Source organism: Macrotis lagotis, chromosome 1, assembly GCF_037893015.1.
Source record: "Macrotis lagotis isolate mMagLag1 chromosome 1, bilby.v1.9.chrom.fasta, whole genome shotgun sequence".
NCBI lineage: Eukaryota > Metazoa > Chordata > Mammalia > Peramelemorphia > Peramelidae > Macrotis > Macrotis lagotis.
In genome coordinates, this window is record NC_133658.1 from 485,889,344 (window position 1) to 486,177,701 (window position 288,358).

General features: G+C 35.4%; 1 protein-coding gene and 2 pseudogenes across 4 annotated transcripts; all 3 read left to right on the forward strand.

Moving 5' to 3' along the window:
* Nucleotides 1-1,848: 1,848 nt before the first annotated feature.
* On the forward strand, nt 1,849-238,326 carry TMEM131 (transmembrane protein 131). 4 transcript variants are annotated; one of them, XM_074213733.1, is made up of 41 exons: nt 1,849-2,059; nt 95,979-96,040; nt 119,763-119,803; nt 140,499-140,567; nt 155,080-155,203; nt 157,356-157,472; nt 170,280-170,402; nt 179,516-179,596; nt 180,774-180,924; nt 181,009-181,065; nt 181,849-181,910; nt 189,492-189,600; nt 195,194-195,302; nt 196,191-196,344; nt 196,515-196,685; nt 199,303-199,413; nt 199,499-199,633; nt 200,765-200,869; nt 201,848-201,934; nt 203,453-203,605; nt 203,730-203,805; nt 203,969-204,086; nt 206,085-206,223; nt 206,338-206,447; nt 207,072-207,138; nt 209,374-209,525; nt 210,449-210,591; nt 211,042-211,228; nt 213,710-213,895; nt 214,546-214,704; nt 215,470-216,035; nt 225,134-225,309; nt 226,545-226,678; nt 228,903-229,030; nt 229,230-229,382; nt 232,184-232,349; nt 233,408-233,529; nt 234,058-234,154; nt 235,708-235,805; nt 236,848-237,011; nt 237,990-238,326. In XM_074213733.1, the coding sequence occupies exons 1-41, from the start codon at nt 1,864-1,866 to the stop codon at nt 238,275-238,277; spliced, it is 5,646 nt and encodes a 1,881-aa protein (XP_074069834.1). In that variant the 5' UTR covers nt 1,849-1,863; the 3' UTR covers nt 238,278-238,326. The 4 variants fall into 4 exon arrangements, with proteins under 4 accessions (XP_074069834.1, XP_074069835.1, XP_074069836.1 ...); XM_074213734.1 differs by having other exon boundaries at nt 232,229-232,349; XM_074213736.1 differs by lacking the exon at nt 1,849-2,059 and adding an exon at nt 70,051-77,551.
* A 5,264-nt stretch (nt 238,327-243,590) lies between these two features.
* Nucleotides 243,591-244,564, forward strand: LOC141506724 (small ribosomal subunit protein uS2 pseudogene; annotated as a pseudogene).
* Nucleotides 244,565-269,456: 24,892 nt separating this feature from the next.
* Nucleotides 269,457-270,986, forward strand: LOC141504815 (NEDD4-binding protein 2-like 2 pseudogene; annotated as a pseudogene).
* The last annotated feature ends 17,372 nt before the right edge of the window (nt 270,987-288,358 follow it).

The following is a 288,358-nucleotide window of genomic DNA, read 5'->3' on the forward strand; positions in this document are numbered from 1 at the left end:
TCAGACACTTAATAATTACCTAGCTGTGTGGTCTTCGGCAAGCCACTTAACCCCATTTGCCTTGCAAAAAATCTAAAAAAAAAAAAATTCTTATGTAGCTAGTCTGAAATGAGCCCAGAACATTGGACTTACAATGTGACTTTTTTTAAATTTTGGGTTTTTTTTTTAAATGCCCATGATTCTATGAACTAGATATTAGGTTCAAATGAATACATATAAGTCCATTTTTATGAGCAAAATTATCATTATTATTATAATCAGAGTATTATTAAATACCCTCATTTTCATACCTGATTTACACATACAAGCTATAGAAACAAATCCTACCCATTTTGAGTTAAATTTCTAAAAAAGTAAGGAAACATATAATAAAAAACTAAAATTGATTTCTGAATGTTGAAGGGGTCTATCAATAAACAAATTACTTTGTAATGTGACTTAAAAATAAATATGTGAAGGTTTTGTTATGTCCTCATGTATATTTATAGGAGTGTAGAAATGAAGGGAAAATAAGGGACAAAGGAATAAGTTGCTACTTTCAAAAGAAGATCCTATGAAATGAGAAGTGGAGTGATTAGAAAGGTGAGAAGCAAAATGCATATATATGGATGTCACGATGGCTTTTGCTGGTCATCTTCCAAATAACCGCCCTGGCCGGGTTCAAATACAGTGCTTGAGAAGCAGAGGCTACTGAGGCTTTGTTCACATTTCATTGCACGCAGCGTTAAACTTAATTACTCCATTTTAAAATCAATCTTGAGATTAATTTTTCAAAACGTTGACCTTTAGATGCATTACTAGCAAAGGAATGTTTTATAGTGGTTCGCGGGCTTTAGGGACGTCCTGCCCCGACCTCCTCCTCCTCCTCCTCCTCCTCCGGCAGATGAAGGAGGTTGATAGCCGCCTTCGGGATTAGAACCCGGGTTGCCGACTCCAAATTCGGCTTGTTGACAAGTTGGCAGAATTTCTTCCCGGGCGTTCTCCTTTGTGCGCCTGGTTTGGGGGGCGGGTGGTGGGTTCCAGTGTGCCACCATGGGTTCGCCCGGGGAGTGGGCACGCCAGTTTCCAGGGGAAGGGGAGGCCCCCCCTCCGCGCTGCCAAGGCGCCACTGCGAGGCCGGCAGACTCCATCCCCTCGGCTCCTCCGCCTCTCCTCTGCCGCGGGCCGGCCCTGCCGCGCAGCGGGGCGACGCCCGCAGCCCGGCGTCGCCCGGGTCCGGGCGGGCGGCGGCGGCCCCTCCCCGCGGCTCGCTGCCGGCTCCGCCCGCGGCGCCCCGGCCCGGCCTCTGCGGCCACCGAGGCGGCGGGCCAGAGCGGCGCGAGCAGGCCGCGCCTCCACGTGACCGGCGCCGCCGCCGCCGCCGCCGCCCGAAGCTCGGGCGGCCATCACCGTCCCGGGCCGGCTCGTGCGCCCGGCCCTCGGCCCCCGCCTCCCCTCGCTCCTCCGAGGCGGCCGCGGCCCGGGCCGGGCAGCCGGGCCGCCCTCTGGGCTCGGGGCCGGGGGGCGGGGCGGCCGCCGCCCCCGCCTCGCCGCCCCCGCCCTCCCCTGCCCGTTTCCAGTATGGCGGCTCGACGTGCGTGACCCGGCGCCTGTGCCGCCTCCAGTACTTGTGGGCGATGCCGCGTCCGTGAGTGACACACAGCTCGCTCGCACACGGACGCCCGCACGCCGGAGCCCGAGCCGAGCCGGAGCCGCTGGAAGCCGCCTCGCCGTCCTCTCCCGGCCCCTGCCAGCGCCGGAGCCACGGCGCCACCTCCTCCTCCTCCTCCTCCCGCCTGCGCCCGCGCCTCGCGTCCGAGACGCGCCCGGCGCTAAGCGAGGCTGCCCGGAGCCCGCGGCGGCGGCGGCCCCCGGCCCGGGAGGATGGGGAACCGCGAGGGAGGAGGAGCGGGCGCCGCCGCCGCCGCCGCCGCCGAGCCCTGCCCGCCGGCTTCTGAGCGGGCGCCCCGGGAGTCCGCGGCCCCGAGCGGGCGCCCTCCGAGCCCGGCCGCCTGCCTCCTGGGAGCGCTGCACCTGGTGATGAGCCTCATCGTGGCGGCGGCGCGGGCCGAGAAGGAAGGTGGGTGACAGCGGCGCCGCCCCGCGCCCCCCGCCGCCTCCCCCGGGCCCTGCGGGGGCCCCGGGCGGAGGAAGCTCGGCGGCTGCGCTCCCGGGGCTGTCACTCGCTCGGCGCCCCGCGTGCCCGGCCCGGCCCGGCCCGGCCCGGGGCTGCGCCTCCGCGTGTGCCCGGCCCGGCCCGGCCCGGGGCCTGGGGGCGGCGCTGCCCGGCCCTGGCGCTGCCGGCTCCAAACTTCCTGAGTCCCGGCGCGGGGGCCGAGCCGCGCGCGGAGCCTCGGAGCCGGCTCGCTGCCGGGCGGGGGGCGGACCTTGCTCCCCCCGCAAGGGGAGGTGGGCGCCGGGCTCCAGCTTCTAAAGCTTTTGGCCGCTTCTGTTGAAAACTCGGCCTCGATTCGGATCGCCCGTCTGGGTGACCCCCCCCCCCCCCATTTAAAGCGCCGCGGAAAGCTGACTTAGAAGTGGGCCGAGGCCCCCGCCGGCCCCGGAGGGCTCCACAGTTCGCATCGCCCCCTCGTATTGCCCTGCTCTTGATTCACTTTTTAAAAAAAACCTGCGCCTACGTATAGCAAGTTTCTAATTTATCAGCCTCTGTTTATAGAATTTACAGTCAGTCGAATACTTGTTTCTGAAAGCTTTTTGTTGTTCATTTTTTTGGATGGAGGAATGCACAGGAAGAATTGAATTATTTTTTAATGTTTTAAACTATATCATAAGTCTGTACATTGTAGCCAAAGAGGTGTAGTTTTTGCGGATGCGGCAGGGTTTTGGACTCCGGGACTTGGAGCTGGAAGGGCTTAGGATTGTTTGCTCGAGCTCCCTACGTGGTACTCTGAATTTAGTTTCAAACCTTGGTTCCACCACTTCCTGTGTGACCTTGGAGCAGTTACTTAACTTGGCTTAACTTGGCTTGGTGAGTGGAGGGTCTCCTGGATGGCCCTTGAGGTCCCTTCTGTCTCTAAAATATGAAACAATGAATCTTTTTTTGTAAATGAGAAGCAGGGCCTAGAGAGGGAGACTTTTGACTGATTTGCTCAGTCATAGCCGAAGTCAAATCTAGGTTCTTTAACACAGACCACATGGATGTTTGGGTCCATTGAAACTTTTTTTGTTCACTTAATGGCTTGACGAGAAAGGGGAGCTAAAAGTAAAAGATCACTTTAAAAGAAGTTAATGCTGCCTTCCCTTTTTTATACTAATAATACAGAGAACTTTTTTTGTGTAACTAGTGCATAATTAAATCTTTGATTCAACTTGCTTTTTTATTGCTGAAATCACAAATGTAGTACAAACCAAGTTAGAGTGAAGTGTAAAAGAAGGTACTTTAATTTTACTTTTTCTGTCTACTTTTCATGTTGGAATTTTGCAGTCAGGTTAATTTGGCAACAGGATTATTTGCTTTCTAAAATGCATCTTATACTAGGATTAATTGGTATTAATAATGTCAAGTGTATCTGGGGTGCTAATCTTTGTTTTAATTGTGTTAGTGAAACTTCAACTTTAATGGTTGCTTTTTCTGGATTGTAAAGCTTTCAGGAGGCTTTATGGCACCTAGCACACACTAATAAACTCGTAGTGGACCCTCGATGCTTCTTTATAAAGTATCAGAGATCTAAAACAGTTAGGGACTGCAGAGACTGCATAGCACAACACCCTCATTTTGCACCTAAGAAAACTGAAGCCTAGGGCTTCACTTGCCCCAGTTCCCACAGGTAGTAAGGTAGAATTTGAACCCAGGTCCTCCATAGATGTAAATGAAGTATATGCCTGATACTGTTTGCTGATACACTGTTCCCATTGCTTTTTGTTTCTTTAACATCATTTAATGCACTATATCTCTAAATGGGGGACAGTTAAATAAGTGAGACACTTGGTAAAAGAAGTACCCATATAATTACAACCTATTTGCTAATGATATCTATTACATTGTGAGATTTATTTTGTGCTTGAATCAGTAGCTCTTAATATATCTTGTGGCCATTGTATTGTCAACAAGCATTTATGAAGAGATTACTTGTCTGTGCTAGGCACTGTAGGGATTTTAAATTGTGGAGATACAAAGAAAGGCAAAACACTGTCTCTTCCTCAAGAGAGCTCATATTCTGATGAGGGAGACAGCAGGCAAACAGCTAAAATTGAATCTGGGTACTAATGGACAGTGGGAAAGACCTTTCTGCAAAAAAAGTAGAATTTGATTTCAATTGTGGAGAAAACTAGAGAACCTAGCTGGTGGAAGTGAAGAGGATCTTGGTTAAATCCACTAGCTAAATTTTCCAACAAGTCATCTCCAGAAGTTAGTGGCTTAACTATTTTTTCACTTTGGTTCTTATTTTGAGTAAAAGAAATTGATTTTTTCTCACCTGAAAAGACCAATGAACAAGAATAATGGGTCTGAGTAGTTGCATCTCTGAACTCTCTCAATAAGTTCATATAAATAGGGTACCCAAGTACTACAAGATTTTTGTCATATTCATTTCAAAAGTAGCCAGATATTTTAAACTTTCTCTTAAAAAGGTAAAGTTTACATGTATTTTCAAGTTCTAGGTTTACAATGTATTCTGTGTTATTGGAATTTTCCCTCCCAATTAAAAAAGCAGAACTGTTTTTTTAAAGATCAAAAATTTCTCTTGTCAAGGAGACTTTAGAGCAAGGCTTGTCAATAATTGATTGTTAATATTTCATAGAAATATGTTTTAATAATTTAAAAGCTCACTGTGACATCTGCTCACAAGAATATTTGTTACTTGATATAGTTTGCTTATTTCTTGCTTGTACTAGACTGTCCTAATCTACTTGGTTCACTATCAGGTCATACATCTTTTACTGGTTGCTCCCTATCTGATCATTGGAGTAGAGAGGCAGGTACCTCATTAATTTTCAAGAACAGAACTTTGAAGATGTTTTGACTTGCTGAGCTTACCAGAGCTAGAGAGGGAGACTTTTAACTGATTTGCTCAGTCATAGCTGGAGTCAAATCTAGGTTCTTTAACACAGACCACATGGATGTTTAGGCCCATTGAAACTTTTTTGTTCACTTAATGACTTGATGAGAAAGGGGAGCTAAAAGTAAAAGATCACTTTAAAAGAAGTTAATGCTACCTTCCCTTTTTTATACTAATAATGCAGAGAATTTTCTTGTGTAACTCATTATCTGTGCTTGTGCAGTTACACTCTCATTTTGCACTTTAAGGAATTTTAATTCCAGAAGTGAAGATACTTTATATGTTTCTTAAAATGATGCTTTGAATTGATACTCCAAATAATTTCTAACAACAAATACATGATATTACCCTCTTAATAGGACTTGTAAAAATCATATTTTTCTTCTAAAAATGAATTCCAAGAAATCTTTGCCATCTTATTTAAACTCTAAAGCATATAGTTTATATAATTATAATGAACTGATGATACATAGAAATTGGGAATTTAGGGGTACAAGGTTTTTAGGAATATGATATACCTTTTTCCTTTTTATTTTTTTTCTTTTGGTTACTGTGATTTCTTCAGCATGGGAAACTCTGGGTACCTTCCTCTAATGCAAGTTCTCAAAAATAAGTCCTAGAACCTTGATTGCATGCCAAGAGGTTAAGTTAAACACAAGCTGAGGGTTATCAACCTAATGTGTGTCAATATTAAGGCATAGACTCAGGTCTTCCTGATTCCATCTATACACTGTGCCAGGCTAGCTCTCTATTAGATATACTATGATGTCTTTATAGAATCCATTTAGTCTTAGGGCTGAGATCATTTAGTTAAACCTTTTTATTTTACGAATATGGAAAATAAGACTTAGAGGTTTTTTGTATTTTGCTCAAGATCACACGTGATGAGATTCATACTGAAGTCCCTAACTCTAAATTTGGGACTCCTTGCATTATGCCACTGGCCTTTCAGATTTTACAAGCAATTTTGACATTAATTGGCATTTGATGTCAGTTTAACATTAAGAGCATGGTCTTTATTAGACCAATTTCATTGTTTACCAGGGTTTTGTTTGGCTTGTTTTTCCAAGTGTGAATTAGATTCTAATGTTACTTGTCTTTGTAGCAACTTCCTAAGAAATTGGGTAGAGACTGCATCAAGGAATTGTTTTGAGCAATGAATGAGATTTTAAATATCTATAATCTATCCATACATGTGTATCCATGTATATATGTGTATACCTACATATGAATATATATCTCCATATATGCACATACACACATATGCTTAAGCATTTTGTAAGTGCTATTATTTATCTTTAGGGGCTTAAGTGCACATCCTGATGAATAAATCCTTTTTAGCTGGCTACTTAAGTGTGACTCCAGGGTTTTGCCTGTCTAAAATAAATTTTCTGGAATATTTTGACAGTTAAATATACCTTTATCACTGGAAAGTGCATTTTTTTTCCTGCTTCAGAATTGATGGAATTATATGTTTTTGAAAAAATACCACATTCTTTCTAGTTCACAGTTGTTATATAAATGGATTGCAAATGTCAGGAAAAATAGAATCCATAAACCTTCCAAATGAAATGAGCATGTAGGTAACTTTACTGTAATTTTTCAATTAGAATCACAGTGAATTGCTGTAGAAATTTATTCTTTGCAAAGGATTTGATAGTATGGAAATTAGTACCCCCACTTATTTTTTGTCTTCAACTGTGTGACATAGTTCATGTTTTTAGATTGGTTTTGTCAAGTTCAATGACCCCTTTTAACTGGACCTCACTTAGAAATGAAATTGTTGAAACATATATCAATTTTTAAAAACTTGGCTTCTATGATTGTATTTCTCTGCTTATAACTTACGTTGCTTGTTCTTCCCAACCTTCTTCAGAATATCTCTTGGTATTATTTTCCCTTGATGAGAAGTCCTGTCTTCTAATTTCAATTATTGACTTCTCTTCGAAATTTTATTTTGGTCCTATCTTTTCATGGCATTAGATGTTCAATTGCCTGCAGGACATTTCCACTTTGCATCCTGTGCTATCAATTCAAACTTAATATTACTTCTAAGCAAAGAAATTAAGTCTTTTTTTAGCAAGGACTATTTTTAAATTTACTCTTTTATATTGTTGTTTAGACTTTTTCAGTCCTGTCCCATTCTTCCCACATGACCTCATGTGGGATTTTCTGTCAAGATTACTGGAGTGGTTTGGCCTTTCCTTTTTTCACCTCATTTTACAGATGAGGAAATTGAGACCAAAAGGTTTAAGTGATTTGCTCAGGGTCTACCTGGATGTTTCTCTTTCCTCTCTTTTTTATATTTTTTCCCCCTATTTCATCTATTCTTTTAAAATGCTTATTGTAGCCAGTCTTTATGTGCATTTAATTTTCTTATTGCTTTTTTTTCCCCACTCCATCTACCTGATGTTCCATTGCTAGAATGATCTTGAAACATTTAATATCCCTCATGTCACTACTAACAACCTCCTTTGACTTACCATTGCCTGAAGGTCTAAATTGCCCAATCTGACTTTATAGGTTTTCCATGATCAAGTCCTAACCTACTAACCCAACTTCATCTCTTATTATTCACCATTGTATATTCTTTTGACAGTTAAATTTCCTCACCTCTTGAACATGCCAAGTTCATTTTAAATTCCACACCTTTATTCCATGTTTTCCAATGTGACATATTCGTTTCTTTCCCTTCCACTTTTGTAAATGCTAACTATTCTACAGCCTCAATATCTGTTACCATCATTTTCAGCTACATCAGCCCAGAGTATTCTCCTTCTCTGAACTCCTGAAACACTTATTCAATTTATTTAGCACTGAATTTCTAAACCATTTATATTTACTTTCATGTTCCTTAACTAGATCACAAACTCTTCTCAAATTTGTAATATAAAGTGTCTTATATACACTACATCCCCTAATATATTGTTGTCTACTTGTCAAAATTCAGTACATACTTGAGAAAGTATGATTTGTTTCAAAAAAATAATTGTTTTAAAGTTATCTTCCTCTTTGTCTTTTCTTTCACTTAATGATATTGGTAAAGGGAATAAACTCTTCATACTGTTCAGTTTTAGTGAAAGATCAGAGAGAAAATGGTACCAAGACTGCCTAAGTCTAGTCTCGATTTTCAAAGAAGGGAAAAAAATAGAGCCTATAATGTTTAAGCCTGATTTTTATTTCTGGAAAAAATCTAGAGTATATAATTGAAGTGGAGTTTAGTGACCATCTCGAAAATGAAACTGATCATAAAGAACTAACATGATTTCCTTGAGATCTGGTCATTACTTTGATAGAACATTAGATTGATGAGGGTAATGCAGTATGTGTATAAGGGAGGAAAAGGGGGGGAGGGAAGAAGAGAGAAAGGGAGAGAGAGACAGACAGACAGACTGAACAAGCAGAGAAAGAATGTTGTGTTTTTATGTATATTTTTAGAAAAGTCATTTGACAAGGTTTCATGTTGTGTGAGTGTATGGGATTGACTAAATGAGGCATAATTAGGATTCAGTACTGGTGGTAGCAGAATCCAAAGAGTAGTCTTTAATCAGCTTGGAAGGAGCTTTCTAGTAAAGTGCCTAGGCATCTGTCCTTGTTCTTTATTGTAGGTGATACAAATCAAAAGGATAACTAACATGTTGGTTGACAAGATACAAAAAGTTCTCACTAATGTAATAATGCTGTAATATGATACAAAATATATGCAAATCAACTTTATGAGTTTTAATGGGGCAGCATAACTTGATAGCAGTTGTCAAAATGAAAAACTCTGAAGCCTTTAGCTTAGTATAAGTCAACAGTGGTATGTTGTTAACTTAAAAAGCTTAGAAAAGGCATGGAGTCTAGGATTGTACCAGAGAGAATTAATTGAAGGAAGTGTGAAATGTTTAGCCAGGGAAAGAGAAGACTAGTGGTGGATATGATAGCAGCTTTCAAGTGTTTACGGGAATCATGTGGAGGATGAATTAAAACTCTTCTGTTGATTTCAGAGAATAGAACTGTGATCAGTACAGATGGAAATTGCAGGGGCAAATGTAGATTTGATGTGGAAAGACATCTTAATAGTTAATAGAGTTTTCAAAAGTTGAATGATTTGCCTTAGAAGATATTGGGGTCCCTTGCAAAAAGGATTGAAGAACTTTACCTCAGATTTGCAAGACTAAAGATCATGATTCAGATCAGCTTGCAACCTTAATTTGGTATGAATCTGATGGAAAAACACCCAAGGAAAACGTGGGGAGAAATACATTTGCTTTCCATTTGAAATGATAGTCATCACTTCTTATTACAATTCCCTTGGATTTTAAGGTTCTTAGTCCAAGTGCAAAAATAATTTTTACATGTTATAGCTGCCATATAACTTTCTATTAGAGACTGATTAAAGCATGGTTAGTTTTTTTTTTACTCATCGACATTTTAGGAGGAAAAATGACATCCTCTTTTTTTGGATTGTTTGAAAAACTGGTTTAATGTGAAGGTTATTATTTTAAGTAAAATATTCTCTTCCAAAAACCTTTTCCTCACTTTATATCGTTTGATAGACATTAAATTGGTTTAGAATTGGCAAATAGTCCATTACTAGATCGTGTTCACTAATTAAAAGAGGCAGGAGAAATCCTAGTTGATAAATAATCTTAATTATACTTGATGACAAAATACATGTTTTTCTTAAAATTTTCCAACCTAAGCAATGTTAAAGTAGTTTGTGTCGAAAAGAAGTGTATGTTTTATGAATTCTGGGGGGGGGTGTTAATTGCATGATAGAATTCTTTTTATGGTTAATGGGAACAATATTTTGATGTCTTTTTTTTCCTGCCCTTTTCCTTCCTCTTTTCTCCCCCCATTTATAGAAATGTATGGAAACACACACACACACACACACACACACACACACACACGGCAATCGATAATCTGGAGGCTTTTTCAATGAGTGATTTGGAGATTGTAGGGTAATTGAGTGAGTTCTCTTCAGAGCATCTATTTGGAAGAATCTCACAGAGGTCCAAAGGAAAGATATTTTCTTGGGCAAAAGAAGACCCATTCTTCATTTTAGAGTAGGAACTGTACATCAGAGCATAAATGATGATTTGACCTGAACTGGGAGAATTTTAGCTAGGATGGATCATAAACTTTGAACTGAAAGATCTTGTTTAACCCATATGAAATGCATCTAGCTAGAACTGGGCAGAATTCTTTTAGATATACTCTTCCTAACCTGCAATCCTATATTTTTCTATTTCTGCTATATGTATGTGACTATGTGTGTATGTGTGTTCTTTAACATACATATGCATGTATACAGACATATATGCATATTTTTTATGCCCCTAAAATGCATTCTTGTGACCTGTGTTATGTAGTGTCAGGGAAATAAAGTGGTGACTTAACTTAAAGGGAAAGAGAATATAGGTGCTATGCCAGGGCACCCTGGGACAAAGGCAATGGCAGAAGTAGGAAAAGGTCATCAGAAACTGGGTGTGGTAGCTCTCTCAGGAAGCTAGCCACTGGGCCAGTTGAGTGAACAAGATCAGAGATTCAATAGTTCCAACCAGGGTTAGAGATTGGTGGCATTTAGAATATAGTAAGAAGGAAGCCCTGGGCCTAGAAGGAAATAGTTTCTCTAGATAGGTTTACAGGAAGAGATTATTCCTCTCAGGAAAATGATGAAATCTGCAAAATCCAGGACCTAGGTTTCTTAAGACTCCTACTTTGTACAGAGTGGAAAAGAAAACTGAATTTCAGAGTTGATGGAGCAAGATCAAATCCTGTTTTTTGACACCTGATTGTGTGACTGACCTTGGTTAAAAGTCACTTAGTCTCTTTCCTTTAACCTTTTTCTTTTTCTTTTTTGGTTTTTGAAAGGCAGTGGGGTTAAGTGACTTGTCCAAGGTCACCCAGCTAGGTAATTATTAAATGTCTGAGGCTAGAATTTGAACTCAGGTCCTCCTGACTCCAGGGCTGGTGCTCTATACACTGTGCCACCAAACTGCCCCCTTTTTAAATTTTTTTCAACTAATAAAGAGGGAATTGGTCTACGTGATCTTTTTTCTTTTTTTTTTAGGTTTTTTTTTTTTTGGCAAGGCAAATGGGGTTAAGTGATACCCAAGGCCACACAGCTAGGTAATTATTAAGTGTCTGAGGCCAGATTTGAACTCAGGTACTCCTGACTCCAGGTCCAGTGCTCTATCTACTGCACCACCTAGCCTCCCCTTTAAGGTATCTTCTAACAGGATAGTGAGAGGAGCAAAATTTTAAATCTGAAATGAGTAAATTGCCCACTAGAGATTAGAAATATGCTACAGATAGATGATCAAATCGATTATATAGTTGTATCCTCTACTGACAATAGGAAAAGTTTTTACCTTTTCTTGGGTTACATCTTTTAGATATTTGAGAGTTCTAGAAATTCTTATTGCTTATTTTATTCTTGTTTATTTTTCTTCATGGAGGTCTCGGTAAAATAGATTTGCTCTATTTATGTCTTTATTATTTGGTCTTTTAAGCTTTATTTAATACATTAAAGCTATGTATAGATCTGAAAGAAAACAGTTATAATTGCTCTTCATTAATTTTACTGAATTTTGCTTTTAATGCATCATCCTTTAAAAAAAATTTTTATTGTTTTTTTTGAATTTTACAATTCCCCCCCATCTTGCTTCCTTCCCCCAGCCCCCACAGAAGGTGATCTGATAGTCTTTACATTGTTTCCATGCTATAAATTGATCAAAATTGAATATGTTGAGAGAGAAATCATATCCTTAAGGAAAAAATAAAATATAAGAGATAGCAAAATTACATAACGATACCTTTTTTAAAAAAAAATTAAAGGTAATATTCTTTGCTCTTTATTCAAACTCCACAATTCTTTCTTTGGATACAGTTGGTATTCTCCATTGCAGATACTTCAAAATTGTCCCTGATTGTTGCACTGATGGAATGAGGGAGTCCATCCAGATTAATCATCACTCCCACGTTGCTGTTAGGGTGAACTTTCTTCTGGTTCTGCTCATCTCCCTCAGCTTCAGTTCATGCATATCCTTCCAGGCTTCTCTGAATTCTCATCCCTCCTGGGTTCTAACAGAACAGTAGTGTTCCATTACATACATATACCACAGTTTGCTAAGCCATTCCCCAGTTGAAGAACATTATTTAATTTCGGATTCTTTGGCACTACAAACAGGACTGCTATGAATATTTTTGTACAAGCAATGTTTTTACCCTTTTTCATAATCTCTTCAGGTTTAGACCCAGTAGTGCTATTGCTGGATCAAAGGTATGCACATTTTTATTGCCCTTTGGGCATAATTCCAAAATTGCTCTCCAGAAAGATTAGATGAGTTCACAGCTCCACCAACAATGCATTAGTGTCCCAGATTTCCCACATCCCTTCCAACATTGATCATTGTCCTTTCAGTGGTCATATTGGCCAGTCTGAAAAGTGTGAGGTGGTAATGATTTAGAGTAATTTTTCATATGACTATGAATTGCTTTGATTTCCTCCCCGTAAATTGCCTCTGCATATCCTTTGACATTTGTCAATTGGAAAATGGCTTTTTTTTATAAATTTAACTCAGTTCTCTATATATTTTAGAAATTAGTCCTTTGTCAGAAATGCTAGTTGAAAAATTGTTTCCCAATTTACTACATTTCTTTTGATCTTGGCCTACAGTGTTTTTGACTGTGCAAAAGCTTTTTAATTTAATGTAATCAAAATTATTTAGTTTGTTTTTAATGATGTTCTCCATCTCTTCCTCAGTCATAAACTTTCCCTTTCAGATAGGTAAACTATTCCTTGATCTCCTAGTTTACTTATAATATTGTCTTTTATGCCTAAATCCTGCACCCATTTTGATCTTATCTTGGAATAGGGTGTGAGATGTTGGTCTAATCCAAGTTTCTGCCATACTAACTTCCAATTTTCCCAATTTTCTCTTTTTTTATGGAAGAGAGAGTTTTTATCCCAGGAATTGTACTCTTTGAGTTTATCAAATAGCAGATTACTATAATCATTTCCTGCTATCTCTTTTGCACTTAGTCTATTCCACTGATCCACTATTCTATTTCTTAGCCAATACCAGACAGTTTTGATGCTTATAATACAATTTTAAATCTTGTAGGGCTAAGCCACTTACTTTTGCACTTTTTTCATTAAATCCCTGGAAATTCTTGATTTTTTTATTTCTCCATATGAATTTACTTACAATTTTTTTCTAACTCATTAAAGTAATTTTTTGGAATTTTGATTGGTAGGGCACTAAATAAGTAGTTTAATTTAGGTAGAATTGTCATTTTAATTATATTAGCTCAGCCTATCCATGAGTAGCTGATATTTGCTCAGTGCTTTAAATCTGATTTTATTTGTGAGAGAAGTGTTTTGTAGTTGTCTTCATAGTTTCTGAGTCTGCCTTAGCAGGGAGACTCCCAAGTATTTTATATTGTATGAAGTTACTTTGAATGGGATTTCTCTTTTTAGCTCTTGCTGCTGCTGTGTCTTTCTTGTAATATATAGAAATGCTGAGGATTTATAAGGATTTATTTTATATCCTGTGACTTTGCTAAAGTTGCTAATTGTTTCTAGTTTCTAGTAGTTTTTTGCTTTTTTAACTTTTATTTATGTATTCGTTCATTCATTCATTCATTCATTTATTTAGAACTTTACAATTTTTCCTGTAATCTTGCTTCTCTCCCCCCACCCTCCACAGAAGTCAGTCTGTTAGTCTTTACATTGTTTGCGTGGTATACATTGATCTAAGTTGAATGTGATGAGAGAGAAATTATATCCTTAAGGAAGAAAAATAAAGTATAAGAGAAAGCAAAATTACATAAGATAACTTTTTTCAATTAATTAAATTTAATTAATTAAAGGTAAAAGTCTTCGGTCTTTGCTTAAATTCCACAATTCTTTCTCTGGATACAGATGGTATTTTCCATCACACAGATAGCCCCAAATTATGCCTGATTGTTGCACTGATGGAATGAGCAAGTGCATTAAGATTGATCATCATCCCCATGTTGCTGTTAGGGTGTACATTGTTCTTCTGGTTCTGCTCATCTCACTCAGCATCAGTTCATGCAAATCCTTCTGGCTTTTGAATTCCCATCCTTCCTGGTCTCTAATAGAACAGTAGTGTTCCATGACATACATATACCACAGTTTATTAAGCCATTTCCTAATTGATGGACATTCACTCAGTTTTCAATTCTTTGCCACCACCAACAGGGTTGCCATGAATATTTTTGTACAAGTGATATTTTTACCCTTTTTTCATGATCTCTTCAGAGTATAGACCCAGTAGTGATATTGCTGGATCAAAGGGCATGCACATTTTTGTTGCCCTTTGGGCATAATTCCAAATTGCTCTCAAGAAAGGTTGGATAAGTTCACAGCTCCACCAACAATGCATTAGTATCCCAGGATTTTCCACATCCTTCTAACATTGATCATTGTCCTTTCTGGTCATATTGGCCAGTTTGAGAGGTGTGAAGTGGTGTCTCAGAGACAAAGCTAATATTTCTAACACAATATTGAATAGTAGTGGTGATAATGGGAATCCTTGTTTCACTCCTGATATTATTGGGAATGCTCCTAGCTTATCCCCATTGCATATAGTGCTTGTTGATGTTTTCAGCTAGATGCTGCTTATCATTCTAAGGAACAATCCATTTATTCCTACACTGTCTAGTGTTTTTGGTAGGAATGGGTGCTCTATTTTGTGAAAGGCTTTTTCAGCATCTGTTAATATAATCATGATTTCTGATAGGTTTGTTATTGATATAGTTAATTATACTAACTGTTTTCCTAATATTGAACCAATCCTGCATTCCTGGAATAAATTATGATTGGTTATAGTGTATTATCCTATTGATAACTTGCAGTAATCACTTTGCTAAGATTTTGTTTAAGCATTTTGCATCTATATTCATTAGGGAGATAGGTCTATAATTTTCTTTCTGTTTTGACTTTTCCTGGTTTAGGTATCAGCACCATATTAGTGTCATAGAAAGAGTTAGGCAGTCGTCTTCAACTATTTTGCCAAAGAGTTTATAGAGAATTGGAACCAATTGTTCCTTAAATGTTTGATAGAATTCATTTGTGGATCCATCTGGCCTTTGAGATTTTTTTCTTAGGGAGTTCAATAATGGCTTGTTTCTTTTTCTGAGATAGGGTTATTTAGGTATTTAATTTTCTCTTCATTTAACGTGGGCAGCTTATGTTTTTATAAATATTCATCCATTTCACTCAGGTTATCAAATTTATTGACATACATTTGGGCAAAATAATTCCAAAGTGTTACTTTAATTTCTTCCTCATTGATTGTGAGTTCACCTTTTTTCATTTATGATACTGGCAATTTGCTTTTCTACTTTCTTTTTTAATTAAATTAACCAGAAGTTTATCAATTTTATTGGGTTTTTTCATAAAAATCACCTCTTGGTTCTATTTATTAATTCTTGCTTTCAATTTTATTAATTTCTCCTTTAATTTTTAGAATTTCTAATTTGGTATTTAATTGAGGGTTTTAATGTGTTCTTTCTCTAATTTTTTTAGTTGCATGTTTCATTCATAGATTTCCTCTTTCTCTGTATTATTCATATATGCATTTAAAGATATAATATATCCCCTAATGACTGCCTTGGCTGTATCTCATAACTTTTGCTATGTTGTCTTGTTATTGTCATTGTCTAGGATGAAATCATTAATTCTATCTATAATTTCTTGTTTGATCTACTCATTCTTTAAAATGAGCTTATTTAGTTTCCAGTTAGTTTTAGATCTATCTCTCCCTGGCCCATTGTTGCATGTGATGTTTTTTTATTGCATTATGATATGAGAAGGATGCATTCCCTATTTCTGCTTTTTTTTTACATTTGATTATAAGGTTTTTATGTCCTAGTACATGGTCAATTTTTGTGTAAGTGCCATGTACTGCAGAAAAAAGTATATTCTTTTCTGTCCCCATTCAGTTTCCACCAAAGGTCTATCGTGTCTAGGTTTTCTAACATTCTATTTACCTCCTTAACTTCCTTCTTGTTTATTTTATGGTTAGATTTATCTAATTCTGAGGGAGGGTTGTTGAGGTTTCCCACCAGTAGAGTTTTGCTGTCTATGTCTTCCTATAATTCATTCAAACTCTCCTCTAAGAATTTGGATGTTATTCCACTTGCTGCATACATATTTATTATTGAAATTGCTTCATTGTCTATGGTACCTTTTAGGGGGTGCCTTTTAGTTTCCTTCTTTATCTCTTTTAATGCTTTTTTTTTTTTTGCAAGGCAAATGGGGTTAAGTGGCTTGCCCACGGCCACACAGCTAGGTAATTATTAAATGTCTGAAACCAGATTTGAACCTCATACTCCTGACTCCAGGGCTGGTGCTTTATCCACTGCGCCACCTAGCGGCCCCCAATGCTATCTATTTTTGCATCTGCTCTGGCTGAGATAAGGATTGCTACCCCTGCTTGTTTCATTTCAGCTGAAGCAAAATATATTTTGCTCCAACCTTTTTCCTTTTCTCTGTAATGTATCTCTGTGCTTCAAATGAGTTTCTTGTAAGCAGCATATTGTAGGATTGTGGTTTTTAATCTAGTCTGCTATTCACTTATGTTTTATGGGAGAGTTCATCCCATTCACATTCAAAGTTATAATTAGTAACTCTTCATTAGTAACTCACCGTGTTATCTTCCCTCTGTTGTATTTCCCCCTTTTTTCATTTTATCTATATTCCCCAGTATTTTGTTTCTGAATACCACCACCTTTAGCATATTTTGCCCTCTTGTATCCAACCTCTCTCCCCTTTTCCTTTGCCCCTTTTTCTTTCTTAGTTCCTCTTTTCCACCCCCCCTCCCCTTTCCCCTTTTAATACTTGGAAAGGTAAGATAAGTTTAAGTCAGTGTGTGTGTTGTTGACTTCGATATTCTCTTCCCTCCCTTCCTTTCCTCCCCTTTCATTGAGAAAGCAAGCAGTTTAATATAGGTTATACATAGTCAGTACTACAAAACATTTTTATTATCAATCAGTGTTGTGAAAGAAAACACAGACCCCCAAAAACCTCAAATCTAAGAAAACCAAAGAAAGTAAAAAAGTATGCTTTGATCTGTATTCAGACTCCATCATTTCTTTCTCTGGAGGTGGCTCTTTGGAAGTCCTTTGGAATTGTCCTGGATCATTGTATTGCTGAGAATACTAAATTCATTTATATTTGATCATTGTATAATATTGCTATTACTGTGTATGATATTTTCCTGGTTCTGCTCACTTGGTTTTATATCAGTACATATAGATCTTTACAATTTTTTTCTTATTTATTTACATACTACTAAATAGTCTTGTTCTAAAAGTAAACCTAATCCCCCCCCAAAAAAAACAAAAAACCTCACAAGAAATAAAGTGAAAGAATGAGAAAAAAACATGTTTCATTCTTTCACTCATTCCCTCTTCAAAAGTGTGCTATGGGACAGCCCAGTGGCACAGTGGACAGAGCCAAGTGGAACCAAGAGACCCCAATCCTACATTCCCGCCTTCCCAAGAGACCCAGCAGCCACCCAGACCCATGGTCCGGGACAGGTCATCCAATCCCATTTCCTTGCAAAAAGTAAAAAAGAAAATGTATTCTATCTGATGAGCCTCTCCCATAATCTGCCCTCTCTTCTACCCCCTACATTCCCCCCACTTCCCTCGTCCCCTTTCTCCCATCCCCTTTCTCTCCTTTTTCTTCTAGATTTCTATGCCCTATTAAGTATATGTATATTGTTTCCTAATGCTTCCTCAATCCCCTCACCTTCCTCCCTTCCTTACCATTGCCAAAGCTATGTCTTGATTCTTTTAAACGAAATATCTTAGTCTATTCTACTTCTCCTTTCCTTTCTCCCAGTATATTTCCTTTTCACCCATTGACTTCATTTTAAAAGCATATACCTTCATACTCAGCTCTCTCCTGTGCCTTGTCTATATATGCTCCTTCTAATTGCTCTAATAAATGAGAAGGTTCATGTGAGTATTATCAGTATCACCTTTCCCATGCAGAAATACTTGCAGTTCATCATCATTAAATCTCTCATAATTTACCCTTCTCATCTAACCTCTCTATGCTTCACCTGAGTTTTGTAGTTGAAGATCAAACTTTCTGTTCAGCTTTGGCCATTTCAACAGGAACATTTGAAATTCATCTCTTTCATTGAAAGTTCATCTTTTCCCCCTGGAAGAAGATGTTCAGTTTTGCTGTGTAGTTGATTCTCAGTTGCATTCCAAGCTCTTTTTCCTTCCAGAATTTTATATTCTAAGCCCTATGAGCCCTTAATGTGGATGCTGCTAAGTCCTTTGTAATCATGACTGAAGCTCCATGATATTTGAATTGTGTCCTTCTGGCTGCTTGTAATATTTTCTCTTTGACTTGGGAGTTCTGGAACTTGGCTATAATATTCCTGGGGGTTCCTTCCTTCTTTCTTTCTTTTTTTTTTTGGATCTCTTTTAGTAGGAGATCAGTGGATTCTCTCAATTTCTATTTTACCCTCTGCTTCTAGGATACCAGGGCAATTTTCCTGAAGAAATTCTTTAAAAATGAAGTCAAGGTTCTTTTCCTGATCGTAACTTTTGAGGTAACCCAGTAATTTTTAAATTGTCTCTCCTGGTTCATTTTTTTCCAGATCTGTTGTTTTTTCAGTGAGATATTTCATGTTTTCATTCTTATTGGTGTTGAATTATTGTGTCTTGATTTCTCACAAAGTCATCAGCTTCCTTTAACTCCAGTCTACATTTGAAAGATTTATTTTCTTCAGAGCGCTTTCTTATCTCCTTTTCCATCTGGCCATTTCTTCTATTTAAGGTATTTTTCTCCTCATTAACTTTCTGCACTGTTTTTTCCATTTAACCTAAATTAGTTTTCAGTATGTTATTTTCTTCATCAGTTTTTTTTTGGATTTCCTTGACTAAGCTGCTGACTTGGTTTTCATGTTTTTCCTGCATCTTTCTCATTTTCTTTTCCCAATTTTTCTTCTACCTCCCTTACATGCTTTTCAAAATCTTTTTTGGAGCTCTGAAATAGCCTGAGACCAATTTCTATATTTCTTTTTTTTTTTTTTTAAGGCAAACGGGGTTAAGTGGCTTGCCCAAGGCTAGGTATTTATTAAGTGTCTGAGACCAGATTTGAACCCAGGTACTCCTGACTCCAGGGCTGGTGCTTTATCCACTACGCCACCTAGCCGCCCCAATTTCTATATTTCTTAAGAGGATTTAGATGCAGAAGTTGGAACTTTCCCATCTTCTGAGTATGTATATTGATGCTCCATTGCACCAAAGTAATTGTCTATGGTCAGGTTCCTTTTTTTCCCCTATTTCCTCATTTCCTCAGCCTGTGCCCTGGTTTTGGGGTGCTTCTTGAGCTTTTGAGTATTATTGGGACACCCCTGCAAAGGACCTCAGTTCCTTCAAGGTCTTATGAGAGGCTCTGACTACTCTCCTGGTCTGTGCTTTGGTCTGTGGATGACTGTAAGTGTACCCTTCTGCCCTGGAGCTATGAGGAGGGTCCCTGCTCTGTGGCAATGGGTGGTCCCTGCTCTATAGCAATGGGTGGTCCCAGATTGTGACCAGGGTCTGAATATGGACAAAGCCCCAGAGTCCTGTTCCAGAGCCAGAGGAGAGACCTCGATAGTCTTCCCCTACTCCTTTACCTTCCTTGGCCGGAGTGTTCTGGAAGCAGCTGCTGGGTGGCTCCCTAATGGGTGGCTCTGTGGGCCTGCTTCTGCTTCCTGGGATCTGTGCTTTGCTGATGGCCATGGCCACACTGGGAGGGGGGGGGGGGAGGCACTGGCTTGGGCTTCTTGCTCACTCTGGCAGATGTTTCCCCACTGATCTTCCAAGTTGTGTTTGGTGTCCCCTGGGTTGCCAGGTCAGGAAACTGCTTCTACTGCTGGGAGTCGTTACTCCCCAGGACCCAGGTACCCAGCGGACTGTTCCCAGAGCTATATGTGGGCTGTTCCGCAGCCCTCACCAGCCCCTTGGAACAGAGCTTTCCCAAGATCTTATAGGTTACCTTGGGCTGGAGGATTGCCTCACCAGATCTTTCTGTGTGTTTTGTCTCTCGAAAATGTAGTTAGTGCCATAATTTTCAGGTTTTTGGAATATTTCAGAGAGAGAGCTTCTAAGAAAGGCTGTTCTCATGCTGCCGTCTTGGCTCCACCCTCTTTACAGATTTTTCAGAAATCATCTTGCTCATCATTTATTGTAGCACTATAGTATTCCATCATAACCATATGCCCTAATTTCTTGAGTTATTATTCCCCATTTCCTGGGCTTACCCTCAATTTCCAATCTAATTCTTTGCTAGCACAAAAAAGAGCCACTATAATTATTTTTGTACAAGTTGATCTTTTCCTTTTTAAAAAATTTCTTTTGGGATTTAGACCTTCTAGTTGTAATACTGGGTCAAAGGGAATGCATGGTTTTTGTAGTCAAATTATTATCCAGAATAGTTGGATCATTTCACATTTTCACCAGCAGTGCTTTATTGATCCAATTTTCCCACTTATTCTCAAAGAGTTATTTTCCCTTTTCTATCATATTAGCCAAACTGATAGGTGTGAATTCGTCCTGCAGATTTGTTTTAATTTGCATTTTTTCTAAAAAAATAGGAATTCAGAACATTTTTTTCGTGATTGCAGATTAGCTTTTATTTTTTGAAACCTGACCATTTATCATTTGGGAATGATTTGTGATCTTGTAAATTTGATCCATTTCTCTATATTTAAAGACAGGAAACTTTATGTCGTAAAATTTTTTTCACAGTTTTGATTCCTAACTGTATTTCCCTCCATCCTATTTATCCTTCTCCCTTGTTTTACTTTTGGCCACCACCTCCCACAATCTGCCTTCCCTTCTATTATCAACCCTTCTTTTCTTACTCCCTTCCCTTCCTACTTCTCTATTCTTTATATGTGCCAATACAATGAAAGTAATGTTCAGACCTTTTCTTCTCCACTACCTCCTTTATATGATGATTTACCCCATTATATTCTTCCTTCCCCTTTCTCCCAGTGTATCCCTCTTTTTCTTCTCTTAATTTTAATTTTTTAGATATCCCATCACAATCATTCCTTTCTCACCCTTTAATTTTTTTTATATTCTCCCACCTTAGTCAAGTCACACCTGTGTCCTCTTGTTCTTCATATATACCCCCTTCTAACTTCTTTAGCAATGATACAAATATCTTTACAACTATCACCTTCCCATGTAGAAATGTAAATTGTTTAACCTTTTTTGATTTCGTTATGATTTCTTTTTTCATGTTTACCTTTTTATGCTTCTTGAATCTTAAATTTAAGAGTCAGATTTTCTATTCAGTTCTGGTCTTTCATCAGGAATGTTGGGGCAACTCATCTCTTTCATTAAATGTCCATTTTTCTCCCTAAAGGGAAAAAGCACTTAGTGTGTTAGTGTTTCTCCTTGTCCTGGGACCATAGTCTGGAACCTTATATGGGCAATGTGTAACAGAGTTCACACCCAGTTTAGGCACAGGGTCCCCTGTAATCTTCTGACCAATTGTTTGGTTTGTGTATGGACAGAGAACTCCAGAAGTAGCTGCTTCAGTGAACCCCAAGACTTGCTGCTGATCTATCCTAGACTGTACTCCACTCTCACCCTAATGAAACAAACCTTTCTTGCCAACTCTTAAGTTGTCTTGGGCTAATAAATTATTTTATCTTGTCTTTTTGAAGGTATAGTCACTCCAGAATTCTTTTTGAAGTATTATTTTAAAGTCATTTAGAGTGTAATTTGTGAGATCTCAGGTGAATCCCTGCCTTTATTCTACCATTTTGGCTTTGCTGCTATCATCCTTTTTTTTTTATTCTTCTTCTAAATTGTTCTATGGGACTCAGGCATTTTTAAAACAAATATCATTTTAAGCTGTCTTGATGGCATGTCTAATACTGGTAAATGTAAATATAAGTATTCATAAAATTCAGAAATATAAGTATTCATATTCATGTAAATATAAATATAAACATAAATAATATCTTATTTTGGAATGAAAATTGCTTTGAATGCAAACTCCATTCTTTTAAAATTGTACCTATAGTTTAATTGGTGTGCAGGAACATCCCATGAAGAAACTTCCTTTACCTTTGCTGATATATATATATCTTCTTTATAACTTATAGTTTTAAAGAGTTCCTTTGGACCCAGTTAGATAGCTTGCCCAGAAACCACAAAGAGAATTTGAATCATGTCTTCCTTAACTCCCCAAACTATCAAGCACCCTATCTACTCTCTCATGCTGCTTATTATCTAGCATGCCTAATACCTAGTATGTAGGAGGGCTGAAGACTGGGAGAATTTATAGATCATTCACAGTGATTTGTTCGTTCTTAATACATTTGTAGATTCAGGGACATGTTAGATTTCAAAAAAACGAAACCTGTTAAAATGTTCTAGGAATAAAGTTTCAAAAGTTAGCTAAAATATGGATAAGATTAAAATCATCACAAAAGATATGTAAATACAAATTATTTAGTATTTTGTATGGAAATTTATTGGTGTTTCCTTCTAGGGCTTTGTTTTTATTTACCTTAGGTATTAGGAGATTTAGATTTTTCTAGAGAAGTGTCATTTTTGCAGGTTCTTTCTAAATAGAATCCCCTCTGGAAGTCTTCAAAAAGAGTCTGAAGAAGCACTTGTTGGGAATTCTTTTTGTATATGGTTTAACTAAATGGACTTTGAGGTCCATTCCAACTTGATTTTGAGAAGTTTGTGACCTAATTATAAAATTATATAAATTGTGTAAAGAAAGGATACTAAAATAGAAATCTTTCAAATAAAGCTTAAGATGTAGACTGCTTCTCCTCCCTTCGCCCCCCCCTTAAAGTCTAAAGTTATTGTACTATAATATAACTGGGTCTAAAATATTGTTTCCTGATAGCAATTAATTGAAAAAACAATGGTGGTCATTACCAGAAAGTATCACTTTTTTTTCCCCATAGTGTTGCATTGTGGGGTTTTTTTTTTTTTAAGTATTAGAATAAATACTTGACTGGAAAGCAGTTGGTTGGACTCTTGGTTTTGTAGTTTCTAACAACAGAGATACAACAGATGTTTAAGAATTTACTATTTGCAAAACACTGCTGGGTTTGGGGCAAGACTCAGATCTTTAATAAGAATTAGTATCAGCTCTTAGAACTTATACTGTGGTAATTGAAGCAAATAATCCTAGAATATTTTGTGAAAAGTACATTAAGTTTCAAAAACACTTTGTATTTAACCTCGGGCAAATCACTCTGTGTTTTGGAATCATCTTTATCAGTGGATTTGGCTTGGTAATTAATCATTTATTAAGTGTCTCTCACCATTTTAAGTGTTTAATGATGAATATTGACTGACACTGCTCAAGTAAGTAGCTTACATTCTGGGGGAGGAGATAACTGGTACATAATTATTTATAATTTAAATATATGGTAGTTTTTGGGAAAAGACACTAATGATAGATGGGGGCTTCAGGAAAAGCTTGTTATATAGAAGGTGTTACAATGAATTGATTTTTGAAAGAAACTGGAAGGTTTCTGAGAGGCGGAAATGAGGTGGAAATGCAAGGTAATGTAGTTAAGTCTATAGAGTGCATTGAAAGGAGTAATATATAATGATAGAAAGAGAAATTGATTTTAAGGGTTCCAAATACCCAGAGGAGCTTTATATTTTATCCTAGACGGTTTAAGCAGGGGAGTGACATTGACTGTCACAATAGCATTAGGAAAATCACTTGGGTATCTATGTAGAGGATAAATTATACAGGGGAGAGACTTGAGACAGGGAGACTAATTCAAGGTTATTCAGTTAGTCCTGGAAAAAAGTGAAATTAAGATGATTGCTTTGTGAGTAAAGAGAAGATATGAGAAATGATATGGAAATGAAATTATCAAAAGTTGGCAATTATTTCTAAGGTTCATCTTAGAGTTATATTTTAGTCAAAGGAGTTAAAAAATGTAGTAAAGTGGCAATTGAGTTTTGACATCCTTTGGTAGATATGTTATCATTTGACTGGAGAATATGTTGCTTTGTTTCATTATATATTATCAGTTATAAACAAGCTGGAGAATGGGCAATGATTTTTTTTTAAAGTGACAAAATCTTCAGCTTTTACCATTTGCTGCTGGATTCTCTTATCTGAAATCTTGAATATGAATTCAGTCCCTTTGCAACTCAGCCCTTCAAATCCTTGAAGATAATATGTTCTACCTTAGTTTTATTTTCTCCTGGTTTTCAATATCCTTGTTTTCTTTTTTCAGTCCTTATCTGGGGATTACAGACAGAAATTGTATTAGAGAATTTCAGAGGTCATTTTGAGTTTTTGAATTACTCTCTATGAAACTCTAGAATGTGATCATTTTTACTATTGAATTGATACACATCATTGCTTTACTCCCATGTTTATTGGAAAAGGTACTAGTGCAGCCTCATTGCATATATGATGCATGCCTTTTAAAGATGCTTTTACACGTGTGTGTGTGTCTATATGCATGTATATGAATATATAAACATGCCTATATTTTGTAGGATTTTTAGCATAAAGGAGCATTGTACTTGTTCAGAGCCTTTTTCTCAATAAATTTTTTTTTTAGGTTTTTGCAAGGCAAATTAGGGTTAAGTGATTTGCCCAAGGCCATACAGCTAGGTCTGTGAGCGTCTGAGGGCCAATTTGAACTCAGGTACTGTGGACTTAAAGGCTGGTGCTCTATCCACTGCACCACCTAGCTGCCCCTCCATAACTTTATACTGGAGGGTAAAAAGTATGTATGGATTTTGTCCATAAACTCTGTAACCCTTGCTTTAACCTGAGTACTATTTTCTTTAAGAAAGGAGTAAAAATTGAAGACTTCCAGTCAAGATGGTGGAGAGAAGAAAGGTACAGTTCTAAAGTCTCCTGATCTCTTCCCCATCTATCACATGAAACAAACCTCTTAAAAGAGATCCGACCCACAAAACCCAGAAAGAAAAGCCAGGAGAAAGAACATGTACCTCAGGATTTGTCTCCCGTAGCAGCTTTGGCCGAATTTGGGTGGGTGAGTCTGGGCTCATAGGGAGGATCAGCCCCAGACCAGCCAGATGAACAGCTGAATTGGAACCGGGAGTCTGAGGACCGGAGAGCCTGACCTGCTGGATCAGCGGCGGGGGATGGACGAAAGGGGCTTGGGTCCACGAGGAAGCAGAGGCGCTGGTGTTGGTGCTGTCCCCCTGGAGCTTGGGGACCAGGCTGGGGTGAGAGTTCTGGTGCAGGAGAGCTGCGGACATCATCCCTAGGCTCCTCGGGTCTGAGAAACTCTGAGTCCACCCCTCCATTGCACAGAGGCCTCTTCCCAAACAAACAAATGCAAACTACTTCTGCCTCAAGCCCAGGTGTGTGAGCAGAAGAACCAGCCCAGCTGAGGAATGACCTCAGGCCAGGGTAAAGCCCACCATTGATTGAAGGCAAAAGAATTCAATGCCTCCAACTCCTCCCTTCAGGCAAAGGGAGAAGGCCTCTCAACCAAGGTCACAGACACTCAAGAGAGGGCAACCAGCACCTCCTACTGGCCAGCCAGAGAAACTGCACTCAGTAAAGCCTTTAGTGATCCCAAGGCCAGGTGAACCAGTGCCCCCCCCAACTCAAGGTCTTAGCATAATGATGAAGGGTCAGCGGAAAGGTGGATCCATAGAAAAAATCCTGGAAGGGAAAGACCCCAATTCAGAGAGACCTGGAACCTCTGAGGAGAATATAATCTGGTCTCCAGCACAGAAAGAATTTGGGAGAGACAATTAATACCTGCAACAAGAAAACAAAACCTTAGAAAGTACAATTGGACAAACACAAAAGGAGAATAAATCTCTCAGATCATCAATTGGACAATTACAAAATAAGAATAATTCTCTCAGATCCTCAAATGAGCAAATGCAAAAAGAAATTAATTCTCTCAAAATCTCCATTGGTCAAATGGAAAGCTCTTTCAAAAGTGGAATTGACCAATTGGAAAAGGAGTTGCAAAAGGTTAATGAAGAAAACTCCTCCCCCCCCAAAAAAATAATGGAGTCTACAGAAACTGATTCCATGAGACAGCAAGAGTCAGTTAAACAAAATAAAAAAATAGAAAAAATAGAAACAAATGTAAACTACCTCATCAACAAAACCACTGACCTTGAGAATAGATTGAGGAGGGACAACCTGAAAATTATAGGACTTCCTGAACACATTGAAGAGGGGGAAAAAACCTGGACTTAATATTACAGGATCTAGTGATGGAAAACTGCCCTGAAATCATGGAATCGGAGGGCAAAGTAGTTATTGAAAGAGTACATCGATCCCCACCAGAAAAAGATCCTAAAATGAAAACACCAAGGAATGTTGTGGCCAAACTCCAGAACTATCAGATAAAAGAGAAAATCCTGCAAGCAGCCAGAAAGAAACAATTTAAATATCAAGGAGCCACAGTAAGGATCACGCAGGACCTGGCTGCATCAACTTTAAGGGATCGAAGGGCCTGGAACAAGATATTTCAAAGAGCACAGGAGCTTGGAATGCAGCCAAGAGTCTACTTTCCTGCAAAGCTGAGTCTTCTCCTCCAGGGAAAAAGATGGACATTTAACGAAATGAAAAAATTCCAAAAATTTCTGATGAAAAGACCAGAGCTAAACAGAAAATTTGGACATCAAACAGGAGGTTCAAGAGACACATGAAAAGGTAAAAAAGGGGGGAGGGGGTAAAAGGAAAAAAAATGCAATCCAGTAAGTTGAAACTGGCTATATCCCAGCATGGGGGTAAAAAAAAAAAAGATTCTCATAAACCTTGAGAAATGTAACTCTAACAGAGAGAATACACCTAGCCAGAAATGGTGGACATTCATGACCTTATCCATGAGACTACTATCTAATGGGATGTAACTGGCTTTAACCCCACTTGGGAGAAAGACTCTAATAACTCTCAGGAATTTTGACTCTATTCGATAGAATATACAGAACTAAAAGGGACAGACACTCAGAATTTTCTATGACTTAGATCGAATGATCTAAATAAAAAAACACTACCTCCCTAAAAAGGGGGACAGGAAAAAGACAGGAGGAGGGAGGGGGATTGAATAGGGTAAATCTCATTACACTAAGTGGTACAAAAAACCTATGGTAATAGTGGGGAAGAAGGGAGCAGAGGAGAAACACCTGAATCTTCTTCTCATCAGACTTGGCTTAAAGTCAACCTACACATACTCAGTTAACTTATAAAACATCTAACCTTTCAAGTATTAAAAGGGGGAAAGGGGAGGGGGGGACAGAGAAAGGGAAGGGGAGTGGGGGAAATAAGGGGAAATAACAAAAGGAAGGGAAGGGAAAAAGGGAAAGGGGAAAGAAAGGGGAGGGTGTGATATAGGAGGGCAAACACACTGAAGGGGGTGGTTTTGAGAAAGAAAAGACTGGGGAATATGGATAAAAGGGGGAGAAAGGGGGAAAAATACAGAGGGAAGATAGCACAGAGGGCAATAAAGAATTAGTAATCATAACCTTGAATGTGAATGGGATGAACTCTTCCCTTAAAACATAAGCTTGTGAATTAAAAACCATAATCCTACAACATGCTGCTTACAAGAAAGTCATTTGAAGCAGAAAGATACATATAGAGTAAAGGTAAAAGGTTGGAGCAAAATATATTTTGCTTCAGCTGAAGTAAAAAAAGCAGGGGTAGCAATCCTTATCTCAGACAAAGCAGCTGCAAAAATAGATAGCATTAAAAGAGATAAGGAAGGAAAATTTATCCTCCTAAAAGGTACCATAGACAATAAAGTCATTTCAATATTGAATATATATGCACCCAGTGGGATAGCACCCAAATTCTTAGAGGAGAAGCTGAAAGAATTACAGGAAGACATAGACAGCAAAACTCTACTAGTGGGAGACCTCAACCTCCCGCTCTCAGATCTAGATAAATCGAATCATAAAACAAACAAGAAAGAAATTAGGGAGGTAAATAGATTGTTAGAAAAATTAGATATGGTAGACTTATGGAAGAAACTGAATGGGGATAGAAAGGAATATACCTTTTTCTCTGCAGTACATGGAACTTATACAAAAATTGACCAGGTACTAGGATATAAAAACCTAATGATCAACTGCAGAAAGGCAGAAATAGTGAATACATCTTTCTCAGATCACAATGCAATAAAAGTCATATGCAATACTGGGCCAAAGAGATATAGACCCAGAACAAACTGGAAACTGAATAACCTCATTTTAAAAAATGAGTGGACCAAAAAACAAATTATAGAAAGAATTAACCATTTTATCCTAGATAATGATAATAATGAAACAACATACTAAAACCTATGGTATTCATTCAAAGCAACTCTCAGGGGATATATTATAGCTCTAAATGCTTATATGAATAAATTGGAGAAAGAGGAAATCAATGAACTAAACATGCAACTAAAAATATTAGAGAAAGATCAAATAAAAAATCCCCAATTAAATACCAAATTAGAAATCCTAAAAATTAAAGGAAAAATTAATAAAATTGAAAGCAAAAAAACTATTGAATTAATAAATAAAACCTATGAAAAAACCAATAAAATTGATAAACCTCTGGTCAATTTGATTAAAAAAAAGAAAGAAATAAAAAGAGGTGAACTCCACCAATGAGGAGGAAATTAAAGTAATAATTCGAAATTATTTTGCCCAACTCTATGCCAATAAATTTCATAATCTAAGTGAAATGGATGAATATTTACAAAAATATAAGTTGCCCAGGTTAAATGAAGAAGAGATTAAATACCTAAACAACCCTATCTCAGAAAAAGAACTTCAACAAGCCATTACTGATCTCCCTAAAAAATTCTCCAGCGCCTGATGGATTCACAAGTGAATTCTACCAAACATTGAAGGAACAATTGGTTCCAATCCTATATAAACTCTTTGGAAAAATAGGGAAAGATGGAACTCTGCCTAACTCTTTCTATGAAACCAATATGGTACTGTTACCTAAACCAGGAAGAGTTAAAACAGAGAAAGAAAATTATAGACCTATTTCCCTGATGAATATAGATGCAAAAATCCTAAATAAAATCTTAGCAAAACGATTTATCACTAGGATAATAAATTATGATCAAGTAGGATTTATTCCAGGAATGCAGGGTTAGTTCAATATTAGGAAAATTGTTGGTATCCTCAACTATATCAACAACAAACCTATCAGAAATCATATGATCATATCAATATATGCTGAAAAAGCTTTTGACAAAATACAGCATCCATTCCTATTAAAAACACTAGAGAGTGTAGGAATAAATGGACTGTTCCTTAAAATAATTAGCAGTATCTATCTGAAACCATCAACAAGCATTATATTCAATGGGGAGAGGCTAGAGGCATTCCCAATAAGATCAGTGGTGAAACAAGGGTGCCCATTATCACCACTACTATTCAGTATTGTATTAGAAACGTTAGCATCAGCAATTAGAGAAGAAAAAGAAATTAAAGGAATTAGAATTGGGAAGGAAGAGACAAAACTCTCACTCTTTGCAGATGACATGATGGTCTACTTAGAGAATCCCAAGAAATCATCTAAAAAAACTACTGGAAACAATTAGCAATTTTAGCAAAGTTGCAAGTTATAAAATAAACCCTCATAAATCCTCAACTTTTCTATATATGTCTAGCAAGAAACACCAGGAAGAGCTAGAAAGAGAAATCCCATTCAGAGTAATCTCAGACAATATAAAATATTTGGGAGTCTATTTGCCAAGACAGACTCAGAATCTTTTTGAAAACAATTATAAAACACTTCTCATACAAGTTAAATTAGATTTAAATAACTGGGCAAATATCAACTGCTCATGGATAGGTAGAGCTAATATAAAAATGACAATTCTACCAAAACTAAACTATCAGTTTAGTGCCCTACCAATCAAAATTCCAAAAAATTACTTTAATGAGTTAGAAAAAATTATAAGTAAATTCATATGGAGAAATAAAAAGTCAAGAATTGCCAGGAGCTTAATGAAAAAAGTGTAAAAGAAGGTAGCTTAGCCCTATCTGACCTAAAATTATATTATAAAGCATCAGTCATCAAAACTGTTTGGTATTGGCTAAGAAATAGAGTGGTGGACCAGTGGAATAGATTAGGTGTAAAAGCAGGAGATGATTATAGTAATCTGCTGTTTCATAAATCCAAAGAGTTCTGCCATTGGGATAAAAACTCCCTCTTTGATAAAAATTGCTGGGATAATTGGAAGTTAGTATGGAAGAAACTTAGATTAGACCAACACCTCACACCCTTTACCAAGATAAGATCCAAATGGTTATAGGACATAGACATAAAAAACAATACTATAAGCAAATTAGAAGATCAAGGACTAGTCTACCTGTCAGATCTATGGAAAGGGGAACATTTTATGACTAAGGAAGAGTTGAACATCACCAAAAACCAATTAGATGATTTCAATTACATTAAATCAAAAAGGTTTTGCACAGGTAAAACCAATGTAACCAAGATCAAAAGAAATGTAGTAAATTGGGAAACAATCTTTACAACTAATGATTCTGACAGAGGATTCATTTCTAAAATATACAGAGAACTGAGTCATATTTTTAAAACAAAAAGCCATTCCCCAATTGACAAATGGTCAAAGGATATGCAAAGGCAGTTTACAGATGAGGAGATCAAAGTAATCCACAGCCATATGAAAAAATGCTCTAAATCATTAATTATTAGAGAAATGCATATTAAAGCTTCTCTGAGGTACCACCTCACACCTCTCAGATTGGCCAGTATGACCAGGAAGGATAATGATCATTGTTGGAAGGGATGTGGGAAATCTGGGACACTATTACACTGTTGGTGGAGCTGTGAACTCATCCAACCCTTCTGGAGAGCTATTTGGAACTATGCCCAAAGGGCAACAAAAATGTGCATACCCTTTGACCCAGCAATACCACTACTGGTTCTGTACCCTGAAGAGATGAGGGAAAAGGGTAAAAACATTACTTGTACAAAAATATTTATAGCAGCCCTGTTTGTGGTGGCAAAAAATTGGAAATCCAGTAAATGTCCTTCAGTTGGGGAATGGCTTAGCAAACTGGTATATGTATGTCATGGGATAGTATTGTTCTTTTAGAAACCAGGAGGGATGGGATTTCAGGGAAACTTGGAGGGATTTGCATGAACTGATGCTGAGTGAGATGAGCAGAACCAGAAAAACACTGTACACCCTAACAGCAACATGGGAGTGATGTTCAACCTTGAAGGACTTGCTCATTCCATCAGCGCAACAATTGGGAACAATTTTTGGCTGTATGCAAAGGAGAGTGCCATCTGTATCCAGATAAGGAACTGTGGAGTTTGAACAAAGTGCAAGGACTATTCCTTTAAATTAGAAAAAAAAAAACATATCTTATTGTCTGATCTTGTTACCTCTTAGACTTCTCTTTAAGGATGTGATTTCTCATCACACACAATTTGGATCAAGGTACAACAGGGAAACAAAGTAAAGACTGACCGAGTGCTTTTTGTGGGGAAGGGGGATGGGAAGCAAGATTGGGGGGAAATTGTAAAACTCAAATAATATCTTTAATAAAAATAAATTTAAAAAAAGAAAGGAGTAAAAATTATGGTTTCAAGATACATTTTTGATTTGTTAGAATTGATTAAAATCCATATTTAAGAATTCTTGGCCTTTCCAATCAAGTAGACTATTGATGATGAGGAACTTGAGAAAAGGATAGTATCAGGTGATTTGGGTTAGTAATAAGTTACTGAGATGAGATTTAGTCATATTTATATTTATGGGGACTTAAATATTTTTTTTTAAACCTGCTTCAATTAAAAATAAACTGTTCCCTGGCAAGTCAGTGCCAGGCATGTATAACTCTGTTCAGCTGCAACAGCAGCATAGGTGATAAGCCGGAGCACATGCCTCAAATTTGAGCAGGTGCTCTTCCTGGAGAAGAGTGGGGGTGGTGTAGAATACTATGTGTGGGAGTCTAGGGAGTGATAGAAGTAACAGATCATTTTTAGCCCTTAGCCAGTTCCTTTGCTGAGACATAGATGAAGTTCTTTGTTATCTTCTTAGGTGCACCTTAAAACAGTATATTTTAAAATATACTTTCTTTCAACCTTATAAATTCTCAGCTCTTGATACTTTAGACATAACTGTCCCCATCTGACTCTTGACCCTCCACCCCTTTGAACTTTTCTGCAATAAACTCTTCCTTAAAAAGACCGTTTAAGAATAATCACTTTGACCTGAACAGCAGTATTGTAATGAAAATCAACTGTGAAAGATCTAGCTACTCTGGTCAATCGTTTTTTATTTTTCTTGCCCCCCCACCACAAGTGAGGCTGATGAGGAAATGTTTTGCAGTTCATGATGGTTATCTTTTCTTGCCTTCTCAGTGGATGTGTAAGGGGGAGGGAGGGAGGGAGAGGATTTGGAACTGAAAAAAAGGGAAAGAAATATCAAAATAGATAAACAAAGGAACATTATGACTTTGCTTAACAGAAGTTCACAGTTTCTTTTACAGTCCCTTTATATACTGAATTATTTATATTTTGAAATATCCATTTTTGTTGAAGTTCGCAAGAGGAATAATGGGCTATGATTTCATGGCATAGGGAAGTTCTTGATAAGGATTCTCCCTCTAGTCATCTCTGCATTTTATAGTTTTAGTTGTCTAGAATAAAGGTGTCAAAACACCACATTCTCAACCACAACTAAATTAAAATAAAACTGGGAAATATTTAATAAAAATAATTGAAAATATAGAACATATATAATGTAAATAAATGGTTTTTTAAAGTTAGTATGCAGCCTGCAGGGATCCTCAAACTCTATTTGAGTTTGATACTATGGATCCAGAATACTGAGAGAATGACTTATCTAAGATGACACCGCCAAATTCATATTAAAGAGAGATAGGAAAGCCAAGACCAAAACAAAGTATTAGTATAAAAATATAACTATACACATTGTAATATATACACATTATAATTTGTTGAAATTCAGCAAAGGAATAGGAATAAAAAACGGGCAGGGAGAGAAATGTTTCAACTGACAATTCCATGGATTGGAAATTTGTTCTGCTTTACCTCCTGTTTTCTTCTCTTCCCCACCCGCACATACTTCTCTCTCTCTCTCTCTCTCTCTCTCTCTCTCTCTCTCTCTCTCTCTCTCTCATATTTTGTCATTTTCCTCTTAGATATTTAATAATAGACAGCTTGGGGTAGTAAAGACAGCTTCCCTTGGAGTCAGGAAGATCTGGTTTTCACACAATACTAATTGCGTGAACCAACTCATTTTTACTTCAGTGCCCCAGGCACTGTCTGAGTTGCAGTTCTGCATTAATAAGGGGTGTTTCCAGTTAGGTCTCTTGCTGTTGCCTAATGCTGCCCCCTTCTCCCCCCCCCCATTTCCTAGGTGTTTAATAAATGCTTTTATCATCATTAAGTGGTGACAGTATTGTCAAAGTAAAATAGAACTAGGGGCAACCATTTAGATAAAGTATTACTATTATATATCACTACCTAAAACCATAAGCAAATTTTGGGGTTTTTTATTCGTTTGTTTTGGGGAGGGGACAATGGGGTTACACAGCTAGTAAGTATCAAGTGTCTAAAGTCAAATTTGAATCCACCATATCACCTAGCTGCCCCTGCAGACATTTTTTTATAATGGGGATGAGCTAGGAGCCTTACCTATTGGATTAGGAGTGAAACTAAGTTGCCCTTTATCATCAATATTTTTAAATATTGTATTAGAAAATCTAGCAATAAAAAGAAAAAGAAGGAATAAGAATGAACAACTGTGGTAATTATCTTTTTTTTTTTTACTGATGATATCTTTGGGAAATCCTAGAAATTTAACTAAAAAGTTAGTTGAAAAAACATTAATAACTTTAGCAAAGTAGCAGGATAAAAAATGAGCCCAATCATCACCCTTTCTATATTGTACTAACAAAATCTTGCAAGAAGAGATAATAAGTTATATATCTCATTTAAAATAGCATTACATGGTATAAAATATCTGGGAGCATATACCTACCAAGGCAAATTAAAACATTATTATTAAACACTCTATACAAATTAAGTCATAGTTAAATAGTTGCCCATTATGACCAATATTATTTAGTATTGTATTAGAAATTTGGACTTTTCATGGCAAAAATACTGAAGTGGTTTGCTATTTCCTTTGATCTCTTTTACAGTGTGTTATCCACTGTCACATCTAACTACCCCAACTTTCTGTTAGACTTATACAAAGCTGAGGAAAGGATATTTAAGTTTCTTGTCATTATTATGTTATTCTCTGTGTCTTCTCTTAGCTCAGATTTTTCCTTTATGGATTTGGATGCTACAGCATTTGGAACATATAAGATTATTACTAATATTGTTTGTCTATGATTTCTTTGAGCATAATACTTTATTTATCTTGTTATTTTTTGAATGTTAATTTTTGTTTTGTCAAAGAGCATGATTGCAACTCCTGCTTTTTTGGATTCCCTTGATGTATAGCAAGTTGGGGGTTTTTCATCTCCTCAGTTTTATTTAATGTATTGTTTTGGCATTGTTTTTTTATTTCTTGTAAATGACAATATAGGGTTTGGATTTTTTTTTAATATAATCTGTTACTTTTTGTTTTATTGGTTCATTTGACCTACTCATACTTAAAATTGTGAGTTAATGGGGCACCTAGGTAGTGGAGTGAATAGAGTACCAGCCCTGGAGTCAGAAGTACCTGGGTTCAAATCGACCTCAGACACTTAATAATTATCTAGCTGTGTGGCCTTGGGCAAGCCACTTAACCTCATTTGCCTTGCAAAAAAAAAATTGTGAGTTAAGCTTTTATTTTCCACCATTTATAATATTGAATTGTTTCAAGTTACAATTTTTCCCCCTCTTTTGCTATGTTTCTTCAATTACTTTCCCTTAATTTTTTCTTTAATATTTATTCTCATTTTGTACAAATGTTTTTTACATTAATAAAATATTCTTGTTTAAGAGTAAATGAAATGCCCCTCCCCCATAAATATAGACTTGCTTGAGTGATAAAGTAAAGGGGAGAGAAAAAAATTAAAATATAAAAAAAAATAGTAATAATTGTAGGTATGGCCAGGTGGCGCAATGGACAGAGCACCAGCCCTGGAGCCAAGAGCACCCAAGCCCACATCCGGCCCTGTACACCCAACAATCACCCAGCCGTGTGACATGCAAGCCACCCAAACCCCACTGCCCTGCAAAAAAATGAAAAAGAAAAAAATAAGACCCAAAATAAAATAAAATAGTAATAATAGTAGGGGTGGCTTAAGTTCTTTCACTCTGGTGGGCTGCCCCTCCAACCCCGGGGAGCAGAGCCTTTCTGCTCTTTTCCAGGTTACCTTGAGTAGGAGAGCTGCCTCCCTGGGTCCTGCTGTGGGTTCTGTCTCTCAAAAATTTAGTTAGAGCCCTTAGCTTATGAGTCTCATATGAGAGAGCGCCTAAGACATGATCCGTTCTTGTCGCCATCTTGGCTCCGCACCCCTATCTTTTTGTTCCTTAATTTTTTTTAAGGTGGCTTTGTTTCCACTGACTTTTTTTCCCCCTCACTTCTGTTTCTTTTCTGGGTCCATATTCTCCCATTTACTCAGGTGCCAGTTGTCCATAGGAGGTCCCTTATCTGAGATGTAGACTTTTTCCAGCACCTGATCCCCCAGGCTATACCTAAGTCCTCATCTCTCTTCACTGACCATGTCTTTTCATCTATAGGAATGTTTTTACCAAGGGAACCCCCTAACATCAAAACAAGACCTTTCTTTATTCCCTTTTTTCATTCTTCCCCATCCTCATTCCACTTTACACTCTTCTCTTTTTCTCTTTACACTCTTACTTCCCTTCATTGCTAGCCTTTGATATGACCCCACCCCTAGCACTTCATGTATTTTTTATTCTTTTTCCCTCCCACCTTTCATTTGTACCCTTCCATGTTATAATACACAAATACATTGATTCATATAGGTAAGGTGTTGCTGGGTTCTGTCAATAATACCACCTGGTGAGCTCTTCACTGTCACTCAACTTATGCCTTCACCCTTTCACTTTGCATACATTTATTGATTGATTGATTGATTGCTTTATCCATTTATTTATTTTTCATGTTTTTCAAGGCAATAGGATTAACTGGCTTGCCCAAGGCCACACAGCTAGGTAATTATTAAGTGTCTGAGGCCAGATTTGAACTCAGGTACTCCTTACTCCAAGGCCAGTGCTCTATCCACTGTGCCACCTAGCTGCTCCTTTGTATACATTTAGAAAGAAATTTCTTACTGATATGTCTGCTATTACCATCTTTGGTTGTTGCCTTTTTCTTTTCTCTTGCATCTCTGGAGTGTTAAGAGAAACAATCTCTTTATTTCTGGTTTTCTTTCTAAAAATGTTTAAAACATTTATTGTTAAAATTTATTATTGAATATCTTTTTTTAATGATTAAGCTCAGATTTGCAGAATAGGTTATTCTGAGCTTTATCCCAAGCTTCATTTTGTTTCAGAACAACACATTCTTCCATTTCCTCCTTAGTTTTCTAGTGGGTACAGAATAATCTTGTTTTATTAGAATTTCTTTTTCTTTATATTTGAAGGTCTTTCTCCTGATCTGCAATCTATTTCTGAATTGAAATGTTAGAGTTAAGGTTTTATTCTGAAAATGATCTGTGAATTCATGCAGTTGGTATTTAATTTTCTTTGTTCAGAAGTTCAGTTCAGTTGTCTTTTATTTTTTACTTTATGATATTAGTAGGTTTTTTTTTTTTATCCTGTTGTGTTCTTTTGGTAGACTCATGATCATTAGGTTGTCTCTATCCTGTTTTCGTGATCAGTATGTTTGCTTGCATAGTGAGCATATTTTCTTTTAATGTTGTAGGTTTTTGCTTCTCTTCTAAAAATTTTTCTAGATTTTCCTTAACTTATGTACATTTTCATTCTTATTCTATTCTCTGTTTTTGTTTCTTTGGTGAGACATACCATTATAAATTTAAGTTTTTCTATTCTGTCATTATTTTTGCTGTGCAGGCTATAAATTCGGCTCTCATTATTACCTCTTTTTGAACCACTCAACAGCATGTTGTGGTTCCATGTTCTCCTCATTCCACAAGAATCTTCTATTTTATCAAGCATTGGATCACTTTCCTTTGTTTTGCAATATTTATATATTGGAATATCTGAACTGATTTACCAACTCTAATGCCACATTTCTTTTAATGTTTTTCCTTTTGATTTGTCTACTTATGTTCATAAACATCAAGAATAAACTTCAAATTTTCTTGATGTTTTTGGTTCTTGTTCTTTCCCTCTCTCTTCTCCCTTTCTTTCTCCACCCCCCCCCCCCATTACCTGCTTACCCCTTCTCTTCCCCTTCCTGTCTCTCCTAAGCTTTTCCTCCATTCACTTTCTGATTCTGTACTCCTCTTGTATAGACTTTTTTAAGGGCTAGATTTCAGAGCATCTCCGACTTCCACCCATTCTGAGCAACTCATGGTTCCTAGGCAACTGACTATTAAAGCTTGTGCAAACCCTCTGGAACCAGGGTTTCCAAGGTACTAGAAGGAGAGAGAGGGAACAAAGTTGTGGAGATGGGTTTTGTTGTAAGCTTTTGTTGGGTTTTGGGATCTACTGTTGCAATCTTAATGCTAGGAGATGGGGAGAGTATGCTGAAGGAGCTTAGAGTCAGTGAATATCAATATGGTTTTTGTTTGTTTTAATCTTTTTAGAATCTGGTTTCTTAGACCAAGTAGATAGTTAAAGTTACTGCATAATTTCTTTTTTGGACAGGTTGTGAGGATCAGAGAAAATGTTTAGTCCTTTATCTTATTGCTCCCATGATCCAAAAGTCCATGACTTTGATTTCACTGGGTCATGGGAAATTCCTGGTATAGGAAACTGGTATTACTGCATATTGACAACTTTTGTAATCTAATATGTACACCCCTACCTTCAATAGTTGTAGGTGGTTACTATGATTAAGTGACTTGGCCATGGTACGATGGAGCTAATATGTATGAGAAGCTGGACCTGAACAAGTCTTAACTGATTCCAGGGTAGGTTCTTTTTCAACAAATCAAGTTGAGTTTGTGTGCCTTGTACATAATAAGGAATTAATAAATGCTATTGAATGCTTAAGTGCTTTTTGAAGTGTTCCAAGGTTTGAAATCAGCACTCTATAATCCAAAAAAAAAAAGAAATACCAGAAAAGAGCTGATCATCTCTAGACTACCTCTTTTATTTGAATTCTGCACTTAGTGACAGTGACTAACATGATCTCCTTCTATCTTATGTTTTGTTCAGTATAAATAATCAAAGGATGTTCATTAAAAGTATTGCTTTTGAGTCAAAGATTATTTATTAACTCTTTTGTGTGTTGTAGATCTCTTTGGCAGTCTGGAGAAGTCTATGGACTCAGTTTTTAAATGCGTAAAATAAAATCCATGGGTTATAAAGACAAATAATTATATTAATAAAATTATCAGATGTAGTTAAGAACAACCAAGTTTATGCATCCTGAGTTAAGAACTTGAGTTTTAAGGCATTCAGTTGCTTTTCCAAATAAATTTTTTTTAAAAACTCAGAAACAAAAAAGTGAGAAATTTTAGTCTTTATTCCTTGAGTGACTTTAATGACTTTTTACAATATCATGTAAAATTTCATTTGTAATGTCTGTCAATTAATCCTTATATTTTTATCAGTGATGCTCCTCACATAGCTGTTGGTGGTTCTCACAAAGACTCTAAAGGGAAGAAAGCATGCATTGGTTCAATAGTTACTGATACCCTCCTGATTGCTTTTTGTTTTCTTTTTGGGCTGCAATAATACTTGTGATTTATTTTGGTAACTTGTCATTTGGTATCTTCCCTCTTTTTGTTATTTTAAGATGATTTTTATTGTGGCCTCAAAACTTTTCATTTCCAGTTCAAATCTTCAGCTTCTCTTCTCATCTTTGCTTTCCTTAGTGTGTTTTTGTGTGTGTGTGTGTGTGTGTGTGTGTGTGTAGTCTCATGCAAAACATTGGAATATTATATTGTTAATGCTTACATATAGATCATGACCTTACTGTAATTGATAGAATTGCTTATAGACTAGAATGTTGCATTTAAATATTAGCTTAAAGCACAATTTTTTATCACTAACAATCAAACTTAGCAGCATAATTCTGGTGGTTTTAACCTATCTAATTTGAAAATTAGATAAACTCAGCTTGTTGTTCTAACCCTCAGGAGTGGTGGTAAAAATCGACCATTTAAAAGTAATTGTTTTGGGGGTAGCTAGGTGGAAAAGTGGATAGAGTACTGGCCCGGGAGTCAGGAGGATCTGAGTTCAAATGCGGCCTCAGACACTTAATAATTGGCTAGCTGGGGCAGCTAGGTGGTGCAGTGGATAAATCACCGGCCCTGGAGTCAGGAGTACCTGGGCTCAAATCCGGGCTCAGACACTTAACCTTGCAAAATCCTAAAAAAAAAAAAAAAGGCTAGCGGTGTGACCTTTGGCAAGTCACTTAACCCCATTGCCTTGCAAAAACTAAAAAAAAAAAATTGTTTTAAAAGCCTTGTTTTTCTACGTGTGTGTGTGTGTTGCACATATTTCACTTGACATGAAAACTGAAATGTAGTTATATTGGATATAATTATATATAATGTAACTTATTTAAACATCAACAATTTCATTTAAATTTTCATATATATTTTTATGTTGTGGATATGATTTTTTTTTAAAGCAGGTTTAGTGTTAGAGGTTTGATGGTTCAAGTTTAAGGTTTAAACTAAAATGAGACAATTCTAGATCATCATTTGCAGTTAACAGAAAGAATTCTATTTAGTTGTAATATGGAAAAACCAACCCAGCTTTTATGAGAATGGACCTTTAAGGGAAAATTTGCTAAGAGACCCTGTTTATTGCTCTTATCACACCCAACCCTTTAATGACAAGGGATTAAAGATCTTCTAGAAATTTTTTTACCACTTGAATGGCCTTACTACTTACTGTTAGGTGATAACCCTGACTTTGGCATACATGAAGTAATGTGTACAGTGTATTGGATTAGGAAAAGAAAACTAAAATGGAAGGGGGGGTGGATAACAAACAATGTTAAGATTCCCTCTGAAGGCATGAATGTTGAAGAGGAACAAAGTCTAGAATCTCAAGCTTCCCCTTGCTCCATAGAAGATAGACATCCAAATTAATCATCTGGACCTTGAGGTAGGTAATACCAAATCTTTGCAGATCACAGTGATCTTCAGGATACATTACTGATGCTGAATAGGAGCAATGTCAGAACATTAGAATCACATTACACATAACATTGCTGAACAAATGCCTATTCTTATCATGGGTCAGGGTCATCTGTAATAAAGTAGCTGAGAGGCTACTACTCTACCATACACACACACACACACACACACACACACAGAGAGAGAGAGAGAGAGAGAGAGAGCGCTTCTTCTGGTGTTGGGTTGATATAAATAATTGCTCTGTATTATGACCTACTCTTTATACTCTGACATATGTATCAAGCTCTCCCTGGCAGTTCTCATGGTAGAGAGAGAGAGGAGGAGGGAAATACCAAATCTTTATCCTTGTGCATCCTGCTGGCTTACTTTTCTCCTTTCTTCCAAGGGGGCTAAGTAGGCAATATCACCTTCTTCCTGTTGCCAGAAAATAAGGAACTTTTCAGGGTATACTTTCCACCCCCTTTAGTCTTCCAAGCCCTTCTTTAAAAGGAGATTCCATTGACCACTGAGGATTTTTCTATAAGCAATGTAGAAAGCCTTCATCAAATCTAGATTACAGCAAGCCAAAGGCTATAATGAGCTTGCCTGAGCTCCTGTCCATTTTGTTGTGTACCTAACTCCTTCAATCTGGTGGTTCAGAGTAGGAATTGGAAGAAATGAGACACTCATAGTCTGTTTTATATTTAACCAAAGGAAGTTTACTTCATTATAGAATGGGAAGGCAATCCAGCAAGCATACAGTATGGAATCAATTGGGCCCAGCTTTCTTGTCTCTGCATTTGCTGTAGTATCAAGCCTGAGGAAGGAGCTCCTGCTTTGCATTTTATACTTTAGGTATTAGGAAGTTATAGTTCAAACCTTAGCCCTGATTGAATTAACTGTAACCAATTTATTTTGGGTAGGGCCTTTGGAAAATCTGACCTGACCTATGTGACAATGATCCTAACACAACTGTCAGTGCTTTTCCTTCTTCCAAGGTACAATGTAAATCTAAGCTGTACAAAGTGTTTATTTTTCTTATTTATTCTTATTTTTTTATTTATTTAAAGCAATGGAGTTATGTGACTTTAACAAGGTCACAATCCAGGTAATTATTAAGTGTCTTGAGATCAGATTTGAACTTAGGTCCAATGTGCCGCCTGCTGCCCCTTATTTATTATTGACACATTCTTATGAGACTATGAGTCAGCATGTGAGGTTGATAATTTTATGTTAGTATATGTATAAAGCATTCCATTTAGTTACACTCTCAATTTAATTTTTCTGATGAAAATATTCTACCTTAAGTATTGGTAGCAGCATGATCTATATATATATTTTAAAACTCATCCAACTTCTTAATAGCTTAAGAAATGAATGCTGTGATATTTTAAGGTATGTGATAGAAACCTGGTTCATTGCTACAAATTGAAATCAAATAATAGACATTTCAACTTGTTTCACAATTGCATAATATTTTTCTTCCCATATTCATTATTAACCTTGTGTCCTCTAATCCTTCTTTTTTTTAACTTTTATCACTTAGGACAGTTGTTTACCCCCTTTTGTCATGCTTTCATCTCATCAACTCTTTTATCAGTATTACTCAATAGGATGTCAACAGTACTTGATGTTCTACTACAGGGGCCAGTCATGTAGATCTAGAATTTCTTCCTGGCCAAAGATGAGTAAAGTGCAGTGGAAAAATGCTCAATTTTTACTAGAATATTTGGACTTAAATTTTTCCTACTTGCTGTTTGAGTTTATCAGACCATTTCACTTCTCTGCCTCAGTTTCTTGAGCTCATCCTTTAAGTTTTTTTCCTAGCTTTAAATCTGATCCTATGATCCTTTCTATCTTTAAAAATTTACAAAAATATATATTTACTGTAAATTTTTAGTGTCTTAATTTATTACCATTTTAACCTTAAGCAGCAGCATCGAATAGTACAGACAGGACTCTATCATTTGCAATAACTCTGGGACTTTTGAGTAAATCACAGATTTTGAATTCCAGTTTCTTCCTTTGTAAAATGACACAGTATCTACTCTGCCTATCTCTATACATTATTGTGAAGTTTAATTAGATAGTAAAAGCAATTTCTATTTAAAGGACAAATTTTCAAGTTCGGCTCTGGTCTTTCCCTCAGGAAAATTTAGAAGTCATCTATTTCATTGAATGTCTATCTTTTCCCTTGAAAAAGTCTTAAGTATAAAATAGAAGATGGTATTATTATTTATTACTGCCATTTTCTACATCCTGTGGTAAGGTAGCATATTATAACTATCTCACAAAACATAAATTTTATAAAAAACAGTTTTGAGAGTGCTAATATTAAAAAAAAGCATTGATATTCTGTTAGATCATACTTTACATGAGAAAGGCACAAGAATTTTAGTGGACCACATTATGAATTAAAACTGACTTGGTACTCCTCTAATAAGCTGAGGTGATCCTTTGCTTCATTAATTCCCCATAAGATGAGAGGTTCTTGGACTTGAAGCCCATCCTATCATTATGAGTGGGAAGAGGTTAGTCTTATATGAACCTGTGCCTTCCCTTCATTCTAAGTGCTTACTAATCATTTCTGAATTTCATGTTATCATTTTGTTTTCATTTTTATGTTATTTTACTTTTTTTAGGTTTTTTGCAAGGCAGTGGGGTTAAGTGGCTTGCCCAAGGCCACACAGCTAGGTAATTATTAAGTGTTCTGAGGCCGACTTTGAACTCAGGTACTCCTGATTCCGGGGCTCGGTGCTCTATCCACTGTGCCACCTAGGCCCCCCCCCATTTTTATGTATTTTAACTAACAGTTCATCTAGTCATAGTTATAGTGTTTGAACATTCTACTTTCTCTTTAAAAAACTGGCTATCTGTTTTATGTCATCCATCGTACTGTTCTCCCTAATTTCTCAGAAATAAGCCGGTAGTAATTCAGAAATCATATCTGCACATTTTTTCAGTTATTTGAAATGTAGTTTGTTTTATCCAGATAGCTTAATATCTCTTTTCACATCTCTTCACTTATCTTTATATTCCATCTTTTTTTCTATCCTTCCCAGATGCCTTGATGGGGAAAATAGGAGCAAGATAAGAGTGAAATACTTTAGCCTTTTCTTTATCTTTCATTCTTCAATATACTTCATGTAGGAATCCTAGACTTGACTATTTATTTGGTTTCCAGCAGAAATTCTTGAGTGTTTATCACAAACTCAGCAAAGGAATTTACTCTTTCTTCTATTCTTATGTGATTCTGCCTCCCTTGAGTTTGAATTTCCAGACCTTAATTCTATTTTTGGTGAGAAGGTCTCCTCTTAGCCAAAGCTGATCACAACCTATTTGGGCAACAGAGAACTGGTGGAACAAGTAAGAAGGCAGGTGAGTTTTGACCACTTGTCACCAAGGAGTCACTTAAGCACCTTGCTTTAAACTAAACTTGTTCACATTTTCATCTTTCAAAACAATGGTAGAAGCAACTGAGGAATACTGTTACTTTCAAACTGATTCATGCCAGTACAAAATGTGGATAATGTGGAAAAGAACTTTGGTAGTAATGACCATTCCATCAAAGAACTCATGATAATTAAGGTGAGATTAAATGATTTGCTCGAGACAAAAATCTTCTAATTTCCTGATTTAGTCATAATCTTTTCCATAATACTTTACTGTCTCTTCTTATGGGCTAAGCCAAGATAATAAAAAAAGTTTTGGGAAGGATTAAGTTCCTAGAAACATTTACTTTTATAAACTTTGTTATGGTGAGGATTTGAAGTTTTTGGTTATCTTCTTCCTATCTGTGTTAAATGTTGAATTCCTATTTGGTATTCTTTTACTTTGAATGTTTTAAGATTTTCTTTCTCCTGTTTTTGGTATGCCTTTACCCAGGGGAAACATTTGACTTACTTCTTTTCTCTAAAGAAAGTCATATATTCCAAAGTTAAAATGACTTGGGGGGGGGGGGTATGTATTGTTTGGGGTTTTAGCATGAATATGAATGACTGATCTAATAAATTGCTTAGAGGATGAAGTTAGTGAGACCACAACTTTGTGTGTGTGTGTGTGTGTGTTTACAATATTTATCTAATTTATAAGCATAGGTTAGTTGGCATGATATTCTAAATTAGACTTGAATATTATGTAGAAATTTTAGAGTAAAACTAAAGCTAAGACATCATTGGAATAGTCATCAAGGAACCTGAATTCTAAATCTGAATCTGTCATTAATTATCAATGAAAGATACAAGCCACTTAGCCTTTCAAGGGCTTCACTTTACTTGTTCATAAAAATAAGGGTCTGTTCTAAAATTGATCTATTATTGATCTGTTCTAAAATTATGACAAGGTCAAGATTCTATCCATAGTCAAAAATTTAAAAATTTAGGAATGAGTGCTAGTACGTGATTTGAAGTGAGTTACCCTGGATTCCTCCAAATTGCATTAACTCATTCTTTTTCCAGCAATAAAGATTGTATAAGATTTACCATCCCATTAGTTTTTTCCTAAATCATATTCAGAACATAATTTTGAAAAAAAAATTTCACATTCTGTTAACTCCATTGCTAGCCAAACAGTCTAAGGCAGTTGAATGTTATTACCTATCCCTTATCAGGAAATCACTTCTTTAGATTGGAAATCTACAACAATAAGTAAAGTCAATGATAGGAAGATAGCTGATGCCCTGTAATAGCCCCTTACATCGTATCACCAAATGCAGGCCAATTAGGAAACTGAAGACAGAGGTTAAGTAATTTTCCCAAGGTCACAGAATTAGTAAATGTCTGAAGCAAGTTTTGAACTCAGATTTTCTGACTCCAAGTTGAGGGCTCTGTACCTTATGTCATTTAGATATAAGTTTTGATCTTACTCATCAAAACTTGCCCTGACCCTGAGTCCTTCAGGAGTCCCTGGATCACACTTTGAGGATCACCAATTTAGGTTTTTCCTAAGGAGTTTGAAATTAGCCTAAATCACTAAATAATATACCAGTTACTGCCTTCCCCAACCCCTTTTCATTCCAGTGCCTTCACTTTCTTAATTATTTCCTATTTAACATGTATATAACTTTGTATATATTTGCTTGCATGTTTCCCTCACTAGCTTGTTAGAGGGCAGGGACTATCTTTTGCCTCTTTGTATCCCCATGACTTAGCACAGTGCTTGAAACATAATAGGTATTTAATAAATATTTATTGAGTGAATGAATGAAATCCAATGATAAATAAATTTTTAAGAAAAACTCACTGTTTCCTTAGTGTAAGTAGCTTTAGCTCTATTTCTTCTGGGAAGTTACCTTATTTTCGTCAAAGATTTTGGCAGGCTATTTCCCTTCTTTGGTACTCAGTTTTCTTGTCCATTAAATGAGTTGGCTCAAATTTTGAAAGTTACTTTCTTACTTAAAAATTCTGTCAGAGGGGTGGCTAGGTGGCGCAGTGCATAGAGCACTGGCCCTGGAGTCAGGAGTACCTGAGTTCAAATCCAGCCTCAGACACTTAATAATTACCTAGCTGTGTGGCCTTGGGCAAGCCACTTTAACCCCATTGCCTAGCAAAAACCTAAAAAAAAAAATTCTGTCAGGCATCATGAGATTTTTGGAAAGAACATGTATAATTTATAGCAGGGAGTGAGGGAATTTTTAAAAAACGAATATTAAAATTGTTTTGCATGTAATTTAAAAAATTCAAAAAATTTTCACATTAAAAACCCTCTGTATATACAAAACCTCAAATGATAATAATAAATGTGAAATGGCAGTGTCCCTTTATTTATATATACCTCTACAGTTTACATGGGTCTGTTCTCAGATCATTTATCAGATTCAGTGAAACTTCTTCATTGAGAAGAAATTACTTTCTCCAGATATTTTTCATAACCAGATCCTGTTCCATCACTCATCCTTATCCTCTTATACCCTTATACTTCCTTTCTAGTGGCTCCTTTCCCTCTACCTATAAAAATACACAGATCCTTCCTAAGGGAAACATGAAAAAAAGGCATACTGTCCCCCATGATAGTTTCATATAGATTTTTAGTAATGTTTCAAATTGATCTTTCTTCTCTAGTTCAATTGAAATTTGTCTTTCTAACCTTTTCTTCCATTATTTCTGTATATAAATTTTTACTGCAGCTTAACCAAGCCATTCTATTTCCCAAGTACTTCTGTTTATTCCTGTCTTTATCTTTTTTATATGCCATATTCCTCTTAGAATCTCTTCACTTTGCCCCTTCCATTTAAAACCTATTCATCTTTTAAGAATATGTTTCAAAAGTTGCCTCCTTCATAAAGCTGTTTTTCCCCCCTAACAATAATCCCAATTATCTCCTATCTTCTAAAGTATTTTTTGGCATTTTGTTTATACTACTCTTATGATACCTTATTAGCATTGTTTGATCTTTTAAAAGACAGAATGTGCTTCTTTAGAGCTTAAAGTGTCTCTTAAATAGCTTTGTATTCTTCACACTTCATACAGCATCTTATACACAGTAGACACTCAAAAAATTACTATATAAATGAATTATTCTAATGAAACTGAGATGTTGAATGTGAAGAGTTCTGTAATTGAACTTCTGCTATAGGAGATTCCATTTGCTTTCATGATGAATAAATAACAAAGGAGATAGTTTATGTCACTTGGCACATGGATAAGTCATTTCTCTCTCAATTTCCTCATCTGTAAAATAAGATAATAATACAACCTACCTCACAAAGTTGTTGAATATCAAATAAGATAATATGCACAGTGCTTTGCAAACCTTAAGGGTTAATATTAAATAAAAGCTAACTGCTATTATTATTATCATCATCTACAAATTTTCTAAGTTTTCCTCCTGATTTGCTCCTCACTAAAACTATGCAGGCAATTTATAAACATTTTTAAAAACACATTTTGAAAATAATAAATATGCAAGATGGCAGCATTTCCCACAGACTCCTTCCCCCCAAAACTCCAGAAGGCCAACAAATTATGACTAGCTAAAATTTAGAGGGGCAGAACCCAAAGAAAGGCTGAGTGATATATCTTCCCAGTCCAAGATAACTTAGAAGTTCCACAGGAAAGATGTGTTTCATCAAGACGGGGGGGGGGGGGGTTGAAAAAAGCCACGGCTGCTCAGCCCAGCCCAGTCCAGCCCAGGGATCACTGGCAACAGCTTGAAGTGAAGGGGCCATGAGAGAACTCTGGTACACCAGAATGAGTGTGGAGTAAGGAGCACCAGCCTCAGAAGCTGCAGCAAGAATTGGGGGAAACCAGCCTACACCTCCAGAGCACAGCCCACAGATGGTAAGGGGGTCAGGGGAAGACTGCAGAAAGCTTGCTGCTCTCCCTGGGGCAGGACTCTGCTGTTTGCCCACACTTAGATCCTGGTTGCAGTTTGGCCTTCCATACTGAGATAGCAGGGCCCCTCCACACAGCTCCAGGGCAGAGGAAAGTGCCTATGGTCATCTACAAAAGGTCCCAGTGGGGTGTACCAAAAAACCCCCAAAGTAGGTATCCCAATAATACTCAGCTCAGGAAGCACCCCAAAACCAGGCACAGGCTGGAGAAATGAGTAAACAGAAAAAAGAACACCATTGAGAAATACATTGTCTATGATCCCAAGAAGGATCAAAACAGTCTGAAGATAAGGAAGTACAAGCTCCTGCATCTAAAGACTCCAATAAAAACAGAAGTTGGGAGAGCTCAAAAAAGATTTTCAAAATCAAGTAAGGGAGTTAGAAGAAAAATTGGGAAAAGAAATGAAAGAGATACAGGAAAAACATGAAAAAGAAGTCAGCAGCTTATTCAAGGAGATCCAAAAAAATGCTGAAGAAAATAACATGTTAAAAACCAGCATGGAGTGGGGTGTAGCCAAGATGGTGGCATGAAGGCAGCATTTCCTGGTAATTCCTCCCCCCCCCCCAACTCCAAAAGCCAACAAATTATGACTCTAGTCAAAATTTAGCAGGGCAAAATACACAGAAAGACTGAGTGATACATTTTCCCAGTCCAAGGTAACTTAGAAGTTCCATGGGAAAGGTGTGTTTCACCAGGACCTGGGGTTGGGGAAAAAAGCCACTGCTAGCGCAGCCCAGCCCAACCCAGAGATCACCTGCAACAGCTTGAAGGGGCGGTGAGAGACTTCTGCTGTACCAGAATGAGTGGGGAGTGAGGAGCACTGGCAGCAGAATCTAGAGAAATCATCCTGCACCTCCAGAGAGGTAAGGGAAGTCTGTAGAGATTTCTCTGCTGTCCCTCAGGGTAGGACTCTGCTGCTAGCCTACACTCAGATCCAGGTTGCAGTTTGGGCTTCCATACTAAGTTAGCCAAGCTGGCTCCCTCCTCATAGCTCCAGGGCAGAGGGAAGTATGGGGGCCATCTATATATCAAAGCACAGGCAAGAGAGCATAAGACCTTGGAGGAATAAAGGTTCCAGTGGGGTGCCCCCCCCAAAAAAAAAACCCAAAGCCTTGGAAGTGCTGTCTTAGGCTGAGGAAATGAGTAAACAACAGAAAAAAGAAGAATCTGACCATAGTGAATTACTTTAGTCCCATGGAAGATCAAAACACATACTCAGATGATGACAAAATCGAAGCTTCCATATCCAAACCTTCCAAGAGAAATAGAAAATGGGCTCAGACTATGGATGAGCTCAAAAAAAGACTTTGAAAGTCAATTCAGGGAGATGGAGGAAAAATTGTGAGGAGAAATGAGAGCGATGCAGAAAAATCCTGAAAACCAAATAAACAGCTTGGTGAAAGATTTACAAAAAAATTCTGAAGAAAATAATATGTTAAAACCAGTTTAGGCCTAATAGAAAAAGTAAAAAGTCAAATGAGAAGAAGAATGCCTTAAAAATCAGAATTGACCAGCTGGAAAAGGAGATAAAAAAAGCTCTCTGAAGAAAATAACTCCTTCAAATGCAGAATGAAACTGAAGAAAGCTGATGACTTTATGAGAAGTCAAGACATAATGCTTCAACACCAAAAGAATGAAAAATTAGAAGAAAATGTGAAACAACTCATTGAAAAAAAACTGATCTGGCAAACAGAATTAGGAAAGATAATTTAAAAATTATTGAGATACCTGAAAGTCATGATCAGGAAAAGTTCCTTGACCTCATTTTTAAAGAAATCCTACAGGAAAATTTCCCTGATATCCTAGAAGTAAAGGACAAAAATAGAAATTGAGAGAATCCACTGATCTCCTTGGAAAGAGATTCCAAAAAAACCAACCCCCCCAGGAATATTATAGCCAAGTTCCAGAACTCCCAAGTGAAAGAGAAAATACTACAAGCTGCCAGAAGGATACAATTCAGATATCATGGAGCTGCAGTCAGGATCACACAAGACTTAGCAGCAACTACATTAAGAGCTCATAGGGCTTGGAATATAATATTCTGGAAGGCAAAGGAGCTTTAAATGCAATCAAGAATCAACTACAAAGCAAAACTGAAAATCCTCTTCCAGGGGAAAAGATGGACTTTCAGTGAACCAGGGGAGTTTCAGTTGTTCCTGTTGAAACGACCAGAGCTGAACAGAAAGTTTGACCTTCAAATATAGGACTCAGGTGAAGTATATAGAGTAGAGGAGGAGGGTAAAATATGAGGGGCTTAATGATGATGAACTACATGTATTCTTGCATAGAAAAATGACACTGAAAATACTCATATGAAACTTCTCATTCAATAGAGCAGGTAGAAAAGGAGCTTTTATAGATGCAGCACAGGAGAGAGCTGAATCCAAAGATGTAATATATTGTAAAAATGGAGTTAATGGCTAAAAGGGAAATGCACTGGGAGTAAGAGAAAGGAGAAGTGAAATAGACTAAGATATTTCATATAAAAGATAATTTTTGAAATTTAAAAAAAAATTTATTTTGCTTTTACAATGAGCTTTTGCAATGATATGGGAGGGGAAAGGTGAAGGGGAATGAGGGAACCTTCATTCCTGTCAGAAATGGCTGAGAAGAAACATCATACACACTCAATAGGGTATAGACATCTAGTATAAAAAGGAGAGGAGGAAGGGGGGGGATGTGGATGATAGAGAAGAGGGTAGATCATAGGAGAGAACAGTCTGATATAACACATTTTCTTTTGTTACTCCTTGCAAGGGGCTGGGATTAGGTGGCCTGTTTGGTACCAAGGGGCCTGGTGATTGCTGGGTCTCCTGTGGTATGTGGGCTTGGGGCCTCTTGGCCCCAGGGCCAGTGATCAGTTCACTGCACTACTCAGCCACCCTACAGCATGTTTTAGAAGAGGCACAGAATGAAAGGAGAGAAAAAATATAATATATAGTAGTAGGGAGGAATGGATGAAGTTACAATCAGCAATAGCAACAGTGCAGAAATATGGAAGTAACTTTTATGATGGACTTATCATAAAGAATGTGATCCACCCAAGACAGAGCTGATAGTATCAGAACAGAGACTGAAACATTTTTTCCCTTTACTTTATTTCTCATGAGGGTCTATATTTTTTTGGGGGGGGAGGATGTGTTATGTTTACTCTTAAACAAGAATATTTTAGTAATGTATATAAAAAATCACTTGTACAAAAATATTCGTGGTGGCAAAGAATTGGAAATTAATGTAAATGTCCTTCTACTGGAGAATGGCTTAACAAAATATGGTATATGTATGGGATGGAACACTGTTGTTCAGTTGGAGACCAGGAGGAATGGGTATTCAGGGAAGCCCAGTGAGATTAGCATGGATTGATGCTGAGCGAGATGAGCAGAACCAGAGGAACATTGTGCACCCTGGCAGTGGCATGGGGGTGATGACCAACCTTGATGGATTTGGCTATTCCATTAGTGCAGCAATCAGGCACAATACTTTGTTTTTCTTCCTTAGGGATATAATCTCAATCAATCTCTCTCTCTCTCATCACATTCAATTTAGATCAGTGTATACCATGGAAACGACTGCCTTCTGTGGGGGGTGGGGTGAGGGAAGTAAGAATAGGGGAAAATTGTAAAAAATTTCAAGATAAAAAAACAAAAGAAAACAGTAAATATCTTTGGAATAAAAGCCTTTGCAATTTTTCTAATGTCCATGATTCAACTTTAAATTTACAGTGGAAACTGATGTGCCCTACGATTATATCATAAAGTAAAAGTTTGTCCCTACCTGGTTGTGGAGTTGGAGGTAAACTGGCACCTTCTTTTTATAGACAGTTTTCAGTGCCAAAAATTGTATAAATAGAATTCCTAATGCAAGTCAGGACAGTAAGGACTAAGAGTATGGCCAGCTACTATAAAAAAAAATATTATAGAAGAGTATTTTTTGAATTAATCAAAGAGAAAAGAAATCATGAGGGCAAAAGATTATTTACTTTTAAAATAAAAATTAAATTTGAGTGTAGAAATGCTGAAATAGTATTAGGCTGAAGCAAATTATTTACTTGGTGACCTAAATTTTTTTTCTCTAGGTATGTTAAGCTTATCCTATGTTAATTTTTGTTATGACCTAAAGATATTTCCATTATTAAACTTCATTGAATTGTCAAATAGTGGCATACTATCACCAAAAAGGAATATTTTGGAAACCTTTTTTAAATAGTTAAAAGAACAGTGATTTTGATGAAATCTAGCTTTCCTGGTTTTTCTCTTTGTAGAATGACTTAATATTTTTTCACTTATTTAGTGAAATATTTAGGAAGACCTCTGGGTATTTCTCTTTAGACCAAATTAGATTCTTGTGTACAAAAGTACAATTCGGTGTCCTGGGGCTTTAAGCTTTCATTTATTCATTCATTCATTCATTTATTCATTCATATGCTTATTTATTTATTTACTTTGGTTTTTGCAAGGCAGATGGAGTTAAGTGGCTTGCCCAAGGTCATGTAGCTAGGTAATTATTAAGTGAGGAGGCCAGATTTGAACTCAGGTACTCCTGACTCCAGGGTGGTGCTCTATCCACTGCGCCACCTAGCTGCCCCAGTGAGGCTTTTAGTCTTAAAAATAATTTGAGAGAAGAGTTAATGCAGAACAAAACTAGGTGCTAGTAAGAAAATTTATCTATGGAAAAGTTATTTTTATATCTGAACTAAAAACAAATTATAATTCATTTAGACTATTGTAGTAAATAGATCATTGTCATGATAAATTTTATCAGGGTCTTTATTGTGAACCTTTATTACTGACTCATTGAGGGTTTTTTTTTTAATTACACTGTTAGAGTATTGCAGTTGTCCTTTAAAATTTTTCAGAATGACTTCTACTGGGGAAAAGTTTCATCCAGACCTTCAGTATTATTATTATTATTTTTTAGGTGTTTTTTTTTTTTGCAAGGCAGTGGGGTTAAGTGGCTTGCCCAAGGCCACACAGCTAGGTAATTATTAAGTGTCTGAGACCGGATTTGAACCCAGGTACTGACTCCAGGGCCGGTGCTTTATCCACTACTCCACCTAGCTGCCCAGTATTATTATTTTTAAAAAAATTATTCTTAAGTTTTTTTCCACCAACCTCATGCAAAAGCACATTTCAACATTTACCAAAAGCTTGTATTCCTAATTCTCTCCCTTCCTCTCACCCCCCCCATTGAGAAAGTAAGTTACTTGGTATGTTAAAAATACATAACCATGAAAAACATTACTACAATAGTCATGCTGTAAAAGTAAACATAACCCCCCTTCACAAAGAAAGAGAACCTCAAGAAAAATAAAGTGAGAAAAAAGTTTCAGTCTATATTCAGAGATACCATCTGCTTTGTCCCTGGGATGGATAGCATTCTTTAATCATAAGTCTATCAGCAAAATTGAGTCAACATTTTTTTCCTCCACAGTTGCTATTTCTAGTTGTAGTTCTCTCCATCCTATTGCCCCCCACCCCCTTTTATTCTATTCTCTCTTTCACCCTACCCTTTCTCAGAAGTGTGTTGTACCTTGACTACCCTCTCCTTCAATCTTTCCTCTCTTTTATCACCTCTCTTTCCCTCCCCCCCCCCCCCCGTTCCCTTTCTCCCATCCCTTTCTTCCTATTCTCTCCTATTTTTCTTTAGGATTTAATAGATTTCTATATACAATGGAGTATGTGTTTTTATTCCCTCTCTGAGCCACTTCCAGTGAGACTAAGGCTCACTCACTTTCCCTTACCTCTCCTTGCTTCTACTCCTCTGCAAAGTTTTTTCTTGCCTCTTTGTGAAATAACTTAGCCCATTCTAACTTCTCCTTTCCCTTTCTCCTAGTACATTCCTTTCTCCCCCATTAACTCCATCTTTTTAAATATCTTATTTCTTCAAATTCAAATTCAGGTTCTCTCCTGTGCCTAGTTTTTATATGCTCCTTTTAACTGCCCTAAAAAATGAGGTTCATATCAGTTATCAGTATCATCTTCCCATGCAGGAATACAAGTAATTCAACATTATTAAATCCCCCATGATTTGCCCTTCTCATCCTCTGTTCTTCCCCTGATTCCTATCAGACTTTTGGTTCAGCTTCGGTCATTTCATCAGGAAAGTTTGAAAGTTTCTTATTTATTTGAATGACCATCTATTCCCTGTTTTGCTGGGTAGTTGATTTCTCAGTTGTAATTGCCTTCCAAAATATCAGATTCCACAACCATCAAGCCCATAATGGAGAAGCTGTTAAATTTTGTGTTTCCTGACTGTAGCTTCATGATATTTGAATTGTTTCTTTCTGACTGCTTGGAATATTTTCTCCTTGACTTGGGAGTTCTAGAATTTGGCTATAATATTCCTGTGATGGAATCTTTCAAATTCCAATTGTTACCCTCTGCTTCTAGAATATCAATTTTCCTGGAGAATTTCTTGAAAAATAACATCTAGGCGCCTTTTTTGGTCATGACTTTCAGGTAGTCCAATAACTTTTAAATTATCTTCCTGATCAGCTATTTTTCCATTGAGATTTCATATTTTCTTCCAGTTTTTCATTCTTTTGGTTTTGTTTTATTGTTTCTTGATTTCTTATGAAGTCATCAGCTTCCCTCAGCTCTATTCTATATTTGAAGTAATTATTTTCCTTAGAGTTTTTTTAATCTTTTCCATCTGGACATTTCTGCTTTTTTAAGGCATTCTTCTCATTGACCTTTTGGACTCCATTTGATGTAGACTGGTTTTTAAGATGTTTTTTCCTTCACTATTTTTTTGAATCTCCTTCATCAAACTCTGCTGACTTCATTTTCATTATTTTCCCACATTGCTCTCATTTCTTTTCCAAATTTTTCCTCTACCTACCTTACTTTATTTTCAAAATCTTTTCAAGTTCTTCCATAGCCTGAGACCAATTCGTATTTTTATTGGAGGCTTTAGATATAACTTTGGCTTTGTCATCTTCTGAGTGTGTATTTTGAAACACCATGGGACCAAAGTAATTATCTGTAGTGGATTTTTTATTCTTCTGTTATTTGCTCATTTCCCCAGCCTGTGACTTGATTTTAACTCTTTGGTAAGGTGGGGCTCTGCTTTCAGGGAGGAGAGCTCACTGTTTCAAACTTTGAGGCTTTTTGCTGCTGTTTTTCAGGGATGCCTCAATTCTTCAGGGATCTCAATTCTTTCATTGTCTTATGGGAAGCACTGTTTGCTTTCCTGTTCTGTGCACTGGTCTGTAGATGACCACAAGCAATCCTCTCCACCCTGGAGCTGTGAGGAGGGTCCCTGCTCTGCTATGACAGTATGGGGCCCCAGACTGCAACCTGGATCTGAGTATGGGCAAATAAAAGTCCTGCCATAGGGAGAGTAATGAGACCTCTGCAGTGTCCCCTGACTTTCTTGCCATTCATGGACTGAGCTCTCTGGAAGCAGCTGGAGGGTGGCTCTGCAGGTCTGCTCCTGGTTCCCAGGGCTGGGAGGCCTAAGCTGCACAGGGCTCCTCACTCACTCTGGTGCAGCAGAGTTTTCCTGCTGACCTTCCAAGTTGTCCTTAGCAATTCTTGGGCTGAGAGGTCTGGAAACTACCCCAGCTTTCATGGACCCAGGGGTCCTCAGGCTGTTCCTGAATGGCTGGACTCAGTTTGCTCTGGGGCTGCTGTGCCCTTTTATAATTTGATGTGACAGACCTTTCCCATGTATCTTTCAAGTTGTCTTGAGCTGGAAAATTGTTTCACTCAGTCTTTCTGTGGGTTCTGCCACACTAGAATTTGGTTAGAGGCATTATTTTGAGGTATTTGGAGTGGTCTAGGGTGTGAGCTACTGGGATTTCCTAAAAACCTTCACTCCACCATCTTGCCTTCACCCCCATTAAGTGTCTTTTGATGGAACAAAGAGAAAGAAAGGATACTAGGCATTAGATAAAAGAGTCTTGGGATATTTAGAGAATTGATGGAGATGGTATCACATGTTTTCAGGGTTAGGCAACTGTGAGTAGTTCATGTATTATGTATGTATGAAATACAATAATATGTGGGGTTTTTTGTTAAGTTGAATTGTAGATATATCAGACAATGTCTCAACATTTTCTAGTTATATCATCAATAAGTCAGTGAAAGCCTGATATATTGTTTAATTGTTGCCCTAAAATGCAAATTAGATTCTCCTCAACTACTACATAAATCCCAGTCATGGGTCACTCTACCTATAAGTGGCCACATTATTCTGTGTGTCAGTACGTTATTCTTATACTGCTAACTTGTTTAATGAGCAGCATTAATTGAGCCATCCATAGATCATATGTCAAACTATGTTTAGATCTGAGATTAATCCAAAAGTAAGATTCTCATTATGTGGTGGAATTGAGTACTTTATTCATTTGTTATAGATGCAGACTTTGGAAAAATAAAAGTGGCCAATAGACTGATTGTACAATAGTTAGAAGATGTTTAAAAGAAATCCTTTAGGCTATGAGTTTGAGGTGGTTATAAATGCTGAAAGGATTCTTAAAGTTGCTTCTGTATCAGATATGCAAAGAAAAAACCAAGTGTATAGAAGAACTTACTGTTCTTTATGCATGCCCAGATGATCACCATTAGCAACATTTTTTTTTGGAATACAGTGTTATGTTTTATAAAACTTTCCACTGGTGTCTAATCCCTCTGAAGATCTAGAAGACAATCTCTGAGCAAGTTATTATTGGTGGTGGTGGTCCTTTGTTCTTCCTTTTTGAAAACCAATGACATCATGACTTGTTGTGAATTGGACCCACTGAGAGATTTTACATGTTTAATTTGTATTGTGTACTTTTGGAAGGAGTATCCATATGAATCCTCTTATAGAACAATTGAAATTTCTTTTTTAAAAATAAAACTTAATTAACTTTAGTTTTTGTTGTATTTCTGAAAGCTTTTCTCCTTTATCTCTCTTAGAAAGCTATCGTTCATAATATAGAAAAAAGTTCAGAAAAGTTAGTCAACATGAACAGTGAAAGAAACTGAAAGGAGCAGATCAGAAAATACATTGTTATATCTCATCTTTGGGGCCAAAGATCATGGTCATAATTTTGCATCATTTTAAAAAATTCTTTTTGTTGCTGTTGCTATTTGCTTCACTCATTGTCTAGTTATTGTATATGTTGCTTTTCTTGTTCTGCTTTCTTCATTTTGTATCAGTTCATTTCTTTTAATACTTTTCTGAATTCATCCCATTCTTTATTTTGTACACAGTACTATTCCTATCCTAATGCATAAACTTTTGTTAATCCTTTTCTCAGTTGATGTGCATGTACTTTGTTTCATCTCTTTGCTACTGCCACAAAAATTGCTGCTATAAATATTTTAGTATATATGGTAGTTTCCTTTGTTATTGAACTTCTTGGAGTATATGTCTGGTGATAGATATATTTGTAAAATTCCTAATTGCTTTCTAGAATGATAGCATCAGTTCACAGGTTTACCCTTTTTTCCCTGTTGTGCCTTCTTAGAGCTATTAATTGTATTCAAAAATATCTAAAATGTCCATACTTCTAGGCTCAGAGATCCCATTGTTAAGCATTTCCCTTAAAGAGACCAGAAGTACACTATATAAACCCAAATATTCATAGCAGCATATTTTTTTTTAATAACAATGAAGTGGAAAAACTAAATGAGAAGCTGAACAATTTGTGTTGCACAAATAGAATATAACTGCAGCAGTAAAAGTTAGGATTATGAAAAATAGAGAAGCAGTGGAAGATAGTAACTTATAGTGAAGTGATCAGAACAGGAAGACTATATAATAAATTCAGTAATATAAATGAAAAGAACAAAAAACCCTGAGTCAGCATTGTAATTTAATGAATAGTCCTTGTTTCTGGAGCAGAATAAAGTAATATTAGCATTCATCCCCCTTTTTATAAGAAGGGAAAGCTTATGGGCATGTAATATTACCTATATTATCAGATTCAGTTATGTATCTAGTTTTGCTGCAGTGTCTTTTCTCCTTATTTTTGATATAAAGAATGATTCCCTTGGGTAGGGAAGTGGGAAGAGATACATTTAGAAATGAGTATATAAAAGTAAAATATACCAATCAAAATTAAACAATTTTTTTTTAATATGGCAGTGGGGTTAAGTGGTTTGCCCAAGGCCACGCAGTTAGGTAATTAAGTGTCTGAGGTGGGATTTGAACTGAGGCACTCCTGACTCCAGGATTGCTGCTGTGTCTACTGCACCACCTAGCCATCTCTAAAATTAAACAGTTTTAAAAAGTAATTTGTGTTCAGAGACAAAAATTCCTCTTAAGACAGCTTAGTCCCACAATTTTACTTTTTGTGTCTTCATTTTCTTTAGTATAGGTTTTGTTTTAATGAGTCCTGTGCCTGTCCCCTGTTCCCCCCGCCTCCCCACCCCAGTTCAGTTTTTTTATTTGGCATAAAAATCTTCCTTTTAAGTTTGTGTCCTTTGTTCATATTTTCCATTTATATCTCAATTTTTGTATTAATATTTATAAGCAATGTACTTTATATTTGTCTTCCTGAATTTCTGTTTTAGATGCCCTGATAGTTAATATTTTTGTCAAGTTGCCTTATGATAATGGAAATAGACATTTAATTACAGTTCTCATTCCTTAATCCATAGAGATCTATCATATCCAGTTTTTCTAACATTTTATTCATATTCTTATTTTTTTCTTGTTTATATTTCTGTTAGATTTTGTCTTAAGTCTGAAAGAGGCACGTTGATGTTCCCAACAATTACCATCTTACTGTCTATCTTCTTGCAGTTCAGGTAGCTTTTCCTTTAAGTATTGAGATTCATTGCCATTGCTATTTGATATATATTTAATATTAATGATGTTTAATTTTTTCTTGTATCTTCAACTATAGTTATTTCCTTTGTGCATGGTATATGTTTATGTGTGCATGCTGAAGTGTGTGTATATCTTTTTATTTTATTTGTACCTATAATTTCACTGGTCCATGGAACTCCCATTTAAGAAGTTGCTACAATAGGCATCTGCTCTGAAACTTTTAGTCTTAGAGCATTGCCTGAAAAATGACTCATGCATTAAAGTATATGACAGAAGTGGGACAAGAAACCAGGTCTTGCTAACTTAAAGGCTAGTTTTTTCTTGACTGTCACATTGTCTCTTAGTTTGGGGTTTTGATTAATCCAACTTGCCACTGTCTAATTTATAGAAAGATTCATCCCACTTCATGTTCATGATTATGATTAAATTATCTCCATCAAATCCTGTTATATTTATTCCTTTTTTTCTTTCTAAAATGGGGGAAGGGACAGGAAGACAAATCAGCAACTTGTTATGTTCACCTTACATTGCTTAGAAAGATTCCATCCCACTCTCCTCACTTTTCCTTCCCTTCCCTCATACAGGACAAGAGTGCATGTGTATGTGTGTGTATGAAGTAGAACATGAACCCAGGTCTTTCCAATTTAAGGCTAGTTCTTAGTTCTTAGTTTATTTTCTTGTCTTGCCTTTTAATCAGATCTGTTGTTCCCAGCCCAACCCCAGATGACTTGTTTGTGTTTGTTTTTCTTTTTGTTTTGCATGTAGTAGGGTTAAATGACTTGCTGGTGGTCACACTGCTTGGTAAATTTGAGCTCTGGTCCTGGAGTGTTCTGTCCATTGTGCCACCTAGCTACCCCTCCTGGATGACCTTTTTTTTAGGTTTTTGCAAGCCATATGGGGTTAAGTGGCTTGCCCAAGGCCACACCGCTAGGTAATTATTAAGTATCTGAGTGTCTGAGGCTGGATTTGAACTCAGGTACTCCTGACTCCAGGGCCGGGGCTCTATCCACTGCACCACCTAGCCACCACCCCCCAGATGACTTTAAAAAAATTTTTTGCTTTTCCACTTTCATATTATTTTATATGATTTATTACTAGCAATCTAGCTTATCTTACAATTCAGTAGTTACAAAGTGCCATAGAAATGCATAGGTAATATCTTTAATACTATCTTAACATTTTCACAAAAGCTTATCAATTTTTATTGTTTTTATTTTGCTCCATTTAACTGAAAAGACCAAATGAAAAGTTTAGTAAACTGAAAAATATTAGTTTCTGGCAGCAAGCATAATGGGTTTTCAATAAAAGTGATTTCCTTATTTTCCTCAGGATTTCCAATTTAGGAGAAAAAACTTATCTGAGAGTTTATTGTACCTATAGACACATATCAGTGAATCATCTAGAAGTGTTTACATTGCTTGGAAATCTCTAGATACCTGCATAATAGCACCATAACTTGCCTGTTAAATATGCATATCTAGCTAAGACCTTTGGAGTCCAATCAGTTTAAATTAAAGAACTGGACAAAGGGCTAAAAAGGTAGGAAGCAAGACCAAAGATCCTTATCTATCAAGACATTTATGAAAACAAAGACACCTTCAGTGCTTTCAATGACAAGGCAAGTTTACTGTGAGCTTTCTATAGAAAGCCAGGTCAAAACATCTTGTATTCAACCATGCTTGCTGCTTTTAGCTCCAAGCCTCCTATCTCAACCATGGATGAAGAACTTGAAAGACCCAGGTTCAAGTTCTACCATTACACATTATTTTTCTTTGCTGACTCTTTTATTTCAAACATTTTAGAAGAAAAAAAAATTTAACATAACTGAAGAGAACAGCAAATTCCAGATAGAACACATTCCTTAGCTGGCTCAGCCTGCAAGAATCTGAAAGATATGTATGTATATATACGGAACAAAGGCAAGGTGCCTTGCATCATGCCCAAGCAGAGACTGAAGCGATGGCTAACTGGGGAGTGAAGCAAGTCTGAACCAGATTTGTGGTGGCCAGTCGGAACAGGTCTTCCAATGGTCGTGTGTGGGCTGGACAGTGCTTCCTAGAAACTGCTCTCCAGATCCCAGACGGCCAGAACAGAAACGCATTATCAGCTGTGCTGCAAGCTTGGCTGGGTGCCATCAGGTCAGTGTCACTCAGGTTCCTGGCCAGCCAGACACCCATGGCAAAGAGTCCCAAATTCACAATCAAATTCCTCCAGAAGTCGTTCCTGTCCCTGGCAAAGCAGTAGGTGCCCCGGTGCCACTTCACGACTCCCTCAGGGGCTCCGGCCCCTCGCCAGGGGTCCCTGCTGCCTGCCGCCGCCTGGGGCGCCCCGAGGACCCACTGGCGGCCATGACAGGTTGGCCCCAAGGGCTCTGCTCCGCGTGGACGCAACTCGCTGACTTGGTGCCCTCTGTCACCATTACACATTTTGCTATGTGTCTTTGGGCAAGTCAATTAGCTGTTCCCAGATGACCTTTTTTTTATTTTACAAATTTTTTTAAATTTAATATTCTCATTTTGTACAAATAATGTTTTTTTATACATTAATAAAATATTCTTGTTTAAAGAGTAAATGAAATACCCCCTTCCCCCATAAATATAGACTCACTTGAGCGATGAAATAAAGGGGAGAGAAAAAATTAACATTTAAAAAAAATAATAGTAATAATTGTAGGTATGGCCAGGTGTCGCAATGGATGGAGCACCAGCCCTGGAGCCACGAGCACCTGAGCCCACATCCAGCCCCTACATCCAACAATTACCCAGCCGTGTGACATACAAGCCGCCCGAACCCACACTGCCCTGCAAAAACCAAAAAAAGGAAAAAAAAAGACCCAAAATAAAATAAAATAGTAATACTAGGGGTGGCTAGGTGCCAGACAGAACATTGGCCCTCGAGCCAGGAACACCCGGGTCCAAATCCAGCCTCAGACACCCAAAGATCACCCTGCTATGTGACCCCAGGCAGGCCACTCAGCCCCATTTGCCCTGTTCCCCCTCCCCCCCCCCCCAAAAAAATAATAATAATAAAAAAATGTGCTTGAGTCTTTGTTCCAACACCAACAACTCTGTCATGGGTGGATCACATTCTTAATGATAATTCCATCACAAAAGTTACTTCCATGTTTTTTGCACCGTTGCCATTGCTGATCACAACTTCCTCTCATATTTCTCCACTACCACACTATATTTTCTCTTTCCTTTCAGTCTGACTCTTCTGTAGGGTAGTTGAGTGGCACAGCAGACAGATCCCCGGCTCTGGGGCCAAGAGGCCCTGAGCCACCATACCACCCCTTAGGCCCAGAATCCACCTAGCCCTATGGTCCCAGACAGGCCATCCAATCCCAGCCCCTTGCAAGAAGTAAAAAAGAAAATGTGTTATATCTGACCACTCTCCCTCCATGGTCCATCCTTTCCTCCATCACTCACATCCCCCCATTCCCCCCTGCCCCCCTCCTTCTTACTCCAGATGCCTATACCCCATTGAGTATATATGCTGTTTCCTCTCCTAGCCACCTCTGATGAGAGCGAAGATTCTCTCATTCCCCCTTGCCTTCCCCCTTCCATATCATTGCAATAGCTCATTGTAATAAAGAAAAAACTTTGAAATATCTTGGCCTATTCCCCCTCTCTTTTTTCTTTCTCCCATTACATTTCCCTTTTCTCTATTGATTCCATTTTTACACCATATTTTATCTTCAAATTTAGCTTTCTCCTGTGCTTCAACTATAAAAGCTCCCTCTACCTGCTCTATTAACTAAGAAAGTTCATATGAATATTATCAGTATCATTTTTCTATGCAGGAATACATGCAGTTCATCATTAAGTCCCTCATATTTTCCCTTTCTCCTCCAATCTCAGTGCTTCACCCGAGTCCTGTATTTGAAGATCAAACCTTCTGTTCAGCTCTGGCCATTCCAACAGGAACATTTGGAATTCCCCTGGTTCATTGAAAGTCTATCTTTTTCCCTGGAAGAGGACATTCAGTCTTGCTGGGTAGTTGATTCTCAGTTTCATTCCAAGCTCTTTTGCCTTCCGGTATATTATATTCCAAGCCCTATGAGCTTCCAATGTAGTTGCTGCTAAGTCCTGTGTGATCCTGACTGCAGCTCCACGATATTTGAACTGTGTCCTTCTGGCTGCTTATAATATTTTCTCTTTGACTTGGGAGTTCTGGAATTTGGCTATAATATTCCTAGGGGTTGGTTTTTTGGGATCTCTTTCTCGGGGAAAAAATGATGTCAAGGTTCTTTTCCTGATATGACTTTCAAGTATTCCAATAATTTTTAAATTATCTTTCCTAAGTCTGTTTTCCATATCAGTTGTTTTTTCAATGAGATATTTCACCTTTTCTTCTAATTTTTCTTTTTCTTTTTTTTTTGGTTTTGAAGTATTAAGTCCTGATTTCTTGTAAATTCATCAATCTCCCTGAGTTCTATTCTTTGACTGAAGGATTTGTTCTCCTCAGAGAGTTTTCTTATCTCTTTTTCCATCTGGCCAGTTTTGCTTTTTATAGCATTCTTCTCCTCAATAACTTTTTGAACTGTTTTATCCATTTGACCTAAGCTGGTTTTTAGCATGCTATTTTCTTCAGCATTTTTTTGGATTTCCTTGACTAAGCTGCTGACTTCATTTTCATGTTTTTCCTGCATCTCTCTCCTTTCTTTTCCCAGTTTTTCTTCCAACTCCCTCATTTGATTTTCAAAGTCTTTTTTGAGCTCTGTCATAGCCTGAGCCCAATTTCTGTTTTTCTTGGAGTCTTTAGATGCAGGAGCTTGTGCTTCCTCATCTTCAGACTGAGTGTTTTGATCCTTCTTGGGCTCATATGCAAAATATTTCTCAATGGTCTTCCTCTTATTTCTCTGCTTGCTCATTTTCCCAGCCTGAGCCTGGTTTTGGGGTGCTTCCTGAGCTTTTGGGACACTCCCACAAGGGTCTGTCCTCCCTCCTGGTGTGTGAATGACTAGGTGCGCCCCCCTCTGCCATGGGGCTGAGGTGGGGGGCCCTGCTGTTCTTCCATCAGGACCTGAATGTGGTCAGAGCCCCAGAGTCCTGTTCCAGGGGCAGGGCTAGGCAGTCTCTCTCTTCACTCCCCTCCCTCAGCTCAATGGGCTCATGCCCTGGGGGCTCCTGCTTACCAGCTCTGCCTGCTTATGTTTCCTCGAACTGGCTGCACTGGCCTTGATGCTCTCTGTGTGCCCTGCGGGCTGGGCTTCGCATGCTCACTCTGGCAGAGATCCCCCACTGTTCCCCTAGTTTGTGCCCAGTGCTCCCTGGGGTGCAGCCCAGGAGACTCCCCCGCTGCTGTGAGCTGTGGCTCCTAGCGCCCTGGGGCTGCCTCCGGGAGGCTTAAGTTCTTTCACTTTGGGCCTGCTGCCCCTCCGACCCCAGGGAGCAGAGCCTTTCTGCTCTTTTCCAGGTTACCTTGAGTAGAACTGCCTCCCTGGGTCCCTCTGTGGGTTCTGTCTCTCAAAAGTTTAGTTAGTGTCCTTAGATTATAAGTTTTATGAGAGAGTGCCTAAGACAGGATACATTCTTGTCACCATCTTGGCTCTGCACCCCCAGATGACTTTTTAAAAGCAGCTTCTTATTATCCCTATTTATCTTGTATATGGTTTGCTTTGTAGATTATTCTTTTACCTGTGATATCCTTCATTAAATTGTAAGCTTCTTGGACAAGGTCTGACTTTTGCCTCTTTTGGTGTCTTCAGCAGTTAGGACTGGGTCTGCCACATAGAAGGTGCTTAAAAATGTTTATTGAGGGGAGGCTAGGTGGTGCAGTGGATATCAGGATCCTGGAATCAGGAGTACCTGAGTTCAAATGAGACTCTTAATAATTACCTGTGTGGCCTTGGGCAAGCTGCTTAACCCCATTGCCTTGCAAAAACCTAAAATAAAAAACAACAAACAAAAACTGTTTGTTGATTGATTATTAATCAGCTGTTCCATTGGAATCTAGATGTCATTTAATAATAAATGTTAGGCTATGATGAATAAATTAAAGAAATATTTACTGATAAAATATTGAATTCTAGAGTAGTTCTTGGATTGAGGAGGACCTGTGTTTAAGTTCTATTTCAAAAAAATATTTATTGTATATTTTAATGATTTTTTTTAACGATTCTAAAGTATCATGTTCACAAAGACATAATTTATCATTGAAGAGGTAATCTAGATTGCAGCAGCAGAAACTACTTCAGATATAAAAATAGTATTTGTTTTTTTGGTTAATTCATTCTCAAACGAGAAGTTTTGGGGATTCAAATTTAATAGGGTAAAAAATTACATTTGGTGCATTTTTAAATCCTTAAGTAACCACTTTCTTCATTTGTAAGTAAAATAATAAATTTTGAAATACATGTCCTTGCTTGTCAAAAAACAATTTCATATGTTGAAGAAAATGTCGAATATAAAAGCAATTCTGACCTTTTGATCATGATATATGAAGTATTTCTTGAAATGGAGCTTGTTCATTTGCCATTGCCTTAACATGTAATTAGGCCAAGAAGATAGACATTTGGTGTAATGGTGTGTGAATGACTAGGGACTTGGGTTCAAATTCTGATTCAGATACTTTCTGGCTTTCCTGACTTTGAGCAAGTGACTGCCTGTTTTTTTTTTTTTAAGGTTTTTGCAAGGCAAACAGGGTTACGTGGCTTGCCTAAGGCCACACAGCTAGGTAATTATTAAGTGTCTGAGACCAGATTTGAACCCAGGTACTCCTGACTCCAGGGCCAGTGCTTTATCCACTACGCCACCTAGCCTCCCCTGCCTGTTTCTTTGACTGTAAAATGATGACCTATAAGATCTCTTCAACTTTGAAATCCAAACCTATGTTTTCATAAGAAATCAGTTCATCTCCATCAACTAGTATTAAGTCATAACTTAATATGGTACACATTGTGTTTAGTACTGGTGTAGCCGCTGGCTACTTGGGTTTGGTTTTGCCTATGAGGAATCATTTATTCAAACTCGGGAAAGCATGGGTAGAAATAAAACAAAAATTTATTAAAAGGTTACAAGACATGGTAAGGGCTAGGTAGAGAGATAAAAGAACAGACAAGCAGAGTTGGCTGGGAGCCTGTGACCCTGAGCTGGAATCAAGCTATGGTTTTTATGTCTTGCCTCTCATCTGGAGGGCAAAAGGTAAACTCCCTTTCTCTTACTAGACCTGGAATTAGGTAAAGTCTAAAGAGATTGGGATACAAATTTTACTTCAAACAATTAATTCAATGATAATGGAGAGCTCCACCCAATTTGAGCAGCCTGTAAGATTACTAATTGTTTCTGTTACAATCATAATTCTCTGCTTCAAGTCAATTTACATCTCAAGGTGGTAGTCAATCCCACCCAGTTTCTACATTTACAATTCTCTTCATCTTTCCCCTACATCACTGGAAACTGTCCCTACAGAGATAAAGTGTAAAGAACAAGGGAAGTGCTTGGGAAGAACATGGGACCAGGGAAATTCATTATCACTCTTCTAGTCTTAGGTCTGCCATGGTAGAGTTTGTGGGAAATAAATTTGATTGTTATTTTCTAGGTTTTAAAGGTTTTTATTTGATTAAATTTGTTTTGTTGTTGCTTGTTTATTTGTTTATGGGGCACTGGGAGGAGGAGGTTTATAAAATACGTGATTTCATTGATATGAGAAATTCCCTTTACCAAATATCAAATAGAGAGTACCTTCTCTATAATTTATAGTTTTACAGAGTCTAAGGGTTTTGTCATACCCATGTCAGTTCTTTACTTTGCTTGGATCCCCACCATTGAGGCATTTAATAATTACTTGTAGATTGATTTTGCCACATTGGTGTCTCTGGGTATTTACAGATTTAAAAACCATTTCTTTTAAGAGCATATTGAGATAAAAATTAAATATAAGAGTGTATTTTTTAGAAGATATTTAAATTGAGGTTTCCTGACTAGCGAATTACATAATCTAAATTTAATCAGATTCATAGTATTTTTTAATTTAAATTAATTTTTAAAATATGTAAAGTTTTCAACCATTTTTTTTTGTTAAAGTTTTGAGATCTCCTATTTGCTTCTCTCCTCCCCTGGATAGAGTAATCTAATATAGGTTATATTTATATAACTATGTTAAAGGCATTTTCATATTAATCATATTATGAAAGAATCAGAACAAAAAAGTAAAAAAAAAAGAATGACAGGACAAAAATGTAAATCATAAAACATTTTAAAAATTGAAAATAGTATGCTTTGGTCTTTATTCAGACTCCATGTTTGTTTCTTTAGGTGAGGATAATATTTTCCATCATAAATCCTTTAGAATTGTCTTTGATTATTTTACTGCTGAGAAAAATAAATCCATCATAATTGATCATCATACAGTGTTGCCAGTTAGGAGAACAAGGGATAGTTTATCTGTCATCTATGGAAAGGGAGGAGTTTATGACCAAATAAGAGAAAGAGAACATTATAAATTGCTTAATTTTGATTACATTAAAAGATTTTTGCACAAATAAAATAAATGCCACCAAGATTAAAAGGAGTACAGTAAATTGGGAAATAATTTTTACATCTAATGTTTCTAATAACTCATTTCTAAAATATATAGAGTCAAATTTATAAGAATGCAAGTTATTCCCCAATTGATAAGTGGTCAAAGGATATGAACAAGCAGTTCTCAGATGAAGAAATTAAAGCTATCAATCACGAAAAAATGCTCTGAATCATTATTGGTTAGAGAAATGCAAATTAAAAAAACAAACTCTGAAGTACACTTCACTCCACCTATCAGATGGTCCAGTATAACAAAAAAAGGAAAATAATCAATGTTGGAGGTGATGTGGGAAAACTTGAGACACCAACGGATTGTTAGTAGAGTTGGCAGTAAGATTGTGCATTCTCTTTGATCCAGCACTACCTGTATTAGGTCTGTGTCCCAAAAAAGATCACAAAAAAAGCTAAAACACCCACATATATAAAAAATTTATAGCAGCTCTTTTTGTAATAGTAAAGCACTGGAAATTGGGGAGATGCCCATCAATTGGGAAATGGCTAAGCAAATTGTGTGGTATATAAATGTGATGAAACACTATTGTTTGGTAAGAAATCATGAGGGGCACAACTTCAGAAAAGCCTGGAAAGATTTTCATGAACTAATGCTTAGTGAAGTGAGCAAAACCAGAAGAACATCATAACATATTAATAGCAACTTTGTATGTTGATCAATACAGTATTTTTTTAATATGTCAGGAAAATAATGTTTTTGATAACTTCAAATACTGTATAAAATGATTTAGGAACATTTAGGAAGAACAGGATTATATACCACAAAATTCTTAAAGCTAAAAGACTAGGTTATCTAATCCATTCTTTTAATAGTAAAGAAACTATTGTGGACCACAAAGGTTATGGCTTGCCTAAGGTCAGCTCCTAATTAATGATGAAGTCTGGGTTAGTTAGAACTCAATGTCTTTCCTTTGTTTTCCCAGCATATTTGTAAGTCATTTAGAAGGATAGATAACTACGAAGCTAAACCATAAATATTTTTTCTAGATAATGAGACTACAGAACTCATTGGAAAAATACTCTGCTGAGAAAGATTGAAGGTAAAAAGAGAAAAGGGATGGCAAGAGTATGCAATGGATAGTGTCCTGGGAGCTACAAACATGAGCTTAGAGAGACTAGGAGAGAGTAGAACACAGAATGACCTGGTGTTTCATGGCCCTGGGGGTCATAAAGACTCATAAACAACAGAATGAATAATTGAACAACATATATGTAATTACAGCAAACATGGGAGACACTTAAAAATATTTGTTGGTTCATAATTCTCTGACAATGGCATTATCAATTCACGTATTTAAAAAAGTTTATCATGAAATCAGTGGTATATATATATATGTATACACAGACACATATATAAGAAATTTTTTTTCGTGATATCTTCCTTTTGGGATAGATCTTTAATGTTATATCTAGCCAATGGATAACTAAAATTTGTAACCTTTAAAAATTGTCTTTTTTATTTTGATCTTAATAATATAAAACAAGCATTTACCATTTTTATGTATATGTATGGATAGATAACTAGATAGTAGACTTGTAAAATTCAAATAGGAATAAGGGGCACTAGATTAAACATAGAGAACCTTTTAAAGGTTGTGTATTAAATTACTTTTAAATACAGTGTTATTTATTATTTTATTATACTTTTATTTATTTTGTTAAAGATTTCCCAAATATGTTTTAATCAGGCTGTTTTAGAGCAACTTTTTTCCTTAAGTATGTAATAAAGATATGTAAATTGCAAAGCTATGCTGCTTGCCTATAATTCCTTCCATGCTTCCTTTTGTTCCCTTCTATTTATGGGGGGGGGGTAGAAATTCTATCCCTTATTCCTAAATTTCTCCAGCTTTTATCTCTTGGGAAAGGAAAAAGAAAAGAAAAAGGAAGCCCTTGTAGCAAAATTGCATAATCAAGCAAAATAAATTCCCATGTTAGCCACATTCACATATAGTTGTCTTATTCTTTGTCCTAAATTCATTGCCTCAGGAGGTGTAGGTAGCATGCCTTATCATTAGTAATCTGTAATTCTACTTAGTAATTTTGTTGATCAACACTTTCAAAATTATTTGTTTTTACAAACTTGTTATTATTTTAAATTATTCTCCTGATTCTTTTTTTTCTTCATCAGAATCTTGATTCTCCATGAATTCATACAAGTCTTGTCTTTTTATTTCTTATGGCACAATAATATTCCATTATGCTGATACACTGTTCTTGGTTGTTCAGTCATTTTTCAGTTATGTTCAATTCTTTGTGACCCCATTTGGAGTTTTCTTATACAGGTGAGAAACTGAGGGAAACAGCATTAAGTGACTAACCCAGGGTCATATAACAAGTGTCTGAGGCCACATTTGAACTCTTCCTGACTCTAGGGCAGGCACTTCAGCCCCTGTACCCACTAGATGCCTATTGCTCAGTCATTCCCAAACTGAATGTTTCCTTAGTTTCCAGTTGTTTACTTAATATATTTTTTATGCATCTTCATTCTTTTTCTCTTTCTTTCATATCTTTAGGGTAGCTAGTAGAGATATTATTGGGTCAGAAGGTATATACATAGTTGAGTGATTTTGGAGACATAGTTTAGAATTGGTTTTTTAGAATAAGTTGATCAGTTCATGACCTGAATGCATTAGTGTACCTATTTTTTCCCCTGCCCTTCAAACATGTCATTTTCCTTTTTTATTATCTTTGTCAACCATAGGGATATGAGACAGAATCTCAGATTTGCTTTCATTTTAATTTCTCACTAGTAGTGATTTTCATTTTCAGGTAAGTTTATTAACTTACCTTCTTTTTTCAGAATTACCTATTCATATCCTTTTCTATTGGGAATTGGTTCTCATTTTTATATAAATTTGGAGTTCTTTTTAAATCAGTCATTTTTTGAATTCATATTAACTTGTTTTGATAATAACTGTTTGCAGTGTAATTTAGTTTGATATCTGAAACTGCTATACTTCTTCCTTCCCATTTCTCTCCCCCCCCTCCATTATTTCCTTTAGTATTATTTACCCTTTATTTTTCAGTATGATCATTTTTATTTTTTCTAACTATAAAATATTTACTTGGTAGTCTGGTGTGACAATGAAGAGTAAGTAATATAGATAATATTATAATTTTATTATGTTGTTTTGGCTGACCTATAAGTAATTAATAGTTTTCTAAGTGTTGGATATCTTTCTATTAAAAGTATTTTATAATTGTATTTATCTAATACCTGTGTGTCTTGCTTGGAAGATTCTCAAATATTTTTACATTGTGTAGTAATTTTTACATGAAATTTCCCTTTCTTTTTGATGTATTTTGTTGGTTGTGTATAGAAACGTTCTTGATTTATGAGAATTTATTTTATATCTTTTTGTTTGTTTGTTTTTATGTTTTTGCAAGGCAATGGGATTAAGTGGCTTGCCCAGCACCACACAACTAGGTAATTATTAAGTGTCCGAGGCTGCATTTGAACTCAGGTACTCCTGACTCCAGGGCCAGTGCTCTATCCACTGCACCACCTAGCCGCCCCCTATTTTATATCTTTTTAAAGCAATTTTTAGTTGACTCTTGAGCTTTCTAAGTAAACCATTATATGATATGGAAACATGATAATTTTGTTTTTTTTTCTCTGTGCTTATTCCCTCAGTTTCTTTTTCTTGTTTTATTGCTATAAGCTAGCATTTCTAACACCATATCAGATAACTTGGTGATAGAGGATATCATTTTATTACATCTGATGTTATTGGAAAAGCTTCTAGCTTATTCTCATTGCATAGACTGGTTCTTGGTTTATAATATTTCCCTATTAAGAAAAGGACTATTTTATTTTAATGTTTTTCCAATTACATGTAAGATGTTTTAACACTGATATTTTTTTATAAGATTTTGAATTCCAGATTTTTCTGCCTCCCTTATATCACTCTTCTTTCCCCATCTGATGTGCTATCATGTTTAATGCATTTCTTTATTAGTAATGTAGTAAAAGAGGAATCAGAACAAAAGTGGGAGGGGTGGCTAGGTGGTGCGATGGATAGAGCTCTGGCCCTGGAGTCAGGAGTAGCTGAGTTCAAATTAGGCCTCGGACTCTTAATAATTACCTAGCTGTGTGGCCTTGGGCAAGCCACTTAACCACATTTGCCTTGCAAAAAAAAAAAAGCCTAAAAAAAAGAACAAAGGGGGAGAAGCCTAAGAAAGAAAAAAACAAAACCTATGTTAAAAAGTGAAAATAGTATGCTTTGGTCTGCTCACAGATTCCATAAGGTGGTCTTTTTTCTGCATGTGAATGGCATTTTCCATCACAAGTCTTTTAGAATTCTTTGTTCCCTGTTTTGCTAAGAAGAGCTAAGTCTATCATGGTTGATCATTGCACAATATCACTGTTACTGTGTACAATGTTTTTTTGGTTCTTAATTGAAACATGATGCATTTTGTCAAAATTAAATTTCATCTACTGATAACACGTGATTCTTGTAATTAATATGGTCTCTTTATTTTTATAGTTTTCCTAATATTGAAGCAACATTGCATTTCTGGTATAAAGCCAACCTGATAAGAGTCTAATGATTCTGATATGTTACTGTAGTCTCCTTGCTAATATTTGTGTATTGATATTAGGGTTATTGGTACATTATTTTCTGTATCTCATGTCTTTTGCTAATTTAGATTTCAAGATCATATCAGTGTCATAGAATGAATGTAGTATGATATTTTCTTATTCTATATTTTGCAAATAACTCAAATTTCAATATTGGTATTTCTTTTTTTGAATATTAGAATTTGTTTGCTCTATTTTTGAGTTGACTTGAGCTTCCTTGACCCTCTTCTCTTCTGCTCAGTTTTTTTAAATTAAAAGGCAGTGGGATTAATGACCAACCCAAGGTCATGCAGCTAGGTCATTATTAAGTGTGGAACTTGAACTTAGGTCCTCCTGACTCCAGGCCCAGTACTCTATCCTCAGGGCTGGTACTCTATTCTTTGTGCCACCTATCTGCCCCATAATGTACTGATAAAATGTACTAATAAAAAGATAATATTTACCTTAGACTGGATTTAGTTTTTTATTCAGTGAGTGAAAATAGAAATTTGTTCTAAGGCTATTATCTGTTTATTCCTTTATATTCTCTTTCATAAGTGGAATTGAGTAGTGGCTATAGAAATTTTAATCATAATGGGAACACATCTTTCCCTCTAGGTGAAGAATAGTGGGCAAGGCTAAATTTGCCTAAAACATAGCCTGAAGCTTTTAGCTTGAGATCAGTTTAGAAGCATATGCTTAAAAAACTTCTTTACCTGTCTGTCTGCTTATCACATCACAGTGTACATGCACATGGATTAGAAAAAGATAAAGAGCTGTTGAATAGTGCACTGGTTGCTGGTTATAATTTGAGTTGAAGAGCTACATGAATTTGGCTTTGTTCTTTAAATTTTATAAACTTAAAATCTACAGATACATTTAATAAGCTATTTAATTTTGTCATTTATGTATGCTGTTTTTATCTTCAAAAAAATCTTCTATTGTTTATTGTTTTTATAATACTTTAATTTGGGTGAGTAGATAGAGCACCTGCTCTGGAGTCAGGAGTATCTGAGTTTAAATCCGGCCTCAGACACTTAATAATTACTTAGCTGTGGGGCCTTGGGCAAGCCACTTAACCTTGCCTTGTAAAAAATAAAAAAAATAAAATAAAATACCTTAATTGCTGAATATATTTCTTTTTTTTCCCTAATCAGAGAGCTGATTTTTGTAAAAAAACAAAAGTATATATATATAAAGACAAAAAGAATTGAAAAAAGTTCACTTTACCCTAATTTCTGAATAGATTTCTTCTCTTATCCTTACACAAAACTATCTCTTGTAAAAAAAAAAAGATTACAAAAGAGAGAGAAAACCAAAAAACTCAATCTTCACATCAATCACATCTGTATGTGAACCTTTTCCCACTGAGATGTTTTTAAAGTTTGCAATTTTAATATTTGTGGAAAAAATGTGTGCTTTGTCCCCTTTTCTACCTCTTATCTGATTTATTTTTAAAAACTTAAATTAGTATGAACATAAAGACCAATAAAAAAAGTCTCGACTTTGAATTTTTATGTGTTGAATACTTGATATTATATAACAAGGTTTTTTGGACCTGGAAGGAACCTGAGAAGTCTTTTAGCTCAACCCCCCTCTTAAGTGATTTGTCCAAGGTTCTCAAATAATCCAAGGCAAAGCCAGGATTTGAACCCATACTCCTAGACTCCAAATCTAGTAGTTATTTCAGTAAATTCAATCCAGTAAATATTTATTAATCACCTACTCTGTGCCAGACATTGTGCTAAGCATTGGGGATTCTAAGAGGCAAAAGATAGTCCTGTGGGGAACTTGCAGTCTAATAGGGTTTGATGGGATAGGAAACAACATAAAAGCAAATATATCACGTATTCTGGATAATTAAAAGAAATAATGACTGAGTAAAGATATTGGAATTAACAGGTTGGGGAAGGCTTCTTGTGTGAAGCAGGATTTTAGTAGTAATGAATTAAAGCAAGGTTGCTGATCTTTTTAATTTATTTTCCCCCCATATATAGAAAGATACTTTTCAATAGTCATTTTCTGTAAGGTTTTGGATTTCACACTTTTCTCCCTTTCTTTCCTCCCCTCACCTGTCCCTTTGACAGAGAGCAATTTAATATAGATTATACATGTATAAATAACTATGCTAAATATATTTCCATATTAATCATCATGGTATGAAAGAATAATAAGAAAAATATGAGGGGAAAAATTAACAAAACATAAAATATTTTAAAAATTGAAAATAGTAAACTTTGCTCTGAGTTCAGTCTCCACAAATCCCTCTCTGAATGTGGTTGGCATTCTCCATCACAAGTTCTTCAGAATTGTCTCTGATTATTGTACAATTGAGTTGAGCAAGTCCATCATAGGTGATCATCACACAGTGTTGCTTTTCAGATGTACAATGTTCTTCTGGTTCACTCACTTCTCTTATCATCAGTTCATGCAAGTCTTTCCAGGTCTTTTTTGAAGTCCTGTCCTTCACTATTTCTTAGAGAACAAAGGTGTTCCATCATATATACCATAATTTGTTCATAATTTGTACCATTATTTGATGGGCATCTCCTCAATTTCCAATTCTTTGCCATTACAAAAAAAAAAGCTGCTATAAATATTTTGGTACATGTGGATTTTTTACCCTTTCTTGTGATCTCTTTGGGATACAGACCTAGTAATAGTACTGGATCAAAGGCTATATAAATTGCAGAGCCACATTGCCCAACACAAACTTGTCAAGGGCTACATATGGAATTTAATATTTATTTATGACTATAATGTAACCCATATTACCAATTAGTATAATATTACAACGTAATGAAGCATAATAATAAAACATTTACTTTTCAAACAAAAATAAAAACATGCCATTTTTAATGTGAACACTGAATCTACTTTTTCAATACCACTGCATCTGTATCTTGTTTGAAAGAGGTTGTAATGATAAGAAGCATATTATCAAGATGCTTTTTTTGAAATTTTTGTTCTATTTTTACTTTTTGTATGCTTCATACAGGGAAAAAGATGCTCACATACTGCCCAAAAGAGATACCACGAACTGGGGACATTCATGAGATGCTGAATATTTATCTTTAGGCAGGTACAACTTATTAAAATTACAGTAAAGACACTTGAATAAATTTGGCTTTATGTTGCTTGTCTGATTTCAACTATACATTCTCTATGAAAATTTACAGGGAATGTGCTGGTGTCAGCTGAGAATGGAGTAGCAAATATACTCAAATGCAAATGGTGTTTTCTAAAATCTTGAATTTATTCTCAAAGTCCTGTGACAAAATAGAATTAATGCTGCATTCAGTAAAGTTGTCTGTTGCAATTATGATGAATCATACAACATTTTAAAATAGAGATCCTAATTCTTATATACATATCTTTTGTAAAAAACAAAAAATCTTTGGTAATCTGTGAGACTACACAATGTTAATTAAATGAAAAAGTTGTGATTTTGCTGCATTGGAATATGTGCCTACTCTTTGGCTGAATGAGAGCTGCAGGCAGAAGGGTGAAACACACATGATTTAAAACTTAAAAGTCTTTCATTTTTATTTCATTGTCTTCTATGATTTTTGAATTACTGTTTATCATTTACATACTTTTTGAGTTTTTCACTTCATACTATTTTTTGAATAATCCATTTAAATGATTTTTGGCTAAAATAAAATAGAAATTATGTGATAATTAAATTATAAACTTAATCATCTGCAACCTAGTCTACTCTGATTTTGCCTTTCTCTGAGTTCATATTGTACTTAAGAGGACCATTGAGCTTAATAATAGACACTTTTCATCTATTTTGTTTCCCTTGTGTGAATGAACAGTTCAAAATCTTAAGTGCTTAAGGATCTCTTCTCCTAGACTTTGAAATATTTCAACCTTGTAACCAGCCCAATATCAGCAGTAGATTGGGATCATCTATAGGACTTTGTCATCCATTGAGACTCTCTTTTCAAATTGAATTCTGTTGAATCTCTCCTATGATAGTGACAAACACACTGGCAAACAAGTCCCCTATTTATACCTTGCCTAATGTTTATGATCCAAGTATAGTCAAATGAGATTATCTGTTATAATAATTTAATAATTTTAATATTTTTGACATGGAAGACTTCTTTTTGGATGTATATCTTTAAGACAATATTTTCTTCTCCTGAATCAAATGCTTTAAAAAGAGATGGTAAAGATATAATCAGCTATGGAATACAGATTGCAAAAGTCTGCCTATTCGTTTCTTTTAGTAGTGGATAATGTCCTTTCTCTGAGTAAATAATACTCATTAAAATTATGTGTATACATACAGACACACATTTATACCCAGCAATCTAAACAACTTTGAACCTCTTATTTTACCATTACCTCTGAAATCCATGAAATAATCATCTGCAACTTTCTCTAATTCCTCACTCCCTTCTTCCTTCTTTATCTCTTGTAATTTGATATGTGATCTCACCATTCTAATAAAGTTCTCTTTCCAAAGTTAGCAGCAACTCTTTAGTGCTAGCTGATGTTATTTTATCATTTCTTATTCTATTTGACCTAGGCATCTTTTGAATATGTCTATCAATAACTCTTTTTGGATAGATTGCCTCCCTTGTCATCTCTGGCATTGTTTTTTTTTTAATCTCCTTTCCTTTCTTCTTATTCTCCTTTGATAACTCATCCTCTGGACACTTGTCTAGTGTGTATCCTAAGTTTCTATCCCAGACTGATTTCTCTATTCTCTTTCTTTTGTTTGTTTATTTGTTTTGCAATGCAATGGGGTTAAATCACTTTCCCAAGGTCACACAGCTATTAAGTGACCAAGTGCAGATTTGAACTCAGGTCCTCCTGACTCCAGGGCCAGTGCTTTACCACTGCATGACCTAGCTGCCCCAATTCTCTTTCTTGATGATGTCTTTAGATGTCTTTAGATGTTAGTTTTGTCCTTTACTATCATGAGTTTAATTATCATCTCTACACCATTGACACGAAACTCTATGTCCACCTCTAATTTTTGTTAGGAATCCCAGAGTAGTCATTCTGATAGACATTCCCTCCTGCATATCTCATAGGCACCTTAAACCCTAGATATCCAAAATAAAACTGATTATTTTGCCTTCCTGGGTTCCCTTCCCAAACCTACCCTTTCAAATGACTTCTTTGTTCCATTTTTATTGAAGACCTTAGCTAGTCACCTAGGTTTATAACCTCAGAACTATCTTTTGATTCCTACATTTCTTCCCAGTTATAATTAATTGCCAAATCTTATCACTTCCACCTCTCCATTCAAGCCAAGTACCCTGGTTCATTAATTTTATTAAACTTCTCAACCAGTCTGTTGCAACAAGTCCTAGTGATATTCCCTGCTTCAAATCACTCCCTGCTCTCATTCATCTTCTCTAACATCCTTCCCTTACTCAGTAAGTTCTGAGGCTCTTAATTTTTCTAGTTTCATGGATCCCTTTTAGCAGTCTGAAGCCTATGGTCCCCTTCTCAGAATGATTTTTTTAATGCATTAAATAAAATACATAGAAATTGCTATGAAAACAATTTTATTGAAATGTAGTTATGAAAATATTTTTAGAAGAACTTCATGGTCTCAAGTAAGAAACATTGCTCTATTATTACCTCCATGATCAAATATAAACTGCTAATTTAGCATTTTAAAGCCTTTTATAACTTAGCCCCAATCTAGCTTTGATATTTATATATTAATACCCATTTTTATACTCTGTAATTATACTAAACTCATTCAGTATTCCTTTTTTGCTTTTATGCCTTTGCACCCCTGCCCTCATCCCTCTTCCTTTCCATCTCTAGAATAGCCTCACCTTCTCAATGTCCTGAGGTTTCCCTAGCTGCTCCTTCCTTTCCCCATAGATCACTTTGTTTTGTTTATATATCTATACATTTTGTTTATATATCTATACATTTCTCTCTTGGGTAAACTATAATTCTTCTTGAAATTAAAAAAAAACTATTTTCACTTTTATTTTGTATTGAAACCCTGGCACAGAGTTTGGCATATTATAGACAATAAATGCTTGTTCTTTAATTATTGGAATCTCCTCTTAATTGGTGTCCCTGATTCCCATCTTTTTTGTCCCTAATTCAGTCTTCTGGAAACCTTCACTGACTTCATGGATATCAAAAGAACAGGTATGACTTTATCACTCTCCTACTCTAAAACTCTCAAATGGGGAAGTATGTCTTAAATTAATCACTTATGGCTATCCATTGTAAGAACATTAATTTTTAAAATGGCTTTTCTATCCTAGGCACTTGTGATAAAAAGACAAAAATGAAATGTCACAAATAACAAATTCCAAATGTCTATATAAAAGTTTCTTAGGTAGACTTGTAATCATATTGGGATATTTGGAAGTATTCCCCCATTTGGGGAACACTTGAGATCTGTTGGAAACTTATGTCCTTATATGGAGCATAAAACATTTTACATCTACCACTACAGTACAAAATAAACTCATATATATGAGAAATAAAATATGTGGTGAGCTTTGAGGAAGAGGAACAGGCATTCCTTATTGGTGAAGATCAATGTGTAATTCAAAGAGAAGATGAAATGTTAAAGTAGAGGCAGGATTTCCACAAGAAGAGGTCAACTTTGGGGGAGAGGGAGAACATTCCAGGATCATGGAAATAACCAACAACTGTATAGGAAAGAGTGGAATCTGTTAGAAAACAGTAAATTATGTGGCTGAGAAGGAAACAAAAAATTGCTAAGTTGAATTTTGGATAGTTATTTAATCAGAAAGCCTTTAGTGGAGCACTTGCTGCATGCCAACTAGTGTCCTGGGTGCTCAAGTGCCAAGACAGTAAGACAACATGTATATGTATGTCTATAGTCAGTCAGTCACTAAAAATTTATGAAAGACCTGCTATATATGAAATACTACACTAAGTGCTAGGAGCTAACAATCTAATGGTGAAAGACAATAATATAAAAAGTAGCAGAGGGTGATGGTGTCATTCCTGGAAGTCCAGAGGAATACAGTAGGGTGGGAAATGATGAAATGGCTACCCCTTTAAATAGAAAAGCTGAGAGAAGTCTCTTCTGTTTAACCTCTCCAAGCAGAGAGGGACCAAATCCCTGGGCAGGGGATGCTTCGATTCTGTGTTTCAGAATTGTGTGATCTTGCAGAATGATGAGATTATGAGGGCATCATGATCATGATGAGTTCTAAAGAAGTATGCAGCCTTGGAAATGATTCAGAATAGATATCTGGTTCGTAAGTCAAGCATGAATGGTCTAGGGAAAAAGCTTTATGTGCATGAACTGAGTTTTTTTTTTAAAATAAGACAGTGGAGTTAAGTGATTTGCCCCAAGGTCACACAACTAGGGTAATTATTAAGTGTCTGAGGCCGGACTTGAACTCAGGTCCTCTTGACTCCAGGGACAGTGCTCTATTCACTGTGCCACCTAGCTGCCCTGTGAACTGAGTCTTTTTTTTTTAAGATTTTTCAAGGCAGTGAGGCTAAGTGGCTTGCCCAAGGCCACACGGCTAGGTAATTAGTGTCTGAGGTCGAATTTGAACCCAGGTACTCCTGACTCCAAGGCCGGTGCTCCATTCACTGTGCCACCTAGCCGCCCCCTGAACTGAGTCTTGAAAGAAAAGAATCAGAAGTTAGGAGAGGAGAAATGATTCCAGACATGGAGTAGAGCCAATTCAGAGGCAGAAACAGGAAATGGAATGTATTACACAGTTAATATAAAAAGATTTCCTTCAAATCTCCTGAGCTATTGACCAGCATTAGATTGACCAATAATGATCTAAAAGCCAAATAAAGCTATTGAGCCACCAGCCTTAATGCTGGCTAACACCTCCACCAACCGATATTGGATAAAGGAGAAAGAACTTTTCTTTTCAAAAGAAATTTCACTTTGAGTAGAATTTGGTGGAAGAAAACTGCTTGATCACAGACAAATTTGAAAATTAGGTACCATTACTCATTGACATTAATACTGATGTGCTCTCAAGGTCAAGTTCAGACTTGATGGGATGGGTGGGTAAATGAATGATGACAGCATGTGTAACTCATAGGAAGCTGGTTTCTTCTCACATTCATTGTAGGTAGATGATACCAGATACTCAAATCTAAACTTCAAGACTAATATTGATGTTATCAAAATAATTGGTGCAGTGATATTAACTTGACTAAGTAATCACTCCCCCCCCCAATAAAATAGATTAGTGTGCTCTATCATTTGATTAGTATTGTGGTGCTATATCTTCAGAATGTTCCTAAAAGAAGAGAAATTGATGAGTTTCTTTTTAATTTTTCCTTTAAAATGAAAATGACCACTAAAAGTAATTGTTTGCTTAAAAATCATTTTTACCAAATATTTCTTTTCTTTTAGCAATAAAGAAATTTCTGAGGATCCAATCAAACACTTATTCCTCATTCGTCTTGACCTCTTTGTGTTTTTTTTGGTACTGTTGACCATCTTAGACTTATGAATAATCTCTCTCTTTTGGTTTTTGTGATACTTTTGTTACTTTTTTCTTTTGGGCCTTCCTGCAAATTAATTTTCTGTGTTCCTAATTCCCTAAATCTGAGTCTCTGATTTGGACACTCTTTTCTTCTCTCTCAATGATTTCATCATCTCTCAGTTTAAACAACCATTTCTGTGCAGCTAACTCCCAAATCCACATTCATTCCTCTCCTCTCTCATGAGCTCCATTCCTAAATCTCCACCTATTTACTGGTCTTATTCACCTAGATTTCCCATGTTTTAGTCTTGACGTCAAGTTAGCACAACACCCTGCTTCACACTCATCCTTATAGCAAATATGAGGAGACCTCCTCAAAAAAGCAACAAATAGTCTGAACCTACCTCAGGTTCTGACTTGCCCAGCTTGCTTACTGCTTACTGCCTACTCATCCAGCTTGGACTCATGCTGCTTCTGGGCCATCCAACTGGCTAAGACTCTCTCATAACTGACCAGGGTCGACACCTTCTGAGGCTTCTTTGAGTCTGCAAATAACTGGCTTGTGCCCCTACAACTGTCTGCACAGCTGGCTAAGGCCTTCAATCTAGTGTGCCCCTGCCCTTTCTACTGTCTCACTCCTGATGCTGTTTGAGTTGCTGCTTTCAGACTGAGTGTCTCTGCCAACATCACTGTTCTGGTGCCAAGGCTGTGAGTGTCAGGATACCACTATTTTCCTATTATCCTGCTACTGCCAGCACTGTTACAGTTATCCAGAGTTCTACCCTGCAGTCCAGAAAACCTATTCCCTTCTCTCCATTTTCTTGCTTTTCTAAGCTATCAGGTTGCCTATGCTATTGAGGGCCAGATCATCATCACTCTTCATTAAACCTTTGCATTTCAAAGGAAGATCATTGCACCAGATCCCATCATCATGATAAGTTGCCTCAATTATGATTCCATGGTGCAATGGATCAGAAAAATAATAAAAATATCTAGGTAGAAGCTACTAATAAGAAATTTGAAATTGGCAAGAAGATTCTCTGGGATCTCATAAACTTTTCTGCAAGTCTTTTCATTGTTTTTATATCCTCTTTGACCAAAGTGCCCTGCAGTTAGGTCTCACATCTCCCCTCCCCTCTCCTTTTATGGGGGGAGGGTCAAGGCAGTTGAATTAAATGACTTGCCCAGGGTCCCAGTTATTAAGTTTCTGAGGTCTAATTTGAACTCAGGTCCTCCTGACTCCAGGGTCGGTGCTCTATCCACTGTACCACCTAGCTGCCCCTTCCTCTCTGCTTCTTGAAACAGGGTTCAAGTACCACCTCTCAAGATATCTTTCTGGATTTTCTCGAATCCCAGTCCTCTCCCACCTCCATTTACTTTATACTTATCTTATATGTATTAGGTATATAGTTTCCTAGAATGTAAGCTCTTTTAATTTATCTTTATCTATTCACAGAGGTAAGAAATAAGTTTTTGTTGGTTGAGAATATTCAGGGCAGGTTCAGAATAACTTTCATTTACTTGACAGAAACAGCTTAGTGACAATAGCTTTCAACTCTACAGAACAACACAAAAATTTTAAAGCAGTTTTAAGCATTGGTGGCTTTATAACTATACTGACACTTAGGGATACCTTGTTTAAATTAGTCAAAAAGAATTGTGGTGAAGTATTTTCTGTATATATTGCATATTATAGCATGTCTTTGGTTAGAGAGGCTCGGGTCTTAGGAAATAGGATCACAAAGATGTAGTAAAAAGGTAGAATAGCAAGAAGTATTGAAAAGAAAATACACAAATGACATGATAAACCTGGAGAAGTTATCAGACCAAGGAATTTAACCTTCTTAACCAAATATCTGTGTGGTATAGGTTCATGAAATCCAGAGCTGGAAGGGGACCCTAGAATTCATTTATTTGATTTTATAGATGAGAAAATTGAGGCCTAAAGAAATTAAGTGACTTGCGCAAGATCACAAAGCTAGAAAGTGACAGAGATCAAATTTGAACCTTAAATTTCCAATTCCAAATCTAGTATTCTTTCTACTACAGCAGGCTAACCTAGTAATCTTGAGGGATGGTCCTTTTCTTCATGAAACTTCACTGATTAGGAGACTACACTATAAATTAATGTTATCAATCTCAACTGGGCCCTCATTGCAGCAAGGCAAACATTCTATTCCTCCCTAATTGACTCCCTATCTCATTTCCTACAGTAACTATTCTAATCCTCATCTCTTCTCAAACCTTCTCCCATTCTCAAAGATAAGGATTTAGCTTCATACTTAACTGAAAAACTGTTGACCATCCCCCCCCTGCTTCCCCAATTCTCCTTCCTCTTCCTCAACTCACGTTATTCAAACCTCTTCCCTGTCTCCTTCAGTCTGGACTCTAAAATACCTACTGCTTCCATATACACCCCTTTTATCTATCTCATTTCTCTAGCAGATTTCCTATACAGTCATCCCTCCTTTCTTATCTTCAGTTTTCCCTTTCATATTAACTTCTTTCTTGCTGCTTTCAACATTCCTATAGAGCTTCCATCCTAAAACAAACAACCTCCTCTCCAAAATCTGACTTGGTCCTACCATCTCCCTTAGCTATCCCCTTTATCTTGCCTCTCCTTCTTGGCTACTATATTTCAGAAAGTCATCCACATTAATAGCCTTTAGTTCTTTACTATATTTTTTCCTTTTTTTTGATAAGGCAATGGAGTAAAGTGACTTGCCCAAGGTCATACAGCTAGGCAATTATGTGTCTGAGGCTGGATTTGAACTTAGGTCCTCTTGATTCTAGGGCCAGTGCCCTATCCACTGTGCCCCACCTAGCTGTACCCCATCATTCTCTTCTAAACCCTCTGTAATCAGGCTTCTGATCCATCATTGACACAGTGAAACTGCCTTCTCCAAAGTGACTAATAATTTCTTAATTATGAAATCATTATTTTTCCATTACATCTTTACTCAATGTAGATCTTTCATGCTCTCTGCAGTTTTTGACAGTGTAGGTTATCTCCTTTCTAGAATTTTTGACAAAGCTCTCCTGATTTTTCCATTTATCCAACTTCTCCTTTTACTTTGATTTTCCATCTGTGCTGTGCCCACCATTTTGAAGGTATCTCCTAATCTCTATTCTCTCTTCCCTTTTTATCTGTAGTCACTCATTTAGTCAGTGAATAAATATTTGTTAAGGATTTGCTAATGTGCCAAGCACTATGCTGAGCACAAGGATACTAAAAAGGAATTCATGATTTAATGAAAGGCAACAGGTAAGCAAATATAGATAATTAGGAATAATTAACAGAAGGAAATTAGAATTAAGAGGGTTTGGGTAAGGCTACCTATAAGAAGTAGAACCTGTAAGTGGAGCTGATCACTTGATGATTTCATCTGTTCTCTTGGGTAAAGCTATTATCTCTATGCAAATGATTCTAGATCCATAGATCCCACCCTAGTGTTTCTGCTGAGCTCCAGTCCCAAATTACCAACTTGCTTTTAGAACTTGTCATATTGTATGTCTCATAAGCCTTTTGAATTCAACCTAAAAATCTTTCTCAAAGCTACCCCTTTTCTCAACTTGATAATTGTAGAGGACAGTACTCTCATCCTAAGTCAACCAGATCCACAGTTTTGGTCTTATTTTTAACTCCTTGTTCTCCTTTCACTCATCTGCATAAACTCATAATATCTAGCTTCATAGCATCTATTCTCAGTCACAGCCCTAGTTCAAATTCTTATCTTCTCTTATCTGGAATGGACCTATCCCCATTCTAGTCTATCTTCCACTTGGCTGCCAAAGTGACTTTTTTTTGAAGTGAAGATTTGACCCTGTTAAGACTTTCTTAACCCCACTTTCTAATCTTTTTTTTTAATTATGTAAATATTTTATTTGTTTTCCATTTACATGCATGGGTAGTTTTTACCAATCTTTTTTTGCAAGTTTTGAATTTTACAATTTTTTTCTTCTTCCTCCTTTTCCTCCCCCTCCCCCCACAGAAGGCAATCTGACATAGTCTTTACATTTGTTTCCAAGACATGCATAGATCAAAATTGCCTTTCCAATATTCTTATACTTTACTATTTCCATGAACTCTGTGTTCCAGCAACACTGACTTCTTCCAGTTTCTTGAACTTCGATTCCTGCTTTTGTCTCTTTCTGTTTGCTGCCCCATATATCTAGAATGTTCTATCCCCTCCTCTTAGTTTCACCAACTTACTGAAAGATTCAGTTCAAATCCAAGAGGCCTTTCATGGTATCTCCCCAGCTACTCACACCTTACCTTTTCATATTACCTTCTGTATGATCTCACATGTACGTAACTGTTTGTATATTGTTTCTTCCATTAGAATGTGAACTCCTTGGGAGCAAAGATGTGTCTCTGTCTTTCTTTGTATCCTTAGCACATTTCCTGTCATATAATAAATATTTTTTAATTTGACTCCATAAGATATATGTCCTGAATTTTGAGCAAAACAAACTTGAAGAATAGCTCTACATTCTTAGGTCTTCTATGTCTCCTTTATACTCCAGAGCTGTGTTTCACAATCCAAATTCTGAACTTGTATTTTTTTCTATGCTCCAATCAGTATAGGGAAGACTTATTTTCTCATAGTGGGAGTACACATCTTAAATTAAACATGTCCGAAAACAGAACTCATTATCTTTTCCCATAAGTCCTCGCCTTCACCTTGCAGATCTTCAGGCTGTGATGTCCTGAACTCCTTACTATTTCTCAACCCTCATATCCAATCTTTTGCCAAGGTATATCAATTTTACTTTTGAAATATATCTCAAATATGCTACCTTCTCATTTCTGACAGTGCCATTATGCTAATTTAGGCCCTCATCATCTCATGTTTGGACTATTGCAGTAGCATGCTGGTGATTCTTCTGCTTCAAGTTTTTTGTCACTTCCCATCCATCTTCCATTCATCCACCAAGTGATTTTCTTAAAACACTAGTCCAACCTTGTTACTTTCTTATTAGTGGCTCCTATTTACCTCCAAAATCAAATACAAAATGCTGTATTTGGCATCCAAAACCTTTCTCAAAAATCTGACTTTTATTACATTACCAGTCTTCTTATACTTTACTTGTTGATCCAGTAATCCTGGCCTTCCTTCCTGAATGTTCCACAAATAAGACTGTCCATGTCTCATCTCCATTTTCTATGACTGCCGTGCCTGGAATATTTTCCCTCTTCAGTTCTCCTTGTTGATTTCCCTTGGCTTAAGTCCCAACTTGAATCTCATTTTAAAGGAAGCCTTTCCTAACCCCTCTTACTCTTAGTGCTTTCTTTTGGTTATTTTCCTATTATCCTCTATATAGTTTGCTTTGTGTATATTTGCATTTTATCCCCCCATCAGATTGTAAACAACAGAACTCTCTTCTAAGTCAACCAGAGCTTTTTTTGTGTCCCCTTGCTTAGTACAATGTCTGAGATTGGGTTGATTTATTTGTCTCCAGGCAAAGTATTTTCTGGAAATACAGAATTGTATTGTCTGGGAATAATTTAAAGGAGAAAGTTATAAGTAGCTGTTGAGATGGCAATAAGAAGAAAAACATCTCAGATTTTAAAAACACCTTAGAGACATTTAAGTTTAGTGACTTATTGAGAGGTCATACCTAAAGTCACCTACCTTCCATCACTTGATAAGAGGAATGCAAAAATTAGAATAAAAAGCAAAGAAAAATTATTCTTTTTAAGATGATGACATGAAGGATTAGTCCGGCTTTGTGGCAAATACCCTAGCCAAGTTTTCAAAAGGCACCTACTAAAGAAAGCAATGATGGAATAAACCTAGAGGAAATACCCATAAGTTCCTTTATCAATTTGGGATTGCTCAAGAATATGACCAGAAACTTTTGGTTACTATGAGCAGTGATACATGAGGGAGGCCTTAATGCAGCTCAGCCACTGAAAAATGGAACTTGAAACCACTGAGATTTTGATTGTAGAACTAGATTCTCTTATGTCATTTTGCAGGATTTCAGGGCCAAGTAGATGTGCTTTGGCTTTCCAGGAGACGTGGAGCCAGTGTTCCTCTTACAGATGTGGCAAGGCAAAGGGCATGCTCCCAGGGGTTGCCTACTCAGGGAGGGGGATGGTGTAGTACCTAAGGCAGCCCATGTTAGAGCGGGGTTTGAGGGGCAGTGCAGTTACTAACATTTAGACTCACTTTGTGCAAAGAAAAAAGACAGGGTTAGATTTGCATTTGAGACTACCTGGAGACTGATAGAAATCAGAATTTGTAGCAGAGTGGGGCACCCCAGTCGTGATTACCTCATCCAGAACTGCTATAATATCTTGGTTCTGGATAAACAGAAGAGGACAGAAACTAAATGTGTAGGAAGAGATAGAGAACTTATCCTTATACAGAGTACCAACCCAGGAATTCGAATTAGAAGTAAGAGTAAAAATAAGAAAATTCTCAGAACAATGAAGAATTACTATGGGTTAAAAGAAGCCCAAGAGGTAAATGCAGAATATGACATCTACTAGAAGAACAAGAAAACCATGAACAAAAGGAATCCTTGGTTCCAACAAATTCCCAAGACTGGATGAAAGAAATGAAGCAAGAGAAGAGGAAAAATCCATATTAGTAATAATAAGCATTAACATTTATATAATACTTATTTAAGTCTCACAGAAACCCTTAGAGATAAGTGTAAGTATCCCCATTTTATAGATGAGGAAACTGAGGGAGATAGGTTAAGGGACTTTTCCAGATTCACACAGGTAGCAAATATCTACAACTAGATTTTAAACTTTGGTCTTCCTATGTAAGTTCAGTATTCTGTACCCAAGTTCAAATCCATTCTGAGACACTTGACATTTATTAGTTGTGTGACCTTGGGCAAGTTACCTAACCCTGATTTCCTCGAATCCCTGGTAATCTCCAGTCATCCTGATTAATATTCAGCCACTGGACCCAGATGGCACTGAAGGTCTTGGGAGGAGAAAGTGAAACTGGTGACATTGCACAACACCCCCTCATTCAGATCAATTCATGTACTTGTCATGGCATTACTTCCCTGTTGTCATGGTCGTCTTAGTAAATTAAGGATAAACTACAACAACAACAACACTCTATCCATTGTACAGCCATTAGAGTTCTTTAGTAAAGATAAAATTGGAAAGAAAATAAATAGCTTAGAATATAAAAATTTTTACCCAAGAGTGAAGAAAATAGAACTCAGTGATTCAGTAAAGCAACAAAAGATATTAGAAAAATATCTAAAGATTGAAATTCTAATAACAGGTAAGTTATCTAATATTAAAAATAACTAATTGGAAAAGAGGTTAGGAGGGAAATTTAAAGATCATCAGGCAAATATATCATTGTATTCTTTTTTTTTTTATTTTTGCAAGGCAGTGGTATTAAGTGACTTGCTCAAGGTCACACAGCTAGGTAATTAAGCCCATGAGGTCACATTTGAACTCAGGTCCTCCTAACTCCAGGTCCCATGCTCTATTTACTGTGCCATTTAGCTGCCCCTGTATTATTGTATTTCAAGAAATCATAAAGCAAAATGAAAATAAAAAATTTACCAGTTACCTTCTGAAAGAGATTGTAAGTTTGAAACCAAGAATGTTATAACAAAATCTGGAACTTCCATTTCAAAGAAAAAATATTTCACTTAGCCAGGAAGAAAGAATCAAGTACACAGGAAAATAAGATAATGCTAAAATAAGATAACTAAAATCAAGACTAAAAGAGAAGAAAAAAAGGCATAGAACTAAGAGAAAACATATACATTTGTGTTAGGTTGTTGTATAGGGCATCTCATTAATCTCACTCTTATTTGGGCCTGGCAAAGAGAGCATTGAACAAAGTTTTGTTCACATGCCATTTGGTGTAGAAATACATTAAACTGAACAGGAATTTAGTTAGGCACAGGAGGGTAAAATTGATGGATTGATCCCTGGCAAAAGAAAACTTTTGGAGGGTGGATTATGATGTAGGAGATTGAGGTGGGAAAAGAAGTTAATAGGTCTGGGATTTTGCTACAGTGGATTCCAGATGAAAAGAGTCATCCTATGTAAAGAAAGCTTTAGCACACTCTTACAAGGGAAGGGAAAAAAAAAACCTGCTAGTAGGCAAATCTCAAGAGTGCAGGCTAAAAGTCTGTGTCCATACTCCAGATACCCTCAGGACTCAGTGAGACAAAACCAATATAATATCAATGGGAAACTGCCCTTTTATCTTTAGTAGAGATTTCAAATGCAACCCAGTAACACTTGATTCCACCCCAAACCAAAATATATATAGTTGGGAAATATTGGTAAAATAAATTAAATTACAAAAAATCCAAAAAAATTACTGTTAAAAAACTTTACTATTACTGCAGGAGTCCTGTATGGATTAGTGACCCTTATGTATGAATTAGCAACCCTATTTCTATTAAGTTTGGTTGATCTTTAGGACCAAAAAAATGAAGATCTTTCCCAAATTCTCTAATAAAGGAGGAATGTGAAACAGATGTAGGAATGAGGCATTTAAGGAACTTAAGCCTGGTGGTACCATTCAAACAAGAGAGCAGAGAAAGGGAACTGGAACCCTACTAGTCAAACTAGTATCACTTGTCAACAGTGATCATAAGAAACTTTGGAAGATTCTCTGGTACAAATCTCTTATCAGGTAAATTATCTGGAATATGAAGGAATAAAGTCTTTGGATGATCAGGTGTTGAGAGGCAAAACTTGGGTTTCTGACTCCAAATCTAGTCCCCGTTTCATTGCAGTACACTGTCTCCTTAATAAGTTAGTATTTCTGAGAAAGGAGGTACACAGATGGATGTCAAAGATTGAAAAGGAATATAGAGAACACTTATGTACAAAGTCCATGAAGGGACAAGAACTGCAAGGACTTTTGAAGTCCTCTAGTTAATCCTCTTGTTATAGATGAGGAAACTGAAACCCAGAGAGAAGTTATGTGCTTAGAGTCACACAGCTAGTACATGACTGACCTACAATTCAAAACTACATCTTCTGAATCTAAATTCTGTGCTCTTTCTATTGTACCACACACAGTTCCTCTCTAGGCAAAAGGAATTTAAGTTCTTACATAACTAACATCTTCGGATAGTATTTATATCTGATTGGGTAATACTGCTAAAGGGTTGATGTGAAGAGTGCAGTAAATCAGAGGTATCTAGTGAAAATGAGGAAAAAATGAATATGGAGATAAATTGAATTAATAAACTAATATTTTCTTGAAAGTAATGTTATGCAATAATGTGATTCATGCTAAGAGAGAAATTGAGGGCAGGAAGAGACAGGGAATAGCTAGAATTCCAAACTATATTCTTCTCTTGCCTGGGAAAAAGGAAAGGTTAAAAAATTTTGTGGAGATGGTAGTGAGTGGTCTATAGGAAGAAACTGGGATTAGATTAGAGTAAGGAAAAAAAATAAAATGGAATATGATGAAGAAAGAAAAAACTTAATTATAATTTTATGGGTTGACTAAATTTGCCAGTAAAATGGTAGAGAAGGCAGAATACTTAAGAAAGAAACAAGAAGGAGACAGTTAGGTGGCACAGTGGATAAAGCACCGAGCCTGGTGTTAGGAGGACCTGAGTTCAAATGCAGCCACAAACACACAATACTTAATAACTGTGGCCTTGGACAAGTCACTTAGCCCCATTGCCTTGCAGAAACCAAAAAAAAAAAAGATAAAGAAACCAGAATTTGACACATTCTATGTTTCAAATGCCTAAGACCATAATTTTTCCCAGTTTTCCCAGTCTTCCCTCTCTCCTTCCCTCTTGCAAAATGTCTTCCCCATATCAAAAGGAAAGAGGAATATAATTCACATATATATTAGCAATTTTAGTTAGCATCAGAACAAATTTATTATACAGTATACTTATATTGAAAGAAATCTGAAAATTTATGGTAATGTTGTAACACTTGTAGATATCCCACTTCTGTTCTTTATAATTTTGTAGCATTCATTTTTTTGGTTTTTTATTTTTTAATTTGACACAGTAACGCATTGTTGACATTGTATGTATTGTTTTATTTTACATTGTCTAAATTTCCCTTGTAGCTGTTAACTAATTTGATCAAAATACATAGAAAGGAAGAACAAATTATTAAAAATAAACAAAATGCATTTACAGTTAATAGTTCATTAAAATGCTTAGAAAATCCTCTCCCACCTCGTAACAATAAAGTAGAATTAGGCAAATCAAAAAAAAAAAAGAAAATCAATGAGAAAAAACTAAAGAATGGTAGTAGAATGCAAAATAAATTTACAAAAATCATCAGCATTTCTGCCCATTTCTAACAAAAAGCAGGATGAAAAATAGAAAGTGGTCTTAATTTTGAAATAACTTCTGTTAACTTAAAAGTGACACACACACATATATACATACATATATTTATATGTATGTATGTATATACTATTAAAAGTCTTTATAGAAATAAGGAATAAATACTTAAAAGGAAATTCAGTTTTCCTGATTTAGTAGTATTTCCAGATTTAGTAGTATACTAAAATTTATCTGCAGCTTCATTGCTATGCCAAACCACTAAGAGGATACCCCCCAATACAAACAAACAAACAAACAAAAAGACAAATATTTTAAGGTATATAATATCCCTATCCTCCAAAAAAAAAGGGATTGTATAGGAGCCAATGCCTCAAGATCCCAGACTTTTAATCAGTAATCTTCAAAACTCTTTGATTTCTAGTTTTAGAAAAATAGAAAAGTATAGGCCAGTGAATTGATAAGCAAGATCTAAAACCAGAAAAGACAACTATCTATGAGATATTAATCTATTCATAGAAATCACTGGAATGAAGAGATTCTTGACAAGAACTCTTGCTTACTCAAAAATAATCTGCCAGAAAATAGTCTGAAAGGAGCATATTTCAGTAATTGAATGCCCAATGAATAATCTAAAGGAAAGAGTTATGAAAAAATTAGGAAAATACTAAAGGAGATAGGACAGTTATGATTTGCACAACTGAGATGGGAAAATTTATAGTCACAGTTTAGGATACTGATCATTTGTTTACATAAAATTTAAAAGTTTTTGACAAACCAAAACAATAAAACAAAATAAGAAAATTAACTGGTTTCTTTTCTCAAATTTTGGACTAAATATCTTTAATCTGATATCCAAAATTTCTAGGAAATGGATGCATATGCGTGTGTGTGTGTGTGTGTGTGTGTGTGTGTGTGTGTGTATGACTATGACTGTATAGCTTGAATACTTTCCAATAGAGTCAAAGATATGAATTGATGATTTTCAAAAAGATGCAAACTAACATCAACCATATTAAAAATATTCAGAATTATGGATAATAAGAGAAATAGACACTAAAATAAGACAGATATTACCCTGCACATTTGCAAAAGCAGTAAAAGAAATAGAACTTGGAGTGACTTTGGGAAGAATGATTAGCACAAAAATACACTGTCTTAAACTATGCCAGAAAAGTTATCAAACTATCCACGCTATTTGATCAAGTGACCTTATTATTTGGTTTCTCTAATTCAAAAAAGTAGAAATAAGTGTCTCATATATTGCTATTGTCTAGTCATATTCAACTCTTTGGGACCCCATGAACTGTAGCACACTAAACCCTTTTGGCCTGCTACTACCTTTCAGTCTAACCAAGTTTATGTTCATTGTTTCTGAGTCTATCTTTACATTTTTGCTTTCCCCTTTTCCCTTCAATCTTTCCTAACATCAGAGTCTTTTCCTATGAATCTTACTTAGGCATGCCAAAATATTTGTAGTAGCATTACTTGTACTAACAAAAATATGGACTCAGATTATGTGACAACTTAATTGAGGAATTACTGAATAAACTGTCATGAATATATTGAACTCTTTTATGCTGTGAGGAATGACTTATATTGATAGCTATCTTTATATGTGTGCGTGTGCACAGATATATACCTAAATACATATAACCATATGTTTTACATATATAAAAGACTAGTCTTTTCATTTAAAATTTGTCATTGATAAGTAAATTTGAATATTGTTGGAGGAAATCTGACCAACTTTTTTAAAATTAAAAAAAGTTATCTACTCAGCTCTTGAACAATTTAGAATGTTCCCATGCTATTCTGAAAGATCCCTCTTGAGCCAAAAAACAAGGATGTATTGATCAAAACAACATGGGCTATCCTGCTATTATGATTCAGATTTTAACCCTTTTATGTACTTCTTTCCTTTAGGATTCTTCCCCACATCTTCTGGTAAATCTGCCAGGGTATCTTCTGACATCTTTTTAGTGTTAGGGGGATTTTCAAATTCTCTTGATTTTTCATGTCCCATTGACGTCTGCCACTTAGTTAACCCTACCTCTCACTATATGATTAACCCATTTTAAAATATATATGTTTCTAGATTTCTCTGACATCCTTTTTTATATTTCTTATACAGATCTTATTTGGTGATGTTTGTGAGTTATGCACATTCATCCTGTACTCCATTTCCTTTCTGGGTAACCCTCAACTTTATTTTTGGGGGGATACTATAGTATTTTATAATTTGAAGCCCTCTAGCATTGTGAGTGAGGATGGTGTCATTAAAAAAGATGGACCTTGGACAAGTCACTTAATCCCATTGCCTTGCCAAAACAAAAACCAGCTAAACAAAGATAGGCACTTCTTTCTGAGAAAAGCTTGGTATGGTTAAGGAGTGCAAAATTTCCAAAAGGCAATTTAGTCTTCTTTTCTCCTCTTGATACAGATCAAATCTATGGGTTGCTTATTTATCTGTCCAGTTAAATAATGACCACTTTTCAACTAACTTTTCCCTTCTATTGTGAATATTTAGACCAATTTTTCTTGAGCTAGTATAAATCTCATTTGGTGAATTAGTACATTCAGTATAGTTATCTTCACATAGGGTCATCTGGTTGACCTCATCATTTACAAGGATTTTCTCTTCCGTTTTAACTCCATGTGAGACAGGATCATAGATCATAGATGATAAATGGGTTTATACATTAATACCTATGTGATTCTAAGGTAAAGATTTGGAATGCACCTTTGAAATCATCTGGTGCAAGCCCTTATTTTGTTGTTTTAGTTATTTCAGTTATGTCTGTTTGTGATCCCATTTGGGTTTTTCTTGGTAAAGATCCTGGAGTGATTTGCCATTTCCTTTTCTTCCTTATTTTACAGATGAGGGACTGAGGCAGAATTAAGTCAGATTTGAACTCAGGTAGATGAATCTCCCTGACTCCAAGCCTAGCCTTCTATCTACTATGCCACCTAACTGCTTCCCTTTTAGAAAACTATATACTTTATGTGGGGGGGGGGGGGGGAATTGTGGAGCAGTGGGATTAAGTTTCAAGTGTCTAAACTAGATTTGAATTGAAGGCCTCCTGATTTAAGGACTGGTGGTCTATTCAATGAATCACTTAGCTACCCCCTCCCCCACCCCACATTTTTTTAGATGAGGAAATTAAGGCACTGAGAGATTTAAGTCACTTCCCCCAAAAAACAAATATGAAGGGATAGAGTTGGAATTCAAATCCTATGTCAATGCTGCTTCTTTTACATTAATGCTGTCTCTCACTATGACAATGACAAACACCAGTGTTGCATAGATCTGTCTCTCCCTTTTTTGTATTTCACATGATACTAATAGAAGTTGGATAAAGTAAATTTCCATTTATATTTTTCAAATAATTTTTTAAATGACTTTAGTATGTGTCTCAGATATGTTGCAGAAGGCAGAAACTTTTAACAGACCTGAATAATTTTGTAGTATAGAAAAAATAAGGATAGTGGAGTCTTAATTTGTATACCTTTTAGTTATTTGTGTTGTATGAATTAAACAGCTTTCTGTTTAGTAGCTTTCTGTATTGTATGTGAAAACTCCACTCTTTCTTTCTCAAACCTATATTAAGAATGCCCTCTGTATACTTATTAACATAAAAATTTTTATTTATGTGGGAAAATAGACATGGGTTCATTCTTTGAATTCTGTTACCTTTTTTCTTTTGATAATAATTCTCTAATGGATCTGTATATTACTTCCAGTGATACTCATGACAAATCATCTGTGTCTGCCCATCCTGCGCTATTTTTTTCCCATATGTTCCTACAATTTTGCCACAAGGATTCACCCAATGTGAGGTAGAGAATTTTCCCCCAACTTTTTGGTGTCCCATCTTATTTGAAATGCCTTAAGAATTGATTCCTCTTTGCCCTCAAAATTTTGTTGTCATTATACAGAGTATTTGGTTTAGTATAGCTGTTCTTTTTGTCTTTTGTTTGCTTTAGTTGTTTTTACTTCCTTATGTAGTACATTACAATCTGTGATAATGCCAAAATATAGTGATTCCCCGGGCTTTGATAGTGGAACAAGTTTTTTTAAAGGACCTTCATAACATCTTTTATATTTTTTCATATATTGTCTTAACAGTTTAATCTTTAAATGCTCTTGGGAGGTAGTATTGCTTCATTCAACTTTCTGCTAAGCTTTCCAAAAACTTGTTTATTGTGTCTGCTGTTCATGCTCTTTTCTGAGGCAAACTGTAGTTATCCATGAGCTCTTCCATGTGAATTTATTAATTAGCTTATATACAAAATAGCTGTTACCTTTTGAGTCCAATGTTTGAGTCCTATGTTGGTTGAGACAGTTCCTAAACTTTTTTAATCTCCTCATTATGTCAACTAACTTGCATAGATTGTAATCTTCTAAGGACGTTAATGGATTTATTTGTTAATTTATTCTTTTTTAAAACATTTTCATTTAATGAAGGCAGTCAGGTTACAGCTAGGCAAATTAGTAAGTGTGAGTCCAGATTTGAATTCAGGTCCTCCTGACTTCAGGGTCTGCACTTTATCCATTGTGCCACCTAGCTACCCCTGTTAATTTATCTTTTCCTGTTTTCATCATTTGCTTAAGTTGGTTTAAATTGCATACATTTTTTTCTCACTTCTATTCTTCTAGTTTGATACTCATTTTATATTTTTATAAAATTAAATTGGTGATTTGACCACATCATAAACCAATAATTTCTCACTTGGTATATGTGCAATACTATCCAAACTTTGAATTTAAAAACTATTCATGCTGGCAGGTAGACATCTTATATACAATTTGTACTCTTGTTTTTTAACTTTTGAATCTTTCCAAATTTTTTCCTCCTTTTGAAAATTTTTAAAATTTCCTTCTATAATCCTTCCCATCCTCCTAGACACCATTTCTGTTAACAGTTTTTTTTAAAGAGGAAGAAAAAAACAACCAGCAAAACTTAATCATTAAGTTGAAAAAATATGTAATATTTAAAGATTCGTGGATCCTTCTACCCTAGCAAAGGAGTAAGGGAAAGTGTCTTTGTATATTTTTTCTTTGGGGCCAATTCTTTGTAATTTTTTAGCATCCACTTTTCAGTTCTCTTATAGTAGTTTGTTTGTGTTATTGTAATTGTATATGGTATTTTCTTGGCTCTGCTTACTTTACTGTGCATCAATTTCTATAACTTGTTCCATACTTCTCAGTATTCATCATAATCACTGTTTCCCATGGCAGAATAATATTCCCAATCCATTCATGTGCCTTAATTTGTTTATCTTTTATTCCATTTATAATATTACCTATTTTTTTTAGTTCTTTGCTACCATCAAAAGTACTTGTTTGGCTTTATATTCAGTGATCAAAATCAAAATTAATTATACTTTAATTCCTCCTATAGAGTACTCATTTGTTTGCTCTTGGACAAGGATCTCACATTTAGTATATGAGCCAAAAAAAGGGGGGGATTATTAGCACCCTCAAACCCCTTTTCTATCATCACTAGTGCCAAGTTGGAAATTTGCTCTATAGGATGAAGGATCATTTTGTAACTTTTTGTTTCTGAGGTCATAATTACCAAAGTTACGATGTTCATGCAAAATTAGTCATTACTTTGTAAAGTCTGGTGGATAGAAAGTTAAAGTTAAAACTACTTATTATTGAGATTGTACATTATACTGGTTGTATTATTATACTGAATGTTCTCATGCTGGATTAATTTTTATATTTTGATGTGAACCACCAAATAAAATCCATGTTTAGAATATGGGACTTGTTAAAATTTCTAGTCTGTAATTAGAGACTGAAATTTAATTTGCATTCTTATGAATAAAATTCCATTGTTTTGTTTTCACAGCATTCATTCAATCGGATAGCATAATAGAAGTGCTACGTTTTGATGATGGAGGACTTTTGCAGGTAACAAGTTTTATATTCAAATATTTTTAATTTGCTAATTTAGATATTAATCCAAATTTTTCCTTTAAAAAAATCAGAGTAGTTTTCCCTGTTATCTTTGAAGTTTTTCAGATTTCTGAGATTAAACTTCAGATTTGTATAAAATAGAGTTGGGAGAAATGAATAAGAAATTTAGCAAATTAAGGAACTAGCTATATTCTTGTGATAACAAAATGTATGTTTAAAAAACTAGTTCATGAATGAATTACTTTGTGCACAAGCCATTTTCCATATGACCTATGCAAAAAATTCTTAGGTAGAACTGTACTGTTAATTTATGCATTTGGATGGCTTTGTGGATTTGGATTTTTAATTTTTATTTTGGTGTCATTTTTGTGCCTTTACGAAGATATATGGAATTGGAGGTACTAAGCCAGGTAAGTGCTAATACTCACAAATAATTGTCAAAACTAACAATGATTTTGACCATACTGTGGCCACTCTGTGGATTATCCTAATGAAATGTGAAAAAGTTTTATTGCCACATGATTAAAACTAAATGTTGAATTTTTTAGCCATGGCATCCAGTAAAACTCATGACTGATGGATATCCTTCTTTATCATAGAAGACCATAACATTATATGAATGATGGCATGACTTGGACATTATGTTGATTATAGTAAGGGAATGTTGTACAAAAACATCTTTCTTATTGCCTCTTTCAGAGCTGTCTTTGCCCCATAGATTGATTTAGTAAGAAACAAGATTTTTGGTGATGGTCAGGATAGAGTGGGAGACCTTGGCCTTTTATATATATGGAATCTTTCCTATGTTATTGAGGAACCAAGGCATTACCCTAATGCCAGACAGAACAACAGTATGGTAATTTTATGGGACAACTTAGGCTAATATAGTAAAGTTGAACTGTTTCTAAATAGTGTATTTGCTGCTACTATGATTTTTTTTTTGGCAATAATCCTTTGACAGTAAGGTATGGCCAACTGATTTTATCAGTATGGTACAATTTGACCATAGGCTTTCAACAGTAGGACAAAGTTGTCACTGAAAGGCCATAAAAGTACAAAAAGGTTCTGAGTCCTCTCAACTCCCCTTCTTTTGAGAATTGATGCTGATGGCAGAGGAAGATGTTAATCATGAGCTATACCTAGATTCTTTCAAATATTGTATAAATTCTTTTTTTTATAAGAGAAAGTTTTATTCATTTCTTGAGGAACGGGCCCCAGTCAATTAGAGAGACTGAGGCAAAGGCAAAAATCCCAGGAGTCATTTTTATCCTAAAGCAATCCCCCCCACTGACCCATTCTCATTAGTTAGGAATGTGGCCTTTTATATTGTGTAAATTCTTGAGATTTTTAAGGTGTGATCTCTATCCAGTGGACAACACTTTGATACATGGTTAGAAGATTAGGGGTAGTTATATCTATATTAATATTCTTATTGTAAATGAAACTATATTATAGAAATTGCACCCAAAGGGATGGACAACTCACAGGTTTTACTTGTAGAAGAGAATGAGTAGGTAGGATATTGGTAGAATTGGGTTTTTTTGTGCCTCAAAATCAAGTGTTAATTTTATTTATGTTGCTTTGCAATTTTGCCAAGCATACTAGTAAACATGAAGATAATTTCAGTTTAATGCATCAGTGTATCTATTTCAGAAGATGATGATTAAGAGAAATTCAGTGACAAGCTTGAGTCTTGAAAAAAAAACCAAAGCTTTCAATAGGCTTAGATGAGGAGGGAATATATTTCAAACATGAGACCTCCTGCAGAATGATAAAGTTTAGGGATGGAGTGTTGTGTGTAAGGATCAGGAAGAACAGTTAGTCTGTAGAGTAGAGGAGAAGGTTAGACAGGTTATGAAGAGTGATTTATGCAAAACAGGAATTTTCATTTGATTATATATGTAATTGGAATCAGTGGAGTTGGATAACAGAATTTAAGTAAGAAATAATTGATTTCTTTTTGTTTGTTTGTATTTTAGTACAGCTAGGTAGTTATTAAGTATGTGAGGTCGAATTTGAACTCAGGTCCTCCTTACTCCAGGGTTATCCACTGCACCACCTAGCTGTCCCTGAAATAATTGATTTCTAATGTAGAAATCATTTCATAACCAGCTGTTTCCTGCAGTTAGGCATACTGGTGAGAGTAATGGTGAAATCATTGCTGAATTAGAGGAAAGAATAATAACAAGAAATTACTACATATGATTTGGTATCATATGCAAAATAACTTGTCATCCTAGACCTAGTAAAATATAAAAAGAAAGACACTGATTCTATTAACACATTTTAGAGAATTTTAATCTATGCATAATGTATAATAATAATAATAATAATAATAATAATAAAGGAGCTGAAAGAACCCAAAAATTTTTGGTGCTATCAAACCAACAAGTCGAAGACATGGCATGGCAAATAACAATATAGTTTAGAATATTAAGGGGTTTTTCTCTAAAACTATAAGAAGATGACTGAAGGTAAGTTACATACAGCATTCCCAAGCAAAGTGCCTCAAGATAGATGAAGAAATCAAACCTGAAGACAATATGGCATTAACTGCAGCTGAGCAAATCAGATATCATTTATGGAGGAACATAAAAGGCAACAAATATAAATGATATAGGATAAGTCAACCTTCATTTTAGTGTTGTTCTAATGTCATTAGCAATGATGGTAGGGAATACTACACTTGGCCTTTTCCACCCTGGTATCTGCTATGCAGGATGAAGAAATGACAATGACACTTAGATGAACCTGGGGAGTGTGTGGCTGAACTGACAGAAATACCTACAGAATAGATAAGGCAAAAATTCATTCCAATAAATGATAACATAATTTCATCATCTCGGGTATTTAATTCCATTGTTGTAGATCACAAAGCCTCTATGACTTGGTGATCTTTGAGAGTTACTGTGACCTAAAAATTTATCACCTTCTGACTTATGTGATAATAGACTTCTTTGACTTTAGCTAGGCTGTTCCTCAGACAAGAAATGTAATAAACAGTCTAGGCCTGTTTCTATACCTCTCTCTCTCTCTCCTCTCTCTCTCTCTCTCTCTCTCTCTCTCTCACACACACACACACACACACACACACACACACACACCCAGACACTCACACAAACACATGCACAGTGCCATTATTTCATTCCCCTCTCTTTACTATAAAAAAGAGTTACTAAACTCCTGTTCTTGAATCTTCCTCACTCATCATCACTGTAGTGGTATTTAGAGATTTCTCATTTAAGAAACAAAATAATTTTTAAAAGTTTTCTAAGCTTACAGTTAGCAAGTAGTTTCAGTACTTGAATATTTGAAAATTCACACCACTTTTTGCTTTTACTCTGTTGCAAATATTTTAAATTTATTGATTCCTCAAACTTTTTTTTATAAATGGCATTAAATGTACATGCATAGTAGATAAAAAGATATGCATTCATACTGTGTGTGTGTGTATACACACATGTGTAAACTTGATTATATTTTGCATGTTCCTCATTAATTGGTCATTTCTTATGTTAAATTCTTAGTCCTGACCTTTGAATTTTTTTTCCATTTTTTGTAAATTTTTAGGTAGGAAAAATACAGAATAGATTATGGAATAGTTATTAAACTTCTGATAGGTGAAGAGATTTTTGAATTAGACATTCTATTCTTCAAAACTAAAACCAAATCTTTTACCTACACAACTGCAGATTCTCTAGTTACTTCTTCACTGATTCCACAGCCCAGCAAACTCTTTCCATGATTTATGCTATTATTTTACCTATAGTCTCTAGGCTCTTGTGTTCTAGAGATCCCTAGGAGTACCAAAAGCAGATAGGTCACTCAATTTGAAACCTCTCTGTGCCTTTGTTAGGCATCTATAAAGTAAGAGAATTTGCCTGGATGGCTAAAGTTTCTAGGAGCTCTAGATTTCTGAAATGTTACGTGACCTCTGAGCTCAATAACAGAGCTTCTTTAGCTATATTTGGAGGGAGATACGTCAGACTTGCTGAGTATTTATGACCTGGACTAAAAATAGCTAGCATTTATATAGTACTTTAAGGTTTACAAAGTTATCTCAACTGAACCTCACAGTAACTCTCTACAGTAGGTGCTGTTATCATCTCCATTTTACAAGAAGTTGAGGCACATTAAATCTAAGTTGCTCAGGGTCACAGCTCATAAGTGTCTGAGGCTAGATTCAAACTTACATTTTCCATGACACCTGTGTCTATCATTCTATCTACTGCATCTCCTAGAAAGAATGTTTCTTTCTTTTTGTTTGTTAAACTTCATATAATTTTCTAAACATAGTTCTGTTACCTCTGCCTTTGACAAATAATTTGTTGTGGTTTCTAAGTGGTTGGGTAGACGTAATTGGAAAAGTAAAATTTCCTCTAAAAGATACTGACTCAGGAATAATGAAGGATAAAGTCAAGGCCAAGAGTTTGTCAAATCATATATTTTTAAAAAAACTATTAATATTGGCGGTCCATCCAAGCACCTTCCTTCCCCGAGTAGAATGGATTATTAGGTTGAGAGGTAGTGAATTTTCTATTACTGGTGGTCTTCAAACAGAGGCTGAATGACTAACTACTTGGTTAAAGAAATTTTTGCTTAGTTATATCTGGCTATTTTTTATTTTAATTTTGTTTCACTGTGACCTGTGATTCTAAACTTTTTATTTGACTTTGCCTGCTGGTTTCAGTTATATTTGATACCTCTATTAGGAATCTTTTGTATAGGAGGTTGTGTTAAAAACCAATCAACAACAGTAGTAGTTTCAGCTATCTAGAGTTCCATGATTATAGCACTTAGCCTCCTAAATCATTCAACATGGGGTCAAAGTTTGAGTGCTAATATTTTTATCATTACTTTATCATAGTATATTACACTATAGAAATTTGACTCTCTTACTAGGAGATGCCTGAAAACTAAGGTATTGGTAGTGATTTCTAGACTATTGAGTTCTTGATCATTATGCTCAAAAAACCTCAAATGAATTTGACATCTTATCAATGTGAAAGTTCCTTCAAGCAAAACAGATAAACCCATTCATGCCTGTCTTACTAATGAGAATCTTTTCCGTATCCACCAGTGAGTTTTCTATATAGGATCAATTCAGTATTTTAAGGGCTTTTCTCTTGGCATTGTGATGATACCAGTGCGGTCTCCATCAGTTTTCTTCTTTCCTTTCCCCTTCCTTTTTCTTTTTTTCTCTCCCCTAAGCCCATTTCCTTTCACAATTTTTTAATTTATTTTGTAATTCATTTTTTTTTAGGTTTTTGTAAGGCAAATGGGGTTAAGTGGCTTGCCCAAGGCCACACAGCTAGGTAATTATTAAGTGTCTGAGACCAGATTTGAACCCAGGTACTCCTGACTCCAGGGCCGGTGCTTTATCCACTACGCCACCTAGCCGCCCCTTGTAATTCATTTTTAATTGGTTTCCAAGGACTAGCCTAACAGAGTACAGAAAGAAATATCTTATTAGACCAGCTCCTTGTTTTTAAATTCTTTGACATTGGCAGTCATAAAACAAAGAAAAATACATCATGGTACAGCCTAACCAAGTATCTCTCCATTTGTTTAAGTATATTTTTCTGTAAAGTTTATACTTGTAATCCTGTATTAGCTATATGTTGGTAGGTGTATTTCTTGATATTTGTATACATTCAGTAGTTATTTTTAAAGAATTTTTTTTCTGTTTCTACTGGGTTTTGTTAATAGTCTATAAAAGGCTAGATTTTGTGAGTTTATATATCTAGCATTTTTAATGAAGTTATTCATCTTTTTTTAGTTGAATCCTTAAGATTATCTAAATAAACCATATAATCTGCATAAAGCACTAGTTTTGCTTTTATTCCATAAATTTATTCCATAAATTTATTCCATAAATTTCTCATTCTTGTCTTATTGCTATCTTATAGCATTTTAAAAACTATATCAAATATAGGGGCAGCTAGGTGGCGCAATGGATAGAGTACCGGCCCTGGAGTCAGGAGTACCTGAGTTCAAATCCGGCCTCAGACACTTAATTACGGAACTGTAATAGTAGTGACAATAATGGGACATCCTTGCTTTTTCCTTTGATCTCATTGAAAAGACTACTAGCATTTCTTCGTTACAGAAAGAAGTAGCTCTTGGTATGCGTTGTTTTACCCTCTTTGCTAATATTTTGTTCAGATATATTATTTTGCCTTGATACTCATTAGACATTGGTTTATCTTTTTCTCTGCTTTATCTTCTGTAGTTTAGGTGTCAAGACCATAGCTGTATCATAGAATTTGGGAGGACTCTTCTCTATTTTTACAAACATTATTTAGTTTTAAAATTACTTGTTTTTTGATATTTGATAGAATTTGTTTGTAAACATTAGAAACTAACTCATCAATTCAACATGTGTCTTGCTATACTCTGTGCTAAGGGATACAATTAGAATTCGTTCCCACTGGTATCTCCTGTCTTGTCCCAGGGTTGTTGATGCTCAGGTACATCTGAACCTAGCCTTTTTTGGAGGGAGTACCTGAAGCTTTGATATATTTTATCCGATTAAGTTTTATAAGTTTTCCTATTAAACTGTAGGTTATTTTTTTGTAAAATATGCATCTGTCTATTTCGTTTAAATTATCAATTTTGATGACATGCAATTGATCAGCATCATTTCTAATATTTGGCTCTTCTATTATGAATTACCCTTTTTCATTTTATTCATTAGTAATTGCTTTTGTCCTTTTTAAAATCAAATTGGCTAATGGTTTTTGTATTTTAAAAATATTTAAAAAGTAGTTTCTAGTTTTATCAATTCAGTGTAGAATGGGTTTTTTTGGTTTTTTTCTTCAGTTTTTTCTTTTTTCCTATTTAAAAATTTTCTATTTTTATTTGAAAGAGAAATATTTTGGGTTTTATTTTCCCCAAGTCCACTTTATTGATATTTTCTTTCCCTAACCTATTGAGAAAAGTGTTCATTGACATATTGTATGAAGAGTAGTATACAAAGAACATTATGAAATTTAAATGACTGTTTACAGTAATTTTTTTTCCCCTTTGACTCAGAGCCTCTGAAACTTGACTCTAGGATTTGAAGGGGTGACTGGGTCATTCTTGCTATTTTTACTTTGTCTTGGTTCTGATAGGTCTCCACTGATATATAATTTATTAAAATAAGATATTCAGCTTTTTTATTTGGTAATGGTTTTCAGGAAGTTCAGTGATTCTTAAATTCTTGCTGCTATGAACTGTTTTTCTCTGGCACTTGTTTCTGAAAGTAAATACCTTAGAGGGATTGAACCAAGATGGTGGAGTAAGAAAAGAACTTGCCAGAATTATCCTAAATTCACCTCCAAACAATTTTAAAATAATGTCTCAAAATGAATTCTAGGGGTCAGCTAGGTGGCATAATGAATAGAACACCATCCCTGGAGTCAGGAGGACCTGCGTTCAAATTCAGCCTCAGACACTTAAATGTCCTAACCCCATTGCCTTGTAAAAACCTAAAAAGAAAAAAAAATGATTTCTAGAGTGGCAGAACCGAAAAAAGAAAGGAGTGAAACAATTTTTCAAACTAACACAACTTAGAAAGTCAGCAAGAAAGTTCTATTTCATTGAGGTAAAAAGAGAACACAGTCCTATGCAAATAGCATCTAGGCCAAACACATATCAGACTCGAAGCCCTAGGTAGGGCAGTCCAGCATTGAGGCCCTGCAGTCTCTACACAGCCAAGTGGATGGGGTCTTATAGCCCTTTGGCCTCCAGTAAAGCAGAGGGGTGAAGTTCACCTTTTGAACTTTCTCACAGCCCAGCTTTTAGGAACCCATGATGTCCTGCATAACCAAGCAGAAAGGCTCTGTAGACTTCAGTACAGCCCAGACCCATGGCCCAAGTTGTAGGCCAGTAATAGCAAAGGCCTTAAAAAGCCTTAAAAAAAAAACTTTAAAAGTTTGGGATGATGCCCCTTCCAACACTGAATCAGAACCCAATTTTAGCCTAAAAATCTTAAAACAGACTGGAAGATGAACAGATGAACAAAAAAAAACAAAAATGACTGAAAGCTACTGTGATGATGGAAGATCAAAACAAATCAAGAAGAAGACAAAAGTGTCAAACTGCTTACATGCAAAACCTCAAAGAAAAATGTGAATGGTCTCAAGCCCAAAAAGAACTCAAAAAGAATTTTAAATGAGAAATAGGAGCAAAATTAGGAAAAGAAATGAGAGTGCATATGAATGATGAAAAAATTATCAACAGCTTGATAAAGGTAAAGGAAGCACAAGTTAAAGGAAAAGGCAGTAGAAAAATCCACTGAAGAACTGGTCAAATAGAAAAGCTCATTAAAGAAAAGAATTCTTTAAATCATCAGAAACAATAAAACAAAAATCAATCAGACATCAGAAATAATAAAACAAATCAAAATAATGAAAAAAAGAAAATATGAAATATCTCATTGGAAAGAAAACTAACCTAGAAAATAGTTCCAGGAAAGATAATTATTGACTACCTGGAAGCCATGATTTTAAAAAATGGAGCTTAAACATCATCTTTCAAGAAATTGTCAAAAGAAAACTGTCCAGATGCTCTGGAACCAGAGGGTAAAATAGGAACTGAAAGAATCTACTGATCATCTCCTGAAAAAGAGCCCAAAATGAAAACTCATTGAAATATTGTAACCAGATTCCAGAATTCCCAAGTCAAGGAGGATATATTACCAGCAGTCAGAAAGAAACAATTTAAAGAGTGTGGAGCTATTGTCAGGATCACACAGAATAATTTAGCAGCTTTTATATTAAAAAGTTGAAGGACTTTGAACCCAGGTTTTCCTGACTCCAGTTTTGGCACTCAATCCACTACACTACCTATTTGATGCTTTATATGAAATACTGTTATCCATATGGGAAAAATCAAGTGTTTGAAAGATGCTTATATCTAGAGTATGACATGGTGATGGATAGATGTTTTGGTACAATGGAAAGAGTGCAGGTTATGGAGTCAAAAGACTTGCCTTCAGATTCTGACTCTGCTTCTTTACTACTTGTGTAACCTTATATAAATCACTCAATATTTCTAAGCTCTATAACTGCAAAATGAGGAAAATGGACTTGATTGACCTTTAAATCTGTGATTCTAGTGCTGGGCCCAGAATTCATGAAAAGATGGTTCTTTTCATCATTCTAAGCTTCTCCGTGAAACTGAGACTCATCTTTTTAATACCAGGTTTCTTCCATTGATAATTATAAGTGTATTAATGGAACTCATACTGTCCCCAAAGATAAAAAGTTGAAGATCGCCTGAAGAGCAATGGATAAGTACCTGGGAGAAGACTAGAGCATATTATTAAAGAGTTCTGACAGTGGGTGGAACATTGGCCCTAGAATCAGAGAATTTGGTCTCAGTCAGTCTCATTAGCTGTTTGACCCTTGGGCAAATCATTTAACCTCATTTTCCTGATCTGTAAAATTGGGATAATAATAGCAAATATCTCACAGAGTTGTGAGGATAAAATTAGATAATATCTGTAAGACAGAACACTCTTCTGCCAGTCCTGCTTAGGATCTAATTGCTTCTAAACTTTCTGAAGTCTATCAGAGTTCGTAAAAATATTCATTAAAAAAATACTTCAATGCCTTCATCCTCTATACTAATAAAGAACAAGTACTCAAGATCTTTATTGAAGATATAAAAAAATCATTTGAATCTTTGTACCATGTTTGATTTGGACAGCTCCCTATTCCTTTCATTTGTGGATTTCAAAGGCAGATTGAGGTCCAGGGAACTTAAATCACTTCATTCAAAATGATATATAGCGGGTAGCTAGGTGGCACAGTGAATAGAGCACTGGCCCTGGAATCAAGCCTCAGACACTTAATAGTTGCTTAGCTGTGTGACCTTGAGCAAGTCACTTAACCCCATTGCCTTAAATAAATAAAATTTTTAAAAAATGATATATACCAAGCCATCTACTGAGCAGAAAGTAATGAGTCGCAATGCATCCTCTATTATGTAACTGCTTCTAAGAAATGAGAAACATATATTTCTTTTAATACCTTTTTCATGAAATCTTCCTGAAAATCTTTGGTATTTCACTTTTAAGTATACTAAAGTTTTACTATTTGTAATATATTAATTTATCATCTATTGCATGAATCAGAAATTCTGTAGTGTTTTTTCATATGATCCCTATCCTGCTTTTCCACTTTGTATGTTATTTCCTAGGAAAGTTAATGGTCATTTGTATTTAGAATTATGATGTGAACTATGAAGTTTCACATTACACCTATCAGATTGGCCAAGATAACAAAAATTGAAAACACTCGATGTTGGAGGGGTTATGGGAGGACTGGGACATTAATGCATTGTTGATGGAGTTGAGGAGAGGAAGATGGGAAGGGAGGGTAGAAGGAAATTGTGTAACTTTAAAATATGCATATGCATGTGGATGAATATTGAAAAACTTTAATAACATAATTGGGAAAATAAAATATCAACTGAAAAAATGAATTATAGTGTGAAAATTTCCAGTTAATATAAGTTGTTACATTAAAATGCACATTAAACTTGCTAAGTTTTCCTTTAATGAATTTAAAGTAAAATTATAGTTGTAAATAAAATGAGCAGTATGAAGTATTGATATTAACGATTACAATAATAATGAAGTGATATGGCATTTGTTTGTTAAAGGGTAGTTTTGTTTATTAGAATGAGTAGGATGATGAATGATTTATACCAACTGCATTAAAAATAGTGACAATTGAAGAAATAAGGAAGGAGTTTAAAAATCAACTGGAAAATTTGGGAGAGACAATTAATACCTTGCAACAAGAAAACAAATCCTTAGAAAATACAATTGGTCAAATACAAAATGAGAATAAATCCCTCAGATCCTCCAATTAGACAAATACAAAATGAGAATAAATCTCCCAGATCCTCAATTGGGCAAATGTAAAAAGAAAATAATTCTCTCAAATTGGTCAAATGGAAAGCTCTTTCAAAGTAGAATTGACCAATTGGAAAAGGAGGTGCAAAAGGTTAATGAAGAAAACTCCTCCCTAAAAAAAAAAAAGAATGGAGCCTGCAGAAACTAATGACTCCATGAGACAGCAAGAGCCAGTTAAACAAAATCAAAAAAATAGAAAAAAATAGAAGAAAATGTAAAATACCTCATGAACAAAACAACTGACCTCAAGAATAGGTCGAGGAGAGGCAACCTGAGAGTTATTGGACTTCCTGAAAACATTGAAGAGGAGAAAAAAAAAAGCCTGGACTTAATATTACAGCATCTAGTGATAGGAAATTGCCCTGATATCATGGTACCAGAGGGCAAAGTAGTTATTGAAAGAATACATCGATCCCCTCCAGAAAAAGATCCTAAAATGAAAACCGCAAGGAATGTTGTGGCCAAATTCCAGAACTAGCAGATAAAAGAGAAAATCCTCCAAGCCGCCAGAAAGAAACAATTTAAATATCAAGGAGCCATAGTAAGGATTACTCAGGACCTGGCTGCATCAACATTAAGGGATTGATTTCAAAGAGCAAGGGAGCTTGGAATGCAGCCAAGAATCCACTATCCCGCAAAGCTGAGCCTTGTCTTCCAGGGGAAAAAGATGGACATTTAACGAAATGGAAGAATTCTAAAAATTCCTGATGAAAAGTCCAGAGCTAAATAGAAAATTTGGACATCAAACAGGAAGTTGAAGAGACACATGAAAAGGTTAAAAAAGGGGGGGGGAGGTAAAAGAAAAAAAACTGCTATCCAATAAGTTGAAATTGGCTGTATCCCAGCATGGGGGAAAAGATTCTCATAAATCTTGAGAATTGTAACTCTAACAGAGAGAATATACCTAGTCAGAAGTGGTGGATATTCATGACCTATCCATGAGACTGCTATCCAATGAGCTATAACTGGCTTTAACCCCACTTGGGAGAAAGAGGGTAATAACTCTCAAGAATTTTAACTCTATTAGTAGAATGTACTTAGCTAGAAGTGACAAATACTCAGAGGTTTCTATGATTCAGATAGAATGATCTAAAAAACATTACCACCTTAAAAAGGGGGGACAGGAAGGAGATGGGAGGAGGGAGGGGATTGAATGGGGGTAAATCTCATTGCACTAAGAGGTACAAAATACCTATGGCAATAGAGGGGAAGAAGAGATTAGAAACACCTGAATCTTCTCATCAGACTTGGCTTAAAGTCAACCTATACATACTTAGTTAACATCTAACCTTTCAAGTATTAAAAGGGGAGAAAGGGAGGGGGAGGGCAGAAAAAGGGGGAACTAACAAAAATAGTGACAGTTGAATTTTAATTACTTCAAATGTAAAAGTAGAAAAAGTAGTTTCTTCCCGCTCTAATATATTACAGTGTTTCCTTTGATTCTTTGGCCAGTGATATTATTTTTACATGTTAATGTTTTATTATTTAAAAAACATTTCTACCAAAGAGTTTAAGATGTTGTCACATATTTATTTTTAGTAGATATTTCTATTAACAGTCTAAATGGAGAGAAATAGAAATATAAGCATGTTTAATAGGAGAAAATAGGCACAGTAATCTAAGGGTTTACTTAAGATTAATTTTGCCATATCACATGAAAAATGAAGCTATTTGTTCTATCACTTTAGACAGCCTGTGTCCAGCTTTAAAAAGTATTGAATGAAGACTACTGATTTATCTAAACTCAAAGAATCCCTAAAACAAAAGTGTATAGCTTGTGTTTTTTATTTTCATTTATATACTAACAGTGTCTTCAGAAATGATTTGGATACTTTGGCTAAATTAGACCAATTTTGAATATGTGCTTTATTATATCTTAGAAGCATAGAATTTATGAACTGGAAGAACCTTTTCAATCAAATTATTCTATACTCTTCATTTTTAGAATGAAAAGGAAAGCTTAAAAAAGAAGAAAGAAAAGAAATTCATTGGCATAACTAGTACTAGAACTAAGGTTGTTTGATTGTTTTCCAATGCTCTTTTCATTCTACTATGCTCCTTTTAAGAGTTATTCACTTCAATATCAAGATTTTGCCTTAGAAGGTGGAGCCAAGATATGGAGTAAAGGCAGGAATTACTACAGGCTCTCCCCCTCCCAGACCACCCCAAATACTTTAAAATTATTACTCTAACCAAATTCTAGGGTGGCAGAATCCACAGAAAGGCTGAATGAAACAATTTTCTAGCCACACCTCTCAGCCCAGGGATTGCCAGGGGCAACTTGAAAAGTCAGTGGGAAAACTATGCTGCACCAGAGTGAACATGAAGCCCAGTGCACCTCGGACTTCAGCACAGGCCCGTCCCAGGAACCTGAAGATCCACCCAGCAACTGCTTCTAGAGCTTTCATCTCAGGGACAGTAAGGCAGTCAGGGGTAGACAGCAGATGTCTCTCAACCTATTCCTGGGGCAGGACTTTATTTCTTTGCCCATACTGAGATCCAGGTTGCAATCTGGGGCCCCAAACTACTTTAGAGTAGCAGGGACTGTCCTCAAAGTTCCAGAACAGAAGGGAGTGCTTGTGGTCATCCATAGACCAGAGCAAAGACCATGAGAGTAGTCAGAGCCTCTCATGAGACCTTGAAGGAACTGATATCCCTGGAGGTGAAGTGTTCCCAAACAGAACTCCACCTCAACAAAGAGTTAAAATTAGTTCATAGGCTGGGGAAATAGAAAAGAATAGAAGAAAAAAGAATCTGACCTTAGACAATTGCTTTGGTCCTATGGCCGCTCAAAGTATACACTCAGAAGATGATAAAGTTGAAACTCCAAAAAAAAAAATGAATTGATCTCAGGCTATAGAATGGCTCAAAATTTTGAAATTCAAGGGAAGTAGAGGAAAATTTGGGAAGAGAAATGAGAGCAATTCAGGAAAATGAAAACCAAGTCAGCAGCTTGGTGGAGATAAAAAAACTGAAGAAAATAATTCCTTCAAATTCTAGAATGGAGCTAAAGTAAAGTGATGGCTTTATGAGAAATCAAGAAATGATAAAACTAAGCCAAAAGAATGAAAAACTAGAAGAAAATGTGAAATATCTCATTGGAAAAACAGCTGACATGGAAAATAGTTCCAGGAGAGATAATTTAAAAATTATTAGTATACCTAAAAGTCATGACCAGGAAAAGAACTTAAACTAAATTTTTCAAGAAATTCTCCAGGAAAATTGCCTTGATATCATGGAATCAGAGGATAAAATAAAATTGAAAGATTTCATTTATCACCTCCAGAAAGAGATTACAAAATAAAAACTCCCAGGAATATTATGGCCAAATTTGGGCAGCTAGGTGGCGCAGTGGATAGAGCACCGCCCTAGAATAAGGAGGACCTGAGTTCAAATTCGGCCTCGGATACTTAATAATTACCTAGCTGTGTGTGGCCTTGGGTAAGCCACTTAATCCCATTTGCCTTCCAAAAAACCTAAAAAAATATTATAGCCAAATTCTAGAGTTCCCAAATCAAGGAGAAAATATTCCAAGTAGTCAAAGAAACAGTTCAGATGTTATGGAGCTACAGTCAGGATTACACAGGATTTAGCAGCATCTACCTACATCAAGGCCTCATAGAACATGAAATATATTCCAGAGGGCAAAAAAGTTTGGATTTCAACTAAGAATCAACTACCCAGCAAAACTGAACATCTCTTTCAAGGGAAAAAGATAGACATTCTATGAAATTGGGGACTTTAAAGCTTTCTTGTTGAAATGACCAGAGTTGGACAGAAAGTTTGATCTTCAAGGACAGTTCTCAGGTGAAGCATGGAGAGGGCAGATGAAAAGGGCAAATTATAATGGACTTAATGGTGTTAAACTGCTTGTATTCCTGCATGAGAAGATAGGGTAACGCATATAAACCTTATTTATTAGGGCAGTTAGAAGGAATACATATATACATATATATATATATATATATATATATATATATATATATATATATACACACACACACACATACATATACATATATACATATATATATATAGACAAGGTGTAGGTAGAACCTGAATATGAAGGTATAAGATACTATAAAGATGAAGTTAATGGTCGAGAAAGGAATGTACTGAGAGAAAGAGAAAGTAGAGGTAGAATCAGCTAAGTTATTTGACATGAGAGTCAAAGAAAAGCTGCGATGGAATAGGAGGGGAAGATGAGGGGGAATGAGTGAGCCTTCATTCTCATCAGAAGTGACTCAGAAAGGAAATAACATGCACACTCAATAGGTTATAGAACTCTATCTTACCCTAGAGGAAAAAGGAGAGGACAGGGATGGGGAAAGGGGGGATAGGGACAAGGGGAAGGGAGGTGGGGTGTGGATGATAGAGGAGAGGGAAGATCATGGGAGAATATAGTCAGATACAATGCACTTCTGAGAAGGGAAAGGGTGAAAGCAGAGAGAGAATAGAATAAATGGAAATAGGGAGGAATAGAATGGAGGGAAATATAGTTAGCAATAACAACTGTGGGGGGAAAAAAATTGAAGCAACTTGCCTGATGGACTCATGATAAAGAATGCAACCCGTTGCAGAGACAGAGCTGGTGGTGTCTGAACACAGACTGAAGTATATTTTTTTCCTTCTCTATTTTTCTTTAGATTTCTCTATCTTTTGGGGGGGTTATGTTTAGCTTTTCAAGAGAACTATTGTAATGTGAAAATAAATAACAAAAATGAGGAAAAAAGTTCTTCAGAGAACAATATAATTTGCCTCAAATATGATACTTTTTTTTATTGTCGAGAAAAATCAGTTTTAGTAACATTTTCTTTTTTAGGTTTTTGCAAGGCAAATGGGGGTAAAGTAGCTTGCCCAAGGCCACACAGCTAGGTAATTATTAAGTGTCTGAGACCAGATTTGAACCCAGGTACTCCTGACTCCAGGGCCGGTGCTTTATCTACTGTGCCACCTAGCTGCCCCTAAATATTTGGGAGGGAGACTTTTTTTTTTTTTTTTTTTTTTTTTTTTTTTTTTTTTTTTTTAGTTTTTACAAGGCAGTGGGGTTAAGTGGCTTGGCTTGCCCTAAGACCACACAGCTAGGTAATTATTAAGTGTCTGAGGCTGTATTTGAACTCAGGTACTCCTGACTCCAGGGCCCGTGCTCTATCCACTGCGCCACATAGCCGCCCCTTTAGTAACATTTTGAAAACAAAAATTTCCATTTTCAGATAACTTAGTCGCTGTACTTATATACTTTTTAACAGTAATACTATTTGTTGAAGTTATTCCTGTGTTTTTTTTAGAATAAATGTCCTTTATCTTGTCCTGATTTTGCAAATTAATATTTACACACAAGAAGGAACTTGTTACTATGATGCATAAGTGAACAAACACTGAAGCTACTTATAAAATGCTGGTATTAGATAATAAACTAACAAAAATACTAGCCTATGACTTAATGCCTGTGGAAGATATTGATATAGAATTTCAGCAAGTGAATTTGGGGTTTCAAGAACTTTCAGGGAGCTGTTGGGAGCAATAATGAATGAACTCTCAAGAGTTTGAATGACTACTCTCACTATGTTCTATAGAAGTAACACTTTAAGGGAAATATTTTAGATTAGAGGGCTACTAAGATCTCGTTTCTTTTTTTGTTTTTATATTTATTTATTCTCTTTATACAAATACTTTTTTTATACATTAATAAAATATTCTTGCTTAAAAGTAAACAGAATACCCCCTCCCCCCGCAAAATATAGACTCGCTTGAGCGATAAAGTAAAGGGGAGAAAAAAAATAAAAAGAAATAATAGTAATAATTCTAGGTTTGGCCAGGTGGCGCAATGGACGGAACCCCAGCCCTGGAGCCAGAAGCACCTGAGCCCATATCCGGCCCCATACACCCAAGTCACCCAGCCATGTGACATGCAAGCCACCCCTACCCCAATGTCCTGTAAAACCAAAAAAAGGGAAAAAAAAGACCCAAAATAAAATAAAATAGTAATAATAGTAGGGGTGGCTGGGTGGTGGACAGAGCATTGGCCCTTGAGCTGCTATGCAGCTCCAGGCAGGCCCCCCAGCCCCATTTGCCCTGCACCCCCCCAATAATAATAATAATAATAATAATAATAAATGTGCTTCAGTCTTTGTTCCAACACCAACAACTCTGTCATGGGTGGATCACATTCTTTATGGTAAGTCCATCGCAAAAGTTACTTCCATATTTTTCCACCGTTGCCATTGCTGATTGCAGCTCCCTCCTATCGTACTTCTCCACTACCATGTACTATATTTTCTCTCTCCTTTCACTCTGACTCTGTTGTAGGGAAACTGAGTGGCACAACAGACAGATCCCAGGCCCTGGGGCCAAGAGGCCCTGAGCCTCCACACCACCCCTTAGGCCCAGCATCCACCTGGCCCTATGGTCCAGGACAGGCCATCCAATCCCCGCCCCTTCCAAGAAGTAAAAAAGAAAATGTGTTATATCTGACCACTCTTCCCCCATAGTCCATCCTCTCCTCCATCACTCACATCCCCCCCTTCTTCTTGCCCCACTTCTCTCCTTCTTACTCCAGATGTCTATACCCCATTGAGTATATATATGTGCTGTTTCCTCTCCTAGCCACCTCTGATGAGAGCGAAGATTCCCTCATTTCCCTTTGCCTTCCCCGCCTTCCATATCATTGCAATAGCTTATTGTAATAAAGAAAAATCTTATTATATGAGATATCTTGGCCTATTCCCCCTCTCCTTTTTCTTTCTCCCATCACATTTCCCTTTTTTTCTATTGACTCCATTTTTACACCATATTTTATCTTCAAATTCAGCTTTCTCCTGTGCTTCAACTATAAAAGCTCCCTCTACCTTCTCTGTTAACTGAGAAGGTTCATATGAATATTATCAGTGTCATTTTTCTGTGCAGGAATACATGCAGTTCATCATCAAGTCCTTCATATTTTCCCCCCTCTCCTCCAATCTCCATGCTTCTCCTGAGTCCTGTATCTGAAGATCAAACCTGTTCAGCTCTGGCCATTCTAACAAGAACATTTGAAATTCCCCTGGTTCATTGAAAGTCCATCTTTTTCCCCTGGAAGAGGACATTCAGCCTTGCTGGGTAGTTGATCTCTTTCTCAGGGGGATTGGTGGATTCTCTCCATTTCTGTTTTGCCCTCTGCTTCTAGAACATCAGGGCAATTTTCCTGTAGTAATTCTTTGAAAATGATGTCAAGGCTCTTTTCCTGATCATGACTTTCAGGTATTCCAATAATTTTTAAATTATCTTTCCTAAGTCTGTTTTCCATATCAGTTGTTTTTTCAATGAGATGTTTCACATTTTCTTCTAATGTTTCATTTTTTTGGCTTTGAAGTAAATGAATCCTGATTTCTTGTAAATTCATCAATCTCCCTGAATTCCATTCTTTATCCTGAAGGATTTGTTCTCCTCAGAGAGTTTTCTTATCTCTTTTTCCATCTGGCCAATTTTGCTTTTTAAAGCATTCTTCTCCTCCATAACTTTTTGAACTGTTTTATCCATTTGACCTAAGCTGGTTTTTAGCATGCTATTTTCTTCAGCATTTTTTTGGATTTCCTTGACTAGGCTGCTGGCTTCATTTTCATGTTTTTCCTTCATCCCTCTCCTTTCTTTTCCCAGTTTTTCTTCTAACTCCCTCATTTGATTTTTCAAAGTCTTTTTTGAGCTCTATCATAGCCTGAGCCCAATTTCTGTTTTTTCTTGGAGTCTTTAGATGCAGGAGCTTGTGCTTCCTCATCTTCAGACTGATTGTTTTGATCCTTCTTGGGCTCATATGCAAAATATTTCTCAATGGTCTTCCTCTTATTTCTCTGCTTGCTCATTTTCCCAGCCTGAGCCTGGTTTTGGGGTGCTTCCTGAGCTTTTGGAACACTCCCTCAATGGTCTCATTATGTGAGGCTCTGTCCTCCCTCCTAGACTGTGATCAGGATCTGAATGTGGTCAGAGCCCCAGAGTCCTGTTCCAGGGACAGAGGACAGAGCTCTGCAGTCTCTCCTCACTCCCCTCCCTAGGTTCAATGGGCTCATGCCCCGGGGGCTCCTGCTTACAGGCTCCGCCTTCTTCTGTTCCTGGATCTGGGCTGGTGAAAGACTGTTGCTTGCTGTGCGCCCTGAGGGCTGGGCTCCATGTGCTTGCTCTGGCAGAGGTCCCCTGCTGTTCCCCCACTTTGTGCCTGGTGCTCCCTGGGGTGTAGCTCAGGAGACTCCCCTGCTGCTGTGAGCCACAGCTCCCAGCACCTTGGGGCTGCCTCTGGGAGGCTGAAGTTCTTTCCCTCTGGCGCCACCCCTCGGACCCCAGGGAGCAGAGCCTTTCTGCTCTTTTCCAGGTTACCTTGAGTAGGAGAACTGCCTCACTGGGTCCCTTTGTGGGTTCTGTCTCTCAAAAGTTTAGTTAGAGTCCTTAGCTTATGAGTTTTATGAGAGAGAGCCTAAGACAAGATCCATTTTTGTTGCCATCTTGGTTCTGCCCCAAGATCTCATTTCTAACAAAGAAAATTACAAAGTATCAGTTTGTTTATTAAAACAGTATTTAGGGCAGCTAGGTGGTGCAGTGGATAGAGCACCGACCCTGGAGTCAGTCAGGAAGACCTGAGTTCAAATGCGGCCTCAGACACTTAATAATTACTTAGCTGTGTGGCCTTGGGCAAGTCATTTAACCTCATTGCCTTGTAAAAAAGAAAAGAAAAAAACAGTATTGAAGGGGACAGCTAGGTAGCATAGTGGATTGAACCACAGTCCTGGAGTCAGGAGGACCCGAGTTCAAATCCAGCCTCAGATACTTAACAATTACTTAGCTGTGTGACCTTGGGCAAGTCAGTTAACCCCACTGCCTTGTAAAAACAGTATTGAGTATTTTCCTCATCACTTTCATCCCTTTCCCCTAATGAACAGAAAGTTATGATTTTATAGAATCATTGATTAATAGATTTATATTTAGAAGAAACATTCAAGGTTACCTACTCCAACACTCTCATTTTTACAACTGAGGAGAACGTTCACAAGAAGTTAACAGTTTGCTAAGGCTCATGTAAATAGTAAGTGGCAGGGTCCCAAATCTAGTGTTATACTATAAATATAGTCTAAATCTCAAATATTCCAGAGTTTTCTTGATAGTAATTAACAAGCAATTACATTCTTCAATTTCTCAATCAAGTATGAATTTTTCTGGGTGGGCCTGGGGTATCTTCCAGAGTAGAATGTAAGTCATACAGCTTGACTTGAATACATAGTGTTTTAGGGGATAGTAATACTAGAGAAAGTAGGAAAGGTTAAGATTGGAAAGGGTTTAGAATACCTCATTATCTCTTCTTTAGTTTTTGTGAAATGTTCTCGTTTTTACTGTTCTTTTTTAATTAAAATTTTTTTATTCAAATTGTGCAGCATTTATTATCTGATAATTTAGCACTTAGTTCCATGGTAAGTTTCTTTAATTGATTTGTTGAATGATGAAACTGAAAAGAAGGGAAAGCCTCCTTTCTTTGCTGGAGCTATATTCAAACCATGCCTACTAACTGAAAATGCCCCCTAAAATTCTGTCCTGGATATTTCTTCTTTCTCTATACTGTTTTGCTTGGTGATCATATCAGCTTTTTTTTTTAGGTTTTTTTCCAAGGCAAATGGGGTTAAGTGGCTTGCCCAAGGCCACTCAGCTAGGTAATTATTAAGTGTGTGAGTCTGGATTTGAACTCAGGTCCTCCTGACTCCAGGGCCCATGCTCTACTAGCTGCCCCTCATTTGAGCTTCTAATATATTGATTGGTCATTTCTATATAAATGATTCTCAGATCTCACCCTAAAATCTCTTCTTAACCTAAAAACTTGCAACTCTATTAGATACCACATATTGGAGATTCATATTCATCTCATATTTTAAGAATCACTCATTTCAATATCAAGATTTTTCCCTAAATATGATACTGATTATATTCACCTTGATTTTAATGTATCCAAAAATGTCATAATTCTTTCCCCAAGTCCCTTCATCCTTTCTGTCAAGGCTAGCACCATCCTTCCAACCATGCAGGCCTTGTAACCTAGATACTATTCTTGTTGCTAAGTGCTGTTGCTTCTCACTTTTCAACATCTTTCATTTATACCTTCTATCCTTGATACCTCCATCACCCTTGTCTCCATCACCATGCCTGCACTATTGCAGTACTAACCTGCTATTTGGTCTCCCTGCCTCTAGCCTTTTTCCATTCTGCAAAATGATCTTCCTAAAATCTACTCTACACAAAATCTCCACTCCCATTCTGTCAATTCTATTCATTTTCTTTTGCCTCTAGATTAAATATAAAATTCTCTTAAATTCTGTGTCCCTTCTCATCTGATTCAGATTTTTGTCTCAGCTAAAATATCATATTTTGTAAGAAATTTATCCCAGACATCCTTAATACCATAATGCCTTCCTTCTGAGAATATCTTTATGTAGTGTAATTATTTGCATATTGTTTCCTCCATTAGATTTCTTTCATTAAATCCAACTTGAGGGCAGGAACTATTTTTGTTTTGTGTCCCTATTGCTTAGCACAGTGCCTAGCCCCATCCAAGCTTAATAAGCATTCATTCATTGATTTGTTGATTTATGAAACACAAAAAACTATTCACCATTACTCTCACTAAAACTAAATGAATGCCCCACCCACCTTCATTTCTAGTCATCTATCTGTGACTTGTTACATTTTCTTGGTTTAAATGACTTCAATTTCTCTATTTAATGAAATGCAACCAATCTTGCTTATTAGACAGTTGTTTTGTACCAGGTATAGTACAGGAAGTTCAGATGAAAATTGTCATCTAGGAGAGAGCTTTACCAATCATTGTTGCTGTTCAGAGGGAGGGGCTATCTTTTAAGTGTTGGACATTTGAGCCTGCAGTGGACAATGGACAGCAGTATCCTCTCTGTCCCCTGCCCTGCCCCCAATATTATGGTCATTGTTATTGACAATATGTATTTTAATAGTCCTGGTATATCAAAAAATAACTTACCTTAGGACTATATATTTTCAGGATGGATGACTTTCATAGAATATGAACATATTATAAGCTCTGTTTATGTTATCAAATCACAATTTACCCAAGTTTTCATTTTGCTCACCAGTGGGTTGGACTAGTTGACTTCTTAAGGGTTCCAACATAGGAATTGTAGCCCCAAAATTGGAAGGGACAGATTAGAAAAAAATGTATTTTTGAATAAAATTTGTTCAGGTATCAAAAATTATCAGATATTATTATAAATTGCCAGACTTTAAAAAGCTATTGAAACTTGCATCTACTGTTTTTTAGTTTTCTGGAATTAGATTTTGTTTTTTCCTTTTTGTTTTTGCTTTTGGCCTATTTTCTTTTGCAACCTGATGAATTTGGAAATGTTTAGCACATATAGCAAATCACTTAACCTTCTCAAAGTGGTGAGAGAAGGGGCAAAGGAACTCAAAATTTTAAAAATGTTTTAACTGTAATGAGGAAGAATTTTATTTAAAAGAAGAACAGAAACTTTCATTGTCACTTCAAAATAATCAGCATGAAAGGCTATTTAATTATTCATTTCATCAAGCACTAAATTCCTACAGCATAAGACACTGGTTGTCACCAAGTAATATAAGGAAAAGATTAGGCATATACAAAGTTATTTTACAGTAGTAACCTCTTAAGTGATTAATGCACAAAGCTTTGAAATCACTCCTTGTGTAGCTTACAAAATGTGTCTATGAAATAATATGCTTTCAGTAAATATTGTAAATTAAAATGTTTTCCTTAAAGATAATCACTGTTAGATTGAGTGCACCAATAAAATTTTGTTACCATTAAAACACATTGTGAATTCTTTTGGAATCACTTTAAAATCTGTAATTTATCTGAATATCCTCAGAGGTAGAAAATCTTTGAGGATTGATTGATTTTTGGAAATAGGTATCCTTAAGACCAGAAATATGATCAGTGAGGGTCAGGGTGTTAAAACTGGATTCTGATGACTTAGGTCAGAAATGTGATGATTGTTAATGAATTTTTTTTTTCCATTTGACTTTTGTAATCTAATTATGAAGGAAATCAAGAAGTTAACTCAAAAATGTTCTGAGTAATGTAGCCATATGGATAGTCTGTAGACTTTCAAGACAATGTCTTCAAATGTACTAGCATTCATTCTTGTGTGAGTGTGAATGTCTGTGTGTGTGTGTGTGTGTGTGTGTGTGTGTGTGTGTATGTATGTGTGTGTGTGTTCGCACGTATATGTATACATATATACAGCTGGGTGGCACAATGAATAGACCTTGAAGTCAGATTGATGGGAGTTCCAATCCAACTTCAGACATTTTCCATTTACTAGCTGTGTGACCTTGAGCAAGTCACTTAATCCTGATTGCCTCTTATCCAGAACCATCTCTAGTCAGCCTGATTTATATCTGGCCTCTGGACCCAAATGTTTATGGAGAAGAAAATGAGTCTGGTGACTTAGCATAACACCCCCACACTCAAATCCAATGTTGTGGTCTTCTTTGAGAATGAAGGACAAACAGCAACAATAATGTTTGTTAATATTAGTTTCTTCTTTATATGTTAATAATATGAACTGAAGTATGTCTTTTACTCTTTTATCTTGCAATTTATCCCTGTGGAAGCTAAATTCATGACTTGATAATTAGATTTAACATAAGGTATTATGTTAAGCATTCATATAAATTTAGCCATAAGAACAAGATTAAGATTAATTAGTAAATCTTAATTAGTCTGTGTTGATTGTTATGTTAAAATGTTATTTTCAATCCACTATCTTAATCATATTGTTCCTTTTGCAGACTGAGACAACAATTGGACTCAGTTCCTATCAGCAAAAAAGGTAAGAGCTAAATATTAGAATTTCATTAAGCTTTTATTAATACACTTTCAAATCCTTTTGGGAATCCAGTTTTTTTTTTTTTTTTTTTTTTTGGTGCAGTAGATAGAGCACCAGCCCTGGAGTCAGGAGTACCTGAGTTCAAATCGGGCCTCAGACACTTAATAATTACCTAGCTGTGTAGCCTTGGACAAGCCACTTAACCCCATTGTCTTGCAAAAAAATCTAGAGAGAGAGAGAGAGAGAGAGAGAGAACAGTATTATTTTGCACTAGATCAGCTCAGTGAGTCAAAAAAAATGTTTGAATGAAAAATTTTATGTATTATAAAGTCTCAGATTTTTTGATTCACCATAAGCATAGTTGCATATAGATAGATATAAATAGATTTCTTCTGTAAAATGTTTTTAATGATTCCAATCAGTTAGATGGCACTTGGTTTTTTTTTGTCATAAGGAGTATCTTTATAACTCCTCATTGCATGTTACTGCTACCATACATTTTGTACCACGGGGTAGGGATTTGTGAGTAAGGAGAACTGCATTTTTATTGACCTATATAATTTGGGGAAAGCCATTTAAGTTTTTGGGCATATTTTAATTTCATATGCCATTTCTTTTGACTATCTTCTATATTATCTACATATAACAATTTGTTTTATTATTCTTCAGTTATTGAACACATTTTGTTTCTATGTTTTTAAAGGATAACAGAATCCCAGATTAGAGGGAGCTTTGGAGATAATCTGATCCAACCCGTAGCATGAGTCCCTTCTATAGTATATCTGTTATCAAAGAACTCATTATCATTCAAGGAAAACTATGGTTAAGAAGTTCCTCCTTCTATTAAGTCAAAATTCTAGTTCTCTTATAACTTCTGTTCTCTTGGTGCAGATTCTGTGTGCAGGGACCCAATAAAATAAATCTAATCACTCATTTATCTATAGCAATATTCTTCAACAAACATTTATTAAGCATTTAATACTGTAAGGCACTTGGTTAATTGCTGGGTATATTAAAAAGGGAGGAAAACATGTACACTAACAGATAAATACAAACACTGATAAGTCCTAATAACCAAAGGAATCAAGAAAGGCCTTTTTTACTGTAGGAGGTGGCATTTGATGCCATTCTAGAATATAGACATGATGAAGGAGTACATTTCAGGAATGAGGATCAGCCTGAGCAAAAGCACAGAGAAGGGTGATGGAATGCTGTTTTAGAGAACACCTACTAATCCAGTTTGGTAGAAATGTAGAGCACCTCAAGGAGAAAATTGTGAAATGACTGGGAAGGAAGGTTAGAGGCATCCATCAGTTTAGATATTTGGAGGCATATTATTTCTTCTCTTTTCTAGCCTACAAGTTTCAAATAATTCTAAGTTAGAATTGTATAGCTCATTAAAGAAACTGAATCCTATTGAAGTTATATGTCTGGCCCTACCTAATTAGCCTAACAAAACTGTTGTGAGCATCAAGTGAGAATAGTAAGCTATTTCCTTAAAAGAACTAGAACTAAAACCTAGGACTGATACTTAGTATAGTGTGAATTAGATAAGAAAAATTGGAGACACATTTGAGACATTAAGACCTATTTGTTTCTCTTTCTAGTCAGATGGAAATTTAGGTTAGAAAATATCTTGATCTGTGAAGTTCAGGCTAATCCCCATTCCTGTAATGTACTCATTCATCATCTCATCTGTCATCATAGTTGTCTTCTGGCAGGTACTGCTTCTAAGCCTCAGTTTACTATAGAATAGGGATGATAATATCTGCCTCTGGCAACTTTCCTTAAAATAATGCAAATAATAACAGTAAAACACTATATAAATGACAGTATTATCATATTTGTCTTCTTCAGATGCTATTTTGTTAATATTGCAACAACTATAGTAGCTATAGGTCCAGTTATTTAGACTTATCATTTGAAAAATATCTTAACTGCTAGGATCTGCTGTCACTTGGAATGATACTGGAATCATGTTTTAAGATTTTACAAAAAGTACATAGGTTGCTTTTAAACTGGGACTTTGAAATACAATTTGTCTCTATATTTTGAAATTTTCTATTTAAAACTTTTTGTGTCAAATTTTTTTAAAAAGTGAGAAATTTCAGCCTATGTGAAGAGAGTGAACATTTTTTAAAGAAAGATTTTATTTATTTTGAGTTTTACAATTTTTCCCCATTCTTGCTTCCCTCCCCCATCCCCCATAGAAGGCATTCTGTTAGTGTTTACATTGGTTCCATGTTATACATTGATCTCAGTTGAATATGATGACAGAAATCATATCCTTAAGGAAGAAATATAAAGTATGAGATAATAAAATTACATTACAACATAATGCTTTTTTTTTTTTCTAATTTGATGGTAATAGTCTTTGGTCTTTGTTTAAAAGTCCATAATTCTTTTTCTAGATACAGATGGTATTCTCCATTGCAGATAGCTCAGAATTGTCCCTGGTTGTTGTACTGAAGGGATGAGCAAGTCCATCGAGGTTGATCATCACCCCCATGTTGCTGTTAGGGTGTACAGTGTTTTTCTAGTTCTGCTCATCTCGCTCAGCATCAGTTCATGCAAATCCCTCCAGGCTTCCCTGAATTCTCATCCCTCCTGGTTTCTAATAGAACATTAGTGTTCCATGACATACATATACCACAGTTTGTTAAGCTATTCCCCAACTGAAGGACATTCACTTAATTTCCAATTTTTTGCCACCACAAACAGGGCTGCTATAAATATTTTTGTACAAGTGATGTTTTTACCCTTTTTCATCATCTCTTCAGGGTATAGACTCAGTAGTGGTATTGCCAGATCAAAGGGTATGCACATTTTTGTTGCCCTTTGGGCATAATCCAAAATCTGCATCTTTCTTAATGGATAGGATCAACTATAGGAAAAAAGCACTTGAAAATGAATTTAAATCATCAGGAATAATCTTTTGCATCTCGCTACTATGACACATTGTATAGCGATTACATAATAGCTTTCAGAAAAGTAGCAAATTTCGAACTAGAATGAATGTGATGTTCTATTTTTAACATGATTTCCTTAGTCTGCATCACTACTTGGACAACACGATCTGTAATATTTATGACAGTATTCCAGTTGTACAATACTGTATACCTTTTCATGTAGAATGGCTGTGGAATTTTAATTGACTGAAAGCCTAACATGTTATGAGTTTTAGTCCCAAATTCATTACTCATTCACTCTAATCAAGTATATGATATTTGTAATATAATATGGGAAGTGTTGGGGATGAATTCAAATATACATAATCTCTTCCCTCACATATTTTAGCAATCTGAGTCAGTTACATGACTATAGATTACATTATTTTTACTCAATGAGCCTCCTTGTAAATTGGTACCATTTTGTATGTATGAAGATCACTAACCCATAAACATTAATACCACTTGAAATGCATATCTTATTGATGGATTGTTACTGTTATTTTCCTGTACTCTAAGAGAACATTTTATTGCCTATCTTTATCACTTAAAATGGAGCAGAGAAGGCCAACCTGGAAAAATCATTTGACTTTAGAAAATAGGCATATACTCAGACAAATATTTCCTCCTGTCTTGATTCTTCTACAACTCACTTCTAATTTTTGTGGCTAGCATTAACTAGCTCATAGTTATAAAGATATCGCATTACATAAGACAATTTTCACACAGAATAATTCACAAAGCATATGGTACTTTTTTAAAAAACAAAGATTTAGCTTATTGTTTTTCAGAATTCCTACTGTGGTACATTTTGCAACATGCTCACATTCGTATATTCCTCTCTGGTGCCCACTGTGATGTTTATTTTGGATCTTCAAAGGCAGTAATGTTTCATCTGACATTGACATATAATAATAACAAAATATTAGTATTGAAAATAAGGGTCTTTGCTTTCAAAGGGAAAATTGTGGTTAGTAAAAGAGCTTTGAAATTTTTCTGAGAGGTAGTCTGTTCTCTCATTCTTGTATTCATTTCTGGACCCAACTTATTGTCCATCTTGTATGGTTTAGTCTTAGATAGTCTCTGTGAGAGAAACCCTACAGAATAGCTATTCAAAAGTATGTTGAAATTTGGACAATATACATTGTCCATTCATTTTATCTTTCCTTTTTGGATGTTTATAAATAGAATATATGTTCTTATTGTATATAAAACAAGATATATAAATTGAGGATAGTCTCAGCAGGAAGGCATTAACCTTAATGGGAGAAAGGTGAAATTTCAGCTGAACTATGGAAGTCAGGCTGTGGAGGTCAGACATGGAGGAAAGCCTGTGAAAATATATTGAGTTAGGAAATGAAAGTTCTTGTGGTGGGGACATGAAGGAAGCCACTGTTCTTGGATCATAGAGTATGTGAAAAGGAGGAAGCTAAAAGAAGACTGGAAAAGTAGTAGGAAGTGACCAACTTATGAAGGGCTTTAAAAACCTAAGAAGAGATTATATATATGTATGTATACATATATATACATATATATATATATATATATATATTAAGTTTTATTTATTTTGAGTTTTACAATTTTCCTCCTAATCTTTTTTCCTTCCCCCCACCACCCCAGAAGGCAGTTTGCCAGTCTTTACATTGTTTCCATGGTATACATGGATTCAAATTGAATGTGATGAGAGAGAAATCATATCCTTAAGGAAGAAGCATAAAGTATAAGAGATAGCAAGATTAGACAATAAGATATGTTTTTTTCTCAAAATTAAAGGTAATAGTCCTTGATCTTTGTTCAAAGTCCACAGTTCTTTCTCTGCATACAGATGGTATTCTCCATTGCAGACACAGCCCAAAATTGTCCTTGATTGTTGCACTGATGGCTGATCATTTCCCCCCTTTTGCTATTAGGGTGTACAGTGTTTTTCTGGTTCTGCTCATCTCACTCAGCATCAGTTCATGCAAATCCCTCTAGGCTTCCCTGAATTCCCATCCCTCCTGGTTTCTAATAGAACAATAGTGTTCCTTGACATACATATACCACAGTTTGCTAAGCCATTTCCCAGTTGAAGGACATTTACTTGATTTCCAATTCTTTTCCACCACAAACAGGGCTGCTATGAAAAGTGATGTTTTTTACCCTTTTTCATCATCTTTTCAGGGTATAGATAGACCCAGTAGTGGTACTGCTGTATCAAAGGATATGCACTTTTTTGTTGCCCTTTGGGCATAGTTCCAAATTGCTCTCCAGAAAGGTTAGATGAGTTCACAGCTCCACCAACATTGTAATAGTGTCCCAGATTTCCCACAACCCTTCCAACAATGATCATTATCCTTTCTGCTTATATTGGCCAGTCTGAGAGGTGTGAGGTGGTACCTCAGAGAAGCTTTAATTTGCATTTCTCTAATAAGTAATGATTTAGAGCAATTTTTTATGTGACTATGGATTGCTTTGATATCTCCTCATCTGTAAATTGCCTTTGCATATCCTTTGACCATTTGTCATTTGGGGAATGGCTTTTTTTTTTAAATAGGTTTTTGCAAGGCAATGGGGTTAAGTGGCTTGCCCAAGGCCACACAACTAGGTAATTATTAAGTTTCTGAGCCCGGATTTGAACTCCTGGACTCCTGACTCCAGGGCCGGTACTCTATCCACCGCGCCGCCTAGCTGTCCCAGGAATGGCTTTTAAAAAAAAAAATTGACTCATTTCTCTGTATATTTTAGAAATGAGTCCTTCGTCAGAAATAGTAGTTGTAAAGATTGTTTCCCAGTTTACTACATTTCTTTTCATCTTGGTTACAGTGGTTTTGTCTGTGCAAAAGCTTTTTAGTTTAATGTAATCAAAATCATTTAGTTTGTTTTTAGTGATGCTCTCATAAACTACTCCCATTTCCATCGATCTGACAGGTAAACTAGTCCTTGATCTTCTAGTTTGCTTATAGTATTGTTTTTTTATATCTAAATCCTGTATCCATTTGGATCTTATCTTGGTTTAAGGTGTGAGGTGTTGGTCTAATCTAAGTTCCTTCCATACTAACTTCCAATTTTCCCGGCAGTTTTTAATCAAAGAGAGTTTTTTATCCCAATAGCTAAACTCTTTGGGTTTATCAAACAGCAGATTACTATAATCATTTCCTGCTATTGCACTCAGTCTATTCCACTGGTTCACCACTCTATTTCTTAGCCAATACTAGTTTTGATGACTGATGCTTTATAATATAATTTTAGATCAGGTAGGGCTAAGCCACCTTCAAAGAAGAGACTATATTAAGCAATATTGAATGATAGACAGTTTTCAAAGTTTCAGATTGCAATCAAATATGCTTAACACAAAAATGTTGAATATATTAATCAATCTTTGATTCAAAAAGTACCTCAGAGGCATGATTATGTACACAAAAATATCATTGCACTTCTGAAAAGTATGGAAAGTACCAGTCAACTAAGCACCTGATGACAGGGTGCCAAAAAAAAAAGTTGATTAATTCTGAGATGAATCCTGAGATCTCCAAATGCTTTGGCTTCTGGATTTTATAAAAATAAGGTCTGCTGACCTTACTAGTGAACTTCCTTTTACTGGTCAGTCTGTAGAGCCACAGAAAGGAACACACATTCCAGGACTCTTCACATTCATTCAATGATTAGCCAAACTTCCAATGTTTATATTTTTATTTTCATGAATATATTTATTTGGAGTAGATATTTGTATTTTTTAAGTAGTCTTTGACAAATTTGTCAAAGACTAAGTAGTTTTCAGGATCATTTTTTGTTTTTTGAGTTTCACATTTTTATCCCTTCTCTTCCTTTACCCTCCCCTACCCAAGAGAGCAATCTAATATATATATATATATATATATATATATATATATTGACAAATTTCTATTTCAGAGACATTGGAGCAGTCATAGGAGTCAGAGAAAATGTCTAGTCCTTATTTTGTTGATCACATAATTAATTAGAAGACCTACCAATGATTTATTTAATTATTAAATCCAGTAGTCTTCATTATTCTCATTCTTTTTTACCTTTCTTTAACATTTTATACTGTCAGCCCCCTTCATCTTGGATACCTCTTCTTGCGTTTTCAAAACATAGTTCTTTTCAAAACTCTTCTTTTTCATCTAACAGATTATTTTCAGTATTCATGTGGATGTACCTCAGGACACTGTCCTAACCCTTCTTACTACCCTGACTCTCTAAGTGTGCTCATAGACTTCAGTATATTAAATTTTTAGTTATGTACAGGTGACTAGATTTACATATATAGCACTCACCTTCACATAGTTCTATTACCTCATCACCAACTGCCTGCTGGACCTCCTCACCTAATGCTGCTTAGTCATTCCAAACTCAACATGTATAAAATTGAACTCATTATCTTTCTCCCTAAATCTGCCTCTCTTCCTACATTGAAAAAATCCAAGGTAGGTAAATGAGAGGAAATTTAATGCAATCTAAATATTAAAAAGCTAAAGGAGTCCATTTTCTTGAAGTTTGAAAAGAATAAGCTTTCAGTTAATTATCTATGACCATAAATAAATGTCAGAAATTGGTCTGTACCATTTTGGCATATCAGTTGAAGAAAGCTATCAACTCAGACTGCATTGTGAAAAGATTCAACCTCATTGTTATTTTGTAAAAAATATTGTATCATGGGTTACATGAAAATACTACTTTCTAAATCTTGGTAATCCTGGGGGAATCCTGTTCTTTACATTTACGTACCCTTTATTATTTAACTACAGATTTATTTCATGCAATATTTTTAATCTTTCTGATAATTCTAGAATTACAGAAATAGTGAATGAGCAACATGAGCAAAGGTATGGCAGACAAGCCCAAGGTATGGAAGGGAGATAAAAGGTCCTACAATTTGATCAGAGTAGAATGGTAAATGGAGGGAGGGTGTAAAATGGATTATGCAATCTCAGTCTGTCACCTCTTTTAGCTTTCCACATTTTAACACACTTTCCCTTATTTGATCTATTCCACTTTCCAATCAAACTAACTTCCTTGCTCTTCCCTTTACTCTGTGTCCCATCTCACATCTACATACTGTTGAACAAACTAAACACAACATAAATTCAATTCAACCAACCTTTACTAAGCATCCATGTTTTGCCAAGGTACTGTGTTAGATATTGAGAATATCAAGAAAAAAATGAAATAGGACCTGCTTTTAAGGAGCTTACATTCTTCTTTGGAGAAACTACGTGAAGATACTTAAATAGGATACAAGATGGGAGAATAATGTAGGCAGTGGTGAGAATGAAAAAAACAGGTTCTGGGAATATTTGAGAAAGGAATAAAACATTAGCAATAGGGACCAACTGGGAAGATTTCACAGAGGACATGTTATCTAAGTTGTGTCCCCTAGGAAAATAAGACTTCTATAAAAGGCAAAAATGAGGAAGGAAAGCATTTTAATGACAGGACAGCTTGTAAAGGGAAAGATATGGCATATTGAGTTAAGGGGGAGTGAAGGAAGTAATTAAATTTGGGTAAAATGTAAAGTCTATCAGCAATCATCAAAATGATTTGGTAAATTTTAAGAAATAGAGAAGTCAATTAGTATTACAGATTAGATACACACTGAACAGAATCATCCTTGTCTATATCTGGGGACTTGCATAGCTCAAACTTTACTTTAATCCAAACAAAAAAAAAAAACAGTTAAATGAGCATAAGTAATCTAATGTTTGGTAAAACCAAAGATCCCAGCTATTGTGTTAAGAATTCACTATTCACCAAAAACTTCTGAGAAACTGGATAGTTGAGCAGAAAATTAGATGTAGACCAGTATCACACTATCTACCACAATGTATGCATTACTTATTACATTACATTACATTACATATAGTTATTTTTACTTAGACATCAAAGATGACATCGTTAAAGGTTCGGGGAAGAAAATATCTTTCATTCAGTCAATAACCATATATTAAATGTCTGCTCTACTCTGGGCATTGTGCTATGTACTGAAGATATAAAGAAGTAAAACAGACAGTTTGTTCTCTCTAATAAGAGAGACAGCATATCAAAAGCTACATACAGGCAGGTTATTTACCAGATAAATTGGAGATAATCACGAAAAAGAAGTCACTAAAATTAAGAGGCTTAGGAAAAGCCAACTGTAAAAGGTAGAATATACCAGGGAAGTCAGTAGGTGAAGATAAAGAAACAGAGAATTCCATGATGAAAGATAACCAGTGAAAAGTTCAGGTCCAAAGAATAAAGAAAAAATTAAACAGATGGTTTTGCTTATATAAAATGAAAAACTGTTTTGCACAAGAAAAACCAGTGCTATTAACATTTGAAGGGTAACAGTTTGAAAAAAAAATCTTTGCAGCACATTTCACTGATTAAAATCTTGTTTCTAGGTTATCTCAAAAACTGTTTCACTTTATAAGAATAAAACTCACTCCCCCAATTGATAAAGTCAAAGGACATATACACATATACATATATTTAAATAGGCATTTTTAAGACTAAATTTAATCTGTCAACACCCAGATGAAAGTATACACCAAATCTAAATTAAAGCAACTACAAGGTTCTACCTCAAATCCACAAATACTGGAGTGACTGATAAAACAGACACCTTCACTGATAAAACAGACACTTTAATGTGATAAAACAGGCAATATTGCTAGACCTTGTATTAGTCTAGGTATTTTAGAAAACAGTTTGGAACTAGGCATTAATAGCTATTAAACTCTGCATACCTTTTGACTTCATGATAGCACAATCATCTCTATTCTCCAAAGAAATCAAAGAAAGGGGAAAAGGACCCATATTTACAAATACATATTTGTAATATTGGTAATATCTTTTGGAGGGGAGAGAGCAATTGGGATTAAGTGACTGGACCAGAGTCATAGAGCTAATAAGTATCTGAGACTGATTTGAACTCAGGTTCTCTTGACTATGGACCAGCCACTTCACCACCTAGCTTGCCCCTATTTAGCAATATTTTGATAGATATAATGGTACAGTGGATAGAGAGGAAGACCTAGATTCAAGACCTGCCTCTAGTACATACTTACTGTGACTGTTGGCAAGTTATAGCCTCTCTATGTTCCAGACAACCATCTGATTAAGTTATGGAGTACTTGCTCATCTGCATTAGTAAAAGTATCCTCCTCACCCACTGTTCATTATTAATCAAATTATGGGTCTGGGAAAAAAAATTATTGGTTGGCTCTATGAATGATATGTTGGAAAATAAAAAATAGTATCATGGGTAATAATTAAGAGGCAATTATAATAAATTGAGATATTGAAGTCCAGAACTAGAGTGGAGTGGAGTGAAAACAAATGTGAGGTATGAGGGCTAAATTAACACAACTTGTCAGCGAACTTGAAGTAAATGAGGGGGAAGAGTCAAAGATGACTTTACAGTTTGCACATGGGAGTAATTGGGACAATAAAGTTAGGGAAATTTTGAGGAGCAGCCACTGTTCTGAGGAAGATGATGAATTCAGTTTTACAGTTATCAAACATTTGGCTGATAATATCAAGAAGGCAGTTGGTGATGCTGAAGAGAAAAGTACTTAGAACAGACAAGAAACACAACACATTTTTTGTTGAATATGGGAGCCATTTGCAAAGATAAAATTGAATCCTTGGGAGCCAAGAGATCACTTAGAGTAGAGGGCTTACTTAATGACCTTGGACAACACTGTTACTTTGCCTGGTGGGAGAAGAAAGATGATCCACAGCAGAAGGTTAAAAAAGGGAACAATTAAATAAATTGCTTGGGAAAGAGAATCAAGAAAGAGAAGTTTCACATCCAGCTAATTGCCAAACTTGTCAGTATCTCCACCACATCTCTGGGGACATCCTCTTCTCACACAACCACCACCCTAGTTTAACCCTTCTTACCTCTTCCTGCACCATCTTGCTATAGTTTCCACAATACCTGGCAAGAGGTCAAGATTCTGCTTGAAAAATCTCTGAATAAGAGAACCAGTGACTTCTCAGAGGTTATCCATTTTCACTTCTATATGACTTCCTAAAAGTTGGGAACTTTTTTCCTAAAGTGAAACCTACTCTAACCATTACTCTGCGATTTTAAAATTTCCATTTTCATTCTGAACTTAAACACTTAAAAAAAAATTCCATACACACAGTTGAACAACAGATCCTTTTTTTTTTTTTTTTTTGCAAGGCAAATGGGGTTAAGTGGCTTGCCCAAGGCCACACAGCTAGGTCATTATTAAGTGTCTGAAACCGGATTTGAACCCAGGTACTCCTGACTCCAAGGCTGGTACTTTATCCACTATGCCACCTAGCTGCCCCCTGAACAACAGATTCTTTAGGAAACCATGAACCTCTCTTTTACAGTGTACTTTAAAAATAAGGTATATGACAAATTCTATACACTGTTCTCAAAACAATCCCTTTTTACTGTTTCTTTTGAAACTTCATTCTCTTTTGTTCATTTGTGTGTGTGTGTATGGTTCCATTGGTCAGTATTGCTACTACCCTCCTTAACTCTCTTCCAATCAATCAAAAGCAAGAAGTTGGGAATAAAAAAAACCCTGGTAACAAATAAGTATATTCAAGTAAAATGATGGCCATTTCCAAAAGATTATATTTCTACTCCCTTATAACCAACTCTAGGTGAAGAACATGCTTCTTTATTTTTGGTTTTGCAAGGCAATGGGGTTGTTACTTGCCCAAATTCACACAGCTAGGTAATTATTAATTATCTGAGACTTGTTTTGAACTCAGGTCCTCTTGACTCCAGGGCTGGTTCTTTATCCACTTCACCAGCTAGCTGCCCCAAGGACATGCTTCTTCATAGTTCCTTTGTGGACATGATTATGATTGTTCAGTACTTTCATCAGCACACTTAAATCTTTTAGTCTTGTTTTTTGTTTACAATATTTTTATCCTTATAATCCTTTTATCCTTATGTTGTTCTCACTATTTAATCAGGTAGTGCTAATGTGCTCATAGTAAAAATAAGTTTACTTTCAGAACCTTATCTTCAAAAGGGTAGCATGTTATTGTACAGCTTGTAAACCTTATTGTATAGCTCCTTCCAGTTATTAAATTAATTTGCCTTTCTAGGTATCCAGACTTTTTTTAAAAAATCATGATTTAAATAATTCTTAGATTATCTTTCCTTAATGCGTTTTCCAGATAGATTGACTTTCATATAAAATATATTACATTTTCATATTCTTTTTCAGTCTTTTGATTTTGTTCTGATTTATCTCCCCACCCTTGTGAAAAAAAAATCTGTTTTCCTTTAAGTATCTAACAAGAGTTAAATTTACAATAATTTTTGATGCTGAATAGCATCAAAGATACTTTCTTTGATTTATTCACATCGTTAGCTTCTAACTCGGTGCTTTCTGCAGTACCAGCCTCTGCACCATGATGTGCCATTGAGTTAGATGTTCATGTAGTACACTAAGAGCCCTAACATAAATTTTCAGAACTGTGTTTCTGTAAAAATGCCTTCTTCACCTAGACTTTTGTGCCCAAATGTAAGACTTTTATATTTATTTGTTTAGAATTTCTTTGTATATTTAACCTAATCTTTAGTCTATTTGGGTTCTTTTAGAGCTTATCTTCTATTGTTTTAGCTATCTCTTCTAATTCTAGATCGTCTTCAAATACCACACCATCTATGCTTTCATCCAAGTCATAGATAAAATTGTTAAACAGAACATGACCAAGATTCCTTTGATACTACACTGGAGAACCCTCTGCCAGAAAAAAATGGAACCATTAAAACTACTCATTTGATTGACCATTTAGCCATTCTGAATATATCTACCAGATGAGATAACACGCAAAGTGTTTTTTGCAATCTTTAAAACGCTATGTAAATGCTAACTATTATCATCTAATTCATACATTTCCAGCTTTTCCACAAGAATAGTATGAGGTACTTTATTGAAAATTTCTGAAACCTGGAGAAACTCCAGCCAGTACTAGTACAGTAATTCTCTCAGAAAAGATTAAAGGCATGACTTGTTTTTGATGAAGCCATTTCTGGCTTTCACTATTTCCCTTTCTGTGTACTTACCAATGAACTTTTAAGTGTTTAAAATTTCTCCAGAAAGCAAGTCAAGCTCATTGACCTGTTCTTCTTTACAGACTATTTTCTTACTTTTGAAATCATCAAGCCAACATTTGCCTCTTCCAATCTTGTGCTAGCTACCTCTCCTTTCCCATTATATATCATAATAAAAATCATTCTCTTTTTGCAGAGAAAACAGAAACAAACTTTGTTAAGGGTTGAACAGCTTTTCCTTCTCTCTTTTTTTCCATTATTTTTAATACATCTGCCTGAAGCAAAAGTTCCATCCTTTATTTGCTTCAATATAGCTTAAAGGAAAATACTCCACTTATTTCTCTTCTCTCCCCCATCCCATTTTCCTTTGTTTCCAGTCTCAGTTCATCCTTAACATAGGACTATGTCATATTTTTATATTAATTCTTGATTACCTGGTCAGTCCATCTTCTGTGCCTTTCTGTCATAAATTGGCTGTTGAGTTCCCTGTACATCCAAACAAATCCCATTTTTCTTCATTTGAAGTGTTTCCTTTGTGTCTTCAATTTCATTCTTGAGCATCCCTCATCTTTCCAGTACTGATTTCCCCTTTAGCATTTTTCTCCCTGAGGTCCTTCCTATTTTTCCTTTGAATCCTTTAAATCGACTTTTTCCAAATCTCTGTCACAACATTCTGTTGGGGTAGTGGGGGCACTTTTCCTAGATTATTATCATTGTCACCTCAGCAACCAGTTCTTCCCTGTTAATTAGCATCAGATCCAGAATAGAATTTACCTTTATTAGTTTGAAGGATGAAATTATCCTTCTCAATAAGATGTTAAATTTTCCACTCTGAGATTTTGGAAGAAAGGAAACACAGAAAAAGAGTGAGAGTGAGAATAAGAACTGAAGTTCCCTATCACTAAATCAAGTGTCCCTGCTTTTCCCTTCACTCAGCTCTCCATTGGACTATCCCTCATGTGGTACTCCCCTTCCTCATCTGTCTCCTTGTTTTCCTGGCTTTAAAATCCCAGTTAAAATCCATCCTTCCCCAGGAAACCTTCTCTGATCCCCCTTAGAATGCCTGAGTTTCATTTTCAAATAGCCTGCCTATAAAGTATTTGCATGTTGCTTCTCCTTATTAGCTTATTTTACTTTTTATATTTTATTTTTTCCAATTATTTACAATATTAGTTTCTGCCTATCATTTTTTGTAAAGTCTTGAATTTTACAATTTTTCCTTCATCCTCCCTTCCCTCTCCCCTCCCCCCACAGAAGGCAATCTGATAATCTTTACATTGTTTCCATGTTTCCATTGGCCAAAATTGAATGTGTTGAGGGGAGAAAAAAAAACCATATCCTTGAGGAAGAAATTAAATATTAGAAATAGCAAAATTATATAGTACATAGGATGACTTTTTTTAAAAATTGAAGGTAATAGTCTTTGGTCTTTGGTCTTTGTTTAAACTCCTCAGGTCTTCATAGATCCATAAAATTGTCTCAGACTATTGCACTGATAGAATGAGCAAGTCCATCCATGTTTCATTAGCTTCCTTTTTGTTTTAAAAAGGTAGTGAAGTTAAGAGTCATTTACCTAAGGTCACACATCCAGGCAATTATTAAGTGTCTGAGACTGGATTTGAACTCAAGTCCTCTTGACTCCAGGCCCAGTGCTCTATGCACTGTGCCACCTAGCTGTCCCTGTAGAAGAATTCTCAAAGTACCTTAATCTTTTCCTGCTATCCCAATGTATACTTGGGACTCAAATGATATTTGCTCTGCCTGTGGCAGAAACAAAAACATCAAAGACTTTATGACAGTCATTGCAGAATTAATGATTGCAATTTTCATCTTTTGAGTTACTTATTAAAACCTCAATCCTAAGTATATTGTTGTTATTGCTGAGTTGGGTCTATTCTTTATGATCCCATGGACCAAAGCAGGCCGTTTTATCCCCAACTAACTCTTGAAGTCCAAATTCATTTTCATTGTTTGCATTACATTATCTAGTCATCTCTTCTGCCATCCCTTTTTCCTTTTGTCTTCATTCTTTTCAAATATCAGTCTTTTCCACCGAGTCCTATTCTCTTATTATGTGATCATAGTTTAGACTTGGTAAACTGTGAGTACAAGCGAGACACTTGAAGGTTTTTCAGCAGAGACACCTTGAAAAGATGTGTGAATAAGGAAGATTATTCTGGCAGTACTGTGATGTATGAGTTTCCCATTTATCTAGAATATGATATTAAAAATCACGATGATTTTCTCCTAATTAGCATCTTTGTCAACTTTGTAAAGTTACTTTAATCAAATAATCACATTGTAATTATCATGTATGTTTCATATCACAATTAACATTAAAATTCTGATTTGTTTTTTAAAATCATAACAAATCAACAGGGAATGTGTGTTAATAATTTTCTTTCACTTTGCTTTGTAATTTATTTGAATTTTTTAAATATATTTAGTTGTACATTTGTGAGGTTTTTTTTGTCTGGCCCATTGTTTTATTGTTTTTCTAAGGCAGCAGTTCCCATATTTTGGACTCAGAACCTCTTTATTATACTCTTGAAGACTATTGAGGATACACATAAGCTCTGGTTATATAGTTTTATTTATTTATATTTACCGTGTTAGAAATTAAAATATCTTAGTATTATTATGAAAATAATTTTGATTTCATGGGCCCCCTGAAAGGTTTTGCAAATAAAATCTATACAAATGTGACAAAAAGGGTCCCACCACACTTTGAGAAAGTACCCTGGGCAGGGTAGGAAATTTCTTTTACCAACGCAGATGGAAACCTCCACAGTTTATTATTTTAGAAGGTTCCTTTGGATTGAGTTTAAGTGATTTACTCAGAATCAAGCAAATTGTGTTGAGCTAGGACTTGAACACAACTTTTACCAATTCTTATGTATCAACCATTTGTCTCACACTGAACTTTGAAAACAGATAAACATGCTATAGGTCTCTTGAGTATTATAGACATTAAAGGTTTTCAGAAGAGAACTAAAGTTGGGGTGATTAGTGAAAATTCATGAAAGAGTTTGACCTTGATATTGAAGAACAATACAAAGTTCAGAATAAAACAGTATTCAAGATAGGGTATGTGTATGATCTTTGGAGATTCTTGTTCAGTTACGGATTAGAATATTCTTAATGCCCTTCTAACTCTGAGATTTTGTGAACCTGTTTTAATAGTCTCAATAGAAATCCTGACAATAAGATCTCATTTCAAAGGGAGCATGAATTATCTTTGCATTATCAAAGCTTGGAAGAAAATCACAAGAAATTGGTTGCAATAATGACAAAATAGGACCCTATGGGAATTGAGTAAACTACACTGATTCCCATCTTGTGACTCACTTCTGGAGCTAGGTTCAGTTCAATTTCTATCTTGTGAGAAAACTGTATTTAATTGTGGAAATTTTAAGAAAACTTCATTGTTTGACCCTAGTCCTATATGGCTGGGAAACTGGATGCACCTCCACTTGCTGTTACTGCTAATTAAAGAACCTAGGTTATCAGATCAGTAACAAATAGTTTTCTCACCCTAAGGGGCCCAAATGTCTAATCTGAAAATTGACCCCCTGCCAATCAATCAGTTATTGTTTCCATATTTCTTTGATTGTGACAGATGATTTGGGGAAGTAGGACACTTGTCTTCCTGACTAAAGGTAATTGCATCTGTTCACTATTCTCTTCCCCTCCCAACTTGGAAAACCCCTAATCTTTCCTCCAGTCAAAAATCAAATGTTATATCTTGGTTTAACTAATTGACACTATTTGATTAATTATTTTTAATATATAAAAATCTGTTGTCTCCTATGTTTGAGCTCAGCCTCAGTTTGTTAGGCAGTTAGTATGCTTGCTTAATAAAGCAAAATGCTCAGAAGCTCAAACCTTTGTTTTCTCAGTCATTTTATCTTTCACTCACCACAGCCTTAAGGTTTGCAAAGAGCTTTGCCTTTGTTACATGCTAACTTTTACATAAACCTAGCTATATCTGACAGTTATGTGGCAAAGACTTGTTTTCCTTTGTTAGGTTAATTCTGAGTTTTATACTTGCTGTTATTTATCATTGCTCTTCAACTCTTCTTTGGATGCTTGAATTCGGTGAATTTAGGCATAAACTAGTAAAGAGGTCTTTTTATACAGTAATAAACAGATAATCCCCACTGTGTTCAGTCTTTGATACCTCACTTTTCAGAGTTGAGTGTAAAGATAAAATTGATCAGTTTGTGCCATCTTCTTAAACATGTCACTGATATTTGGACTTTAAAAATCATTTTAGTATTAATTTATACTGGTATTTTGAACTTTTTTTAATGTTATTTTTAATTTACTATTTTGAAACTTCGGTTGGCTTACCAATTGTCTTTAAACATTTCCCTCCATATAATAATGGTTAACATTTATATAGTATTTTTTAAAATAAATTTTAATCGTTGTCTTCTGTGTTTTTTACATTATCATAGTTTTTTTCCCCAACATTTCTCCTGATCCATCCAGTGTTTCTAGATCCCTCCCTGAGGGCTATCCACTACAGCAAATAGTATTTTCAAGGCTGAAAAAGAAGAGGGGAAAAAATCAGCACAATTTATCAGTACATAGAAAAACTCTGAAAATATGTGCAGTGTTTACCTCTTGTAGACCTTTCACCTCTATGAAAGGGTGGGTTGGAGATGTACTTTCATATACTTCATTGAAGTCATGCTTTATAATTTTGTTTCATTCAGTTTTGGCTTTTTTGGTATGTGTGTGAGGTTGATCTTTATTTATATAATTGTAATCATTGTGTAAATTGTTTTCTTGGTTCAACTTTCTCCATTCTGCATAGGTTCACATAGATCTTTCCATGCTTCACTGTATTCATCATATTATTAATTTTCTTTTTTTTAAATTTATTTATTTATTTAGAATTTTACAATTTTCCCCCTAATCTTGCATCCCTCCCACCAACTCCCCACAGAAGGCAGTCTTTTAGTCTTTACATTGTTTCTATGGTATACATTGATCTAAGTTGAATGTGATGAGAGAGAAATCATATCCTAAAGGGAAACAAAATAACTGTAAGAGACAGCAAAATTACACAATAGGATAATGGTGGGTTTTTTTAAATTAAGGGTAACAGTCTTTGTTCAAATTCCACAATTCTTTCCCTGGATACAGATGGTATTCTCCATCTCAGATACCCCAGAATTGTGCCTGATTGTTGCACTGATGGAATGAGCAAGTCCATCAAGGCTGATCATACACCCCCATGTTGCTGTTAGGGTATACAATGTTTTTCTGATTCTGCTCATCTCCCTCAGCATCAGTTCATTCAAATCCTTCCAGGATTCACTGAATACCCATCCCTCCTGCTTTCTGATAGAACAATAGTGACATACATATACCACAGTTTATTTAGCCATTCCCCAATTGATGGGCATTCACTCAATTTCATCTTCTACCCACGTACAATAAGACAATACAATACATATTAACATCCTATACCTATTAAGATCTTATATGTATTATGAATCAGGCCATGTGTTGAACTGGTATACAAATAAGAAAAAAGACAATGCCTGTTCCAACTGAGTTTAAATCTAATGGGGAAGACAATACATTAAAGGAAGCTGTTAATACCTCCCTACCCTCCATGATGGTTCTTGAGAAACAGTGATACTATTTTGCTCCACAAACTGGCCCTCCAACTTAAGAGGCAGAGGCAACAAAGGAACTGGTGAGGTGTGAAGTGTTAAAGCTGATAGAATCTCAGTGATGATGGATTTTTTGGTAATTAGCTCTTCCTGCAAGGAGGTGATGGGGGAGAGGAGCATTATGATGATAGGATCATACTCAGAGAATTCAGCTGGTACTATATGATCTGGAAGTTTATATAGTGCTTTAAACTTTGCAGATATTGTTTGATTTTATCATTAAAGCCATCCTGAGAAGTGCTTTTATTTTCCCCATTTTATGGGTTAGAAAACAGAGAGGGTAAGTGACTTGACTAGGCTCATAGTTTGTAAGTGCCTAAGGCCAGATTTGAACTCCTAATTCAGCTCTAGTGCTCCATTTACTGTGCCACCTAGGATGCCCTTTATATAAACACATTATTGGGTAAATGCATACCTCATGACATTTATACACTATATGCAGTGCTCAGAATTTTTAAAATTAGAAATGAGTTACAGTGACAAATGTGGGATGATTAGAAATAATTTCCAAGTACTTATACTGACATCAGAATTTTCAGGTTAATTAGTTTTCATAATGATGAAAATTACTATCCAAAAACCCAATAGTGAGAGACAAAGCGGCATAATAGAGACCTGGCTTCAAAGTCAGAAAGAACTGGGTCCAAGTATAGGGGTTTAAATGCTGTCATAAGCAATAGAGTGAAATAGATAAAAAGCTGGACACAAATAAGTTTTATCAATGTGTTTATTTAGCAGAAATTCAGTTAGTAAACAAGTAGCAACAGTAGTAGTACTGTAGGCTTTCCATCCCCACCCTCCTACCATTTTATCTCATAAGGACATACTTCGGTCTAGAGATCTCTACTAATGGGTAAAAGATCTCACCAGGTTGAAGGAGCTTTAAACCTCTTGAGCTGTATGCATTTATATGCCCATGGAGTCAAGGGGCCACATCACCAATTCAGAGCTTTTCTTTATGACCTAATAAGGAAACCTTTCCCCTCTCTCTCTCTCTCTCTCTCTCTCTCTCTCTCTCTCTCTCTGGCAATGGGTTTCTCAGTTAAGTTCTTCAGCTCACATTTCTGGCTATACCTCATCTTATGGAGTTCATCCTTGCCAATTTAGTTTTTCAATTAGCCTCTCTCCTCTGTTTTATGTTGAATTTGGCATGTCCTCCCACAAAATATCACTTCTGACATATGGGGCTTATAACTCCATAGAAGTCACCAATCTCTCATTGTCCTAGGTAACTTCATTACAGTAACCAATAGATATTGATAAGTGTTGTCAGAAGTTCTTGTCAGAAGACAAAAACTCTAAGGAGTTTTCCTTACTAAGAATTTTCTCCCTAAAAAAAAAAATCTATTTGTATTTTTTTAATGTCACAATGTGACCATAAATCTATATACTTATCCATAAAATTAATATTTGTTATTTTCTATGCATATCCATACAAATCAGAAAAATTTCTATTAGCAAAACAAAGATTAGTTTTAACTGTCTTCCTTTAAAATAATCTCTGAGTAACAAACCTTTGCATTTCTTAAAGAAATTTCTTGGGGGGTAGCAAACAGAATAAAACCAAACAAAAGCTAGAATCATAGACAAGATAAGTTTGAAAGTTCTATGTTGAATTGATCTTATGTTCAAAGAGGAATGCAAATTCTATGTATAGAATTGTACTATGTATAGATTTGTACTTTAATGAATAATTTTTTATGTATATGAAAAATTTATTTTATTTGGTATTTAAGAATCTTTTTATAAAATCTGATTTAAAAGAAAGGAAGGCTACTGCTTATTGAGTTGGATTAGGCTATAATTCATGGGCTTCTGTTAAGGACTCCAAAATAATGTGGGTTTTTTTATTGCACAAAATAAAATATGATTATAAATAAAACAGATGATATTGAAATATGTTTGTCAAATTATTTTAAGAAACAAATACGTTCCTGCCCCCTTTACCTGCATTAAGAGCTTTTAGATTAGGGGAGTGTGTGCTTTGAGAAGTAGATTTATAATTTTTTTTCTTCTACTGCTTACAGTGTATCCCTATACCGGGGGAACTGCAGACCCATACGGTTTGAACCACCAATGCTGGACTTCCATGAACAGTAAGTTAAGATTTGCATATTTTGTTTTCTTAACAAATATTATTTTATTCATTTTATACCATCTTTTTTATATTCAAGTATCTAACTAATTAGTGTTTCCTCTGGTCTTTTTGTGGTGGTGGTGGTGGTGGTGGTGGTGGTGGTGGTGGTGGTGGTGGTGAGAAAACATTTCTCAAACTGTGTTCATTGGAATCCTGGAGTCCCACAAAGAAATCTGTAAAGAAGAATGTTGTAATGACAGAAATCATGCATTCAAAAAACCCCATCCATTTCATTTTTGTATCAGTTATATTCAGGGAAATCAACAGAAAGAGGATTCGGTTAATTGACATAAAATTAAAGGTTCACATTTAGGTTCAAAAAATTAACTTCCCAGGTACAAATTGAAGGAGGTATTGTTAGGTAGAAGATCTAGATTTTTATTGGCCTAATAGGAATTGACATGAGATAAGTCAAAATACTGAGAGCTTAGATTTCATTAAGAGAAAGATAGGTTCTAGTATGACGGATGTGATAGTCCAAATATGTTACATTCAAACTATATCCATGTTCAGAGCATATTTCATTTAATTCAAAGCTCTGCTTATTAGGAAGAAAATTAGTAATCCAGAGCATGTCCAGAGAAGAACAGCTAGGTTGATGAAGGGTCTTGAAATTTTGCCTATGAGAATTGAAAGAACTCAGAATGATTAATCTACAGCATAGAAAGCGGGGGGGTGGGGGTAGAGATGATAATTCTATTTAAAAGAGCTATTATGGGAAAGAGGATTTAAATTTCTCTTTCTTGGCCCAAGAGAGGAGAACTAACAGTAGATGAAATTAATTAGAATGGGATACTCAGGAGGTAGCAGAGACTCAAAAGATCTTTATGCATAAGATTAGTGTAGACAACTCAAGTAATGGCTGAATTAATTTAGATGTATAGTTAGTTGAACTATAACACACCATAGACATTTCTAAAAATCATGCACTACGAAAAATAGCTCAAGCAAAAACACAATGTTAAGAAAAAATACTCAAAAAATTCTCCAGGAATACTCAAAAAAAATATATAGGAACATGGCAACATAATTTTTTTCCAGATTATCTGGTTAAGAAATATATAAATACTGCACTAAGTAGTGGTGATGTCTGAAATCTTGGGTTTCTGCTCAGCATAAATTGTGAACTACAGGTAAGAGACTGGGCAGGTTTGGAAGGTGGAGGACAGAAGTACAAACGAATCCTCCTCCTTCCACTGCTTGTTACTGCACCAGGAAAATGTACAATAAATATGGCATTTATGAACTAGATGCCAAAAGGGTTACAACTCTTGAATTATTGTGAAATGGCATGGTTTTTCTGCCTTCCTACTATTTCTTGTGAATAAAATTACACATAAGCAAATAATCCCTAATATATCAATCATACTAGATCAGGTTTGTGTTTTCAAATAAAGCATGATAGCAGAATTGTTCTTGCTTTTTTAAATTTATCGAGATAAATATGAGAGGGTTCATTTCCTTATGTTAGTCAGAATTATCAACTTCTTCCTATTTTAATAGCTTTGCAGTATTATGTGTAGGATAATACAAGAAGTTTAGAAGGGAACTAGGATTAATTTGTGGAAAGACTAATGGAAGAAAATGGAACCCTACTTTTCATTTACATTATCTTGGCTTTGAATTATATGATCATAGAATTTAAATCTGGAATGGACATTAGAGAATATCTGATTCAGCCCTCTGATTTTACTTTTGGGTAAAAGAGATTTCAAATATTTTATTCAAATTTTACAATTATTAAGTAGAAAAATCTAGATTTGAAACAAGAACTTCTGACAACACTTATTTCTGTAGGACTAAGTTGGGTATGTCTCATAAAAGTTTGCAAGACTTATTCCCCAATCAGCCCCACCTTTTTTGAGAGGTAAGTGATGCAGTGGAAAGAACAAGTTCTTAGATGTACTTAGTACCTCATTGACTTTGGGCAAGCCTTTTAATCTCTACACCTTAGTTCTGGAAAATAAGAATATTGAACTGCAAGACTACTGAGGTCCCTTCCTGCCCTGATTTAATTTGTGCTAGGAATTTGAGAATTTTTCAGCAATAATAAAGTACAATTATACTCATTAGTTTCAAAATCACTTGATTATGGCATTGTATGCAGAAAGTCATCTTCAAAATATGTATTCATTTGTATTTTAAACAGTTAAATGATCTAAATAATTAGAGAACCTGTGTTCATGGAAGGGATATATTGTAAAAAGAATAAACGATACAAATTTTGTTAGGTTTAATGTTATACTAGTCATATTCTCAAAGAGATATTTTATAGAATTACTGATCAAAGTATTTATAAAGTGCTTCCCTATATTCCAGGTACTGTTTTAACACCAGGGCTACAGAAACAAATGAACAATACTTGCTGTTAGGTAGGCTTTGGACAATAACAGAATTCATTTGGAGGAAAAAAGGTCAGAAATATCAAGGGATTAAGTTTAAAATAGGAAGGGAGGTAGTGGCACACACACACACACGCACACACACACACAATAAAACACTAAATTATTAAAAAATACCTGGTATTGGTTAGGAAGTAAAAGTGTGCTTAAATTCAACTAGAAAATCAAGTCCTAATGGCAGAGAGGTGCCACAAAATGCATAAAACTTTTTATTTAAGAAAACCAAAAAATAGGCTTGCAAGAACCCAACTGAGATTATCACTTGATATCCCATAGCACATTCAAATGCATAAGTCATATATGAGGAAAAGAGAAGAATATGGAAGTCCTACCTTTCTCAGCTATTGTCCTGTATTCCCTCTCTTTCTTGATCCAAGCTTCTAGAAATAACTATTCATATTCACTGTCCTTATTTCCTCTCCTCCAGTTCACTTCTCAATCCTTTGCACATTGCTTAACTGAAATTTTCCCCTTAATCACCAGACCTTACAATCTTTTTTTCAGTCTTCATCCTTCTCAAATTGGTTGCTTCACTTGACACTGCTGATCACTCTCTAATCTAGGTTTTAAAACACCAATCTCTCCCAGCTCTCTCTCTGATCAATCTTCAGTCTCCTTTGACTTGTTCAGATCATGTATCCTAAAAATCAGTGTTTTTCAAGCTTCTCTGCTAGGCCCCCTATTCTTTTCACCATTTTTTTTTACAACTAGATCTATAGTAGAATAAAGGTCAAGGGATTTAGAAGAAAACAACATTCACCACTGGGTCAAGATAGGGAAGGGGACAGAGTATATCCAGGGCAAAGGAGATGGCCTTATAAAAATTGAGAGATGAAGGAATTAAAGGTCCATGAAGCTAAAGAATAGTGTTTAAAATTGAAAGGCAGAGATAAAAGTGGAATAACAGTAGATTATGATCAGTTGAAGAAGTTTCAGAGTTTCTGTATTTGTAAGTGGTGACTATGTTGTTGTTGTTGTTGTTGTTGTTTGTCTTCATTCTTGAAGAGGATCCTGATATCAGGGAGGTGATGCCATGACATCAAGTGAATTGGATTTGAGTGAGGGGGTGCTATGCAAAGTCATCAACCTCACTTTCTCCTTTGGAACCATCTGGATCCAGTGGCCAGATATAGATCAAGACAACGAGAGGTAGCCCTAAATGCAGTAGGAGACCTTGACCGTTATCAGCTAAGGTCTTTAACAGCTCTCAGTTTTACTGAGACAACACCAATTTAGTGTTTAAAGCTAGTAGGAAATAAATGAGTGAAAGAATGACTACTTTTACAGCTCTGGTGACATAAAGAAGCAAGTTATGGGACTTGAATAATTCAAGAAACCAAGAGGTCACAATATTTGGGAAAGAGTCCATCTTTCTCAGTTTAGGGTAATGTCTTTAAGTACAAATATAGTTGGACTTTTTTTTTCAAGTCCCCTATTGTGATAGTAGGAGTTGAGGAGAGAAAGACTGAACCAGGCAATTTCTGGAAGTTGGTAGAAAATAGCCACTAGACTCTTGACTGAATATTAAATGTATATAATAGGAACTTCAGAGGAGGAGAGGGTTAGAATTATGGAGTGATAAGATCCTGGAAGTGGTGGTGGAGACTGAGGCCTATTCCAACTTCCCTACCATGACCTTTGAGTTGAAGAGTATGAGAGGAAATGCAACCAATGCTGGAAAGGGTTAGCCAAGAAAACTAGATCATCAGGAGGGGAGCAAGGTCTCCATGAGTGCAGGAAGGTAATGGGAGTAAGAAAGGGAAAGCTTTAAGATGAAAATATGTTTGTTATCTATGGAGTCAGCATTCCAGAGAACACAATAGAATTGTTGCGTAAACTGAGTGGGGTTGATGGAGATGGGAATAAGGGAGTGGGTAGAAGGAAAAGAGATGAAGACTTAAAAACATGAACTGGTAAAGTCAGAACAGATTTTTTTCGGGTATCTCCAAGTAATGATCACAGAAATTTATTTCTTGTCAGCTTCATCGTATTGAAATTTTGTGCCTGATATGACTGCACCAAATAGCCAACGTACCTTAGTGAGCACAGCAAGTGGTGCTAATACAACTAGCCAAAAATCAACCCAATCCCAAAATAAAAAAACTATGAGAAATTCTCTCTAGGACCCAAACTTGTTCTGGAATATGATTCCTTAAATGATTTTTCCTTTGATCCTGAACTAGCATGTTGTGTGTGTGTACAGGAATATCAGAAAGTAAAAATGTGTGCTAAAGTTTAAATTCCCTGCTCCAATTTTAGCACAGCTACAGTAACTAACATAGCAAAAACTAGTTTCTCCTTGTTGAATCAAGGAGAATCTGAATTTGCTGTTCCAGGAAGCCAATCTCATTCTTGTTGCAGTTACTGTCTGCTTTTCATAACAGTGACTTTCACAGACATTTCTTTTTGCTGTCTATGTCCTCATTCCTTTGCCCAGTCACTGCATCATCCTGTATGGCAAAAGTTGCCAAGTTAAAAGAGCAAGGTTTAGAGTAGAGAGGAAGATAGATGTGCCAGGTACAGGTATATTCAACATGAAAATATTTCCTCATAACCAAATCATATGGCCCTTTTTCAGGAATCTTCCTCCTTCTTAACCTTTTTAGCAGCAGTTGTCATTTCTGACTTAGGTATTGGGTTCTTCATCTGATACTCTTCCCCTATCTTCACTACCTCTAACTACCATCTTTTTTCCTAAATACATATTTATTTAAATTTAAATATACACACACACACACACACACACTTGTTAATGCTCATCTTTATTCCCTACATACTGATCTCATCTACTCTGATGATTTCACACTTGCTCTGTAGGTGGCATTTAAACCTCTACATCTGGTTATAATTTCTGTCCTAAGATTAAACCTTGACTTCCAGTAACCTGTAGAATAGCTGGATGGTCTCCTGATTCTTCAACCTTAATATCTCTAAAATTGAACTCTTATCAGCTTTCCCCTCCAGTCTATTCCTTGTGACTTTTCTGTTTCTATCTGTTGAAGGTATTAAAAGTTATCCCAGGCAACCATTAGCAACAAGTGTAAAAAGAAAATTGGAAAGAATTTCAATCATATACTTCCCTTATACTCCCTTTTCTGGCAATAGATTGTTTTTCTGTAAGAAACACATTTTTATGTAACACCAAAAATGTAAATGAAAACAGAAAAATTTCATTTTATGAATGAATACTATTGTGTAATCTACTTTTTAAAGACATGTTACCCATCCACAACTTAGGAAATAGTCAAATGAACTGTTGCAGAGTGAAGTGAGCAGAACCAGGAAAGCCTTATATACATAAATAAAAACATTGTAAAATGATTGACTGTGATGGATGCAGCTTCTCCCAGCAGTTCAATGACAAAGGATAGTCCTGACAGACCTGTAATGGAAAATACTGTCCATATCCAGAAAAACAAACAAACAAACAAACAAAAACACTATGGATTCTGAATTCAAAAACATAGCATACTGTGTTCACTTTTTAAAATTTCTTTTATGTTTTTTCTTTCTCATTATTTTTATTCCTTAGTTCTAATTCATCTTTTGCAACATGACTATTAGAAATATATTAAACACAATTTTACATGTACAACTTAAGTTGTTTGCTGCCATGGAGATGGGGGAGTGACAGGAGGGTATTAGGAAAAAATGAGGACTCAAAAGCTTGCAAAAGGATGAATGTTGAAAACTACCTTTACAAATATTTGGGGGGAAAATTTTTTTAAAAGAAATAGTCAGTTAATTGCTAAATTTCTTCAAAATATGATTTTTATAGATAACATCAAGAGTTGTATTTAAATGTAAAGGCTCGAGATTTGTAAAATCTTGAGTCAATCCTCCAAAATATTTTATTTTTAAGCATTTGTGGAAATTATCACAACATAAAAGTGAGGGGAAACTGTAAGAAAATACTTTGAAACTTTTAAGATTTAATTTTTTTTTACCAAAGTTCATTTTGAGTGTTAACTTATTTATTAGGAGGAGAAAAGAAATGTAGAAAGAATATAAGATAAAATCCCTGCAAAGGAATTTATAGTCTTTGAGAAAAAAAAACAGGCCTAGCCCTTTATGAATCAAACATGAAACAGTGATCATAATTATTTTAAATTTTAACTCTCTTCCCCATTTCATCCCCTCCCCTACCAACTGAAAAAACAAAAAAGTGATACCTAATATACCTACAAGGTCATCTAAAACATTTCCACATGTTTTAAAGAAACATGTGAAAGAAAAAACAAAAAAAATAGAGAAAATATACTTCAACCTACACTTGGAATCCATCCAATCTCTCTCTTCATTGTAAGTCCCTTAGAATTGTCATGAATCATTGTATTATTTATCAGAGTAGTTCTTTCACAACTGATCATTGTTACAGTATTACTGTAAGTGATGCCACATCACTTTGCATTAGTTCCTGTATACCTTCCTTGGTTTTCCTGAAACCATACTCTTCATCATTTTTTTAGAGTACAATATGGGGCATCCCTTCAATTTCCAATTCTTTGCTACCACAAAAAAGAACTGCTAAGTCCTTTTCCTTTCTCTTTGATCTCTGTTAGGTCTGTTACAGACCTAGTAGTGGTATTGTTTATGTCCTTTTGGGCGCACTTCCAAATCGTTCTCCAGAATTGCGGAACTAGTTCACAACTTCACCACCAGGGCATTAGTGAACCAATTTTCCATATCTTTTCAAGCATCTGTAATTTTTCTTTTCTATCTTGTTAACTATTTGTGTAAGAGGGTTCCCCAGATTTGTTTTAATTTTCAATTTTCCTAATAAGTGATTTAGAGTTTTTTATGTCAATTAATAGCTTTGATTTTTTTCTTCTTTTGAAAGCAATCTGTACTTTGAACATTTATCAATTGAGAAATGATAATTTTTATAGATTGATTCCATTCCTATATAGTTTCTAACTCAAGAAAACTTGGTGTAAAATTGTTTTCCTCATTGCCTATTTCCTCTTGTAGTTTTGACTGTATTTGTTTTGTTGGTGCAAAAAATTGTAAATTTCAGATAATCAAAATTATACATTTTACCTTTCAAATAATTCCCTTTAACATAGATCTGACTGGTAAATTTTTCCACGTTCCACTAATTTCCTTTTGATAACACTTTTTATGTCTAAATAATGTGCCATTAGGTATTCTGTGTGAGATGCTGGTCTATGCCTAGTTTTTGCCAAACTCCTCTCTAGTTTTCCTAGAAATTTTTGTCAAATAGTTCTTACCCCAGTATTTGAGATCTTGGTTTGACCAAATGCCAAGTTACTGTGGTCATTTACTTTTGTATATATTATGTGCATAATCTGTTCTACTGATCAACCACTCATTTCTTATCTAGAATCAGATTGATTTGAGGATTACTGTTTTATAGTATAATTTGAGAATCTAGTTCAGCAATACTATCTTGCATCACTTTTTAAATTGATTCCCTTGATATTCTTGGCCTTTCATTCCTCTGATGAATTTTGTTTCTATGAGTAATTAGTTTAAAGTACTAACTTTACTTTCACAGAATGTATCTCTCATCCATGTATCAGAATTATTATTCATGGTTCCTTGAAATATATGAAAGAACTTTATTCAACCTTTGAATATTAATAATATTTGAAACAATGGGAAAATTGTGTTTGCCATGTCGTGAAGATCTACCATAGAGTCCAAGTCAAAGAAGACTTCTTTGTAGATGGCCTTTTCTAGATGCCTCTTTTTTTGATGTAGTATTAATTGATTCAAATCCAGTAATTCAAGTCTGAGCCTTGTAGTAGGTAAGGCTAAAAACCATTCAAAAGAATAAATAAGAGGTAGTATTATAATTGTATGGTTTGATCAGAGAGTACTTTAAGAATTTCTTGTTCTAGTCAAAAAAGACAGGGTAAACTAAGATTGAAGATACGGGTTTTTTTGGTTTGGTTTTTTTCTTTTTGAAGATACGTTTTGAAAAATAGTTGTGGATAATTCTGGAAAAGATGGGAGGATGTCCTTGGCACAGGCTTAATTGGGGTGAAAGGTCTGTTTTAGAGAATAACAAGAAACAAAGCTGGTTAGGTAAGATGGTATTAGGTTTTCAGGGACTCTAGGGTCATATGTTATAAAATGGGCTAATCTTATAGCAAAAGATCACATTTCTGGGACTTCATCTATGATAGCCTATATTGAAGCTGCAGTGGATTTTTCCTTTTGTATAATGTATGAGTTTAATGATACTGTGTATTTTAAAAGTTATTGTAACCCATGTGCAAAAATAAATCTACCTTAAAATTGATGGATTGGCCATAAAAGGACAAACTCTTGATTCAAGATTATAAAACATCTCTTTCTGCTTTATAAAATAGTTGAACTATATATCATTCTGTTTTTAATAGACTGAAACAATCTTAATTTTTTTAACCCAAAGTGTGAGGTTGAATTTTTACTTTGATAAATGAGTATCATTGTTTTTTAAGCTCTCAATCAAGCTTTCCTATGAACTGTGTCAGGTCTCCTACACAGATGGACCAGATTACTTCTGAGGTAATATGGAGTTAAAATTGGGAATTGGAGTTGGGAATAACTGATAATAGCTGGCATTTATGTATCTGTCTAGTGTGTTAAGTTTTACAAAGTACTTTATGTTCAATATGTCAATTAATCTCACAATTACCCTGTTTTGTAAGTTCAGTTGTTGTTCAGTTGTTTTTCATTTGTGTCCAATGCTTCATGACTCCATTTGGGATTTACTTTACAGAGATACTGGAATAGTATGCCATTTCCTTTTCCTTATATGTGGAAACTAAGGCAAACAAGATGAAGTGAGTTACTCCGGTTCCCATAGATACTAAGTATCTAAGGCTACATTTGATTTCAGGTCTTCCTGAGTCTACACCCAACACTCTAGTTATTGAGCCACCTAGCTGCCCATTATGTAAATACTAGAGATATTATTATCTCCATTTTATGAACAAGAGAACCAAGACTGAGTGAGGTAAATTTAGTTAGTAGAGGCAGACTTTGAAACATATTTGCAAACAGTGACATTTACTTTCTAAAACATAATTGAAAATATGTAGGTAAACTAGCAGTACAGAAAGAAAGAAAAAAGACTCAACAATTTCTAATAGTGATTCCTATCCTTTTTCATGTCACTAGCACCTCAGTATAATACTTTTTAAAAATCAGAATTGAAGAAAATGTTGAATTTTAGTTGGAGGTTAATGGAAATAAATGAACATGGTAAAAAAGGGTTTTTTCCCCCCTCTACCCAAGTTCAGTGGCCTCTAGATTAAGGACTCCTGTCTTCTATGATCATAGATTTAAAACTGGAAGGTACCTTAAGGGCTCCTGTTTATTGAGTTGTTTTGTTAAATGTCAGTGTTTGAGAAGAAATTTACAGTAACATTAATAAAATAAATATATAGATATCTACACACAGATATATTTTAAGTTAATCTCTTAAGAAATAGAAATAGAACTTCCATAAGGAGAGGGCAGGGCAATGGAGGGTGGCAGAAAAATGTGGAACTCAAAAACTTGCAAAAGGATGAATGATGAAAACTATCTTTGTATGTAATTGGAAAAAATAAAAAAGAAAGTCTTATCTACTAATTTAAAAAAAGATTATTCTATAAAATAGTGACCAACAAAATCGGTACTGATTTATACGAAATATAGATTAGGCTAGATAGGGAAGAATCATAGGCAGTTTAAATCATTTGTTCACTTTTGAATACCTTTGAGAATATAAGAAATTAGGGAAAAAACTGGATGAGGTGTCTTTTTCATTGATGTCTGTGGAGAAGGTCTCTAAACAGACAAAGGATCAAGGCAATCACAGTAGATAAAATTAGAAAGCACAGTGCTCATAGGATAAGAAAAAAAGCTGGTGATTGACAACACTTTTTTTGTCAAATATTGCTGATAGGGGCAGCTAGGTGGCATAGTGGACAAAGCACCAGCCTTAGAGTCAGGAGTACCTGGGTTCAAATCTGGTCTCAGACACTTAATAATTACCTAGCTGTGTGGCCTTGGGCAAGCCACTTAACCCCATTTGCCTTGCAAAAACCTAAAAAAAAAAATATTGCTGATAAATTTTTGCTATTTAAGATACATAAGAAAGTACATATAGTATATATGTATATGTATATATTATTAAAAGTCATTCCTCTACTGGTAAGTGGTCAATTTATATGCACAAACAGTTCTCAGGAAGAAATGCAAATTGATAATCATATAATAACAAATAAGACCAGATAACTATGTGAATTAAACATTCTCAAAAAGCAATTCATGTGGCTAAGACAACAGCAGCAGCTTTCAGGACCTTTCAGCTAAGGTATTAAGAGACTGAACAATGGTTAGAAAGATTTCAGGGAACCCTTTGCTGGTAGTGAGTACTCCTATTGCTGATTTTACCAATATACAGTTCTGGGTCACAATTCTATGGCCATAGCAGGGACTCTGGTCACAGTTTCAGAGCTAAGAGGAACAATGGCACATACAGCTACAAGGGAGCAAGGGCCCTTCTGAGGTCATAGCAGATCTCAGATCAAACAGTGTCTATAACACTTTAGAAGCACTGAAAACTTGGAGATGCCCAGAACTAGCAATGAAAACAGCAGCATTAAAAAACCTGAATCTTGGGACAGTCCCTACTACCAGGTGAGCAGAGCCCAATTTTAACATAAAAGTCTAAAATCAAGGAATAGGTTAGAAAAATGAGCAAACAAAAATAAAAAGAACTTAATCATAAAAAGGTACTAGGTAATCAGGGAAAACCAAGATAGAAACTCAGAAAACAACAGTATGAAAATAGCTATAAGCAGAGCCTTACCCAAGCCCAATAAGAATTCCAGAAGAAGTAAAGAAAGAAATAAGAGTGGTAGCAGAAAAAATGAGAATGATGGGGGGAAAAAATTTGAAAATAGAATTAACAGATTGGTAAAAGAGGTACAAAAAAAGCTGGAAAAATAATAACTTAAAGAACGGAACTGTTTCCAATGATGAGAGGCTCAAAAATTCACTAAAGAAAAAGTACTCCTTAAAATTTAGCCAAATAGAGAAAGAAAACCTGAAAATAATTCCTTAAAAATAGAATTGGACAAGTAGAAGCTAATGATTTCATGAGACATCAAGAAATAATCAAATATTAGCCAAATAGAGAAAGAAAACCTGAAAATAATTCCTTAAAAATAGAATTGGACAAGTAGAAGCTAATGATTTCATGAGACATCAAGAAATAATCAAATAAAGTCAGAAATGTAAAAAAAAAAATAGAAGAAAATGTGAAATATCTTTCCAGTGACCTGGAAAATGGATCTGGAAGGTATAATTGAAGAAATATTAGACAAAGACCATGATAAAAAAGTGGGGGGCTAAATATCCTTTTTAAAAAATTATAAAATTGTCCTGCTATCTTAGATCAAGAAGGTAAAATAGAAATTGAACAAATCCACTAAATTACCTCATAAAGGAGATCCTAAAATAAAAGTTCCCAATACTATTATAAACAAATTTCAGAACTCCCAGGTCAAGGAGAAAATACTGACTGCTTGAGTCAGAAAGAAACAATTCAAACGTCAGGAACTACAAGATTTAGCAGATTCTTCATTTAAAAGAGATAATCGAGGAAACTACATTTTACTAAAAGGCACCTTATAGATAATGAAGCAATAGCAAAAAATATTAAGGCAAAATTCTCTGATAAAGACTCACTTCTCAAATATTTCAGAAATTCAATCAAATTTATAAAAAAAAATCTATTTAACAGTTGTTAAAGGGTAAAAAAAAACATGAACAGGCAGTTTTTCAAAAGAAAGCAAAGCTAATTATAGTCACTTAAAAATGTTCTTAACTGGGGCGGCTAGATGGAGCAGTGGATAGAGCACCGGCCCTGGAGTCAGTAGTACCTGAGTTCAAATCTGGCCTCAGACACTTAATAATTACCTAGCTGTGTGACCTCGGGCAAGCCACTTAACCCCATTGCCTTGCAAAAAAAAAAAAAATGTTCTAAATTACTCTTGAATAGAGAAAGACAAATCAATACATCTTTGAAGTTCCACTCAAACCTATCAGACAGGGAATGAGGGAAATTGGGTGCACTAATAAAACGTTGGTATAGTTGTCAGTTGGTCCAATCATTCTGGAGAATATTTATGAATTGCCCAAAAGGCTATAAAACTATGATCCAGCGATATCCAAAAGAGAATGATCTATATGCACATTGTAGTAGTCCTTTTTATATTGGCAAAGAATTTTAAATTGAAGGAACTGGAAAATGGCCAAACAAATTGTGGCATATAATTATGATGAAGAGGGGTGATTTCAGAGAAAAACATGAGAAATGATACAAAGTGAAGTAAAAACTGGAAGATAATTGTGCACAGTAAAAGCAGTGCAATGATGATCAACCATGAGAGACTTGGCTACTCTGAGCAATACTGAGACAGGTAAAATCCGGAATAATTTAAGAAATAAAGCTTCCTACGAAATCAATTTATTAAGCAATGTGCACTATTTGCAAAACAAATCTGCAATGGATTTTCTCTGCTTGTGTCTGGACCTTGAATACAGAGGGAGACAGATTTTTATTCATTAAAAGAAAGAACCTGATATAAACCAGGATACAAGATTAAATAATCTGATTTCTAATGGAGGAAAGATAAGGGACTTTACAAGTTGAGAGAGGAATGAGCAAGTTTGAGGAGTTGGGAGCAGAGAGTGCAAGCAGGTTGACTTTTTCCTATGTGAAATAGGATGTCATTCATTTTTCATAATTAGCAAGCAGGTGCAATTTAGAGCAAAATGAAATTTACTTCACAAAATAGAGTTTTACCAAATGAAGTCACTTTTTACAGTTCTCTCAATACAATGATCCAAAACAATTCAAAGGACTCATGATGAAATAAAGCTCTTTACCTCCAGAAAGATGCACTATGAGTGCAAACAAGTATAATTTTCTCACTTTATTCATTTTTCTTACTTTTTTTTCTAATATGGCTAATATAGAAATATATTTCGCATGATTTCATATATATAATTGGTATTTTGCTTGCTTAATGGGTGGGATTGAAGAGTGGATGGGAGGGAAAGAATCTGGAACTTAATTTTCAAAAAAGTGTTTAAAATACTAAATTAAATCAAAATGTAAAAATAAATGCAAACTAATAATCACTATATGGTAACAAATCACTAAAATAATAGAAATGTAAGGCAAAACCTTTTAACATCATAACTAATAAATTGGCAAAGATAAAAAAGAGGTGGGAATTGACAATGCTGGAGATGGAGTGCAGAATGACAGGCACAGTGATACATGGTCAATCAAACTGTGAATTGAATTAACAATTCTGGAAAAGTTTGGAAATATGCCAAGGAGATAATTAAAATGTCTTTACTCTTTGATCCAATGATTCTACTTTTAGTCCTAAACCCTGAGGAGGTCAGAGCGGGGGAAAAGATGTCATTTACATAGAAATATTTATAGCGGTACATTTTGTAGTGGCAAAAAAACTAGAATTAGAGGTCTCTTGATTGGATAATGACTAAGAAAGTTATGTTACATGAATGCAGTTGAATATTACTGCATCTTAAGAAATGAAGAGTAGAAATCATTTAGGGATATATGGGAAGACCTATATGATCTAATACAAAGTGAAGTAAACAGTACCATCAAAATAGTATACAAAAGATTCTGACAATGTAAATGGAAAAAATAACTAGGGGGAGGGAAAAAAAAAGAAACTAAATGCTGTGTAATTAATTATAATAATCTAGACCCTGAAGAATAAATGAGAAAATGTACCTCTATCCCTTTGACGAAATAGAGCTATGGGTGTGCATTGTTACATAAATTGTCAGTTTATTGTTGTTGGGTTTTACTAAATTATATTTTTTTCTCTGTATTGTTTTGCTGTAAGATAAGGGATAGCATTGCAGGGTGTGGGGTTGGTGGGGTGGGGGGGTACATAAATCAGAATTAAAGGTCAACTTAAAGAAGAACTCAATACATTTTTTTTTAAAAAGAAATGAATGTTTGGGGAAATTTTGTTATAACATTTGCCCTGTTTCTTTCTCTTTTTTTTTTGACAGACCAGTTGGCATGCCAAAAATGGAAAAAGTTTACCTTCATAATCCTAGTTCTGAAGAAACTATTACTTTAGTATCAATATCTGCTACCACATCACATTTTCATGCATCATTTTTTCAAAATAGGGTGAGTTTTTCTGTTGTAAATTTACTCAGGTTTGAAATTTTGGTTTTATTGGTGAATAATTTAGTTTTATTTAAATGAGAGTTTGTTAAAATGATAAAGAATGTGTTAAACCTAGTACTAGAATTTATTTTTCTCAATATCCAAGATCCTTAAGTCTTCCTTAAATGCTAATTGTTTTTTACCATAAAATATTGCAATCTGGAATAGAATCACAGGAATAACTTTGAGTCCTTTATGCCCTGAATTTTGTCATTTCCATTTTTAATTGAAAATATTTTCATCTTAATAAATCAATTGCTTATCTTAAAATTTAAAACTTTAGAAAATTTCTGTTGTAATCATTTTTATGGTTATTATATGAACTGGTCTTTGGTTAAACAAAGTGCTTTGGTTGAAACACTAAATCATCCCACATAGATAATACTTATTGATCTCTTGAATCATTGATTTAGATTTAGAAGAAACCTTTGAAAACATTTTATCCAATGCCCATTTTATATTATAGATGAGGAAATTGAGACTCAAAGAGGTTAAATGATTAACCAAAAACAAATGGTAATAAAGAGCTGCCATTCAAACCCAGATCCTCCAGCTTCAGATTCAGCAAAAGCAACAAAACAGTCAATTCATGTAAAAGTTGACATCTTCAATATAAGCAGTTAAAATCACTATGAAAGTAATCACAGTTATTGCAGTAATATCTGTTGCAATAGAAGATAAAAGTAGAATGAAATCTGTGTTATATCAAAGGAAATGAGTAGATATGCCTTATGGTTGCAAAGGAGACCCTGGAGATGACTGGTTTGATGTAGAAGTAATCCTAAAATATTTTTATACTAAAATTCAGTAGAAATTTGAGTTAGGTCTTCCCGGTAATTTCAGCAACAAAGCTACTATCAACATTTTAAGAAATATAAATGGAAAAAATATGACCTTTGTATTATGATTGTGTAGCATTAGTGTGATCAGTAATTGAAGTAGTGTATAGATTTGAAAGCAACTTGTTACTGAAAACAGTCAAATAAACTTGAAAGTATTCTTTGAAGAAATTTGGCAGAATACTGAAATTAAAGTATTTGGATTTATAATAACTAAATCATAATAAAGTTGAGTCCTGAAGAGCTGTTTATTTAGGGTAATACCTATTTCAAATGTACAGTGTCTGTTTTGCTTATCTGTGTGCCTTTTACTTATTTAAAAAATGACTGCTTAATTTATAAATTAATATGAATTCATAGCATTTGATTATAGTTTTCTATTAGAACGTTACCTTAGTAATAATATTTTCAATAATGACAATGTAGGAAACAGAACTGAAATTTTAACAACATTTAATTCAACTGGCAGGAAAATCAAAGAATTATAGGGAAATACATTATAAAGCATTTACCATGTGTTGAGCACTGTGCTTTACAAATATTACCTCATTTGATACTCAGACAGATGAGGAAACTGAGGCAAACAAATTAAAAGGCTTTCCCAGATCATGCATTAATGCATGTCTAGGGCCGAGCTTAAACTCAGATCTTTCAGACTTAAGACATAACATTCTAGCCATTGTGCCACCTAACAAGTAAGGCTCACAGAGATAATTTAGAATCATTAATGTCCCATTTAAGAATGATAAAAAAAACTGAAGATGATCTTCAGAGTATCAAAGAAAATTGTTTGAAAGTTTTGGAATCGATGAATACAGTTAAAATGAAAATAACATCTCCCAATTCCCAAAATCCACTGGAGGAAAAGTCCTATTTACCCAAGTTTGACTTCTTGAGAATTGTGGATGCCAAGCTCCAGAGCCCCCTAAACAAAAAGAACCTTTTACAAAGAACCAAAAGAAATTAAATTACATACCAAAGAACTTCAGAGAGGGGCACAAGAGGGTCCAATGCTTACATGCTAAAAGGAGAAGAGGAGAAGAAAAAACTATTAATCCTTTGGGCTATCCTCAGTTATGATTTCCCAAGAGATATGAACTTGAATTGGGTAATCAAATAAGGATCCTAGAAAAAGAAAAGACAAAGGAGAAGTATCATATTTTAGAACATTTTGACTTTAACTATGTTTATATAGTCAGGTAAGTAAATATGTTGTAGCAATTTCTCCCTTCGATTTGACTGCATTTTATTGTTGTGTTGTTTTTTTTTTCCAGAAAATTCTTCCAGGAGGAAATACATCATTTGATGTAGTTTTTCTTGCCAGAGTAGTGGGAAATGTAGAAAATACTTTATTTATTAACACATCTAATCATGGGGTATTTACATACCAGGTAAGATTAAAAGATATTCATATTTGTTTTCCAGAAAATCTTCCTGACTGTTAACTCTTTTACTTGATGGTCATTTTAAGATTTGAAAGTAATAAGATCCCTTGCGTTGTTTGATAAGTATTTCCACCAAATATCCAAAAGCACATAAAGCTTATTTTTTTATAAATATTATTCAGAATCAATTGGAAATAAACAAATGAATGAAAACACAAGCCCAGTGTTATTATCTTCAAATGTGAATGCACTAAAATATTAAATAAACTAAAATAAGTGACAGACTAGGTAAGAAACAAAAACAAAAATCTGGTCTATACAAGAAACACATTAAAAAATAATGACTTCTTTTTGGTCAGGGCCACTGTAGAAATTTGTGTGGCTTAACTTTGCACCTTTGTCACAAAGGTTTTCTTTTAATTTTTTATCAATTGGGAAGGATTTGTAAGCAAGCTGAATGCTTAGGGATAATGTTGACCTAGAAAAAAAGAATGGAATATGAAAGAAATGAAAAAGGGTCATTGTACCATGTTTTTGAAATGCTCAGAGGAGAACATAAAGGTGGCTAAAAGAATTCACTCATAAAAAAAAGATAGCTTTGAAATGTGATTTTTTAAAATGCTTAAAAGGAAATGCAAACAATACAAAACAAACACCTGCCCTCAAGAAGGAAAAATAAAATTTTTGATCCTAGGGAAAGTTTAAAAATAAAAGAACCTAATAATATAAAAATAAGGAGGACTGGGGTCAAAATGGCAGTGAGAGTCAGAATATTTACCTAGCTCTCTATTTCCACAGCAACATAGAAAAGACTCCAGACAGAATTCTAATCAGGAAATTTAGGGAAAAAGTCACAGTGAGTTATTTTTCCATTCTAGGGTAGCTTAAGAAGGTAGAAGCTAAGGACACAGGAAGACAAGCCCAGGAGTACTCCACAATGGTAAAAGCAGTAGCTTTATTGAGAATATTCCAGTGCCAAGGAACAAAAAGGCATCAAAGGAATAGAAAGAGATCCTAACTGACCTCTGAAATCATCCTGGAAGTAGTAGTGCTTATGAAGTCAAGTGAAAAACTAATTTAAATAACTAACAGCTGTAACAATGCCTAAAGATCTAAAATAAATCCATCAGCATTTCTGTACTAACAAAGCTTAGCAGGAAGAGATCGAAAGAGAAATTTCATGTAAAATCATGACAGAAACTTGTAGAGAGACACACAGGAAGTGAATGAACATAATCATAAAACATCACACACAAATAAAGAGCTCTAAATAACTGAAGAAATACTAATAGCTCGTTGGTAGGTCAAGCCAATGTAATAAAACTGCTAACACCACCTGACATTAGTTTACTTACTCAGTGGCATACTAGTCAAACTAACATTATTTTATAGAATATTTCATTGAAAAACTATAAGAATTTAAAGTCAAAATATTATGGGAATCAAGCAGGCAAAATGGGGGTAAGAGGGTCAAATAATCATCATTATAAAAAATTTGTTACTAGATAAGAAATGAAGAGGTTAAACAGTGGACAAATTAGATACAAAATATACAGAGTTAAATGAGAACTTTAACCTTATCTGGGTTAAACCCAAAGAGCTCAGATACTGGGGCAAAGACTAAGTACTTGACAAAAAACTTGGGAAAACTGAAAAGTATTTGTAGAGCAACTAGGTCTGTTTTACAAAGATAAACAAAATGGATAGATAATTTAAACATAAAAGGTGATTTAGGAGAAACTTCATGACCAAATAAGATAGAAAGGTTCATAGGGAATAAAATGGATATTTTTTATTATATAAAAATAAAAGTTGTTGCATAAATAAAAGCCAATGCAGCCAAAATTAGAAAAAGTAAAACAGGAAAGTTGGTGATTTTTGTAGCAAGTTTCTCTGATAGAGCTCTCACTTCTAAAATATAGAGGGAACTGGGCAAAATTTCTAAGAATAGGTGCCACTAGGGCAGCTGGCACAGTAGATAGAGTACCAATCCTAGAGTCAGGAGGACCTGAGTTCAAATGTGACCTCATACCCTTAATAATTACCTAGGTGTGTGACCTTTGGCAAATCACTTAACCCTATTGCCTTGCAAAAACTTAAAAAAAAAGAAAGAAAGAAAGAATAAGTGCCACCACTCAGTTGAAAAATGGTCAATGTTTATGGTTTAGCAATTTTCAAAGAAAAAAACCTAAACTATCACTAGTCAGGGTGAGAGGAGGGTGGAGGGTGGATGCTTTAAAACACTAATATTTAGAGAAATGCAAATTTAAACAATTCTGAGGTACTACCTAACAGCCATAAGATTGGCTAAGAAGACAAAAGGAGAAAATAACATTCTGGAGGGGATGTAGGAGAGAAAGAGAAATGTTCATGATAAAATATTTTTATTAAAGATTTTATTTGAGTTTTTGAGTTTTGAAATTTTTCCCCCATCTTACTTACCTCCCCCCACCCCCCATGGAAAGCAATCTGTCAATCTTTACTTTGTTTCCATGTTGTACATTGATCCAAATTGAGTGTGATGAGAGAGAAATCATATCCTTAAAGAAGAAACAAAAAGTCTAAGACATAACAAGATCAGACAATAAGATATCTGGATTTTTTCCCTAAATTAAAGGGAATAGTCTTTGAACTTTGTTCAAACTCCATGGCTCTTTATCTGGATACAGATGGCATTCTCCATTACCGACAACCCAAAATTGTCCCTAATTGTTACACTGATGGAACAAGCAAATCCATCAAGGTTGAACATCACCCCCATGTTGCTGTTAGGGTGTACAGTGTTTTTCTGGTTCTGCTCATCTCACTCAGCATCAGTTCATGCAAATCCCTCCAGGCTTTCCTTAATTCCCATATCTCCTGGTTTCTAATAGAACAATAGTGTTTTATGACATACATATACCACAGTTTGCTAAGCCATTCCCCAATTGAAGGACATTTACTTGATTTCCAATTCTTTGCCACCACAAACAGGGCTGCTATGAATATTTTTGTATAAGTGATGTTTTTACCCTTTTCATCATCTCTTCAGGGTATAAGCCGAATAGTGGTATTGCTGGGTCAAAGGGTATTCTCATTTTTGTTGCCCTTTGGGTGTAGTTCCAAATTTCTCTCCAGAAAGGTTGGATGAGTTCACAGCTCCACAGACAATGTAATAGTGTCCCAGATTTCCCACAACTCTTCCAGCAATAATCATTATCCTTTCTGCTCATATTGGCCAGTCTGAGAGGTGTAAGGTGGTACCTCAGAGAAGCTTTAATTTGCATTCTCTATTAATTAATGATTTAGAGTGATTTTTCATGTGGCTGTGAATTGCTTTGATCTCCTTATCTGTAAATTGTTTTTGCATATCCTTTGACCATTTGTCAATTGGGGAATGACTTTTTTTTTAAATATAAATATGACTCAGTTCTGTATATTTTAGAAATGAGTCCTTTGTCAGAATCATTAGTTGTAAAGATTGTTTCCCAATTTACTACATTTCTTTTGATCTTGGTTACAGTGGTTTTATCTATGCAAAAGCTTTTTAATTTAATGTAATCGAAATCATTTAGTATGTTTTTGGTGATGATCTTCATCTCTTCCTTAGTGATAAACTACTACCCTTTCCATAGATCTAACAGGTAAACTAGTCCTTGATTTTCTAATTGGCTTATAGTGTTGTTTTTTATGTCTAAATCCTATAACCATTTGGATCTTATCTTGGTAATGGGTGTGATGAGGTGTTGGTCTAATCCAAGTTTCTGCCATATTAACTTCCAATTTTCCCCACAGTTTTTATTGAAGAAAGAATTTTTAATCCCAATAGCTGGGCTCTTTGGGTTTATCAAACAGCAGATTACTTCCAGTTATCCCAGCAGTTTTTAATCAAAGAGGGAGTTTTTATCCCAATGGCTGGACTCTTTGGGTTTATCAAGCAGATTACTATAATCTTCTCCCGCTATTACACCTAATCTATTCCACTGGTCCACCACTCTTTCTTAGCCAATACCAAACAGTTTTGATGACTGATGCTTTATAACATAATTTTAGATCAGTTAGGGCTAAGCCCCCTTCTTTTGCACTTTTTTTTCATTAAATTACTGGCAATTCTTGACTTTTTATTTCTCCATATGAATTTACTTACAACTTTTTCTAACTCATTAAAGTGCTTTTTTTTGGAATTTTGATTGGTAGGGCACTAAACAGGTGGCTTAGTTTTGGTATAATTGTCATTTTTATTATATTAGCTCTACCTATCCATGAGCAGTTGATGTTTGCCCAGTTATTTAAATCTGATTTAATTTGTGTGAGAAGTATTTTATAATTGTTTTCAAAAAGTTTCTGAGTCTGTCTTGGCAAATTGACTCCCAGGTATTTTATATTGTCTGAGGTTGCTTTGAATGGGATTTCTCTTTCTAGCTCTTCCTGCTGTATCTTGCTAGACATATATATAGAAAAGTTGAGGATTCATGAGGGTTTGTTTTATAACCTGGAACTTTGCTAAAATTGCTAATTGTTTCTAGTAGTTTTTTGGATAATTTCTTGGGATTCTCTAGGTATACCCTCATGTCATCTGCAAAGAGTGAGAGTTTTGTCTCTCCCTTCCCAATTCTAATTCCTTCAATTTCTTTTTCTTCTCTAATTGCTGAAGCTAACATTTCTAATATGATATGAATAGTAGTGGTGATAATGGGCACCCTTGTTTCACCCCTGATCTTATTGGGAATGTCTCTAGCCTTTCCCCATTGAATATAATGCTTGTTGATGGTTTCAGATAGATACTGCTAATAATTGTAAGGAACAGTCCATTTATTCCTACACTGGAGTGTTTTTAATAGCAATGGGTGCTGTATTTTGTCAAAAGCTTTTTCAGGATCTATTGATATGATCATATAATTTCTGATAGGTTTGTTGTTGATATAATTGAGTATACTAACAGTTTTCCTAATACTGAACCAACCCTGTATTCCTGGGATAAATCCTACTTGATCATAATGTATTATGCCAGTGATAACTTGTAATCATTTTGCTAAGATTTTATTTAAGATTTTTACATCTTTATGTATTACGGAGATAGGTCTATCTTTTCTTTATCTGCTTTAACTCTTCTGGTTTACATATCAGCATCATATTGGTTTCATAGAAAGAGTTAGGCAGAGTTCCATCTTTCCCTATTTTCCCAAAGAGTTTATGTAGCATTGGAACCAATTGTTCCTTAAATATTTGGTAGAATTCACTTGTGAATCCATCAGGCCCCGGAGATTTTTTCTTAGGGAGTTCAATGATGGCTTGTTGAATTTCTTTTTCTGAGATAGGGTTCTTTAGGTATTTAATCTCTTCTTCATTTCACTTGGGTAACTTATGTTTTTGTAAATATTCATCCATTTCACTTAGATTATCAATTATTGGCATAGAGTTGGGCAAAATAATTTTGAATTATTACTTTAACTTCTTCCTCATTGGTGGTGAGTTCACCTTTTTCATTTATGATACTAGCAATTTGGTTTTCTTTCTTTTTTTTAATCAAATTGACCAGAGGCTTATCAATTTTATTGGTTTTGTCATAATACCAACTTTTGGTTTTATTTATTAATTCAATAGTTTTTTTTGCTTTTGCTTTTATTAATTTCTCCTTTAATTTGTAGAATTTCTAATTTGGTATTTAATTGGGGATTTTTGATTTCTTTAATTTTTTTAGTTGCATGTTTAGTTCATTGATTTCCTCTTTCTCTAATTTATTTATGTAAGCATTTAAAGATACAATATATCCCCTGAGACCTGCTTTGAATGAATCCCTTAGGTTTTAGTATGTTGTTTTCATTACATTATTGTGATTATCTAGGATGAAATGATTAATTCTTTCTATAAATTGTTTTTTGGTCCACTCATTCTTTAAAATGAAGTTATTCAGTTTCCAATTGGTTCTGGGTCTATTTCTCCTTGGCCCAATATTGCATATGACTTTTATTACATTGTGATCTGAGAAAGGTGTTTTTCACTATTTCTGCCTTTCTGCAGTTGATCATTAGGTTTTTATGTCTTAGTACATGGTCAATGAGAAAAAGGTATATCCTTTCTTATCCCCATTCAATTTCCTCCATAAGTCTACCATATCTAGTTTTTCCTAACAATCTATTTACCTCCTTAACTTCTTTCTTGTTTATTTTATGATTCGATTTATCTAGATCTGATAGCAGGAGGTTGAGGTCTCCCACTAGTAGTGTCTTGCTGTCTATGTTTTCCTGTATTTCTTTGACCTTCTCCTCTAAGAATTTGGATGCTATCCCATTGGGTGGGTGTGTGTGTGTGTGTGTGTGTGTGTGTGTGTGTGTGTGTGTATTCAGTATTGAAATAACTTTATTGTCTATGGTACCTTTTAGGAGGATATCATTTCCTTCCTTTTTTTCCCCCTTCCCCTCCCTTTATCCATATTCCCTAGTATTTTATTTCTGAATACCACCCCCCTTCAGTGTGTTTGCCCTCCTATATCACCCCTTCCCCTTTATTTCCCCTTTTCTGAAATTTTTCCTTTTCCTTTCCCTTCCTTTTGTTAGTTCCCCTTTCTCCTCCATTCTCTGTCCCCCCCTCCCCTTTTCCCCTTTTAATACTTGAAAGGTTAGATGTTTTTTAAGTTAACTGAGTATGTGTATGTTGACTTTAAGCCAAGTTTGATGAGAAAAAGATTCAGGTTTTTCTCATCTCCTCCCTTCTTCCCCTCTATTACCATAGGTATTTTGTACCTCTTAGTGTAATAATTTACCCCATTCAATCCCCTCCCTCCTCCCATCTCCTTCCTTTCCCCCTTTTTAAGGAGGTAGTGTTTTTTAGATTATTCTATCTGAGTCATAGAAACTTCTGAGTGTCTGTCCCTTCCAGTTCTGTATATTCTATCTAATAGAGTTAAAATTCTTGCGAGTTATTAGAGTCTTTCTCCCAAGTGGGGTTATAGTCAGTTTCATCCCATTGGATAGCAGTCTCATGGATAGGTCATGAATGTCCATCACTTCTGGCTAGGTATATTCTCTGCTAGAGTTATAATTCTCAAGATTTATGAGAATCTTTTCCCCCATGCTGAGATGTAGCCAGTTTCATCTTATTGGATGATGGGGGTTTTTTTCTTTTTTCGCCCTCCCCCCCCCCTTTAACCTTTGCATGTGTCTCTTGAACCTCCTGTTTGATGTCCAGATTTTCTATTTAGCTTTAGTCTTTTCATCAGGAATTTTTGGAATTCTTCCATTTCATTAAATGTCTTTTTTTCCTGGAAGAGAAGGCTGGACTTTACAGGATAGTGGATTCTTGGCTGCATTCCAAGCTCCCTTGCTGTTCAAAATATCTTGTTCCAGGTCCTTCAATCCCTTAATGTTGATGCAGCCAGGTCCTGAGTAATCCTTACTGTGGCTCCTTGATATTTAAATTGTTTCTTTCTGGCTGCTTGCAGGATTTTCTCTTTTATCTGATAGTTCTGGAATTTGGCCACAACATTCCTTGGTGTTTTCTTTTTAGCATCTTTTTCTGGTGGGGATTGATGTATTCTTTCAATAACTACTTTGCCCTCTGGTTCCATGATATCAGGGCATTTTTCCATCACTAGATCCTGTAATATTAAGTTCAGGCTTTTTTTTTCTCTTCAATGTTTTCAGGAACTCTTAATAATTCTCAGATTGCTCCTCCTCGACCTATTCTCAAGGTCAGTTGTTTTGCTCATGAGGTATTTTACATTTTCTTCTATTTTTTTCTATTTTTTGATTTTGTTTAACAGGCTCTTGCCGTCTCATGAAGTCATTAATTTCTGTAGGGCTTCCTTTTTTTTTAGGGAGGAGTTTTCTTCATTAACCTTTTACAACTCCTTTTCCAATTGGTCAATTCTACTTTTCAGAGAGCTTTCTATTTGATCAATTGAGGTTTTGAGAGAATTATTTTCTTTTTGCATTTGCCCAATTGAGGATCTGAAAGAATTATTTTCATTTTGTTTTTGTCTAATTGAGGATCTGAGAGATTTATTCTTATTTTATATTTGACCAGTTGCATTTTCTAAAGATTTGTTTTCTTTTCTACATGGCATTGTCTCTCCCAAATTTTCCAGTAGATTTTTCAACTCCTTCCTTATTTCTTCAAGGAAGTCTTTCTGTGCTGGAGACCAGATCATATTCTCCTCAGATGTTCTAGGTCTCTCTGAGTTAGGGTCTTTTCCAAGAATTTTTCTATGGATCCACCTTTCCGCTGACCTTTCTTCATTTTGCTAAGACCTTGAGTTGGGGAGGGGCTGGTTCACAGGGTTTTGGGATCCCTAGAAGCTTTACTCACTGAGTACAATTTCTCTGCCTGGCCAGTAGGAGATGCTGGTTGCTTTCTCAGGAGTGTCTGTGACCTTGATTGAGGCCTTATCCCTTAGCTTGAAAGGAGCAATTGAAGCTATTGAATACTTTCATCTTCAATCATTGATGGGCTTTACCCTGGGGTGAGGTCATCCCTCTCCCTATTGTCAGCTGGGCTGGTTCTTCTGCTCACACACCTATGCCTGAGGCAGTAGTCTGTGATTGTGTTTGTTCTCCGAAGAGACCTCAGCCACAATGGAGTCATGGACTCAGAGTTCCTCAGACCAGAGGAGCCCAGGGATGGTGTCTGCAGCTCTCCTGCATGGGAACTCTCCCCCCAGCCCTGTCGGCAAGGTCCAGAGGGACAGCACCAGCACCAACACCAGTGCCTCTGCTCCCTACTTGACTTAAGCCCCAAGTGGTCTAACCCAGCCACTGATCAACCAATTCTGGTTCTCAGGCCCTCTGGCTCCCTGTTTCCAATTCAGCTGCTAATCTGATTGATCCTGGGCTGATCCACCCTTTGAGCCTGGATTTACCCAAGGCTGCAGAAGAAAAATCCTGAGGTAGATGTTCTTTCTCCTCGCTTTTCTTTCTGGGTTTTGTGGGTGGGATTTCTGTTAAGAGGTTTGTTTCATATCCTAGATGGGGAAAGCTCTGGAGACTTTAAAACTTTAGGATTATGTGAAATAAAATTGAATTTAAATTTTTTTTTTAATTTCTGGAAAATAGAATGAAAATGAGATAGGAACATTTACTGTTCAGATGAATTAAAAAAATAAAAAAACAGGAATTGCGATCATCCTATCAGACAAAAATAAAAATTCAAAATATCAAGAGAGAAAAACTAAATGATGAAATAATGAAAATTAGATTATACATGAAGGAGCTATATATAATGAATCAGTATCAGATGTTAAGCATATATACACAAAATGAGATAGCTACTATAAAATCTTAAAGAAAAAGCTGACTGAATTTTAAAAAAACAGAATTATTGCCATAAATATAGGTCATTTTAATCTCCCTCCAGAGTTGGACTAATCTAAGAAAGATTTAAGTAAAAAAGAAATAAGTTAAACCAAATAAACAATTACAGATTTTGGATCTGAAAAACTTACAGTGACTTTAAATGTGAATATTAAAGAATATAAGTATTTCGCAGTATGATTTGCTATCTTTTTTTTTAGGGTTTTTTTTTTTTTGCAAGGCAAATGGGGTTAAGTGGCTTTCCCAAGGCCACACACCTAGGTAATTAAGTGTCTGAGGTCAGATTTTGAACTCAGGTACTCCTGACCTCCAGGGTTGGTGCTCTATCAACTGCGCCACCTAGTCACCCAATTTGCTGTCTTTTTAAAGTAGACCATGTGTTCAGGAGAAACTTAAGTAAATGTAATAAAGCAGAAGTACTAAACAGACTAGTCCGATAAAGCATAATTAAAAATTTGATTAATAAAAGGAACTCAAGCAAAAAAATCTAGACTTTGATTAGAATTGCCCAAAAGGAAGCCATAGATTATTGACATACTAATCATGGAATAGGTCAAAAATTTATTCGAGAAACCAATAAGTATGTGAATGATAATTAGAGTTGTGATGTGCCTTACCAAAATCTATGTAATGCAAGCTGAAAGTTTTCAGGATGAAAAATTGTGTTTCTAAAAATTTACATTAACAAAATTTTAAATAAATAAACTTTTTATATAAAATATACTTTTTTCCATTAAAAACCTGAGATCAAAGTCAATATCCATTGATTATTTAATTTCTAAATAGCTGTATATTGCAATGATTTGGGTTATGATGATTTGGGTTATCATTTGGGAAATGATAAATATGATTTAGAAAAGCATTAGAAGTAAGCAAAAGCAGAGTGTATATATATGTATTGCAGATTGAAATATGTATACATTGCATTGTGTATGTGTGGGGGGGTATTGCAGATTGAAAGAAAAATTACCGTGAAACTGAACACTGAGTAAAATAATGAGACTTGAAAAAAATGAGAAAATAAGTGTATTTAGCTCCCTCTTACAAAGTTTTTTTTTAAGTTTTTGCAAGACAATGGGGGTTAAGTGGCTTGCCCAAGGCCACACAGCTAGGTAATTATTAAGTGTTTGAGGCCAGATTTGAACTCAGGTACTCCTGACTCCAGGGCGGGTGCTCTATCCACTGCACCACCTAGCCACCGCGCCCCCCCCCCCCCTTTACAAAGTTGAGAGACTATAGATTTGGAACATTACACTCAGTCTTCAAAGATATGGCAATTAGTTTTGCAAAACTTTCTCTCTCTCTCTCTCTCTCTCTCTCTCTTTTTTAAAACAAGGGATAGTTCTCTAAGTAGAGCAGGAATGAGTAATATATTTGGAAGCCAAAGTAACAGACTAAAGTGATCAACAGAATTGTTTAAATCAAATTGATGTATAGGTGTATCTTTTGAAAGATACTTATGGTTTATCTATTTTGAAGCAAATAAAGTTTATATGTCTTTAGTTTATAAATCCAAATCTCACTCTTTGAGATTTGCAGCAGTTACTTTATGACCAGCCAAGCTCTTAATTTGTTAATTATTCATTTTTGTATTTAATTTGACTGCCCAATGTACTTGGTAGATATTTGAAATTTCATAGTCATTGTCTTTACAAAAACCTCTTAATAGAGTACTAATCAATTTTGCCTTGGGGATAGAAAAATTCATTTAAACTTTTTAGTGTAGGTCTCCTGATTCAACCTGAATATTATAAAATGCTGTAAAAAAGTATACAAGCATACCTCAGGTTGTGGGTTCAATTTCAGACTACTGTAATAAAGTAAATATCATGATAAAGAGAGTCAGAGAAATCTCAATTTCCCCCAATGTAAAAGTTACATTTGCATTATATATTCTTTTAAAAATGTACATAACCTAAATTAAAAATACTTTTTAAAAAAATTTTAGTATTTTTTTTAAAATGCTAAGAACATTGTTTATAGTTTGATACTTAATGCTTCTTAGAAACCAGAAATCTTGAGCTTTTCTGGGCACAGCTTTCTCTTCCCTTTGGCTAAGAAGCTTCTTAAAAGTCCACATCAGACATTTAAAATTTATATAAATCTCCAAACCTTCAAGTAAGTCAAAATCTTTTTGCTGGTAGAGAATCTTGCTTCAGTGTTGATTGCTGCTGGCTGATCAGAGTAGTAGTTGTTCAAGTTTGGGGTGGCTGTGGCAATTTCTTAAAATAAGAAAACAATGAAGTTTGCTTCATCTATTGACTTTTCCTTTTACTGGAATAGTTAAAAGGCCATTTTAGAGTTATTAATTGTACTAATTTCAATACTATGTCTGAGGGATAGGGGAGACCCAAGGAGAGAGACCGAGAAAACAGTCATTTGGTGAAACAGTCAAAACACACACATTTATTGATTATGTTATTTGTCTTAGTCCAAACTGCCCCAAACAATTATAATAGTAACACTAAAGATGCTGATCACAGATCACCATAACAGAAATAATAGTAATGAAAAATTGTAAGAATTACCCTCCCCCCCAAAAAAATGATAGATACAACTTAAGCACATTTTGTTGAAAAAAATTTTACCAGTATATTTGCTTGAGGCAGGATAGGCACAAAACTTCAGTCTATTAAAAAAAATACTATCTGTGAAATATGATAAAATAGTATACCAGTAAAATGATTATAATGGTAGGCTGGGGTGGTGTGAAAGTAGGGAAAACTTTTGGGTATGTTGATTTATTTTGTTATTTCTTCCATTCTATTCTTCTCTATATATCTATCAACATTTAGTTGTTTGGTGCTGTGTACAAAGTGGGTATTAAAATATTTGTTACATGTAAAAATAGATTAAAGAAATAAGCCCATATTATATGCTATTTACTGTACTAAGAATCCAAAGAAAGACAAAAATAAGCTTCCTGCCCTCAAGAAGCTCACATTCTAAGTTGGCTGTTGGGTGACAATATGTAAATAAAAATGCATATAAGTGTCACTTTAATTCTTAATGACCATATAATAAAAATAATAATAGTACAAAAATGTGAGTCAAACATTATAAATATATGGTGTAACAAACACACACTTGCATATGTATATGTGTGTATATGATTAAAGAAAGAGAACTAATTAGATTTTCCTATTGAAAATTAAAAACATTTTCTTTAAGGTTAATCATAGTTATACAATAGAGATTGGGAAGGTCTGTCATTTCAGTGATTGGAAGTACTTCAATAAGACAAAATTCCCTTTACCAATGAAAGTCAGCACCTTAAGTATAACCATTAATCAGTAAGTATTTAATAATCACCTACCATGTCAAGCACTCAGACTATGTTGAGTGATTTGCGAGAATCATACAATTGGTATGTTTTGGAGAAATGACATGATACTCATGTCTTCCTGACTGAGACTAACACTCCATCTGCTTCACAACACTGCTTGTCTCTTGAGTCTCTTTCTAGATAAATTAAAGTACTAGAGAGATGTCTTAATTGCTTCTCTTTTTTTCTCATTTGAAACAGGTATTTGGTGTTGGTGTTCCAAACCCATATAGATTGCGGCCATTTATTGGGGCCAGAGTTCCTGTAAATAGCAGTTTTTCACCTATAATCAATATACACAATCCTCACAGTGAACCTTTACAGGTGAGTACATTTTGATAACTTATATGATCTTGCTGAAAAAAATTACTTGAAAACTGAAAGATTAAAGAAATTACCCCAGTTCTTAGAAGTTAGGAATAGAGAATTTTAAAGACTTCATTTGTTTATATTGAAAATATTGCTTTTTTCAGCATATTTTGATTTGTTTTCATTATAATAAAAGAATGATTTTTAAGATCTTTCTTTGGCTTAAATTAACTTGAAATAATTCTGTAGCTGCATGGGTCTGCAATGAAAAATACTACATAGTTTATTTTAAAAGCCATTTTCTATCATTTAAAATTTCTTCCTCCTAGGATAATAAGTTCTTTTTCTCCCAGTATAAACATAATCAGGTTTTCTTTCATAATTGAGTTCAAATGAAGACATGGCTCTTCCAGGGCTTGGGTATGTTTTTGGGTAAATAAATTTTAAGTTCAGTTTCTTATTTCAATGATCTTTCATTGGTGCTACTTAGCAATAAAAAAATTGCTAATGGGAAAATATAAACAACATTTTCCTTCATTCAGTGCTGGAGCAGAAATGTGTCCAGGAATTACCAGTAATCTCCAATCATTTCCCTTTCTTCAGTTCCAAACACCAATCCCACTCTTAACATTTATTACTATTGTGGCTCATTATCATCTATACTTTTTTAGCCTTCCATTTTATGTTCACTTTGAACATGATATTGATACTTAAGAATTTCTTCAAACCAAAGTAGAAGACTATTTCCTGTCTCCAACTTAGTACCCTGGTTTACTAAGGTATCATGATATACACCATACAAGTAAGCTTCTGAAAAGGTTCCAAGAATCCAAAATGTATACAAATCTGTTTTATTAAAATCTAGAGATTTAATTCTGAGTGTCTTGAGAACCTTCACTTTAATCTGGCGAAGCCAAAGTAGATCATAGCAACCTACATATGGTTGCTTATATGATAAATATTATCTGGCCCACTAAGTTTTTTCAGGCTGCAAAAAAAAGGTATAAAAACAAAAATATTGTTCTCCACTTAGAACCCTATACTAGAGGTAGGACTAAGTGGCAAAATGGTCTGAAGAAAAATTAGGAAAATACAAAGTACCTGAATATTCTGTTCATCAGATATTCAGTCCCTGATAAAGAAGGATAATCTAGAATAAATAGGAATTGCTTTCCATGTTATTTGTGGAATTTTTTCCCAACTTTGACATGGAAGATGCTGACAGGATGCTAGGGTGACTTAACCAAAATAAGTACTTCATAAGATTAATTCATTTAGTTAAATAAGCATCATTTGTCAAAGAAAGGTGCTATTGAAACCAACATCTTACACACTACATAAGTAACACAAGGAAGATATAATAAACCTTTTTTTGTCCTGCCATTCCTACTGATAAATTGTTGTCATTTTGTCTCCTTAGGTAATAGAATATCCTTGTTTTGGCTAGCTTCTGTAACAGATCTTCAAAGAACCCCCACCTACATACAACTGTTATTTTCCCCCTAGCTATTTTTGGAAAGGTCTGAAGTCAAAGATGAAATATTGTTCCCTTTTGCCAAAGCATGTAGCATAAGCTGTTGCACACTGCAGCAGAGGAGTAGTATTACATACATTCAAACTCATGGTCTTTCCTCCCTCCTCCTACTACCACTATCCACTATTAGGAAAAAAATCAATAATAATGAAATATATTCTTCTGACCACAGATCTTAATTCGAGCTTTATAATGAAAAGGAATTAACTATAATGCTCCTGTATGTGTGTACATATGTGTATGTATACAAACAAGTGCATATGCATTTCGTATATATAAATATATATATATATATAAAATGTATGTTTCTTTTTTTTTTACACCTAGGTATATAATGTTTGTCCTTCATTTTTGTTGAAGAACATTATAATATCAGGAACATGATGCCATGACAAGCACATGAATCAGATCTGAGTGAAGGGGGGCTGTGCTAAGTCACCAGCCTCACATTCTCTCCTCCAGAGCCATCTGGGTCAAATAGCCAGATATGAATCAGGACAATTGGAGATGTCCCTGGATGCATGGCAATCAGGGTTAAGTGGACTTACCCAAGGTCATACACAGCTAGTAATAATCAAGTGTCTGAGACCAGATCGGAACTCTTATCCTACTGACTCCAAGGCTAGTGCTCTATCCATTGCACCATCTAACTGCCCCTGTGTGTGTGTGTGTGTGTGTGTGTGTGTGTGTGTGTGTCTTATATGTGCATCTGTATGCATATATAAACACCTTACCTGCTTATATGATGGGCTGCTAGATTGCACAGTGGATAGAGCACTGGCCTTGGAGTCAGGAAGACAGGTGTTTGAATCTGGCCTCAGACACTTGACACATACTAATTGTGTGACTTTGGATTGCCTCGCATCCAGGACCATCTGCAGTCATCCTGATTCATATCTGACCACTGAACCCAGATGGCTCTGGAGGAGGAAGTGAGGATGGTGACCTAGCACAGCACACCCTCCCTCAAACTCAATTCACGTGCTTGTCATGACATCCTCCAGATATGATCTTTGAGAATAAAGGACAAATATATCATCGTCATCATGCTCTTTTCATTTTGTCCTAATATTTCTTTTTCTTATGGAGTCATTTACTTCTTGTCTGGTCTTCTCTTTATTTTCAAAGTCTGTAAGACTAACTCCCTTTACTTCTAAACTTTTTATTCTCCTTCCTAACTTTTCCTACAGTTTATATATCTCCTGCTTCATTTCTTTTAGTTACTGGTGTAATCTTAGTGGAAAATCCATTTTTATCCATTGAGTCACTGCCTGCAACACCTACTATTATTGTGTGATTGGGCAAGTCACTTAACCTCTGTCTGTCTCAGTTTCCTCAACTGTGAAATAAGGATAATAATAGCATCTACCTCCCAAATAAGGCAATCATGCTTAGTGCTTAATGAATTCTTATTTCTTCCTCTTCCCTCCTTCCTAGAATTCTCTATTTCATGTCAATTTATAGCTTGATATTCAGTATACATTGTTCTTGTGGCATTCTTTCTTGGATTGGCATTAAGAAATAACAGAAAGTATTGGATATGTTGAAGATCAAAGACTGAAATTGACTGATTACTAGTGTCAGAATCATTTCATAATTTTTCCTGTGCTTAGTCAATTTACCAGCTAGTTAGAACTAAGCTAAAAAATGAACAAGAATCCCAGAATTTCAAAATTGGAAGGAACTTCACTAACCATCTAGTCCAATCCATAGACAAAAAGAACCCACTCTCTAACATACCTAATCAGGTATTCTTCTGACTTTTGCATGAGGACAATTATCATGTCCCCATATTCTTCTTTTCTCCAGGTTAAACATGCCCAGATCTTTTGAATGATTTTCATGTATATCATGGATTGGAAAGGCCATTTACTCCTCTGAACATTCTACAGCTTCTCAGTTGTGATAGCCAAAACCAGATAGAGTATTCCATTTGAAGTCTAAGTGAGGGCTTTCTGTCACCTCCCTATTCCTGGAAGTTACGGCTCTCTGGACATAGTCTAAGTTTGCATTATTTTCTGTCACATCAAACTACTAAACTTAAATTAAGCTTACAATCCACTTACACCTGCAGATCTTCAGAAAACTACTATCTATCTATATCCCTTTTCCATATTCTATTTTCAAACATGATTTTTGTATTCAAATGCTGGGCTTTATTTTTATCCCTAATTTAATTTCTTCTTAATTAAATTCTATCCTATGCTCTAGTCTATCTAGATCCTTTTAGAGCCTCATCTCTATTGCATTTGATTTCCATTTCAGTTTTGTATCATTTGAAAATTTGATGCAAATATCATCTGTGCTTTTATTCAAGTCATTAATAAAAATACTAAACTGCACTAGATTGACCTCTGATCTCTGTGGTCCTCCACATGAGATTTCTTGCCATATTGATAGCATCTTTTGGTCCAGGCATCTAACCAGCTAAGGATTCTTCTTATTTACATTATCATTTAATCTATCACTCTCCAACTTCTCCACAAAAATTTTATAAGATACTTAATCAAAAACTTTTAAGGTCTAGAAAAACCAGTGATAATGTTGTCTCCCTCTAGAATCTTGGTGATCTTGTTAAAAAAGATTAGGTTAGTCTTATCTCCCCTGTTCTTGATGAAGCCTTGTTGGCTTTTTGGAATCACTGTTTCCTTTTCTAAATGTTCATCAATTCTTTAATGATCAGTTTTGGAATTTTTTTAGGAGTCAGTTTCATCTCACTGACCATAGTATATAGGCTATATATTTGAAAGTGAAGTCTTGTAGTATTTCTCCCATTCTCATGATTTTTCAAATATCACTGACAATGGATTTACAATCACATGCACCAATTTTTTCAAGATCTAAGGATGTTATTGATCTCAGATGTGGTAGCTGTACATTTTCTCACTCTTCATCTTTCTCAGGTACCAACTCTCTGGTTACCATTTTTGTTTTGTCATTTCTAATGAAAAGACCATTCCTTGCAGAGAAAATAGAAATAGTTTGAATTGAATAGCTCTTCCCATTAATTTAGGATATATTTCATTTATGTAAGGAGAGAGTATCCCCTTCCCCCCAGAGGTTTCTTTCTTTTCCATCAAAGCATCAAGTTCTTCCTCTCTATTAATGAATTCCAACAATTTTTCGAAGAATGAAATTATCAATAAAGCATGTCAAAAAGTTGTCAAATGTCTGCTTTGGGGAGGGGGAGAGAGAGAACATGAGAGAACGAGAACACTGTAGCACATTACACAGGTGTCTGGATAATTGGAAGTTCCTCATCACTACTTTATCTCTACCAATTTGGGGGTGGAGGAGGAGAAGATGAGAAAAAGGCATTGCATGTAATTAAAACAATAGCTGCAAACCACTATTAATTCTGGAAGATGGAAAATGAATTGAAATAAAGATCCTGACAATTTCTTAGAGTAAGTTTAATACATTTTAAAATGGTCACCATAATAAGAACAAGTAGACCCAGAAATCATTTCAATCAGCAAATAATTAATTTCCTTCTTAAACAAAGGAACATGACAGCACAGTTCAACATGAATCTCATTTGCAAAATACTATCCAATAAGACAATATTATTGCAAACAGTATTGCTTCATAAAACACAGAAAAGCAACTGAAGGGGAAAACAAGCTTATAGAAAGCTTGGCATAAGATCAAGTCAAGCTAAATCATCGGGAGAAAATTTATAGATGACACTAAAAAGACAATAAATGGAAACTAATGGCAGTGAATTTTCAGGCATTTCCACAGCAGTCTTTTCTTATCTTTGACAATGAAACCACTATTTTTTTTCGTCCTTCATACTAACAGAAATCTATGCTGTAAGTGACCATTTTGGCGGCCATTGGTTTAATTTTAAGATTTCTCAAAGAAGAAAAGTTAACATAACAAAAAGGAAAAAGAGGATAAGGTGATCAAGTAACATCATGAAAATAATTCATAATTTCATTGCAAATAATGACACAGTAATGAGATAACATATATACTTCCAAATGATTTCATTAATAGAAGAAAGAATAGATAAATGAATTGCATGTAGAACTAATATATTCCTCAAATAAAAATTCCTAATTAAACATCTAAATAAAAATCTTGAGAATCTAAGATGATTAGCCAAATTGAAAGTTAAAACCTTTCTAATCATTGTGAGGGCAGGGGCAATGGATAAACCATTGGCTAATTGGCTAATTTGATTTTTAAAAAGAAAGAAACCAAATTACCAGTATCCAAAACTGAGAACAGTGGATTCATACCCAATGAAATTGAAATAAAAGCAATTATTCGGAACTATTTTGCCCATCTATATACAAGTAAAACTGACTAAATGAGATGATAAAAAAATAGAAATCCCAATAAACAGAACAGATAATAGAATACTTAAATAACCCTATCATAGAAATGAAATTGACTAAGCCATCAATAAAATCTCTTAAGAAAAGAGCCCCAGAATTAGATAGATTTATAAGGGAATTCACATTTAAAAAATAATTCTCATTTTAAAAAATTGAGGAAAATAATATTATATAAACTTTTTTTAAAAAAATAGGTAAAGTAGAAGACCTACTAAATTCCTTCTATGACAGAAATAATGATCTTTATACCTAACCCAAGGATGTAACAATGTATCACAAAGATCACATAATTGTTACCAGTCTGGATTCTTACCAGAAATGCTGAGTTTTAATACTTTAAAAATCTATAAATATAATTTATCATTTCACAAAAACAAAAAAAATCCAATGATATTTTAATAGATGCAGGAAAAAAGCTAATAGCAAAATGTAACATCCATTTCCTTGGAAAAAACCACACAAACTAGAAAGCAAGAATAAACATTCATTTCTTAAAATGATTAATATCTATCTAAAATCATAACAAACATGTTCCATAATGAGGATAAGCTAAAAACCTTTCCAAAAAGATCATGGTGAAACATGGATGATTATTGTTATTATCAATAGTATTCACTATTATACTTGATATTGATGGATTGATTGATGGCAGTAACAATAAGACAAGAAAAAAAGTTGACAGAACAGTATAGACAATGAGAAAACAATTTGCAGGTGATAGAATTTTCCTAGAGAACTCTAGCAAATCAACTGAAGAACTAGTTAAAACAATCAATTTTGTTGCTGAAGTTGTGGCAGAAAGTTTGAGGATATAAAATAAATCCTCATAAATGTCATTTCTGTAATTTGCCAGCAAAACCAGGCAGAAAGAGATAGAGAAATTCCATTTAAGATCACCACAAACATTAGAAAATGTTTGAGTCTGTTGGCCAAGACAGTCAGTGAATGAACACAATTATAAGACACTTAACACAAATAAAGACAAATCTAAATAACTTGAGAAATGTTATTTGCTTATGATTAGGCCTTGTCAATATAATAAAATGCCAATTCTTCCTAAATTTTAATTATTTAATGACATGCCAATCAAACCAACAATTCTTTTATTGAGCTAAAAAAATTTAATAAAATTTATCTGTAACAATAAAAGGTCAAGAATATCAAGGAAATTATTGAAGAAGGGAAGAGAAAAGCAGTACCATATTTCCAGCTATACAAGAAAACTACAATTGTTAGAACAGTTTAGTACTGGGTAAGGTAGAGTGGTTGATCAATGGAAAAAATTAGGTATACTATATATACAGTAGCACAGGAGAACAGTAACCTAATCTTTGATACATTCAGATGGCCCAGCAATTGAGTCAAGAACTCATTGTTTGACTAAAACTGATGGGAAAGCAAGAAAATATTCTGGCAGAAACTAAACATAATCCAAGTTTCACTTGGTTTTCATTTGTCAAGACAAGTTCAAAATAGGTAAATGATTTAGAGGTAAAGGTGATACAATAAGCTTATTAGTGGTACATGAAAGAAATTACTTGTCTGATCTATAGAGAGGCAAAAAGTTAATGACAACAGAGAGAGCTTCAGAAGAGGTAAAATGGATAATTAAAATTACTAAAAATTCAAAAGCATTTGCACAAACAAAACCAATGCAGCTAAAATTAGAGGGGGAAAAAAGGGTGAGCCTTTTGTAGCATTTTTCTTGATCAAAGGTTTTTTCCCTAAAATATGTTGGAAACTGAGTCAAATTTACTATAGTCAAAGAATATTAATTGGAATTTTTCTTTTCTTTCCTTTTTTCTTTTTTTTTTTTTAGGTTTTTGCAAGGCAGTGGGGTTAAGTAGCTTGCCCAAGGCCACATAGCTAGGTAATTATTAAGTGTCTGAGGTTGGATTTGAACTCAGGTACTCCTGACTCCAGGGCCAGTGCTGTATCCACTGCGCCACCTAGCCCCCTCCTTAATTGGCATTTTTCAAAGGAATGTATCCAAGTTATCTATAGTTATATGAAAAAAAATCACTGATAATCAGAGAACTATAAATGTATGAGTTACACACACACACACACACACACACACCCCAGACTGACCAAGATGATCAAAAAAGGAAAATGATGAATGCTGAAAGGGATGTGGGCAAAAAGGTACTCTAAGGCACTGTTGGTGGAATTGTAAATAAATCCAACCATTCTGAAAAGTATTTTAGAATTATGCCCCCAAAACTATTAAACTATACATATCTTTTGATTCACTGACACTACTACTACTACTACTACTACTACTACTACTACTACTACTTATAGATCAATAACCTGAAGGATTTAAAGAAAGAAGAATAGAAATTTTATGTATTCATTGTAGAGTTGTGGGTTGTGTTAACCAACAATTGGATAATTAAAGAAATGCCTATCAATAGTTGGATTATGGTTAAACAAGTTACGGTATATGAATATGATGAACTATTATTCTGTAAGAAATAATGAAAGGGGGTAGTTTCAGAAAGACCTGGGAAGATTTGTGTGAAATGGCATAGAGTGAAGTGAGCAGAGCCAGGAGAACAATTTATTTAATAAATTAAAGGCCTTATAAAATAATCAGCTTTGGAAGACTTTGTAACTCTGAGGAACACAATGACCAATCACAATTCTAACTCCTGATGAAACAATCTAACTACTGCCAAATAAAAAAATCGGATGGGCTCAGACTGCAGATAGAAACATAGTTTCTTTTCTTTCCTTTTTTTTTGGAACTTGGCTAATGTGAAAATTTGTTTTAATTGACTTGTATATTTGTAACGACTTTTTTCTTGCTTTCAAAATGGCTAGGTGAGGGAGACAGGAGGAAAAGAATTTGGAACTGAAAATAAAATGAAAAATAGTGACGAACAAGAAAGTCCTAAACAGGAAAAATTTGTCTGACCTATAAAGCTTTGTATTTCTTATTGATTTATGCTTTTATATACTTAACATCCTATGAATATTGAAGTTCTCTGCAAATCCATTTTATTCATTCTACTTCTGACAGCACTGGGGTGAATGTTCCTAGACTTATTTTAAATTATGATACTTTGAGCATCAAGAGCACAGTGCTTTTTACATTTTTGTGATAGTTTTAACTTAATAACAATCCATATCTTTTACTGAATTTTTAATCTAATCCCAGGATAATCAGTATATTAGACTTTTCTCTTCTTACAAATATCTTCTACTAAAAATGAATGATTGTAGTTAAATTGTTTTTCTCGTAGGTAGTAGAAATGTATTCAAGTGGTGGTGATCTCCACTTAGAGCTTCCAACAGGTCAACAAGGAGGTACTAGAAAACTATGGGTAAGCAACAATGTACTTTATTCTCAAGTATAATTTGATTAAAATGGGCTAGGGGTTTTTTTTTTCCATAGTAAATGTGAGAAAAATTGAGAGTCAGTTTGGGACTAATGATGGCAAACTAAAAATGTATGATTGACTTTTACTTTGGATCACAGAATTGAAAGGCATCTCAGAGGTATTAATACATTAATTCAGAACCTTCAAAGGAAGAACTTTATTTGTAGAAATTGCTGGAGGGGTTCTAATCAGCTTGAATGAAGAGTCAGAAACCCTAGTTTAAACATAAATGCAGGGTGGCTAGGTGGCACAGTGGATAGAGCACTGGCCTTGGAATCAGGAGTACCTGAGTTCAAATCCGGCCTCAGACACTTAATAATTACCTAGCTTTGTGGCCTTGGGCAAGCCACTTAACCCCAATGCCTGGCAAAAACTAAAAAAATAAATAAATGCAGTGGACAAGGAATACCATATATATATTGACCAGTCAGGTCAATATATTTGGACTATAATGAACTATAATAGACTGGTTTATGCTGGAGAAATGTCAGTAGCCTTAATAAGTGTCAAGGACTTTATTATATCTTATCTCTTAAAAATTATTGTTTTAGGTAATCTTTCATGAAAAAAGTAGGCTAAATTGCAGGCTTAATTTTATCAATGAAACAGATAGCCATGAACTTATGAGGTCTGTCTCTTTCTCTGCTAATTGTTTCTGACCCAGTCTCTTATCTCAGTATCTGTTTTCTTTCCTCTTCCCTCTCTTCCCCTCCCCACTCATATCTCTCTCTCTTTACTCCTCCCTCTCTCCCTTTCCCTCTCCCTCTCCTATATTACCTTTCTTCCCTCTTTGTACTCTTTCTCTTTGGATTCTCTTTTGCATCCTCCTTACCCAGGATGTTGCATATAGACAGTCTTTCAATCCTCTATTATACTGAATGCTCCAAACCTAAATTTAAATACCCAAATGCTAATATACTAAAGAACAGTTGATTTTATAGATGTGCTATACTTGGTGATTTTTATGATTATTTTGCCACTAATTATATATGTTAGAGCCATTTGATTTCTTTGCCTTTGATGACTTTATAATGATAAAAAATATTATCAGTTTAAAATATCAATGCTTTTTAGTACTCTGCTATTTTATATTTACATTAGCATGTGTTTGTTGTATTAGGAAATCCCACCCTATGAAACAAAGGGAGTGATGAGAGCCAGTTTTTCTTCTAGAGAAGCAGACAATCACACAGCCTTTATTAGAATAAAAACCAATGCTTCAGATAGCACAGAGTTTATCATTCTTCCTGTTGAAGTTGAAGTCACCACAGGTTTGTAGAAAATTGTAATTTCTAGGTTTTAAATTTTATTGCTTTTACATTATGAAGACAATCATTTTCTTTCTTTTCCCTAAGCTCCTGGAATTTATTCCTCAACTGAAATGTTAGATTTTGGTACACTACGGACACAAGGTAAAGCATATTTTTTTATAGGTTGTTATTCAGTGAAACCAGTGTAGAGTGGCTACAGAAGTGAATTTTTTTAATGTTTCTACATTTTAATAAGTCATACAGCAGAATCTTTCTTAACTTCTGAGGGACTCAAAGCAATTGATAGCTGTTGGGGGGGCCCTTGTGGGTGAATTTTTTAGTAATAAGATATTACAACTGTTCTTAGGTATTTCTGTTCTTAGGTACAGTTATTAATTTTGCTCTCTGTGGGAAAAAATAGAGCCACAACACAGTCTAGGCAAAGCTACATGTATTCTTGATTGAGGGAAAAAAATTGTCTTTTTCTCTTAATTCATTGTCTATTTTGATAGCAATAAAGAGCAATTTAAAAGATTTAAAATTTAAAATCTTCTAGATTTAGAAAACATTCAAATCAATAATGTATTCTTTTGGTGTACATATTTGCCAGTACTATATATTATAATTTAGTGGTTGAGGAATGAAGTTCTGTTTGGGGGTTTTTTGTTAGATACATTGCTACTGTATACCAACAGTTATTAATCTTCAGCATAGTACTGCCAAAGAGTTGACAGTGTTACTTAATCTCACTGACAAGATCATTTCTAGAGTATGATGCCCTTATATATAAAAGATGGTTTTGGAAAAGCTGACTATTTAGGACTCATTTTTTTTAACTATTAATATGTCTTATTAGACTCTATTTGATGTTATAATTACTATATAACTCAAGTGTGAGTTATCATGTAGTTGTTAAGATACAGTGTTTTTTCCTCATTTTTATAGATGTGCCAAAAGTTTTAAACCTTCATTTACTAAATTCAGGAACAAAAGATGTACCTATCACAGTAAGTATTAGTTTTCTTTTCAGTAGTATACAATAATCTTAATTTTAAAAAAGTGGTAGAATGAATCCATTGAGTATAAGCTCTTAATAGACAATTACTATATCATAGATATGTATGTCTGTATGTGTATGTAATTATGCATATATGTATTCCTAAGACCTAGGGCTGTACCTTACACATAGGTAGAATTTAAAGTTTGACTGAATTTAAAACCTTTTCCTATCAGAATGTTGGATACCTATCAACAGGTATTTTATAGAATTTCAAAGTTGTAAGGAACCTCAAAGGCCATGTGATTATATCTATTCCTGGAAAAGAAGCAGTAGTAGATATAGTAAATGTAATAGTAGTAGTAGTAGCAAGCAGCAACAGCAGTAGCAGTAGTAGTAGTAGTAGTAGTATTATTATCATCATCATAATCAACTAACATAGAACACTCAGGTTTAAAAAACCACCCTACATCCATTAAAAAACACCCTATATCCATTATATCATTTGATTCTCAGAGCAATTATAATTATACCCAACTCAACAAGTGGTCCCATAGACTTGCAGATCTCCAGTGAAGAATATTACCTCTTGAAACAGCCCATTCCATTTTTTTAATAAATCTAATTATTGGAAATTTATCCTTTATATCAAACCATGTTTATCTCTCTGCAACTTCCTCTCAATACTACTACATATCCCTCTGCACACAAAGAAAACAAATTTTAATACCTCTTCTAACAACCTTTACAATACTTGTAGACTAAATCTTCTTTTCTCAAGGCCAAACATAACCATTTGCTTTAATCAGTCTTTTATATGTAGTGATCTTGAAGCTCTTCACCATCCTGTGTGTTTTTCGGTTTATCAGTGCCCTTTTCTAAAATGTGTACCCATAATTGAACACAGTATTCCATGTGCTATATGTCCAGATGACAGAGTTCTTAATTTATCTCATTGATTGGAGCTGCACATCTCTTAATGGAATATAAGGTCACAGTAAATTTCTTGGCTGCCGATTTATCTGCCCATCAGATTTATACCTACCTAATATTGTATTCACAACATTGAGTTTTTTAGTCTAAACTTGACTTTATATATTTATATTGAATTATATTGAGCCCTGTGATCTACCTTTGAAGATCTTTTTGAATTTTTACTGCCTTATCCAATTTATTAGCTGACCCTCCCCATTATGTGTTATCTGAAAATATTATTGGTTTTCTGTTTTTAATCGAGTCATTGATTTTTAAAAATGCTAAATAATTCAAGAGCAAAGCATAAAATCCCCAATGGACTCTGCTTTTCAGATTGACATACATATCATGATTACCCTTTGTATCCAGCCATTCAGTTGGTTCAGCATTACATATATATATATATGTATATGACTCTCCTTACCACAAGAATAGCATCCAAGAGTTTATTGTTTTGCTAAAATTAAATAACTATATTCATAGCATTCACCTAATTTAGTAATATACAAACTTTCAAAAAAAAGAAGTAAAGTTTATCTGACATTTGATGAAGTCATGTTGGGTCTTTGTCTTTTTTAAGGTGTTCACTCATCACATATAATCCCTACAAAGAAACCAGTTTACTACAGTTTACTGATTCCAGTTTTTTTCCCCTTTTTTGAAAATCAGGACATGTAACTTTTTCTAATCTACCATGCTCCATCGTCTTTTTTTAGTCTATTATTTTTATTTTTCAAATAGCAAGTATATTTTTAGCTAAATTCTCCTTCTCACTGCTCCTCCTATTGAGTAACTTTTTTTTAACCACATAGAAGTTATTTAATATATAAGTATAGATTTGGCCAATGAATTTTCCACCTTAATCATGTTTGGAAAAGTGTGTCTTTCTATATTTTAAGTTCATCACTTTTCTGTCAGTAGGTGACTTCATTTGGACTTCTGGTTTATAATTGAGTTGATCAGGGTTCTAAAGTCTTTCCAAGTAGTTTTTCTCTGTAATGTTATCATTGTATACATTGTGTTCATAATTTTGCTAACTTTGCATCAGTTCAGAAAAGCTCATTTCTTTATTTCATCATTTCTTATTGCACAGTAATTTTCTGTTACATTCAAATAGCACAGTTTGTTTAGCCTTCCCCCAATGAGAGAACTTTTCCTTCATTTCTCAATTTTGACTACTATAAAAAATCTGTTATTAATATTTTTGTATAGATTATTTTTTCTTAAATTTCCTTGAGATTTAAACCTAGTGGTGGCATAGCTAAGTGAAAGGATGTGCCCAGTTTAGTAATTTTCTGGATCTAATTCCCAATTACTTTATAGTTTAACTGGACTGATTTACATCTTTACTAGCAATGTCCTAGTGGGTCCATTTTCCCACTGTCCACTCTAGCATTTAGCTTTTGGTTTTTTTATCATCTTTGTCAGTTGAAAAGGTGTGAGTAGAACCTAAAAGTTGCTTTAATTTACATTTCTCTGATTATTAATAATTTAAAGGCAGCTAAGATACACAATGGATTGAGCTTTGGGCCTGGAATTAGGAACACATGAGCTCAAATGTGGCCTCAACTCACTGTGTGACCCTAGGCAAATAGCCTCAATTTCCTCAGCTGTAAAATAGTAATAATAATAGGAACTATATGTTTGCCAATCACTTTAAAAACTTCCTGTTCCTATCATTTGATCATTTTTCTACTGGGCAATAATTTTATCAGAAAACTTATTGCAAAGGATTTTTTCATAGTTATCCTTCTAATTTTTTATGTTAAATTTGTTTATACAAAAACTTTTGAATTTTTGAAATTTTGAATCAAAATTGTCCATTTATCCTCTGTGATGCTATTACTTATTTAGTCATGAATTTTCCCCTAAAACAGCCATAGATCTTAGAGGTAATTTCTTCCTTGCTCTTTGCCATTGTTTATGATGTGACCTTTTGTGTGTATAAACAGACATGCGCATACATAGAGATATCCTTTTGTAGCTTATCTTGGTGTATGACATAAAATGTTGGTCTAAACCCAATTTCTGGCAGATTGCCAACAATTTTACCAGCAGTTTTTGTTACAAAGTGAATTTTTCCCCCAATAAGTGGTCAGAAGGTATTTTTCAAATACTGTACTACTATGTACCTTATTTCTTCCACTAATCAACATGATTTCTTAACCAGTACCAAGTCATGTTTAATAATTGTTGTTTTATAGTACAGTTTGAAATCTAGAACTACTAAATTCTCTTCTACTTTTTTCCATTATTATACTTGAGATTCTTGACTTTTCTGTGAGTTTTGTTAATTTTTCTGGTTCTGCTAAATAGTCTTTTAGGAGTTGCATATAGCAATGAATAAGTAAATTAATTTAATCAATATTGTTATTTTTATTATGCTGACTCTACCTACCTATTAGTAATTAATGTACTTGCAATTGCTTAAGTCTATCTTTATTTCTCTAGATTTTTTTATAGTTTATTAATGTCATCCATGCAGGAATTTTGGGAATCACTCCCAAATATTTTATACCTTCTACAGTTGTTTTTGGAAAGAATTTCTTTTTTGCTCATCTTGCTGGGGTTTGTTGGTTGGCTGTGTGTGTGTGTGTGTGTGTGTGTGTGTGTGTGTGTACCAAGTATTCCAAAAGTCTCAGAATTAAAAGTAACTACTATAGAAGGTATGAAATATTTAGTAATGTATCTACCAAGATTCACTCAGAGATTATATGAGTCTAACTATTACACCACTTGCAGAAATAATGACAGAACTAAATTGATGAAAAATTGAATTGCTCATTAGAAGATCAAACCAATATTATATTAACTGAAAAATGCACTAAGATTTTTGGAACACTCTATGTAAATGCTAATGACTAATATAGATTTATATTATATCTGACCATCGATCAACAATCATAGTCTTCCATTACAAAAAGATTTAGTTTAGCTGAACCTACTGATTTAAACTTAGTAAGGGCAATTAGGTACTTATTCATGTCTTTATGTATCCTGGCTATCAGCTCTCTTTTAATAAGCCATATTTGTTATGGACTTTCTAGACAAAAAGCATTATTCTTACTAAGAAAAAAAGAAGTAAAATAAGAATTGAGAAGTCTTTCTCTTTTCAGCTATTTTCATCCCATCCCATGCCAACTATAGATCCTATTTAATCAGTTTTCCTAATTAATATTTAATATCCCTTCTTTGATCTTTCTCCTTTCCCTGTTATAGCTAACACCCCACCTTTTTATTCATCTTTAATTTTAGTTTTGTGTGTTTTAAATTGGGGGAAGGGGATGTTTTATGGTTATTTTGTTTTTAGTTTGGCATTTTCTTTTGGTTTGGGTTTTTTTGCAATCTTCAGCTCATTACATGCTTCTTCAGAAAGGATTCCCAGAGGACTGAACCTCGCTTTTGTAATCAACTTCCATTTCTTTCATGCTTTGGACATGACTTCTATGTAGATTAGTGAGTTCCCTGTATATACAATTCTTTCCTATTTATTGAAATTATCTTTCTCTTTGTCTATTCAGAATTTTATTCTTGAGAACTTCCTATTTGTCCTAGACTGGTTTTCCTATTATATAACAATTATTCCTAGTAATTATTATCTTTATTGTTTTATAGCACTTTAGGGTTTAGAAAAGGATTTGTATATGTTGTCATTTGAACCTCACAGCAACCCTGTGAGTTAGGTGATAATCATTATTATTCCCATTTTACAGATAAGGAAATTGAGGCTAAGGTAGGTTAAGTGACTTGTTCAGTGAGTCAGAATTTTAACTAAGATTTTCCTGATCAAGTCCAGCTTTCTCTTTGCTACTTTGCTAGTTCTTTGAGTCCTTAGGATTCTACCTATCCTTTTATCAACATCCTTTAAAAGTTGCTCATCTGAAATATATGGTTTATATCATACTCTTTTCATGTTTCCTTTCCTTTCTCTCAAAAATTGGCCATCTAATTGGACTTCTTTCTCTGACCCAAGAGAAGAATGTACCATCTTCTGTATATAAGAATGAAAATATTTTAACTTTGTTTAGTCTCCTAGGTTTGCTTGTTCATGTTTACCTCTTTGTGCTTTGTTTATATGTTAGCTCTGATCTTTTTTATCAGGAATGTCCTTTTTCATTAAAAAGTCCATTTTTTTTCCCCATATAGGGCTATACTCAGTATTTTGGGGGTTATTTTTGTCTATGAGCCTATATCCTTTACCCTCTGGAATATCATATTCCAAGCTTTTTGCTTCTTTATAATGGTACATACTAAGTCATGTTTGATCCTAATTGCAACTCTTCATTTTTGAATTCTTTTTTCTGACCTGTTTACAATATTTTTGACTTTGATATAGAAGTGCTAGATTTTGACATTTTTATTGCTGAGAGTTTTCATATTTTTTATTGTTTTTCTTTGCAAGAGATGACCATTCTTTCTATTTTCATTTAACTCTCTGGTTCTAAGAGGTCTCTGGTGTTTTCTTTTTTGATTTCCTGAACTATATATGCACTTTTGCCCCCTTCCCTTTTTCCGTTTTTTCCCGTTGGGTCATGGCATTCAAGCAATCTGATGATTCTTAAATTTTTTTCTCCTCAAATCTTTTTTCAGGTTATTTGTTTTACTATGAGATACCTTACATTTTCTCTTATTTTTTTCAATATTTTGAGTTTGTTTTCTCTTTTCTCCTAGTCATGGTCTTTTATTTGGTCCATTCTAATTTTCAGGGAGTTTGTTGCTTAGGCAAGGTTTTGTACCTCTTGGCCATACCATTATTTCCATTTTCAATTCTTCTGCACCTCTTATTTCTTCAGTTTTTCCTCTAGTCCTCATTTGTAAAAAAAAAAAAATGTACTATCTCTTTTATAAACTTCTTAAAAGTTTTCTCAGGAATTCTTTTTGTTATTGCCTTTGTTTTTGCAAGGCAATGGGGGTTAAGTGACTTGCCCAAGGTTGTACAGATAGGTAATTATTAAGTGTCTGAGGTCAGATTTGAACTCAGGTCTTCCTGATTCCAGGGCCAGTGCTCTATCCACTGCGCCACCTCACTTCCCTGTCTTAGGAATTCTAATTGGATTTGTTCCCATGCTGTGTTTTTTCTTTGAGCCTTTCCTTGTCAATGGTTTAGCCATTCTTTTCTTCTGGATTTCTAATCTTTAGCATCTTTGTCTCCTTAATAACTTTCTGTGTTGGAGTTCACTTTTGCTTGTTCATTCTACCAGCCTCCTCCCTAGGCTGATCCTATTGCTGTTTTCTTGTGGTATTTAGTATAATGTTATTCAAGGATCTCAGAATCAGTTCAAGATAGAGACTTGCAAGTTTTTAGTGCTGCCTGAGTGGCCTGATCAGGACAAAATCTTATCACTGTCCCTCTTGAGTCTGAACTCTGCAAGTTTCAGATTTGGGTTTGTGTCTGGGCAGCAGCAGAAAGTTGTGACTAGACTTAACTACTATTTTTAATCAGTTGGAAAGTTGTGTTGATTCAAAGTGGCAGAACTGTAGGTTTCCATTTGATTTAGGATTACTGATCTGGTTATTCTTCACAAATTTTAGACTTAGAAACTGCAATTGAATGTCCAAGCCATATTGCTGCTACTTACTTCTCTCTCAGTACTGCTTTAGGGCCTTCTACTGTCCCTTTACCCCTGAGCATAGATTTCCTACTTATTCCACACTGGATCTCTAACCCAGAAATGGGTAGTGGGCAACCCAGCTGCCAATGGGCAGATATTTCTGTCCAGATGCCCAAGTATGGGGCTGAGACTTCCTCTTTCCAATCCCCTCTCTACGTTGGAGTGCTCTACACATGCCACACTCCTAGACAGATGCATGACTCAATGTGAAGAGTCATCAGGATTTCATCTGATATATTTTCTAGATCTATCTAGGCAAACTTGCTTCTGCTTCCTACCACTCTTCCTGCTTGATTCCTTCACTGAGGGGTTAGCAATGGAAGATATTTTATGAATAGCTTATAGCTGGAAGGAGATTTACCTATCACCTAGACCAATCATTTATTTTACAGATGAAGAAACCAATGCCCAGAGAAGTGAAATTATTGACTAGAGGTTGCTGAGTTGCAATTCAGACCCAGTTCTCTGACTTCTAGTCTAAGATTTTTTTTCCACTATATAAAATTTTGAGTAATGAAGTGGTATAAAACATGGAAATTTTTATTATTATTTTCAGTTATTTCAATCAGAAGAAAGAACCTAAAGAACTTTATTCCTATTAATTATTTTTTATTAAGAATAAACATTGTTTGGAAAATACTTCTGATGTTTTATAGTCTTGTTATTCAGATTATCATTTGACCTTTAAAGATTATTAAGTATTTATACTCTCTGATCTGTCATGCCTTTTAGAAAGAAATTAATTCATTTTAGAAAGATGTTGTTTAAAGTTACTTAATTTGAAGTGTTACTTTTTTTTTTTACAATACATCCTAATTGACTCTACAAATTTTTGTGCTGTATTCCTGCTCCAGTTTACCAGTCTTTAGAGCAAAGTTTAGCAGTGCAGTCTTGGGCAAGCCACTTAATCCCATTGCCTTGCAAAAAACCTAAAAAACAAACAAAAAACAACCTAACCCATTAGCCAAAAAAAAATGCTAACTACTTTTGGTTTCTGTTTGCAGAGTATTCGACCCACACCACAAAATGAAGCTATAACTGTAAACTTTAAGCCAATTACATTAAAAGCTTCAGAAAGTAAATACACCAAAGTTGCAAGTATTAGTTTTGATGGTAAGTATTCAGCTCTTTACCCCCAAAATATTTTCTTAATTAACCAGGGTAAAAAAAAAAGTATATTTTGAGAGTTTAAGAATTAATGCTACTGTTGTGGGTACCAATGGTATTTTCCTGAAAAGGTTTGTTGTAGGGACATTCTAAATCATGACTATTTCTTGAGAACCACCTGTAACTTTTGGTATGATCATGAAAGAATGCTATACATACACTTAGAGTAATGTTTACAATAGAAGCCCAAAAAACTGGTTAATTCTTAAGGCACTCTTGGATAATTCTATAGTCAAGACCAACAATTTGTTTTAAGTAGTAAGAAGAATGACTGAAAGAGTATATGAAAGATCACATCTTAAAATAGTAGATATTTCATGGGAAAGTGAGTCTGAAAAAAATTTAGAATGAAATCAATGAAACCAGAGGGAAAACAAAAAATGTATTCTGAATTCTTTGTTGCCTAATATATTCTATGAGGATGGGATATTGTTATTTAAGAAATGAACCTGGAAAATGTGATTGATTAGACAAGCTAAAAAGGCATGAATCAATCCATGTGATTTTTGAAAAGATTTTCTTTTTGACAATATCTCAAAAAAGGTAAAGATAGCACATGACTTAAAGATCACAGATCCATGGAGTGATCAAAAGAACATCAGCAATTACTAGCTCATGTTTTTTTTTCATGTAAATGTTTTTACAGAAACTAACTTTGTTTAGTCACTGTTTACATATAAATTAAATAGTTTCAACATATCAGGCATATGCCATTTTCTCACACTTTCCTTTTAAGTCTCCTACTACATTTTCATGTCTACAAAATTTTTATTAGAATAATATCTACACATAAATAAGATTCTTGATGAAAAGAGAAGAGAAAATGTAACTTTCATAGTCTTAATTTCTGTAGCATTATAATAGTTTCATAGGCACCCAACTAACTGAAACAAAATCTCGAGAATGTAACATTTGCCTGTTTACTTGTTCACACCCAGCATTCTGCCCCTCCCTCCCCAAAAAATCATGATTCATTAGAGCAAGTTTTCTAACAAAGTAATTGCTTTATATTTAAGACTCTACAAGATTCCTTGTTAGATGTAACATATAACTAATAATCCTCTGATTGAGATAGAAACTGGCAAACACCTTTGGTAAGCAGTATTATGTACAGAATTCAGTTGAAAGAGGGATCCCTTCTATGGTCAGGTCCTTCCCTCCTTTTTCCATGACATTGTTCTGGTTACATTAAGCCTCAAGACACTAGAAGGTGTTCTTGATGAGATCTGTGACTCAGCTTGATTAACTTGCAGAAAAATTTACAATAAATGAAAAATTTCTATTATCCAGACTGTGACATTCAATCAGTCTGTTCATAACATCTATGAAGCAACTACTACATGTTCATCACTCTGTTAAGTTCTGGGGATACAAATAAAAGCCAAGTCGGTGCCTGCTTGCTTGATTACTGCTTCTCTCCTCTGACATCACCACCACCCTAGTCCAGGCCTTTATCACCTCATGCCTGGATCCCTACAATAATCTGCTGGGGGCTCCACCTGCCTCAAGTCATCCTTCAATTAGTCACTGAAGTGATTTTTGTAAAGTACAGATCTGATCATGTCACCCAGCTATTCAGTAAACCCCAGTGGCATTCGAAAGCCTTCATAACCTATCCTCTTACCTTTCTAGTCTTTATTTATCTTGAGATTTTTATCGTGAATTTGAAGAAAACCAGGAGTGGGAGATGAGGAGGGGGCAGTATTTCAGGCATGGGGTACAGCCAGAGCTGGAAGGTCGTGTTTTGGAGGAATAGCAAAGAGGTCAGCTCTATCAAAGAATATGTGGAAGTAAGGTGTAAGAAGATCAGAAGGTGGGGGGCCAAGTTATGAAGAGCCTTGAATGCCAAGTAAAACATGTTATATTTGATCCTGGGGATGATAAGCAAATACTGAGGAAATTAATTCGATCAATTTAAGGATTACAGATCTGTAGGGAAAGGGGGAAGATTAAAAAGGCCACTTTCAAGGTTATGAAAGAATTGGCTTTAGTAGGAAAGAAAGTGAATCAGCAAGACCTGGCCTTTCCTAAAAATAGGATCTGGGAGTGGCAAACTTGAGCTGGGGCCTCAAGGCAAAAATTCCAGAAATTACCAAATGGATGGCCTTGCTTTTCCAGAAGCTTTTCTGCGAGTTGGTTGCTTTATTGTATGAATAAAGTCCTTTATTTCATCAAAGAAACAATGTTATTGTAGTTGGGTTTACAGACCAACCCCCCCAAAACTATTTAATCCAAAAATATCCTGAAGTGATCTTTACTGATTGAACTATGACATGTAGCCCCCCTCATTGACAATGTTTCAGTAGGAATATGCATTCATATATCCTAAATACCTTAAGTGGAAATGGGAAATCCCCAACTTCCACTCTTCTCCCTCTCCAGCAGGAGGGATTAGATACTCAGTTGTTGATCCACTGCCTGAACTAGGGTTTTTAACCGAGGTAAGGAATGGGGTGGGACCTCTTACCTGTGGGGCCAGTCCTGTTATCCAGCTGAACTCCACCATTCCCTTTCTTCAGTTTCCTAACAGTCCACCTAGATTTCTGACTTCTACAGTGTCCTCTTAACTTGCCTGTCATTCTTGTATTTCTAAAGCAAGCATATAGCACTTACAAAGTTTTCTATAGGGTTGGACCTTGGGTTTGGTTTTGTGTTTCCCATTAAACATAGAGGAAACTATCTGAAGTTTTTTTCTAGTAAAAATCACAAAGAAAATGTTTGTCTCTCTACTACTATCATGAATTAGCTATTTTCTTTTTTCCATTAGACTTCATAGAGACGTTTTTCCATAATTACTGTAGTTGGTTCTTTGAACAAAAGAGTTAAATGTAATGTATTTCAAAGCAAAAAAGAGGAATTGCATATCTTGAGTATTTAATCAAAGCTGGAAGTTGGGTAGGGAATAGGCCAGGACGACCCAAGTTCTAGGTTTGAAACCCCAAATTATTGTTAAAATAAAATAACTTAAGTTGTGACTTCTCTTAGCATTCTTCACATTGTTAACATCAGTTTCAATTTAATTTGTCAGAGGCAGAGAGATACTTGGTGATGACATGGAGGAGTCTTATCCATGGGAAATTTTCAGACTTTCCTTTGGTAATCAGGATTATTTTGGTGCTTTTAGTGATCAATGATTGCACATTCTTCAAAGAATGAGTATGTTACTGGTTTCTATTATACTTATGGAATCTGTTGATAAAGGCACGCTGCTAACTCATTTCCAATTCAATATGTAGTTTATTCTTATTTCTTATGCAGTAATCAACACTGAATTGGAATTTCTTTAAGAAGTTATGAATAAGTATCAAATATGCATAGAATATGCTTTCAGTAAATGATAGAATTTTTAAATAATATTTTTCTTACTTCAGGACCAAGTTCTTTTTCTCTTGGCAGAATCCATTCTTGAAATTTAGAAGGATTGATGGAATAATATTTTGTTATAACAAATTTCCATCATATAAACAATTTTCTGAAAATTCATCCAGTATGGATAGCAATATTGTATTCATCAGTTTCCTATGATCAATGACAATTAACCTAATATTAGTCAATTAGTAAACATTTATTAAGTGCCTGTTTTGTGCCAGACACTGTGCTAACCACTAAGGACACAAAAAGAAGCCAAGGACAGTCCCTGCCCTCAAGGAGATTAAAATAGAATGGAAAGGACAACATGCAAACAAATATTTACAAAACAAGCTACAGACAGGATAACTAGGAAACAATGAACAAAGAGAAGACCCTGGAATTAAAATGATGTGGAGGAAAGCTTCCTGTGTAGAAGGTAGGATTTTAGTTGGGATGGTAAGGAAGCCAGGGAGGTCAGTAGTTGGAGGAGAGGGAGACAATTCCAGATATGGGGACAGCCCAAAAAATGCCCAGAGCCAAGAAGATGGAGTATCTTGGAAGCCAGGATCATTTCAATGAGTCCCTGTCTGAAAGTAAGGTGTATAAGAAGCCTGGAAAGGTAGCAGGGAACTAGATTATAAAGGGCTTTGAATGCCAAATAGCAGTTTTTATTTGATGCTTGGAGGCAAGTGGGAATCAACTGAAGTTTATTGTGTGTGGGGCAACATAATTAGGAAAATAAATAACTATAATACTGATAGAATAGAGGATGATTTAGAGAGAAAGGCTTGAGTTAGGCAGATACAGCAACAGGCTATTGTAATAATTTAGGTCCAAGATGATGGCTGCACCTGAGGAGTGGCAGTATCAGAGGAGAGAAAAGGATCTTACAAATGTAAATCAACCAGTCTTAGTAACAGATTGGAGTGGGGGAGGTTGGAGAAGGATTGAGAGATCGTGATGAATCCTAGATTGTAATCCTCAGGAACTTGGAGGATGGTGTTGCCCTCTATCAAATCATGACAAATTAATGGGTCAAATAATAATCTATTGGCAAGTAGTAATTAAGTGGATGGAAGTGGATTTGTTTCATCAAATTCTAAACTTCAAGGAGTGTCCCAAATTAATATATTTTCTTTCATGACAAAATTTCGTTTGTAGCTAAATACTTCATAAGATATGATGTACTCATTTTTTATAATTTAAAGTTTTTCTAAAATATATTACAAAAGGTGAAGATAAAATAACATTTTGTAGTTAGATGCAAGGATCTATAGTTTGATTTTTGGGTTGGTTTGTTTTTTGTTTTTTGCGGGGAAGGGCAAGGCAATGGGGTTAAGTGACTTGCCCAAGGTCACACAGCTAGGTAATTATGAAGTGAGACTAGATTTGATCAGGGCCTCCTAGCTCCAGGGCTGGTGGTCTATCTACTGTACCACCTAGCTGCCCTATGGTTTTAAAGAACATAAAATATGGTTTTCCTAAATTTTTTTTAACTGCACAATAAATTGTCTTAACAGTAACATGGTGAAATTTAAAGCTGCTAAAAAATCTTTGGTTTTTATAAACATTATCCATGGCCAGGAGAGAGATTTGCCTGTACTCAAGCTTTTAGATAGTATTAGATAAAATGGGAACTGTGAACTCATAACTATTCTGCTTATTCCATTTGTGTATCCCTGCCATATATGGAATGTTGTCTTTTTCAGTTGTCAGTAAAAGTCAAGACATCCATCAGGCAATAGCAAAATTACAGTCAACTTTAATTACCTGCTGTGTCCATTTGTTGATAACCCACCTGCTTTATTTCATTTTTGTTCTTTTTTTACAAGGCATTGGAGTTAAGTGACTTACTTAGAGTCACACAGCTAAGTAGGTTTTAAGTGTCTGAGGCTGGAGTTGAACTCAGTTCTTCCAGATTCCAGGCCTGGTGCTCCATTCACCACCCCACCTAGCTCCTCCCTATCTGCTTTATTTTAAATTGAACAAAACAAGATTTTTTTTCCAATTATGTGAAAAAGAGAAGTCATAGTTCCAGATAATATTAAACTGACAATAAAGAAAGCATCTGTTATGTATACTGTACTTTTTTCCTGTAGATTTTGCATATTCAGGTATGACTTTATAGATTTGATGTGGTTTTCCTTTGTAAACATTGGGATTATTTTAGATATTTTTATGCTTTCAGCATCAAAAGCAAAAAGGACATCTCAGTTTTCTGGAAAAATAACGGTTAAAGCAAAAGAGAAGAGTTATTCTAAACTTGAAATTCCATATCAGGCAGATGTTTTAGATGGGTAAGTCTTGCATTAAATTCATCTTCATTTTGAAGTTAAGTAGATATTTCTCCTTTTATTCCCTTGTGAAAATAGTATGATTGCACTTGGACTGCACCCAACTACATAAATTTATTCCAGGGGCTGCCTCTCTTTTTTCATCAACAGCAAGCATATTTTTCCATAAAGGAAAAATATCAATAATATATGTATGTGTGTATGTGCATTTCTTGAGATGTTTAAAAATAATCTTAAAGATTCAGTGACATAAAAGAACAAAAAATACAAATTCCATTTGAAATTCTTTTTTGCTATTCCTTTTAACATTTGGACAGTCATTATTTTAAGTAAATCTTTGGTTACCAGTTATGACTCCCAAGGATTGATGATGAAGTATGCATGCTTCTTGTTACAAGAGGGGATTAGACTCAAGGTGTAAAATGAATCACTTATTTATTGGACATAGTACAAGAATTTAATTTGTTTGACTATGCATCTTTATCTGAGATATTTTTCCTCTTGTGGTAGAGGAGGGAAAATTGATTTTTATTAACTAAAAAAAATTTTAATTTTAAAAAGTTACCTGAAACTAAGCTATAAAGTATAAAATTAAAACCAAAGGCCATATTCCTTTTAAAATCCTTAGTGTTTGAAAAAGACAACTAGATTATTTTCCTTTTTTGTTAATTGGCACCAGAATAAATAGCTTAACAGAAAGCCTGTAGGTAACCTAACTGTAATCATTCTTATCAAAAACTGTTCCTAGAAGTAATTGATGAATATAAAAAAGTGTATATTACTCAAGAATATAATACTGAAATCTCAGAAATATGAATATGCTTTAAGTTAGTTTAAAACTAACAGGTAAAAGGAAAGTTGACTTTCTGTCATTTATTTCTTTGGAAATAGTTACTTGGGATTTGATCATGCTGCCACATTATTTCACATCCGGGACAGTCCTGCTGACCCTGTAGAAAGACCAATTTATCTTACCAACACTTTCAGTTTTGCAATCCTCATTCATGATGTGATGTTGCCGGAAGAAGCCAAAACAATGTTTAAAGTAAGTTCAGAGTGTGTGTGTGTGTGGTGGGGGAGAGTGGAACAAAAGGAAGAAGAAGCAACCGTATAAGAAAAGGGTACAGAAAAGACACAGGATAGCAGAAAGGGTCATAAGTGATGCTGATATATTAAATTTTATTTCTTTCTCTCTCTCTCTCTCCGCATTAACAGGTACAGAATTTCAGCAAACCAGTCTTAATACCTCCAAATGAGTCAAGATATATTTTTACCCTGTTTTTTATGCCCTCAACATCATCTATACATATAGATAACAATATTTTACTTATTACCAACGCTTCAAAATTTAACTTACCTGTACGGGTATACACAGGTTTTTTAGATGTAAGTATTTTATTTTTCTTAAAATTCATACCTTTTTTTTCCTGAAAATATGATCTATCTGACATTTACTTTAATAAGATCCATCAGGCAGTAACTTTATTGACAGTTTAGTCTTCTTTCACTGTATTCCTTGGCTGAACTTTTTTCTTTCTCAGTTGTAATCATTCCACACAATTGGAACCTTGTGCTTTGATAGCGACCCAACTAGTAAATTCTTATATTCTGCTTTACTGACTCATTCTGTTCTTCAGTGATGAGGAAAATATTTTTTACAACTGTCAGGAATTTTAGAGACTATGCAATTGAGGGAACTGAGCCCAGAATTAAAGATCACAGAGCATGAACCCAAGTGTCATGATAGTGGTGCCATCAGTGGTAATAGGAAAGTTAGGAGAGGAAGATTTTAGGATAAATTAAATGATATCTTTTTCTGTATATGTTGAATTTAAGATGCTTACAGGAATCCAGTTTGAGATGTTCAAAAGGCAGGTAGAGATGTGAGAATGCAGATTAGGAGAGAGTTTAAGAACAAGTAAGCCTGAGAATAATTTGTATGCAGATGCTGTTTGAAGGGGGCAGCTAGGTGGCGCAGTGGATAGAGCACCAGCCCTGGAGTATCTGAGTGCAAATCTGGCCTCTGTCACTTAATTTCCTAGCTGTGTGGCCTTGGGCAAGCCACACTTAACCCCATAGCCTTGCAAAAAAAAAAAAGAATAAAGGACAAGCAGATGCTGTTTGACTCCTTGGGAGATTTGTGATGGAGTATAGAGAAAGAAGAGCAGAAAGCTCTTCCCTGACCCCATCTGGATCAAGAGTCAGCAAAGGAGATTGAGAAGGAACAGTTAGACAGGGAAGAAAAGAACTGAGAAAGCAGTGCCATGGAAACCTAGAGAGAAGAAAATAGCAAAGAAAAGCTGTTAATCATGAGTGTCAAAGGCTTCAGAGAGGTCAAGAAGGATGAGGAATAAGAAAAGGTGAATTAGATTTAGGGATGGATGAAGTAAGGGTTTTTAAAGGCCAGGAGAAACATGGTTGTGTTAGTAGATAGACATCTACTAAGTTGCCATTAGGGTGGGAAAAAAAGATTAGTGAGAGAGGGGATTGTAAGGATGCAATTTTCTGGAAAAAATCAGACAGAATACTAGCTGTGATACAGGCATAAAGAGTGAAACCATCTTCTCAAGGGACTTAACATTCTAAAAAGGATTACAACATACAAATATAGATGGATATATAGAATGTGTGTGCATACATACACACACACACACAAAACAAGGGATTATAAAAGATATAGTAGATAAATGTTATGTCTGTGTAGCACATTCCAAAGGTATTAAAGTGTCTGTGTGTGTTTGTTTTCTCAAGAATTTTGGAAAAACAGGGAAAAGATATAAGATGATCACTTGAAGTACTGGTAGAGCCTAGTGAAGTTTTGGGGGTTTTTTGGTTTGTTTGTTTTGAAAGATGAGAGAGACTTGAGCATGTTGAAGGCAAAAGAGAAGAACTCAATAAATAAGAAAAGATTGAAGATTAGGAACATGGCAGTGAGGATGTTTGAGGTGAGAGTCTTATCTTCTGGAGAAAAAATCAAACTTGCAGGATAAAAAAAATTCATATAAATCATAATTTCTAGATAATATATATATTTTTTATATTTTTTGCAAGGCAATGGGGTTAAGTGGCTTGGCCAAGGCCACACAGCTAGGTAATTATTAAGTGTCTGAGGCTGGATTTGAACTCAGGTACTCCTGATTCCAGGGCTGGTGCTCTATCCACTGCGCCACCTAGCTGCTGTAAGAAATGAACAAACAAGATTTCAGAGAAATATGGAAAAAGAATTTACAAGAGTGGGGCAGTTTAATAAAGGACTTTTCATTATTCCATTGTCATAACAACTGGGAAAGTAGTTTAGTACTATGTGACCAAGGCAAGGAATTAACCTCTCTGGGCCTTAGTTTCTACTTTTTTAAAATGAACAAAGTGAACTAGATCACCCTTAAGCTGTCTTCCAGCTCTAAATCTATCTTCCTACAGTCTAGTGAATGTGATGAGTAAGAGAGGGAAGAGGTCTTGAATCTTTATGACTAGAAAAATAGTGGTGCTATTAATAGGAATTAGCAAAGTTAGGAGCAAGGATTTTAGGGGAATGATGATATTTTGGACATAATTTGAGGAGCCAAAGAACATCTAGGTAGAAAAATGAGAGAGTTTCAGTGTGAAAATCATTAAGATTTTGTGACATTCATTTTTTTATTTTTATGTGCTTTTGCTTATTGATTTTTAAATTATACAGTTTCAAAAAAGTTTAAACATTGTCTCAAATGCACATTATATTCTTCCTGTGTCTTTGCACACTGATACATATGTATACCAGAAAATAATCCACTGGATTTATAAGAATTATTCCTTCTGGCTTGTATAGTTTTTCATTTTATGAAGTTCTTTTGCATTATAGCATCTATGTAGGAAAAAATGTATTTTGCATAGCTTTAAGATGCTACTTTATTTCTCTTGATTTTATATGTGATAAACATAATTGTTATATTTTGTAAATATTTGTGTTTTGGAACTCTGACAAATGTTTATCAATCCTTAACATCTTTTTTAATCTTTCTAGTACTTTGTGTTGTCCCCTAAAATGGAGGAACGCTTCATAGATTTTGGCGTACTTAGTGCTACAGAAGCAAGTAATATGTTATTTGCAATCATAAACAGCAATCCAATTGAGGTAAGGTTTCTTTTTCTTCAAGAAATTTTTAGGTTTCACAGTTTGGTAAGGAAATCATTGCTTTTTATTTTTATTTTCCTTCAAGTTGGCTATTAAGAGTTGGCATGTTATAGGCGATGGTCTAACAATAGAACTTTTAACAATGGAGAAAGGTAACAGAACTACTGTTGTCTCAATCCTTCCAGAATTGGAAAACTCCCCTGTACCAGATCAGTCATCAGTAAGTACACTTTTATTACTTCTTTAGTGTAAGACTTTAAATTTCCCAAATAAGACTTTTATATACATGTTGAAAACTTTGACTAATACTTATTTGATGGTGCTACCTTGAAATAAAGTTATATAGAAATAAGGTAATACATTCTCTTAAACATGAAAAAGCAAAGGAAAAATTTGAACTTCCATTTAAATATCTCTCCTTTACAAAAGGCAGCTAATTGGTCAAAATGCGATCCATCCCCTAAAAGGTGGTGAAAAGGGTTTCATTTGAATCTGATTAACTAAGCTAGTTAGGAGCACAGTGCTAATGTAGCTGATATACTGGGAATTAGGTGTCCTATCATCTATCTGTGACTGCAATAGTTCTTCTTTCTCCAAATGTTTCACTGCCAAATCTTTCTATCTTCCCATTATATAAATCTCACAATGTCACTTTGAAAAACATGCTTGATATATGTGAGTATACACATGCTCATACACACACACACACATGCATGCGTACACATACACACACAAATACCTCTCATCTCATCCTAACACCAACACTTACATACTGAAATGGTTAAGGATGAACTTGACAGCAAAAAAATGGGGAAGTATAATTAAAATTGCCTCCTATTCCACTCTCTGATAAGTTGTGATTATTTGAAATGCCAAAAACAAACAATATAAATATTAGTAAGACTCTGAGAACAATGCTTTTGGAATTTGTTGTCCAAGATCTCTTATTAGATAAAGAAAATACTGAGATTTTGGTAAATTTAAACCAAAGTTCTTGGACAAAAGTAGAAATTGGAATTTTGGAATTTTACTGATTATCAGAATTTTCATATAGAATTAGCTTTACTCTTTAGGGGCAGAGGATTGAGAGGTTTTAAACAATGGATGTATAGCCATTTACCTCTAATAGTATATAACCTCTCTTGAAGTTTACATTCCGTTAAGATCTTGTTTTGTGTCTCGACTGTGTACAGGGGGTAAGCACCAAATAAAAGTCGTTATTTTCAGGTATTCAGTGCCTGCCCCCTAATATTTTACAATTCGTATTTGAGTGATCATCGTAGCATTCTTACTCAAGTGGAGAAATCTGTTGAGAAAGACTGACTATGCCTCTTATTTCTTCTACATACAGGTAATATTAACTTCTGGCTATTTTGCTGTATTCAGAGTCAAATTAATTGCAAAAGAACTTGAAGGAATTCATGATGGAGCTATTCAAATAACAACAGATTATGAGGTAATCTAAGGGTCAAAGGAATTTTTCTGAATTAGGTTTTTATGTAATTCTTTCCTCTTCTCCATTTTAACTGTATTTTGCAATTCCCTAAGAAATTGTGCCCTCTTGAAAAGTTCAGATAAACCCAAATCTCTTAGTTATAAAAGAAATTTTAGAAAAATGCCGTTATTTCTGTATTTGAAAAGGAATAATATAGTTGTGTAGTTAAATTTCATTTGGCTGAAATACTTTAGCTTGAACTAATACTTTAGCGTAAAACCTGATTTCTTCTCTACTGTCCTTCTAAAAAGAAGGACAAAAACAAGATATTGTTTCTTGATCTCAAAATAGAGTTTGACTTTTACTTGAAGGGTTGTGTATGTGTAGGGTTTGATGTCCCACATTAAAGTAATGTTTTTAATGAAGCATCTTGATATATTTCTGATAAATTTTCAAGAGCTTTGAAATAATCTTACTTTATGTGGGTAGTTTATGCAGTTAGGGCCAAATGATTACTGATTTTTTAGTACATTAACATTTTGCCAAAGAAAATAAATATTTGCCCATTTTAAGTTATATTACAAGTAAGTGCATATAGAGAAAAAGTGATCTGAGGTTTGGTTTCAATGAACTCTAAAATCTTTGCTACATGAAAATTTTATTTCTGATCCTTTGTAAGTAATTATTTACTATTCAAGTACAGGTTATATGAGTTATTCACTTGAAAGTACTTTAAAATTGGATTGTATTTTAGGCATATTTTAAAGTAAAGTTCCCTATAAAACTGTGTAAATATGAGTTATTATTAGTTACCAACCTTTAAGAAACTGAAAATGTTTGATGAATGACACCGGAAAATGATCAGAATAAAGCTTAAATGTATCACCATGGACTTAGTAAAGCTTTTCTGAATTCATTTTTAATCATCATTTTGTAAGCATCAAGACCAAACTAAAACTATATACATTTTTTCTGTATTTCACTATTTTTTTCCCATAGATCTTAACAATTCCTGTGAAGGCTGTGATTGCAGTAGGCTCCTTGACTTGCTCCCCAAAGCACATTGTTCTTCCACCTTCCTTTCCTGTAAGTTAATTCATTTAAAATTATATCTTAGTTTTGCCCAAGAATTTACCACTGTGCTTTTTAAAAGTTGAACTAATTTTGTGATAGGAGAAATGAAATTAGGAAAATGCAGTAGACTTAAGAAGACTTTTTTAAAAATTAATTCTAAATTCAGCAGATCTAAAATAAAAATTTTGATCAAATTCAATGTTATGCAGAATTTAATCTTTGTTTTTAACTATGTCCTGAAAGCCCCTACTTTCTCTCTACTCCTTTCCTAATTCTTGCTAAGGGTCTTATTCTGGTTACACCACTACCTTCTTCCTAATGCACGTTTAATTCATTTCCCCCAAAAATAAAGGTTTTCTTCGTCCCCATGTTTCTTTAACCACAACAAGGAAATACTAGGAGGGAAAAGTATGCTAATGAGGGTGGGAACTGAGAAACCTCTTTTTTAGAAACAAGATGCTTTGTATTAATGTTAGTTCAAATTATGCATCTGAATAGCTCCTGTTCCTGACTTTTTGGACCAGATTTATTTTTCATTCTGAAGGTATTTTAAATTAATAGTTTCTAAAGTCTTTAAAACCATCTTGTTAGAGAATCCTAGGTGTAACTTGGAATTAGACAATACTTCTAGTTACCCATCATCATACAAGTTAAGTTTTACTGTATATAAATTATTTTAAATATAATCTTTGTTTGTTTCCAGTGACTTGTAATAAGTACTTTTGTCCATGCTTCTTTGTTGTTGAGCATCATTCACTTGTTTTTCTTCCTATTCATTCTCCTCAGTCTACTATTTTACCAAATATTAGAAATGGGGTCTGATAATGTTTTTCAAACTTAAGAGAATTCACCTGAAAAAAATAGATAAAATATAATGTTGAATAGAGACTGAAATGGGATTACTATCATTAGCTTCACTTCAGCTTACAAGGTAGAAACCTGTTTTGGTGCTATCTCATAATATTATTTATATTTCCCCTTCCCCAGTATTATAACATATGTGCTAATTTAATAGAATATCTGAAAACTTTATATTAACAGTCTCTAGTCAGTTTCTCTGTACACTAATTTTATTTTGTCACTGAAAAGAAATTTACTTTTCTTTGAAGAGAATATATCTATATTTACTGCTTTTGTATTCAGTATAACTATTTCCATTTTTTCTGTCACAATATGAACTAAATGCACTTTACAACTATTTTTAACTGTTTACATTTTTGATTATAGTCTTATCGTCACTATTTTATCATTTGAAGTAGTAGTAGCATTAGAAGAATATTTTAATAATTAAATGTCTTACTTAATTCAGCCAGATAAGTCTGGTTTGGCCATTAGTTTTCTCCTAACTTATCATCACGTTAAAGTTGTTTATTTTTCCATTCACAAACTTGATTTACAGATTTTGTTGATTTCTAAATATTCTTTGACTTTTTGTTTTTTGAGCAAATAAATGCCAGTCTTCTCTAAAGTATGAATTGATGGGGAAAAAACTACAATAATATACTAATGAGTTTTTTTTTCTAACTTCAGGGTAAAATAGTTCATCAAAGTTTAAATGTTATGAGCTCATTCTCCCAGAAGGTAAAAATACAGCATATACGTTCATTGTCAGAAGATGTACGATTTTACTATAAGCGATTAAAGAGCAATAAAGAAGAATTAGAGCCAGGGAAAAAATCTAAGGTTTGTAAATTTTTTATTTATTGAATCATTAGAATAATTTTAGCTTAAATTTTTGTACTCTTGATTTGTATTTCTCTGGTATTCAACTTAGTTTTTAATAATTGGTTCTCTTTTATAATTACAGATAGCAAATATTTACTTCGATCCTAGTTTACAGTGTGGGGATCATTGCTACGTTGGATTACCTTTTCTGTCCAAATGTAAGTAATCATTGATTCTAGCAAAAAAAAAAAACTGATTTTTTTTTTTTTATTCAACTCATCCACACCCACCTTGTTTACAAAAATTATGTAAAATAAAATGCTTTCTTTTTTCTTTATATATGTGTGTCTGTTAAATTACAATAAATTAATTTTGTTTTAGCTGAACCTAAAGTACAACATGGCCTAGCAATGCAAGAAGACATGTGGGATTCTGATTGGGATTTGCATGAAAACTTATTCAGAACATGGACAGGAATAAAAGACAATGCAGGTTATAGGTGAGTCCTTTTGTTCTAATTATTCTAATTCTCAATAGGTATTTGAGCCCAAATTGTTATTTATTTATTACACCATTTGACTTGATGAATTATTTTATAAAATGATATTACATCCAATCTTTTAAAAATAGTTAAGAAAGTAAATTAAGGTTATAATTTTGAATAATATTCATTAAGATTATCCCTTCCATTTCCTCCAGTTCCCTAGCCTACATCATTAAAACTAAAGAGGTATTTGATAATGTCCTTCTACAAAATCACTACTAAGCTTCAGCCTAAACAGCTGCACCTACCAGAAACAGTATCTTCAAAAAGGTTTTTATGGGGCAGCAAGGTGGTGCCGTGGATAGAACACCGGCCCTGGAGTCAGGAGTGCCTGAGTTCAAATCTGGCCTCAGACACTTAATAATTACCTAGCTGTGTGGCCTTGGGCAAGCCACTTAACCCCATTGCCTTGCAAAAAAAAAAAGGGTTTTGATATCTATCATTCTCCTTTGCAAAGAACAAACTGAACATACTTTGGTTTTGGGTGTTTGTTTTTTGGTTTTGTTTTGATTTAGTATTCCATTTTAATTTCAAGGTTTAAATAGAATGTATGAGTTGTTAATTCTGAAAAAAAAGGCTTCTGAGTCCCCTCTCCAGACAACTGTGATTCCTCAGATTTTCTGTTTTCCCATCAGCATTCCAGCATAGTATAAACCTGCTTTTGACAGGGGAAAAATAAACTAACACGTTTGTTGTACTATAAAATGATGCTCTATTCATTTTCTTTCCTGTGCCCATCTCAGTTGTTTTTAGAGACCCAGCAATCTTCCGATCTCCTAATGCCATCCCACTGCTTTTAACATAATATCAATCATACCAAGTACATAACACTCTCCCCTCTTCCTACCTTTATATTGGCAAGTAAAATATACATGGAATAATTTAAATAAGGGTAAGTTTAGAGTTCTAGTACTGTATCCTCTATAAATAGTATATTATGGATAAATTGACTTTTCTAAATTAGTTTTGAATCTAAACACTATTTATAACATTGTAATTATATGGGGATAAGTGCTCTCAGTTTCATACAACTGATTTGTAAAGGAATTTTAGAATTTGAATCCACTTATAAATTGGGGCCTATCTGAACACTGCTGAAAAATTCACATTAATCTGATAGTTGCCACCATTACATGCCTGTAATGTTTTTAATGGTAAGAAGAATGCTTAGATTCCAGGTAATATAGCTGGTTGTTTCCTTTACTATCAAAAATGCTTCTGTATCCTCTATCCTCATATGTTGGCCCCTAATCTGGACAGTTAAGATTTTATAGGAACTGCTATAATCTTTAATGAATGAAATATGTTCAGTTAAAGATACATAGTTCCCCATTGGAATATGTGGAATTAATGGCACATTTCTTTCTTATGTCTGCTGAGTTGTTTTTTGTTTTTTTTTTGATGCTTTACCTATAATGGTTATTAGTACAATTTTATTTTCTGCACATTCACCGACAATACATTGAAAAAATGTTCAGTTTTAAGATTGTTGTAGTATCTGTGATACTATTTTCAAGACTTTGGGGGCAGCTAGGTTGATGCAATGGATAAAGCACCAGCCCTGGAGTCAGGAGTACCTGAGTTCAAATCAGGCTTCAGACACTTAATAATTACCCAGCTGTGTGACCTTGGGCAAGCCACTCAACCTGGTTGCCATGCAAGAAAAAACACCAAAAGAAGACATAACTTTTGGACAGATTCAACTTTGAAAAAATATAGTAGAATAAAGTGAGATAAGATAGAGCAATATTGTTATAACTGTTAAAATGCTATAAGAGATAAGGCCTAAATGACATGAAAGTAATAGAAAAGCTTAGAGAGTAAAATAAGCCTATATTTTCAGGTCAGAGTTAATTTCTCAACTATACAAATTTAGTAAGGTATAATTTCTTATAGTCAGGAATTTCAAGTATTTTGTCCTTATGATGGTATATTTCAAACTTTTTTTTTTAGATTGACCACCATGTTTGAAGTGGATACAGACCTTCAGAAAAATGTAGCATCAAAAATTACTGCAGAGCTCTCCTGGCCATCTATACTTGGTTCACCTCGATTTTTGAGTTTCCCACTTACAAATATAAATAGCTCTTCCGTAAGTTTTCTTAGTGACACTAGTTATAGAATTAGAGAACTTTGTTACAAAATGTTTACTCCTTTCTGTGATTAGTAGAAATCCCAAGTTTGACCTTTTATTATTATGTTTTAGGAAGAAAAAATTGTTTTAGAAAACCCAGCAGATGTTCCTGTTCATGTTCAGTTCGTTCCCATGGCTTTGTATTCTAATCCCTCAGCCTTTGTAGATAAACTACTGGAAAGGTAAACATTGTTTAAGTAATAAAGCTCTTTTTTTTCCTAGTGAGAGGCAGTGTGACATGGTAGATAAATTTCCATCCTCAAAGCCAGAGTCCCACCTCTAACTCATACTAGCTGTTCAGTCCCTGAACCTCACATTGCCTGGAGCAACTCCCTAAAGCTATAAATGGCAAAGGTGCTGACCTGCATCATTAGAGGGAGTGTTCTTACCTTCTACCAAGAAAAATCACAGATCCCTGTCCAGGACTCCATTCCTATATGGAAGCATTGAAACTCTTTGGGAAAATTTAGTATTGTGTTGAAAGTAAAGGAAGCAGGTCTTGATTAGAGGGATAAAATTAACTTAAATACAATGTAAAAGACACTATTTTGTAATCCTATGACCTGGGATTCAGTTTTTTATCTATGCTCCTTATTAGCTTGGGCCTTAGTTTCCTATTACCTCCAGAGTCCATCTAGTCCTAAAGATATGACCCTGTGTTCTATTGCAACTTAGACAGAGGCCAACAAAATGTGAAAGAAATGTCAAATAAAATAGGTATATCTGTAAACTTGATAAATAATTCTTCTCTTGCAGTTATTGTACTAATGATTCTATTTACAAAATAATGTGTATTTTTATTTTAGGTTTAACTTGAGTAAAATGGCAAATCTAAATTTGAGAACATTAGAATTCCAGGTCTTCAGAAACTGTGTAAGTCTTTAACATTCATAATAAAATTCTAAGAAAACCACAGTATCTGGGGTTGCTGTACACATGAAAGTGAAAAGAACTATTAGCTCTTAGATTTGACTAGATTAATTACTGATCTTAAAATGAATTAAAGAAAATAAGAAGGGGGCAGCTAGGTGGCGCAGTGGATAGAGCACCGGCCCTGGAGTCAGGAGTACCTGAGTTCAAATCCGGCCTCAGACACCTAATAAGTACCTAGCTATGTGGCCTTGGGCAAGCCACTTAACCCCAATGCCTTGCAAAAACTAAAAAAATTTTAAAAAAATAAGAAAAAAGAATAAATTTATAACCTAAAAAAAGGAAAAAAAAAAGCTCATATGTCCACTATAATGGAATTGTAACATTTTATGTTATTATCTTGAAGGAAAAAAAGTGTTTGGAGACTTGGGGAAAACATAAGGTACCATAGGAATTGCTGGTTAAGTGAATCAATTCATTTTCTTTTAATTAATTAAAAATCAAAAATTTAATGAGTCTAGTAAAATATCACCAAAAATTACATGAAGAAAGTTATTTCCTTTCAGAAATTCCTATTCCAGATAAAAAATCATGATCTGTACTTGTTTGAATATTCAAGGCTTTATCTAAAATCTTCTAATATTTCTATCATACATCATATAGATCATATACACAACACATATTTATATACATAAATATATTTATCACTCTGCACATACACACACATAAATGTGTTAATCTTCCTAACAAAACTTTAGCTCCTTTCTCAACCTGAACCTTTTGCATATAAGCATTCAGTAAGTTTTTGAGTGCTTTGCACTACTGGATTACTATCCACAACATGGCACATTTAGTTCTACCTCAGGGCCTTTGCTACAGTGATCTTTTCAACTGATAAGTTTCCCTTGTATTGAACCACATCTTACAGTTAGTCCAGTATTTCTTCCAATAAACCTTTTCTGACTGCTCTAACCCAAAGTAATCTCTAGTTTCTCTGAGCTCAGAAAAGCAGAGCAATTACTGTCTATCCCATTCACTTAGCATTTATTCAATTCAACATTATTAAGTACTTAATATACTCAAGATGAGGCATCTTGAGTGGACTGGAGACAGTACAATACAGTGAAAAGGGCTGTATATTTGGCATCAGAAGGAAAGTGTTCAGTCTGGTTCTGCTGTTTACTGTTTGTGTGCCCTTGGAACAGGTGACTTAACATTTTGTTCCTCAGTTTCCCTTTCATGACATATCAAAATGAAGAGTTGGGGGGCGGCTAGGTGGCGTAGTGGATAAAGCACCGGCCTTGGAGTCAGGAGTACCTGGGTTCAAATCCGGTCTCAGACACTTAATAATTACCTAGCTGTGTGGCCTTGGGCAAGCCACAACCCATTTGCCTTGCAAAAACCTAAAAAAAAAAAAAATGAAGAGTTGGGTCTCAGGTATCTGAGATTCCTTACAACTCTGATCTCTGCTCCCTTGAAGCAGGGTTCCATTGAAATTAAGAGTGCTTAGCAATTAAACAATATTCTCTTAATATAATGAATCACAACAAAAGAACACACAGATAAATTAATATATTATTATCATGTTATCAATGTGTAATATGAATTATCTTTGATAGTGATGATAATGATAATAGCTAACATGTAAACATTTACATAGCTTATTCTCAGCTCTGGGATTCTGTAATATTAGGTGAAGGACACATTTTTGGCTCAATTTGGAGAGAAAGATGTCATAAAGGCTGAAACAGAAGAGTATTTGTGAAATAATAACAAAGCTAATATTTATCTTATAAATTATATCATTATATGATGTTTTAATGTGTACAAAGCAATTTGTGCTGCCTCAGTTGCTCTTCACAACATCCCTGCTAAATAGGTGCCATTATGTTCCCCAACTGAAAATTGAAGAGAGTAACAGAGAAGTTTTAGTGACTTAGATTCACATGGCTAGTTAAGGTGTGCACCAGTATTTGAGTTCAGGTCTTCGTGAGGTCCAAGTTTGACCTTTCAGCCCTTGTGCTACTTAGCTACTAAGGAATATTTTGGACAGAATCCATTTGGGTCTAAATATGTGGAAGTTTAGATGTTAACTATAAAATGTCCTACCTCCCCTCATGGGCTAGACAACATCTGCAAGTATATAGTGACAAAATAAGTGTTTGGTAGTTAAAAAGTAAATATATTAAGCTGTATTATAAAACCAGTTAAAACTGTTTTCTTCCTCATTGATTAAAGGTTCATCCATTACAAAGTACAACTGGATTTTCTGAAGGATTGTCTCGACATTCAGTTTTAAATATAATTTTGAAACCTGGAGAAAAGAAATCTGTCAGAGTAAAATTTACTCCAATCCTCAATAAAACTGTTGCTTCATTAATCATAATCAGGTATGTCTCCATGAGTTAGGGTTGAGTGAATTCTGCTACACACATACACACAACACTTACATGTGTGTCTCAATTAATTTGTTTTAGAAATTAGTTTAAGTGAAAAAATATGTGAAAGGCCTCCTAAGGGGCAGCTAGGTGGTGCAGTAAATAGAGCACTGGCACAGAAGTCAGGAGGACCTGAGTTCAAATCCGGCCTTGGACACTTAATAATTTCCTGGCTGTGTGACCTTGGGCAAGTCACTTAACCCCCATTGCCTTGCAAAAAGCAAAAAAAAAAGCCTCCCAATATAGATCTATAGATCTACAGTATGATTAAAATATTTTTCTAAGCTACACACTCAATATGCCAGGTGATACAGTTTGAAACAAGAAACCTGTGCTGTCTTTATTAAATAGATTCATAAATTGCAAATTTGACATTTCTTTTTTCATTATTTCAAAATACTGATTTTTAGAATCATACATCAAAATAATATAATGTAGATTTTTTAAATTTGTGATTTAAAAGGTATTGTAACGCATCCTAACAGCAACATGGTGGGGTGATGATCAACCTTGATGGACTTGCTCATTCTATCAGTGCAACAATCAGGGACAATTTGGGTCTGTCTTCGATAGAGAATACCATCTGTATCCAGAGAAAGAACTATGGAGTTTGAACAAAGACCAAGGACTATTACCTTTAATTTAGGAAAAAAAACTGCTATCTTATTGTCTGATCTTGTTATCTCTTATACTTTATGTTTCTTCTTTAAGGATATGATTTCTTTCTCATCACATTCAATTTGGATCAATGCATTGCCTTCTATGTGGGGTGGGGGGCGGGAAGTAGGAAAAATTAGGGGGGAAATTGTAAAACTCAAATAAAATCTTTATAATTCAAAAAAAATAAAAGGCATGTAACTTTTGTTCTTATATAGAAATAATTTAACTGTGGTGGATGTTCTAATGGTACAAGGACAAGGAACAACTGAAAACATGAGGATTGCAGGCAAGCCTCCAGGTCCAGGAAGTTCCTTACGATTTAAAATCACAGAAGCATTACTGAAAGATTGTTCAGACAGTGAGTATTTCTTAAAATTCCAGATGCATGCACAGATGGAAACCTTTTTAGTATGTTTGTATCTGTTTATATGAAAGTCAGCTTGAGATGCAAAAGTTCCTGATTTGTTTCTAAAGAAATTCTTTGTAGTTGGTCTAGAAATGACCATTGAAATTTAGCTTGAATATAAATTGAATTATGCTGTGATAAAATTTCTTGTAATTCCAATTTTGACTTTTATAATTGAATTATTTTGTATTGAAAAATTATTTGTCAGAGAAATTTGATGGTTTTGCTATTTAAAATTTCTCTAAGAAATATCTGTGAAAATAATCAGTTATTTCATTTTATAGTAGTAGTATTTTTTAAACCTTAAAATAGATGATAAAATCATTTATTAAATGTTTTAAAGATCCAAATCATGAAAAAGCAAGAATTGTTCTAAATCCTGATTAATTTTGCTTTGTTTAGAGATGAAATTAAAAGAGCCAAATTTCACACTGAAGAGAACATTCAAAGTTGAGAATACTGGACAACTTCAAGTTAATGTAAAGTCTATTGAAATCAGTGGCTATGCATGTGAAGGATATGGATTTAAGGTTGTCAATTGTCAAGAGTTTGCGCTAGGTGCCAATGCCTCTAAAGACATTGTTATATTGTAAGTAATTTATGATTAAATTTTAAATAAGTTTTTACTCATTAGTTCTGTTGAAGTTTTGGAATGTCCCATAAATGTTTTTACAACTCTTACTTGAATTATCTTTAACAATGGATTTTCACTGCTTGTGCATAGAATTTGTATCACATACAGCCATTATGGTAATATGTACTATTTCTTCCAGCTAATTGAATCTTTCCTGATTAAATTTGTAAAGGTTGCTTTAGCTCTTATAGAGAAGGTTAACTTACAACTAGCTATGTAGAAAAACCTGTGCTCTGTATAACTTTTAGTGCCTGAGTTTAATAACTATTGTACCATCAACAATCACTTATTGAATATGTATCATGGGCAAGAAAATCACCATACTACTTTGTATCAGACATGGTTCTAGCTCTCAAGGAGCCATGTTGTTACATAAAAAAGATAAATAATGAAAGATAGTTTATAATAAAATTTTTTAAGATTTATTTAAGGCAGTGGGGTTAAGTGACTTTCCCAAGGTCACACACACAGACAATTATTAAGTGTCTGAGACTGGATTTGAATTCAGATCCTCCTGATCCCAGGGCTGGTGCTCTATCCACTGCACCACCTAGCTGCCCCAAGATAGCTTATAATAAATGTCACATTGTGGTAAAGACAATAAATGCAGTCAAGCTTCAATATGCGTTTAACTTTTGTGACTTCAAGCATTCATATGATCTTAATAGTAACCTCATTTTTATATTCACATTGGCAATCACATACATTCACAGCACAGTATGTACAGTGTAGGAAAAATGACAAGCATAATGCACACAAGTTTGTGCAGCAGCTGATAGCTGTTTACCATACCATTGTAAAGATCTCTCTGTATATTCAGAGTGGCAGAGCTATTCTCAGCATCTTCTGACAATCATGACTTAAGTCCCAACAGCCTCTCCCTTGGTTTTCAAAGCCCAACCAAAGTAGTAAGTTTTACAGCTATATGGTTTTATCTGAAAGCAATTTTTTTAATTGATGTTAGCCCAAAGGTCACAGAATTAAAGGAAATTACTAGCAAGAAAAAAATGTTTCACATGTTAAAGTTTTATTTTTTAATGAGTTATTTTGAGTTAAGAGCTTTTTATGAATTATTCCAGTTACTGTGTTAAAGAATTATATGCATAAAAGTATATTTTCAGGGATCTTTAATAAAAGATTATAGTTTTTGGTGGTCATGGGAACCTAACCTCTTTCTTATAGGTTCATCATATCAACATTTCCTTTTTTGACTTTTACACCATTTTCTAGGAATGTTGAAGATGAACTATCCTACAGGAATTCAGAAAAGGAATGCATCTCACTTTTTAAAACTTCCTCATGTTTTTTCTTTCCTTGTCATGTTTTTTCCCTTTAGTTTGGTTTTGGTTTTGGTTTTTTTTTTTGTTTGTTTGTTTGTTTTTAGGTTTTTGCAAGGCAAATGGGGTTAAGTGGCTTGCCCAAGGCCACACAGCTAGGTACTTATTAAGTGTCTGAAACCAGATTTGAACCCAGGTACTCATGACTTCAGGGCCGGTACTTTATCCACCTAGCCGCCCCTCCCTTTAGTTTTAATTATCTTTAAACATCATGACTAATATAGTAGTGTGTTAAACACAATTACGCTGTACAACCTATATCACATTATTCACTTTCATGAGGGGGGAAAGAAAAAGGAAGGTGGTAGAAAAATTTGAAACTCAAAAGTTAACAAAAAATTGAATGTGGAAAACTATATTTGCATGTAATTGGAAAAAAATAAAATAACATAAAAAACATGGGAAATAAAGGAATATGCCATTGTGGATTGGGATAGTCAGAAAAGCGTTTTTGGAGGAGATCCAAACATCATGTGAACACCAACCAGAAAGAAAGGTAGAGATAGACCTAAACAAGAGGAAATTACATGGACAGAACAATAGAGACAGACATGTTCAATGAAAAGATCTGTTTATGGAGATTGGAGAGCTTATTTCAGGATCTAATACTTGGAGAGAAAATTTCAAAGCAGTTTACATAGAACCTGTGATAGGTAAGGAACTGGGACTTTATTATTTAGAGAATCGATGGATGTTTTTGAATAGGAAAATTGTATCTACCTAACAGTGATTCAGGGAAGTAGATTTAGGCAGGAGTGTAAAAATAACATGGATTTGAAGACCAAAGTAAGGAAATGATTGCAGTAGGCCTCTCTTGAGACACTGAGATTCTAAACTACAGCAAAAATAGTTGAAAAAGAAATTGAAGAGACCAATTCGAGAGACATGAATAAGGAACAGGCAGGATTTGTCTGGAAACCTGATTCCAGATTTCTTCCTGTGGGTGGATCCTGATAATGCTCTAACTTGGTTCACATCTCCCCAAACTTCTATGATGTGTTCTTATAAAAGACTGTCATCAGACTTGTTTAGGATTTTCACTATTGTGTTCTATCATATTTAAAATACATTAATCCTTACCACCTTCATTCTCTTCTAGGTTTACACCAGATTTCACTGCCTCCAGAATCATTCGTGAACTGAAGTTCATAACAGCTTGTGGCTCCGAATTTACTTTTATATTGAATGCATCCCTTCCATATCATATGTTAGCAACATGTGCAGAAGCCTTGCCCAGACCCAACTGGGAATTGGCACTGTACATAATCATCTCAGGAATAATGAGGTATTTGATGATTGTGGGGTATATTCAGTAACCAATAGGAATTTTTCCCACCACTATTTGCTAACCATCTTTGATAATTAAACATGGTTTTATCTCAGAAAAAGACATTAACATTTCAGTCCCATTAGTTGAAATTACAGTAATGATATAGATAGATAGATAGATAGATAGATAGATAGATAGATAGATAGATATTATATATAATGATTTTGAAGGAAAGTAGTTCAAACCAAAATTCTCCTCTAACCTATTTTATTTTTCTTTTGCAGAATCTTTTATTGATACAGATAAGTTGGGTTGCTAAATTGATTAGTTTTATTTAAAAGATACGCAATGGAAGAATTAACTAGATCAAGTTTCTTCTTTGCAAAAATAAATAAATCACACGGAGAGGTCACCTTAAGGTGAACATTTATCAGTAGTCCGTTTAATTTAAGACTGTAAAATAAATGCATGCTTTTAATTTTCAATACATAATTTTTTTCATATTATCTTTTCATCTTGCTCAGCTAAGACTGATAGAAGCAGCATTTTTTGTGCTATAAAATTGATTTACTATCAAGTTAGTATGCCTTTCCTTTATTGCACTATTAAATTTCTTCATTCTGATATTGACAGTATTGATTTTCCAAATTTTTGGTCCCCTGCAGTGTGCTCTTTCTCTTGGTAATTGGAACAGCCTATTTAGAAGCTCAAGGAATTTGGGAGCCATTTCGAAGGCGCCTGTCATTTGAGGCTTCAAACCCACCCTTTGATATGGGAAGACCATTTGATCTCAGGAGAATTGTTGGCATTTCATCTGAAGGAAAGTAAGTTCATAGCAAAAAGAAATCCTATCTACATAAATGCTCATAAAACCTGATCAAATGAGATCATATTTATAAAGAGTTTTAGCACATTGCCTGGGACACAGGTCCTATGTAGAAATGTTAATTATTATTGTTGTTGTACAAGAAAAAAAGCAACAACCTAATTCTGGTTATTAAATTGCTTTTTGCTGTGGCACTGAACTACAAAGTACTTATTCCAGAGACAACATTTTTGTAATGTTGGCAAATATTTTGGGAACCAGTAGCTGACAGCTCATCAGTCTATAGGTAGATCTAACACTTCGGTTATTTTGAAGATTACCTTTATTTCCATTAGTGTTCTTCTAAATTATTTTATTTGGGTGATGAATTGACTTAGGAAGATTATCATTTTTATTCAGTAATGCACATTAAATTATGCCATGCTAATATGGAAATATGTTTCACATGTATTCCCATGTATAATTGATATCATATTACCTGATTTCTCAGTAGAAGGAAGAGTGAGGGAGAGAATATGGAAGTCCAAATTTAAAAAAGTAAAATGTCAAAAATTTTTAAAAATTTTAGATGAGGGAAAAAATATTCTGTGTATGAATTTCAACTGGATGTGAAATGTTTCACCAATTGTTAGACTCCAAGCTCTTTCTTCTGCTGCACCTCATCAATGAAGAACTCTTTGAGCCCTAATTCCTTACTATAGTCCTGTCGAAGTAAGAGAACACTGAATTCATATGTGCTGACATTAATTGGTCTTTTTTTCAGCTTGAACAGTCTTGGATCTGACAACAATCACAGTTCCAGTAGGGGAATCTATGGAACAGGAGGTTCCTCATCCAGATCCAGTTCAGGAAATCATAAACACTGCAATCCATCAGTTCATCTACACAGCAATAGAAACTCAGCTGATGTTGAAAATTTCAAATCTAAAAACAATTCAAACATTAATAGCAGGACTTCTACACAGTCTGCTAACAGAACAAGTACCCTAGTTTTGGATTCAAATGCAGTAGCACAGAGTCATACAGCAGGTAGAAGGTCCAAAGGAGCAAAGCAGAACCAGCACCATAGTCAGGTCCTGCTGGAGCAGCACTCCCCACCTCCACCAACAGTGCCTCAGCAGCTGGAGCATCATCCTGAAAGCTCAGTGCCCCCTCCACCACTTGCTCACTCTTCCCACCCAGAATGTGGCAGCAGTTTAAGACACAGCTCAGAAGATTCAGATATTACCTGTCTTATAGAAGCCATGGACAAAGATTTTGACCATAATGAATCCCCTTCCCTAGATGTGTTTACAGACCAACCTCCATCTCCAATATCAAAAAACAAAGGTAATTGGACTCTTTTTCTTTGATGCTAAAAATTAAGAAACTGTCATCCCATGGTAACAGGATGAATGTATCCATTGAGAACCCTCCACATATGTATGCTTTAAAAATAAGATACACCTTGTCTTTCCAAAATATAGTCACCAAAGACATTTTCCCCAACAATTTGGTTATTTAAAATTGCTTACTAAAGCAGAAATTCATTGTTCATAAACTGTCTTGTACTTTAGTATCATGTAAAGATTGTGTCTTAGCAGCAGGGAGGGTTTGGTATTTCGTATTTAATGGGTCTATGTTCAGTGTTAAAGCAGCTCGCTGTCATGAATAATTCAAATAGCACCCACACATCCTGAGACACACAAACACACACACACACACACACACACACACACACACACACACACACAAACCCACCACCACCACCACCACCACCACCAGCAAACTGAAACTCAAAACCTGATGACATTTCTCTTCTGTGAAATTTCTCTGCCGTATAAGGCAGAAATTCTTAACTTTTTGTTTTTGTTTTTGTGGGGCCATGGGGTTAAGTGACTTGTCCAAGGGCACACAGCTAGTAACAAGTGTCTGAAACCGGTTTTGAATTCAGATTCTGACTCCAGGGTCAGCAGTACTCTATCCACTGCACCACCTAGCTGCCCCAAGTTTTTAACTTTGTTGTTCCTTGGACTCCTTTGGCACTCTGGTTAAGGCTCTGAATCCTTTCTCAGAATAACTTTTTAAAAAATTGTAATTGAAGGAATTACTAAGTTTTATTATTTAGAGGTAAGTTAAATTAAAGATGTCATTTTAACAGATTTCTTGATGTCTATTCATGTCCTGGGGCTCTTTGGACCCCAGGTTAAATATCTCAAGCCTCAGTTATATTATCATTCCTTTGTACAAACTTTTACAAAAGATTATATTATAAATATAATTTATAAAATAAAATATATTATAAATATAATAAAAGTATTATAAATATATATAAAGGTTTAGATAATTAAAATAGATTAATTGTATAAATTTAAGGAAAACATGAGGGGCAGCTAGGTGGCACAATGGATAAAGCACCGGCCCTGGAGTCAGGAGCACCTGGTTTCAAATCCGACCTCAGACACTTCATAATGACCTAGCTGTGTGGCCTTGGGCAAGCCACTTAACCCCATTTGCCTTGCAAAAACCTAAAAGAAAAGAAAAGGAAAGGAAAAAAAGAAAACATGAAATTTGAGTTAAGACTAATCTAAAGGAAAAATTTTTGTTTCCCATCCAGAGCCAATAACTATAAAACTATTCTTCCTAAATTGTAAAATCTAAATTTGAAAAATTGTTAGAAATATAATCTCAAAATGTTTCTATACGTTGTATTAACAGTTCTTAAACACAGGGAAGAGAAGACGTGGTTGCAGTTTTGTAATTAGCAATTATTCCAGTATGTTGTCCATTCATCTCAACTATTTGAAAATGAAGAGGGAAATAGGTCTCTTTTAGGGAACTATTCAGAGATAACTATTAAGCTTTATGTTGCTGCCCAGTGGTGTTGAATAGCCAAGTGTTATAGACAAAGAGCACAAAACTGGCGGGAACAGAAGCCCTGAATGTGCGTGGAGGAGCTTCCCCACATAGGCAAATGACCACAGGACAGGTCACACGACTACCTCTCTTGTCCTTGACTTCCACATTTGTAAATGAAGGAATTATACTAGTAGGGTTCCCTACTAGCATTAACATTTTTTAATTCTATCATGGCTTTTGAGTAAACTATTTCTCAGTGGGATCAGGATTTAAGACATCACAGTTTAGATATCATGTTCATAACTTATATAAGACATTAAAAACTTGACCCTTTTCTTTGCAGTGTTTATGAAACAGTAATACTTCTATCTTACAGAAAAAGAAGCATGCAGACATTAACTTTTTTCTTATTGTCATAACAGTGCTCAGGTGTATACCTGCCTCCTCTTTTCCTCAATTTGCCTCTTGAACCCTCTCTGCCTTTCTCCCTGAACAGGATGTAGGGGTGCCTCCCCCACAGCTATTTTCAGATGGTCTGTATTTGTTCTTCTCCATCAATCAATGCACTAGCTCTCATGAAACAAAATAGAGAAGTAACCACCATTTGGAAGGATTTTATCCTGGCATAACAGTAGTAGGGTAATATATTGTATTAATCTTTGAAATGATAGTGGTAGAAATAAATCTTGGGGCGACTAGATGGCACAGTGGGTAGAGCAACCGCCCCTGGAGTCAGGAGTACCTGAGTTCAAATCCGGCCTCAGACACTTAATAATTACCTAGTTGTGTGGCTTTGGGCAAGCTACTTAACCTCATTTGCCTTGCGTCACCCCCCCCCCAAAAAAAAAAAAAACTAAAGAAATAAATCTTAAAGGAGAAACAAAGAAGAAAGACACGAAAGACACATACACAGAAGCAGAAAACAAGCAACTTTTATCTCCAGCTGCCTTTTTCAGGTCCTAATTTCTGAGGATTATGTAATTCCCAACTTCCCGTTCCATCTCTTGTATGTAACTCCTTGATGTGTTTCCCCACTCTGGTCATGCCTCCAAGTACATCATATGTTATCATATTGAACCTTAAGTTCCTCCTGAGGCAGAGTAGTTACTATGTATAAGCTTATTAGGTATGCATAGAGTAATGCATCAACCCTTAGTGACTCCTATTTCTTTATTAATCTTCATTTTTTGGAACTTTGTACCAGGATGTGTTAGTTACCTCCTTTATATCTCACCATCTCCTTCCTTTTATGGAAACACAAATATTTAATTTCTTTTGATAGAAATAATATTATATACACGTGTTGTATATGGTCAGTCTAGCCATAGATAGAACTCAGCAGTGTAGACTATATCAGTATTTTAAGCCTTGTGGTATATAGTATGGGAGAAAGGTTGCTGGGCTTGGATACCTAGATTCCAAAAATGGGCTTTGACTTGTGGTAATTGAGTTTCCATGACAAGTTATTTAAGCTCTTTCTGAGTCTGTTTTCTCATCTACACAATAGAGATTGTAATATTTGCACTACCTATCTCATAGTATTATTGAAAAGAAAGGGCTTTTTAATCCTAAATGGAAGTATTATGTTTCTCAATCATAAGACTGCCATTAGACACTGTGCATTTGTATTAATTTATGCAGGTGCCAACTTATCTAAGCAATGACTTAGTAGAGAATATTGATTTGAGATAAGATAGTTTTTTTACTGAAGGGCTATATAAAGTGTAAAGGTTTTTTTTTAAGATTCAGACCTCTCTACATTTTACTTTAACTATTAATCATTCTTAAGAGGCAGCTAGGTGGTACAGTGAATAGAGCACCAGCCCTGGAGTCAGGAGGACCCAAGTTCAAATTCGACCTCAGATACCTAATATTTACTTAGCTATGTGATCTTGGGTAAGTCACTTAATCCCATTGCCTTGCAAAAATTAAAAAAAAGAAACTATTAATCAGTCTTTCACTTGTAGCCTGAGAGGGGTACCTGAATCCAAGAGAGGTTAAGTGACTTGATCAGACTTCTAAAAGGTTGGATTTAAATTACTTTATGCCTGATTTCAAGTCTAACATTCCTTTTAAATTAAGCTTTAAAAACAATTTCAGTTAATGAAAACAGATTCAGGTCAGCAATCACTCAGTGAGTATTTTGTTAAGTACTAACCTTGAGTAAGGCACAACTGCAAAGAATGGGAAATTTCCTACTTGTGATGAGTTTACATTTATTTGGGGAAATAAGTATACATAAAATATACAGCATAAATATGAAGCTAATAAATACAAGTACAAATCTATATCAAATTACTCACTGTCAAGGGGAGGGGTAGGGAAGGGAAGAAAAATGTGAGACTCAATCTTACAAAAAATGAATGTTGCAAACTTATCTTTACATGTATTGGGGGGAAAATAAAATAAAAAAGATAACAAAAAATACAAACACTTGCAAAGAATTTAAATACAAGTTAGTTTGAAGGGAGAACATTAGCATTTGGGGAAATCAGGAAAGTCTTCATGCCCAACCTGATACCTGAGTTATATCTTAAAAGAAGAGAGGAACAGTAAAGCTGCATCCATTCCAGACATAGCAAGGAAAGTGGGATAGTCATTGCAAAGACATAAAACCCTCCAGAACTGGAGCAGCAGTACCAAGGCTTAAAAGGAAGGGTAGGACCTGACATTGTAGGACTTTAGAAGCTCGACAGAGTAATTAATGTTTTATCTTAGAGGCAGTTGTCTCAAGGAGTCACATGTTCATTTCTGAGCTTAAGGGAAATGACAGACTAAACTGGAGAGAGACTTAAGGAGACTGCTTTGGTTGCTGTTCTAATACTCCATTGGAGAGGTAATGAAGGCCTAAACTTTTATAAGTGTATGAGTGGAGAGAAATGATTGGATGAAAGTGATGTTCTAAGGGAAGAAATGGCAAAATTTGACAACTAGTTGAATGTACAGAATGAGAGAGATGAAGAATTCAGGATAAATCTGAAATTATAAATGTGGGACACTAGAATGGGCTTCAATAGAAATGAAGAAGTTTGGAAAAAGTGAGTTTTTGGGGGGGGAAGATAATGAATAGTTTAAGACTTCTCCGGGATATCCAGTTTGAAATGTCCACTAGGCAGTTTGGTGATCTGGGTCTGACACTCAGGTGAAGAGGCTGGCCACAGGACATAGAGATCTTGGAGTAACCCATGGATGCTGAGAAGTTCACCAAGAGAGTATATGAGACCTTTTTGCAGCATGGCTCTTGTACTTCACTGTACCCTGACTGAAATTCTCCTACAAGTAACTAAAAGCTTGAATGCCCTCCCAACACATCTGCACCTTTATGTTCTCTACTGAGCCTCTGTAGATATATGTCCATCCATGGTGCCAGGGGTGGCAGTGGATCTCACGGCTCTCTCACTAGGCAACCTGCCAGCCCTCTTTTCCTGCCCTTCATCTTTCTAATGATGTACTTTTTACCACTTCAAGTAGAATCCCTCTTCACTTCTATGTTGTAAGTAGCTTCTACAATTCCCTGCAACTTTAATTCTTCTCATATCATCCCTTAAAGAATATTTATATGGAAAGAAAAACTTGGTCACTAAAAACATTTTTATAATTTCTCAAATGTGGTCTAACAGTCTCTCATTCCTCTTCAGTTTGGGGCCCAGGTCATTGTCCATCCAAGATCTACGTACTAATAGATCACATCCATTAGTCAAAAACATTAAGCTCCTAGATGTGTTACTGTGCTAAGCACTGGGGTACAGAAAGAAACAAAAGACAAACCCTGCCCTCAGGAGCACCCAATCTAGAGGGGGAGAAAGCTTGCCAAAATATGTCATCAAACAGAAGGGTTGAAGAAGACTCCATAGAAGAAAGATTTTTATTGGGACTTGAAGGAAGACCGGGAAGTCAGGAGGCAAAAATGAGGAGGAAAGAATATTCCAGGTATGGGGAAAATGCCTAGAGCCAAGAGATGGAGGATCATAAAGGAGGACAGTGTCACTGAATCAAAGAATATATTTCAGGGATTTAGATGTGAGAAGACTGGAAAGGTAGGAGAAACGTAGGTTATGAAGGATTTTGAACACCAAACAGGATTTTGTATTTGATCTTGGAGGTGATATTAGCCAGGTGTGTATTTTCTACTTTATAGAAAGAAGTCAGCCAACCATGGCCCCTGGGCTGGACTGAACCATAGACCCTGTCCTGCCAAACCCTAGTCTAGACAATAGGCACTTTTTTTCTTTAAGGAAATGGGGTTAAGTGACTTGCCCAAAGTCACACAGCTAGGCTATTATTAAGTGTATGAGGACAGATTTGAACTTAGGTCCTCCTGACCCCAGGGCCAGTGCTCTATCCACTGTGCCATCTAGCTGCCCCATCAAAAGGCATTCTTTATCCACTTTGTTTCTCCTGTACAGATAGGCTGACAGCTTTTGAAGGATTATGGATTATACTTAGTAGGCTCTGTTCTAGCGTTTGATGCAATAAACATAACATCATTCACTAACAGATATCAATAGGACCTCACCACTTTTTGCAATTTTCTCTTGGGATTTTGTGCAGGATGTTCTTCATAACAGTGGCTAATACTTTTGGCCTGTTTTTCTGTTCTGTGCCTTGCTTGATATTAATGATCAGAGAATTTTCAAAGAAAATCATTTGTGTATAGCTTTAATGTATGTATGGGAGATATGATGTAGGAAAAGAGCCTTTAAGGTGGGATTTTGCTATACTGAAAAGGCTTATTTTAAAAGTCTGTGAACACATAAAGTTTATTCTTTTGTGTTTTCGCCAGGATTTTCTTTTCTGTCTTGTATGACATTGCTTTCTCCTAGTTCTCCTCTTAGCTGTCTGATTTATCCTGCATTGTATCATCATTCATTTCTTGCTCCCTTACTATTAATGTTCCTCAGAACCCTGACCCAGGCTCTCTATTCTGCCACAATTCTGTTTTGATGTTTTTAATCTCTCATAGGAGTTCTTTAACAAGTGTCCCTTTCCACATTTAGGGCCACTCCCCTAGTTTAGGCCCTCCTCATCTCTCACATGGATTATTGCAGTAGCCTCTTAATCAGTACCACCAACCCCATCCCCAGGCACTGCTTCTATTCCCTTACCTACCCGCCACACAACTTTCATACTAATCTTCTGCATCTACAAGAGATCCAATCTTTACTCTTATACAGTAGGTTTTCCCCTCTATTGTCTCCATTTTCTTACTTATCTTCAATTTCTTCCTGCCTACTTTCCTAAGCCTACAAATATGCCCAAAACATCTCATTTTATACATTGATACCAGCTAGCTACCATCCCACCTCTCTCCTCCCTTTTGTGACTAGTCTCATTGCGAAGGCTGTCTGCATTAAGTGCCTCTACTTTCTTAAATTTCAGAAATCTGGCTTCTGATTTGTCTTTAACCCAAAGTGCTCTCTCCACAATTACTTATCGCCTTTTTTTTTCAGTCATCATCCTTCCTCAGCAGCTTTTAATAGTATTAATCGCCCTCCTCTTCTTGATACTGTCCTCTCTCTGGGTTCTAATGGCACTACTCTCTCCTGGTTCTCCTCCGACCTGACCACTTCTTTCAGACTCTTTTGTAGTATCTTTACCCAAGTCATCTCCATTAGCTATGAGCTAGGACTTTCTCCTTCTATATTGGTTCATTGTTGGTCTCATCCTTTCCCATGGATTATCAGCTCCTTATCTATAGCTAACCTCCAGTCTTATTCCCTATATTGTACATCTTCAAGTAGATGTTCCTTAAACTCAACATGTTGAAAATGTAGGGGCGGCTAGGTGGCACAGTGGATAAAGCACCGGCCCTGAAGTCAGGAGTACCTGGGTTCAAATCCGGTCTCAGACACTTAATAATTACTTAGCTGTGTGGCCTTGGGCAAGCCACTTAACCCCATTGCCTAGCAAACCCCCCAGCCCCTCAAAAAAAAATGTAACTCATTGCCTTTCCTGTCAAGCCCTCCCCTATTCCTTAGCTCCTTATTCTGTCAAGAGTTAAACAATCCTCCCAAGTCACATAATTTTGCAACCTAGTGGTGCCATCTGTGTCTCTTCACTTTCACTGTCTCCTGATACTGTCAGCACCCTGGTGAAAGCCCTCAATCCTTCCAAGAGAGAAGATAAAATCCTCGGCATTCAAAGCCCTTCAAAATCTGTCCCATCACCACTTTTTAACTCTTTTTTACCCCTTCAACCCTTCTAGTACTCAGCAGTCTAATGACTTTGCCTCTGTCTCCTCACTCCAGGCATTTTTTGTTGGCTGACTAGTCTCCTTCCTCATCTCTTGCAGGGACTATTCTGTATTTATTTCTTTATAATTCCAGTTCCTCTATAGGAGCTAACATATAGCAAGGTTGATAAATATGAACTGAACTGAGCTTAATTTCATTGAAATTCTATGCTACACCCAATATCTGTATGTCCTTTATTATTAATGAGAGTAGTACATGCACATAAGAATAAGGACAAAGGAAACATGCAGTCAAGATTCTTTAGGAGAATTAGAGGAAGAGGTCACAATCAATAAGGATTCCATTGATCAAAGATCAGAGAAGTAGACATTCTCAAAGATTCTAAGAGGAGAACTAGGAGAAAGCAATGTCATACAAGACAGAAAAGAAAAGAAAATCCTGGAGAAAACGCAAGAGAATAAATATTATATAGCTAGAAAAGTCAGAGAATTTGAATCCAGGTCTTTCTGACTTTAAGTCTAGTGCAATATAGAATGCCTATATCAGAACACTATGATCTCTCTAAAATACTTTTAGTAGCAATTGAGTTTATGAACCATTCAATAATTTTCAAGAAAATCCAGGAAGTTTTCAGCTCCTTAGTTAATGGGATTTTTTTTTTTAAATATGAAGTTACAAAGTTGTTTGGAAGGCATAGAATTATGAAAGAAAAAATATGATTAAAAAGAGTCTCTGAAAATACAAGCAACTGTTTGAATGATTAAAAAAAAGTCTATGCTAGAAAATTTATCTCCTTTAATCAATAAAACTATGCCTGGAGAGACAGCACTCCATAGTATATGAAAAACTGACCTAGCCCTGAGCACTCCTCAGCACCTCTGGCAATTCACAAAGGGAGTTTCTTCCTTGGAAGTTCTTTCTACTAAGGAAATAACGAATCCGAAAACATTAGCAACAGAAAATGAAGAGACCTTCAGATAGAGTTGAGCTAAGATGCCCTCCAAAAGTCAAACACTTCCTCCTCTAAGAATCCCCGACTTCTTTCAAGAATCTAATGAATGACTGCCTTGAGCAGGAGACATTTTCCTGTCTCCCCATCTCCCAGAGACTTCCCTCTATTGTGTATGGATCTATTTGTTGTCTCTACCACAGAATGTATGTTCCTTGAAGGTAGAACTGACCTGGCCCTGGGCACTTCTCCGAGCCCCAGGCAGTTATCTTTGTGCCTTTCTTAGTATCCCCAGGGCCTGTAATACATAGGAGCTATAATGGCACAGAGTGATTAATAAGTGCTTGCTCATTCTTAATGTTTAATATCTCTTCAAATTTGTTTTTTAGGGGATGGTGGTTGTTATTGAGGACTTAGAATCAGGAGTTTTGTTTTGTTCTCTCTAGGAAAAGGCAAACCTCCTCAACGCAAAGTCAAACCACTCAAGAAACGAGAAGAGAAGGAGAGAAGAACAAAGGGGAGGCCACAAGAGGATGAGCTGAAAGATTCTTTAGCTGATGATGACAGTTCTTCTACCACCACAGAAACCTCAAACCCTGATACAGAACCACTTCTAAAAGAGGTATAGAACTGAAGCACAAAAATGGGGAGGATAGGCCATCATTTAAACAGCAATGTTCTAGCTAGAAATCAGACTCCAAGGATTTCTAAATATTAGCCCATTCTAGCCACTAAACATCAAACAAATCATTTTATACAACACTCCCCTCATCTTCAGGTTGTATTTGAGGGAACAGTAGCAAAATAAAGAACTTAAGAGTAAGGGAAGCTCTTAAGTCAAACTTTACCTGAAATCTGTAACTTAAGCAATTCTGTCAAAGAATCACTTGTATTTTATTATGTAGTGTTCTTTGTTTGACCAGTAGAAAATGTTGGAACTGGCCAGTGAAGTAGCATTTCATTTCATGATAAGATAATATGATCATTCCATTAAATAGAGCATAATGTATAAGATCTAGGAAATTAGCATTCCATTTTAATTTTGATATTCAGAATAATAGTGTTCCAATTAAATTTAGTATTTACAGAATTTTTAATGTTGTTGGCAAGAATTTATATTCCAAGTTATTTTAGAAGGTTCCCAATGTTACTGGCATTCACTAATTTTTAAAAATAGAATCTATCACTAATATATATATATATATATATATGTATATATATATGTATATATGTATATATATGTATGTATGTATGTATTTTTTACTTTTTACATCAAGAAGGAAATTGACTCCAACTTTAGCATTTCCTCACATTTGTTTTGCTGCTTCATATATATTCTTAATGTTGCATAAAAAGTGATGATAATTTAAACCAGTTATATTTGTGAGCTATACATTTTATAGTTTCATTACATTACTTTCAGAGACACCTTTCTATCTTGATATATGTTTAATATATTTCATCTCCAACTTATTTGACAAATCATTTGAAACTTCTTCAGTCCCTCAACTCTTCTCTTTTGCTCTTGAACATCATCTCTCTGGCATTATCCCCTGATAGCCTCACAAATTGACTGATTCTTACCTTTGTATTTTTATACAAATACTTAAATCATTTCCTCAATCTGTTCCACAGAAGTATTTGTTAATAACTCTCTGTAAAGATTCAACTCAAAGCTCTTCTCCTTCCTCCTTTTCTCTCTTGAGAAACTTGGTAAGATAAGAACCATTCACAGAGGTTAATATGGTCCAAATTTAAAAGATAATGACAGTAGTCAAGTGTCATAATAAGGGTGTGGGTTTATTTGATGATCTTATGTCATCAAACTAAACAGATTATATGTTATCACTTTCACAGGATCCTGAAAGGCAAAAAGGAAAACAAGCCGCACCTGATAAACAGGGAGGTGAAATGTCTCAAGTGAAACAGAAAAGCAAAAAGCTCTCAGCAAATGTGAAAAAAGAAACCCCAGCAGATGTAAAACCCCTCAGGTACATGCACAAGAAAATCAACACATGTAGGATAATGTTTTTCCAGGCTTGAGAGCATCCTGGAGCCCTCTGCAAAATCAGAGAAGTCTGATCACAGCAGAAGGTGGCAGTGTATGTGTCTTGTTTTTTTGGCCTTGTGATTGCAGCTTCTCGTTCAGAGAACTTCTGTAGGGAGATTTAAGTGATATGGACTTGACATGCTTGATAATGTACTTGGGAAATATCTCTTGATATGGAGTCAGAGATCCTAAGTTCAGATGTCAGCTTTGCCACACACCAGTGTGACCAGGATCAGGTCAGAGACCCCCTATCACTGTAGTTTCTCCAACCATAAACATGAGGTCATTGACCATATATGATCTCTAAAGTCCCTTCCAACTCTAAAAATGAGATATTTCTTTTTTTTATTCATAAAAATTGGACCTCTTAGTCACTAATTTCTTAGTATTCCCAAGAAACTTTTTAAGACTAAGTCTTAATAAGATGTAGAGCAAATATCAAACTGTATTGGAAGGGAATATTCCTCATTGGAAGTATATTACACAGATGAAATGACAGATCCAATGAAAAAAGCAAGTGATATTCTAAGAATGGTATAAGAAATCCTGAAGTCACCCTACAGATAATATCTTCCATTATCATTTGGGATTTGGCAGAAAATTTAATAGTATTAGAACCTTTTCAAGAAAGTTAGGAATATTTTCTTTCATTTAAAATAATTATCATAGTTCTGTTGTATGGATGCCAGAGAATACATTACAGCACAGCTTATTATCCTACTGAGAACACCCTGATTCATAAATCTTAAGATCACTTTAAAACATGTCACTAGAGGATGATGATTGACTAATATTTCAGAGAGAAGAACAGAAGAGGACAGTATTAAGTAACATTACTATTGTAAATTTAAATAAAACATGGTATGGTACCTGCATGGTGTTACTTTATCCAGAATAAGCCCCTTTGCTTAATAAGGTCACTTTAGCCTTATTGATTAGTAATTTTAGGAAGACAAAAGATTTTATAGTAGAAATCTTTTAGTACTTTGGAAAAATACAGAATCAACACATAAAATGATTATCAACTTTTTAAAATTAAATCCAAATTACCAGTATAATACCAAAAAAAGTAATATCACACAGATGCTATCCATTCCGAGCTTACAGAGACACATGTACTAATGTCTGTTTTCCTTACCACCACACTCCCTAATGCTCTGCCAGAGACCTTAGGGTGGCTCTTACCAAGCAGCTAAATGCTTTTGGGCAACTTATAGGACAATCCATCCATCATTGACACATTAATCTGAAATGATCAAGTCCTAGAGGGCTTTTATGCTAACCTACCAGGCAGCTGGTTAGCACAGTAGATTGATCACCAGCCTGAAGAACAGAAGACTGAAGTTCATATCCAACCTCAGACCCTTTCTAGCTGTGAGACCTTAGGCAAATCACTTAACCTTGCTCTGTCTTAGTTCTGCATCTATAAAATGGGAATAATAATAGGATCTACACCCCCCCCCCAGCATTGTTGTAAAGATCTAGTTACATAATAGTAGAGCACTTTGCAAACCTTAAAGCTCTATATAAATGCTTATCATTATTAATATACAGATTAAATTATCTGTCCTGAGGAAATAAGAGTTTTGATTGTAGGGTTAACTAACTAACTAACTTTGGAGTTAGTACCCATTTGGTAAGATGCTGCAGAAGTACACTTGGGCACCTCTGGAGAGGTTTATTAAGAAAAGAGAGAACACCTAAGACAAACTTATTTTTCAGAAACTTTTCCTTGTTCCAACACTGGACCCTGGAAAGGGAAGAAAGCCATTTCTTCTTTTACTTCTTGTATCATGTGACCTCATACTTCCACAAGTCAGACTAGTTGAATTATATTAACAAGTTTTTTTAAGCTATTCTGGGACTCTTAAGCATCATTTATAACATTATTTCTATAAGACTGTATTTTTGAATTTCAAATGATTGACTTACAGATACACCTGATTCCTGAATTGTGGAATATACATTTTAAATAGCTAAACTTTCATTTTTCAACTAATTGATACAAAGGGGTCAATATAACCTTACATATTTATACATTATCATTATCAAAAGCATTCCTTAAATTTTACTTTAAGTCCTTTAATGTCAAATGACACTCCTTCCCAGGCATTAAAAATAAAGAAGGGATAAATCTGAATCTTACACCCATGATTGCATTTCAGTTCATTGGAGCTTCCATATACTCCACCAATGGAAAATAAACAACGCAAAAACCTCCCAACCAAGAATACTCTTCAGCAGCATACATTGACAAGTGGATCTAAATCACGAAATCCACAGAAAGCAAGAGGTATTGTCCATTTTGATCTTAAAAATATCCCTTTTGTGTTTTGATAGTAAAAATAAAAGTACTGCTTAGAAACCATATTGATTGAGGTGGTTTCTTGATTCCTAGGTATATAAATATATTAGAGGAATATTTTGAAATAGGACTAGGAGAGAGGGATTCTCTTGCATTAATGGCCATGTTACTATTTGATTTTGTGCAGGTACAAATAATAAGTTAGTGGACAACAGGCCACCTGCCCTAGCAAAATTTCTCCCTGGTGGTCAAGAACTAGGCAACACCAGCAGCTCAGAAGGGGAAAAAGACTCTCCCCCACCAGAGTGGGATTCTGTGCCAATTAATAAAACCGGCAGCTGTAAGTACACTGAGTTAGAGACCAAAGTAGTCTATTTAATGATAAAAAATTAATATTATATCTGTACAGTTTTTTTTATAAAAACTAGTATGCATTGCTTAAAGAAAACCTGTCACTCAAAATGCTGCATTTACAAAACAAGTTAGTAGGTGATTATTCACATTTCAGGTCTCCTTTGTTTTTACAAAAGGATTTGATACTGACATCCTTTAAATAGTGCATTTAAAATGTAATACTTTGTATCGTTATTTTAACTGAATTTTGGATTTTATTACTTTTTCTACTAATTTCTTTTATCTTAGCTGTCAACATAAGCCTATTATTTAAGCACCACCTAGTTAAGCAATATAGGGCCATACTGTACAGAAGCTAAACTGAAACAAATCAAAAATTTATTGAGGATGTGAAATCAGGATCTAAAATGAAAGAGAATCAAAGATATTGATGGGGATGTTATTCTAGGCATAGAATAGAGGCATAGGACTTTGCAATGGGCATTTTTGTTTTTATTTTGTCCATTCTTTGTATATTTTGTCTGCTTTTTATTAGAAGAGGAAGTCATAGAAAAGGAACGAGAGGTGTAGAATCAATGGAGCAATAAAATATATTAAAGTGTGAAAACCTCACAGTCCTTCTTCCAATACCTCATTCAGACATGAGAGGAACATACTTCTCCAAGGCTATGCCAGTGGAATGTAAATGCTAGTAAGGTCTACTGAACTTGAAAGGCTGTGAGTACAGTTCTGGCCACTGACTGTCCAAAGACCAGCCCAACTAAGTTTTAGAAAGGCTTATCACTAGTAGGATGTCACTATATAAGTAACCTTGGAGATTGAAGAAACAAAATAAAATGCAAAATGGCCTTAAGTACTGTTAAAAATTTAGACCCTTTCTTCAATTACAGTGGCAGGCTGTCATGTAATAGATACTAAGAATTCTACAGTTAGTAGAATTAGTCTACAGACACTAATTTACTAACAGTGCTTATGGTACTGTTACCTACTACAAGCATAACCTTGGGCAAAACATTTAACTACCTTACATCTCAGATTTTGCATCTGAAAAATGAGAAAGATGAACTAAGATCAGTTAATAAACACTTGTTAAGTTCTAGACTCTGGCTAAGCACTAAGCATACAAAGAAAAACAAAACAGTCCCTATTCTGGAGGTGTCACAATCTAATGAGGGAGACAACATGCAAACAACTATGTACAGGCTATAGCTTTTAGACAGTGTCTGCTTTGTACCAAAGAGGAAAACTATTTCTTGGATAGAAAAACATACCATTCTTGTAAACAACAACACCATGCATGAGTGGTTCAGTGGCCAGATTTGTTAATATTGGTGTGATACTCTAAGCTTTGCCAGTAATTGGTTCTTGGAGGAGAAAATACATTTTTTCCATTCATATTACTTTTCTAATTAAATTAGGGAGGTGGGGTAAGAACTATCATTTTAAGACATTAAGAAATGAACTTTTGAGACTAATGATAGCAGCCTCTAGCCTTAGTGTTAATAAAAGGTTATTTGAGGTGATAACTAATAACACTGTACTGTTCCCAACCTTCTTATTGCTCCCTCTCATTCTTTTTCTCTTCACCTACTCTCTTCTTCCTTTTATTTTTCTCTTTTCTTTCTTCTCCTTTGCCTGAATATTGGACCTTCTATTAGTCTCAGGAGGAATTTCTTATTGAAGTTGTCAAACAACAAAGATTGATGAATTCTATTGAAGATATTTATATAAAATACAACACTGGTAGAATTGCAGGGTTAGGAAATGTCAGTGGCATGTCCAAGGAATAATAATTAATTCAGAGCTATAACAAGTAGAAACAAATAAGAAAGCTATAGAAAGGAAATTTGATAGAATTGTTATTGGGAAAGTACCATAATGGTATTTTATACATTTAAACATCAGCCTAGGTGGAGATATATATTATCCCTTGCCTTATTTTATATGCTAGGCATGTGATAGACTCTGAACAACTAAATTCCGGTAAAATGATTTCTCTCTGGTGTAAAATAATTAAACCAATTTTTACAAATAGTTATTCAGAGGCAGCTAGGTGGCATAGTGGTAGATAGAGTCACTGGAGTCAAGAGAACCTGATTCCAAATCCAACCTCGACAGACACTTAATTACCCCCCCCCCCCCCCCCCCCCCGTGACCTTGGGCAAGTCATTTAACCCCATTGTTTTGCAAAAAAAAAAAAGAAAAGAAATAGCTATTCAAGGACCAAAAACTTTATGATCATTTTCTCCTTGTACAATTTAGACCTTCAATTGAGAGGTATGTGGATACGAACAACTCTGATAACACGACCTTATAAGAACATCCTTAGAATAATTAGGGCTTTGTTCTTAGCAATGTCAACTTGTAAAATTGCCAGTAAGAGAAAACATCAAAGTCATAGCCAAATAATCATGGCTTTTTGACACATGCAGCCCATTTTGGAGTCATGGTGAGTCTTCCTAGTCCCCATGCTGTTGCTTCTGTTGCCTAGGAGCTAAAGGCTTCCTCCTCTCAGATACAGAAAGAGGTGAAAGAAGCAAAATGAAGGAGTGCCATGAGAATCCAACAAAATTTACTAATGTTGATCACCCCTGAATTCAGATTAAAGTTAACTATGGAATTTATAATTTTTGCAATCTTATTGCAGAAAGATATATTAGCTTTCTATCATTTTTTTTTCCATAAAAAGCCTCTATAAATGGTACTCCCAAAGTTTTACCTCAAGGTAAGACTGATGTAATAAGAATCAAAGTATTCAATTAATGAGACTTCTTTTTGATTTCTCAGCTACTGATAGTCTTTATAAATTGTCTCTGCAAACCCTCAACGCAGACATTTTCTTGAAGCAACGACAGACCTCACCAACACATGCCTCTCCGTCTCCACCCCCTACATCTTTCTCCTATGTGCCCCGAGGTTCTTACAGCAGTATTGTCAACAGCAGTGCCAGCAAGTAAGTAGAGATCTCTATATCTCATGAAAAAAGACCTTTTAGGCATACTCATTTATAGATATATTTTAATGATTTTACTGTTAAGCAAGCAAAATATTTAGCCTAGTTTCTGTTACATGTTTAATATTTGATGTCTTTGACAAAATAACTAGAGGCTGAGCAAAGATAACTTTTTCTGTTTGAAGCATTCTATAAACATGCATTATTATTGTTAACATCAGTTTAGCTCTTGATTTTAAATTATCTAATTTTATTTGTGAAACAATCATTTGTTTATAAGAAACCCATCGGAAAAAACTGTCCCCAAATCATATCTTTTTCTATAGTCTTTAATAGATAAAAAGAGAGGATTCATACATTTTCTACTTTTTCACATTCTTAGAATCTCTTATAATCGCCTTAACCAAGTCAATTCTCTGATTACTTTTATGGTTCTCCCAATAGTCCCCATAAATTCTAGTTTTTTAGAATCACAAAAGTATTTTATGGTGTTGAATTGCAGAGAACTAGAATACCATAGAAGGGCTTATACAAGTAACTTCAGTCATCCTATATCCATGGCTAAGTGGAGAAGTGTGATTAGACTTGACAACTGAGCACAGTATCATAGAATTCTGTAAATCAGGCGTCTTGAACACAAAGCTTGCATCATGCCCAGGAGTAGCCCACCCCAGATTAAGATGTAATTTAGAAAAGAATTAACAAAATAAATTTTAAAAATTTTAATTATATATTAAAAACCAAATTACTGTGCAGTTCCTTTGGAAATCTTGTGATTCCAATACTATAAGAGTAAACCACTACTGCTGTAAAGGGGATTGTAGGATTTAGAGGTTTTAAAGAAAAAAAACCTCAAAGATCATGTGACTAAACTGAGGTCACCCATTTGACTAATTAAGAAACAGAAGAGGATGTGGAATATAGGGCTGACTGCTAATTCTGACATGTATAGTGGTGGGCAAATCGTTTTAAAATAAGAGAATTTATTTAAGGGCCTTTATTATATAATTTTAATGCTGAAGAAATAATTCATTTTTCCTATTTTCCTTTCATTTAAGTGAAGCAGAAATGAAGCAGCCTAATGGTAACAAACACAAATTGTCAAAGACAGCTTCACTTCCAGGCAGGAATGGTAATCCTACATTTGCAGCTGTTGCAGCAGGTTATGACAAAAGCCCAGGTAATTGGTCATATTTTTAATTGAAATTTAATTTTTTTCAATTATATGCTAGTTTTTCAACATTCATCCATTTGTAAATTTATGAGTTACACATTTTTCTACCACTCTTCCTTCCCACCATGAGTAAAAATTATGTACATCTGTGTTTAACATATTTACATATTAATCATTTTGTATAAGAGGAATTAGAACGAGAAACTAAAGAAAAACATGAGATAGGGAGAAAAACATAAGTTTTAAAAAAGTGATCATAGCATGCATTCAGTTTCCATTGGTTTTTCCCCTCCAGATAGAAATGCATTGTGCACAGCCGGTCTTTCAGGGGGTTTGTCCTTGTCTCAGAACTGCTAAGAGAAGCTACAGGCATCATAGTTTATTATCTCACAAAGTTGTTGTTAATGTGTACAATGTTCTCCTGGTTCTGCTCCCTTTACTCAGCATAAATGATCATATTTTGAAACACTAATAATTGCAATATATTGCTTAATTGTCTTTAGTCTTTAAACTGTAATTTTTTCGTTGTTGCAGGTGGGAGTGGCCTAACAAAAGTGTCTTCAAATAAAACAGATATTTCTGGCAGTATCAGCATTTCACACACACCTGTTGACAGTGATGGCTCAGACAGGTATTATTCATTGGTCATTCCTAGCTACTTAGTTAATGCTTACTCCAAATGAAATTTATATTTCCTACTTAGATTTGCTTCAGTACATTTTTTTCCTGAATTACAAGTAAGAATGCTTAAGTGGTATCAAGTTCTTGGGCTTGTTTTTTTTTTTCTAAAATAGTCCATTGCATTCCTCCAATCCTATTTTAGCAATTATAGAAAGACTTTTCCAGTTTCCCAACTATCATTCAGTTGTTTAGAAGCTGAGATGAGGAAGCTACTTAACTGGTTTCTCAGTAGATTCTTTTTTTAATTTTTAATTTATTTAAGACAATGGGATTAAGTGACTTGCCCGAGGTTATACAACTAGGTGATTATTAAGTACCAGAGGCCAAATTTGAACTCGGTCCTCCTGACTTCAGAGCCGATGCTCTATCCACTGCACCACCTAGCTACCCCCTCAGTAGATTTTCTGACACCAGAATGAGAAGAGTTCAGCTCATGTTTAATGCAAGAGGAGGGGTGCTCTGACTTTAATTTCATATGTGATTGATGTAACATCAAAGTAATAACTGGCTACTATTTTAAATCCATGCTTATTGTTCTACTTTGTTATGATTTATTACAAGGACAAGATCCAATTATGAGAAACTAGAGAATGTACTGAAAGGAAGTAATAAATGTTTGTAAGCTTTATATAGTATACTAATAAATGGTAGGGTATCATTTTGGTGGATTGCACTTTTTTCAAAAAATTATTTATTTATTTTGAACTTTATAATTTTTTTCTCCCTAATCTTCCTTCCCTTCCCCCATCCCCTACAGAAGGCATTCTGTTAGTCTTTACATTGTTTCCATGTTATACATTGATCTAAGTTGAATGTGATGAGAGAGAAATCATATCCTTCAGGAAGAAAAAGTATAAGAGATAGCAAGATTACTTAAGATAACGGGTGTTTTGTTTTGTTTTTTTTTTTAAATTGAAGGTAATAGTCTTTGGTCTTTGTTCAAACTCCACAATTCTTTCTCTGGATACAGATGGTATTCTCCATTTGCAGATACCCCAGAATTGTGCCTGGTTGTTGCACTGATGAAATGAGCAAGTCCATCAAGGTTGATCATCGCCCCCATGTTGCTGTTAGGGTGTACAATGTTCTTCTGGTTCTGCTCATCTCACTCAGTATCAGTTCATGGATTGCACTTTAAAAAAAAACAAAAATGAATGTGTATTTGCAATACTATAGACTTATTAGGTACTCAGTAGATATTCATTGGTTGGCAAATTTTTCCCATATGTAATCAGAAATTAAGAAATTTCTTTAAATCTCAAGAATAGAAAAATACTCATTTTTCTGCCAAGTCTCCTTCCTGGAATTGTCATCTATACAATATAAACAGCCTGTAAATCCACGAATAAACCTTTGTGGTCTGCCACTTTGCAGTTATTTGTTGGGATTTTTGACTTAATTTTTGATTGTCCAAGACAATTTCTCATATTTTTCAATAATGAATTTGTTCTTACTAACATTTATGCATTTTTGCGTATTGCATTTTCTTCCTTTATGATTTAGCTCTGGTTTGTGGAGTCCCATCAGCAACCCAAGCAGCCCTGACTTTACACCTCTCAATTCATTCTCAGCCTTTGGGAATTCCTTTAATCTAACTGGCGGTGAGTGTTCGACACTAAACCAGTAACCAATCAGCCCATGGGATGTAGAAAGTAGCTTATTCCTTTCACTGTAAGCCAAAAAGAAGGAATGAAGATGAATGGCTAGAACCTGCATGAAGAAAGGCTTTAAATACAAAGGAAAGCACATTTGTCCTTTAAATAGAGTTCTGAAAATAATATTGTTAGAACTGTAGTCCAGCATTTATAGAAGTATAAGAAATAGGATTCTGTCTTAAGAGAAGAAAATTAGCAGTGTTCTTCTGAAGAGAAATAAGTTAAAAAAAAAAGGTTGGGTTATTTTGTGTCTTATGTTTTTAGATAATAGAAGAAAATGCTAGCTTCCAGTTAGAGGTGAATGACAATAAAGATGGTGTAATTCTTTCCCCTCTACCCCCACCTCCACACTGAAATCTCTTCCTAGGTTTGAAACCCCTTCTTTAGGGGGTAATGAGCTTCTTTTCCTTTTCCTCTTTCCTTAATCCTTATTCTAACTCTTAGAGTTAGGAACTTCTTAGTGCCTTTTCATTAATCACAATTTTATGCTTCTTATAAAATAATTAAAATGACAGTGGCAATGAACTTCCACATGGAAAGTGTTCTCCTACATGCTCATCCCATTCACCTCAGTTTAGTTTAGAAAGTTTATGCTACAGTACCATAGTAGAAAATGAAGCAGTTTTTCTCTGAAATAATGATTTCTGGGGTCACAGTACCTGGGATTCTTAATCCCTCCCAATTTTTTTCCTTGTTATGAATAAATATTGACAAAGTGGTAGATTTAGCTTTATCTAATAATGACTGGAAATTGCATTTATTTTATTGACACTTGTACACTCTATTTTAAAACTGACCATTGCAAGTATGTATAATACAGTAGGACTTCTTAAAATTATGTGCCAGGATTAAGTTATGTGACTTTGCATGCAGTAGGTTTTGCACGGATATTTATTGAATGAATGTTATCTACTAAATTTTCCTTCAGGACCTAAGTAATATTACTTGAATAATGAATAAAGGATTTGCCATTCTTGTTTCCTTTCAGAGGTTTTCAGCAAACTGGGGCTGTCTCGGTCTTCCTTCAGTCAAGATACCCAAAGAAATTGGAATGAATTTAGCCATGTCCCCTCCTACCTTTGGGATACTTCAACCACCGATCCTGCCCCTTCTTGGCCCACTAGTTCAGGTTCTCCGACTCATACAACTTCAGTAAGTACTATGTTCTTTAGAATTACTGGTCTTTGTCATCACATACTAATGTTGCCATTTTGTGATACAATTATAATTTCTACCTATCGAGTAACAATGTTTTCAGCTGAAGTTGGAAGTAAACATCCTGCTCCCCAACTCTCTGTAATACATTCAACTTGCTATTGGCACACTTCTAAAATATATTTGTTATCCCACATCCAGAATATATAGATATACAGGCAGACCCAGTTGATTGTTTGTATGCTACTTCTAGATTTACAAGGGTTAAGAAGTTTGAGGTAGAACAGCCAATTATCTTACATTTTTGGTTGTGGAGTTATTTTAGTTGAATATGCATATTCTTTTCTTAATAAATTAGAGTAATTATCAACTTCAAATTCAAAATTTTTCCTAATTATTGAAAGGGGAGAAAGCTATCTTTTTTTCCATGGCTACTTATCAAATTATTATTGTATTGTGTAATAAGTCCGATTTAGACCTGGCTGCAGTTTTCTAAGTAAAGTAGTCTTCTCTAGTAAACTAGAATTTAATTTATTCTGGGTTTTTTTTTCTTTTAACAAAACCCTGAAATGCAGAAACATTGTTTACATTTCACAAGTGTAATATTTAATCCATTACAAGATTCTGTAAAAAATTGTTTCTCAACAAAACTCATGTTTATTGGTAGGAATACTGTTAAGGCATTAAATAAAAAAGTAAACAATTAAGTGCCCTAGTTTTTAATATATGGTTTTAAATTGGAACTCTACTTTTCAAGGTACCATGAAACGACTTTAGATTGTCAGAGCTGTCTCTTATTCTAGAATATAAATCTCAGTAAGTTAAAATATAAATCTTAACTCTTCTGATACATATTTTAAATTCAGATAAGCAGAAAGAAACCTATGATGTTCCTATTATATTGTCATTAACATTAGCCACATAGACATTTAAAGTTCTAATGATCGTGAATTTTTTTTTTTTTTTTTGGTACAGTCAATCCTCGGCAGCTCCAGTAGCCTGTGGTCCACCTCTACCCCATTTAGCAGTTCCATTTGGTCAAGCAATCTCAACAGTTCCCTTCCTTTCACTTCCCCAGCTAATACGCTATCAAGTATTGATCTGATGGGTAATGAAAACTCCCCAACTCCTCCTGCCACCACCATCCCCAACCCAGCAGATGATATGGGACAGACCTATAATCCGTGGCGTATTTGGAGTCCAACAATTGGAAGAAGAAGCTCAGATCCTTGGTCTAATTCACACTTTCCTCATGAAAATTAAAATGGGTTGTTTTTGGTTTTTTTTTTTGTTTGTTTTTTTAAAAAGGTACTCCTCTAGATCATGATATGCCCATTGTTGAGACATCTTTAGGCTGTTACTCTCACTGCTTCCCACCCTTCCCTCCTCCATCCATCCTGCCTTCCCTTCCAGGCCATACCCTCGCAAAACAGTTATGAGCAAGTCAGGCTTTTATCACTTGTTCCTTTCAAATCTTTCTTGCAATTATGATAGTGTGAGATTTGCTGTTGTGCTTAAGAACAAGTCTGGGTTTAGCCACCCCCTCCAATAAGACCTGTAAATCTGAGCAACTTCATGATTATCACATTTGTTGTCATCAGTCCTCCATTTTTTATTTGCTGTACAAACAAAAATTTGACATTACATCTAAAGAGATAATTTGAAACTATTCACAAGTCCTGGCATGTGACAGTTTTTATTCAATTAACAGGTTTGGTTCTTAAATAATTTTTCCCAGTATTATGCGCCAAAATCTAATTTAAAGAAATATATACGCACTTTGTGCTAAAAATACAGAGTATTTTTTTAAAGTAAGGCTGTCTTCATTTAAAAGCAGATTACAGAAATGTAAGACAACTTTAAAAGCAAACATGGATGAATGTAAGAACATTCTGTAAAGACCATCTACATTTTCTGTGCTGTTTGTACTTGAGGTATGTAACATTTGTAAACCTGAATTCATTTTAAAGTTGAACTGAAATGCACATTGCCAAGTCTTGAGATACAAGACTGAATGTGTATTTCTTAAAATACAACTTTGCGTACTTTGAAATAAATGATGCTTTTTTCAAAACCTTGTATCATTTTTAAACATCAGGTGCATTTGAATTCTCAATTCATAAGAAATCATCATGCCATTGTCCTTACTTTGAGAAAATCACATGTAAGGCCAGGTAAACAGTGAAATTTGTGTAATAGCCTTTATCATGGACTCCTTTATAATCTGACTGAATTACCATGTATTTCAAAGGTAATCTCCAAAGGACCTAGATAGAAAATTTAAATAAAATCATGCCGTTTGAATCCACTTTGACGTCATGTAGTTAGTAGTCATCCAGTCAGTCATTAAACATTTATTAAGCGTCTACTATTTTTCAGACATTATACAAAGGAGGCCTCTAAATTCATGGGTAGGAAGATGTGAGGAAGAAGATTAGAATGATAAGCCAGGTAATAGGAGGATTTAAAAACCAAACTAAGATTTTCTATGTGATCTTAGCAACATTAGGGAGCCACTGAAGTATTTTGATTTGGGGGAAGCAGTCGTTGACATGGTCTGACTTGTAAGACCACTTTGACAACTGAGTGGGGGGTATACTGGAATGGAGGGAGATTAGAAGACCAACTAGCAGGATAATTCCAGTAGGCAAGCATTAAGTAATATAGGTGACAGTGTCAGAGGAAAGAAAGGAGTAGAAGAGATATTGTCTAGGTAAAAGCAAGACTTGGCATCTCCTTGGATGGAGGGAGGAGGGAAATAAGAATGTGAAGAGTCACTCCAAGGAAAATGCAACAACTCTAAGCAGAAAGGAAAGATCAGACCAAAATAAAAATTGGGGGCAAGGAAGGTGGGGAGGGAGAACAGAAGAAAACATAAGGTATCTGTTACCAAAACAGTTGACCTGCTAAACAGGCCAAGGCAAAATAAGAATCATGAGAATGCTAAAAATCATGATTTTTAAAAAAAATGAGCACTGATCACTGGACAGATCTTTTAGAGCCAAAGAACAATGGAAAGATAGAACCCACCAGTTAAATCCTAGAAGAAACACCAAAAAATGAAAATAAAAAGTCCAAAGATTGTCAGTATTTGATGTAAACTAAGGCTCACATCAAATAAAAAGAACTTCAAGAACCCAGAAAGAGTTCATGTATCAAGGAATAATAGGGCCACGTGAGATCTGGCAATTCTACTCTATATGAAAAAAAATCTTGGACTATTGTATTCCCAAAAATAAAGGAAATAAACTAACATCCAAAAAGAACACTACAAAACTGAGTAGGAACTTACAGGTAAAGAAGGAAAAGGGAAAAGTGATGATTGTAACAGAGACCTAAAGGGGGGGGGTTCTAGCATTTCTAATGATGAAACCTTAACTTAGCTAAGTAAGAACACTTGAGACCCTAGAAGAACCTAGCAAGATGAATTCATTAGGGAGATGAAAGGAGTTGTATGATGATAAAAGGCTAACATTTTAAGAGAATAATCAAGTGTCCCTTTAGAATATCAGTGTCTTCAGGGTATATTAAAAGAGTTTAAATTCTTTTAAAAAGGACCTGGGAGTAAATTGTTTCTATTCTGAGAGTTTTAAGAGTGTACAGAAAAGTAAGAGTAAAAGGAAGAAAATAGAGTAGAACTTTCTTACAAGTTGGAGCAGGAGAGAATAAGAATATTAAAAACTGAAGTAAGATATTAGAGAAGAAGGGTTAAATGAAGCTCATTTATCTGAAGTGAACTAAAGAAAGATCTCACAGTAAAGTAATTGAAATAAGAATTGTTGAAGTAGAAATACATTAAAGAATAGGAAAACAAGTGAGGAAGGGGTAGAGGGAGTACAATACCCAGGGAGAGATTAATAGCAAACACAACAAAATTTGATAAAAGAAGAAAAAAAACCATATTAGGGTACCTATCAATTGAATGAACTTTTATATAAATGTAAACAAAGGGCAGCTGGCATACTGGATAAAGCACCAGCCCTGGAGTCAGGAGTACCTTGGGTTCAAATCCAGTCTCAGATACTTAATAATTACCCTGCTGTGTGGCCTTGGGCAAGCCACTTAAGCCCGTTTGCCTTACAGAAAAAAAAAAACCTAAAAAAAAATGTAAACAAATGTTATTGTACCATAAAAAAGATAAAAGACATGATTTCAGAAGATTTTGGCTAGCATTAACTGATTCAAAGTGAAGTGAGAAAAAAAGAACAATATGATAATGTAAAAACAAAAATTTAAGTATTCTGATCAAAGCAATCAATAATAATCTCTAGAGAATCTATGATGAAGCATGGTACCTAACTCCTAGAAGAAGATTGACCTCAAATGCAGAGAGAGAATTCATAGATTCATTTTGCTTAACTATACTTATAAGGGTTTTATGGGGGGTTTTTTTACTTGTTTTTTTAATTGGGGAGGGGTGGGTAGGGAGGAAACCTGGAATAGAAAGGGAAAATCAGCAATAAATATTCCCTCCAAAAGAGGGCAATTGAAGCAGTTCAAAAAGAGAAGAAAATAAGTTCAGAAGGAAGCACAAACAAGTATTTTGAAAATACTGAAATTTATTATGTGTATTTTTAGAAAAAATGGTCAGTATGAAATAGTCATGATTTAATATGCAATCCTTTTGAGTTCATATGTGCAGAATCATTTCTGTAAGTTCAAATGTTTTTTAAGTTAAAAAAAATTTAAGACTTGTGATCAATTTAGTTGTTTGAATTCAGATGGTCCAGACCTGTTTTGGACCCTAAGGACAATGTAGAACATGCCATTATCTATCCCCTCACTAAATTTGTTTCTGGAATGCTCTTATCCATCACAATAGCTTTTTTTTACAAACTGCCCTTTATCATGTTGCTGTTTTTAAATAACTTTATACTGGTTTTTTATTTTATTTCCATATTTAAAGTTCTTCCCACACCCCTTTTTCAGAGTTATTTTGAGATCATTTTGGTGGTGAAAGAAAGGTCCCTTAGAAAATATGTGCAACTTCATCAGGGGCTAGAAGATAGGAAGAGCTTGGGTGGGCTCCCAGAGTTGTTGCTCCTCTTCTTAAAGCCATTACTTCTAGAGTCATCACTTTTCCCACTTTGAAATGATAGCACCCTGACCCCGATTTTAACTTTCCTAAAATCCTTGATTTGAAACCCAGTTCTGACTTCAGCCAAGTTTTCTAGAATTCTGGGGTGCAGCCCATCTCATTTCAACAGGATTTTTCATTTCTTTCTGATGCTAGCCTCCTTGCCTGTTTTGCCTTGTTTTCTCAGTTCACTATTCAATATAGAGAGAGTTCTGTAGATCTGTTTGACCCCTCTGGGGCTGACTACACATGAAATAATCATAGTTTATGAAGAAATCATCCATCTGCACAATGATTACAAGTATCCTGAGTTGTTAAGTGATAGCTTAGTAGCCCCTACATTTTACGTAGTATAAATAGTTGAAAGAATGAACTATTACATTACTTGTGATTAAGGGCATTATCTTTGGCACCACAGCTCCTTGCATGATTACTCTCAGGATCTCTCCTTTTTACTATTATTTTAAAGACAAACAAGCATTTATTGAAGTTTTACTCTATGCCAGACTTGATACTAAGTGGAGAGACAAAGAAAAATACAGTTTCTGACCCTACTTTCAAGGAGCAGGAGATGAGGGAAGGCTGTGGACATGGAAGTAAGCTGTCTTTGCAAAATATATTGAGTGAAAATAGTGCTCTTAGGGGAACACCTGCAGAAAGGGAGAAGGGCTTGAACTGAATATTGAAGGGAGCTCAGTAAGTTAGGATATAGAGGTGAAAAGGAAACATTCCAGGCATAGGGGACACAGTGAAGACACAGAGCACATAGTACAGTGCAACTGTATTGTTGAATGTGAGAGAATTAAGTGTAAAGACTAGAAGGAGGCAGAAGACTGAGACAGGAGTTTATATTTGATCTTAGAATTAAAAGACACTTGCTCCTTCAAAGGAAAACTATGACAGAGCTGGACAACATACTAAAAAGAGGAGGCATCACCTTGCCAACAAAATTTTGTATAGTGAAAGGATTTTTCCCATAGCAATGTATGGCTGTGGGAGTTGGACTATAAGGAAAGTTATGGACTACACAATCAACACATTTGAATCATGGTGCTGGAAAAGACGTGAGTCCCTTGGCGAGAAAATAGGTCAAATCATAGATACTTATAGAAATTAAGACAGGTTATTCACTAGAAGATCAAAAATTGAAGCTGAAACCTAGATACTTTTTGGTCTCATAATGAGAAGATTGGACTCATTGGAAAAGATCCTGATATTGGAAAAGATTGAAGGCACAAAGAGAAGAGGATGGCAGAGGATGAGACAGATACATAGTGTCATGGAAACAAGCTTGAATTTGAACAGACTAGGAGAGAGAGTAGAGGACAGAAAGATTTGGCATGCTGTGGTCTCTAGTCACAAAAAAGCTGGACATGCTCTAATAACAATAAAAGAGGTAATAGGGAGCCCTTGGAGTTAATTGAAAAGGAATTTGGCCTTTTCCGCGCTGCCCAGAAGAGGGGTCCATACGGCGTTCACAGTTTCCATCGTAACTTTCAAGGGAAACTTTCACAATGTCCGGAGCCCTGTATGTCTTGCAGATGAAGGAGGAGGATGTCCTCAAATTCCTCGCTGCGGGCACCCATTTGGGTGGCACCAATTTGGACTTCCAGATGGAAAAGTATATCTACAAAAGGAAGAGTGATGGCATCTATATCATTAATTTGAAGAGAACTTGGGAAAAGCTTCTGCTGGCAGCTCGTGCCATTGTTGCCATTGAAAATCCAGCTGATGTTAGTGTCATCTCATCCAGGAACACTGGCCAGAGAGCTGTTCTGAAATTTGCTGCTGCCACTGGCGCCACACCTATTGCTGAACGCTTCACCCCGGGCACCTTCACTAACCAGATCCAGGCAGCTTTCAGGGAGCCTCGCCTCTTGGTGGTCACTGATCCTCGTGCAGATTATCAGCCTTTGACTGAAGCATCATATGTTAACCTTCCAACCATTGCACTGTGCAACACAGACTCCCCACTTCGCTATGTGGACATTGCCATTCCATGTAACAACAAGGGAGCTCACTCAGTGGGTCTGATGTGGTGGATGCTGGCCCGAGAAGTCCTGCAGATGCGTGGTACAATCTCCTGTGAGCACCCATGAGAGGTCATGCCTGATCTTTACTTCTACAGAGATCCAGAGGAGATTTAAAAGGAAGAGCAGGCCGCAGCTGAGAAGGCAGTGACAAAGGAGGAATTTCAGGGTGAATGGACTGCACCTGCCCCAGAATTCACTGCTGCTCAGCCAGAGGTGGCTGATTGGTCTGAGGGCGTCCAGGTGCCATCTGTGCCCATTCAGCAGTTCCCTACTGAAGATTGGAGTGCTCAGCCGGCTACTGAGGACTGGTCTGCAGCTCCTACTGCTCAGGCCACTGAATGGGTAGGAACTACCACAGAGTGGTCCTAAGTTTTACCCAGATGCTCTAATAGTGTTGGAAAACTGTGGATGGAAAATAAACATTGGCTTCTTAACAAAAAAAAAAGAAAGAAAAGGAATTTGCAAAAAGTTTCTCATAGAAAGTGGGATTTAGGGGTGGCTAGGTGGCGCAGTAGATAGAGCACCAGCTCTGGAGTCAGGAGCACCTGAGTTCAAATCTGGTCTCAGACACTCAATAATTACCTAGCTGTGTGGCCTTGGGCAAGCCACTTTTAACTCCATTTGCCTTGCAAAAAAACCATTTTTTTAAAATGGGATTTAGACTTGAAAGAAGCCAGGAAACAAAGATGAGAAGGGAGAGTATTCCAGGTATAGGCATGGAAGGAGTGAGAGACGGCCTTAAAAATGTCCTGAGCTTCAGGATGGATTGTTTTGAACGAGGAACAGCAAAGTCTAGATACCTAGAATGTCATCCTTGGATCACATTCTAGCTTATAAAGGATTTTAAAGGCATTTGATGGTGGAGGAATAAGGGATCCACTGGAGTTTATTAAACAGAAATGGTGATGTGATCAGACCTAAACTTTAGAAAGATCAATTTGATAGCTGAGTGAAGGATGGACTGTAATGGGGAGAAACTTAAGGCAGAGAAGCAAATAAAAATCAAAATAATTCAGGTTTTGAGTGATGAGGGCTTGTGACAGTGTTAGAGTAGAGGACATATATATATATATTAAAGATGTTGAGATGGTAGTATTGAGAGGTCTCATCAACAGACTAGATGAGAGTGAAAAGTTATATATGGCATATAGGTTTTGAGCATGAATGTGAGGGAGAATGGTGGTACCGTCAACAGATGTAGGGAAGTTAGAGTGGAAGGTTTAGCAGCAAATTCAGTTTTGGACATGTTAAGTTTAAGATGTTCACAAGACATTTAATTCAAAATGTCCAATGGCAAGTGGAGATTTGATAAGGAGAGACGTCTGGCCTTGATATACACTTAAGAACCATCAGTATGAAGATGATTATCAAATACATGGGAACTGTTGAGATCACCAATTAAAATAATATAAGGATTGTGTTTGTTTTTTAAACTGGTTCTTTCATTCTCTCTTTTTTTAAACAATTTTATTTCTTTAAGGCAATGGGGTTAAGTAACTTGCCCAAGATCACATATCTAGGTAATTAATAAGTGTCTGAGGCCACATTTGAACTCTGGTTCTCCTGACACCAGGGACACCTAGCTACCCCCTGTTCTTTCATTCTCAAACTGGAGGGGGGGTAACTGATTTTTTTAAATTTAATTAATGCAGAAAATGAAAAAATTTAACAAATAACATTGAAGGGAAAAAGAGGGAGAGAGAATTTACTTAAGAAAGGAAAAAAAAGATGAAGAATTAGATAAATAGGTAATGAGTTAAGAAAAACTCCAAACCAAGAATTGGAAAAGGATGACAAATAAAAAGAGAGAACTTGAAGATAAGGGGAATAGATCCTGTGGGAAGAGTTACCTTAAAACAGACTAAGCAAAAAAAACTGAAGACAAAGGTATCGTCTTTAAAAGAAAATAGGAAAAAGTCCTACTTTTTAAAATATTAGGGATAAATGTGCAGAAAATGTAAACTTAAACTCTCCTTACTTTGAATATAGATGGATTAAACAACCCAAAGAAAAAGTATGAAAGAATAAAAAAATAAAACCCTACAATCTGTTGCTGACAAGATACATATGCAAAATTTAAAGACAGAATAAAAAGAAATTTTAGAAAAAAATTTACTCTGCATCAGGTGAAACAAAAAAAAGCAAGAAATGTTATCAGGTTTTCTAACAAAGAAAAAACAAATTTACAACATAAAGAGATAATAAGGAAATTACTGTTTTAATAACAGTATTAAACTCATAAGTTTCTGAATGCTTTAGCTTCTAAAGTCATAAAGGAAAAATTAACTGAATTATAGGAAGACACTAATATTAATACAATAATAGTAGCATAGTTTAATGTCTCTCAGATAAAGTGAAAATAAAGAATTTAATCAATTCCTGGAAAAACTAGAGTTAAACTACTTATGGCAGCTTCCAAATTAGACTACTAAAAATATGCATATGCATGTATCTCAGCATCATGTGGATTTTGTACAAAATTGACTGCAATTAGGACACAAAGATATTGCAAATAAATATGAAAAAAGCAAAAAAAATACACATTCCCTTATAAATTATAATGTAATAAAAATAGCAATCAGTTAAGGGATATAAACAAAGTTGCAGATCAAAAGAAGACTTAAGGATGAAAGCATAAAAAATGAGCAGATCAAAGACTGAATCATAGAAACGATTGTATGTCTTGACTAAGCAATCTGATAAAATGAAAAAGTGATGGAATGGTTAAAAAAAATTTAATACAATCTGTTACTTACAAGAAAGATCTAAAAAACAAAGCCATGCACAGAATAAAAATGCAAAACTGGAACAAAACTAACCATGAAGCAAATGAAAACGAAAAGCAAGAGTTACCACCATGCTATAAAACAGAAAAACAAAAATTCACAACAAGCATATTGATAAAGAATTAAACTACATCATGCTGAAAGGAAGCATAGAAAATATTCTCCAAATGCTTTAGAATCCCATTTCATTAAGAAAAAGTTAATTACAAGACACAAAGGGTTACAAGATAATGCCAAAAGATTTTAATGTTCTTTCAGTCTTGGAAAAATCTAATAGATAAAGAAAAGTTAAATAACAGAAATGAATAAAATGCTGAAGAAACTAGTCAAAAACTTTTTGTGTCTTCTAAAGGAAGCTGCTAAAGTATAAATATATTTCTCAGAACCACATGGAACTCTTACAAAAATTGATCAAATATACAAGCAAACACAAAAGGGGATAGAAATAGTAAATGTATTATTTACAGATTAAAACTTAAGTATCAATTCAGAGAGTATAAAGGACACAGGTCCAAATGGAGATTTAGCAATTAAAAAACTACCTGTAAAGGAACTACCAAAAGGAGAAGGAAAATTGCAGGTCTTGATTATCCATAGGATAATTTTATCTATTTTTTAATTTTTTTTTTTTTGCCAGGTAATGGGGTTAAGTGACTTGCCTAAGTTCACACAGCTAAGTAAGTATTAAAGTGTCTGAGGTCATATTTGAACTCAGGTCCTGCTGACTCCAGGGCTGGTGCTCCAGGGCCATCTAGCTGACCCTAATTTTATTAAATTTTTAGTGAATAATTAGTACCCAAACTACACAAACTGTTTTAATTTTGTTCTACTACAGTCATCTTGGGGGACAAAAATCATCCTACTACTTAAATAAGGGAATGATATAAAGCACAGAAGAGCAAAAGACCAATAGCATCAATGATATCAATTCAAAAATTTCAAATAAAATCTTATCAGATAACAGTGATTCACATAAGAAATGATTCATTGTGACCAGCTTGGACTAATATAAGGGATACAAAGATGATTCAACATCAGGATGCTGATCAAATAATTCTATTTTCAAAAGTCCAAAACTACAATTATCCCAACAGATATGGGGGGGGGAAGCCTTTGGTAAAGTATAATATCCATTTAGGCTATTTTTAAAAACCTTACAAAATATAGGTTTAATGAGAATTTTATTTTATTTTTAATTTATTTAAGGCAATGGAGTTTAAGTGACTTGCCCAAGGTTACACAGTTAGGCAATTTTTAAGTATCTGATACTAAATTTGAACTCAGGTCCTCCTGACTTTGGGGCTGGTGCTCTATCCACTTGCCACCCAGCTGCCCCTTAATGAGAATTCATAAAAACATACATATTAAAACCTAAGCAATCATTATATGCCATAATGATTTAATAGAAAGTTTCTTGATAAATATAAGAAAAAAGAGAACACTCACTGTCCCTACTACTTTGATCTAGTTCTGGAAATGCTAGCAATAAGAAAAGGGAAAGAAATTAAAAGCCTAAAGTTATATAAAGCTGATCATATGATTATTTATTTGGAAAATCCTAAGGAATCAACAAAGATAAAAACTGAGATAAAGTATTCAGAAAATTTTCAGGTTATAAAATAAACTAAAAAAACCATCATTTAAAAAAATTAACAACTGTTATCTTATTATATAATTTTGCTAGCTCTTATACTATATTTTTCTTCCTTAAGGATATGATTTCTCTCTCATCACATTCAACTTAGATCAATGTATACCATGGAAACAATGTAAAGACTTACAGACTGCCTTGGGGGGAGGGGGTGAAGCAAGATTAGGGGAAAAAATGTAAAACTAAAAATAAATGTTTCTTAAAAAATTAACAGCATTTTGATGTAATAATGACAAAATCCAAGAGGCAATAATGGAAAAAATTCAAAATATCTTCAAAATGCATAAAACATTATAAGACCACACAAAATACATAGATTCAATTTCTTGAATTTAAATAGCTGGGTCAATTTAAATACTCATGGCTGGGTCATGACTATATGATAAAATCAATAATACTACCAAAGTTGATTTATGCATTTAATGTCACACCAAATAAGCAGTGGGTTATGTTACTGGACCCAAGAAAATTATGATAAAATGTATGTGGGCAAATAAGAGACCTAGAATATGATGGAAAATAATAAAAAAGGAATGATAAGGATAAAAGAAAATGAGAATTCCAGACTTCAAATTATATTTAAAGCAGCTGTCAACAAAGTCGTCTGGCCAGGTTAAAAAAATAGAGAAGCTAATCAATAGATTAGGCAGGGGAGAGTCAGAAGCAATGAATCTATAAAAGACAAGGTTTGGTAAGTTTAAAAAACAAAATTACTTAGAAAAGACCTCATTCAATAAAAACTTCTGGGAAAGCTGGAAATAAATTTAGTGGAATTAAGTTTAGACCAATACTTTACTCCATATTCCATGTTATATTTTAAATGAATATATTACTTTACTAATAAAGATCAAGCTATGAAAAAAATAGAAAAGAAATATTCTTTTCACAGCTAATGGCTTTTGTCCTTCATTCTCAAAGAAGACCATGACATCAAGGAGGTGATGCCATGACTAGCACATGAACTGGATTCGATTAAGGGGGTGCTGGGCTAAGTCAACAACCTCACTTTCTCTGCCAAAGCTAGATCTGAATCAGAATGACTGGTGATGTCCTGGATGTGAGGCAATCAGGATTAAGTGACTTGCCCAAGGTCACACTGTAAGCATCAAGTGTCTGAAGTTGGATTGGAACTCCCCTCCTCCTGACTCCAAGGCTAGTGGTCTATCCACTGTGCCACCTAGCTGCCCATTTTCACAGCTCTGGGTAGGAGCTGTTTCCCTAACCAAAAAGATAAAAAAAGATAAAATAATTGGTTACATGAAACTGAAAAGTTTCTGCACAAAAAAAAAATTAATGCAGTTAAGAATAAAAGATAAGAAATCAAAGGGTGAGTCTATCAATTTTTTTTTCTGATAAGAGTTTGGTGTCCAAGATATATTGACAACATATATATATAAGACCAAAAGTTATTCCCCAATGGATAAGTAATCAAAAATATAACTATATGGTTCTAAAAAGAAATGCAAATATTAACATGAAAAATGCTCCAAATTACTATTAAGAGAAATGAAAACCCAAACAAAGTTGAGGTTCCACCTCACACCCTGCAATTGGGTAAAGATGACAAATGATGGGAAGAATGAATGTTAGAGAAGTTGTAGTAAAATAGACACACAGTGCATTTTTGGTGGAGTTGTCGAACAATAGTTTGGAATTGTGCAAATAAAGTTACTAAAGTGTCCATACCCTTTGGTCCAGAGAGTCTGTTACTAGGTTGTTTGTGATAAGAAAGGCCTCCATATTCAGCAAAATATTTTTTTTCAGCAATTTCTGACCCAGAAAAGAATGGGGGAGGAAGAAGAGAGTTAAGTGGATGTACCTGGGGAGGAGGCAGAATTTTACCAATAGCACCTGGGTAAGCAGTGGTTCAGAGAGCTGGACGGGAGCTTGCAACCAAAGTGGTCAGGAGTGATGTGATGGAGACCAGCTCTACCACTGGCTGTGGAATCAAGGGTGGGCTAGAAGACATCTCCTCACTCCCTGATTGGCTGCAAGAAACAATACTACTAATACCAAGAATCATGGGGAAATGCAGCGCAAAGTTAACAGAACCATGAACACAATACATACAAAGTAGCTACAACAAATTAAGTGGGAGGGGGGGTGACAAATCCTTAACAATTGGGAGTATGAAGAAGGATGCTATGGGGAAGGTGGGGCTTGAGTTGGGCTTTAAAGAAAGTTAAACATTCTAGCCCTTTCTGCTCTAGATTTTACGATCAAGATCCTTAATATAATACAAAGTGAAGCCAGCAGAAAAGAACTTAACTTTTTCATCTTCCATGGATCATCTGTCATTACATCCCTCAAAATATCTGTCTCTGTCTGTGTCTGTGTGTCTCTCTGTGTCTGTGTGTGTGTGTCTCTCTCCCTCTCTCTTTATTTCTCCCCCTCTCTCTTTATCCCTCCCTTCTTCCCTCTTTCTCTCTCCCTCCTTCCCTCTCCCTCCCTCTCCCTCCCTCTCTCTTTCTCTCTCCCTCCCTCTTTCTCTCTCTCTCTTTCTCCCTCCCTCTCCCTTCTCCCTCTCCCTCTCTCTCTCATTTTATGTCTCGATGCAAAAACTCCCCAAGTATTACTCCCTGGATGTCTCACAGATTTCGCCTCCCCACTTTTCATCTTCATTTTTATAGAGTAGAAAAGTATTCTCTAAAGTGGAAGCCTGGGTGCCCAGGAATGTGCGGTCATCCAATCAGGGAGTGAGAGGATGGCTTCTAGCCCACCCTTGATTCCACAGCCAATGGTGGAGCTGGTCTCCATCACATCTCTCCTAACCACTTCGGTTGCAAGCTCGCGTCCAGCTCTCTGAACCACTGCTTGCCCAACTGCTATTGGTAAAATTCCGCTTCCTCCCCAGGTGCGCTGAGTTGCAAGGCAGATTTTTCTTTGCTCTGGTAGAAGCAGCTTCCGTGAGCAGGTATATAGATGTGTAATCATATTGTATATGAAACGTTTCTAGACCTCAGATTCAGTAGTATTTCCCCGATTCTCCGTAGAAGGTGCATTAGATGCTACGAATTCTAATTCTGACATGGCTACTTATTAAAGACAGCTAGGTAGTGGAGAGAGGTAGTGGAAAGAGCACTGGCCCGACCTGAGGTCAAATCTAACCTCAGACACACTTGCTAGCTGTGTGACCTTGGGCAAGTCACTTGACCCTGATTGCCTCACATCCAGGGCCATCTCCAGTCGGCCTGATTCATATCTGGCCACTGGACCCAGATGGTTCAGGAGGAGAAAGTGAGGCCGGTGACTTTGCACAGACCCTCCCCGACACTCAACTCATTTTCACGTCATGGCATCATCTCCCTGATGTCATGGTCCTCTTTGAGAATGAAGGACAAACAACAACCTGTGAGATCATCATCTAGTGTCAACTTTTCTGAACCCCAAGGTCCTTCCTTGTTTAAATCTCTGATCCTCAATGCAAGGATTCAAAAGCAAAAACAAACCTCTGCCCAAGTTGTTCATTGTGATTTTCATAAAGCACAGTTCTTGACCATCTCAGTCTTGTGCCTCAATAAACTCCAGTGGCTTCCTATTGCCTCTAGAATCAAATTTCTATCTCATTTTTAAAATTTTTTTTTGGCAAGGCAATGGGGTTAAGTGACTTGCCCAGGGCCACACAGCTAGGTAATTATTAAGTGTCTGAGGCTAGACTTGAACTCAGGTAGTCTTGACTCCAGGGCCGGTGCTCTATCCACTGCGCCCTCTGGCTGTCCCAAACTTCTCTTAAACGAACGCTGAGCCTGGAGCCAGGAAGACCAAGGTTCAAATTCACCAACATTTGTTAGCTGATGTGCACTTAGCTTGCACCTGCCTCAGTTTCCCCACCTGGGGCTGGGGGTCAGAACGGCCTGGCCAGGCTGTGGCGCAGATCGGGCGTGAGCCCAGTCGCGCAGTGGGCTCTGAGTGACTCTTCTCCCTCCTCTCCCCCTCCAGCCCCAGCTCCCGGGAGGAAAGACGCGGAGCCGGAGTTCTTGTGTCCAGAGGAGCCGGCCCAGGCCGGTGCCCAGCATCCCGCCGAGCTGCGGGGCTGAAGTCCTGGAATGGCCCGGAGATTGCGCGCGCTGCCCGGTCAGGCCCCGGGGCACCGCGGGCTGACTCGGGGGTCGGGCCCGGCTGCTGGGGGGGGGAGGGGGCGCCCGCCTCACAGGCTCAAGCTTCAAGCCCCGCTCCTCCTCTTCCTCCACTGCCGGCTTTGGCACGGATTCGGGGCCAAACTGCAATTCCGAGGCCACACGGCTCCCGGGGGCTCCCTTCCTCCGGCGCGAGCCTCAGAGTAAGCCTCATGCCTTTTTGTTCTTTTCTTTTTTGCTCAATTGGAGATAAGGAGGCTAGGTCGGAGGAAGAGGAAATAAGCTTCTTGGATGTGTCTCCCTGCAGCAACTTCAGCCTCTGAATGACATCTCTGGGAGAAAAAAATCCAAGAAAGCAACACTTGGACTTCAATAAAATAATTCAACCAGAAGACCACACGTTGCACATCACAAAAGTGAACTCAACACCATGAGATGACAATGAGCTGGACTGGGGATCCGTGAAAAGTTGAGACAGTGAGGGAATATGCAGAAGCTGTCCCACAGAGTTGATGGATATACTGATTCGTTTTATTTAACTGATTTTTTTAAGATTTTTTTTTTTATTTAAGGCAATCCGGTTAAGTGACTCAGTAAAGGTCACATAGCTAAGGTAATTAAGTGTCTGAGGTCAAATTTGAATTCGGGTCTTCCTGACTACAGGGATGGTGCACCACTTAGCTGCCCCTACTTAACTGATTTTTTAAAATTCATTGTTATAAGGTATACTTTGCTAAGGAGAGAAAAGGGAAAGATTTCATAAGGAAAGTGATGAAAAAATCAAAATATATCAACAGTGTTTTAAATTTAAACATCATTTTTAAAAAGAGAGAAAGGACTCAGGTACAAGAATATGTAGAGCAACTCTTTACAAAGTGGCAAATAACTGGGTATTCAAGTGTGGGGAATGGATAAACCAATTATGCAGTATGATTGTATGGAATGTTACAGCATCATAGGACACAACTAAATGGAAGGTTTCAGAGAAAATGGGGAAGAACAGAGTGAAGTGATGTGGGAAAAAGTGAACATTGTTGAAGCAAATTACAAAATCAACACTATAAAGAAAAACAGCTTAGAAAGACATGAGAACACTGATCAATGCAATAAATAAAACCATACCAAGAGTATCAAAGATGAACTATGCAACTCATTTCCTGACAAAGAGGGGATGACCTTAAATGCAGAACAGGGCTTATGTTTTTTGAACAAGGTCAATGAAGGAATCTGTTTTGACTATGCATATTTGTTGAAATGGTTTTCTTTTCTTTTTTGCTCAATTGGGGGGGGAGACAATATTGGAGAAAAGAAATGCTTATTGGGTTTATTTGTTTTTTTAAAGATCACTGATAACCTTGTAAAGAATAGTTTTGACAAAAGGCCCAATTTTTTGATGAGTTAATATATTTGATACTCATTTCTACAACTATCTCCTTCCAGACCCCAACCCAGATCATCCAAAATCTCCATCAGTTCAATCTCCCGGGAGCAGAAAGACATTGTAGAAAAGTTCAGAACCAATACAGAGGATGGTGATCACAACTGTGACTATTCTTCAGGAATTATCAGGGAAAGAGCTCAAGAAAATCAGATTAGATTAATTTTTTTTTTAATTCTCACAAAATCACAATGTATATGTGGGTGGGGTCAAGAGGGGAAAGAAGAGGACACACACACATACACAAATAACTCTCTCTCTCTCTCTCTCTCTCTCTCTCTCTCTCTCTCTCTCTCTCTCCCCCCCCCTTAACCTTAGTCCCTCAGGCTCCATGTTCTTTTTATAGCTTATTTTCCCCTTCAATATTGCCCTTAATGTTCATTTCCTTCTGATTTAACCTATAGAAAATGAGGGTGAGGAACACAGTTGTGACCTGCCTTGAGTTTATAGCCCTGCCTTAGAAAAGTTGCAAGATAAGGATTATAAAGGCAGGATTTGTGCAAATTGCTCAAACTCAAGACCCGCCCCCCAGCACCTTGGACTTTATAATTTAAAATTTTAAAGTGTCTTTCCTCACACAGCCCTTCCACCTTTCTCCTTATAATTTACCATCTTTTTTTCTATCTATTCCCAGACTCATTTCCTTTTCCTACTGAATTACTGTTTCTTTCTTTAAGAATTTCAGAATTGTCATCAAACCTATGGACCATCTGCTCTAGAATTCTGTCTCAGTCCAAGAGGAATGTGGACAAACATAGCTGCCCCTGTCTCCATGCCAAACCTTACCAAGAACATTAACCTCAAAAACATAACTGTTCAAAAAAAACCTTTCCTGAAGCTATTTAAATTGTCATCCAGTAGAGGAAGTGTTTAAAGCTCTCTAATACATGGATAATTTTTATTCTTCTTTAACTGGCTTATTTAATGCTTCAGGTAAAGCTAGCTCATCTACATAACTACACTCCCATTCCCAGTTTCATTATATGTCAGTGTAAGAAATTAAATGAGAATTTTTTTGGGGGGGGGAAGTTTTGTAGAAGCCACAGATAATAAATAGGTAAAGGCCAGCAGACAACACAGAGCCGATGACCAAATACGTAATTCAAATTTTATAATAAGGTTTTGTAAACACCTCATAAAAGAAAAAGAAAATATTCAGTCTCTTTTCTTTGGTACAAAGGGAGGAACAAAAAATTTTACACAGATTTTTCCAGAATGGGGGGGAGGGCACTATGCCCCCACCCCCCTCCATGACATGGAAGGGTTAAACATTCTCTAATATTCTAGGATGCTCCAGGAGGGGGAATGTATATACTCCTCTTTGGAGATGGGGAAAGGGAAGGGAAGAGCACAAACATTTATAGAGTGCCTATTTTGTGCTAGTCACTGTAATAAGTGTGTTTTAACCTCATTTGATCTTCACAACATCCTGTGAAGTTAAATGATCTGCTTGGGTCTAGGAGATGTCCGAAGCTGAATTTGAACTTGATTTCAGAACCAGTACACTTCTAGGTGGTGCAGTGGACTGAGATTCAGCCCTGGATTTAGGAGGACCTGAGTTCAAATGTGACCTCAGACACTTGACACTTGCTAGCTTTATGACCCTAGACAAGTCATTTAACCCTGTTTGCCTCACATCCAGGACCATCTCCAGTCACCCTGATTCATATCTGGTCACTGAACTGAGATGATTCAGGAGGAGAAAGTGACTTAGCTCAGTTCTCCTTACTCAAATCCAATTCACGTGCATATCTTGGGATCATCTCCCAGATGTCATGGTTTTCTTTGAGAACAAAGGACAAACATCATTGTCACCTTGCAACTACCTGCCCTAGGAGCCTCCTTTCTTTTCTATGTTGAAGGAAAAGGACAAAAGTGGACGTTGCTAGAAGATATGCTGTTGTACTGAAGTAGAACTGTCCTCCAAATCAGCTGAATTTATACCAAAAATTGGGGCTCCTAGCTACTTGCTATTAGTGATTTGTAAAATTATTTTCTTCACAATCCTTATCTTTGCAACTGAAAAATTATCGTATTCAATTTATCTAGCAATTCCTCTACCCTTTGATCAGTTTAGTGACCCTCCTTCTTTAATCCCATCCCCAGACATCCCAAGAGCAAGACACAGCATTTAAATAGTTTTGTGACATTTTAATCCTTTTTCTGAGTTTTTCCTGTGATATCTATTATGGTATTTACCTAAAGTTGAGAGAATCATTGGGAAAGACAACTCCAGAAACACCCCCTCAAAAACAGCAACAAAGAAGCTGAACAAAATAAGATGGTAACAATAAAAGAAAGTCAATTCATAGAATAGAGTAACTTTGCTTTAGTGTCTATCCAGATCTCCTAAGTTAGAGGCACCAATGTGGGAAACAGCAAGGACCTGTTGAAAGAAGACATAAATGGAAGCAGGCTATTTCCATTGGCTGCATAGATGCAAGTGGTTGAGTCTTCTCTCATTCCTTTTCTGGTAGGATCCAGGGTTGAAGTTCTTGTAAATTCATAGTATGGGCATGGTGGGGAAGGGACACCTTCTCTTCTCCGTCCAGGCTCCATGGTCCCAAGAAATAGATTTGGAGCTTGAATTTGTTTCATTTGTCCTTTTCATCTCTAGGAACAGGCAGTGGAGTCCTCAGGCCTCAGAGCTTGAGCCATGGTGACCTTGAAGCCAGAATTCCAAGCTGACTCTCCAGCAGGGGAGTCCTGAAAAGTCAGGGTTCCCAGAAGCAAGCTCAGGAGGCTTTGGTCTTAGACGCTGGTATGTTTGAGGCAAGATAGGAGTTATATTAAGCTGTAAGCCTAAACCTTCTCTCCTCCCTAGAGACTAATGGAGCAGGATTAGGAGAGGAATTATTTCTGTTTGTTCTTGCTGAACCTTTAGTAAATATGAAATGAATATTCATTTGTAAAAATTACCCTATTAAGTGATTAAACAAAACTAGGGTATTGGAGACCCCCTAAATTTGAGGAAACATAATCTGTAGGAGTTTGAGCAAATGGAAGAGATGAAAGAAACTCCAAACTCCCTAAAAGGGTACTAGAGAACCATAAATTGCAGAAGAGTAGTACCTGCTGACCAACCAGGCATCAGAACAAAAGAAAAATAAATGAATGAGGTGGCACAGTGGATAGAGTGCCGGCCCTGGAGTCAGGAGTACCTGAGTTCAAATCTGGCCTCAGACACTTAATAATTACCTAGCTGTGTGGCCTTGGGCAAGCCACTTAACCCCATTGCCTAGCCAAAAAACAAAAAAACAAAAACCTAAAAAAAAAAAATGAATAGGAAGAGATGGAGAAAGACAAAGATTTAGCAGATAATGATGAATATAAAGAAATGTGGAGAACCTTAGACATCCCCTGATAAATTGGCATCATTTGTGTAGTATTTGAGCAAATTTTAATACTCTTTAACACTTGATGAGAACTGATTGAGTCAATTTCTGAATAATGTGAATAACTAAACTTTTCCAATCACATTGACAGAAAATGAGTTGGAAATATTGAGCCAAAATTCCAATTTTTATTCTGTTTTCTGCAAGACAAGAGGAGGGAAAAGAAATGTTTCTGTTTTAATTTTTTTTCCTTTTCTTCTTAAGTCAAATGAACATTGTTCTCAAGCTAAGGAGCTGCCTGATTTTAAGCATTTCATGTTTATAATATTTACAGAACTAGTGTGTGGAGTATTTGTTTTTATGCAAAGATTAAACATGCAGCAGCAATTGTTAGAAGAAGAAAGAAATATAAATCCATTACTGGCTTATTCAGAACTTCTGGCCATTCTTAAGTTTTTTTTAGAAATTAATCAAACTTGTAATTAAGCCACTTTAATCAACAGAACCATTTTAATGTATCCTCTCCATTTTAATCATAATAATAGATAACATTTCTAATGTACTTTTATGTGCCAGACACTGTGATAAGCACTTAACAATTATTTTTGTCTCTGAAGTCTATAGCACAAGCCACTGCATATGAGTTGTTCCTCCCACTGTTCACTGTTCTTTCATTAGTATCATGTTTATAAAGGCATATGTAAAAAAAAATTTTCTTATAAACCTTTACAATTCTTCATATAAAAGAAAAACCTGAAGGCTGCTAATCCTCATTTGCTGACATGGATAAAGATTTGAGGATGGGTTGTATCTCCATACTAGAGGAAAGGCAGATAGTGACTCCATTCAGAAGTCACCAACATGACAAAGGCATCTTGAAATCACACCCATAAACAAGGACAAGACCCCATAAACAGGAACTATTGTAAACACAGAAAGAAAGAGATTAATAGCAGAGATATAAATATGCCCCTTAGACTTAGCAGAGATAAACCCTTGAGGGAAAAGTGAGCCACAATAGAGGAAAAAGAGAATATGTATTATTGGTGAAGAACCACTAAGTGCTACCATTTAGCATGAATCCCTCAAATTAAATTAAGCAAATGGGGAAAAACCCCTCTCCCATGGATTCTTTATAGGAATATGAATGGGAATAATCTAGATTCAGAGAGATAAGAAGACTTTTGCAATAGTCTTGATTAGATAGCTTTAACTAGAGTGGTTATAGTTGTGAGTGAAGAGAAGGGGACAAAATGACATGCAAATAAAACCACTGGGTATTAGAATCAACTGATTAGATAAACGAGAAGAGAATAATAGTATAGGATGACTCCTAGGCTATTAATGAATGATCAGACCACAATGGAATATTGGTTTAGTTTTGAATATCACATTTTTGGAATGATATTGAGAAATTGGGTATGTCCAGTAGGAAGGACATGTTTTACAAAGATCCAATGAAAGAAGAAGGGATGTTTTTAAGCTTCTAGTGAATGGGGACTTAGGGGTAATGGAATAACTGTGATCAAGTATATTAAAGGCTTTTCAAGTAAAAGAACTAAATATATTCCTCAAATCTAGCCTCAGATGAATGGATCCAAAAAGCATAACTAGATATAATGGCTAGGAAAGCAAATTTGACTGACTGTTATTAGGTTCCGAAGTAGAAAATTCTGAACAATTTTTGTTATTGAGTCATTTTTCAATTAAGTACAATTCTTCATCAATTCATCTGGAGTTTTCTGGGCCCAGAGTTGGAGTGGTTTGTGATTTCCTTCTCCAGTAGATTTACAGGTGAGGAAACTGAGCCAAACAGGGTTAAGTCCAGGGTCATGTGACTAATAAGTGTCTGAGGCTAGATTTGAACTCACAAAGAGGAGTCTTTCTGATTGTCTCTAGCTGCTTCAAATATACCTGTCCCAAAGTGGAGAAGTTTGGCTCAGCTCTCCATTACTATGTCTTCACATAGAAGCTGTATGTCCACCTCTGGAGAATATTATTCTAGGGCAAATTCCTACTCAGGCATGATTGGACTACATAAACTCTGAATTCTATGACATTCTCTGGCAAGATCCATTAACTTTGTTGGCTTCCATATTATACTTTAATTGAAATGAAACTTGTAAACCACTAAAATTCCTACATCTTTTTTCAGTTGAATTATCAAGCCATGCCTATCCAATCTTGCTCTGATGAAAATGATTTTTCTAAACCATATTTAAGACTTTACATTTATCCATATTAATTTTCACTTACTAGATTTAATTATAACCTATTCTAACTGGTCAGTCTTTACATCCTGATTGTTGTTCAGGAGGTTCATTGCACCTAGGCATTTTCTGTCATCTGAAAATTTGTTAACCTTGTTATCTATGCCTTTATCTGAGCCATTGATAAAATGTTAAACAGCATAGGCTAAAGCAAAGATCCTGGCAGTGCTTTAGTAGAGTCCTCTTTTCAAGTGGACACTCATTAATGATTACATATTGATTTCCATTGTTTGATCAGTTCCACATCACAGCCTATTTATACAATTTCACATAAAGATAAAAAGAAAAGAAGTTAAGTAACTAAACTGGATATTAGAAAAACATTGGTTTTTGGATAAAATAATTCGGGTTTAGTAAACCAATAATCTTTTCACATTTATGTCTGATTTTTCAGATGGATAATGAATCTTTGGTAATTACTGAATAAAATCTTGTCTTTTTCAACACCGCACATCACTTTACAAAAATTGACCACATTCTAAAGAACTCTCAGGTGCAGAGAGGAATATTAATCATATATATATATATATATATATATATATATATATATATATATATACACTCTACTGTGATAAAAATGATAATCAACAAAAGAAATATGAACAAAGGAATCAGACTTAAATTAATATTAAATAATTTAATCTTAAATAATAGCAATAATGAGTAATTATACTCGAGAAAATGATAAGAATTTGAAAACATACCAAATTTTTAGATGCATAGAGAGAAATCTTTAGGAGAAAATGTTTCTCTTTAAATATTTATATCAATAAAGGAAAGAGAAAAAAATTAAATGTGTGTGCAACAAGAAACTTAGAAAATTAACTAATTAATCTTTTTTTTTAATTTTATGCAAGGCAATGGTGTTAAGTGACTTGCCCAAGGCCACACAGCTAGGTAATTATTAAGTGTCTGAGGCCACATTTGAACTTAGGTGCTCCTGACTCCAGGGCATGTGCTCTATCTACTGCCACCTAGCTGCCTAATTAATCATTTTTAAACATAAATTGGGAATCTCCAAAATTAACCAAAAACAAATTTGAAAAGTTTATAGCTATAATAAATAAAACCAAGTTGTTCATTTGAAAACCAATAAAACAGGGGGAAGCTAGGTGGTATAGTGGATAGAGCACTGGCCCTAGACTCAGGAGAACCTGAGTTCAAATCTGACCTCAGACTCTTAATGATTGACTAACTGTGTGACCTTGGACAAGGCACTAGTAACCCCATTGCCTTAAATTTAAAAAAAGAAAGAAAACCATTAAAACAGGAAAACCGTCAAGTGATGTTTATAAGAGGAATTGCAAAAATTGCAAATTGCAAAAATAAAGGGGGAAAAAAAGGAAGAAAACCATCACAATCTAGAATACTACATTATATAATACAAAACTAAAAACTTAATAGAAACAATGCATATTTATTTAGTTAGTTTTTGCAAGGTAATGGGAATAAGAGACTTGCCCATGGTCACATAACTAGGTAATTATAAATTGTCTGGGGCTAGATGTGCACTCAGGTCCTCCCAACTTCAGGGCCAGTGCTCTATCTACTGCTTCACATAACTGCCCCAATGATGCTTATTTATAAAAACATAAAATATACAGATTGAAAGAACAAGAAATATAGAATGTCAACAACCTGAACTTGGGAATAAAAATTGAGCAAGACATAAAGGAGCTCCCAAATTTTAAAACAAATAAAACAAAACAAAACAATTTCACTTCCTATGTCCCATTATGAATAGGTGAGAGTGCTATATTTTTATGACTTTTCATTTACTTAATAATAATTGTAGAATGGTAAAAATATAGTTTGTTTGTTCTATCTGTCTATCTATCTATGGTAAGGCTTAGCAATGAATTCTGTTCAAGCCTATAAGTATATGTAGTTTAAGATAGAGAGAAGGGAAATTAGCCCAAAACAAGAAAAGATTTTTCTCCAATTCATATTGGAGTGGGTAGTAGCAGCAATTAGATAAAGAATTATACATTTTTCATATTCATATCTGCTATTGGACCCAAAAAAGATGCTTAGCAAGAAAATGAGCCTATAAGCAAAAAAGTGACAGGATTTGATGTGTTGTTTCCAAGAGTATTTTTTTTTTAATATACCACTGCTTCTAATTAGACTTATTTGGCAAAAGACCTCCCATATCCATATAGGCATCACCCTTTACCATCCTAAGATCATTCATCACGCATTTTTAAGTTAGATCATTGCTCTGTCAAATTCATGTTAAAATGTCAAAATATTACCTTCTTTCATTCCAGTGATATATGTTCTTGCTCAAAGAATTTGTCTACTTTTAGCCCTTAAGTACTTAGTAATCCTAATGCAACATTCTTTTAGAGTCAATGGATAGAGTACCAGCCCTGGAGTCAGGAGGATCTGAGTTCATATCCAGTCTCAGACACATAATGATTGTCTAGTTGTGTGAACTTGGGCAAGTCTCTTAACCCAACTACCTTGTTAAAAAAAAAAAACAACAACTAGAATCACACAATAGATTTAGAGCCAAAGAGGACTTCAAAGGCCATTTAGTTCAACTCTCATTTTACAGATGAGGAAAATGAGGCCCCATCAGGTTAAGCAAGGCACCCATGATCACATCAGAGCTATATGATAAATACAGGATTTGAACCCCAAACCCTCTGACTCTGTAGTGACTGTCTCCCTTATCCAAAAACTAACAAAAGCACTTTTTTTTTTCAAGGCAAATGGGGTTAAGTGGCTTGCCCAAGGCCACACAGCTAGGTAATTATTAAGGGTCTGAAACAGGATTTGAACCCAGGTACTCCTGACTCCAGGGCCAGTGCTTTATCCAGTACACCACCAAACCACCCCAACAAAATGACTTTCTAATGAAGGAAATGACTCACCTCAATGTTGATATTCTCACTCTAAATCTCTCCCTTCCTTTCGAAAGATGTTTGTATGATATGGGATTATCATGCCTACCATACTAGTCCTACTTCCCTGGATAAAGTACTTTTAAACTTTTCAACATCAAAAACAACAAAAAGAGATAGAATTATAACCTCTGTGACAATGTCATTGCAAACATCTTTTAACATTCCCTCCTTCCTCTACATCTTTCAGAGGAAATACAAGGTTTGGAGATAATCATATACCTCTCCATGAGCTACAAACTAGTGATTACGGTTAAAAGGGAGAATTGTTAGCAAGCTATATGACAGATTCTAGTAATGTGTATTGTTTTTATGGCACTTGATATAATAAATTCTCTCTTTCCTTGGGAACCACAAACTAGTGGTTATAGCTTTAAGGTAGAATTGGTAGTATTTTATATGTAACAAATTCTGATAATGTTTACCTAAGTGCATTGTCTAAAAAGATTGTTATTTACAGAAATGATGAGTTTTCACAAAAGCCTACCCAAAGGAGTGCTGTACTGACAATTTTTATTCATGGCACTGGAATCTTTTAAGTGATTCTGCTGTGTTGCCTTATGCTACTTTTGCGGGGATGGGGAGCGGTGAGGAGGGTGTCAAAAGCGGTTGGGATGGTTCTTCTTTGTGCTCAATTGCTGGGTAAAAAAAATTGGACATTTTTTCTTTTTTTCCTGAAGGAATAAAAATCTAAAATCCCTAGCTTCCTCTGATACAGACTTGGTTAATTAGCAGAACTGCTCTCAAGACCTCTTAGCAATATTAGTAATAAGCCTATGATCTTACTTCTTTCTGACTCAAATAATGAGCTATAATTGCATTTATACCTTTTAAATGTTACTCTCAGCACTGGGGAAATGCTCATCTCTAAAATTAAGGGAATGGATAGGATGACCTCTGAGATCCTTCTTAGCTCTCATATTCTAAGAGTCTAGAGGGGTGGAAAGAAATAGAGGTTTCAAAGCTGAAAAGGTCTGGGTTCAACTTGTGACTCCAGCAGTAAACAGTACCTGGACATAGTAGGTGTTTAATTAATGCTCTGACACCTAATATGCTCTATGACTCTGGGCAAATTATTTAAAACCTCTAAAATCCCCTAGGATAACTCTCTAAAACTATTAATTTATGGAAAAGGAACTGACCTTCAATAGTTGAATCTGGAAATTTGCTATAATATAGTGATTATTGTTCCTTTCCTTATTTTAGGACTATATGAAGTATTCAGGGAAGGGGAATTAAGTGACTCCAGGTAATTGAGCAATGATACTTTTAAAAGGTGTCAACTTTACTCAGATAAATCTTAAGGATCAGTCAGAAATTAAATTGGATTTCTCATTTTTTTCTTTTTTCTTTTACCCTCTTCATAATTACCTCTCAAGTTTGAGTCCATATGGAAGCACTACAGAGTCCAAAATATATGCCCAAAGTTGAAAGTATTTCCCTATTCAGAAGTTGGACTTGTTCATCATCAACACCAAGAAAATGACTGGCCTGGGTTCTTAATATGAGAACAAATGCCAAGGGCTGGGTTTTTTTTTTTTAACCACTGAACAGTGCCAATGATCTGAGACTTTCCATAGTCAAGAGCCATCTTTTCTTGGTGTGTATATCACATTTGCCTGGCATCTTTCACAAATGCTATGCTTTGAACAGTGAAAGCTAAATGTAACCTGAGAATGTTTCAACAGGATTATTTTCAACAACAGCTGTTAGCTGATGACTGACAAGAGAAATTAAAAAATGAAATGTAAATATGTATAATATACTAATAGATCTGAGTATTTTTTCCTTCTCTAGGGCAGTTAGATGGCACAATGGATAGAGATCTGAGTTCAAATCCAGTTTCAGACACTTACTAGCTATGTGACTCTGCCTCACTTTCCTCACCTGTAAAATTTTCTGGAGAAAGAAAAAGCAAGTCACTCCAGTATCTCTGGATGAAAGAAAACCAAAAAAGTAGTTATGAAGAGTCAGACACAACTGGAACATGAACATCTATGTGAAGCCTTTCCTGCTCTCCCCCTAATGCCAGTGTCCTCCCTCCCAAAGTATCTCAAATTTAAAAAAAAAAACCTTTTTGTAGTTTATTTTTCCAATTACATGTGAACATAGTTTTCAACATTTATTTTCTGTAAGGTTTTGAGTTCCACATTTTTCTCCTCTTCTCTCCTTTCCCTCCCCATGTTCAAAACAGCAAGTTATCTGACATAGATTATATATGTACAATTATGTTAAATATATGTCCAGATCAGTGAAGTTATAAAAGAAGAATCAGAACAAAAGAAAAAAAAGTGAGAAAGAAAAACAAAAAATAAATAATTATAGTTTGGTTTGCATTCAGACTCTAAATTTAATTCTTTTTATGTGAATGGTATTTTCTATCACAAGTCTTTTGGAATTATGTTGTTGAAAAGAACTAAGTCTCTCATAGTCAATCAGCATACAATGTTGATATCAGGGTGAACAATGATCTCCTGGTACAGCTCATTTCACTCAGCATCAGTTCATCTAAGACTTTCCAGGTTTTTCTGAAATGTTTGTTCATGAATTCTTTTTTGTTGTTGTTCATGATTTCTTATGGGATAAGCTACCTCAAATTCAACTACTTTGTATATATTTTTACTTACATAGTTTACTTTTATGCTGTATATATTTGCCTCCTCATTAGCATATAAACTCCAAATAAAGGTTATCTAATTATTTGTACTTGTAACCCCAGGCCCTGGTACATCAATAAGGATTAATATTTTTTGTAGAGGGCCAGCCCCTTGGAGTGATATTCACATATCCTTGGTGACTTTTTCCATCAAAGATATGTATGGATTATTGCTCATTGTATGGATCCGTTGCCTCACCAGTGAACCCTGACCTGGGATAATCTGTGACTCCAGAGGTGGTTGTAAAAGGTTTTTCTGATAGAGAAGTATGCAGATTTCTAAGGACAAATATTGTAAATTTATCCAGGAAATTGTGAAACTGGGTCTCCTTTAACCCAGCATTCCTGAAATAAGTTTTTACTATAAAAAGTCTGAGTTTCCAAAAATAAAGTTGGTAGATTTTCATTTCCCAACCTTTCATGTTTGGGTATGTTTTTCTACGTGACCTGATTCTTGGAAGTTCATGTCCAGACTCACACCAGAGCTATGGTGGGCTATAATTTTTTATTGATTTGGTCAAAGGATAATCATGACAAAATTTTCTCTTGTTAGGTGAAATAATGTTGCTTTTTTTTTAGGTTTTTGCAAGGCAAATGGGGTTAAGTGACTTGCCCAAGGCCACACAGCTAGGTAATTAGTAAGTGTCTGAGACTGGATTTGAACCCAGGTACTCCTGACTCCAAGGCTGGTGCTTTATCCACTATGCCACCTAGCTGCCCCATAATGTTGCTTTCTAATGTAAATTCAACTTGCTGCCAATTTAGACTTCAATGAAAATTTTTTATCTTTTATTTTATCTATTTATATATGGATATAGATATATTTTTATCTATTAGTTTTTTCCACAGGAATATAATTATTTTTATTGAAATCAATCATCAGCTAAAATTATTGAAGAAAGGATTTAAACTCAAATGGAGACTAATCCTAAAATTTTTCAAAGTTATTTTTAAAGAGTAGATAACAGAAACAATGGCTAATTTCAGAAAAGAAAATGACAGCAATAAAAAACAGACCAAAGCATTTGGGATTCAACTAAAGCAATCAAGGGAGACATTTATGAATCCACAACCTCCTATCAATAAAAAGATATAAATAATCCATCAATTAATTAGGCATGCAATTAAAAATTAGAAAAACAAATCAAGAAATTCCAACTAAACACACCAAATAAAATCAAAGAAAAGATAGCAAAACTTTAAAAAAAAACAATTGTTACATTGCTAAGTAAAACTAGGATGTGAATTGAGGAGAGGCCCATCAATTGGGGAATGACTGAACAAACTGTGATAAATTTATATCATGGAATACTATTATTCTTTAAGAAATCATGAGGGATGGAATTTCAGAAAAGCCTGGAAAAACTTGCATGAATTGATGCTAAGTGAAATGAGCACAACCAGAAGAACATTATACACACCAACAACATTGGGTGATGATCAATCTTGATGGACTTCTTCATTTCAGTAGTACAATAATCAAACACAATTTTAAAAGATTTGTGATGGAAAATATCATTCATATCCAGAGAGGGAACTGTGGAATCTAAATGAAGACTCAATCTTATTATCTTAATTTTTAAAAGCTGTTTTATGTATTACATCACTTTTTTCTCTCTAATGTTTTCTTTCTTCCATTAGGATTTGATTCTTCTCTCACAACATATTCAATATTGATCTAGTTTAACATAGTTAAAAATATAGGGTCTATATCAGATTGCTTTCCATCAAGGGGAGGGGGAAAGGGAAGGGAGGAAGGGAAAAACCTGTATAAACTTAAAACCTTGTTTAAAAAAAAACGATTGGTTAAAAACTACCACTACATGTAGTTGGAAAAACAAATAAATAAAATATTTAAATAATATGTGTGGGGGGAAACAGGATGTGGTTTCTTTATGGTTTTTTTTGTTTGTTTTTTAAACAAGGCAATGGGGTTAAGTGACTTGCCCAAGATCACACAGCTAAGTAATTATTAAGGTAATTATCTGAGATCAGATTTGAATCTGGTCCTCCCAACTCCAGGGCCAGTGCTCTATCTACTGTGCCAACTAGCTGCCCCATAGGATGTGGGTTCTTGAAAAAAATTATAAAATAAACCATTAATTAATTTGGTAAAAAGAAAATTAAATTGCCAGAATAAAATGAGAAAAAGGAAATTTCACAACAAAAGAAGAGAAAGGAAATTATAAAGGTAAAGGCTAATTGACTAAATATATGCCAACAAACCTGATACATGAAATGAAATGATATCTACAAAATTTGAAATGTTCAAGTTAACAAAATAATTAATGAGGTTTTAAATAACTCAATCTCAGAAAGAGCAAGTGAATAAGCCATAACATTTATGACATAAATAAACTTTGAAGGAGGGAAAAAAACCAAGAATCAGATAGATTTACAAGTTAATATTGTCCAATATTTAAAGAACAAATCACTCCAATTTTACATAAATTATTTGTAAAAAGAAGGAAAGTTTCCTACCAAACTCTTTCTATAAGACAGATATGATTCCTCATACCTAAACCAGGGAGAAAAAAATAAGAGGAAAAACCTAAAGAGCAGTAATTTTAATTAATATTGATATAAAAATATTGAATAAAGTATTAGCAAAAAGTAAAAAAGCACATGTTGAAAACATACTTCCTGGCCAGGCTAGCTTTATGTAAGGTTGTGGAGTTGTTTTCATATTTGGAAAATTATAAACATAAAAGACCACATTAATAAAAAAAACCATATAATTATGTGAATATTGGAAAAGGCTTTATATTTTAAAAATACTCAGAAGAACAAATAAAAAATAGTCCTTTCCTTAATATGATCAACAGTATCTATCTAAACCCAAGAGTTCACATTTATAATAGAGAAACATTTATAATGGAAGAGACCTTTCCAATAAGATCATGGGTGTCCATTCTGGATGGAAAATACTTTATTACGTATTATTTCTCAATATTGTTTGAATCTAACTTTGATGTGGTTAGATATTACTAGCTCAACTATTGGGATTTGTGGTTCACCCTAATTCCAGGGATCCTCCAGTGATACACGAGTACTTATTTTGGGGCCACCCAGGTCTTGGGTCTAGTCTGACAAAAAGCTTTTAGCTTCAGCTAAATTTACTGAATGTTTATATAATCCTGTTGATATAGAGCTCTATCTTTTCTACCAGCTGGCTACCCATTTGATTGACTTTATGACCTTGTTTGAGCCCTATATAAACCTCTATGAAACTCAGAAGGGAGCCACACTTTTTTCTGACTCTTCTCTGTCAAACTGACAATAAAATTCCTTTTAAACCTTTTTCTTTAAGATGTTAGAGTTTGTTCTTTTTTATGGTATTTTATTTTATTTTTCCATTCAAATGTAGAAATAATTTTCAACATTCATTCTTGGGGGTTTTCTTTGGGGGGGGTTAGAAGGCATTGGGGTTAAGTGACTTGCCCAAGGTCACATAACTAAGTAATTATTAAATGTTTGAGATTGGATTTGAATTCAGATCCTTCTGACTCCAGGGTCGGTGCACTACCAAGCTGCCCCTCAACATTCATTTTTGTAAAATTTACTCCCTCTCTTACTCTTCCCCCTCCCCCATGGCATGCAATCTGATATAGGTTACATCTGCACAATCATATTAAATATATTCCCAAATTAGTCAGATCATGAAAGAATAATCAGAACAAAAAGGTAAAAACTACAAGAAAAAAAAATTATGGAATTTACAGATGAAGTAACAAGCCTAAAAAGTTTATTGGCTTGCCGGCGAGAGGGGCCGCTGCCGGCTGGGGACCAGCGATCGCCCGCCCCGGGAGCCGAGAACCCCGACCTCGGCTTGTTTTTCTCCCTTCTCTCAGATGCCTTATTGTGAAAACTAAACTAAGTCTTTGGGACATAGCAAGTGAAAAATGCAATAAAAAAAACTGAAGTCAACAGAAGATTGATAATAATATACCATGATGGTGGTGACCATTTTCACAGATCCTAAGAGAAAACAGAAAACACCTGGATCCTTTCATCAGTCTTTGATGGCGAGAAAAATGGAAAAACTCAGGAGAGCAAGACTGAAACTACAGTTCTGTTGAAACCTTTAGGCCAGATTTTACTGAATCATTTCATTCAGAAGACCTACAGCATGCAAATCAAACAGTAGTATCCATGAACATCAATGAGATATCTAGAAATAACTTGTTTCTGTAAATAATAAAGAAATGAGAATGGAAAGAAATCACAGTGAAGCTATCCCAGTTAGTGGGGAGGAATTGGAATACAGCACAAGCACAGCATTTATAGGCCCTATTTACAAAAATCCTGAGGAAAATAAACAAGATAAAAGAAAACATCACACACAAAAAGTCACTGGTGGATTGGAAAACAAACAGAACCTTTCTTCTAATAAACTAGATATAGACAGTGAATTATCTCAGTTTTATAAAGAAATTCAGGAGCTTGAGAGTGAAAAAGAAGATTGGGAAGGCAATGGTCAGGAATTTAAATCTCTTCAGGAACAATTTAGTTTATATCATCATGACTATTACAGTGACAATTTAAAATCTGATGAAGAAAACAAAGATAGTTGGTTTAGTACTATACATTCACCCCCTGGTGATGAGCAATATTTTAGTAGTGAGCCAGTTCTTTGGAACACTGAATATCCATTTAATGGACAAGTGGAACCTACATTTTTTAACCACCCAATTCCTCCTTTTAGGCCTGAGTGGCAACCAATGGAATCTTCTTTAGTTTCTCATGGCCTTTTTCCTTGAGTTCAATTACCATTTAAATGTTCAAAGATTTAATCCCTCTCCATCTCCGACACCAAATATTTTTCATGCTCAAGATGTTAAATTATGTGAAATGTACGATGGATATAATGTAAGCAGTGGCAGCATAAATTGGAACTGTCCAACATTTGATCAGAATAACAGATACTTTGATTGTGATGAGAGGATCAGTAGCATACAAACTTCTAGAAGTGGCTATAGTGAACAAGATGGATGAGAAAGTAATGGTTTCTGTGAAACAAGAGAATCATCTTGGGAAGACCCTTCTCTATTCCAGATGGAGAAAATAGACAGGTTTCTCAACCAGCAGTTCCAAGATGAAAAACTAAAGAGGCTACTTATCCTTTTAAGAGGTCTGCCTGGGTCAGGGAAAATGACACTTTCTCGTGTTCTGCTTAGTCAGAAGCGTGGTGGCATCATCTTCAGCACTGATGATTATTTTCGGCATCAAAATGGGTATACATATAATGTTAGACAACTTGGTGATGCCCATGACTGGAACCAGAGCAGATCTCCAGTTATAATAGATAATACTAATACCCAAGCTTGGGAAATGAAACCTTATGTGGAAATGGCTATAGGCAAAGGATACCAGGTGGAATTTCATGAACCTGAAACATGGTGGAAATTTGATCCTGTGGAATTAGAAAAGAGGAATAAACATGGGGTGTCTCATGAAAAGATTGCACAGATGTTGGATCATTCTGAATATAAAATGTCCATCTCTACTGTAATGAATTCAGTGGAGCCTCCACATAGAAGGTCTGAGAGACTTTGAAGACAGAGGTGGGGAGGCTGTCTAGACTCATGGAATCACTTTGATGTTGCAAAATAACTAATGTACAGTCTGCTTTCAACTAAAATTAGCTTGTGGCTTACCCTTAAAAAAGAAGCACTGAGACTTTCTGGAGGTTTTTAAATAGGTTCAAATCTAATAAAAAAAACTATCCATTACCTCACAAAGTTTGTTCCCAGAAAACTGTTTAAATTTTTAAATGTAAATAAAAATGGTATATAAAATTGTACATTATTTTTTAATAATTTTTATTGTACTAATTTTGGTTTTAGCAAAACATCTGAATGGTATGATGTGAAACAAAATTCTTTTCCTTCAGTTGAATACTAAAATAATTTTGAGGTCCAAAGGAAGAACCATTGAATAGTTTTTAATAAGCGTATTGTAAAAAATTGGTTATAGATAAAATCTTGACTACTTTGTTCCCCCACAAGAAACTTGGAATATGCAAAAACATAACTAACTTGTTACAATGTATTCTAATATGTTATATGGTAACTCATTTCTTTATATGGATAAAATAGTTGTTTATACAAATATGTCCACTTAAACCTTTCTAAACCAATAGCTCAATTATTTTCATAGATTTTAATTTTAAAAACAAATTGAATAGTCCCTTAGAATTGATTGTAATAAAATTTTACCATGGGGAAAAAAAAAGTTTATTGAGTAACTTGCCTATGGCCATACAGCTAATATGTGTCTTACGGTGAATTTTTAAAAATAACATTTAGAATTTCTGGTCAAGAAGGTGGAGAGAAGTCAAATCCTGTGCTAAGGTCTCCTGATCTTCCCTCATATATAGTATGAAACAAACCTCTTAAGAGAAATTCAAGCTACAAAACCCAGAAAAAGAATCTAGGAGAACACCATCTACCTCACGGTTGGACTTTGAGGATCGTGGGTGAGCTGGGGACAGAGAGCAGAGAGCCAGCCTGGAGGGGTGAGAGCCAGACTAGTCTGGGATCAGTTGAGGAGGCACGTCCAAGAGCCAACTGGGGTGTGGAGGCTTTGGCTATGGGACTGACAGTCTGGGGCACTTTGGCAGGGCTGGAGGGTAAGTTCCAGAGATTTGCAGACATCGATTGGCTGAGCTCTGCTCTGGAGGACCTCAGACTCCATACTTTCTCTTCAGTGAGTCCTTCCCAGAACAAATACAGTAACAACCCATTTTCCACCCAGGTCTGGGCAGCCGAGCTCCCTCAGCTGAATAGGGAGAGTAATTACCTTGTCCCAGGGCATGGCCCACATTGTGCAATGATAAAAGTATCCAGCAGGGCTACCCACCTCCTCCAGGCCAAGGGAGAGCACCTCAAATCAAAGTCACAGACACTCCAGAGAAAGCAACAGCACACCCTACTGGCTGGTCCTCTTGGAGATATTACATTCAGAGAGTAAAGCCTCTAGGGATCTCAATAACAAAGCTCTGTGAACCAGCCCCTCTTCCAACACAAGGTCATAGGAAAATGAAGAAAGACCAGCAGAAAGGGGAGTCCATAGAAAATTACCTGGAAGGTAAAGACCCTAGCTCAGAGAGCTCTAGAACCTCTGAGGAGAATACAATTTTGTCTCTAGCCCAGAAAGACTTCCCTGAAGAAATCAGGAAGGAATTTAAAAATCAATTGGAAAATTTGGGAGAGAAAATTAATACCTTGCAAAAAAAACCAAATCCTTGGAAAATACAGTTGGATAAATGCAAAAAGAAAATAATGCTCTCAAAACCTCAGTTGGTCACATGGAAAACACTTTCAAAAATAGAACTGACCCAATAGTTTGCATTCAACTAATAAGTCAGGATGAATGAACAGCTCTCAGTAGTGAGAAGGGTACCTGGCCTGGGGCGATGATTCTGGGGCCTCACCCATCTGGTTCCCAGGACCTTCCCAAGTTGAGGATGATTTTTTTTATATTTCTGAACTGCTCTTCAACAAAAGGAAAACTGAATTCCATGACTTTTACTATAGTACCACAGTATCATAAATTGTTACTTTTCTGGTTTTTGTTGCATAAATGGTAATGCTGTGAGTTTTGTTTGTTATCTGTTTCAAGGTTCATTTCAAAATGTAAGCACATTTGTTTTTGTTTTGGTTTTTGGTTTTTGGGGGGGGTTTTTGCAAGGCAAATGGGGTTAAGTGGCTTGTCCAAGGCCACACAGCTAGGTAATTATTAAATGTCTGAGACCAGATTTGAACCCAGGTACTCCTGACTCCAGAGCCGGTGCTTTATCCACTGCACCACCTAGCCACCCCTAGCAAATTTGTTTTGAGATAGAACTTCAGAACATATAAAACTTTATATCCCTTTGTCTTTGTGGGGAAGGCAGTCCTGCTGGAGTAAATCACCTACCCTCCATTATTCTACTTTACAAAAGCACATTTCTACCAGCTAAATTCAACACGACAATACATGATTTTAATATATTTGCAGCCAAAACAACAAAAACTTACTTTCTGGAAAAAAAATAGAATTGATCAATTGGAAAAAGAGTTGCAAAAGGTAAATGAAGAAAATTCTTCTCTAAAAAAAGAATGGAGTTTGTGGAAACTAATGACTTCATGAGACAGCAAGAATCTGTTAAACAAAAACAAAAAATAAAAAAAAAACAGAAGAAAATGTAAAATATCTCATCAGCAAAATCACTGACCTCAAGAATAGAATGAAGAGAGACAACCTAAGAATCATTGGGCTTCCTGAAAATATTGAAGAGAAAAAAAAAAGTCTGAACTTAATATTACAGGATTTGGTAATGGGCAGGTCCACCAGAGGGGTGGCCCGCCAGAACCAAAGAACTTCAGCCTCCCGGAGGCAGCCCCAGGGCACTGGGAGCCTCAGCTCACAGCAGCGGGGGAGTCTCCTGAGCTGCACCCTGGGGAGCACCGGCACAAAGTGGGGGAACAGCGGGGGACCTCTGCCAGAGCGAGCACATGGAGCCCAGCCCTCAGGGCACACAGCCAGCAGCCTGGTCTTTCGGCAGCCTAGACAGGGAAACAGAAGCAGGCGGAGCTGGTAAGCAGGAGCCCCCAGGGCATGAGCCCATTGAACCTAGGGAGGGGAGTGAAGAGAGAGAGAAACTTCAGAGCTCTGTCCTCTGCTCCTGGAAGAGGACTCTGGAGCTCTGAACACATTCAGATTCTGATCGCAGTCTAGGCCCCCCCATAGAACAGCAGGGCCCCCCTACCTCAGCTCTGTGGCAGAGGGGGGCGTTTATGGTCATTCACAGACCAGGAGGGAGGACAGAACCTCACACACTGAGACCCTAGTAGGAGTGTCCCAAAAGCTCAGGAAGCACCCCAAAAAATAGGCTTAGGCTGGGAAAATGAACAAAGAAACAAGAGGAAGACCATTGAGAAATATTTTGCAAATGAGCCCAAGAAGGATCAAAATATTCAGTCTGAAGATGAGGAAGCACAAGCTCCTGCATCTAAAGACTCCAAGAAAAAACAGAAATTGGGCTCAGGCTATGATAGAGCTCAAAAAAAACTTTGAAATTCAAATGAGGGAGTTAGAGGAAAAACTGGGAAAAGAAAGGATAGAGATGCAGGAAAAACATGAAAATGAAGTCAGCAGCTTAGTCAAGGAAATCCAAAAAAAATGCTGAAGAAAATAGCATGCTAAAAACCAGCTTAGGTCAAATGGATAAAACAGTTCAAAAAGTTATTGAGGAGAAGAATGCTTTTTAAAAGCAAAACTGGCCAGATGGAAAAAGAGATAAGAAAACTCTCTGAGGAGAATAAATCCTTCAGACAAAGAATAGAATTCGGGGAGATTGATGAATTTACCAGAAATCAGGAATCAATACTTCAAAACCAAAAAAATGAAAAATTAGAAGAAAATGTTAAATATCTCATTGAAAAAACAATTGATATGGAAAACAGACTTAGGAAAGATAATTTGAAAATTATTGGAATACCTGAAAGTCATGATCAGGAAAAGAGCCTTGACATCATTTTCAAAGAATTACTACAGGAAAATTGCCCTGATATTCTAGAAGCAGAGGGTAAAATAGAAATGGAGAGAATCCACTGATCCCCCCGGAGAAAGAGATCCCAAAAAACCAACCCCCAGGAATATTATAGCCAAGTTCCAGAACTCCCAAGTCAAAGAAAAAATATTACAAGCAGCCAGGACACAGTTCAAATATCGTGGAGCTGCAGTCAGGATCACACAGAACTTAGCAGCAGCTACATTGGAAGCTCGTAGGGCTTGGAATACAATATACCAGAAGGCAAAAGAGATTAGAATGCAGCCAAGAATGAACTACCCAGCAAGGCTGAATGTCCTCTTCCAGGGAAAAAGATGGACTTTCAATGAACCAGAGGAATTTCAAAGGTTCCTTTTGGAATGGGCAGAGCTGAACAGAAGGTTTGATCTTCAGATACAGGACTCAGGTGAATCATGGAGATTGGAGGAGAGGGGGGAAATATGAGGGACTTAATGAGGATGAACTGCATGTATAGAAAAATGATACTGATACTATTCATATGAACCATCTCAGTTAATAGAGCAGGTAGAGGGAGCTTTTATAGTTGAAGCACAGGAGAAAGCTGAATTCGAAGATAAAATATGATGTAAAAATGGAGTCAATAGAAAAAAAGGGAAATGGAATGGGAGAAAGAAAAAGGAGAGGGGGAATAGTCCAAGATATTTCACATAAGATTTTTTTTTATTACAATGAGCTATTGCAATGATATGGAAGGGGGGAGGCAAGGGGGAATGAGGGAACCTTTGCTCTCATCAGAGATGGCTAGGAGAGGAAACAGCAAGTATAGACAACTGGAGTAAGAAGGAGGGGGGAGCAGGGGGAAGGGGTGGGGATGTGAATAAAGGAGGAGAGGATGGACCATGGAGGGACAGTGGTCAGATATAACACATTTTTACTTCTTGCAAGGGGCTGGGATTGGATGGCCTGCCCAGGACCATAGGGTCAGGTGGATTCTGGGCCTAAGGGGTGGTATGGGGGCTCACGGCTTCTTGGCCCCAGGACCAGGGATCTGTCTGCTGCACCACTCAGCAACCCTACAGCAGAGTCAGAGTGAAAGGAGAGAGAAAATATAGTACATGGTAGTGGAGAAATAAGAAATAAGAAAGGAGGGAGATCGCAAGATCAGCAATGGCAATGGAAAAATATGGAAGTAACTTTTGTGATGGACTTATCATAAAGAATGTGATCCACTCACGACAGAGTTGATGGTGTTGGAACAAAGACTGAAACACATTTTTTGTTATTATTATTTTGGGGAGGGTGCAGGGCAAGTGGGGCTGGGTGGCCTGCCTGGGGCCGCATAGCAGGGTGATCATTGGCTGTCTGGGGCCGGATTCAGACCCAGGTGCTCCTGGCTCAAGGGCCAATGCTCTGTCTGCCACCCAGCCACCCCTACTATTATTACTATTTTGTTTTATTTTGGGTCTTTTTTTTCTTCTTTTTGGTTTTTGCAGTGCAGTGGGGATCGGGTGGCTTGCATGTCACATGGCTGGGTGATTATTGGATTTACGAGGCTGGATATGGAGGCTGGATATGTACTCGGGTGCTCGTGACTCCAGGGCTGGTGCTTCGCCCATTGCACCACCTGGCCATACCTACAATTATTACTATTATTTTTTTTAATTTTAATTTTTTTCTCCCCCCTTTACTTTTTTGCCCAAGCAAGTCTATCTATATTCATGGGGGAGGGGTATTTTGTTTACTTGTAAACAAGTATATTTTATTAATGTAAAGAAAAACATTTGTACAAAATGAGAATAAAAAATAAATTAAAAAAAAGAATACATCGACCCCCCCCCCAAAGGGATCCCAAAATGAAAATGTCAAGGAATATTGTGGCCAAATTCCAGAACTATCAGATAAAATAGAAAATCTTGAAAGCAGCCAGGAAGAAACAATTTAAATACCAAGGAACCACAGTAAGGATTAAACAGGACCTGGCTGCATCAACATTAAGGGCTTGAAAAGCCTGGAATGCAATATTACAAAAACCAAGGGAGCTTTGAATGCAGTCTGGAATCCACTATTTGGAAAAATTGAACCTTCTCTTCCAGGGGAAAAAGATGAACATTTAATGAAATGGGAGACTTCCAATTTTTCCTGATAAAAATACCAGAGCTTAATAGAAAATTTGGACTTCAAACAAGGAGACCCTAGAGACACATGAAAAGGTAAAAAAAAATGGTAAAGAAAAAAACTGCTATGAAATAAGATGAAACTGGCTATATCCCTACCTGGGAGAAAGATTCTTTTATTTTTTTTTAATTTAATATTTATTCTCATTTTGTGCAAATAATGGTTTTTATACATTAATAAAATATTCTTGTTTAAGAGTAAATGAAATACCCCCTCCCCCAATAAATATAGACTCACTTGAGTGATAAAGGGGAAAGAAAAACATTCAAATAAAAAAATAGTAATAATTGTAGGTATGGCCAGGTGGTGCCATGGACGGAGCACCAGCCCTGGAGCCATGAGCACCCGAGCCCACATCCAGCCCTGTATACCCAACAATCACCCAGCCATGTGACATGCAAGCCACCCAAACCCCACTGCCTTGCAAAAACCAAAAGAAAAAATAAAAAAAGACCCAAAATAAAATAGTAATAATAGTAGGGGTGGCTGGGTGGTGGACAGAGCATTGGCTCTTGAGCCAGGAGCACCTGGGTCCAAATCGGGCCTCAGACACCCAATGATCACCCTGCTATGTGGCCCCGGGCAGTCCACCCAGCCCCATTTGCCCTGCACCCCCCAAATAATAACAATAATAATAATAATAATTATAATAATAATAATAATAATGAATGTGCTTGAGTCTTTGTTCCAACACCAACAACTTTGTTGCGGGTGGATCACATTCTTGATAAGTCTATCACAAAAGTTACTTCCATATTTTTCCACTGTTGCCATTGCTGATCACAACTCCCTCCTTTCATATTTCTCCACTACCATGTACTATATTTTCTCTCTCCTTTGGTGGTTAGGAGAGGAAATAGCATATATACTCAATGGGGGTATAGGCATCTGGAGTAAGAAGGAGGGGGGGGAGACAGGGGGAAGTGGGGGATGTGAGTGATGGAGGAGAGGATGAACCATGGGGGAAGAGTGGTCAGATATAACACATTTTCTTTTTTACTTCTTGCAAGGGGCTGGGATTGGAAGGCCTGTCCAGGACCATAGGACCAGGTGGATGCTGGGCCTAACGTGGTAGGGGGGCTTGGGGCCTCTTGGCCCCAGGACAAGGGATCTGTCTGCTGCTCCACTCAGCTACCCTACAGCAGAGTCAGAGTGAAAGGAGTGGGAGAAAGATTCTAATAACTCTTGAGAATTGTAACTCTATTAGAGAGAATATACTTAGCCAGAATTGATGGACACTCATGACTTTTCTGTGACTTTGATAGAATGATTTAAAAACAATACCTCCTTAAAAAGGGGGACAGTAATGAGACAGGAGGATGGACAAAACTGAATGAGGTAAATCTCATTACATTAAGAGGTACAAAGGACATATCGCAATAGAGGGGAAGAAGGGAGAAGGTGAGAGCTGCCTAAATCTTACTCTCCTCAGAGAGTAACAAACACTCAGTTAAGAAACTTATCTTACTTTTCAAGTATTAAATGGGGAAAAGGGGAGGGGGAGGAAAAGGGTAACTAACAGAAGGAAGGGAAGGAAGAAGTGGGAAAGTGAAAAATGAAAGAAAGGGGAGGGGGTTGGCTACAATGGAGCAAACATACACTGAAGGTGGTGATATTTAGAAACAAAATAGAATAAAATAATAAAATAAAAAAGCTCTCTAAAGAAGATAACTCCTTCAAATACAGAATGGAATTAAAGGAAGCTGATGACTTTGCAAGAAATCAGGAAGAATAAAAATCTTCCAAAAAAGCTAAAATTTAGAAGAAAATGTGAAATATCTCAGTGGAAAAAAAACTGACATTGAAAACAGATCCAGAAGAAATAATTTTAAAATTATTGGGCTATCTGATAGCCATGACCAGGAGAAGAGCCTAGACTTCATTTTTCAAAAAATAATACAGCTGAGATCCTAGAAGCAGAGGGTAAAATAGAAATTGAGAGAATTCGTTGGTCACCTCCTGAAAGAGATACCAAAAGAAAAACTTCCAGGAATATTATAGCCAAATTCCCAAGAAAATTCTCAAAGCCACCAGAAACAAACAGTTCAATTACAGAGGTTACATAGTCAGGATTACACAGGATCTGGCAGCATCTACATTAAGGGCTTGTAGGGATTGGAATATGATCTTTTGGAAGGCAAAAGATCTTGGTTTACAGCCAAGAATCAACTACCCAGCAAAACTGAACATCCTCTTTCTGGGGAAAAGGTGGATTTTCAATGAAATAGGAAACTTTCAAACTTTCCTATTGAATCAACCAGACCCGAACAGAAAGTTTGATCTCTAAGTACAGGACTCTGGTGAACCATAGAGGGGGTGGAAGAGAAGGACTTACTATGAGGAACTTAATGATATTGAACTCTTTGTATTCCTGCATGGGAAGAAGATATTGATAGCATATGAACTTTCTCATTTATAAAAGCTGTTAGAAGGAGCATATATAGATAGGGCACAGGAAAGAGCAGAATATAATGGTATAATATAGTAAAAAGATGGAATCAATGGGTAATAAAGGAAAGTACTGGGAGGAAGGAAAAGGAGATGAAGAAGCAGCTAAGAAATTTCACATGAGTCAAGAAAAAGCTTTTTCAATGAAGTGGAAAGGGGGGAGACAAGGGGGGATGAGTGAGCTTTTATTCTCATCAGAAATGGCTCAAAGAGGAAATAACATACACACTTAATAGGGTGAGGAAATCTATCTTACCCTAGAGAAAAATAAGAAGAAAGGGACAGGATAAGAGGGAATGAGGGAAGGGGGGAAATAGGTGATAGAAGAGAGGGAAGATTGGGGGAGAGGGTACTCAGATTCAACACACTTTTGGACAGGGCCAGGATGAAAGGAGAGAGAGAGAATAGAATAAATGAAAGTGGGGAGAAATAGAGTGGAGGTACAGCTAGTAATAGCAACTGTGGGAAAAATATTGAAGCAACTTCTCTGGTGGACTTATGATGAAGAAAGCAGCTCACCCCAGAGACAGAGCCATTGAAATCTGAACACAGACTGAAGTATAATTTTTTTTCTCTCTATTCTTGAGGTTTCTCATCTTCTTGGGTGGGGTGGCGGGGTAAGGGGTTTATGTTTACTCTTGTAACACATTCAATTTACATCAATATATGTCATGAAAACAATGCAGAGACTGTCAGACAGACTTCTATGGGGGGAGGTGGAGGGAAGGGGGTAAAAAATTGAAGAATTCAGATCCTTGCAAAAAATGATGGCTATGTATTACTATTGCATATAATTGGAAAACAAATAAAATGTTAAAATGTTAAAAAAAAATAAGAAACTCATTTGAAGCAGAGAGATGCATAAAGAGTAAAGGTAAAAGCTTGGAGCAAAATATATTTTACTTCAGCTGAAGTGAAAAAAGCAGGGGTAGTAATCCTTATCTCAGCCAAAGCAGCTACAAAATAGATCTCATTAAAAGAGATAAGGAAGGGGGCAGCTTGGTGGCACAGTGGACAGAGCACCAGCCCTGGAGTCAGGAGGACCTGAGTTCAAATTGGGCCTCAGACACTTAATAATTACCTAGCTGTATGGCCTTGGGCAAGCCACTTAACCCCATTTGCCTTGCAAAAAAAAAAAAACCTAAAGAGAGAGAGAGAGAGAGAGAGAGAGAGAGAGAGAGAGAGAGAGAGAGAGAGAAGGAAGGAAATCATATCCTCCTAAGGTACCATAGACAAAGTAATTTCAATACAAATATGTATGTGCACCAAATGGTATAACATGCAGATTCTTAGAGCAGAAGTTGAAAGAGTTACAGGAAGACATAGACAGAAAAACTCTACTGGTGGGAGACCTCAACTTCCCTCTCTTAGATTTAGATAAATCTAAACATAAAATAAATAAGAAGGAAGTTGAGGTAAATAGAATGTTAGAAAACCTAGACACGATAGACCTATGGAGAAAACTGAATGAGGATAGAATGAATTATACTTTTTTTCTGTAGTATATGGCACCTACACAAAAATTGACCATGTACTAGGGTATAAAAACCTAATAATCAATTGTATAAAGGCAGAAATGGTGAATACATCTTTCTCATATCATAATGCAATAAAAATCATATACAATATTGGGCCAAGGAGATATAGATCCCAAACTAATTGGAAACTAAATAACCTCATTTTGTTTTATTTTTATTAAAGAATATATTTGAGTTTTTTAGTTTTACAATTTCTCCCCCAATCTTACTTCCCTCTCCCCACCCCCCCCACCCCCCCACCCCCAGGGAAAGCAATCTGTCAGTCTTTACTTTATTTCCATGTTGTACATTTATTCAAATTGAGTGTAATGAGAGAGAAATCATATCCTTAAGGAAGAAACAAAAAGTCTTAGAGATGACAAGATCAGACAATAAGATATCTGGGTTTTTTTTATAAATTAAAGGGAATAGTCCTTGAACTTCGTTCAAACTCCACAGCTCTTTATCTGGATACAGATGGCACTCTCCTTTGCAGACAGCCCAAAATTGTTCCCGATTGTTGCACTGATGGAATGAGTGAGTCCATAAAGGTTGAACATCACCCCCATGAAATAACCTCATTTTAAAGAATGAGTGGATCAAACAACAAATTACAGAAAGAATTAATTATTTCATCCTAGATAATGACAATAATGAAACAACATACCAAAACTTATGGGATACAGTCAAGGCAGCTGTCAGGGAACATATTATATCTTTAAATGCTTACATGAATAAATTAGAGAAAGAGGAAAACAATGAATTAAACAAGAAACTAAAAAATTAGAGAAAGAATAAATTAAAAAACCCCAGTTAAATACCAAATTAAGAAATTATAAAAATTAAAGGAGAAATTAACAAACTAGAAAGCAAGAAAACTATTGAACTAATAAATAAAACTGAGTTGGTTTTATGAAAAAAACAATAAAATTGACAAACCACTGGTTAATTTGATTAAAAAAAGAAGAAAACCAAATTGCTAGTATCATAAATGAAAAAAAGGTGAACTCATCACCAATGAAGAGGAAATTAAAGTAATAATTCAGAATTATTTTGCCCAACTCTATACCAATAAATTTGATAATATAAGTGAAATGGATGAATATTTACAAAAATATAAGTTGTTCAGGTTAAATGAAGAGGAAATTAAATACCTAAATGACCCTATCTTAGAAAAAGAACTTCAACTTGAACTCCCTAAAAAAAAAAGCTCCAGGGCCAGATGGATTCACAAGTGAATTCTATCAAACATGTAAGGAACAATTGGTTCCAATTCCATATAAACTCTTTGGAAAAATAGGTGAAGACAGAACTCTGCCTAACTCTTTTGTTTTTAAAAAAGATTTTATTTATTTTGAATTTTACAATTTTCCCCTTATTCTTGCTTCCCTCCCCTCACTCCCCACAGAAGGCATTTTGTTAGTCTTTCCATTGTTTTAATGGTATACATTGATCTAAGTTAAATATGATGTGAGAGAGAAAACATATCCTTAAGGAAGAAACATAAAGTATAAGAGATAGAAAAATTACATAATAAGATAATGGGTTTTTTTTCTCTAAATTGAAGATAATAGTTTTTGGTCTTTGTTCAAACACCACAATTCTTTCTCTGGATACAGATGGTATTCTCCATCACAGATAGACCAAAATTGTCCCTGATTGTTGCACTGATGGAAAGAGCAAGTCCATCAAGGTTGATCATCACCCCCATGTTGCTGTTAGGGTGTACAATGTTTTTCTGGTTCTACTTGTGTCACTCATTTGCCTCTTTATATTACACCAATATGGTGCTGATATCTAAACCAGGAAGAGTTAACACAGAGAAAGAAAATTATAGACCTATCTCCCTGATGAATATAGATGCAAAAATCTTAAATAAAATCTTAGCAAAATGATTAACAAGTTATCACTGGGATAATACACTATGACCAAGTGGGATTTATCCCAGGGATGCAGGGTTAGTTCAATATTAGGAAAACTGAAAGTATAATTAATTATATCAATAACAAACCTATCAGAAATCATATGATTATATCATTAGATTCTGAAAAAGATTTTGACAAACTACAGCACCCATTCCTACTAAAAACACTAGAGAACATAAGAATTAGTGAATTGTCCCTTAGAATAATAAGCAGTATCTATCTGAAACCATCAACAAGCATTATATACATTATATACAATGGGGAGAGGCTTAGAGGCATTCCCAATAAGATCAGGGGTGAAACAAGGGTGCCCATTATCACCACTACTATTCAATATTGTATTAGAAATGTTAGTTTCAGCAATAAGAGAAGAATAAGAAATTGAAGGAATTAGAATTGGGAAGGAAGAGACAAAACTCTCACTCTTTGCAGATGGCATGATGGTATACCTAGAGAATTCCAAGAAATCATCTAAAAAACTACTAGAAATAATTAGCCACTTTAGCAAATTCACAGGATATAAAATAAACCCTCAAGAATACTGAGCATTTCTATATATATGACTAGCAAAATGCAGCAGAAAGAGCTAGAAAGAGAAATCCCATTCAAAGTAACTTCAGACAACATAAAATACTTGGGAGTCTAACTGCCAAGGCAGACTCAGAAACTTTTTGAAAACAATTACAAAACACTTCTCACACAAATAAAATCAGATTTAGATAGGCTGAGCTAATATAATAAAAATGACAATTCTACCAAAAACCTGTTTAGTGCCCTACCAATCAAAATTCCAAAAAATTACTTTAATGAATTAGAAAAATTTGTAAGTAAATTCATAGGGAGAAATAAAAAGTTGAGAATTTCCAGGGATTTAATGAAAAAAAAGTGCAAAAGAAAGTGACTTAGCCCTACCAGATCTAAAACTATACTCTAAAGCATTAGTCCTCAAAACTGTCTGGTATTGGCTAAGAAATAGTGGTGGATCAGTGGAATAGACTAAGTGCAATAGCAGGAAATGATTATTCTAATCTGCTGTTTGATAAGCCCAAAGAGTTCAGCTATTGGGATAAAAACTCCCTCTTTGATAAAAACTGCTGGGATAATTGGAAGTTACTATGGAAGAAACTTAGATTAGACCAACACCTCACACCCTTTACCAAGATAAGATCCAAATGGTTACAGGATTTAGACATAAAAAACAATACTATAAGCAAATTAGAAGATCAAGGACTAGTCTACCTGTCAGATCTATGGAAAGGGGAGCAGTTTATGACTAAGGAAGAGTTGGAGAACATTACTAAAAACAAAGTAGATAATTTTGATTACATTAAATTAAAAAGCTTTTGCCCAGACAAAACCACTGTAACAAGATCAAAAGAAATGTAATAAATTGGGAAACAATTTTTTACAACTAGTATTTCTGAAAATTCTAAAATATACAAAGAAGTAAATCAAATTTTTAAAAAACAAGCCATTCCCCAGTTGACAAATGGTCAAAGGATATACAAAGGCAATTTATAGATAAGCAAATCAAAGCAATCCATAGTCATATGAAAAATTGCTCTAAATCATTACTTATTAGAGAAATGCAAATTAAAGCTTCTCTGAGGTACCACCTCATGCCTCTCAGACTGGCCAATATGACCAGAAAGGACAAAGATCATTGTTGAAAGGGATGTGGGAAATCTGGGACTTTAATACATTATTGGTGGAGCTGTGAACTCATCCAACCTTTCTGGAGAGAAATTTGGAACTATGTCCAAAGGGCAACAAAAATGTGCATATCCTTTGATCAAGCAATACCACTACTTCTATACCATGAAAAGCTGATGAAAAAAGGTTAATACATCACTTCATAGCAGCCCTTTTTATGGTGGCAAAGAATTGCAGACTGAGTGAATGTCCATCAATTGGGGAGTGGTTTAATAAACTGTGGCATATGTCTGTGATGGAACACTATTGTTCTATTAGAAACCAGGAGGGATGGGAATTCAGGGAAGCCTGGATGGATTTGCATGAACTGATGCTGAGCGAGATGAGCAGAACCAGAAGAACATTGTACGCCCTAACAGCAACATGGGGACGATGATCAACTTTAATGGACTTACTCATTCCATCAGTGCAACAATCGGGCATAATTTGGGCGTATCTGCAATGGAGAATACCATCTGTATCCAGAGAAAGGATTGTGGATTTTGAACAAAGACCAAAGCCTTTACTTGAAAAAAACCCCATTATCTTATTGTATAATTTTGCTATCTCATACATAATTTTTTTCCCCTTAAGGATATGATTTCTTTCTCATCACATTCAATTTAGATCAATATATAACCATGAAAATAATGTAAAGACTAACAGACTGCCTTCTGTGGGGTGTAGGGGGAAGGATGCAAGATTGGGGGGGGGGGAAATTGCAAATTTCTAAACAAGTACAGTTATAAAAAAGAAATACACAAGATGGGGAAAATGTAAAAAAATTAAAAATAACATTTAAATTTTTTCACAATTACAAGTAAAAAAAATTTTGACATTCAATTAACAATATAAATCTTGAGGTTCAAATAGTTTTCCCCCCTTCGCTGAGATGGTAAACAATTTGATATTGCTTATAAATGTGTTATTATGCAAAATATTTCCATATTAGTCATATTGTGACAGTTCAAACCAAAACACACACACACACACACACACACACACACACACACACACACAGAAAGAAAAATAATATGCTTTGCTCTGCATTCAGCCTCTATCAGTTCTTTCTCTGGAACTGGATATCATTTTTCATCAAGAGTTAGGGAGGAGGGGCGGCTAGGTGGTATAGTGGATAAAGCACCGGCCTTGGAGTCAGGAGTACCTGGGTTCAAATGCAGTCTCAGACACTTAATAATTACCCAGTTGTGTGGCCTTGGGCAAGCCACTTAACCCCATTTGCCTTGCAAAAACCTAAAAAACAAAAACAAAACAAAACAAAAAAAAGAGTTAGGGAGGATTTCAACTTAGGTCTACATGACTGCAGTTCAGTATTCCATCCATTTACTATCTAAATTAATTTACTGAATTGGTGCCACACCAATCAAACTACTAAAGAATTACCTGTTAGATAAAATAATAACAAAGTTTATCTAAAGGAAGAAACGATCAAGAATCTCAAGTGAAATAATGAAAAGAAATGTGAAGGAATAGGGTCTAAAAGACTAAATTCTAAACTACAAAGCAGGAATCTTCCAACAATTTGGTACTGATGAATAAAATAGAAACATATTAGATACATAAGATCCAGAAGCAATTGAACACAATGTTCAACAAATCCAAGGACAATTGCTGGGGTAAGAATTTATTAGTTAAAAAAAAACCCTGCTGGGAAACAATTTATTTCATTTTCAATTTATAGAATAAAGCAAGTAACACAGTATAATAAAAATATGATTGTATATGAAACTGAAAATATATCATATTTGCTATTCCTTTTAAACATAAAATAAAATTAACATGTAAATATCTTTCCCCTTTTTCTTTCTCTCCCCTTCTTCCACCCCCCCAGATGTATAAAGTAGATTGAGAGAAATTAGATTTTGACTAACCTTTCATACCATAATATATAATAATAATAAACTCCAAATGAATATATATATATATATATATATAAAACATATATAAAAGTTTAGATCATAACCAAAATAAGAGCATTAGGGAAGGCAGTACCTGAAAACAGGTATACTATTGAGACTTCTCCAGCCCCATATTCTCAAGTAATTCCCATAATACATTTCTAACAAATGTACATCACAGACTGCTCTGTATGTCTCTGGATGTAGTATATGAATGTCTTGATAATTTATGACCATCCTTAGTATCCAAGCAAATAATACTAACAGCAAAACCAAAACAAGGCTAGAAATAATTATAGCAAAATGTCATTAAAAAATAATCATTCATTCATTCATAGGCATGAATGTTTGTGCAAATAAGCTGAAACAGTTCATTGTTAACAGATTTGCCACACTACCTACATAAATTAGTATATAACCAAATAAAGATAATAATAGAATAAGAAGAGTTATAATATAAGAAGAGTTACAATAATATAATAAAAGATATATATGACTATATCCTACTAGAATGTAATTTCCTTGAGAGAAAAGGATTGGTTTATCATTTTTTTCCCTTCCTTCTATCTTTTTATCTCCAGTGCCTAGAAGAATGCCTGCCACATATGTGAACACCACATAGGAACATCTTGATTGATTCATTGACTGGAACCAGATTGCGAAGAACTCTATGTAAAGAGAGCAAGTAATTTGTATTCAAGGTGCTGGATACAAATGGAGCCTCTTCAGCCAGAGAGTACTTTAGAAATAGCCATCTGCCTTTCTTCTTGCTTCTTGGACATTTCCCCACATGATACTATCCTATTTCCAGTTGGTGACATAATTTCACTGCAGTTGCTCAGATTTTATTCATTGGATCCTCCAGAAGATTGTTCTAGTTACTTTCTCTCCATGAACTTGCTCTTGAGCAACTCTCTTTTATTGAGTGCTTACCTCAGTGCCACTGTTAGATGCTTAACATTTGCGTGGTCTGCCTTATATTAACTTCTGTGGTTCTACAGATGGGACACACCCTAAGCACCTGCGCAGTAGGCTTTCCGTCTTCTGTCTGCAGTTTTCATGAGATATTTTTTCCCTTGCATTTATTTTCTTTTTAATTTACTGATTTTGAAGATACTTCCTAGATGGCCCCTGGTATAGGAGCAGGGACCCCACAATGAAAAGATCCTCCTTCAAAGAATAATGGTCCTTAAATTTGTTTGGGAAATGCACCGCTTTTGGTAATCAGGTGGAGCAAGAATGTTTTAAATGCATTAAGTAAACTAGGAAGCCAATTATACTGTAGTGCAGTTATCAAATGTTTTTAGGTTCACAGATCCCAGTATAGGAATCCATGACCTAGAACAAGCACCCAGAAAGTGCTATATGTGATTTTTGGATTGCAGCAGTTTGCCTGTAAATCCCTATCTAAAGTATGCTGATTTTGGGGTGGCTAGGTGGCATAGTGGATAAAGCACCGGCCTTGCAGTCAGGAGTACCTGGGTTCAAATCCGGTCTCAGACACTTAATAATTACCTAGCCATGTGGCCTTGGGCAAGCCACTTAACCCTGTTTGCCTTGCAAAAAAACTAAAAAGAAAAGTATGCTGATTTTAATGAAATAAAACAACACTTTCCTTTCGAAGACAAAAACAAGCAAACAAAAAAGAAGCCGATTGGAGGAAGACTTGGAAAAATCTTGCCACTCTCGCCTGTCCAGCTGGGAAGAATGCGATCCGACTTGCAAAGCGCACAGTTAATGTGCCGCCTGTTACTTCTGTAAGCCCGAGGCGGCTTGGCTTCCTCTAGTCGCCAGTGACCCGGTCAGAGTGCGTGACTAGAGAACGGGGTGCTCGGGCCCTTGGCATTGCCGGGCCTGGGGAACGAGTTAATTATTGATTAAAGTGACTATAGCAGGTCGGTTGGGGCTGGCCTCCCCTTG

What these genes read in the sequence shown, in the direction of transcription:
- TMEM131 (XM_074213733.1), top strand. Translation starts at nt 1,864, where the DNA reads ATGGGGAACCGCGAGGGAGGAGGAGCGGGCGCCGCCGCCGCCGCCGCC. An exon ending in AGCCAGGGAAAAAATCTAAG is followed by an intron (nt 203,606 to 203,729) that starts GTTTGTAAATTT and finishes TTATAATTACAG; the next exon opens with ATAGCAAATATTTACTTCGA. An exon ending in GACAGTGATGGCTCAGACAG is followed by an intron (nt 234,155 to 235,707) that starts GTATTATTCATT and finishes TTTATGATTTAG; the next exon opens with CTCTGGTTTGTGGAGTCCCA.